Source organism: Delphinapterus leucas, chromosome 6, assembly GCF_059928025.1.
Source record: "Delphinapterus leucas isolate spDelLeu-1000000601 "Yukka" chromosome 6, BTC_Dleu_Yukka2, whole genome shotgun sequence".
NCBI classification, from domain to species: Eukaryota; Metazoa; Chordata; class Mammalia; order Artiodactyla; family Monodontidae; genus Delphinapterus; species Delphinapterus leucas.
In genome coordinates, this window is record NC_143134.1 from 123,620,456 (window position 1) to 123,856,117 (window position 235,662).

At 61.4% G+C, this 235,662-nt stretch overlaps 9 protein-coding genes across 26 annotated transcripts; 2 read left to right on the plus strand and 7 right to left on the minus strand.

Annotated features, from left to right (window-relative positions):
- Positions 1-320: 320 nt before the first annotated feature.
- QSOX2 (quiescin sulfhydryl oxidase 2) lies at positions 321-29,435 on the minus strand. Its single transcript, XM_022578216.2, has 12 exons — positions 29,087-29,435; positions 18,096-18,196; positions 16,473-16,521; positions 15,751-15,856; positions 15,526-15,616; positions 13,914-14,059; positions 12,542-12,676; positions 12,205-12,334; positions 10,077-10,199; positions 8,669-8,819; positions 4,844-5,032; positions 321-2,892 (listed from the first exon to the last, which is right to left on the minus strand). The coding sequence occupies exons 1-12, from the start codon at positions 29,415-29,417 to the stop codon at positions 2,348-2,350; spliced, it is 2,097 nt and encodes a 698-aa protein (XP_022433924.1). The 5' UTR covers positions 29,418-29,435; the 3' UTR covers positions 321-2,347.
- A 62,262-nt stretch (positions 29,436-91,697) lies between these two features.
- On the plus strand, positions 91,698-122,181 carry GPSM1 (G protein signaling modulator 1). 3 transcript variants are annotated; one of them, XM_022578215.3, is made up of 14 exons: positions 91,698-91,901; positions 100,193-100,414; positions 101,083-101,218; positions 101,940-102,082; positions 102,375-102,498; positions 102,736-102,851; positions 103,207-103,362; positions 104,295-104,403; positions 105,550-105,673; positions 111,781-111,851; positions 112,698-112,877; positions 118,822-118,978; positions 119,347-119,555; positions 120,528-122,179. In XM_022578215.3, exons 1-14 carry the CDS (start codon positions 91,837-91,839, stop codon positions 120,732-120,734), a joined length of 2,019 nt encoding a protein of 672 aa, XP_022433923.3. In that variant the 5' UTR covers positions 91,698-91,836; the 3' UTR covers positions 120,735-122,179. The 3 variants fall into 3 exon arrangements, with proteins under 3 accessions (XP_022433923.3, XP_089770141.1, XP_089770140.1); XM_089914015.1 differs by lacking the exon at positions 91,698-91,901 and adding an exon at positions 94,273-97,925 and having other exon boundaries at positions 120,528-122,180; XM_089914014.1 differs by lacking the exon at positions 91,698-91,901 and adding an exon at positions 97,571-97,925 and having other exon boundaries at positions 118,822-118,986; positions 119,280-119,555; positions 120,528-122,181.
- A 2,366-nt stretch (positions 122,182-124,547) lies between these two features.
- On the minus strand, positions 124,548-126,258 carry DNLZ (DNL-type zinc finger). Its single transcript, XM_022578258.3, has 3 exons — positions 126,028-126,258; positions 125,583-125,722; positions 124,548-124,810 (listed from the first exon to the last, which is right to left on the minus strand). Exons 1-3 carry the CDS (start codon positions 126,226-126,228, stop codon positions 124,642-124,644), a joined length of 510 nt encoding a protein of 169 aa, XP_022433966.3. The 5' UTR covers positions 126,229-126,258; the 3' UTR covers positions 124,548-124,641.
- Positions 126,259-126,458: 200 nt separating this feature from the next.
- CARD9 (caspase recruitment domain family member 9) lies at positions 126,459-135,814 on the minus strand. 5 transcript variants are annotated; one of them, XM_022578229.2, is made up of 12 exons: positions 133,330-134,065; positions 133,021-133,158; positions 132,139-132,443; positions 131,881-132,060; positions 131,637-131,780; positions 131,309-131,434; positions 129,623-129,814; positions 129,125-129,166; positions 128,792-128,840; positions 127,406-127,482; positions 126,826-126,908; positions 126,459-126,734 (listed from the first exon to the last, which is right to left on the minus strand). In XM_022578229.2, the coding sequence occupies exons 1-12, from the start codon at positions 133,511-133,513 to the stop codon at positions 126,635-126,637; spliced, it is 1,620 nt and encodes a 539-aa protein (XP_022433937.1). In that variant the 5' UTR covers positions 133,514-134,065; the 3' UTR covers positions 126,459-126,634. The 5 variants fall into 5 exon arrangements, 1 of the variants encoding a protein (XP_022433937.1); XR_016393688.1 differs by lacking the exon at positions 126,459-126,734 and adding an exon at positions 127,042-127,208 and having other exon boundaries at positions 126,828-126,908; positions 133,330-135,814; XR_016393687.1 differs by lacking the exon at positions 126,459-126,734 and adding an exon at positions 127,042-127,211 and having other exon boundaries at positions 126,828-126,908; positions 133,330-135,814.
- Positions 135,815-136,961: 1,147 nt separating this feature from the next.
- Positions 136,962-162,912, minus strand: SNAPC4 (small nuclear RNA activating complex polypeptide 4). 5 transcript variants are annotated; one of them, XM_089914013.1, is made up of 23 exons: positions 162,727-162,904; positions 161,503-161,645; positions 160,528-160,574; positions 159,046-159,213; positions 158,793-158,918; positions 158,197-158,275; positions 157,683-157,764; positions 156,616-156,720; positions 156,456-156,528; positions 156,091-156,255; positions 152,945-153,092; positions 152,701-152,807; positions 152,493-152,587; positions 150,364-150,458; positions 146,028-146,107; positions 145,263-145,718; positions 143,778-144,021; positions 143,262-143,332; positions 142,641-142,745; positions 141,887-141,914; positions 139,343-140,958; positions 138,074-138,204; positions 137,076-137,190 (listed from the first exon to the last, which is right to left on the minus strand). In XM_089914013.1, exons 2-22 carry the CDS (start codon positions 161,630-161,632, stop codon positions 138,082-138,084), a joined length of 4,143 nt encoding a protein of 1,380 aa, XP_089770139.1. In that variant the 5' UTR covers positions 161,633-161,645; positions 162,727-162,904; the 3' UTR covers positions 137,076-137,190; positions 138,074-138,081. The 5 variants fall into 5 exon arrangements, with proteins under 5 accessions (XP_022433887.2, XP_089770139.1, XP_022433888.2 ...); XM_022578180.3 differs by lacking the exon at positions 158,197-158,275 and having other exon boundaries at positions 158,793-159,213; positions 162,727-162,906; XM_022578176.3 differs by lacking the exon at positions 137,076-137,190 and having other exon boundaries at positions 138,087-140,958; positions 162,727-162,909.
- A 1,239-nt stretch (positions 162,913-164,151) lies between these two features.
- Positions 164,152-171,063, minus strand: ENTR1 (endosome associated trafficking regulator 1). Of its 2 annotated transcripts, XM_022578234.3 has the most exons (10): positions 170,834-171,063; positions 170,584-170,733; positions 169,776-169,844; positions 168,910-169,022; positions 168,211-168,612; positions 167,614-167,687; positions 166,860-166,971; positions 166,481-166,543; positions 165,908-166,047; positions 164,152-165,166 (listed from the first exon to the last, which is right to left on the minus strand). In XM_022578234.3, the coding sequence occupies exons 1-10, from the start codon at positions 170,901-170,903 to the stop codon at positions 165,067-165,069; spliced, it is 1,293 nt and encodes a 430-aa protein (XP_022433942.1). In that variant the 5' UTR covers positions 170,904-171,063; the 3' UTR covers positions 164,152-165,066. The 2 variants fall into 2 exon arrangements, with proteins under 2 accessions (XP_022433942.1, XP_022433944.1); XM_022578236.3 differs by lacking the exon at positions 170,584-170,733 and having other exon boundaries at positions 170,834-171,059.
- Positions 171,064-171,121: 58 nt separating this feature from the next.
- On the plus strand, positions 171,122-182,558 carry PMPCA (peptidase, mitochondrial processing subunit alpha). Its single transcript, XM_022578231.2, has 13 exons — positions 171,122-171,227; positions 172,395-172,597; positions 173,033-173,112; positions 173,338-173,420; positions 175,080-175,174; positions 175,952-176,052; positions 176,611-176,874; positions 177,164-177,256; positions 177,351-177,469; positions 177,575-177,665; positions 177,755-177,817; positions 179,329-179,473; positions 180,517-182,558. The coding sequence occupies exons 1-13, from the start codon at positions 171,157-171,159 to the stop codon at positions 180,684-180,686; spliced, it is 1,578 nt and encodes a 525-aa protein (XP_022433939.1). The 5' UTR covers positions 171,122-171,156; the 3' UTR covers positions 180,687-182,558.
- INPP5E (inositol polyphosphate-5-phosphatase E) lies at positions 181,872-196,395 on the minus strand (the record flags this gene model as incomplete). Its single annotated transcript, XM_022578222.3, has 10 exons — positions 181,872-183,792; positions 184,241-184,377; positions 184,519-184,634; positions 184,740-184,901; positions 185,229-185,336; positions 185,515-185,634; positions 185,741-185,865; positions 186,496-186,593; positions 187,944-188,067; positions 195,464-196,395. Coding segments are annotated over 10 exons (2,055 nt in total), but the record flags the coding sequence as incomplete, so codon positions are not given.
- Positions 196,396-197,880: 1,485 nt separating this feature from the next.
- SEC16A (SEC16 homolog A, endoplasmic reticulum export factor) lies at positions 197,881-230,566 on the minus strand. 7 transcript variants are annotated; one of them, XM_022578163.3, is made up of 31 exons: positions 230,322-230,566; positions 222,833-226,525; positions 220,965-221,104; positions 218,861-218,958; positions 216,822-216,948; positions 216,179-216,341; positions 215,894-216,068; positions 214,778-214,920; positions 214,079-214,140; positions 213,834-213,972; positions 213,179-213,415; positions 211,991-212,088; positions 211,377-211,458; positions 211,073-211,190; positions 210,801-210,912; positions 210,576-210,681; positions 209,759-209,899; positions 208,760-208,873; positions 208,398-208,590; positions 207,693-207,938; positions 207,116-207,198; positions 205,785-205,943; positions 204,211-204,291; positions 203,965-204,021; positions 203,723-203,834; positions 203,176-203,313; positions 202,788-202,882; positions 201,939-202,013; positions 201,363-201,422; positions 200,379-200,456; positions 197,881-199,452 (listed from the first exon to the last, which is right to left on the minus strand). In XM_022578163.3, exons 2-31 carry the CDS (start codon positions 226,454-226,456, stop codon positions 199,387-199,389), a joined length of 7,122 nt encoding a protein of 2,373 aa, XP_022433871.2. In that variant the 5' UTR covers positions 226,457-226,525; positions 230,322-230,566; the 3' UTR covers positions 197,881-199,386. The 7 variants fall into 7 exon arrangements, with proteins under 7 accessions (XP_022433871.2, XP_022433870.2, XP_089770133.1 ...); XM_022578162.3 differs by lacking the exon at positions 230,322-230,566 and adding an exon at positions 230,005-230,192; XM_089914007.1 differs by lacking the exon at positions 230,322-230,566 and adding an exon at positions 229,382-229,884 and having other exon boundaries at positions 220,965-221,101.
- Positions 230,567-235,662: the final 5,096 nt, after the last annotated feature.

The following is a 235,662-nucleotide window of genomic DNA, read 5'->3' on the forward strand; positions in this document are numbered from 1 at the left end:
GGTGCCTTGTGAGTAGGATTTACACCCATCGCAGTCACCATCCCGTCTCCCTTCTCGTGGGAGGAAGGGTGCTGTCCTGAGCCCACTCGGTCTAGCTCGGCTCCAAGAAGACCATCTATCATTTATCATCGATTTCTCATCTTTCACCTTCCACCTGACCCTTGGGCCATCTTCCAAAAAGCCTCTGGTTCAATACAAGAAATTCTGGGATTTCAGACGTCCTGTCCACACACCCGAGAAGGGACAGGAGGCTTCGTCTGACACTCCCGCCCGACACCGCATCCCTTGCAGAGCTAGTTCTCCCTTCAAAAGAACTACAATTTTTTCAAACATCGGATTTCTTTATTCTTAAAATGTGCACATTATAGTTTACTTAAATACAAAATGTTCATTTTCCTTGCAGGTTAAGAAATTTCACCGACATTTCCATGTCCATTAGCTTCTTTTTAATCAAAATCCTTCCATTAAAAATAAATATACATTTAAATTACCAACTACTATATTCATTAGTGTCAATACTTACAACTTTAGAAAACAGAACTTGACCCTTGCCTAGAGAGAGCGTCCAGTTCTGATCAGCGACGGGAAACGGCGCCCGTGGGCCACCTTGGCATGTCCTCTCCCTGACCTACTACTGCCCCTCAAGCTGCAGTATTATTACAAACCGCGGAAGCCAGCGTCGCCCTTCAGCTAGGTTCTGTAAAGTACATAAGACGGTACACTTGCAAAATCACCCAGTTCCCACTGTCGAAAGAAACTGCCTTTAGGGGAGAAAAAGACATTCAATACAAACCAAAAGGCAGTTTAATTAACGGCTCTAAGTATTCCCTTTGGGTTCTCTGTAAATCTGCCCGGTTTTCAAGTTGCAAAGAAAGAACAGGTGTCTTCAGTAACCCAGGCACACAACTTAGCCACGAAGACAAGCTCCTGGCTTTTAAAACACAGAGGCTCCCAGGGGTTAAAAAAGTGTCAAACAAGAAGAAACCTCTCACGGCAGAGAAGGGCAGAGGACGCGGCGGCTCAGGAGCAGGTTCCTGCCCAGAGGCCTCCAGACCACGCCTCCCACTGAAGGCGACCGCGCCTCCCACTGAAGGTGACCACGAAGCTCATGCGAGTTGTTCAAGGAATCAGCCCCCTATTCTCCCTAAGCTGCAACGCTCACATCAGCGTCACATGGTCACATGGTCAACGGTACTTAGTAAACACACAGCTGGAGTGTGGAACAGGCAGAGTAGGAAACACTGTTAAAACCATCCCAGTCACACACACAGACACACACACACGTGCACGCGCGCGCACATGGATACATCTGAGCCTGTGAGACAAACCAACAAAGCCACAAAGGATCTCAAAGGAAATGTTCCCTGCCATAGTTTGTTCTGTTTCTTTGTTTACATTTTCAGAGGCAAATTTACTTCTAAATGTTTTGGGTTTTACAAATAATGTGTTAAAACCATTCAATGTTAGAAAATTAATCATCGAAGCCTGGGGCACTGGGGCCCTGCACCAGGACCCATGGTGAAATAGCCTCAGGCAAATGAAGTTTGGCCCAGACCACAGTCTGCGCCCTAGGTTCTCACGGGGACTTGCAGGTGCTGGAGGATGACGACACAGGATCTCTTCAGAGATCCCGGAGAGCAGCCCCCTCCCCAAAGGTCCTCCCCTCCCACAGTGGACGCAGACTGGGATTCACTTACAGCCTCTGGTCACCAGATTAACAAGCACAGACGATGCCCCTGGAGACTAGAGGGGCACCACCCTGCCCCGCAAACCCACCGGCCCCCCTTCCCCTACACCCTCTCATCTTCACGTCTGCAGAGCCCGGGACGACTGACTAAGGGGCTTCCCTTCCCCGGTCTGGAGCTGCCTTGGCGCCCGGAGATGTTCTCTTGCCTCAAGCAGAACCAAGCGGCTGAAAAGTGAACCACTGAGAACGCTGGCTTCACGGAGCAGCGGGAAGGGGAGGCGTCTGGAGGCCCCAGCACGGGAGGGAAGGGAGTGAGTTTTCTCCAGATCCCAGAGCGAGGCCCTGCAGTCTAGCAACTCGAGCTGAAAGCGGGTGGCAAAGCTCTGTTCGTGGGGCCTGGCCTCCCCACTTCTTTTTCAGACCCGGAAGAGTAAAAGCAGACAAGGCTTTCCGCTCCAGGATCTGTGCAAGGCGCCACCTGAAGGCTCCAGGAGTGCAAACAGTCTCGCCACGTGCCGGGTGCGTCCCCTGCAGGGAGAGCACGTGGGGGAGCGGAGGGCGCCATCGAGACGACACCAGGTCCGATGTGTTGACCGAATCCCTGATCTGAAGATTAAAGCTGCAGGCTTTCTGAAGGCGGTTCCACGGTCTCGCCGCGTCCTACACGGACGGGTGGTGGTGCTTGACCTTCCACCGCTTGGACCGCACCCGGAAGAAGAAGTACATCAACATGAGGAACAAGGACGAGGCCACGTAGAGCACGACACACAGGCTCATGTCCAGGCTGGAGAAGCCCGTCCCCAGGAAGGCCGCCCCCGCCCCCGCCCCCCGGCGGCCCTCGGCCCCGCTCAGGCTCCCGAGCTTCACGTCCAGCGCCTGGTGCGACCTCTCTGACAGGCGAGGCCTGGGGGGCAGCACGCCGAGAGGACGGAGACTCTTGGCACCTTGGTCTGCGGGCGGCTGCCCTGGGGAAGCGTGGCCCCCCGCCCGCTCCGCGCCCGTGGCTGGGGCGCCTTCACCGGCGTCTCCCAAGTCCGAGGAGTACTTGTCCTCGAGGTTGTCGCTGCCGTAGTGCCGCTTCAAGAACAGGAGCACCTGGCCTTCGTTCCAGCTGGTCAGGCCTTTGATCTCCTCGTGGCAGGCCGGGCAGAGGTCTGGAGTGGGCCACGGAACCTTGGGGAACTTCGGGTCCTCACTCGGGTGGCCTGTGAGGAGGAAGGGCCACCGTGAAGAGGCCTCCCAGCCACCTGACCGCCCACCCCGGCGCCGCGGGCCCCCGTGCCTCCTGCCTGCCCACTACCGCCCTCTCCCTCCACGGCCTCCACTGCCACCGTCCAGTGGGGTCCACACGACGCTCCCCTCCCACGCGCCCTCCCTGCACGGCTGCCGGCACAGCACCGCGCATCCTCCCTCACGCCCTCTGGTGGATTCCCGGCCCACGGCACAGGGAGCCGTCCACACTCAGGCACCACCACTCACCTGGCCAGACCCCACCCCAAACACCCAAGCGGGCTGGCAAGTTCCCAGCTCCACGCCCTTGACCTCGCAGCCCTGCTCGAGGGGCCCCCACCTCCGCTGTCCTCCCTTCCCTCAAGGTGCTCCCTCAGCATGCGGACGGGCCGAGGGGACCCTCTCCCACGCCCTCCCTCGCTCCCTCTTTCAACACCCGTGGGCAGAGCGCTGCCTGGGCTGTCAGCCAACGACTGGGGGGCAAGCCCTCAAGGCAGAGCCACGAAGCCCCCGCACTCGCAGCTGCACTTCCAAACTCCTGTTTCTCTTCCACTTGCGATGCTGCGACAGCCCCGGACCCCCGGCTCCCACAGGCCCCGCTGACAGCAAGCGTGGCCCGTGGCTCCCCGGGCTCCTGGAACTCGCTGACCTGACTTGGGGCTGCCTCGCCACCTCAGAGTGCTTCCGGAAGCACACGTAAAGGGAATCGGTCAGTCTGTGGGCCTCCTGACTCGGCAGAGGCGCTCTCCTCCGGCCCGCTCACCGTGCGCACGACGGGCCGCGGCTGGGCAGAAGCTGGAGGGCAACGCACACCACTCAGGGCCTGGGCGTGCCCCTTTGGGGTCTGCGTCCAGCGGGGGGTTTGGATTCACACCCCGAGGCGGGAGGAGATGCCAGAGTGTGTCCCGCGCAGCACTGCATGGACCTCAACCCCGAGGCCAGAGGCGGGACCGAGGGGGCTGGGGGGACACGCAGAGTCTAAGGAACCACACGACCACAGGCGCCTTTCTGGCGCAGCATCTCGTGGGGCACAAGGCGGCGCCCGGACACGGCAGCCTGGCTGGAGTCTCGCCGGCTGCTCTGGGGCTGAGCGCTGCCGGGACGGGGTCACCACGCGGCCCCTGAGAGCGCGGGCAGACTGACGCCCTGGCCGTGGAGCCGTCTGTACCAGGGCCACAGCGGATGTGCCTTCACCTGCAGCCGAAGGCGAAGGACAAAGCCGCCAACGCGAGCGGCCGCGGCCACGTGACTGGAGCCGCAGCAGTCAGCTCCGAGTCCAAAGGAAAACCAATTCTCTTTAGTGCTTTAGCTGTAAGATGTTTTTACGATACGGTGGATTAAGTAAAAACCAATAGTTTAGTGGCATTTTCTATTCATCTCTAGTAAGATTTATTTCTCAGTGGATTATTTTTAAGCCTAATTTTAATCTACCATTGATTTAGGAACAGTTTGAATTACTTAACTCTGAGAAAATACATGCGCCCTAGTTTTTTTTAAACAAAACCACCCTGAGGAGTTTGGTCTACGGTCTGAGAGCAGGTTTTAACGACGCTAAAATTCTCCTTACTGAAAATTAATTATATTCCAAGTCTTCCACTGTCGAATTTACTCAGGGGCCTAGCGGGCTACCGAGGGGGACAGACGTTTCCGTTTCCACGCAGCCCGGGAGCCCTGCAGTGAGAGAACAATCTGGAACGCCAGGGACTGGCAGCCGGGAATGGCTGTTGTCTCTGGCAGCTCCCTGGCCAATGTCACCAGGAAACTGACATCTGGTCAGGGCAGACGATCCGGCCGTGAGCCCCGCGGGCAGGCAGGCTGGCACGTGGGGGGCAGGCAGCGCGGTGGCGCAGCTCAGGTGCCATCCCCGCCACCCACAGTTCGGGCTCCGCACCCAGGCACAGGCCACGCGGAGTGGCTTCTGCTCACCTGCCAAGCGGCTGTTGACCACGTTATGCTTCTTCCAAAGCCAGAGAATTGCCTGGTCCGGGGTTTTCACGGAATCCATCGATTCTTTAGCCATTTCCTCAAAATGCTCACTGCATTCCTTACACCCGAAGAAGATGTGAATGTACCTCCTGATGGCCTGCAGCACTGCCTGGGGGTCGTCTTCAAACCCTGCGGAGGGAGCAAAGCGTGTCGGACTATTTCCACTAGAACCACAGGGCCTGGGGTGGCTTCGGGGGAGCCAGGGACGAGCTGAGTGCCTGATACAGGCCACGGGCCAGCCCCCTGGGTCCTCGCACGGACACGGGAAGAAACCGGCTCCTTCCCAGACGCCCACCACGACCGCAAGATGGCTGCTTGCTGCCTCGACACTGCGCCAGATGCGTGCAACCCAAGAGCAGACGGCCGCCTGTGTCCAGCTGCCGGAGCCACTCCAGGACGTGCTGGCCCTCAGGAGAACGAGCCAGAGGCCTGGAGCTATTAGGTCTGCCAGGAGCCCCTAGTCCACGCCCAGAGGTCCGGGCTCGCCCCAGGCTTGAGTCCCATGTGCGACTTTCCCCGCCCTACACACGACCCGGAGGCTCGTGCCGGGCGGGGCAGCTGCTCACTCGGAACCTGCAGTTTGCTCTGCTTTGGAATCCTTGCAGAGCACAAGCCCGGATACGAACCAGGCCTTAGGAGGGGCCTCCGGGCTTGCTGCCAGCCCCGCCCTGTGGTGGATCTTCCACGAAAGGGGCAGCAACGGTCACGGGCTGGTCAGCTGCTGGGGCTCCCTCTGGGAGCCACGGGGTGGCAGGCTGGTGACGGTCTGCACTCTTTCAAAGAGGCCGAGACTCTCCGTGTGAGGAAACCCTCCAGCATCTACCAGCCACACAGACGGGTTAAACACAGACCCTAACGGGAGGACAACGGGTGCCGAGTAAAGGCCCTGGGAGCGAGGGGCACGACGTCTGAAGAAAGCAATGCCCCCAAGAGCAGGACGACGCAGCCTGCAGTGCGCTGAAAGGAGGACCCCTGAGGACGGCAGAGGGGCAGCAGCACAGGCCTGGACCAGAGTCCTGTCCAGACACTAATACGGGGGACTGGGCGTGCGAACAAGAGGCTGTGAGATTAAAACATTAAATGTCAGCACTAAAAGACATCCAGCAAAATAACTGGAAAAAAAGAAGACACGGTTTTGGAGGCTGAGTCCATCTTAACGGCAGCCCTCACGAGCCGCCTCTCTCTGTGGCCGGTGCGGTCCTGACGCCCGGGAAGCCGGACCCGCCCGGAGAGGCCTCGTGGGCCGTCAGCCTCGGCAGTCCTGCTCGTGTCGCTCAGAGGAGGCCCGAAGCCGCACCCCGCCACCTGCCCCGGGCTCCCAGTGTTTCCCAGGGCAGCCAGGGGGCACCCAGCCCCGAGGCCACGTGCACATGCTGCGGCCTCACTGTCGGCCGGGTGCTGCTGTCCCAGCTGCGGGCCTGTGGCTGGCATCTGCCGTGCCCGGCGGGGTAATCCTCCTTCCCGCGCCCCCACCGACCCACTGCACGCTCGGGCCACCCTAATCTTTAAAGTGGACAAGAACCTAAACCCCTACCTGTGGGGGATTAGAGGCCGCAGCAGGCTTTTCAGTCGATGGGGTTTAAGCATGCAATAAGGAGAGGAAAAACCTTCCAAGACATAATCCGGGTCTCAGTCTGACCCAATTCTTTCGGCGTGAGACAGACTCCTCGGATACTGCTTCCATTTACGCGACGAGGAGAAAGCACGCTCGAGACCTCTTTCTTTGTGTGCTTTGTCATCCCGCTGCCCTCATTCTGCCGGCATCGGTGCTGCGGGATTTCACAGCGCGTCCCGGCGATGACCTCCTCCCTGCTGTCCCCACCTCCTTCTACGTGTCTCCCTGTTCTCAGCAGAACTTTCCGCACAACTGAGGCTCACGTCTCAGACGTGGGCTCCAGCGCCGCGGCCGGCGTCCCGCAGGGCAGTGCTGAGGCTCTGATCTCACCTGCTGTTGGGCTCCCGAGCTTTCTCCTGAACACACCCTACGTGTTCTGCTGTGAGATTCTTAAGAGAATTTTCGATTGAAAGCCCACCTCTCCCACTAGACCCCGGAGGAGTAGAAATCCAACGTCACCTGGAGCAGGGCCGGGGGTGGTAGAGATGTCTGAAGACGCCACATGCCCCTCTGCTGCTTCTCCCCGACAGGTGGCCTCTATCTCCCCACCATGAACCTGGGCTGGATGAGGCCTGTCTGAGCAACAGGCTGTGGCGGAAGTGATGCCCAGACCCCAAGGCCCCTCCCGGATGTGGTGATGCCCCGTGGGGAGCTGGCACTGCCTGGGAGCCCGACCTTCTGAGTCTAGACCAGTCAGCTGCCGCCACCTGAGCAAGGCCACAGGTGAGCCCGTCCAAAGAGCCGAGCCCCAGAACCATGAGCAAAAACCTGGTGGTTGTTTTAAGCCACGGCGTCTGGGGTTCGTTTGTTACACAGCAAAAGGTAACTCTAAAAGAATTCTACAATTTTACTGGAAAGAATATTTGGACGGTGTGGGTCCCAAAACTTCACTTTGACTTAATACAGACGTCAGTGAACCTGAATGATTAAAAAAACAAAACTAGGGCTTCCCTGGTGGCGCAGTGGTTAAGAATCCGCCTGCCAATGCAGGGGACACGGGTTCGAGCCCTGGTCTGGGAAGATCCCACGTGCCGTGGAGCAACTAAGCCCGTGCACCACAACTACTGAGCCTGCGCTCTAGAGCCCACGAACCACAACTGCTGAGCCCGTGTGCCACAACTACTGAAGCCCACACGCCTAGAGCCCGTGCTCTGCAACAAGAGAAGCCACCGGAATGAGAAGCTCACACACCATAACGCAGAGTAGCCCCCGCTCGCCACAGCTAGAGAAAGTCCGCGCGCAGCAACGAAGACCCAACGCAGCCAATAAACAAACAAATAAATAAATAATAAAAAATAAAATAAAATACGGAACTAAAAGCAGACATTCCCATGGCTGTCAGGGGCCTGCTGAAACTGAGAGGCATACACACAACACAGTCCAGAGAGGATCCAAAAATCCAACACGTTTTTTAGCGCTTTGCGTGGGATATAAACGTGGTCCCACCTCCTGTAGCCACGTCTGTGTCATCGCCTACCCTCGTGGGCCTACCGGCTCACTTCTAACGAACAAACATGGCAGAGGTGACGGACTTAACACCACCGAGGGCCCCGATGAAGCCGGCTGCCTATGGGGAGGCCACACGGCAAGGAAGGATAGCCCCCCCATGTGGGGCGCAAGTGTGGGGAGGGTGTCTCTTCCTCTCTTCCCCACCGTCCCGGGCCAGCACTCTGCGCCCAGGCTCTGGGAGACCCGAAGCCGAAGACCCTGGTCAGGCCACACCTGAGTGCCCGCCCCACAGACGCCGTGAGATAAGGAGCGTGCGCTGCTCCAGGTGACTTGTTAGAAACAACAGGTAACCATACGCTTCTCCAAATGTGTTTCATTTACTCTCGTGTTCTTTAAAGCAAAGAAGGAGGCGCTGACACCGAGAGGCGTTCCTGGCCAGTGCTCCCTCACCCCGCCCATGACTCACATCCCCAGGGGTCAGCCAGGCCCTGGCCGTGAGGTAAGAGGGTGGGGACTCGGCTCCGGCACCCCAAGCCGGCACGGGGGCTGAGCAGACCTCCAGAAAAGACGCTCACCTCCACCCTCCTTAGAATGGACCCCGGGCCCCCTGAAGGCACGTCACCCTCTGCGTGAGCTTGGGACGGCCCCGGCAGGCAGTAGCGCAGCACCCGTGTCGGGTGGCCCAGGTGGGGACAGCTCACCTGTGCCATCCAGCGCTTTTGGATGGGTCCCAGCTCGAACAGTCAAAGTGTGGAACAATTTCCACAGAGAACACGTGTAGCCCCTCAGCTCTGGTCGGCTTCCTTGACATCCAACCCACTTTATGTGATTAGTAAGGAATATTCCAGAAATCTGGGGGGGGGGTAGGAAAACAATAAGAGATAATTGAATTGTTAAAATTAGTTGGTGGTGGACTTCCCTGGTGGCGCAGTGGTTAGGAATCCGCCTGCCAAAGCAGGGGACACAGGTTCAAGCCCTGGTCAGAGAAGATCCCATGTGCCGCGGAGCAACTAAGCCCGTGTGCCACAACTACTGAGCCTGCGCTCTAGAGCCCGTGAGCCACAACTACTGAAGCCCGCGCACCTAGAGCCCAGTAGCTGCAACTGGAGAAAGCCACGCGCTGCAATGAAGACCCAACACAGCCAAAAAACCAAAAAAAGTTGGTGAATGTGGTCAGTCTTGATTGGGCGGTGGTTACACAGGGAGCACGTCTCTCAAAACTTCAACTGTACATCTCACCATGTGTAAATTTAAATCCAATAACGAATAAATGAGAGGAAAAAAAAGTCTCTATTTTACTAAAAGAGTTCTCAAAATACGGAAACGTGGCCCGTTCTTTTCCAGTCTTTGGGGAGAAGGGAAGAGCTCACCTGTGTCCTCATGAAGCAGCCCTAGGCAGCATCAAAGACACCCAGCTTTTTTTTTTTTTTTGACACCCATCTTGTTTTAAAGTTAGAATTAGTTACAGTGAGATTCATAGGAGAAGACTAATAACAAAAAAATTCAATTGTCAGGCAATTCTCCATCTGAATGAATAGGACCTTCACCTTACAAGCAGCGAGCCGAAGGGCTGTAACAGCCCAGAAGTGGGGCTGTGAACTGCGCTCCGCGGGCGTCCCGGCCCCTCAGTCCCCACGGGTGACTGCACAGGCCCAGTCCCTGAGGGTCTGAGCCCCTGCTCTCAGCCACCTTCCCCGTCACACGGCTCAGGTCCCATGGATCAGAGGCCAAGGCTAGAAACCGGCACCCACAGGGCCGCTGGAATCAGACCCCGGGGAGCCTACGCCCTGGAGCCTGTGGCCACAGACGCCGGCCCAAGACCCTGGCTGCACGCCCGGCCTGCACGGCAGCTCGACCCATCGCCTTCATTCACTACTTTTTTAAGTGTGAAATCTAGATGAGTTCACTAAAAAAACAGAAAACAAACCCTAATGTTTCACTGCCTGACAAAACCCCCATCGTCTCGGTTGGCCGTCTGTCCCAGACCCAGGCAGAGGGAGCTGGAGGTTGCCATAGAAACCGGGCGGCAGAACCGGGGAGGGAGACTGGCGGCGCATCGGACGAGGGCAGGTGCGGGGTCCCCCATGCTCGTCGAAGGGGCTGCCTCACCCGCATCTTGTTGTTGACCAGGTCGAGGACGGCATCATAGGGGATCCTGTCCAGGGGCAGGCTGGCCAGCCACTCCTGCAGCGTCTCCAGCAGCTTCCTGACCGGCGGCCGCCCGGGGAACAGCTGAGCAGGGAAGACCACACTCAAGGACGGGTCGGGAAGTGGCCCCCACGGCGCGGCCTCCCAGCGGCGGAGACCGGGCCTGCCCTGCCCTGGACCCACCAGCTGGAGGGAGCAAGCGTCTCCAGTCCACCCAGGCTCCCACGGAGAACAGGGGTGGGGGTCTCTGGGGGAACTAGAGTTTCCCCAGAACACAGACAAGGGGGAAGCCCGCACTGGACCCCATTCCTGCAGCTCCACCACCGCCCGGCATCCGGGACACAGCCACTCATCCTCACGCCCGGCGGCCACTTCACGACAACGGACCACACGGCCGCCGGGGCCCTTATTTATCACGTTGTCAAGGGCTTGTGGGCCTTTCTGAAATCACTGCCTACTCATTCCACGTTCCTCATGGTAATTCACGCTAATCCCGCCCGCTGTCCTGACACTCCCTCACCTCCCCCGCTGCCAGCTCTGACTGTCAGACTAACTGGAAAAGGCATGCACACCCCTGCGGCTTCCACGCAAAGTGCCATTGCTGGCTAACTCCACGTCGACACTCAGGCCGCGCTGGCGGCCCGGGAAGCCTCGAGTGCAAGCATCCCAGCGGTCCTGCAGTCCTTCTGTGAGGAACTTCGATTAGATGCTGCCAATGAAATGTGCAAATTCAAGGCTGAAAGAGCTCTTGGAAACCTGGGCTGAGACCTGACTATCAACGGTGCTGAGACAGATGTAGCTGCGTCAGCTGCAGGAACAGCCAGAGCGGAAACATCGCGTCTTCAGCTCTGCAAAATCTGGGTCTTGCCAACACTGGTTCCAGGGCACCACGACCAACGGACCAGCATTTAAAGTTTAAGTAAAGGGTAGAGAAGTTATTCAGAATAATTTATGCTGATCTGACTCACAGGCTCTGCCCACGTGTGGAGCCCTCCAGCGTGACGCTGGACTGGAACGAGGACAGAGAACGCGAGGCACGTGTGCAGCAAGACCCCTGTCCTGATGCGGGGGGCAGGCGGGGGCGTCCTTAAGGAACGAGGACAGTGGGGGGTCCGACCTCTGCGGGGCGCAGCGTGAGGAGAAGTGTCCAAACAGCTTCCGTTTATTCATTTGAAACAAATCAGCTGACTCCTTATTCCCTTAAACATAAATTCTACCTCCTGAGTTTCTTCAAAGACCTTACAACGTGAGTAAACCCTGACCAGCGGAAGTGTTGGCTATGAAGCACCTTGAAGCACCTTGTCAGGGATCGCACACACGTGGCAAGGGAAACCTTTCAGAATTAAGCTTCCTTATCTCTTAGATAACAATAGGTGTTATGAAGGGTGGCCTCTGGAGGCAGCTGCCATAGCCAGCGCAAGACCAAAGGTGACCAAAGGAGCCCAACAGCGGGCAGGGCGTGTCTAGGGCCTGGGCTATCTCAGAGAGATCTCAGAGAGAGGAAGGGCCACGGCCAGGGCTGCTGGGCCAACAGAACAGGGGCCCAGGTCCACTCCCAGGGAAGAGGGATGACCGACTGCTCCAACCTCTGCCCAGCGCAGGGGCTCTGGGCCCAGAAAAACACCACAAGCCTGGACTTTCAGCTCTGGAGCTAAAAGTTCTTGGCAGGAATGTAACCCCGACACCCACTCCCCTCTAAACGTGAGCTGACACAGCAGCCACCACGTGCCCCCCGCCCAGGGCCCACCCGACACGACACCGCAGGCCGCAGCCGTCTCGCTGCCCGGTGGCCCGCCGCTTCCCACCTCTCCTCCCAGCTCCCCGACGCACAGGCCTCCTGCCCACTCCCCGCTCGTCCTGCTGGCCCTCAGGCCTTCCCCGGGCACCGCTCGCCCCGAGCCGGCAGGGCCCTCTGACCGTGGCGCTGCCCTGCACAGTCCCCGCCCCCCCCCCCCCCCCCCCCGCCGAGTGCGCGGGCGCCTCCACGTGGCCAGGAGCTTTGTGCCCCGCAGGCCCCCAGCACACGGCAGCCGTCTGGGTGAGTGGAGGACGGGCGAGGTCGCGTGGTCAAGCCCAGACGCCCATGCACCTTGGCCAGGACGGTGACGAAGTCCTTGAGTGTCTTCAGCTCGGCCCCGGCCAGGGACCTGTGGGCTGCCAGCTCCACCCTCAGGAGGTGGTGCAGCCCCGATTCCAGGTCAGCCGCGTACAGCTTCGACCTGGGAGGAAACGCTACAAGGTCAGTGTGGGCACCTCTCTCTTCACATAGATTCCTGCATGCTGGCTCCTACCCCAGAGGGACGCCACCCCGGGGAGACAACGCGGAGAATCCCCGAGCGCCGGCAGGTGGCTGGCAGGCTTCTGAACGAACGGCCCTGCAGTGACCCCCGGACCCCCAGCCACACGCTCCCGGCAGCTTCACTCACCTGTCAAATTCCCTCCAAACCACGGCTTCAGAGTTGTCTTCTTTGCTTGCTTTTTCAGGCAATGAAAGCGATTTCTTCCTCACATCCGGCAATGACTTCAAATAAGAGGAGAAAAACGATCGGAGAGGCTTCCCGCTGCGAGAAAGGGGAGGGCAGGGCGCGGGCTCAGAGGCGGGCTTCGGCGGCCTGGCCCCCGTCCGCAGGCGCATTGTGGCCCCAGGTTCAGAGCAGCCCTCCCTCTGTAACTCCAGGGTGACGTGCACCACCCAGCCCAGCCATTCTCTGGGCATCTACTGCAGGTATCTTGGGCGGGGTGGGATGGTGGCAAAGCCCGGGCCTCGGGGAGCCGGCCCCCCACCTGAGAACATAACATCCCCACGGAACAAAAATGAATCGTGGTACTACGCTGGTGTGAGCATCTGCCAAGATCAGCTTTATCCTGTGGTTTCGACATCCTCTGCCCGCAGGCTGCCAGCTCCGCGTGAGGCGTCCGGAGTCGGGCGGGGAGGGGAAGGAGCGCCCAGCCCCCCCTCACAGCCCGGTGGCTCCTGGGCACTGCGGAGTGGCCCCTCCACTGGCGGGGAGTGGAGGGCTGTGGAGGCCGTTACTGTGCCCTCCCCAGGTAGCTCAGGGGCCCCCCAAAGGGTCCAGAGCTTATTTTCATTCCCCAAAGGAGAACGCAGCAGTTACTGGTAAAAATATCAACGTCACTTTACGTTGAGGGTGTACAGATGACGCCCTGTGCTGAGGGCGCACAGATGACGCTCTGAATGTAAAACGAGCTTTTTACTCTGAAACAAGATGGCGGTTTGCTCAAGGAAGGTCTGCTGTAGAGCCGGGCGCCCCCGGTAAGACCTCCTGGCTTACCCTGAATTCCATTTTTTTTAAAGAATAGAAAATACACCCAAGGAACTACGGCGTGCTTGAGGCTCCTGGGGGCGGCGCCCTCGGTGCCCCAGCTAAACTTCCCAGAGGCTGAGACAGGAGCCCCGAGGGAGGAAAGCGCCCGCCTTCTCGCCGCCGTGTCAACACGCGGTGCCTCGCCAAGAGCTCCGGGGCCGCGGGCGAGGCTGGCCTGGGGCCTCCGGCGTGAGGCTGGGGGGCCAGGCAGGCAGCTCACCTCCCCGCCTGTGACGCTCTCCCAGCCTCGCCTCAACTTGCTTCCTCTTCAGCCGAGCTTATCTTACGGGTGTGCAGGCACCCAGCGCAGAGGCCAGCGGCATTTTCATGATGGTGCTGCTGGTGTCAGCAAGGCGAGCGCCCGTGTGGGGCCTGCAGCCGGTCTCCCCCACCACCCCACACACCAGTGAGCGCCCAGGGGCTGGGGGTGTCGGTGGCGTCACAAACATCCCTGAAGCCAGACTCTACTTACACGGTAACTAATCCGTGGGACCCATTTGGGTAAATCAAGTAACACGAGGGGACAGAAGAAACACCGAGCTTCTGCAGAAAGGCTTTATCCCAGCCCAGCGCTCTCTTCACCTCGATGTTCTCGTAGGGAATCAGGTCTAAGATCACCTGGGCAACGAGAAAGTAGGTCGCCTTCGCTGTGGACGGCAGGGTCCTCCGGAAACGGACTGACGAACGCAGCTTCTCACAGCATCGCAGCTCATCCCCTCTAAGCCAGACCACCGACATCCCTGTTCTGTGGCACTTTCAGGCCCCCGACTGTCGCACGGCAGGAACTACAGCCTCCTCACCGAGCAGACCATCAGACGGGTCTGTGCTGTGTTCCTTACACACCCTCCAAGGCCCTCAGTCGTCAGACAGGGACGGTCAGCCCCACGTGAGCTGGGGCCACGCCCCAGCCTCCAGCTTCCCCTCCACCCTCGGGGCCTGCGTTGGGAGGCTGACGGCGTCCCCGGTCAGCCGTTCCTCCCTCCAGAGCTGCCCAGTCCAGGGCTGCTGAGGCTGAAGGTGCAGTGGCGGGGGGCAGTGGCAGTGGGACCCCCGGGTGGCATCTCAGGAGCTAGAAGAGTGTGAAAAACTAACAGCAAGCCCCAGGCGTGCCACCCGGACAGTCGGGTGCGGAACCACCTCTCTCTCAGGAGCGAAAGAGCCGTGTCCCAACCAGGGGCCTTGCTGAGAGCAGGAACCGGGCACCTGCCTGGCAGCCAAAGCCCCACTGGGACCACCACACTTCCTTCCCAGAGCCCCGATCTCGGAAGAACAGTCGAGAGGCCAGCAGGGAGGGAGAAACATGGCACCCGGGGCTAAGTTCCGGAGTGAGGTGTCTCCTCTCATCCCTAGGAGACCTCGGGGTAAAGAATCCCTGTCCTCCAGCCCGGCTCCTGGCACCTGGATTTTACTGAGACTTTGCCAAAGGCAAGGGCTTCAGACCCACACATGTGAAGTGATAACAAAGCAAAGATTCACGACAGAAACACTGTTTTACAGAACCTGGGATTTGGCAAAAAAGTTGGGAGTTCAGAATACAGCAAAGAAAAAATCTTGATCATAATGCCTAGGAGGGCTCCCCTGGTGGTGCAGTGGTTGAGAGTCCGCCTGCCAATGCAGGGGACACGGGTTCGTGCCCCGGTCTGGGAAGATCCCACATGCCGCGGAGCGGCTGGGCCCGTGAGCCATGGCCGCTGAGCCTGTGCGTCCGGAGCCTGTGCTCCGCAACGGGAGAGGCCACAGCGGTGAGAGGCCCGCGTACCAGAAAATAAATAAATAAGTAACGCCTAGGAAAGAGAGAATGCCCTCAGGGGAGACGCGCGTCCCGAGGGCCAGGTCTGCCGTGAGTCCCTCCTGGCCACCCCCCGGGGAACCAGGCCCCCCACCCAGAGGACCAGGCTGCACTCGGGAGCTGCTTCCTCTCCCCTTGGGGGCAGAGCCTCACCCCAACAGTCTTCTCTGTAACCAGTGCGTCTGCTGAATAACACAAACGCCAATCCCAAGAATACAACAGATCAGGCGGATGTAGTTACTGCCACACAGCAATCTGATCACAGACCCGACACCGGAAGAGGCGCAGACAGTACCTCACGTCCAACGTAGGAGCTGTTGCTTTCAAATAAGACAGCCACATAACGGCCGCCGCTGCTGTCAATGAGAGAAAGAACGTCCCTGGGCCTTTGAAGAGGAAAAGAGGCTTTCAGTGCTTTCAAGGCCATCGCAGACCAGTGCCCACGTCACTTAACGCAAGTCGCTACTTTACAAAATTACACTCAGCTTGCAGCGTGCCACCTTTTTACAGCACTACGCACCGAATGGGGTTCAAGGACGGGCACCCGGGAGGCCTGCCTTCGTCCGCGTGGCTCTGCAGGAAGTCGATCATCGCGTGCCGCACCGTCTGCGGCTCTCTGTCCGGCCCTGCAGGGCGGCACCCACCGTCACAGCCGCATCTGCCTGCCGAACGCCCGTCCTGCCCCGGGGCCCCGATAGTGCGAGCGCACACGGCCGTGGATTCACACGCCGGGAGGCCTCTCAGCAACCAGCGTGGGAATCGGTGAGCTCCAGGGACACACGGCCACGGGGGGGGGGGGCCCACGCACGCACACGCACGCACACGCACGCGGCGTGGAGACAGAGGCATGTGTCCATCTACACCAAGTTCAGAGGCAGGCAGACTGCCCTCACTGTGGGCTCCTGGGGGGAGCTGGGGGGGATCACTGACAAAAATTCATCGGGGTGCCCTTGTGATGTGTGCATTTCTCAAACTTTTCTTTTTTCCAGAAAAGTTTACTTAAGAAAATAAATTTCACCACCATATTTGCCAAGGAAGGCAAAGCACAGAAGAAAGAATTCTCGCTGAAACTAGGACCGTTTGAACCCTTACAGGAAAGGAAGGGCCGATGGTGCCGATGTAAACGTGCCAAAGCCGGGGTGAGGGGCAGACCCAACCAGGGCGTGTTCTAGTCTCACGTGAACAGATTTATCTAAGAGGGAAGGAATCTAGGACGGTAGAACACAACACTTAGGTCCTTACCTTTAAAATCTTCTCCAGTTGTAAAGTCCTTTGCAAATGCTTTAAAATACTAAGAAGAAAAACAAAGAACAAATAAGAAACAGCCTTGCCTGGCGTCTGTGTAAACGTTTAATCTTTAAGCAACAAAACGACCATCGTCTTTGAGAGCTTTAGTCCCTTTTTTCCAGACACTTGACGTTGACTGATGACGAACCACATTTCTATGTCTTTCTGTGGATGACAGTGTTTCCCTCCAGATTCACGAGTGGCTGCTCAGTACCAAGCGGAACCCTGCTCTTTACATTTTCTGCCCCAACAGGGCTGGAGCTATGGCAGACGGCGCATCCCCTAAAGGCTCCTGGTGCTAGATGTTCACGGTATGTCCGCTCAACGACACAAAACTCCTAGGGACGAGGGCAGGCACTATATCAAGTGTCTTTGAGCAGAACAAAAGGACTTTACATCAAAATTAAAAACTTTCTTCGTTAAAAGACACAGTAAAGACAGTGGAAACAGTGACAGGCTGGGTGCTGACACCCCCGGACACGCATAGCTGAAGGAGGGCGAGTGTCGGGAAGACACAGGACTCCTGTAAATCAGTCAGAAAAGCACACACGAGGGAGAGGAAAACGGGCAAATGACACCAACAGACAGGGCCACCCGCGGAGCAGTGATCACTGCCTGTCACCCGTCAGCAGGGAAGGCCCAGCACCGCGCTCCAGGCTGGCGCCAGGGGGCACAGGACACACACGAGTGCCCGGGAGCTCAGGGCCCGTGGCGGTAAGCCGTGCTGCCGGCGGAGCCCAGCCCCACCCGGTGTGCGGGTGATTCCAGCAACGTCCTGTTAGGAAAGAGAGGAGGCCCGAAGCTCACACACAGCACACAGAGCCCTGTGTGAAAAGCTGGAACAAAATAAGACAGGAAAATAAAACAGTAACACGTTTCGACACGGGGCTCAAGGGGAGGGTGACTCTGGTGGGGCTGGGGCACCAGGCCAACCAGTGGGCGCGGCCCAGCCAGGAGACGGATGCACGGCTGTCACCAGGTCAACACTTAGGGGAGAAGCAGCTGACGCTGCGCCACAGAGAGCGTGGGATGTGAGGGCTGAGAGGCAGGGGGGTCTCCAAGCTTCTCAGAGGTCACTTCCAAAAGCTCAGCTTTTTTCCTGAGATGTAAAGTCACCGTGATGCGCTCGGGTGCAGGCGAGTGACCGCACACGTGCGCACACAGACCTGGGTCTGCTTCTCAGCTTCCAGTCCGCCCCCTAGTGGGAGAGACAGGGACAGGCCCGTGTGAGGGACAGCCGTGCAGGCACACGGCCGGGCAGGCCGGCCACACGCCGGCACCCAGACCCATCGCCGCACACCGACACCTGGGGGCCTCAGACCGGCTCTCAGGGCAGCTCCCGGCCATTCCCCCACCCGCAGGCCTCACCCACCTCCCCTCGCTGGGTGCAAGCAGGAGCTGCGGGTACCGTCCCACCACGACACGGGCGACCCAGCAGGGTGGGAGGAGAGGCGCCCCTCTGCAAACAGAACCCCCCACGCTTCAAGACGCCCGCCCCAAACGCTGACAGCGCAGCAGTCACACAGCTGGTGGGTTCCAACTTAAAGCCGCCGCCACGCGCAGGGAGGAGGTACTCACCCGGAAGGTGGGGTAGAAGTGGATCTTGTAGGCGCGGCACACCTCGTGGTTCTTCTCTTCCGCACAGTCCAGGGCGGCGACTCGGATGGCAGCGGCCCAGTCTGAAAAGCAGGAGTGAGACCCATCAGTGCGGGCGCATCCCCACGGTCCACCCAGGCCCGCAGCCTCGCGGGCCATCCCGCAAGCCCGTCCACGCTCGGGACAGTCCTGAGCTGAGCTGGGAAAGAGGATGGGACCCTCATTAGCGCTGTTGCCTAACCTGCAAATCGCCCCGCGGCCTCCTCGGTCTCCTAATTAAACGACCCCGAGACGGATGAGAGCGCTGGGAACAGAGGGCTGCCATCAGCCCGTGGCTGGCCCCCCGTCAGGGACACCGAGCCAGTGTTTACAGTTTAACCGGACGCACGTGGTCCAGGCCGTTTAGCCAGAACGTTCCCGTGTACTCACTCGAACGAGAGGAAAGGCCGGCAGCGTCCGGCCCCCGGTCTTTCTGGCCAGAGACACAGCTAGCTGTGTGCAAACACCAAGGAAGTGGTTCCGAACCCTTTCCCCGAGGCCCTTCCCGCACCCTCAGACACTGCTGCCGTTCTCGGGAGTAGAAAAGGAGCGGCTTCAAATACCTTTTTTCCTACCTTTAACATCAACACTTAACCAGCTCACAGTTGAGTCCTGTTTCACTCAAACCCTGAGCCCCTTCCCAGCGGTGCCAAGTGGGCCTCCGCCAGCCAGTCGTTTCAACATAACCGACCACGCGCCTCCAAAAGGGAAGAGCTTTCCCAGCACAAGCGTCCTCTCGGCACCACACCAGCTCAGACCAACAGCTTCAGCAGCAACAAACATCTGGTCGGGAGTCCAATCTTCCTAACTGTCCCATTTTTGCTTACTTTGTTTAAATCGCGTCCAAACAAGGCCTGTCTTCTACACCCGTGGTCTCCCACCATCTGGATTTTGTGAGTGCCCCCTGCCCCCGGGGTTTTCTGTAAACATGCGGACCTAGATCTCAGCTTTGGGGGAGAACAGTTCCCAGGTGGTGTGGCATCCTTCCAACAGGAGATGGGTGACCTCTGGCTGCCTTCCTTCTTACTGACACCCCCCCTCCCCGCCCAACACTTTAATTCCCGAGGGCTGCAGGCCAGACGGCGGGCGGGGGCAGTTTGTACAGACGAGGCTGTGCCCTGGAGACCCCGAGGCGCGGCTCGCCCAGCGGTAAGGGCGGAGCTCGTCCCTTCGGTCACCAGCTTCCAAGGAGCGGTCTCCCCAACATCCTCCAGTGAGGTTTTCCCTTTAAAGATTTGCTCCCTTCCTCTGGGACGGTAAGATTCCCAAATGTTTCCTGGCTCCTCGCCTACAGGGGAATGGGCTGCAGGGGAAGCAGGATGAGCTGGCGGCCTCTGCAGACACACAGAGGAGCAGAGGAGCACCCGGGCAGGACCGGCCGGAGGGGCCGGGCCAGGGACAGGGCGAGTCCCGCTAGCTGCCGTCTGCACCATGTGACTTCTGAGTGGGAACTGACAACGGTCCATCCCTGAGGCGCTGGTGAGTTCCGACAGACACGACCCATCTAAACTAGTCATCTGGTTATAAATCACGCCAAACGGGTTTTCTCTGGGTGTTGCTACGACCTGAGACTCCAGAGGTTGTATTAAAAGCATGCCTGGAAGGAGAGAGAAAATACTGCCCATCACTAAGTATTATACAAACATGACGGCTTCTACATACTAGCAATTCAATCATTACTTTTTTTTCCACCTCATACACCACTTTTGCTTAAAAATACATGCCTTTGGGACTTCCCTGGCGGTCCAGTGGTTAAGATTTTGCCTTCCAATGCAGGGGGTACAGGTTCGATCCCTGGTCGGGGAGCTAAGATCCCACATGCCTCAGGGCCAAAAAACCAAAACACAGAATAGAAGCAATATTGTAACAAATTCAGTAAAGACTTCAAAAATGGTCCACATTAAAAAAAAAAAATCTTAAAAAAAAATGCCTTTTTTCTCTGTAATTATACAAAATATTTACCGACGTTAATATAATGCAAAGAATCAAGTAAAAAAAAAAAAACCAAAACCAAAGTTCTGCTTTCACAGTCAATGAGCGAATAGTGTTGCACTTAATGTGGCCTCAGTGAAACCGGTTCATCTCGAGGCCATTTAAATGGATGGAAAACAAAAATCACAGAGCCCTCCCAAATCACAGGTCACATCTTTCTGGAGTCTCCAATTACAAGGACCTGAGGAAGAACAGTTAATACTCTCATCCACTTAGTGCGGCAGAGGCCCAGACGCAGGACAGGACGCACGGCTGGCAGGTTGCTGGGCTCCCAGGGCCACCTCCGCCCCGGCGGCCGGCCGGGCTGTGGGTGTACTCGCCACCGCGCTCTGCTACCTCCTCCCCGGCGCACAGACACAGGGCTTCAGGGCTTACTGAGAATCTCCATGGCACACTTTCACTCCATCTTCAAAAAAAGTGCTCTAGGACCCAGACAGAAAGAAAACGGAAAACTGCTTCAAGAGCTGACACTATGCACACAAGGGAGCCAGCCCCGGACAGAAAAAGCCATTCACGAGGGTGCGGTTTTCACGGTGGGACTTGGGCCCACTTTTTTGTTTTTCAGATTTTTCTTAATAAGTGTGTGTTATAGAAATAAATGTAGAAAACTTGGGAACCTCAGGGTACCTGCGGGGGCTGCGTGTTACGCGTCCGTGCACCGCAGGCCGCGCGTCCTGTTCCTCAGCTCACACCGCCCAGGATTCCCGGTGCAGGAGGCCGCAAACAGCACCCAGCACGGCTGCCACGCGCGGCCGCAGGGAGAGGAGGCCGCAGGCCCGGGTGCCGGCCCTCCCAACTCTAACACGGCGCTGGCTTCACACACGGCCCCGCTTCAACAGCTCCGCGACTGCAAACGAGAACCGCGGGCTCCACGGGCTGCTTGGCCCGCAGAGCCGAGTCCGGGCCCGGTGCCCACCCTAGCCCGAGGCTCTGCCCGGCCAGCGCAGGGACACCGGCCCCACCACGACGCGCCCGGCTCTCAGCCCACAGGACACAGTCCTCGGGCGGACGCTGTCCTCTGAGTGGCCGGCCACGTTCCTCCTCAGTGTCACACACGTCGCCTCCTCACAGGGGCCATCCCTGGCCCTGCCCAGGAGCGGTCACCAGGGCAAGAGGAGCCCTGCCAGCCTCTCTTCCCAAGCGGAGCAAGTTCACAGGTTACGCGCTGTGGGGCCTGCCTGGCAGGCAGCTGGCTGTTACGCAGGCGGGGCCTGGAGCTCTGCCCGAGGTCCAGTCGGCTCGGTGGCTCCAGAGCCCGCGGCCCGTCGTCCAGGCAGGCAGAGCAGACGCCGCACCCGAGGCGCCCGGCCCGCCCTCCACCGAAGCGGAGGGTCCCACCAGGATCTTCTCCATGCTTGGTCCTGCTGCCTCCAGACGAAGACATGCCCCACTTCCAACTCAGCGCCCCCCGACGCTGCCACCCTAACGCCCGCCCCCCCCAAACCCTCAGACGGTCACACGTGGAATGAAGCAGCCGTTTCCTCTGACAACTTCTTTAAAAAGCCCTGCACAACGTGGCCCCTTCTTAAACGTACAGACAATTCTTGTACTCCCAACACATCTCACACCTTCTCTTCACTGGACGTGGGCCACCCCAGAGGGCAGGAACCCATTCGCGAGCGTGGCACCCCACCCCGACCACAGGATGCAGCCACGTCACGGGCCAGAACGCATGGACGGGGCCAGGCCCGACCCGCACGACGCGCCTGTGCCGCGAGGGCCGCTGTCACCTCCTCCCTCCTGCTCAGGACTCAGCTCTCAAGGCAGCTCTGCCGCTCGCGACCCCGGGCAAGCCTCACAGCCAAGCCTGGGATGCGACTGTCTCCCTTCCTGCTTTACCGGTGAGGAAGCGGCTCCAAGTCCCCAGGGGATGACTGAGGGGGGCGGGGCGTTCTGCCCTGGAGCTGTGCCGGGCCGGACCTCTGGGCAGTAGCCGGGAGGGCAGAGGAGACCGCCAGGCAGGGAACCTCCCCACCTCCTGTTACATTCATGACACATGGACCTTGAGCTCGCTTTTCCTTGCTTTTGGCCACGCGGCATGTGGGATCCTAGTTCCCCGACCAGGGACCAAACCCGCGCCCTCTGCAGTGGAAGCGCAGGGTCTTAACCGCTGGACCGCCAGGGAAGGCCCAAGTGTGCTTTTCTACGAAGTCTCCAGGCAGGGCAGCCCGCCCTCAACTGGCAGGTCACCCTCGTCCAGCTCAGCATCAACTCGCACCTTCCCAGTGAAAAGGTGGAAAATTCTTCTTGGCCTGACGCAGGGGATGCTCGGGTGGGGAAACAGGCTTTGCTGGGGGTGGGCGCCCGCATGCACCAGCACCCTGGGAGCCCTCCTGGGAGGGAGTCAGTGTGCACCCACCATCCCTTCAAGCTGGGACCGGGCCGCCGCCCTGAATGGACCCCGAAGGTCCTCCAGACTCACTGTGTCCCACCCCAATGCGGCAGGCAGTGCCGGACAGCATAAGGACACCCGGCCGGAGGCAGAACGCCCGGCCCACACCCACTCTGCCACCAGGTTTCGAGGAGCTGGGAAACTTAGGAATCTCCTTGTGCCTGTGTCACCCCAGCTGTAAAACAGAGACCCTAGATTACACCTTCCTACTCAGGTTTTTCAGCCTCCAAAGCGCCTTCAAGTGTCCCAGGCACCCAGTAGGTAGACCCAGCCCTTCAAAATAGGGTACAGCTGCCAGTGGCTTCGAAATGAAAAAGAAAAAAAAGTTGAGGTGTTACCTGAAAAAGCAATGGTGCCTCAGGAGCAGTCCGGCTGCGCTGAAATGCCTTGTGGGATGTTTAAGAAAAACTTACGCTGGCCTAGTCCTTCCTTGGACATCTCTAATATATGGAATGCTCGGTAAAGTCACTAGCATGAGGGGTCCCTACACTGAGTCCATCCTAAGTCAGTATCAGGGTATAAGTTTCAAAAAGCTAAGAGCATGACTCATACATTGCAGAGGGAACAGGTGTCACACATGCCCTTGACCTGGTTACTGAAGGACCCGTGCGGGGTGAGAGAGGACCAAGCACATGGCCACCAGCACCAGCCCAGCTGAGACAGAGCTGGCCAGCGCCAGCAGGGTTCCCTTTGCCACTGGACAGAAGGGATTTGCATCTCTGCCCGATCGGGTCTGTGAGTTCACTGCAGCCTGAGTCTGAGCCCTGAACTAACAGTCATTAAGCAGAGGTCAAACACAGGTGCACCCCCTGGACCTAGTCCTTGGGGAACCTGGGGATGAGGCCACATGGCACTGAGAGGACACGAGTCCCACCCTTCTGTCCAAGTTTTACACGTGTCTCAACAGCAGGATGTGGAAGAAAACTAGCCCGACTGGGCAGTGCCTGACCAAGGGCAGGAACGGCAGCTGGGCCCTGGAAACGAACGCGACAGTGACGCCACAGAGCCCCGGGCTGCCAACTGTTTCACTTGGCAAGTCTGGGCCAAACCCCATCTACCCCAGAGTGCACTCCACCTGGAAGGCCATCCTTCCTCCCGTTCGCAAACGGACGCTACCCCCCAAACACCTTAACGCTCTGGAGGACAAGCGCTGCTACCCTCCACAACCCACCCCCCGAGCACGTCAGCCCCTCACAAAGTGAGCTGGCACGGGGTGGGGCACCTCCCTCCCCTGCGGCACTCCCGCCGGCCAGTGGGCCTCTGGCCCTCAGTCCTCCAGGGAGCAGCCAGGGATCCTCCAGAGGAAGCAGGTCATGCGGCCCCGGCTGAAAGCTACTCCTCTGCTGGCCAGGAAGAGGGAGAACACGGCTCCCCCGGCCCCTTTCGGAGCTGGACCCTTTGGGCGCGCCCTGGCCCTGCCGTGCCCCCACGTGGCGGGCCCCTCGCTCAGCGGCCCTGCCCTGCGCCGCTCCCACCGCCCCACTCCCCTTCCCAGGACTTACCCCCCCAACCCACTGCCCATGCTGCCCGCACCTCCCCACAAGGACGGGGTCCACGGGAGGGGGAACGCACTTGGATTAATGCAGAGCCGGAGTCTGACGCTGCTCCGGCAGGGCGCATGCTGGCGGGCAGAGGACAGCCCCCTGCCCGGCCCGAGGGCTCCCGCGTCCACAGGCGGCCAGGGCTCCACTCCAGACAGCGCGCCCCGTCGGGGGGCAGCCTGGGGCGGGGCCTGCCCACACCTCACACGGAGCTGCGGGAAGGCCCGGAAGGAGGCAGATGAGGGAGAATTTCGGTTATAGAGGCGCCAGCAGCCACTGCAAGTATCCCAGCAGATGGACGGCATTCACGCCACACAAAAGGGAGACAGTCTATTTTATCAAATAAAATGCAAACCACTTCAGAGGTTGAGCTTCGGGGTCTTCGCCCATTCAGCTGGTACCCTCCCCTCCTCCTGCCTCTCCCACCTGTTGGGACCCCACCACACAAAGGAGAGAAGCGCTCTAAACCGAATGCAAATTGCCTGCTTTCAGGACGAGACAGAGTCAGCCACCCCCAACCAGACACGGGGGTGAAGCGCGCCAGCTGCGAGGCAGGGAGGCCGCCAGAGCCTCCACAGGGAGCAGCGGTGAGGCCTGCGCCTGCTCCGCACTCCCACTCGTGAGCCCGTCTGTTTTCAGTACCGCAGGCTTAAAAAATACTCGTGAAACAATTAAGCTTCTGTACACAGTGGACTAAAATTTATTTCAAGTTTCCTTGTCAAGTAACCATATTACTTAACCTAACAGGATTAGACTTTTCACCGTCACTTGTCACACTCTAATGAAACATCTATAAAAGTCTGATTTATGGTCCAGCAACAACTGGTTCTAGATGATTACAGAACAGAGGAAGCGGCCTCCGGGGCTCCAACGGCGCGGCCAGGTGCAGTGCTTAAGGCCCGGCTCCACCCCGGCCTCCTCTCCCTCCTCGTCCTCGGGCAAGTCAGGGTGACGCTGGCCTTTCTGATCCCACATTCCAGCTGCTGGAGGACGCTCTGGTCCCTGCACACGCCCCTTCCTGGACGAGCAAAGGGCTGCTTAGACAAGCTCCAAGTTCAGGCTGCAAACCAGGACACACAGGCCTCGGCAGAAACTAAGCCTCACGCTAAGGAGCACGCGTTACACACGAGCCCCCAGAGCAGCCTGGAGTTGCGCGCTCTGCCTCAGCCTCGCCACGGGGCAGAGGGCCGGGACTGGGTCTCCGGCGTCCTTTCAGCCCCCGAGTTCGCCCGGTGTGGTTAAGCTGACACTGTACGTGGTCCCGCAGGCTTTGCAGTGGGCCCACTGGATGCGGACAGGCTCCTGCCGGCTGGAGGCTGTGCATCGCGAGGCAGGAAAAGCCCCCAAGACGGGTAAGGTCCCTGACTCGCCTGCAAAGCCCAGGCAGGCCGGCGGCATTTACCACCAGGGCTCCTTCACTCAGTGTCGCGGGCTTCACACAGCGGCGGTGTCCCTCTGGACCTGGTCGCAATGAAGTCTGGGTCTTGCAGACAAGTCTTGGTGGCGGGAGCCCACAACAAGCTTTGCTGGGCCCCTAACGGGGAAGGGGGGGGCGCCCCTGCCCACCCACCTCTCTGGGGTCCAGGTGAGCTCCCGCTCCATCAGCACCCCCTCCTCCCTCAGTCCCGCCTCCTTCTGCGGTGCACAGGTAATGACCCGTGGGGAACACCAGGTGGTCTAGTTCATGCCCACGAAGCCTGCGGCCATGCTGACCAGGAGACCGCTGGTGATGAAGAGCTCACTCGGAGGTGAGACCAAGCCCCGGCAGCAAGAAGGGGCCCGGCTGTCCCCACAGATGCCAGGAGCGAGCCGTCGGGGCTCTGGTGCCCCTGGCCTGCCCCTCAACCGTGTGACCACACGTGGGTGACGGGAGGAGAAGGGGTGTGCGGCGGGTGCCTGCCTGCCAGCTCCGGGGCGCCCCTCTGAGTCTCTCATCAAGAATTCTGGGGCCAATGACAGAAAACCTGCCCCTGCTTCCCTGGCGCTCTTCCCCAAAGACAGAGCGGAGGAGAGATGGGCCAGGACAGACACCAGGACCCGGTGATGCTGAGAGGGACACTCCTTGCCTTGACAAATCTCGGTGGTGGCGGGCTGCCCCCCGCCACAGGTGTCTCAACTCCCACCTCAAAAGGAAGTGGCATCACCAACTGAGCTACCATCACAGCTCCGGGCAAAGGATTTTCAGGGACACGGCAGGGTTTTGTTTTGCGAAGGACTCAGAAGTGACAGGCCTGAGCCAGATCTACATAAACGCTGGGAGGACAGCTGACACCCAACAGTAGATCTTTTGTTGGTTAAGCCATCTTCTTCGAAGGAAAAACAATTATTTTCAAAATCTTGAAAATATCAGCGAAGAGCTGAAGTTCAATCCAAATCTTTTAGGAAAACAAAGGTGTCCCTAAGCTGTGCACAGAGAGGCCCTGCCGAGCGGAGGAGTCCCACCTTCTGCAGACCCCTACCCACGCTGAGCAAGTGGAAGAGGCCACTTAGGAGGTGCTCGTGGGGGGACAGCAGGGGAAGCAGGTGCTCCTCTAGCTCAGTGACCACCACCACCCCAGGCAATCTCAAGCCAGGGAGTAGAGGCTGTACTGTAACCACCCACCTTCTAGAAGCCACAGTGCTGTCGAGACTGGGGTGGGGGGCAGATGGGGCAAGCTGGCTGGACACTGCATTTCAAGAGGAGTGGGAAGAGGCACCTGACGGGCCTAGTCCAAGGCCTGCGTGCCCCGGGGACTCACTGGACACTCCAATTCACAAGTGACTGAGCCGGCCCAAAGTAGCAACAGCGGGAGTGATGACTGCGCTCAGACTGGCCCCTGTGGGCGCTGGGCGCCCCCTCCCCTGCGTGACGGCCCGCGTCCAGAAGGCGGCGCTGGGCAGAGGGGCTGCGCCAGCCTCCTCAGTGAGGGCCAGCCTCCTCAGTGAGGGTGAGGGCAGTTCTTCCCAACGCGTTCCACGGGGACTTCGCGGAAATGAGGCACCGGAAGGGCCCTGTGGCCAGTCACGTGGGACCCCAGGGCCAAGTAACGGGTTCCTTTACTGGGGAGTTCTCGTGTGTGGACAGCCACGAGGGGGTATTGCATAAGCCACGCTTCCGCCCCTTTTGGCCACAGGCCCATCCCTGCAGTTGTCCTGCAGGGTTAGTGTCCCTGAGCACAGAAATCCTCCACCTCTGGGGCTTGTGCTGACAGGACGCCAGGCCTCACGCCCAGAGCTTCTGATCCAGCAGGCCTGGGCTGGGCCGACCAAGTCCCCAGGTGAGCCCTCTCTGGGGACCCCAAGTGCCAAGCCTCTGCCTCCAGTCAGAGCTGGTGCTTGGGAGCCCCCCGGGGCAGTTTGGCTCTCAGGGCCCCCTGGCCGCCGCTCCCCTCACCCTGCCCCGCCTGCCCTGTCTTCCGAGCCACAGCTGTTTCTCACTCAGCCACATCTCCTGTCTCAGGCCTGCTCTTCCTGCTTTGACTTGTAGGATGTCCAACTCATTTAAGATAACCTTATTTAGCTAACAGTTAAGTTAATCACACCATTAGGTATGGGTTTTACTAGTTTCGGTTCCAAAAACAACTTTCCTTCTGAGTTCCAGGGACAATTTTCAAGGCTCCTTACATGCTGGTTCAACTATGAAATCGTTTGCGACACTCAAAGCTGGTTTATAACATTTATATTTCAGACACTAAACTGAAAAAATCAAAATATGCACAGAACAGGTGACAATTGTCTTGCCAGAGCGACCCGCGTTTTAATTTACCTGTGTTTCCGCCACCCAACGACAAAAGAGAATTGCAAAGTCCTCTGTTTGGTGTCAAAGCAAAGGCTTAAAAAAAAAAACCTACTAAGGAGTAAAACGTCCGTTTCATAGTCTCTGATTTCAGTTCTGACCAGTGCCAAACACTAGGGACTCAAGAAGACATTAGATCAAAGAACAGACCCTCTAGAATCAACAGGCCCCAACACCCTAAGGCAAAAGGAGACGCATCTAAAAATAATCATTTACAGTCATGCACAAAAGCCCTATTTAGACTTTTTTAAAGTTTCCTTATGAGTCTGTCTAGATATGAAAAAATCACAACAGGGTTGGATGTAAAACTAAAGTGCAGGAAGAGAACCTAGCAATTTGTTGCTCTCTTGCCCACTGAAATACATAATTAGAGGTCAGCTCAACCTCAGCAAGAGCCCTGCCAAACCCAGCTCTTGCCGGAGACCAGCTCCCACTTCAGAGCAATTCGCATTCCGTTCTGAAGCGTGGCCAGCTTGCAGGGAGGCTGCAGCAAAACGCCTAACTGGCTACAACTCTGCCATTTAGGGCAGGCCAATAGCTTAGCGACTGATTATCAATTTGCAACATGACAAAGATGCCAAACATCAATAAACTGTGGGAACATGACCAGAAGTTTGGTGGGTGACAGATTTATCCAAGGCTGCACGTCCATGAACAAGGAACCAACCAATGAAATGCTTTGAAGGTCTTTTTCTGCTTCTACAGAGAAGTCTCCAGCACAGTTGGACATCTACGTTGTGGACACTGTGAGTATCCACCATATGCTCAGCTAACCAAACCTGAAGAGGATGAAGAAGGACTTACAGGGAAAGTGGCTTGGAAGAGGAATGGGGATCCTCAAAGAATGAGGAGACTAGGCGCTGGAGTGGAATTACTGAGGATGGCGTGCACGTCGGGACACAGCTGGGATAAAGGCCTGGGGCGTTAATGAAGGTCTCAGGGGCTCAAAACTAGGGGTCTGGAGAGCTAGGCGATAATGGGGAGGCCTCCCTGTCCCCAGCTGTGGAGTGAGGGCTGGAGGAGAAGGGTTCTTGTCATTCTGACTTAAGACGACCGACTTCCCAAGATCTCACCGGTCAGATGGGGGATATACCCCGGGGTGCGGGCCAGCGGCGGCCTATGCGAGGTGCCCCCGTAGGGCAACGGGAAAGGGGCCTGAGAAGCTGCCGCGAGCCGGAGGGCAGGTGCCAGGCCGAGCGGCCGGGATCGAGTCCCGCGCGGGGGCGCGCCTCACCTCGCACGTCCCCGGCCAGGGCCCGCCAGATGGGCGCGTAGCCGATGCAGTGGCCGCACCACGAGGAGTAGAACTGCACGAGCCACGCGGCGGAGCTGTTGGCCGTGGCCCCGCGCACGCTGCCGCTGTCCAGCACCCACACGGCGTCCTCGCCCGCGCGGTACAGCCGCGCCGCGCCACCCGCGCCCGGCCCCGCCGCCGCCGCCAGCAGCACGAGCAGCGGGGGCAGCCGCGAGGGCCGCGCCGGGGTCGGGCGCCGGACTCGGGCCCCAGTCCCCGCCGGGGCTCCCGGGCCGCGCGCCGCCGACACCGACGTCCCGGCCGCCGCCATGTTGGGAGTGCCGCGCCGCGCCTGACCTTTCACCCTGGCAACCGCCGTCACGTGCGCCGCGCGCGCCCGGCCCCGCCCCCACCGCCAGAGGCCAGGCCCCGCCCCCAGCTCCGCCCGCTCCCGGCCCCGGCTCCCAGGCGCCCCTCAGTCCCGGACCCTGAGCGCCAGGCACCGACTCGCCCCTCCTCCAGCCCCCTGGTCACGCCTCCTGCCCCGCCCCTGAGCTCATGGCCCCTCCCCAACCGCCTGGCCACGCCTTCTGACCCCGCCCCCTCGCGCCCCGGCTCCGCCCCCATGCCCCGCCCCCACTATCACCGCCTCCGCAGACACACCCCACTCCCCACCCCAAGCTGGGATGGGGTCGCAAGATTTAGCAAGTGAAGGTACCGGACGCTCAGTTAAATGTGAATTTCAAATAAACGGAGAGCTGTTTTTTGTTTTTGGGTTTTTTTTCGAGAGTTGTTTTTAAGTCTAAGTATGTATCATACCTGAAATGCAAATTTAATGGGACATACTTAGACTTCAAAACGATCCGCTGTTTAAATGAAATTCACATTTTATTGCGCGTCCTGTGTTTTCTCTGGGAACCCTACCTGCGGCTTCAGAGGGTCTGCAACGCTGACCTTGACTTTTTAATATGATATTTTAACTCATAAAATGTCACAAAACACCCGCACAAACTCAGATGTGTTACAGAGGTAAATTTTAGAGCGTTCGGGGATGACTTCTCCGCGCACCTAGGAACTAAAGATTCCTACGGCTTGTTTGCTCAATATGACAGCAGACCTGTTTTTTCAATGCTATTCCTAATTGTTTTATGCATATCAAGATTTTCTCTGAACTGTGTGACCAAAACAGAAAAGAAAGGAAGTGGACCACAGAGCGGACGTGAGTCAGCATCCGTTGGCCTGGAAGGTCAAATTCTCACGTTCCAGGCCACCTCATTCTTATGTGTGATTGTTAAATATGTAAATGATATGATCTGAACACAAACTACATTTATAGCAATGCAATCCTCTCTCTGCTCTTTACATTGTGAGGTTCTGTGTAAGATTTTGTCTGAAAAGAGCTTTGTTGTTTTTGTTTCAGACAAGGGTTAGAAAACCCTGGTTAAGATGATCCAAACCAAAGGGCCCCTGGAAGAGGCACTTGTGCCCCCTCCCCATTCATTCTTCCTGCCTTCCTTCACTAACATTTGCTGGGCTTCTGCTCAACACCAAGCCCTGGAGACAAAGCCAAGCCCGAGTGCCACTGGGTCTGCGTTCCAGGAGAGAGACCCAAAACAAGTAAACAAGTAAGGTGAAGTTAAGTGCCATAAAAAGCAGTAAAGCAGGGCGGGAGGAGGGGGCTGTTGCACACAGGGGGTCAGGAAGGCCTCTCTGAGAAGGAGACCGTGGGTGAAGGAGGTGAGGAGAGGCAAGCAGCCCAGGTAGAGGAACTGCAAAGGCCCTGAGGCAGAAGCGGCGAGCGTGTTGGAAGGACAGCAAACCAGGGGAAGAGAAGATGCCGGAGAACCTTGAGGGGCCATCGCCGCCCTCCAAGACACAGTAGGGCTCAGGCAAGGGGTTGGCGGTGGTGCTGGTGAGAAGGATTAGACTTCGGGTATGTAAGAAGGTAGGACACATGGTGGATTAAATCCAGGGTATGGGACAAAGAGGTCACATTTGCCTGCCAGGCTTTGGTCCGAGCAGCTGGAAGAACGAAGCTGCCCTTGGCTGAGATGAAAGACTGTAGGGGAGGGGAGGGGAGAGCAGTGCAGAGGTGAGAGTGGAGATCAAAGTTGCCCTGGCCCTGTTGAATTCCAGAGACCTTTTCAACACCTGCGGTTGGTGTCGGGCTACTGGTTGGCTGCGTGAGGCTGGGGCTCAGATGGTAAGTCGGGGCTGGTTGAGGTCCCCACAGGAGGAAGCGAGAGGGCTGGCCACATGCTGAGCCCTGGGCCTGTGGCTGCAGGGCTGAGGAGAGGAGGGGACCAGAGGAGCAGTGGCGGGGGGTGGGGGTACAAGGCAGAAGAACATGTGGAGATCAAGACGGAGCAGCAAGTGGATTTGGTCTGGGGGGTTGGCTCATCACCACCACCACCACCACCACCCCCACCCCCTGCCTTCAGGCTGGGAGGGATGGCCACGAAGTCCTATGGTGATTGTTGAGCAAACAGACCAGGATCTGATCATGCAGTTGGCAAAGATGGTCAAGGCCGGGCTGGCGGGAAGGAGTCTAGGCCTCACCTGCACACCTGCTTCACTCTTCTAGGAGGGGCTTAGCTTTTTTTTTTTTTTTAATTTATTTATTTGTTTTTATTTTTGGCTGCGTTGGGTCTTCGTTGCTGTGTGCAGGCTTTCTCTAGTTGTGGTGAGTGGGGGCTACTCCGCTGCGGTGCGGGGGCTCCTCATTGTCGTGCCTTCTCTTGCTGTGGAGAACGCAGCCTTCGTAGTTGTGGCGCATGGACTCAGTAGTTGTGGCTTGTGGGCTCTAGAGAGCAGGCTCAGTAGCTGTGGCACACCAGCTCAGTAGTTGTGGCTCACAGGCTTAGTTGCTCCACGGCATGTGGGATCTTCCCAGACCAGGGCTCGAACCTGTGTCCCTTGCATTGGCAGGTGGATTCTTTTTTTTTGGCAGGTGGATTCTTAACCACTGCACCACCAGGGAAGCCCAAGGGTCTTAGCTTTTGAACACTGTCTTGGTCTGCTCAGGCTGCCATAACAGAACACTGCAGACCAGGCAGCTTAAACAAAAGACACTTATTTATTTCTCACGGGCTGGATGTCCGAGATCAGGGTGCAGGCATTGTCAGTTTCTGGTGAGGACTCACTTCCTGGCTGGCAGACGGCCGGCCGCTTCTCGCCTGTGGTCACCTGGCCCTTCCTCTGTGCTGTGTGTGGACGGAGGAGAGGGGGCTTTCTGGTCTCTTCTCGTAAGGTCACTAACCCCATCGTGGGGGCCCCACCCTCATGACCTCATCAAACCCTGGTCACCTCCCAAAGGTGCCTCTTAACACCATCCCATTGGGGCTTAGGGCTTCAACATAGGAATTCTGGGGGGAACAAAATTCAGGCCTTAGGAGACACTCAAGGCCACTTGGAAGGACCGTGCCCCTTCCCTCCCCAGGTTCAAGACCCACTGTCACCCACAGCTCTTTCTTTAGGCCTTGTGTCCCCCTCCAGACACTGAGGGGGTTGGAGGGGATGTCTCTGGGACCCCTGCTCTCTGGGGCAGCCAGTGGGCCTACGTGCTGCTTTAGTGCAGCGCTGGGAGGCTGCACCCTAAAAACAATGCCACAGTTTCTCAAATCTAAAGGGCCTCTGGCCTTAGAACACACGATTGATTTAGTGACAAGTTCTTAGGAAAAGCATATGCTTTGATTATACAATGCAGCCAAGTGCGGAAACAGTGAAACGCGGGGGTGGGGTTGTGTCTGAGGAGGGTGAAAACTTACGAGGATTAGCCAGGCCCTGCTGCCCTGCTGAAGCCTGGTGCCGCTCCTCAAGTCAGCTCCTCCTCCCTGCTGGAGAGCCACCCCAGCAATTGTATGTGCTGCTAGTGGGGTGGCACGTATCACAGACAATTCTTAGATTTGTGAGACGCACCCTGAGTTCAAAGGGATTGAAATGTCGGGAAGTTTTGCATCTTAGAGCTGATGAAATGAGATATTGGTATTCCTGTTTTACAGAGGGGAAAACTGAGGCTCGGAGAGCTGAGTGCCGTGGTTAAGGATGCCTGGAACGTATGTGGCAGAGGGACTCTAAAACCCGGGTGCCCCCAACACCTGGAGGGCCAGCCCGTTCTGACGCCGGTGACAAAGGCAGAACCCCCTTCCCAGCCCTGAGTCTCCTCCCTGCTCATTATCCTGGTCATGCCAGCTAGTGTCCGGCTGAATGGACATAAGCCCTGGAGGGCAGGGCCAGCTGTCCCTTCTCTGAGCGCCCCCCCCAGATGGGGGAAGTCTGCACGAGGGAGAGGGAAGAAGTGGGCAGACAAACTCCACCTGCAGCCCTGGCCCCGGAGCGGGTGCCGCCTTCCACACCCCTTCAGCCGGCGTTTGGTGTCGGGCTCAGCTGGTTAAGGACACCAACCGTTCTCCGGAAGACTTACAAGGAGGATTATTCCTGAGTGCTTGCCACGTGCCGGGGATGGAGCCTGGCGGGGACAGACTTTCCTCTGTGTCCTCACAATGACACGGTAGAGAGGGCAGTGACATAGTCATGGAGGCATTGGGGGCGGGTGTCCCTGCCACACCCCCAGGAAGAGGTAGAGCTGGACTTAGGACGTGGGCTCCCAGCATAATTAAATGCCCACATTACCACGTGGATGGACACGGCCGCTGCAAAGGTCCCTACAGGTGAGCAGCAGGCAGGGGTGGGGCGCAGGGAGCTCCCAAAGGAGGGCCAGGGGTGCAGGGCATCTGTGTGTGTGTGAGATCCTGCCCTTCCCCCTCAGCCTGCGGTCAAGTTTTGCAAACACCACCCTTGCTCCCAGCTGTGTTCACAGGGTGTCAGAGAGGAGACTTCGCTTGGGGCAAAGGGGACACTGGTTGGGGGACAAATGCAGAGGAGCAGCTTGGCATTTGATGGCTGGCATAGGGTGGGCGGATAAGACAAGGGACGGGGGACAAATGTGGGACTTGCAGCCCCGCTGGGAGCTCGGGGCTGAAGGGAAGCCAGCGAGCGTGGGATGGGACTCCCTGACCGCTTGTCGAGCACTCGACCGACAGCCTCGTCCCCCAGCTGCAGGCCAACCTGACCCCGGGGCCCCAGCTCCCTCTGGAAGGCCAGTGTGCTCGCCTCCTGCCCGGTGGGAGCCAGACGCCCCGGGCACGGGAAGGCACCATCCCAAAGGATGCGGCGTGTTGCTGCAGGTGTGTGGCCATCGCCCCCAACCGCTCCCGTGGCCTTCATCTGTATGTCGTAGAGAGGATGTTATGGCTGCGCAGGGCAAAGCATCAAAAGGACTCGTAAAGCTCGTCTGATGATTTGGGGTTTAAAGCGCTGGAGGTGAGTTTTGGGCATTTTAGGCAGGAGGGAACAGCTGAGCGGGGAAGCTGAAGGAGACAGATCCCAGGAAAATTCCATGAGGGGTTTAACGGAGAAATAATCATTTCCTATGAAAGATAATGACTTCTCTGGAGGCTGGTATCAAGATTTATTGGCCCAAGAGGTTACAGGGATTGGAGCCAAGGTGAGACCTTGGAGAGAGTAATCTTGAAATTGAAGTCTTGCCCCAGGTCAATATATTTGAGTGCCACAGCCCTCACCTCCGCACACGTGACGTCGGCTGAGATTAAATGCATCCAACACCTTCGGTGGATGTACTTCCTCCTCTGGCCAGTCATTTCACAGCCCCATGCTCCCTGGATCCAGCTGTCACAGGAAGGCGAGGCCAGGGTTTTCATGAGTCCCCCTTGACCAGACTCCCTTCAAGGGCGAGGGGCCATGGGCTGAAAAATGACTCCAGGGGCACAACAGCCTGCTGGGCACCCCGGGAGGCCCTCTGTCCAGCTGCAGGCGTGGCCACACATCATGCAGAGCCATCAGCCCCAGCCCATAGCGACCAGACCCGAGACTATCAAATTTGAGGCAAATCTGCAGGGTTTCGATGTGGGAGATTTATGACCCTGCCAGACGTGTGTGTGTAAAATACATAATTCGTCTCACACGGCCTCGTAAAGCCAAAAGGGTCAGCAATGAATAGAAAAAAATAAAAAATTACAGCCTAATTTGTCAGAAAACTAATAGGAAATCAATAAGAAAGCTGTAGTTCAAAATTTGTTTTGAAATTGTGTACTTGGAGAATGAACACACATTTTGCCCCATGGACCCAAACTTCTTCTGTGCTCTAAGGTGGGCTTGGGAATATCGGGGGGGAAATCTGCATGAACTCTCGTAGCTGGTGCTTCCCGGGACCGTGACCCTGTTCTCGGCGAGTTGGAGGTATGACGGAGGCTGGGCTGGTGAGCTGGTCCACCCAGATCTGAGAGTCGGCCCCAGAGGCTGGAGCCTGGTGAAGGGCTGTGGGGGCTCCTGCCTTCACACAGGGACCCTGCAGTATTCTATAGGATCTGAGAGGCAGCCCCTGGGAGCTTTGCCAGACCAGCTTTGGAGATGCCGCCCACTCCAAACTACAAGCGTATGAAAGTCTGGGTCTCCCCAGGGTCCATAAATGTAGTTAAGTGAATGACTCCCTCTCCTAAAGCTGGATCAACAGCAGGACATTTTAAGCCAACACACCGTTTGCTTGATTCCCCGGCAAGCAGGTATTTTCCAATTTGAGAATTGTAGATGGAGGATGGATGGATGATATAGTTGATATAGGTAGACGACTGATAGATGATATAAATGATAGATGATAGATAACTAAATAGATGATAGATGAGTGATCGTTGATATAGATGACAGACAGGCAGGGAGATTGCTGTAGGACGTTGGAAGTAACTTTCAAGAGATCCAAGCACAGTATAAGTGAGCCCCATCTCAAGAAATCCTAACCACATCAGAAGTTAGAAGCACATCTGAAAGCTGCTTCCTTTATAAAAGAACTGACCGTTAGGCTCATTGAAAAGCCACTTTTCCAAGTGCACAGACAATCCAGGTCAAAAATACTGAAAATACTGAAATGAGAGACCCCCATCAGGACAAGTATGTTGAGAAGATACTGCACTGGTTTCTAGTGAGTTCCCTGGAGCACAAGCTCAGATGTGCTCTCACGTTAGAACCAACACACACGCTATCCAGCTTTCTGCTCATCCCGGGGAAGGCGCGGCACAGGCCCCCACTGTGGCCGCAGACAACACTCAGGGAGCTGGCAGACAGGATACCAGGGCCGGCCACTGTCCGAGTCTGTGCCCTGGCACCTGTGCTTCTGCAGGGCTGCTCTGGGTGAGGGGTGGGCTGGCTGCTGGGACCCCTCAGAGCCCATCAGCAGCTTGTGGGATGGCTGCTGTGGGTAGAGGTCGGTGCTGCGGTGGCCTGTCCTTCAGCCCGTGAAGGTCAGCTGCCCTGGTCCTTACACTGAGCCAGTCCCAGAGCCACCCTGCCCGGCCTACTGAGGCCCCCGTCCCCGAGGGCTTGCACCCAGCGGTCTCGCCTTGTCCTCCCAGCTCAGCCTCTCCCCACTTCCTTCCCACAGGAAATCATCTTTATGCTTGAATCAACATTAACTTCCTGGACGCCTGCCTGAGTCTCGTGCTGAGAGAGGCAGGCACTCTTGTCAGGGGACACCTGGAGGCCCATGTGGCCCGAGGGACGTCCCTGTAGGAGCACCTCGCGCAGGGGCCCACATGCCGAAGCCCTTGGAACCCTCCGGGGCCTCGCTGCGTCGCTGAGGGCTCATTCGATGGCCAGCCGGGCAACGGACTCTTGTATCTTTCACGAGGCATCCCGAGCACCCTCAGGGAGGCCAGGGCCCACTCCCACCCCCGGAGGATGGGCCGGAGGGTTGGCTGGCCACAGGTGAAGTGACCTTCTGCCCCTGAACTGCCACCTCCTCTGATCTGCACGCAGGGGACACACACTGATCTCCCAGCCCCAAGTCATTGACTGGACACCACGGCGGCACCAGGCCCTTGGCCTTCATACATCAGAAGCAAGCAAACGTCTCCATGGATGGTTTCCCAATGAGGCAGAGCTGAGGCGCGCATCAGCGCAGGCGTGACCCCAGACTCAGCACCTGGCCTCCCCGACCCACCAAAGCCTCTCTCCTGGCCTTTGCTGAGGTCCACGGCACCCTGTCCTGGCACGTGGCCTCCAAGTGAGTCCGTGGGAGCTGCTCCTTGCCCGGCTCCTTGGGACCGTCTCCCTCAGGGCCGTGACCTCTGGGCCTTTCTTGGCCAACCAGCTCAGGACGCACCTGCACATCCTTTTACCTTAATCTCTCTGGGTCAGAGTCAACGTCCAGTCGATGGCCCTCTATCAGGTGACTGCTGTGCATGGTGGCCCTGCCCAGGGCAAGTCCAGGCTTCCTGAAGCCCCTCGACCCCCAATGCTCACACGTGCACACACGCAATCACAACAACATCACAGACATCTGTGTCACCTGAGCACCCCCCCATCTTCTCAGAAGTCCTGTCTCCCCACGACTGCCCAGTGGCCGCTGTGTGAGCCCAGGCGACACAGCTGCCACCCGCTGGCCCCTTCGCCTCTGAGAGCTCGGCCAGCGTGTCACACAGGATCCTTCTGGTGAGCTGGGTGGAGACCAGATCCACCACCTTGGCTCTCTCCACACCCGGGAGGTCGGCGCGGGGGCCTGAGCCCAAACCCAGAGCTGGGTCCCCCCGCCCAGAGCCGGACAGCCCTGGGTCCCCAGCGGCCAGAACGTCCCCAGCCACACAGCCCACTCTGGATAGGGTTGGGGGCTGTGCTGACAGCCTTGGGAGCCCCCCCCCGGGGCATCACCTGTGCTCCCACACAAGGGAGACCCTAGCCAGCTGAGCGGTTCAGACCACCAGCCACCCATGGCCTGGTCCCTCCCAGCAGAACTGGATTCACCCAACTTGTCCCCAAGGTTTCTGCCCTGTCTGGCAACCCCCAGACAGAACCCCGACTCCTGGGGCCCGAGGGACAGTGGCTCAGGCAGGCCCTCCTCAGACAAGGAGGACAGCTCTCCCGTGATGATAAAGGTGTCTTCCCCTGGGGTGCCCCACGAGCCCCCAGGACACTTGGCATCTTCCGGCGGGGAAGGGAAGTCTTCTGAGTGGGCACTGGCAGGGTTGGCCTCACTGTCTGCTGGGAGGATGGGAAGCGGAGGAGGGAGGTGGGGGTCCCAGTGCGTGGAGGACGGGAGGTCGGCACTGCCGTAGGACAGCACCTCATGGACAGGGGACAGGATCTCAGTCAAGACGCCTCTGGTCAAGGGAGGGCAGGCTTCCTCCAGGACAGAGGGGGCTCTGCTCTCCCCACACCCAGGTGCCTGGCTCTCGGCTGTCAGGGCTGCCGGCCCACCAGGGGCCCCAGGAGGAGCCCGTGGGCTCCCCGGGACCTCAGGCTCAGATGAGGCCTGTAGGGGTTTCCCGTCAGTGGATGGACTCGGGCGGGCACCCCAGGGCCCCTCTGGGCAGCCAGCTGAGGCCTGTGGAGGCCCCGTCTCTCCTCTTTGGCCGAACTCTGCCCCTTCAGAGGCCGAGGTCCCCGAAGGAAAGGAAAGGGACAAGTGTAAGTCACCAGAGGAAGAGGTTTGGGATGGGATTGTTGTGTCAGCAGACTCTGGGGACCTCCCTTTGGTTTTTCCTGTGTTTGATCCACTAGTCGGGCTCCCACTGGTTCCAGAATCTTCCTGCCCCTCCCCTGGGCCCAAGAAGCGAAGCAGGACAGGGGGCCCCCAGCGTGTTCCAGGTGGGATGAGCCCCCTGTGGGCAAGCAGCATGCTGGGGCTAGTCCAGCACCAGCACCAGGCTCCCTCAGGCCCTCCCGGTCCCAGACCTCGCTGGATGCCTCTGACAGCTCTGAGCCCGACCGTGGAGACAGGGTGTTGGGGAGCCCTGCTGCTGGCTCCGGCCCTCCGCCCCAGTGGGACCCCCGGGAGCCTCCAGCAGACAGCCCCCCAGACTGGCTGAGGTCTGCGCCCGGGGTGTTCCCGGCTTCCCCATCCGACAAGGAGACGGAGCTCTCGGAAAGCTGGACCAGGATGGCAGATGCTTCCTGAGACTCCTGGAGGGAGGGACAGGATGGGACCCTCCCTGAACGGGGGGTGGGGGACCGTGCCGAAGACCCCGAGCAAGTGCTGGGAGCAGACTCAGACTTGGAGCCCAGGTCCAAGGGCTCCCTGAGCTGGGCCAGGGGACGCCCTCGCGCTGGGCGGGGGTGCCACCACCTCGGCTGCCACAGCTGCTGCAGAGAGAGGAGAGTTTAGGGGTGATGTCACCACCTTTCACGCTGAGGACATCCCCCCAGCACAGGGAAGCGCAGGCCCCAGAGGATCAAAGCCAGAAACCCCCGGCAGAGGCAGGGTGTCCAAACAGTGGGGAGGCAGGGGCTGTAGGAGCAGGCTGGCTCTGACTGAGAAGCTGGTCCCCTTACGTGGGGACTGGTCCTCATGCAGGAGGCAGGGGCGTCACCTGGAGAGGCGGGCAGCTGGGCAGCTTTCTGGCGGGAGGAAGGGGCATGGGGGTTCTCCTGCCAACTGGTCTCTACCTTGCAAGCACATCAGGACGTCCTGGGGGGTCCCCTGGAGGGAGCCCCGTCTTCCAGCCTCCTCCCCGGGGCCCAGAGCCTCCGCAGGGGGCCTTCAGCTACCGCAGGTGCTTGAAAAACCTGCCTGCCAGCCGTCTGCCCCCAGAGGGAGGTGACCGTCAGAGGCCAGGGCTCCCTGAGTGGGACCTGCCTTCGGGGGGGCTCTGGCCTCAGTCCGCACTGGGTCAGGTAGCTGAGGAGTCACCATCTGAGAGGCTCAGAGGCAGTGCTCCCTGGAGGGACCCCTCATGCTGCCCCCGCCCAGGATCTTGGGCCGATTCATCAGGTGGCATCTTTGTTTCCAAAGGGGGGCGATCAGATTCAAGAGGATGTGGGCGTGGGCTGGGGTGCACGGTGGGCCTGGCCCAGCACAAGGGGCACCGGCAGGGAGTGAGGGTCTCTCAGCAAGAGGGCAGGATGTTCTGGCCAAACCGTCTCCAGGCCCCAGGGCCCCACCAGCCCGAGCAGCCCGCCAGGCCTCCAACCTCTGCTCCCCTGAGCAGCTTTCCATGGCGACGGGCTCCTCCACGGGGCTGCTGGCAAAGCCCAGCCCCAGTTCCGACTCAGCTCGGCTCCTGCTGCCTTCAACCACCTGCTGGAAACACTGGAGAAATGCCGTGGGCAGGGTGTGGCCACCTTGCTGGACATCAGTCCGTGTCCCTTAGCTGTGGACAGAGCCCCGTGCTCTTGTGGCCACAGTAAGGAACACAGGCCGTCCCCCAAAGAGGGCCATGGAGACCCCCACTCATCAGACATCGTTCCTCCCGGTGAGCTCCAAAGACCCCTCAACGGACAGATCCAGCTGGAATGGGTCAACACTTTCACCTGATGGACGAGGCGACAACACGCCCCCCCCCACCCCAGAGGCACACGGGAGGGCCCCACAGAGCAAGGCCAGGCCCCCACCAGCCTGCGGTGAGCGCAGGGCCAAACCTAGACTCACACTGGCTTCCCGGGGGCTGAGGGGACCCCCTGCGCTTGGTGAGCGTCGGCTCCGGCCCTGGAAGTTTGATGCTCGGCTTCCTGTCGGAGCCGAGGTCTTCTCCCCTGCTGGCTGGGGGCTGGGCTTGGTCTGGGGGTCTCCTAGGAGGCACAGAGGCTGTCAGCGCCGACAGACGCAGGACGCAGAGGACAGGGGGTCCCGGAATTCTGAAGCCACGGGAAAATAGCCTTAAAGTTCAAAACAGCCACAACACCTGCTTGTATTTGGTTAGAATGAGGACAGAAAAATACGTGTTTACCTGCTCTTAAAATTACCCACTTGTTGGATAGTTACGGATGTGAGGACCCAGGAAAAGCTTTAGAAACATCATTTAAAGTGTAGGGCCCTCTTCATGTTAGTTTTTCTGGTGTGTTCTTGGGCAGGTCTGTGGGCCAGGGGACCAGCCTGACAATAGTCCACAGCCCGGCCGGCTGTTCCGAGCAGTCGCAGCCCCTGGGAGGGAGCAGTAGTGCCCGGTATGGGTGGCCTCACCCGCCCCCGGCCCGCCCCCACTGTCTGAAAACGTTGGCCGAGGTGTGCTCGGGTGGCCTTCCTGCAGGGCCCTGTGCGCTCAGACACAGGGACAGCGAGGCCGGGGTCGCCCCCATCACACAGCTCGGGCCAGGCCCACCAGGACACAGGTGTGTCTGACCCCGAGCCTGATGCTGCCGCGAGCTGCCGGAGCCCCACCAAGGGGCCGCCACTGCTTCTGCCCTGCTGGTTACCTTGGCCCATGTGGCCGTGGCTCTCCGCCAGCTGGCCTCCAGCGTCAGGCCTGCCGCTGGCCACGGGTGTGTCCTCTCCTCATGCCAGCCTCGGAGGCTGTAGGTGACCATCCCCAGCTGAAGCTACCCAGGCGGGTGGTGTCCTGTCCTCCTGCTTGGTGAGTAGGCTGCAAGGCAGTGCAGGGAGGTGGTAACTGCCCACCCAGGCTGCACTGCCCCCACCCCCAGGTGACCAGCCCTGACCAGAACGTTCCACAAGTGGAACAACACGTCACATCCAGGGGACAGCTGCGGTCGGAGGCCGCACAGGGGCGAAGGAAGACGGTTCCTGTCCCCTCCCTGCCCGGCCACTTCCCAAGCAGGGCCCACACCCCAAATGGGGTCACTGCTGGGGTGTCGAGACGCGGGCATGCCATGGGGCGTGGTGGGAGGGAGACTCCGTCTGTGCCCCAGCACAGGGCAGGGCAGACGCCTGCCCCCGTAGGACTTCTGCGTGGAGCCCGACCGCTGGCCCAAGGGCCGGCACCGCGTGTGCCTGCTCGTCCCACCTGAGCCCTGGGCACATGGACGGGCAGCAAGAAACCGCCCCGTCACAGCCTCAAGGAGGGGGCTGGGGAGCAGGGCTGCCGGGTCTCCTGATTCCTCCTGGAGTTAAGGTCATGCCCCCAGGGAGGCCTGTTCTAGAACATTCTGCCACTCTCTCAGGTGCAGCTCGGCGTTCCTTCTGTTCCCTTTCTCCCCAGGCACATGCCGCAACTGGACACAGCTTGCTGCTCTCCCCAGGGTGGCCCTGAGCGTCCCCCCTGGGATTCACACTCACGTCAGGGTGTGGACAGGGGAGTGTGGGCTGAGGGCCATCTCAGAGTTGAGAAGCCGTGTCTCGGGCCTTTGAAGGAGGAGACGGCTCAGGGGCCAGAGCTCCAACCTCTCTGGGGCAGGACCTGGCGGGCACCTGTCAGCACCAGTGTGTCCAGATGCAGGGCCTCACCCGGGCCCGCCTGGCGCCCCGGAGCAAGGATGCAGAGGAAGGGAAGGGGCTGTGCCCGGGCCCAGAACCAGGCCAAGGAGAACCGGAATGAGAGGCCCTGCCCCCTGCCCTCTTAAAGGCTTATCACCCCTCCCCCAACCCTCCCCGCACACACACGGGGTCTCAGGCCGGGAGCTCAGGGCATCCTGGGGGGCTGGGGAGGGGAGGGGCCCCACAAGCACTGGTTCATGGATGCACCCTGGCCCCGACCCGCTCGGAGCTCCACTGAGCTTCTCTTGAAGGAACGAAAGAACGCAGTACACCCGTCCCTTGTTCCTCCGTGTCACAGGACCTCCCGGGAACATAAAGTCACCCTCTCGTGGTGGGTTCCAGGTGCTCTGAAGCCTCTCGGTAAATACACAGTTCTTCTCTCCTTTCTGACTTGCATCACTGGTGTGATGAGAAGAGCATAGGAGCCAGGTACCCCACGACCTTGACCGCGGGTCCAGGCCCACCAGCCTCGGGGCGAGCGGCCCTACCCGCCCAGTGCTACAAACAAACTCTCGGGTACCAAGAGGGTCCAGTCAGTCCAGGGAAGCCTTTCAGAGATTCCTGGGGTGGGCGATCAATAGCGACGTGAGTTATACATCAGTGCATGGAAGCGCTCTCAGAGGGCGGCACAGTGGCGCTCAGGCCGGGGGCTGAGTGGGCAATGACCCCCTTTCTTGGGGGAGGCATGAAAATGGACCCCCTGTGTTGGAAGGGGGCCGCTGGACAGCAGTGGTGCCTCCAAGGGCTGGTGGGGTCCCTGCGAAGCCACTCTTGGGGGCCGAGCCCCTTTCCAGGATAGGGGCCGCCTTCTGCGTCCTCACCCCCAGGTTGTCGCTTCGGGGTGGGCAGTGCTCAGATTACAGCCTGGCAGGCGGCCAGCCCTGGGGGACTTCGAAGCTTGCTAGGAGGAAAAAGGGCCTCCCAGGGCCATTTTAATTAAGATGGAAGGGAAGGGGGTGGTGCCGGTGCGGGGTCATCAGTAAACTCTCGATGACAAAAGCAGCTCCGATGACAAAAGCAGCTCCGCTTCCGCCCACACCAGGGCCCCCGGCCCTTGCCCCAGATGACTGAGCCTGGGCTGGGCCCCTCTCATCTGCCAGGAGAGGCTCTTCTGCTGCAATCCGGGGCCAGTAGCCCCGAGGCCAGGCCTGCGGGAGAAGGCCAAGCCGTCCCGGCCGGGAGAGCAGCCCACGCCAGTCCTGAAGGGGGGGTGCCCAGCAGCTGGGTGGCCACACATGCAACACCCTCTGTCCTCCAGCCAGGCCGGTCTATCTGCTCTGTCTCACTGTGCCCTACAGCAGCCCAGGGATGGTGGCACCCCTGGCCCCATTCAGCAGCTGAGGAAACGGGCTCAGAGAGGGGAGGACACACCTGGGCCAGCGGCACAGCTGGGACTGTGCCAGAATCTGCCTGTGCTCCTCCCACTGGACCTCTCTGGCCTCTGCCCACAGCCCTGTGGGCCGGCCAGCAGAGCCGGGCCCCCCCGGTGCCCCCAGCGCCCCCGCCCCTCCTCCCCTAGGCCGGGCCAGGTGCGCAGGGCCCAGCGGCCGTGACACAGTGGCCACGCAGCACAGGAAAGGCTTTTAACGGCGAGCACCAGGACCAGGGCTCCCCCGACCACTCACCGCGGGACTTGTGGGTTCTCGGGGCTCCTCCGGGGGCACTGGCTGCCAGGCCTGTGTGGTGTCGAGGTGCGCGGGGGGGCGCGAGGAGGCCTGGGCGGGCCCCTCCAGCTGCTGGCTTGTCCCAGGGCCCTCCTCCCGAGTGGCCTTGACTTCGGGGCTGGAACTCTATGAGAAACAGCACAGAGCGAGCTGGCCCATCTCCTCTTAGGAAAAGTGGGAGGCAGGCTGCACGGGCAGCAGGCGCGGCAGGGCGGCCGGCGGCACGGTGGACAGCGCACTCGCGAGAGTGGGCACCAGGCTGCGACAGGGGGTCCTTGACTCGTAGGAGCCCCACACCCTGTCGCTAACGGTCCACGTCAGGTGCAGACACGAGGCCCAGAGCCGGGGGGTCCTTGCCTGAGGACGCCCAGGTCCCTGAGCTGGAACCAGAAGAGGGGCTGTGGAATCCGGTGGCCCTGGGCCCCCTCCTGCAGTCTGTCCTGGGCCCCCTCCTGCAGGCTGTCCTGGGGCAGGCAGCACCTGGGTCTGGTGGTCACATCCGTGCAGGTTAACAGCGCAACTGCTAACCTACCCCAGCTGCTTCACAGAACCCAGTCCACTCCAGCCTCCCCTCGCCAGGCGAGACCGTCGGCATCCCTAACTTACAGGAGGGACGCTCAGCTTGGGGACAGGCGCCTCCTTCCCGCGACAGCGGCAGGAATGGGGAGCGGGAACCAGGGCGCCCTCACGGCTCAGGGCTCCCAAGGGGCTGGCCTCTCCGAGGAGCCCAGGCCATGCTCTCTCCTGCCTCGGCCCCCTCCTCCACCACCGCCCCCAGGTGCTGAGTAAAGCCCCGGCCCCGCCCCCACTCCAGCCTCACACCCCCTTCCCCCCGGGCCCCCCACCTCCAGGCCTGGAGCACCTTCCAGCCACTGGGGGTCTGGTTCCTCCTCCAGGGCCCGGCCAGGGCCGCCTAGTTCAGGAAACCCACTTTGCCGCCCGTCCCGCCCTCCACCTGACCCCTCCAGAGTCCCTTTCCACCCTGGGTCACAGATGTTTTTACAAGGGACTCGCACATTCCCACAAAGCAGCCGGGTGACAAGCGTTTCCTGGCCAGAGGCCGAGCCGCCAGGCCAGGTGAGAGCACCCACCTGAGGCAGCCTGCTCCGGGCCCGAAACTCCTGCCGCAAGAGGGCCGTGGACCTCTGCAAGGAGAGGATGTCCTTCTGATGCTGCAGGAGAAGCTTCCTCTCTTGGGGGGAGAACAGGTGGATGCTCCGCAGGTACCGGATCTCCCTCTGAACCAGCCGGAGGAGAAAATGGCAGCATGACCCCCCGGCCCAACACATGCTGGGCAGCGAGGAGTGTCGGGGGGGAAAGCCCGGCTCTGGCGCTGTGCGGGGACCCTCCCTGTGCCCCTCCAGATGCCCCTGCCCTTCTCACCCTGCTCAGCCAGGAGGCCCCACGCACTTTGGCCCTCTCTTAGGTTTGGCCAACAGGAGACTCTGGCAGGAGGGAAGGCGGGCGTTCCCCGGGCGCCCCCAAGCGAGGCTGGCACAGGCTGGCTGCACCCCTGCCCTAACCCCTACAGCCCTCCCTCGCCAGGTGCTGGGCTCTGTCCCTTTGCTGAACCGTCCCTGACTCGCCCCTGCTGTGTCTCTGACGGCACACCTCTCGGCAGAACCTCCCTGCCAGGAGCATGCCCCCCGTGGGAGGTGACAGCCGTCACAGGTCAGAGGATGAAACTGAGGCTCAGCAGGGCTGGGTCCCTTGCCCCAGTGGTCAGCGGCCCAGACCCAGAGTCCACCAGTGTCTCCTCCTGCAACACAGGACCCCAGGATCACCGCCTCACTTGATAATTGGACCCCTTCCGAGCCCTCTTTGCAGTTCGCTGCCCTTCTCCCATTGTCCCCCCTGCCTGGAACGCCCCACGCCTGCCTCCCCACCTCCCCGGTCCACACAAGTCATCTAGGATGGAGGTCAAGTCCACCACCACCCCTCACTTCCCAGCTGAGGGTCCCCAAGCAAGGCCAGCCCCAGCCCCAGTTTCCTCATCTGTATAAAGAGCATGGCCACCAGCCTCCACCCCACACAGTGTCAGGAGACCAAAAGGAAAGGAAACTGGGCTCAGAGCAGCTGGGAATCCCCTCTGAGGTCAGGCACACCCAGCCCCTCCCGCAGCCCCACGAAACACACACTGCTGTAGATTTCCCATAATGAGGCCTGGACAGGCCCAGCCACTGTGCTCACGTTCGCAGCCCCAGTAGGGCAGCGGGACCCCCCTCGGTATTGGCCCGGGTGGATCCAGCCCTCACCAGCTCCCGCTCAAGGTTGCTGAGGGCCTGCTGCTGCTTCTGTGCCGAGGCCACCGGCGCTGCATAGCTGCTGGTGCTATTCAGATACCTGGGACAGGAGATGGACTGACTGCTGACCTTGGGCCCAGCAAGCAGGTGTGAAAACCGCAGGCCTGGCGAGGTCTGGCGGTCCAGGTGGACCTGGCACGCCCTCTTCCCACAGCAGGGCACTGGGAGGAGGCGGCCGTGCGTGGGCAGCCCAGGCTGTCAGACTTCCCACCCCTCACAACCACCTTTAGACCTGATAGAGGGAGGGCAGCGCCTCCCACCCTGGTGCCCCCGCCCAGCCAGAGGGCTCTTTGGGGATGGAGGGGGCAGCCATCATGGAATAGAAGACCCACAGCCTGGCATGATCGTAAACCGCCGGTGATCTTAACTGGAAGGACCTATTCGGAGACCAATACGGGAATATCAAGAAGCTTTAAAAAATGCTTTCTCACTGACGATAATTCCACTTCCAGGAATTTACCTTAAGGAAATCGCCTCTGGGATGGTCATATCTCACGACACAAAGTTGGAGACACCCCCGGAGGTCCAGCTATAGGGGCTGGCTAGGGCGATTGTGTTGTCTCTACGAAAACTCAAGTTACAAACAATATGTGCGACTATTCCCAATGCTGTTTAAATAGACATGCGTGCATTTGCATCAACAAGAGCTCTCAAGACAGACTGGAAAATGAGCAGAGATTATCTCAGAGACGTGGGACTATGGGTGGTTTTACTGTCTCTGTATTCACTTTTCGGTACTTCCCGTCTTATCTAACTTTCATACGCAGCAGCCCTTAGCCCCGAGGACCGCGGCAAGGATCGCGGGCGGGGGCCGGCGCGGCGCGCATGCGCTCACCCTCTGCCGATGCTCCAGCCAGGCCAGCTCTGCGCGCGTCTTCTCTTCGAGCGCCTTCTCGCGCAGGCGCAGCAGCGCAGCCTGCTGCTGCGCGCGCAGCTGCCCTTTCCGCAGGCTCTGCTCCAGCATCTGGAGCGTGCAGTGGCTGAACTGTGCGGGCGCCACGCTCTGAGGCCTCGTCTGGCTCTACTACGGTGGGGCAGACGACCGGGCTGTGTCACCATCTCTGAGATTGCGGGCCGCTTGGAGACAAGCCTCACCGAGTGGGAGCAGCACGCAGCCCAGGGAAGAGGCTGCCGCCTCCAGGGAGCCTTCCCGGACTGGATGCCTCATTCTTCGCCATGGCACGCCCCCCTTCCCGGGGCAGGGTACCACCCCGCCTCCCGACTGCTGGCTCCCGAAGGCAGGGCGGGGTTCGCATCGTCTTGGCCCTGCGCCCAAGCCAGGCTCTTGTTTGTGCTCTAGAAGGGTCAGGAAAGGCTGGACCACCCTCCCTGAAATGTGCCACCAGCACTGTCCCGGCCAGCCCAGCCCGAAACACCTGTTGAAATGCCTCCCCGTCACCTGCCACCGCAGGCGTGAGGAAGGGGCTTGAGCAGATGTCAGTTGGAAGGGTGGGTGGTACCCACGGCAGGGAGAGCCTCCCACAGCCCAGGACCTGCAGTGGAGGCCCCTGGGTGCAGGCTCTAGGAGAGGTCGGTCTCAACACCTGATGGCCCCAGGCAGCTGAGGGAGGACTGGGTCTGATACCCAGTACCAGTGACACCACTGGGTCCCACTTGCGTGCCCCTCCCCCAGGGACCTCTCCTGTACCTGGAGGATGGGGTTGTCCCAAGGGTAGAGCCTGGCCAGGGGCAGCTGGGAGGGGGTCTGGTCTGGTTTCCGTTCCTGCACAGGCTCTGAGGACAGAAAGCAGGCATGGTCGGGTCACGTAGGGGCTCCAGGGGCCTTTTTTTACAAGAGGACCTCACAGAGCTAGGATGTCTGGGCTGCCTAATGCCCACCACCCTCCACACACACATAACCTTCACGCCAAATCTTCAAGAGGCCGTGAAACAGAGCAGGACCCTATGGTCCTTCCCCGCCATGTCCTTGGCCTGCCTTTTGTCTGTAGAAAAACTTTTGTCAAATAAATTTAATCAGAGAAGTGAGAAAATGTGGAAGCAAAGGAAAGTAGTCAAACAGGACAAAATAATAATAGTTTAGTCATTAAACAAAGTCGAGGACCTTTAGTTCCTCCTCAAGGGCTATAGATCATATTCTGAGCCATATCCTGTGAGCTGTCTCCTAGATACTGAAACCCCACCAGGTGGAAGAAGTTACCTACGTGATGACCAGGCTGTAGCCATGACGTAAGCTGCCGCAGTTCTGAGAACTGGCCTCGAGGAAATGGGAACAAACCGACCCTGGAACTGAAGGCTGACTGTACCTAAAGCAGTCCAGGGCTTCCCTGGTGGCGCAGTGGTTGAGAATCTGCCCTGGTCTGGGAGGATCCCACATGCCACAGAGCAGCTGGGCCCGTGCGCCACAACTACTGAGCCTGCGCTTAGAGCCCGTGCTCCACAACAAGAGAAGCCACCGCAGTGAGAGGCCCACGCGCCACAGCAAAGAGTGGCCTCCGCTTGCCGCAACCAAGGGAGGGCGCGTGCTGAGCAACGAGGACCCAACGCAGCCGGAAAAAAAAAAAAAAAAAAAAGCAATCAAGAGGATGCTGACCAGACCGCCATGCGACTGAGTTCACGACGGCTATCGGAGCGGACTGTGCTGCCCTGTGCGCAGCCCCTCCCTCCACCCACCCCTGAAAGCCCCCTTTATAAGCTCTTGCCTTAGGGATTTCCCTGGCGGCCTAGTGGTTAAGACTCTGCACTCCTACTGCAGGGGGAACGGTGTTCAATCCTGGTCTGGGTAAGATCCACATGCCATGCAGTGTGGCCAAAAAAAAAAAAAAAAGCTCTTTCCCCTTGATAGGCAATGGGGGGGGGTTGGCCTTTGGACATGAGTCTGCCTTCTCCCCCCAGTTGCTAGCCTTTGGGCTAAAACAACCTTTCCTTTCTACCAACACTTGTCTCTCGAGTATTGTCTTTTGAGGGGTGAGCAGTATGAGCTTGGACTCGGTAACAAAAGAATTTGTCTCCAGCAGACCAGCACTCCCTGAAATGTTAAAGGAGGTCCTTCAGGCAGAAGGAAAATGAGGCCAGAGGTGAAAATCTGGGTGACCGCAAGGAATGAAGAGCACCAGAAATGGAAAAAAAAAAAAAAATATGTATATATATATATATGCACACACATATACACATACATACACATATGCATATACATACGTGTGTATATATACATATAGATAAATATACTGATATATAAATTTTAAAAGCTTGCTGAGTGTTTAAAACAATAACAATGTATTGTGCAATTATAAAATAAAGTAAAATGCATGACCACAATAGCCTAAAGTCCAGAAAAAAATGGAGGGCTGTAAGGGCCTCCTACACTAGGTGAGCTGGTGGAATGTCACGTGAAGGTGGACCCCAGGTGCCACTGTTAACCCTAATGCAACCAGTAAGGTAAGTTATAGCTCATAAGCCATCAGCAGAGAGAAAATGGAATCATAAAAACAAGCCAAAAAAACCTTGTTTAATCCAAAAGAAGGCAGAAGAGGGGAAATAAAAAGGACAGTTGAGACAAAAGAAAATAGCAAGATGATAGACTCAGAGCCTAACGATACTGGTAATTCTGTTAAACGGAAATAGCCACGCGTTCCAGTTTAGAGGCGGAGGTTGCCGGACTGGATAAGACAAATAAATACCAAGATCCAGCTAGGTGCTGCCTCCAGGAAACACACCTGAGACACAAAACCACAGCTCAGCAAAAAGTGGAAGGATAGAAAGGACAGACCAGCCAGCGCTCGTTATGGGGAAGACGCAGTGGCTGGGTCAGTAGCAGACACAGCAGGCTGCAGAGCAGAGCGGGTCACTGGGGACAGAGAGGGTTATTCCATAAGGAGAGAATTTTAAGGGAATCAGTTCCCCAAGAGCGCAGACACTCCTAAATGGTGACGTGCCTAACACCAGAGTTTCTTTTCGAGAGCACGTGGAACTTCCACCAAGACAGACCCACGTCCCAACATATTTAGGCTCATACGACCACAAGGAAATGAAACTGGAAGTCAGGTGCAGGAGCAAAGCCTCACGGGGAAGTGACGTGTCCGGCTGGGGGTGTGCTCACATCGTCTGCCCCCACCGGCTCAGCCAGGGCTCAAACTCCCAGAGGTTGTGCTGCGCTGTCCCTACAACCTGCATATAAGGGACCCCTATTTGCCAACACACAATGCAGTAAGGGGAGTTGAGCAGGATGTTCATGGGGCCAGCACTTGAGAGGCCTCAGGGAAAACCTCTCAGAGGGACAGAGGGACGGAGGTGGGCGTTTTTGCAAACCTGGGTAGAGTGTGGGGTCGCCTGTTCCCCAAGGGGCAGGGACAGGCTGTAATCAGGACTTGGGGGAGATGGTGAAGGCCACCCTGCAGGTCTGCCCAGAGCAGGGCAGACGACCCACCCGCACTCTTCCTTACTCGGCCACGGCCCCACTGTTGCGCTGTTTCACTGCATGTCTAACCGAAAGCTTTCTCGCTGTCATCCAGGCTCACTGTCCCCAGGTTTGGGTGGGTGGGGATGGTGGCCCGTGCTTGCCCTTACGAGCAGGAGGCAGTGCTGCCCGATGGTCAACCACACGGTTCTGGCATGAGACACACTTAGTTTCAAACCCCAGGTCCACGCTCCCCACGTGGCTGTGGGCAGGTCGCCCCATCACTGGGCGTCTCTGTTGGGTGCCTGACCCAGCCGCCCCCTCGGGGGCCACGCAGGGAGTGTGCTGTACCGGCTGCTGCGTGGCTGGCTCTGAAGACTCTCACCTGCCTGAGCTGACTCTTCCGCCCAACTCTTTCCTTCCTCGGGACTCGGAGAGGGCGCGGCCACTGCGGCCCACACTGCCTGTCTGGGACCCCACCCGGCCCCCACTCTACGCTGGGAGGGGGCCACATCTGGGTCTGGCTGTCACGGTGCTCCCAGAGCTCTGCAGCTCCAGGTCCACACACACCTGTGGCTGCTCCAGCTCCAAGGCCATTCCCAGCCTGGCCTGGGTCGAGCGTTTCTCCATCAGCCGCTGGGAGGGCAGGAAGATGGTGTGTGTTGTGGAGCGGGGACCAGGCAGCCTCACAAGCACTGGGCCAGGTGGGGTCCCAGGGAAGCGCCCAAGGCCGGGCAAGTCTCCAACCTCAGAGGCCTTATTTGTCCATCCTCCATGGGGGTCCAACACACCCTCCCTGCCCCCCAGAGAGGGCTGGACATGGTGGGGGTTGGGTGGCAGCTGCCCAGAAGAGGGAGCACGGCCAGGCCTGGAGCACCACCGGGGGGATGGGACACAGGGGGGTGCAGTGCGGCTTCATGGACACCTGGGAAGGAAACCACAGCTCTGCATTCCGCTGCTGTGGCCACAGTTACTCAGCAGGTAGGAAGCTGAAAACAGGCACAAGGGGAAGGAAGAAAGGGAAACGGGGCCAGGTGTGCACACACAGACATGTGCACACACACGCGCGTGCACAAGCACGCACATGGTGCCTGGGGTTTGGCTGCTCTCCTGGGAAGGCCTCCCTAAATGCACTGTGAGTACATCCCATGAACAGTCCCTGGACCAATGACCTAGAGGAAGAGTCACTTCCCAGAAGGGTTGTCACATGCAGCTAGATCACACACATCCTGTCCTCGCCGGGGCTGGGTACCATCTTCCCCTTCACGGGGCACCGCTGGGCCGGGGGGTTGGGCAGAGGTGGGCTCGGAGATGCGGCCCCTTCCCTTCTGGGTCAGACCCCCCGGGACCCTCACACCTCAGCTCCTGAGCTCAATGGAGAGCCCGAAGCTCAGGTGCCCACAAGCCCAGGACACCGGCAGGTGGGAGGCCCAGGCTGTCGTCTGTCACCCCAGCCAGGGGTCCCCAGGACACTGGTGGAAATAAGTCCTGTTTCTGCTGTAAAATGGGCATCCTCTTCAGCCCATCCTCCAGCCTCTGCGGGCAGCTGTGCTCTGCCCTCCTCGGCACACCCTCCCCACCCTGACCCGTGCTTTCTGCCAGCCTTCCACAGGCTTGACCGGGCAGCAGGGGCAGTGCTGCCCCTTGGCAGGGAGTGGGGCCAGCCTGTGGCAGCCCCGGAAGGGTTGGCCGGCTGACTTCCAGCCCATGTCTCAAGAGCAGCTCCCCCAGGGCCTCTGTGTCTCCCAGACCTCCAGCTCCGCCTCCTGCCGCAGAAGGGCCAGCGTCTGTTCCTGCTTCCGCTCGCCCAGCTGCGGGGAGGACCCAGCCTCAGGGCTCCCCGGGCCCCCCCCCACCCCCCCGCCTGCTGCCCTCCGTGGCTCCCTGGCAAGTCCTCAGCTCAGAGGGCAGGCGGTGCCACCTCCAAGAACAGGAGCCTTTTTGGAGGGTCCCCCGGAAGGACCACTCCGTCCAGCCCACCACCTTGCTCCCCTGCCTGCAGCCTAGCCCCTCGGCTGGGCCGGTCCCAGGGTTTTCTCCCTCTCCAGGCTCTCCTCCCTCCTTCTAATTTCTACAGTTCCCTGCCTGGGGCCTCTGCCGCTCAGCCAACCCCCAAACAGAAGGGGCCTAAAGGTGACACACCTTCAGGGACTCCAGAAAGCTCAGGGACTTCTGCCAGATGTTGGACAGCAGACCTGCAGAAACCACGAAAAGGGGCGGCTGAGCCCTCACTCAGCCTCAGCATTGGGCCTGCAGGGAAACACACTGGGGAGGGTCCCTTTCCTGAACCTCCAGGGAGGGTGGGCAGGCCTGCAGCCTGCGGGGGAGGGAGACAGAGGCTGCTGCGTCGCCCCACCCTCCCAGGTGGGGAGGGGCTCGCCCTGCCTGACCCTGGGCCACACTCCTCTGGGAGCAGGGACCCCAGTCTGCAGACACGTGACCAGGGCCAAGAACACAGGCCTCGCTGCCAGACAGGCCTCGGCTCACCACGCATCCGCTGGGTGACCCGGAACAAAGCACCAGCCCGCCAGAGCCTCCACGGGGACATCCCTGTAGTGAGGTGACCTAACACCTGCTCCGCACGGGTAGCCGTCACGGTTGCCCTAATTACGATCACAGCCCAGCGGGTACGCGGTGACACAGGCAGAGGGTCACAGCCCAAGGCCTCCCTGGGACCTCTGGGACTGTCCAGAGTGTGGGCACAGAAACCTCGGGCTCCCCAGGGGCAGCCGAGGGCTTCTGTTCCCCTTTGGTGGCTCCGAGGACCCATCCTGGCCCTGCGGAGGCTGCCTAGGTCAAGGCGGGGGTGGGGTTGACTCCACAGTCAGAGGGTGGGGCTGCCGGCGGGCTCCCTCCTTGCCCCGCCCTCCACCTTCTCTGCCGACCCCAGTGACAGCGTCAGAGGAGGGCATGCAGGACGGCCACTCCCTCCTGTTGGTTCTTGGACAAGCTCCTGGGTCGTCACTGGCCAGTGTGCCGAGAGGGTAACTTCCTCCCGACTGTGCCCTCCTTCCCAGAACAGAGCGGCTCAGCTTTCCACACTAGAACGGCCAAAGAGCTGTGAACGATGGCTAAACCTGCTCCTGGGCGTTTCCACGGCACTCAGGAAACGCTGAAGCCCTGAGCCCAGGGGCGGGGCGGGGGCTCTGGCCGCCTGAGCGCTCGGGGTGATGCCTGGAGTGCTCTTTCCTGCTCCCAGCTGACTGGCCACGTCGGGAAATGAAGACACTTTGCAGAATTCCTTTAAGGTGTCTGTTCTGAGCTGCAGTTCCCTCGAGAAGGGGAAACTCCTCCCTTGCTTTTGTCTGTGGCCCTCGAGAGAGAGAGGGTGAAGCCGGAGAAGGTGCCCGGTCCTGCCCCGAGTTCCCGCTGACCCTGCTCCAGGGGCCCAGGAGCTTCAGAGACCCGAGGCCCCCAGCGCTTCAGCCCACAGAGGGGAGTTTGTGTTCATCTGTGGCCAGGCTGGCACCCCCGACAGGTCACCAGGGAGACACGGGCTGCGTGTCCCTGAGCTCTGAGCTGTGACCCAGGAGAAAGCAAGCCGTCCCTGAGGCGGGCGCGGCCCTGGCTGGCCGAGCAGCTGGCAGTCACCTTGCAGAGCAGAGGACGGCAGCGGCCTTGCTCCCCAGCTCTTGACGGCAATCGGGGAGGAGCCCCAAGAACCCAGCACGACCTGCCCCCCAAGAGCGTCTGGTGGCCGTGAGGGTTAACACACACTCAGCACGTGGCAATGAGGATGAGGACAGGTGCGTTCTCGGTGACAGGGCTGTGGTCGGGGACCCACGGCCTCAAACCAGGACGAAGCCGCCGGGGCCCCGCCTGGGTGTGGGGCCGCCGCGTCTGAGCGCCGGAGCCTCCCCGTCCGACCACAGCCGGCAGCTGCCTGTGCCGCTTACATTTAAACTCAGAGGAAACAGAAATGTAAAATTCCACTCTTCAGTGGCACTGGCCACGTCCCAGTGGCTTCACAGCCATGTCTAGCTGGTGGGCACCGTATCAGAGAGCCCAGCATTGAGACCATTTCTCTCATCGGAGAAAGTTCTGTGGGACACACTGCCGCCAGTGGTGAAAGCTGGAGGCTGGCCGACTCATCTGGGCTCGAATCCCTGCTCTGCCGTTTACTGGAGGGAGGTGATGGGTGCTTCTCCGAGCACTGGGGTCCTCCTCCGTGAACGTGGGCACGAGGATGGGACCTGCCCCGAGGTAGGGCGAGACGTCGTGTGTGACACGCTGTGCCGGGTCCAGGGGTCCTCGGGGCCCTCAGGAGATCATTCATGCTTTCAGCAAATATTCTCCAAGTACTCCCGGCCTGGCAGGCACTGTTCCAAGAGCCGGAGCTGCCAAGAAAGCCAGACTCTCAAGTTCCTGTGGGCCACAGAGACAGAGGCACAAACACGAGTCTCACTCCCACCAGGCATGCCGAGCGGCAGCACCTGACCCAGCCCAAGTGCTATCTGGGAGGCTTCCTGGAGGAGGCGTCTGGCGGGAGCGTTGTGCAGGCACCCTGGTCTGTGCTCACTGCTTGGCGTCGGGCTCCTGAGATCCTGCTCTCAGCCACTCCAGGCAGGAGCAGCTCAGATTTCAGAAGATTCTTTGGGGCTGCCTGTAGCCTCAGGATAAAGAGACCCTGTCAGAGAATTTCAGTCCACAAATGCACTGAGAGGGGCGCTGCCCAGCCCTGTCCAGAGGACAGCGTGAGGGCAGCTGGGGCTCCGCCCCTTCACGCAGGAGGGCCTGAGAGCTGAGAGCCGGTAGTCCAGCCACCTCCCCGCCTCCCTGAAGGCAGAACTGGGAGAGCAGCAGCTTTTTCTGGAAGATCGGGCCCTGGGCCTTCTGGGGGTCATGGGGGGATGGGGCCTGGCCGACAGCTCCGCCACCCGGAGGACGTCCTCGTGGGAGGCAGCGGGGTGGGGGGGTTGGGGGGGAAGCAGCGCTCTGCCCTCTTTTCCCTGGAGGGCACAGCAGGGGTGGATAGGCCCCCTGGTGGCCAGCCGGGCACCCTCCCACCAGGCTGCTCCTTTCTCAGGAGGGCTATGGCCCAGCCCCTTGCCCGGCCAAGAGGTACCCCTGGGGAAAGGGCAGCTCCACACAAAGGGGCTGCTGACCTCAGTTGTTGTTTGCCCTTGCCTTGGTACCCAGGCTACTAGTCGAGGGGGTGAATCGTGGGAAAGCTCACACCTTCCCCACCCCTGACGTGTGGTCCACCATCCAGGGATTTTGTCCTTTTAACCAGCAACTGATGGTTTTCCCCTTAGGGATGTCGAGAGGATGCCCTTCTCTGCCCTCACCATGGGATCCAGGCGGGGCTGCCCGTCCCCCGAGGCGCTGTACCACCTCCCTGCCGCCACCCTGGGCATCGCCTGCCCACCCTGCGTGGGTGAACACAAGTGTACAGGACGCACGTGGGCTGTCCCGGGAGGCCGCAGTGAGCTGGCGCTGGGGACCAGCAGGAGTGAAAGCTAAGGGCGCTGCAGTGCTCGGCCCTCCTGCTTTCTGTCTTAGCTCCCTGCGTCCCTGCGTCCCTGCGTTACGTCATTTTACAGACAGGGCGCAGCTGATGGTGCAGAGGGGCCAGGGTTGCCCGAGCTCTCCCAGCTTTCTGGAACAGACGGTGGTGCCCAGGTTCCCAGTTCCAGCTCAGCCAGAAGGACGGAGAGGGGTGGATAGAGAACTGCATCTGAGCCCAAGCCCTGGTCCCAGCCCATCCCTGGGCGCCCCAGGCAGCTCACTGCCCCTCACTGGGCCGCACTTCCTGGACGAGGAGGGGCTGGAAATGTCTACCCTCTTCGGGGTAGATTCTCCCCTTGGGCACTTATTGGCCAGGACCTGACGTGCTATGTGTTGTAACGTGTGTCTTCTGATCACCTGCCCCACCCTCCCCAAAAGGCAGGCACCTTGAGGGCATGGCCTGGTGCCCAGTCAGTGCCAGGCTCAGCAGGTGTTCAGCGAGCTTGTTCTGAGCACAGGGAAGATGAACCAAGAAACCAGGGGGCTCCCCAGCAGCCCCTCCCCATGCTGGGGAAGTCTCCCAGAGCGAGGGGCAGGGGGATGTGGTGGCACAGAGCCTCCTGCCTCAGAAGGCCCGGGGCCCCTTCTACACACACACACACACACACACACACACACACACACACGTGCGCGTACACACACGCACGTGCACGTGTCCAACAGCACACATATGCCCCACCCCGGTGGGCTTGAGGAAGCCTGGTCTGCAGGAGGGTTCTGGCAGCCCCTTGAGGGCTTGGGCCCCAGCCCCTCGCCCTGCCTGGCCTGAGGGCCCTCTGTCTTCCAGGGAGGGGCAGGCGTCTGTCAGGGAGGCCGCTGCTGGGCAGCCCCTGGGGAAGCTGCTCATCCACGAGGGGTCTGCCACATCCCGTGCTGCAACCGCAGGTCTGCGGGACGCCAGAGCCCAGGGCTGAAATTCCTCCCTCCCTTCCCTTCACCCAGACACCAGGGGGAAACCTGGGGCTTCTAACTGCCCCCGGGCCTTTCGCAGGCCACTGACCCCACACGCCTCACTGCCTGCCTTGGGAGATGGGCGACTCCAGCCGGCCCTGTAAGGAGGTGCAGGTTTTATCTGGGGCTGCTCCTGAGCGGAGCAGGGGCTGGGGGTTTGCTCCGAATGCACCTGCAGTGCCCGATTCTCCTACAGACAGACGTGAGCACGTTTTATTCCTGCTCTTAAAACTTCTGAAGAAAACCAACTGAAAAATGAGGCTTAAACGGCAAATCACATCCCAGGCCTTTCAGAGTAGGTGCTCGGTCCCCAGCACCGTGCCAGGGACCTCCAGCTGCCCCTCCCTGAGCCCCCACTGGACAGAGCATCCCACAGTCCAGCCCACGCCCCGCTCCGCACACGCTGGGGCTTAGGCCTGGCCTGCTGCCACGAAGAAGGCCTGAACCCAGGAGGGCTCCAGGCGGGAGCACCCCCTGCCCTGGCCCTGGCTATGCACCGGCCCTGGGGCCCTGGGCAAGCCTCCTCAGCTATAACGGGGGAAAAACCCTTCGGCTCAAAGGAGAAGGCAGAAGGCTGGGCCCCGGGAGCAGAGCCGTTGATGAAACAAGCCGTTGACTCTCGGGGGAGCAAACTGTCACAACAGAAGCATGGCAAGAGAACACAGCAAGAGGCTGGGCCCTGAGAGCCTCCAAAAAAACTTTAATACTGATGCGTGGATGCTCTCCACATAGAATAGCATCTTTCTACACCCGCAGAACCTTGCCGAGCATCAGGCAGTGGAGCGGGTCCCCAGCGGACCTCCCTGGCCACCCGACCAGTCGGCCCAGGGCCTGTCCACTGGCTCGCCCTTACCGCAGCTCCGGAGGGTCAAGGGCGTGACCAAGCCCGCCCCTCTGGCCGACCGCATCTCTTCCAGCCGCAGGGAGCCGCAGCGGGGGTCTGGCGCGGCTGGCGCCCCGAGTGAGCTGGGGACACACAAACACCTGTGTGAGCAGCGAACATCCTCGAGGCAGGAGACAGCTGAGGGCTGGGGGGGAGGGGTGGTAATCTGGGCTCTCCTGCAGACCCAGTGGCCAGGGAGACCCAAGGGCCAAAGGACCAGAGGCCCAGGAGGGCAGTGGCGAGCAGGCGGGGCCTGTAGATGTCCACCCTCAGGATCTCCCAGCTCTGCGGGGCTTGGTCTGTGAGCGGCGACTCAGGCTCTGCACTCGGACCCAGGGGGAGGGCTGGGGCCCAAGCCCTCAAGGGGCTGCCAGAACCCTCCTGCAGACGCCCAGCAGGAGCGCTCGGCATCCACGGTCACCATCGGCGCTGGGGCCAGCATCAGAGCACCCTTTGCCCGAAAGCCCTCGCCTGCCCTGGGTCTGCTCCTGCAAAGCGGCTGCTCTGGCAGTGACAGGCATGGGGCATGTCCTCTGTCTCTGTCCCCTCGGCCATCTGCTAAGGAGGACTGTCCACCAGGCCCAGAGTGGAGCAGGGCCCACATCTTAGCTCTAAGCCTCAGTACCATTTTCTCGTGCCGGCACTGCCGCCCTGTCCACAGAGGGGCCTGAGCTGGCCGGATGACCAAGGAGGCCGGGGTCAAACTGGTCCAGTCAGACTCAGAGACCTGCCCTCCATCAGGGCGAGCTCAGCCTCACCCAGGGCTGCCCAGCACGTCCGCCACAGGAGAAGGAGGAAGGCGTGGCCTTGGGCCCCCCCGAGAGGGCAGCAGTCCAGGTGGGGTGGGAGAGCCTCCGGGCACAGATGGCTGTGCAGCCCAGGTGTGTGTGACGGGCTCGGACGAGCTGTGCCGACAGCCCACCTCACGTCTCATCGGCACACATGGCTGTCCCTCCTGCACCGAGTGACCCAGGATGCCCTTGAGTGACTGAAGACACCGGCCACACCTGCAGACCATGGAGGTGGGCCCTCCTCCAGCCCCACAGGTGTTCGCTGAGCACCTGCTGTGCTTCCCAGGTGACCCACCACCCCGCCCCTACCCTACAGCTCACAGTCCTGCCGGGGAGATGGCGTGAAAAGACTGTTCCAGGAAGAGGGAGTGGCCCTGGGGCCCAGACGAGAGATGCCGAGGAGGTGAGGGATGGGCCCAGGGGCTGATCCTAGAATGACCCCAGGGATGCTGGGGCAGGAGCGCTGACCGCGGGCTCCGATGGTCAGGGGTGGGTTCCTAGAGGCAGTGGCAGCAGGGGCTGCTTGAGGAATGCGTAGTCATGGAGACAGGGGGACTCTCTCGCTCCCTTCTTCCCAACCCAGAACTTAGGATGCTATAACCCCCACCTGGGATCAACAAAGGGCAGGAAGGAGCTGCGTCCTCCAAGGCTACTTAAAGGGAAGGCCATCAGTCCACAAGCCATTCTCCCTCAATTGTCTAGAGCAGGGACGGCAAGCATTTCCCATAGAGGGACAGACGCAGGCCACACGGTCTCTGTCTCCGTGGAAACCACTCAGCTCTGCCTTTGTAGCAGGAAAGCAGCCACACTCATTATGTAAATGATGAGCATGGCTGTGTGCCAATAAAACTTTATTTACAAAGACCGGCAGTGGGTCTAGAGGGCTGTGGCTTGCTGACCACTGGTCCAGATTCTCTAGGGCAGTGGTTCTCAAACTTCAGTGAGCATCAGAATCGCCTGATCACTGGGCCCACCCCCAGCATAGCAGATTCAAGCGGGCTGGGATGGGCCGGGCACTCTGCATTTCTAACGAGTTCCCAGGGAACAGTTTGAGAACCACTGGCCAGGGAACAGGTGTAGCAGAAAAACTGGGGGCTCTGGAGTCCACGGCCTGGGTCTGAAACTTGGCTTGTCCTCCCCCAGGCTACGTGATCCTGGCAAGGTCAATCCTCCTCTGCCAGCCTCAGCTTCCCCATCTGTAAAATGGGGATGAGCACACAGCCCTCAGCGTTGCTGCAAGCACTGCATGAGGTGCGGGGAGGCCTGCGGGGTGACGGCAGGCACACAGCTGGGGCACACGCTCCTCTGTCCTTCCTTCCAGAGATGCTGGGGTGGACTGGGCCTCAGGGGCCCAAGCCCCATGGGGGTGGGAAACCCTGGTGCCCTCACCACATGGTGCTGGTAACAAGCGTGGCCCCCACCCGGCCACCGAGCGCTGTGGCCCCAGCAGGGAAAGGACTCGGTGGAGGAGACCCACCCCGACTCAGGGAGCTGGCCTGAGAGGTGGCAGGACGGGCCAGGCCCTGGAGAGGAGAGCTGTGACCTGCATCCTTGGACTCACTCGGGCAGCGAGGGAGGTGACCAGAGGCACAGCAGCAAAGCAGCCCCGTGAAGCAGTGACTGGGCCGGGCCAGGTGCCTTCCGGAGGCCTGAGAAGCCCAGCCAGCCCCTGGGCCCTGATCCCTGGGCTCCAAGGGTGCTGGGACGTCCAGGGCACGGCTCTGAATGATTTCCACTTCCTCCTGTCTCTCCCGGCCTGGCCAGGCTGAGGTGGGGAGGGAGACACAGTGCCCCTGGTGGGAAGGTCCCGAACACCCCTCCGCTTTGACACCTTCTGGGCCTGAGCCCCCGAGACCTTGCTGGCTTTCCAGCAGCGGGACACACAACTGTAGGCTGTCCACCTTACAGCCTAGGGCACCGAAAGCAACCTCTGGAGAATTCTCCCACCCGTCTCCCCTTCTCAAGCTCTAGACGGGGAGCAGGATGGGGGGGGTAGGTGCAGAGGACGTGAAGTCCAGCCCGATGCTGACCCCTACTGGTGTCAACAATTCAGTTTCAGTAACTGCGCTGAGGCTGGGCAGGGGAGGGGCTGGGGGAGGGGAGGGAGGGTGAGGCAGGGCTGGGGGAATCAGGGTGGATTCAGGGCCACCCCCCATCTCCAAGGGGGGACTCTGAGGCTGGTGGGGGGCCGTGAATGTGCTCAAGGCCACCAGCTTTAAGCACAGACCTGGGATCTGCACCGACCCCCGGAGGCCCTAGGGCAGCCGCACGTAGGAGGGCAGCAAGCCCAGGACAGACCGGGTGAAGGGGGCCGTGAGAAGCCCCCAGCATCCCTCCCAGTGGGCTCTGGCCGATACTGACAACGAGCCAAGGCCAGCCCCCTGGAGACCACCCACTGGCCTGTCCCCCTCTGGAACCCCCTCCCCCGCCCCGGTTCTGAGCTGTCGAGCCTGGAGTCCCGGAGGACGAGGACGTGTGGCCGCACAAGGTGAGTGGGCAAGCAGGGAGGGCCTGCGTGGGGGCCAGGCAGGGACGGCTGCCCCCCGGCGCTTCAGCCCCAGGACGGAGAGGGGAGGGGGCCAGGGGTGCCTGACAACCTCCTGGTGCGGGTGCCAAGGAAGGAGGTGGGCGGGGCTGGGGACCAGCAGGGCACCACTGGCGGGTGAGCAGGCTTGGACGGGGACCCGCGCCTGCAGGAACCCCTGGGCAGACAGGCGGGCGATGTGGAAGAAGGAACAGTTCTTGGGGCGGGAGAGGGGTGCGTCCTTGCAGAAGGAGACAAGCCTGTCCCTGAATCCTGGGAAGACTGGGGGCCACAGCTGCTCAAGGAAGGCCAGGTGACAAGAAAGCAGCTCCCCTGCGCAGCCCAACCTTTGGAGGCTTCGTGGACAAAACCTGCCCCGGGCTGGAGGACGCCCCCTCCTGGAGGGGCTGGGGGTACAGAGCAGGGTCATTGGCTGCTGGGGGGAAATGAGCCGGAGGACAGAGAGGACAGGGAGTGACAGCAGCTGGACCTCAGGGGGAGGCCGGCCGAGACTCTGGGGGCCTGGGGTGAGGCCCGGAACAGCAAAAGGTCCCCAGGAGAGTGGCTGGCCCTGGGTGGTGGCTACTGAAGCCACATTGCAGGCCCAGGTGGGGCTGGCCCCAAGTGCCCCTGCCCCGGGCCGGTCATCTGTCTGTAATTGGGCCCGTGCAAAGGGACCTGTGTGAAGTGACCCCAGAGGAGGCCAGTGCTGGAGACGGAAGCCACGAGAAGGTGCAAGGGGCTGTGGACGGGTGGTCCTGAGAACTCGACATGGGCCACCGACCCGGATGGAGGGCTGCCTGTCTCCGTGTCCCCCAGACACAACCAGCCTGCCAGCCACACGGGACGCCTGGCCGAGTATTCCCACGTGGCCCACTGTGCACAGCCCCGCCAGAGGCATCCGAGGCCAGCACCTCTCCCCGGGAGGGTCAGAAGCCATGTCACTGGACCTGTTACAGGCTCTGTCACGGGCCGGCGGCACCCACCCTGGGGGTACAAGGCTGCTCAGGAGCGGCGCCCAGGCTTACCTCCCTGCGAAGGGGCTGAGGGTCTGGAAGGAAGCCAAGGTTCTCGCCTGCCTCTTGTCCAGCTCCGAGCGCCCATCCTCCATGAAACCTTTGGCGAGACGGGCGCCGGTAAGCTGGTCGGTGGGGAGTGAGGACGGGGCCCCCACCCCCCTGGCAGGAGGGACCCTGGTCCTGCTTTCTTGCCCCTCTGCAGGAGGCAGGGCAGAGAGGTGGTGGGCACGTCAGGCTCAGGACCAGGCCCCACCCCTCCGCCAGCCAGAGGCAAGATGGTGACAACAGCTGCAGAGGGACAATTTCTGTGGTCTTGTCAATGTACCCCCGCCCCTTTCAGGAGAAGACACCCAGAGGCAGGGAGAAAGTGGGGCCCCCCGGCCACCGACGGGGCAAGTGGTAATCCGCGGCCCCGGGGCCGGCCCTACCTTGGGGCTTGCTGGCCTGGTGGCCCCTTGGGCTGACGCTCTGCAGCCGTTCCCAGCCAGGGCTCCAGGGCAGCGTCTCAGTGTCCGGGAAGCAGGTGGTAGGGAGAAGCGGCCTGGCCCACATGCCCGCCCAGTCCCAGGGTGCCCCTCCGCCCACGCTGGGCACCAGGGCTCTGGGGCAGGCTTGTGCGCTGGAGCTCGAGGGCGGCGGGCCTGGGACGGGCCCCCCCGCTGCGTCCGTCGCCTCGGACCTGCTCAGCCTGTCGGTCAGGACATCGATTCGCTGCTTCAGGATGTTGGCCGTGGTCTCCAGGGCCTGCAGCCGGGCCTGCTTGTACCGGAAGTGCAGGGGGCCTGGCGTGCCCAGGCGTTCGGACTCCTCGGGGTCCAGGCAGATGCACAGCCCCGGGCTTGAGTAGTGGGTGGTCAGGTCCTGGAGTTGCAGGGGGCCCAGGGAAGAACTGGCCGACGTCAGCAGGGGGGCGCCCTCCCAGCCATCTCGGGGGCCTCCCACCTCCAGAGTTTCGGCCGGGTTCAAGGCTCTGTTCAAACACAGGCAGAAGCTGCAGGGAGAGAGGGGAAGACGGTCAGCCCTAGGGCACCCTCTCCAGGCGCGTGGGAAACACGCGTGTGCAGGGATGAGCATAGCGGCAGCTTCTGTGCCAGGCCCAGAGTCTATTCACTGCGTCTACTTATGACCAGGGGGCGATTATGGTGGACCCATAGGGCAGACCACACGTGGCTGTTAGAAAGGAGGAGGATGGTTGGCAATGATTTCTTGGATATGGCACCAAAAGCACTGATAACAAAAAAAAGAAAAAAATAGATAAACCGGGCTACTTCAAAATTAAAAGCTTATATGCATCAAAAGACCCAATCAACAGAATGAAAAGACAACCTACAGAATGAGAGAAAACATTTACAAACCCAGATCTGATCAGAGACTACTCCCCTGAGTATATCTCCTACAACTCAACAACAACAAAAACCCAAATAACCTAATGAAAAAACAGGCAGACTTTAATAGACATTTCTCCAAAGAAGACATACAAATGGCCAAGAAGCATGTGAAAAGATGCTAAACATCACCAATAATTAGGGAAATGCAAATGAAAGCCACAGTGAGGGACTTCCCTGGTGGTCCAGTGGGTAAGACTCCGCGCTCCCAATGCAGGGGGCCCGAGTCCGATCCCTGGTTGGGGAACTAGATCCCGCATGCCGCAACTAAAGATCCCGCGTGCCACACCTAAGACCCAGTGCAGCCAAATAAATAAATATATTTTTAAAAAGCCACGATGAGATACCACCTTACACCCTTTAGGATGGGCACTATTAAAGAAAAAGAAAAGAACAAGCGTTGACAGGTATGTGGAGAAGTTGGAACCCTCGTGCGCAGTTGGTGGAATATAAAATGGAAAACAGTATGGAGGTTCCTCAAAAAGTAAACACAGAATTCTCATATGGCCCAGCAATTCTAATTCTGGGTACATATCACACAGAATTGGAAGCAGGGGCTTGAAGAGATGTTTGCATACCTATGTTCACAGCAACACCATTCACAACCAAAAGGTAGGAGCAACCCAAGTGTCCATGAACAGGCGAATGGATAAACAAGGTGTGGTCCATCCATACAATGGAATATCACTCAGCCTTAAGAAGGAAAGAAATTCTGAAATAGGCTACAACATGGATGAACCTTGAGGATATCATGCTGAGTGAAACAGGCCAGTCACAAAAGGGTCCCAGAAGGAATCAGATTCATAGAGAGAGAAAGTAGGACGGTGGGGCCCCGGGCTGGGGGGTGGGGGATGGGGAGCGAGTGTTTCACGGGGACAGTTTCAGTTTGTGACACTGAAGATGAGAAGGTCCTGGAGATGACGGTAGTGATGTTGCACAGCAGTGTGGGTGCACGTAATGCCCCGACCTGTGCACTGAAAACTGCTTAAGATTTTACGATCTTAACAAAATTTTACAATTTTGTCATGTGTATTTTACCACAATTTTTTTAAGTGGAAAAAAAAAAAAGGACAGAGTGAAGCACGATGAAGGACCTGCAGCCTCCTCCACCACAGAGATAGCCCCCCCCTCCAGCATCGTGCCCAGCAGAAGGAGCCCGACAGGCAGGAGCCCCTGCCAGCATTTCCCACGGCGGGGGGCTGCCCTCGGGTGTGAGCGGTTTCTCAGCCCAAGTGCAGGTTACACACGTGCTCAGCGTGCGAGCATTCACTGAGCTGCACACCTAGGACCTGCGCCCTTGTCTGGATATGATCAGATGTCAACTTTAAAAAGTTTAAAAAAAAAACGCACACCCCTGGGCAGCCCTGTGGACCTGGAATCTTGGGGAGGAGTGCGCACTTTAAAGACAAATGAAACAAAAAGGATCCAGAGAGGGAAATTTCCAGGAGTCAGGGGCCAGGGGAGGGTGTCCATCCCACCGAGGTGGACGGGTGGGGGGGTCGAGGGGCTGCAAAGAGGGGTGGGCGCTGAGCTCCAAAGGGTTCAGCCCAAAGCCCCCTCCCAGAACCCTGGCTGCCAAAGACCCATCCAGGAGCCAGGCTCAGAGCGAGCCCAGGGCAGGAAGCTCCCGGTGGGCGGCATCTTGTGGGGACCCCTGTCCTTAGCCTCTGGGCCAGCTCCTCCCCCTAGCCATGGGCGGATGATACCCTAGGAGCCTGGCTGTGAGTTCCCCCTCCTTTATTGGGCAGGTGGCCAGGAAGTGGCTGGCACCAGCCTGGAGCCCACGGGGCACTCCCCGGAGCCCTTCACCGCGAGGGCAAGAGCTGGGAAGGCCAGCCTCTAGGGAGCCTGGACACTCAACTCCCCCAGCAAAGTGGGGGAAGGTCTCCCACCCTGCACTTCAAGATGCTGCTCGGGGAGTGGCCTCCTGGACAGTTGCCCCCAGAGAAATGAAAGCACACGGCAGTGAAAACAAAGCAAAAACGAATGCAAGGGAAAAGAAAACCAACCCAGAAAATAAATGTTGGTGAAGACAGGGAGAAACTGGATTTCTCGTGCACTGCTCTGCGAATGCAAAACGGTGCGGCCACTGCCAGAAACAGCCTGGCAGTTCCTCCACCAGCTAAATATGGAGCTACCACACGACCCGGCAATGCCACTCCTGGGTGCGTGCACCAGAGAGCCGAAAACAGGTGCTCAGACATTCCACTCACAGCAGCCAAAAGGGGGACAGCACACAAGTCCATCAGCTGCCCCTGGTAAGCAAAACGTGGGAGATCGTGCAGTGGGGTATTACTCGGCCATGACAAGGAAGGAAGTCCTGCACAGGCCGCAACGTGGACGAACCTGGAAAACTCGCTCAGGGAAGGAAGCCTGGCACAATGGCCCCATGCTATAGGATTCCACTGACACAAGACATCAGAACAGGTGAATGCGTACACACAGATGGACGGCAGGCCGGGGAGTGACTGCTGACGGGGGCGCGTTTCCTTCCAGGGTGACGGAATGTTCTGGGGACGAGATGGTGGCTACACAATACTGTGAACGTGCCAAATGCCACTGAATAGTTTTCTTTATAAACGTTAACCTAACGTGATGGGAATCTCACCTCAGCGAAAACTAACGCAGCCCTGATCACAGGCTCCGTGCAGCTCTGGACGGACGGAGCGACCCCCTGCCCGGGAGAGCCCCCCGGGAAGTGCAGTCCCGGCCCCTGCACACCCACCTGCCCGGGGCGTCCTGGTCCCCCAGCACCATGCCGGAAGTCACCCTGCTCCACTGTGGCACAGGTGCTCCTGGGCCCCCGGCGGCTTCCAGGCCCTAAAGCAGAGGAGAAGGACGTCGTCAGAGCCCAGGCTGGACCAGAAGACCCCAGGCCCTGTCTCAGCCTCAGAGCTGGCCCCGGCCTCCACAAGGGTCTCAGGCTGGGTCCCTCAGGGGTCCCCTCTTTGGGGACAGAGACAGAGGCAGTGGGGTCCCTGCAGAGCCCTGCCACAGCCAGGGGACCCCGGGGGACCTCGGTGGCTGAGCTGGTGCATACCCTGGACTGTGCAGAATGCGGGATGAAGGTCACGATGCCAGGCGTCGTCTGGGAGACCACAGGGACGGCCTCCCTCTGCTTCCTGTAGACGCCCTGCAGCCTCTGGTTTCTGAGCTCCAGCGCTTGCGTGGCGGAGGCCTTTTTCTTTAGGGCCTGCTGCCACCAGGCCTCCGTCTTCTGGCTCATGAACTCCCGCAGGGACTCGGAGCTGTGCAGGGGCCCCCGGGGCTTCGGGCAGGGCGGCGGGGGTCGCACCTCATTCTCCTTCCCAGGCATGTTCCAAAGGGCACCCTGGCTGGGCCTTGGCCAGGCGAGCTTCGCCCCCGCGGGGGTCAACAGTGGATCCCTGCCCTGGCACCGGGGGCCGGGCCCCTGCGTGAAGGCGGGGCTCCAGGGCCTTCGGGCGGGGCCCTCCCGGTCTTCACAAGAGGTCCAGGCCCTCTGCAGACCCCAGGCCTGCCCGGACGAGGTGCTCCGGGGCCACTGCAGGAAGGGGCCCCATCTTTCAGGGGGGCTCCCGGGCCTCCGGAGGGAGCGGTCCCGTCCTTGGGCCGCCCAGGTCTTCTGTGGACAGGAGGTCCGCCTGGCCGAGGCGCTCCAGGGCCGCTGAGGGAAGGAGTTCAGCCTCTCCGTGGGGCTCCCGGGCCCCCGGAAGGAGGGATCTCGTCCTTGGGCCACCCAGGTCCTCTGCGGACAGGACTCCCACCTGGCCGAGGCGCTCCAGCTCGGCGCCATGGGCAGGCTCCCAGCCCTCTCGGACGCAGGCACCCCCTCCGTCACGGCCCGAGGGCTCTTCCAGGAGCCCCGCAAGTCTGGGGACTTCCAGGGGCTCTGCCACCTCCTCCCCGCCAGGTCTCGCGGCTCCAGCCCTCGCCTTGGGTGGTGGCCCTGGGCCAGCTCCAGGCTGGCCTGGATTTGCTGGTGGAGGTCTCGAAGGACGGCCATAGCAGCCTGGATGTTCACGGGCTGATGGCAGGAAGCCAGGTGGGGAGCACTGGTTGACACCTGCGGGTCGCTGTGGGCAGAGGCTGATCTAGGCAGCCGGGGGCGGACAGGGGAACTCTCACCAGCTCCCAACTTCCTGCCGTGTCCTGCAAAGACAGGTAGTCGCAGGGGTGGCCAGAGCTGCAGGGCTTCAGGAGGAGCAGAGCCGGCCCCTCCCCCCTCCCTGAGGCCCCCTGTTGGTTCTACACCCATCATCCACTCACAGAGCCCTCTGGGGGCAGGAGCCACGTCGGGTGACTCGAGGCTGAGCCTGGGCACCTGGCGCAGAGCCACCCCCTCTGAATGTGGTGAAAACTAAGGGGGGGGGGCGCAGGGGGAGGTGACACGTCTCCCGGGAGCTGCTGTGGTTCCCGTCCTGCAGTCCCTGAGTCAGGAAAGCCTGGTGGCCACGCCCTGCCTTCTGGGAGCCGAAAGGGTGCCTCTCGGGGACAGAAATCCTCTTCCTGGGCTTTTAAACGGAGCGACTCCCCAAAGTCCCCGTCTGGTGGGGGGATTGGAGGGCGTCTGACGGGTCGCTGGGAGAGAGGTGCCGGGCCCGCACCCCGACGCCACTGCTTCCTGGGCGTCTCTCCCTCAGGCCCACACTCCAGATGCCACCCCGAGCGGAGCAGAGCCGAGGCGGAAGCACGAGGTACCTAATTCCGCGGTGGGGGCCCGGCCTCTTGAGGGTGCCTTGCTCTGAAGCCTAGGGAGGGAAGGAGGGGGCCCAAGCAGCACCCTCACCAGAGCTTGTCCTTTTCTCCAAGCGTAAACACCAACCAACTCAGAATCTTAAAGAGAAAACGCACACACAGCCAGGTGCCCAGGGCCCTCCGATGCTGGCCCAGACAGGGAGGCTGGCGACTCCACGCTCCCAGAGGGGATGGGGTGAAAACCCTCGTGTCCAGACCACTCTGGGGACGGGCCACACCCCCAGCCATTAGCCAGCATCCTGGCAGGGCTGAGTCCCAGGATCACCTTGAAACGTGACCTGATTTCTCTGACCCTTGGGGGTAATAAAACGTGCTCCCTTCAGATTTGTCTGTAAAACATTCAACACAGGCCCAGGAGCACCGCACACGCTCAGTAAAGGCTGGCCAGTAGTAACGCTAGTCACCAGCACAAGCAGGGCTCACACAGGGCGAGGGGGAAGGCAATGTTACGGCTGATCATTTGCCCTGAGCCAGAGGAAATTAGTTTTTAAACTGGCGAGACTCAGCGGGGATAGGGGAGGGGACTCAAGGAAGACAGTCAGGTTGGCAGGACAAGGGGTCCCGGAGAGCGTGGAAACAAACAGCCACCCCATCCCAAACACATCCCAAACACAAACCAGCTTTCTTTAATAAATGCTGTCACATAATAAACATCATTCATCATGTCTCACTTCATAATCCCACGTTACGCTCACCAAATGCCAACAGCAGCCCCACCATCATAACAAACCCATCCACAAGGACCCCAGCAGAGGCAGCGCCGGCCTTGAGCTCACAAACACACATGTGTACGCTCACACGCTTACACAGCCTGCATCTCCGGGGTAGGGGGAGCTAGCCCAGGGAAGGGTGCGTCCCGCAGGGCTGTTCCAGGGGCGTGGCTTACGGGGGCGTGGTCGTGGCCTGGGCGGGGGTACTTCCTGAGGCGTGGCCTCGGGGCGTGGCTCCGTACCACCCTTCCCCTTGCAGGAGCTCCATCTTCAGGCCTATGGCTGAAGTCCCTCCCGGTCTGGGCTGGGGAGCGTGCTGTGTCTAGGGGGCAGGGTGTGATAGGTGGATGGTCTCTGCTCTAAGGCACCCTCGTTTGCCCCTCCCTGAGACCACGCCCTCCGCCCCAGGCCCCTGGTGACACCGGAAGGTAAGAGTGAGGTCTCAGGAGTCCCAGACCTGGGTTTAAATCCCAGCTCCTCCTGGGTAGCCACTGGCCTTGGGCAAGTGACAACTCCCCCGTGCCTCAGTTTCGCCATCTGTAAGCGTCTCCCCACAAGGCCACCACGATGCAAAAGCGAAGCAGTCACGCTCACTACAGGAGTTGCCCAGAAAGGTCAGAATTCTGCTGATCAGGACTGAGTCTGGACTGCCCACCTGCCACATGTGACCTATGAGTGGGACCTGGGGGGTTGGGCTCCCCAGAGAGGGTCCTGCGTCCTGGTCCCTAAAGCTGCTGCACTGCACAAAAATGGCCTCACTCCTCGGTGCTTTGCGACCGCCTGGAGGGGTGGGAGGGAGGGAGACGCAGGAGGGAGGAGATATGGGAACATGTGTATACGTATAACTGATTCACTTTGTTATAAAGCAGAAACTAACACACCATTGTAAAGCAATTATACCCCAATAAAGATGTTAAAAAAAAAAAAAAATGGCCTCACTCCCTTGGTCGGGGCCCTAGGCAGGGACCACACCAGGTAGGGAGGGGGCCACCTGCTGGCCAGGCCCCTCTCAGCACCCCCATCCCCAGGCCCCTCCATCACTGGCTTCCCCATTAGCCCGCCAGAGGGGTCCAGGTCAATAAATGGGTCCTGATGGGCACATTTTTTTCTTCCACGGAGCAGTTTAATGGCAATTAATTTTTTTACGAGAGGATTTTTAATCTGTGGAAATGGATGAAGCGCCCAAGTGCCCTGTCAAAGTTCCAGGGCCGACCTAATCTATGGTAAAAAATGCAAAGTGAGGTGCTATGATCTGAAATTAAATATCGGGCTTCATTTTCCTGCGGCCCCGATGGATGAATATTTTATAACTATTGTGGTTTAATTTTTTGTTAACTACAGCAAATTTCTAATTCATCCAATTCCCAAGTCCTGTGGCTCTGACCTCTGAACCCAAACTCATCTCTCCTTAGCCCAGCTGTGACTTCGTAACTGACAGAAACTAATGGCCACCTCCATCAGGGTGACACGGCGGTTACGGTGACGAATGCGGCCCACGCCCTTTTGACCCAGTGTCAGGCAGAAGGCAGGTCATCTTTCAAGGGAGCCGTTAAAATAAAACAAACCAAAATGCCGAGGAATGGTGGAGGGTGGGGTGGGGTGGGGGGAACGCGATGCAGAAAACTGTTGTATTTTGTGCTTTTTCAGTGGCCTTCCGGAACCTTCTCCATGTCTCCCAGCATCCCTCACTCTGGTTCCAGTGGAGGTTTTCCCGACACATCCCCACCTCACTCAGGGCCCACCTCCAGCCAGAGAAGGACAGGTGCTCCTCCTGCTGGAACCGTCGGCCTGCCCAAGGGCAGAGGAGGCGGTGTCTGGTGGCGTGGGCACACCACACATGGCCCACTCCCGTCCAGGACTGTGACCTCATACCCTGGGGAAACTGAGGCATAGAGATGCACAGAAACAGCTCGACCCCCGGTGCTGCTGACTCCAAGACCAGGGGCCCCACAGAGCCGACCTCAGCCTCCCAGGGCTTTCTCCAACCAGGGGGCTCTGGCTGGCGTCTCCGAAGCCCATGGTACAGCGGTCCCAGAGCCCAGGCCCCGAGGGCGGGCCTGGAGAAGGTGCCCTGGCATGGGCCCAGGTACACACAGCTAGGCTCTCTCAGGTAGGGAGCGCAGGCTGGGAGCTGTCAGGGCCCAACCCCGGCTCGCCTGTGTGGTCCTGGGCAGGGCTGCTGAACCTGTCTGAGCCTCAGTTTCCTCATCTACAAAGTGGGAATGAACCCACCTGCCTTCGAGGAGAGCTGCGAGGGTCACGTGAGCTACTGTCGCTCGGGCACGTGGCACACTCGGACAGAGTCCGACACTGAGCGAGGCCACTCCTCCCTGGCCCAGAACATGCTGAAGGAAGGCCCCGGAGGAAGGCCGCCCCCTCTGTTCCCCACGCACCCACATCCAGCGCATTCACCCCACGAGCTCCACGAACCTACCAGGCTGGGCAGCTGGGTCTTTGCTGGATGCCAACACCCCACCCAGCCCTCAGGAAAAGACACCTGAATTAGGAATTCCTCTGTGAGTGTGACCCAGCACCACCAAGACCCCTGAACAGACCTCTCCTGGGTCACAGACGGCCGACACGTCTCCAACGGAAGCGGACGTCACCCAGCCTTTCCCACCACTGGGCACCCCAGGGGAAACAGGCACCCCGGCCTCACTGCCTGGAGTCTAAATCTCAAACCAGGCGACAGACCACAGCCATGCTTCCCGCCACCGATGGCAGCGAAACGGCCAGAGCTCAGCCAATGACACCGAGTCACGAGAAAGCACGCACATCTGTCCGCCACCAGCTCACATGCCCCCCACTGCACGCCCGCCTTTCCGAGGCGGAGCCAGCGCTGCACCAGCCGTCCTGGCTCCAGAAACAAGCCATGTGCCCACCTCCTGAGCCTGGATGGTAACCTCCCGTCCCCACGCCCTGCCTGGCCCCGAATGGGCCAACCCTACCTGTGTCTTTGGCAGCTCTCCTAGGGGCAGGCAGCTTGGGGGTCTTCTCTCTTTTGCAAGAGCTACTTTTCATCCTTTTGGTTTTTTCCCGTGGAACTTCAGAGAGAGGAGACAGACGGAAGGAAAGGAGAGAAGGTTGAGTCGCAATGCAACACACGGGATCAGCCAGCTCGCGAGGCCCCTGACTGTCCCCTCACGGCCCTCTGCATGGGAACCCCCCACCCCGGGCAGTGCCCCGCGGGCTGGGCTCACCTCACCCACCCTCGCAGCCTCGACTGGACACACGTCCGGAGAACCCCCGAGCACAGCCGTAGCCTCCCATCTCCATCCCCTGCACCCAGCTCGGGGCCAGCCCATGGCACTCATGTTTGTTGAATGAATAAATGACTGAACAGGCCCACAGACGAAGCCACAGCAGGGCAGCCGGCCAGACGGGACATCAGCTCCTCAGGGAGAGGAGGAGTGAGCGAGCGCAGGACCCAGAGGGGCCTTCGCACAGTGGGATCCGCCCGGCTGGACAGGCGGGGACAGGAGATCCAAGTCCCACAGAAGGCACAGAGGCCGACTGGAGTGGAGCAGCTGCCCGAGGGCCAGTGTGGGCACCCGGCCCTGCTCTGTTTGGCCTCATTCGTCTTTGTCCCCCGCTGGGTGGACACTGCATCTCGGAAGCCAACCAGCCAGTGACCGTGTGAGAGCTGGGCCCGGCCCATCGCATCCCCAGGGGCCTGGGGAGCACGGGGAAAGTCTCTCCCGAGGGACTCTCCAGGCCTCCGCGGTGCAGCTGGGTCCCGGCCTCAGCCCGTCCCTCCGTCCTCAGCACCCAACCCCACTGGCAGGAGGGGCCTCAAGACAAGGCCCACACGAAAGGACAAACCCTATAGGATTTCGCTCATATGAAGTCCCTAGAGGAGTCAAACCCGCAAAAACAAAGAAACTTTGTACTTAAACACGGTTAAAATGGTAAACTTCATGTTATGTGTATTTTACCACAATAATAAAAAAAAAAGAGCCAGGCCCTGCCCCACAGCCTGCTTCCAGAGGGTCCGGGGGAGCTGGTGACTGATGACGCTGGGCACTGAGGCCCCTGAGTGACCAATGGCCAGGTCCTGAGTTTGGCTGATGGGCCCCTGCATGTGGGGACAGGGAGAATGACCTGCTGGACGAGCTGAGGTCATCGGGGCCCTCTGTCCCCAAGGAGAGAGACAGGGGCGTTCCGCGTGAGTCACAGCTGGAATGGGGATGGGCGGGCGCCCCGCTCCTGGGGGAGCTGCCGGTGCCCAGTTAGGCCAGAGCTGGGCTCAGGGAGAGGGTTCTGCCCCTTGGCTGCACTCGGGCCGGCCCCTCGCACCCCACCTAGGGCTGTGCTTGGCTTGCACATCTGGCTGGGACAGACCGGAAACGAGTCTGTAGCTGCCACCCAGAGGGTCCCGACTCGAGTGTCGACCAGCCTTTGTTCCACCCTGGTCACCACGGCGCCACTGGAATAGGCAACGGTCTCCCTCATTCTCCCCCAACAGCCCCATGGAAAACCCTGGCTGGAGACCCTGAAAGTCTCAGGCCTCCAGGACAGCCTGACCCCTGCTCCGGAGCCCTCTCCCCCGCTTCCTGGGGTCTCCAGAATCCTGCTGGACTGTAGAGACAGCTCCTCCACCCAGGGCCCACCCTGCACACACAGCGAGCCCGCCAACGCCCAAACCCTCCACGGCCCCCCTGCCTAAAAACCCTCCAAGCGCCCCGCTGCCGGGGATGCCGAGGTTCCTTAATGCTCCCCCGGGAGCAGCTCCGGCCCGCCTCTCCATCTTCATTCCTCCTGTCTGTCGAGTGAATGAGTCACCCAAAGACTAGTGGTTCCCTGGGCCTCGGGACCCTTCCTACCCCATCTGGAAGTTTGCCAACCCACTGCCGACCCTTCAGCATCTCCCAGGCAGGGCAAGGCCATCTGTGGGACAGGCAGGCAGCGCCTCTTGCCTGCAAGATAGAACAACGAGCCCAGGAGCTGATGGGGCCTGAAGGACCTCAGGCCTGGCATGTGACCGTGCAGGGAAGACCTCACCTATTCTGTGCAGGAGAGCTCAGCGAGGAGATGGCCCTGCCCAGCCCCCCTGCCCTTTGACCCCAGCCTGCCCTTCAGGGCCTGCTTGGATTCCTTCCCTGATGGTTAGAAATCGGGCTCCAGAGAATGGCGGGCTCGCTTCAAATCCCTGCTTGGCCCCTTCATGGCTGGGGTCCCCTCTGACCCTCAGTGTCCTCCTCTGTGAGTGGGAAGCTAATAGAGACAATCACACAGAGTGAGAGAGAAGCTGTCTGGAGAGTGCTGGCTCCAGAACCGTGCCACCCACACCTGGGCCTGAGTGTCCAGTGGGGGCAGTGGTGGGGGGATGCCAGGATGGCTGGCCGCAGAGCCACTCACCTGAGGCCTGCCGCAGAGCCACTCACCTGAGGCCTGCCGCTGGGAGACCCTGGAGGCCTCACGCCCCTGGCCAGGTGTTGCCTTGTCTTCGACTCCACTTTCAGCCCCACTCAGGATGCCTGAGCCTGAAGGAGACAAGAAGGAGAATTGCGAGGACAGAGAGGCCGTGAAGAAATGTCCAGGGAAAGGTCTCCGTTTGGCAGCCGCTCAAAAACCTTTAAACATGGCCTTGATGCCCAAGCCTGAGGGCACAGTCCCCCCGGGGACCAGTCCCTTCCACGCCTCCCGCGTGCCCTCCAGCCCCCCTGTACCCGCCCTCCCATCCACCATCCCTCTGGCTTCCACCCACCCATCTCCATCTCCTGGATGAGTCGATGCTTCCTTCTGCTTAAACCCAGCTCAGATGCACCCCCATCCCCGGGAGGACTCTACCTCCTCTTGGCTTCCCAGGCTCCGAGACCCTCTCAGGGCCACGGGGCATGCTGTACCGGCCTCCCCAGTTGGCCACCAGCCCAGGCGGGGCCACCCACGTACCCAGCACGGCCCGGCCTGCAGCAGCCCAACCTCAGCCCTCTCCCCCCGCCCCCTGCCTGTCCCTCGCCAGGGGAAGCTGCCGCTGACCTGGGTAGGCCAGGGCCGGAGCGGGGTGTGTCGGCTTTCGGGCCTTCCTCCGGGGGGCTGGCGCGGGGGCTTTGTAGAGATCTGAGGCACTGGCGGGTGCCGAGGTGCCCAGGGAGGTGCAGCTCGCCTGCCACTGTGCCTGGGCCCGGATCTTCTCCCTCAGCTGCTCCAGCCGGGGAGTGCTCTCCCTGGGCTGCTGCGGGGGCCCCAGCACCCGGAGGGTCCTCTCCTTCCAGGTCCCGTGGGGAGGCGTGCATGACTCATGGCCCCCCGAGGAGCCGGAGAGGCGGCCCGACGACACCGAGCTGTCCCCATCATTGGTCTCCTCGTCTGTCAACCACACCAGGAGGCTGCAGGCCTTCTGCCGGGGGCCGGGCTCCTCAGGGTAGTCAGACCAGGCCACGTGGGGAGATCCGCGCTGGGCGCCTGCCTGCTGGGAGGGCTCAGGCCAGCTCACAGCAGCCATGACTTCACCCTCAGCTGCAGGCAGAGGGAGCCTGTCTTCCCTTGGGAGAGAGAGGCAGACACAGCCTGTCAGGTGCGGAGACGTGGTGGTGCTGAGCAAAACATCTCACGTGCACGCCCACTGTCTCCAGCGCCCTCCTACTCCCCATTTTCCTGTCTCAGACTGAGAAAGGTGGGAGGTGCCAATAAAAAGTACCCCCCCGTTGGTGGCAGTGCTGCAACGTTCTCTCTCGGATCCCGACCACACCCCTCTGAGATGGGCACTACATCAGCCTCATGTCCAGGCTCTGGGGAAGGCACGCGGCAGAGGCCATCCGGCCCAAGTCCTCACTCCTCACACCAACTTGGCTGTGCTCCAGGAAGAAGGCACCTCCCCAGCAGTGCCTCGGCCCCTGTGTGCTAGCACATGCACCCAAGTCGGCACAAACACTACCTGGACTTGGCACTGGCCTTCCCAACGACTGGTCTCCCTGGGGCCCCAAGGGAGAGAGGACACTGCCTCTATCTATCTTTGGGGCGGGGCTGGATCATTTTCCCCGGGCAGGTGGGCGGCATCGCCATGACCAAGGATGACACGGCAGCACGGCAGAATCAAGGGTGGAGCCAGTGAACCCCTATCACCACCTGCCCTGGGGTCAGAGGGTGCTTTCCCAGGGCAGCCCCGTGGTCTGCAGCCCGGCACACAACCTCACTCAAGGCAAGCTGGCTCCTGCCCAGCTCCGGATGCCGGTCTGTGCTGGCCCCCTGGCCCATGATGGAAACCCTAAAGACGGTTATGGAAACTGGGGGGGCACAGTGGGCTGCAAGGCCCTGGGCTGGCAAAAGCCTGGGGCCTTCCCAACGCGCTGCCTCTCAGCACGGGGTGAGAATTCCGCACGGCCCTGTGACAGCATAATAACCCCGTGTCACTCAGTGACAGACAGCCAGGGCCTTCAGCGCCTGCTGGGGCTCCAGGCAGCACCCCACTCCAGTCCTCCCAGGGCGCCGGGGGTCAGGCTCGGCCTGGGCTGGAGTAGGGACGACGTGAGGGGCTGGGGGCTGGGATGGGCAGGGGTGGGCTCAGCCCCAGGCTGGTGGCTGGCTCAAGGTTCAGTTCCGGGTGGGGTCAGCCTGGGAGTCGGGGTGCAGGAGAGAGGAGCCAGCCCGGGCCACGTCCCCAGCAGATGGACGAGGGGCTGAGCGCTCTGGCCCTGACGCTTCGGCTTGTGGGGACTGGTTGGGGGAAGCGGGCGCCGGCTTCCCGCTCTCCCTGGCACGAGCTCAGTGCACCCCTTCGACCACAGAAATAGAGGCTGGAGAGGCCTGAGCGCCAGGAGAGCATCCCAACCTGTCCAACTCCAGTGGGCTTCCTACCACCTGCTCGACCGCCCTGGCAGGGCAGTGAGGTGAGGGGGACGCGGCCTCTGCCATCTGCCGGCCCTGGGCTCAGCGTGGTGCCCCGAGGAGGAGAGCTGGAGGAGACCAGACGCCTCACCCCACCCTGCCTCTGGGTATTGTGAGACTCTGGTGAGTTCACTACCACAGGAGGGCCCTGCGGAGTGGCCCTCAGGGAGGGGCTGATATCGTTAGAGACACTCCTTCAGTTTAGGAATTGCCCTAAAGGCACTCCTTCCAGAGCGGGCCCCAGAGAAAGGTGGGTCTGCAGCAAAGGACCCCCTAATTCCAGGCGGGCATGGAGAATGGAGAGCCGTCCTTGAGGCTCCTTCTAAAGGACCTGTCCTGGGGAACCGGGGACACCTGGAGACGCTGCCGTCTGGGCAGCGCGCAGGGCGGCGCTCTGGTCACTGCGACACAGCCCCACGTTTAGCGGCCAGCAAGAGGGGGAGTCGCCCCGGACAGACCCTGCCGGGAACGTGAGGTGCCCCCTCCACCCCCGCGTAGCCTCCTCTGTAGCTGGGGCCGGGGTGAGGCAGGCACAGAGCCAGCAGGACCCCAGATCCAGCCTCCGGCTCCAGGGCCCTCAACCACACCCAGTGGCCCAGACAGACAACGTACCTCTGCGGCCAGGTCCCCCTGCCGGCAGCACCGCGACCACCATCCGGCTCTGCTCCGTCCTCCTGGCCTGGAGCCCCGGCCTGCCTGGGCTCGCGCGGTCCACTGGGCACCTTGCCCGGCGAGGCTGAAAGGGAGCAGGTCCCACCCGTGTGTTTCTTTAGGACGTTTGCAAGCGGCTGGTGCCCCAGGGCGCTGACCTGGGGCCACACAGGCAGGCGGCCCCTGCCGGGAGAGCTGCAGGAAGCGGCGTGGGCTCCTTCGCTGTGCCGCACGCACGCACGCACGCCACGCACGCCACGCACGCATCACGCACGCCACGCACGCACCACGCACGCACGCACCACGCACGCACGCACGCGGGCCTGCGGACGGCTTCCGCTCCCCTCGGGGGTGGGGCGATCTCATCAGCGATGACCACGGCGTCCCCCACACGGCCCCCAGAGCCTGGAGAGGGGGGGACGCTCAAAGACAGCTCCGCCTCCTGCGTTCACAAAGAGCCCCTGACCCCTGGGCAGGATCCCTGTGCGGCCCTGGCAAGAGTGAAAGCCCACGCCCACCGCGCTGCGAAGAGACCGCGCCTGCGCCGCGGCCGCAGGGTCGTGCTCCCAGGCAGAGGCCTGGCCGCTCTACTGAAGGCCTTCCTCCCCGCCACACCCTCAGGCTCCCCCAGCAGTTGGGGTCCTGGCGGGTGTCCTCCCAGGGTCCGCTGGACTCTCCAGCCCTCGTTCCGAGCGAGCAGAAGCAGCAGCTTAAACGCAGGAAGTTTCTCCCGACGGGAGGAACTGGTGGCCCTCTGTTCCCTTTAGCAGGGACTAAGCTGCCCCCGGGGGGTCAAGGAGACCTCCTCCTCCAGGAAGAAGCCGCGTCATAGACATGACTCGCTGTCAGTTTTAAATCCTCTACTGGCAATAAAAGCAAAATCATGAAAACAAGTGCGTGGTGAACTTGAAAACAAACCCAACGGCCTCCCTGCCCAGGGCCCCAGCTCCTGTCGCCCCTGCCCGGCTGCGGCGGCCACTGGGCTTGGCTCTGGGCTGCAGCTGGGTGGCCGCTAGCGGCAGTGTGCAGCCCCCATGCAGGCTCGCCCACCTGGCAGCGCCACAGCTGAGCCCAGAGCTGCAGGCCCCTGAGGCTGAGGCCCTTCCGACGGGTGTGGCACGCGCAGCTACCTGTCCTGACCCCCTCCCTGGCTTGTGCCGGCCTGATGCCACTCTGAGAAAGTCCCCTCACCCCCCGTGAGTGGGGCCCCGTCCCTCTGCCCCCCACGGGGTGGGGAACGCTGGGGGGTGGGGGTGGCCTGTGTGCAGATGCCTTTGGCTTCGGGAGCCCCCAGCACGGTCGGGGTGGGGGGAGGCGTGGGGATCCCATCTCAGCTGTCCCGCCCACGGTCCTGTGGGAGGAGTCCAGCTCCCCTCCTCGGGTTCAGCCCCAGTCTAGTATCCTGGGCCTGGCAGGGTCAGAAGCGGGGGGGGGTCGGGGGTCTTCAGGGCCTGGAGAGACAGCACCCGTGGGTCCCCGGGGCCACGCCAAGCTTGGCCAGGTCTGAGAGGGGTCACAAGGGACGGGCTTCTCAGCTGGGAGGGGCTGTATGAAGAGCAAACCGAGCGGTCTGTGCCCCCCTGCCCGGCACGTGGTGGACGCGGAGGTAGAGCCCCGACTCCAGACGTGCCAGGTGCCTGCCGGTGACTTCGGGCAGGTCATTCAGTTTGCTCATCAGGAAAGTGGGCGCAACAGTAGCCCCCACTTGTCAGGGTTCTCGAGAGGGTCAGGAGACACCTGGTACTCAACCCCCTGGGTTGGGCAGACTGAGAAATGAGAGCCGGGCACCTCTGTTCCCACCCTGCCCAGCCCAGGCCCCCATGACACACCTGCACCGTGAGGCCAGACAGTGGTGACCCACCAGGGCAGCCATTTCTGTCCCTCGCTGCCGCCAGGGGCTCCGCCTGGCCTGGGGCCTGGCATGCCATCCATCGCACGCACAGCCGGCTGCACCGTGAGAAGTGGCCGGGCTGGCTGGTGGGTCGGGTGGGGCAGTGGGTGTGGAGGGACTCCCGCCTCTGGACGCAGCCCTCGCTCTACTCTAAACAGCCACACTGTTTACTCTCCCCACTGTGTCCCTAGGACAGCCAGCCCTGAGCAGGCTTGAGCAGGCTGGGGACAGCTGGACCACCCTGCCCACAGCCTCTGGGGCCCCAGGGTCAGAAAGCACACAGGAGGCGGCAGCGACAACAGCTGGCACAGGCCTGGACGTTGGCATGGCACCTGACAGCCACCTGCCAGACACAGCCCTGGGGAAGCAGCAGCCCCGCAGGGGACACACCCACGCCAGCCCCGGCCACGCCGAGAGTCTCCAGCGGAGCAGACCTCACCCAGAAGCCACAAGTCAGCCGGGGCCCAAGGGGCACAGGGGCTGAGAGGCCAGAGGAAGCCGTCCCAAGGCTGACCCAGGCTCTGGGCACATCGAGGAAGTGATGTGCAGATGGCAAGGGCACCTGGGCACTTGCGCCCTGCTGCTCAGAGGCACACGCTTCCCCTTTGATACCTGTCTTGTACACACACACACTACACACACAGACAAATTACACACACATAGATACACCACACACACAGAAACAACATAACACACACACACACACACAGCACACACACACACACAGGCCCAGTATGTCCCCCAGGTAACCTGGCCCTGTCACCTTGCCCACTGTCACACAATGCAGAGCAGAGACCTGCCCTTGGCCCTGGCCCCCCAAATTAGGAGCACCTGGCAGCCCTGGGAAAGGAGCCTGGGGACATGACACACCCAGCATGGCTTTGCCCCCAGGAGGTCCCAAGTCCTCAGAGGGAGCCCTCAGACAGGAAGACCCCTCCCAGGGGGGCAGGGTGGAGGATGGGTGGCTGGTCTGCGCTCAGCCAAGCCCACGGCAGGAAGTGCCTGGGGAGGCCAGGCAGGGCTCAGGCAGAGGCCCCAGAGGACTCACCTGCTGGAAGGCCCCAGGCCTCCCCGTCCGTGGGAGGGTGCGGGGCAGCAGCCATGGCTCAAAGGCCAGCAGCAAGCAGAGCGCTGGGACCCGGGCGCCCAGGCCTCCAGGTCCGGGGAGGTCAGGCGGGGAGAGGCCCGCCCCGACGTTGCCAAAGAAACCCCGGGCGTCCCTCTGACAGTGCGGGCTCCTCCTCCAGGCTGCTGGGAGCCTGCAGGACCCGTGCCAGGCGCCAGGGGCCTCACCTGCACCATCGCCCCACCCGGGCGGAGGTACACACATGGGGCACCCACCCTACCGCACGAGGAGCTGCCCAGAGCCCCGCTCTCGCCCTCCTCCCCAGAACCCGCACCCCGCACCGGGGCTTTGGGGGGCTGGAAGCAGGGGGCCTGGAGGTGGACGAGTGCCATCCCTTCTGACACAGGACGTGAGGCGTGGGTCACTGGGACAGCTCACGCCTCCAGAGCAGCCCTCCAGGCGTGGATACCGGGTGGGCGGTGTGTGTGTGTGTGTGTGTGTTGGGGGGTGACGTGTGTGCAGGCACAGAGCGCCGCGCAGTCTAGTTACACGGAACTCACAAACCAGAAAGCCCCTCGCATCCTCGGGGTCGGCGTGGCAACCTCGGCCGAGCGATGGAAGGTGGCGCTTTCCCGTGGCCCTTACACTGGTTTTCCAACTAAGGGTGCTGGTGAGTGTGGGGAAGGGCGTGCTGTCCCCGCCGCCCCCTGTCCCCCCCATCGAGCTCCAACCACAGGCCTGCAGGGGAGGGGGGCAGGGTGGGTGCTCAGGGGTCCTGGGGGCTGCCCGATAAACATCCAGTCTTCCCAGCTGCCGACTTAGCTGGCTATGGGGCCACACCGGCAGGTGGCGCCCCGTCCCTGTCATGGAGGGGGAGCCAGCCCCCTACGGGGGTGCCAGGGGACTGTTGCACAGGCCTTTGTTGTTCCTGCCACCACCCCACCCCCATAGTTATGTCCCTCTCCCAAAAAACTCTAGAAAAACAGTCTTTTGCGAAGAAACTTCTCTTGGTGTTCAGGAAGTTTGGATTTAGGGACGGAGACTCAGAGCAGGCTGGCCTCTTAAATACTTAGGGGTATGTCTGCCCCCCGGAGGTGGTATGCGGGGCAGCAGGCCCTCAGTCCCTGGGGAATTGCTGGATGCTGTCCTGGGAGAGCCAGGCACCTGGAAAGGTCACCTTGGACTGGAGCTGGACCCTCCAAGAAACACCACACTGGAGGTGGCTGGGACCCTGGGCCAGAGGGTCCGTAGGGCGCCGACCCCTGCCGTCGGCTGGTGTGGTGCTGGAGCTCTGCACCCCTGCCTGGGCCTGCCTCGGCCGCCATGAGCCAGGAGGTATCTGGCACCTGAAGATGGATGGGCTCAGGTGTGTGCACGGGTTGGCTTTGTCCATCGATGTCGGAGAGATGGGGAGAATTCCCCCGGCCTGAGGGCTGGACACGGTGGCTGGAGCCTAAGAAGAGCCGAGTTCCTCCCTTAGTTTCTGGAACATCCTCCCCACCCCAAGTCGACCAACAAAGACCCCAACACTTCCAGGGGGCGGCAGCAGCGCATCCGCTGTCCAGACTCAGCCCCCAGGAGCTTGGCACCCCCCTGGGGGGTCCGGCTGTCTGGTCGCTGCCCTGAGCGGCCACACCAGCCTGTGCAGAACACCTGCCGCTGGAATTCTGAGATGCAGACTTCAGATCCAAAAAGCACCACGACTGAAAACACGTTAATTTTTTTCTTTGTTAAAAGGAAATGCGTCAATGCAAACACTGAGACAACTTTCCTGGCCGCCGGGCCACCTCTTCAGTCCACGGGTTCCAGGTCTGAAAACTGGCTCGGCCAAAACCCACGCCAGGGACTGTGGCATTTCTATCGGGGCAGCCACCCTCCGCCTCTCAGTCATCTGTCCTTAATTTACTCTGACAAATGTAAGAGGCCTTCCCCAGAGGCACCTGGGGTAGCTGCACTGGGAAAGGGAATGGCAGACATGGTACAGACATCAGGACACAGGGCCAGGGTTGACACTGATGCCCAGAGAACCCCGTCAGAGAGGCAGTTAACAGAGTTCTGTCCACGGTCCAGCTTGGAGTGGGTCCGCTGGGTCACAGACCCCTTGGTGGTACCCTCTGCCGTCTGCGGATGTAGAATTCACAAACCCCACGTCGGGTCCGTGGTCTGTGGGGTAAGAGCCATTGTTGTGATCATGGTGGGAAGGTTAAGGGTATGAAACGTCTCCCCTCCATGGCCCAGAGAGTAAAGCAAAAACAGCATCACCTCCAGGGTAGGGGGAGGGGGAGACGGGTGCCCTCCTGGAGGATCCGAAGGATGCAGGGGGGCTGGTCCCCAGCATACCTCCATTTCATTCTCCAGCCCAGTCCCTGCTGAAAGGGAGTAGGTCGTGCAGCCCGACCACAGCCTCCAGGGCAGGGTGACGTGGCCCCAGGGATACGAGGCCCTGCGGTGTGGTGCAGCCTCCATCCCGTCAGAGACAGACCGCCTGCTCTACGTGGGATGCACACGGCGCCTACTGCAGGTCTGTCTGGGGCTGTGTCTGACTCCCTGCCCTGAGCCACAGGCATCACAGGGACCCAGCTCATCAGGGGCGCGATGCTGCTGTTCCGGCCGGACAAGACGCGGGGTGACACGTGCTCTCCAGAGGGCGGCCTCCAGCGGCAGCGCATAGAACAGCCAGGACTCGGAAGGACTGCAAGGCCTGCCGCACTGTGAACATTCTAGAGGTCCAGGGGAGGGGGGCGTCCCCGGGCGTGCCCTCCAAGCAAAGGCCAGGTGGTTGCATCTTGCACCTCCCGCCGGTAGCAGGGAAGCACCATGCCTCTCAAGCCTCTCGGGTTCTGGAGGCGGCACAGCCCACACCTAGGGATGTGCTCTGGCCATTTCCCCGGCGACGCAGAAGGCCGCCAGCGAGGAGGGCGACCCGGAGCGGGTGAGGGCCCCCAGCAGGCAGGCTGGCATTGCCCGCATCTGTGATGGGCAAGGCTCGTGGGGGTGGGGGCAGGCCCAGAGGGAGGGAGAGTCATGGCCCAGGCCCCGGGCTCTGCGTGGAGGCCACACTATCGGAGGGAAAGTTTCACCCTGTTGTGGCCTGAATGTTTGTGTCCTTCCCAGATCCATATGTTGAGCCCTAAGGCCCCGTGTGGCTGTATTTGGAATAAGGAAGTAATTACCGTTAAATGAGGTCATGGGGAAGGGGGGCTGACCCGATAGGATCGGTGTCCAGATAAGAGGAAACACAAGAGAGCTTACGCTCTGTCTCCTGGCCCCCATGTGCACGCACAGAGGAAAGGCTACGTGAGGACACAGCGAGAAGGTGGCCATCTGCAAGCCCCAAATTCCTCACCAGGAACCAAATCTGCTGGTGCCTTGATCTTGGATGTCTAGCCTCCAGGCCTGTGAGAAATAAATGTCTGTTGTGTAAGCTGTCCAGTCGGTGGTGTTTTGTTACCCGCCTTGAGCTGACTAAGACACATGCCTACTGGGCCCTGAGACAGACGCCCGGCCAGGCTCCAGACATGACATGGCAGGGACTGCCCACCACAAGCTGGGCCCAATCAGGCCACCGGGTCACAAAGGGGCTTTGTGATGGTTCACAGTGGCTCCTTGCCCTAATTCTGAGCTTTGACCAGCCTTGCAGGGACCCTGGGGCCTGGGGCCCTGTATCTGGGGAGGGAGGCCCTGGCGCCGCCCCCCCTTCCTTCCTGCTGCTTCCCCGCTCAGCTGCCCGGGGCCAGACACAGCTCTGTTGGGAAACGTCCATGCTCCCGCCCTGGGAGATTCATGGTCTGAAGGAGGGAAGGCAGTGCCAGCTACAGGGAGGGGCAGGTGGTCAGGTACTCTCCCAACTGGGGGCTCCCTAGGGCCTCACGCGCTTTGCTCCATTAAGGCTGCCATCCCTGTACACCTCAGCCATCGCCCCTGGATTAATTAGGACCACAGACACAGAGGCCCCACACCCAGGGCAACCTGAAAACCATGCACGGCCTCACCTCAGGGTTCAGCATCCCCAGGGTCCTTCCCTCTCCCCAAGGGACTGACCAGATGACTCGGAAATTAGGGAAAGGACCCACTGTCCCTGTCCCAGGGCAACTGTGAAGGATCAACCCATGAAAGTGGCCCCCACCACCCTGCCCCTTTGTAAGCCTGGGCTGAGGCCGCACAGGCCCGGGAGAGGAGGCTGCTGGCAGAGCAGAAGGGCCAGGAGAGGGTGCTGAGGAGGACTCGGGGTTTCCATGGCAACCGTCAGCTGCCTAGGCTGGGAACCACGGGGCAGAGAGGCTCAGGAAAGAGACCCCCGTGGGTGTGTGGGCCAGGCTGGCAGGAGTGGGGTCCCACTCTCCTGCTCTCCTTTCACTTCATCGCTGCTGGACGGACAGATGGACATTGCTCAGGGACCCCACTGAGGCAGGCAGCTGCTCTGCGCACCTGCTTTGTGCCTCACGCCTCCCGGGAGGCAAGTCCAGACGTGGGCCGGCGGGGAAGGGCAAGGGGTGCGTAGCACCTCTGGAGGACCCCTGTGGTAGGGCTTCCAGGGCCCAGGGCGTGCTGAACAGCTGGCCGCCTCCCCACTGTGCCCAGAGTCCGTACCCCCGGGCCTTCCCAACACTGCTTCCTGGTGCAGGGCACCCCTGAGCTCAGCACCCTGCCTTCTGCCTTCCCTGCCCTCCCCTCCCCCCCGGGAAGTGGCCGCACACCCCCTGAGTGCCCTCCATCCCCTTGACACGGCTCTGCACTCCTGCAGCTCCAGCCCAGACTTGGGGGCGGCACGTTCCCCCTCCAGGCCTGCCTGGGGGTGACGGTGTCTGAGGGCAGGGCAGGGTTGGGGGCTGGGGCCTCGTCTCCTCCACACCTGGCGGGGGGCAGGGTCTTCAGGCAGGTGTGGGGGGCTCCTGCAGGGGTGAGTGGGTGTCCCGGGGACCAGGTGTCCTCCAGGCTCTGTGACCACACCCCTGGTGTGGCAGGTGGCACACAGGTGATGAGCATCCAGTGCTCAGGGGCCGAGGCTAGGGGCAATGAGAATGAGGGGAGAGGTGCTGGAGGGAGGAGGCCCCTGCTGCAGGGCCCAGGGCTCAGGGACCTTCCTCAAGTTCCAGCTGTTTTTCCAGGTTCCCAGCCAGCAGGCCTGCTCCTGTCCCTCAGCCTGGTGGCCCCAGAGGCACCTGTGCTCCCTCTGGCCTTGCTGTCAAATGGAGCACCTGTCCCAGAGGGGCAGGCAAACTCCCGGCCCATCGGTCCCACACATGAGTCTCATGTCTGCTGTGCTCCAGGGCTACGCCAAGGGCTTCGCAGGCAAGGCCTCATTCACCGGGCTCCCATTTGAGAGAGAACAGAGAGGCCCAGAGAAGGGCTGGGGCCCCAGTTCATGAGTAGCCCTGCTGTGTCCCAAGCCCCACACTTGCCCTACGCTCTAGACGAACGGGGGCGTCTAAATGCAGAGAGGATTTGTCATCAGTCTGTGAGTATCTGTGTGTCATGCCAGGAGCTTCAGCGATCCCAGCTGGGCCTTGCCCTCCTGGAACACACAGGTGCTCTGCCTAGCCTTCTGCCCACCAGTAAGGACCTGGTACATAACAGTGACACGTCTATAAGGTGACTGTCACACAGCCTCCACCCCTAGTTGTGTCTGTGACATCCAGGTAATGCTCACAATGCAATGTTAATGGGCAGGGACTTCCCTGGTGGTCCAGCGGTTAAGACTCCGCGCTTCCGCTGCAGGGGGCACGGCTTGATCCCCGGTCAGGGGAACTAAGGTCCTACATGCTGTGCAGCTGTGGCCAAAAAAAAAATTTTTAATGTTAATTGGGAGCAGAAGGCTACAAAACACCTGTGCTACGTGATCCAAGTTATGTAGCAACCCTTGTCAGTGCATACTGAGAACTGGGTGTAGTGGGGTGAATGGCGGTCCCCAAAGAGACATCCACCTACAATGGTAAGTGCGACCTCATTTGGGAAAAAGGGTGATTGCAAATGAAATTAAATTAAGGCTCTTGAGACGAGGTCATCCCCAGTTAGGGTGGGTCCTAAATCCGAAGCAAGTCCTTTCAGGAGGAGAGAAAACATAGACTGAGAGGAGAGACACAGGGAGAAGAGGGGAGAGCTCATGAAGATAGAGGCAGAGATGGGAGTGATTTGGCCACAAGCCACGGGACACCTGGAGCCCCAGAAGTTGGAAGAGGCAGGAAGGACTCCTGCTGGATCCTCTAGACAGAGCGGGACCCCACCAGCACCTAGATTCTTCTGGCTTCCAGAGCTGAGAGAGAACAAATTTCTGTCATTTTAAGCCACCCAGTTGTGGTCATTTGTTACAGCAGCCCTAGGAGACTAAGACAGAGGCCCACGCCCCATCAGGTAGTTTAACCAGCACTTACTGTGCCTCCTGTCACAGTCCCAATGGGTCCAGCCTCCCAGCGAGCCTGGGAGGTAAGTATCAGAGAGACAGAACTTGCCTGGGTTGAAATGTGAACACAGACATCTGGCTCTTAACCACAGCATGACCTGGCTTCTCTCCCCCAGAGGGTCTGGGTCCACGATCCATCATCACACTCCCGGAATGGGGAGCTGCCAGTGGGCAGAGAACCCCCAAAAGGCAGAAACCCACCGCATTTTCTCTTTGCCTGGGGGGCTTCCTAGTATTTACTTGGATCAGCAGATTTGCCTTCCTAATTGTTTGGTTTAGGCTGTCGTTAAAAGGTTCCCTCCCGGGCTTCCCTGGTGGCGCAGTGGTTGGGAGTCCACCTGCCGATGCGGGGGACGCGGGTTCGTGCCCCGGTCCGGGAAGATCCCACATGCCGCAGAGCGGCTGGGCCCGTGAGCCATGGCCGCTGAGCCTGTGCGTCCGGAGCCTGTGCTCCGCAACGGGAGGGGCCAACAGCAGTAAGAGGCTTGGAGCCATCCCAGGAACCTGGAGCCCAAATACACTCTTCCTCTCTCTGTCTCTCTCCTTCTCTGTCTCTGTCTGTCTCTCCCTCTCTCTGTCTCTGTCTCTCCCTCTCTCTGTCTCTGTCTCTCTCTCCCTCTCTCCAGCACTCACAGGCCTGGGGGCACAGACAGGCAGGGCAGGGGTTTCCATCACACAGGCCAAGGACGAGCCCCGCCATGGACAAGTGAGCGCGGGTCAGCTTCATGGACACCTGCTTCCTCCCCACAGGCCCTGGGGGCATAAACTGGGTGACAAGCAGCTGCCAGCCAGAGGCCCAGGAATGCCGCATGGCCAGGTGCCATCAATGACACGGTGGCATACAGCCTCACGCACACCTCCAGCCATTTCCTGGATGTGTTTCATCTCCCAGCGAGGTGCTCAGGACCCCGTGGGTGGACAGACCGTTTCCTTCCGGGCTTCCTGCAACACCTGCTGTCCACCCTGCAGCCCCCACTCTCCAGGGACTTTGAGGCCCCAAGGGGCTGTGGGTGATGTCTTAGGGGCCTTGGGGCAATGGGGGGCACATACCCTAAAACTGTGCAGAAGAAGGAGCTCTTTCTCAGGGTAATGAGATTTTTTTTTTTTTTCCCGGCACGCGGGCCTCTCACTGTTGTGGCCTCTCCCGTTGCAGAGCACAGGCTCCGGACGCGCAGGCTCAGCGGCCATGGCTCACGGGCCCAGCCGCTCCGCGGCATGTGGGATCTTCCCGGACCGGGGCACGAACCCGTGTCCCCTGCATCGGCAGGCGGACCTTCAACCACTGCGCCACCAGGGAAGCCCGGGGATAATGAGATTTTTAGAAATGGTGGTAAAAATGAGTGTTCTTTTTACTTAAGCACGTATGTGCACGCATGTGTGTGCATGCACCTGTGTGTTTGGGTCTCTCCTCTCTCTGTCTACCTCTTTCCTCAGGTCCAGGTCAGGCGCCTCGGCCAGTGGTACTTGGTGGTGATCCCAGCCCCACTGGGCCCTGCAGGAGCAGGGGAGGGGGCCCCGGGAGGTGTGGGTAGGAGGAGGCGGGGTCTGGGAGGCCGTTGTCTGGGAGCTGTCACGGCCACCAGGACATCCCCATCTCCCGCCGGCCCTGGCAGATGCCTGGGTGGGTCCCAGAGGTCGAACATCCTGTCGAAGCCCGGGTGCTGGTTCTTTGTCCCCGGGATGGCTCCGGGTAGCCCGGTCACCTTCCCCCAGTCTGGTCCTTATCTGGGGTCCGTGTCAGCCTTGAGTGACCACCTCTCTGCAGGCGCCCAGGCCTCTCCACTTCCAAGGGCTCAGCCACAACCCTGCAACTGTCCACTGTCATCTCTCACTGGCCTCTCCAGGGGACAGAACCAGGAAGGCGCAAGTTAGGAAATCAGGGCTTGACCTCAGCTCCCCCGAGGCCCAGCCCTGCCACCAGGGGCATCACGGCCCTGGCTGCTCGTCAATGGGAAGGGCATGGGCAGGACGCCAGGGAGGGTGAGTGATGGCGGGCGGGCACGCGGCAGGTGCCCCCAGCTGGAGGTGGCACTGTTGACAGCCGCCAGGAGCAGGGCCCTGGGTGTGCTGACACTAAACCCTTGGCACTCTGAGTGCGGTGGGCCAGCTCACGAGAGGTGGTGCCTCTTGGGACCAGGTCCAGCATCACTGCCCGCACCCGCCCGTCGCAGCCCCTCCCTGCTCCCTGTCGACTGGGCCTAGAAGGAGGATCCAGGTGCGAAATTGCTCTTCTTCCCTCCGATGCTCCTTCGGCAATGAGGACTATTAGGCTGTGTTCACAGCCTCCTGAGGAAGCACTCTGCCTGGGCTGGTGCACCGAGTGTCACAGGGGAATTTACACGACAGAATGCACAGAGCCCAGGTGTTTGAGGGCAGCAGGTCTCTGCACCTGTAGGCTGCGGGGGGGTGGGATGAGCAACCGGGAGGGTGAGCAGAGTGGATGGCGGGGCGAGGTGGGTGCAGCGCCCACAGAGGCAGGTGGTGATGGAGGGTCGGTGCCCCCAGGAGCTCCTGCCCCCCAAGACCTGTCACCTGGCAGCCCCCTGCCCTCCGTGGAGCCGAGCCACGCCTGGTCTCAAGACTGGGTGGCCACGTGGGCAATGCCTGTTGGGCCTGGTGCCTGCCCACATTCCACTCTCCTTTGTGGGTCCTCTCGATGGCAGACAATCGGGTCTCTGGATGGAAGAAGACACAGCTCTGTGCCGTGTGGCGAGGACTGCCTGCAGGGGTCCAGTGGGGCCAGGTGCCCTGGCACGGGCAGCATGGTCCCAGCAGCTGACATTCCCTGAGCTCTTACTGTGTGCCAGGCACAGTGACCATCACTGTCCAGACCCCACGATCCTTCCCAACCCCTGCAGGACGGAGCTGCTGAACCCTATTTACAGATGGCAGAACCCAGGCTCAGACAGGGAGAGCCACTTGTACCAGGCACACAGCGGGGTGGGGGTGGGGATGGCCTAACTCAGAGCCGGAGCCCTTGGCCAGCTCACTGCCCAGCACCCCCAAGAGGATTCTAGCTCCCCCGGGAAGCTCTGATAGAAAGTTGAGACCTGGGCTCCCCAGTATCCCCGCTCGCAGGAAGGAAGAAAGAAGATGCCTTCCCTGCAGGACCACTCTGGGGCCAGGAATCGCTCCCTCACTCCACCATTCACGTCACATCACTATGAGGGTGGCCTTCCTGGTATGAGGCACCCGGCCGCAGACCCAGGGGACCCGCAGGGGGCTCACAGCAGCGGCCTCCTGGAAACACTGAGCTTAGGCCTGGAACAGGCGGGGCCCACAGCAGCCCCTGCCCTGACACTGTTGCCAGCTCAGGGGTTCCCCAAGGACGCAGGCCTGGGGGCTGCCGTAAATGAGGGTGGTGCCCCAACCCACTGCACCACCCACCCTGCAGGGGCCAGCCGGCGGCCGCGGCCGCGGCCAAGAGCAAGGCCTTGCCCAGCCCCTGTGGTCATGGGGGGAGGGTGAGTGGGCCAAGCCGCCGCCGCTGTGCTCTGGGCACAGATGGTTCCATCCCCGCTGCCTCTTCCGCAGGAAAAACAAACCAGCTCGGGGCCAACTGTCCTTTTCTACCTCGTGTTTATTTTCACGGCCTTTGCCTTTGCCTGAAGCCAGCGTCCTGGGGTCTGCGCTCTGCCGAGGGTCTGGCTGGCGTGGCCATGGCATTTTCCTGACCTTGGGGCAGCTCTCCGGATAGGCGCCAGGGTGCTCCCGGGGAAAGTAGCCCATTTCCTGCCCCCAGACTTGTCCCTGTCCCATTCGGTCACGGCAGCTTCTCCAGGATTTGGAGTCTTCTGGCTGCATGGTGGTGGGGGGGAGGGGGGCTGAGGCTGAGAAGGGGAGCGGGACAGAACCAGTGAGACCCTAGGGCAGTCAGGGGTGGAGATGAGGCCACATCACCGGTCAGGGCCACCAGGGCTCCCGGGAATTTGCAGGGGAGGAGGTGGCCTGGCACTGGGATACTCGACTCGGGTGGGTGGGCACGGCCCGGCTGCTCTACCTGCATCCTTCCAAGTTTTCAGCCATCTCCATTTCACAGACAGCTGAGAAGGCCAAGGTTGGTAGGGGGGACCCTGCAACCCAAGGTCTCAGAAGTGAGAAACGGGGAGGGGGAGGGGGGCGTGCTCTCAGGATCCGTGGCTTCTGGGGCCAGGCCACACACATGCCTAGGTAAATGCTTCTCCATCCTCCCACACGGACGAATTCACGTGGGGGACAGACTCGCTATAGCAGCTAGAGGGGCATCCCCGGGGCCTGCACCCCACTGCCAGTTTGGAGAGGGGCTGAGGCACGTTGGGGCTGGACTGGAGGAGAGGCAGAGAACCACCAAGGGGGGAGAGGTCACTTGCCAAACAAAGGCGGGAGGCCAGGCCTCCAACGGGGGGAAGAAACGGGGGTGACGAGGCCAGCAGCGCTGCGCCTCCACGCAAACGGCCTCGCAAGCCCCAGAAGCCCCCAGAAGCGATGCCGCGCCAGGCCCCTCTCCCGCACTCACCCTGGGGGGCTGGGGTCGCACCCTCCTGAGCCCTTTGCCAGCCGAACGCTCAAAGGCTCTGCCCCTTCCCCCGCCGCGGGCCGCTCCCCCGACCCCGGCTTTCTCCCCTCCCCCCACCGCGCGGACCGGGGGGGGGGGGGGGAGGGACCGGCGGCTCGGCCCGCGCCCCCTCCCCCTCGGGCGGCGGTGACATCACGGCCACGGCGGGAGGGGCGGCGCCGCGCACATCACTTCCTCGGCGCCTCCCGCCCGCGCGGACGGACGGACGACTGGCGGGCGGTGGACAGCGGAGAGCGGACCGCGGACCGGCGCGGGGCGGCGCGAGCGGCGCGAGCGTGAGGTGCGCGGCCCCCGGCTCTCGGCGCCCTCGGCCCCATGGCGGGTCCGGCCCCGCCCGCCGCTGACGAGCTGCTCGGCCCTGCCCGGCGCCTCTACTCCAGGTGGGTAGGGCAGGGCAGGCGGTGGGGCCGCGCGGGGCCGCGCGGGGACCGGGCAGCTGGGGCCGCTGGAGGCGGGATCGGCCGGCCTGGAACAAAGGCGGCGGCGAGCGCGCAACGTGGCGGGGACGCCCCTCCCAGCGGGGCCGGCGGCGGTTGGGGGCGCGGGGTGGGGACGAGGGGGCCGGGGGAGGGGGTCGGAGGCTGGGGGCGCTGGGCCTCCCACGGCCCACGCCCTCGAGAACCAGGGCACTAGCGGGTGGGCAGCGTGGGCCGCTGGGATGGACTGCCGCCTGCCGGATCGCCCCCTCGCAAACGGTGTCCAGGGTTTGGGAGACTGGCAGCTTCTACAGCCCTGCTCTCCTGGCAGCTGGGCCCTGTGGCACAGCAGGCGTGTGGTGGGAGCTCCAGGAGCTTCCCTCGCAAGCCTGGCACCACCTCCCCACTGCCATGGCCCGAGTACTGGGTGGGCAGGGGACATGGTATGCTGAAGAGACCAGGGTGTGTCACGGGTGGGGCCGTGCCCCTGCCCCCACCAGCCCACCAGGTGCCTGTGGTCCAGTAGATTGTGGCTGGCGTGGGGCTGCAGAGCCAGCCAGCTAGGTGGGTGGGTGGGCACCTGCCTGAAGAGGCACCTGCCGCGGGCAGGTTCGTGAGTGATGCCGGCGGTCTGAGCTCTGCGCCCCACGCCCATCAGGGATGACAGGGTGGCCCTGGCCAGGGCCGCGTGCCTGGCTGGTGACTCCAGGCTTGTCAAGGGTGTGCCACAAGGTGATGCCCTGGGCCTGGCCCAGACAGGCACGAGCACTGGCGTGCAGGTGTCCGGCAGAGCGGGGCAGGCGTGAGTGCTGGGCCGGGGATGCTTACTGACTGCAGCTCCCGGAGGCGGGCCGGCTCCCCACAGTGGGGACAGGCCGCCGACTTGGAGGGACGTCATCCTGGCTGCCCCCAGCCACCCTTAGGACCAGGGGGCTGCTGAGCCTTCGCGGGGCCTAGCCTGGCCTGCGAGGGTTCTCCAGCCTGGCCAGCAGCCCAGCAGCCGCAAACCTCTGCTGGGTGCCCCCCCTTCCCCGATGTGCAGAATGAGGCTCTGGGGCCCCTCCCACCTTGGTCTGGTCTGGGCTGCTGGCCAGAGACGCAGCCCCCATTGTGTGGTCTCGGGATGAAGCGCTGAGCCCCCGGCCTGGCTCCTGGGCCCACGCAGGGGGAGGGGCGTGTGAGTGGGTCTGTTGGCAGCTGGCGCGGGAGGCCTGTCCTAGAGGACCCTCTCCATGGCCCCCCTTGGGATGGAGAGCTGTGCGGGGCTGCATTTGCCCCAGCGTCGTTTCTCCGATCGAGAGGGGGTATTTCGGAAGAATGACACGTGTTGATCTGGCGGCCACCGGCTGTGTGTGTGTGTGTGTGTGTGTGTGTGTGTGTGTGTGTGTGTGTAGGGGAGCTATGGTGGAGGAGGTCCAGGGCCGCTTTAGCCCTGGGAGACCCTGCGCAGCCAAGCCTGGGGTCCACATCGTGCTAGTCTCCCCACAGGCTTGACCTGGCGGCCTGGGGTGTGGGCTGGCACCAGGCCTCAGCGGGGACACGCCAGACAGGACCCTGGCCTGAGGGAGCCATCCCTGGGCAGGGGCAGAGCTCAGAGCGAACGCTGGGAGGGGCCCGGAGCCCGGCCTGGATTCCTTGCAAGCTGAGCCCTGAGTGGAGGCCGAAGGGGCAAAGCCCTGCAGAGGTTTGGGGGGCGCGGCCACAGCCTGCCTTCAGGGCTGTGAAGACGCCCGTGAGGGTTTGGAGCCGCGCGTGTAGCTGCGGCTGGGTGTGCGCGGGCCCGTGCCCGGTCGGAGCTGGCGTTCAGAGGCTGCCGAGACACCCTCAAAAGGTCATCTGTCCCCTCAGAGCCTGTGTGTCCGGGAAGACCACCCGTGGCGTGGGAGTGGAGGGGTGCAGGCAGCCCGGTACGTGGATGCCCCGCGGACATCCCCTTGGTCTGAGCACCCCAGGGGTGGCTGTTCTGGGAGAACCCCTGTTGTGTGGGGGGCCAGGCCAGGTCCCCTCTGCTGTGTTCCCGCCTGGTGACTCCCCTTCCGCACACCCACACCGCTGCCTGGCGAGGTGAGTTCAGTTCTTACAAAGCGGGTTCTGGGCGGAACTGGGCTTAGAAAGCCCACGGAGAAGGGCCTGAGCGTGAGGGTGCTCGTGACCCGCCACGTCCCCAGATGGGGCCCTGGGGGGGGGCACCGGGTCAGGGAGGCAGGAGTGGGCGGGGTCTCGTGGGGTGGGAGACGGTTAACACTCAGAGCCCCGGTCCGCTGCGCCTGGGCGTGCTTCCCCAGGGCAGGGGTTTGGGAGGGGGTGCCGAGGGGCCCGGGGGGGGATGGGCAGGTGGCCGAGAAGCCCCCGAAAGTGGGGAAGCCACAGACCGCCCTCTCCTGGCCCTCTGGCTCCCTTAAGGCCGGCAGCTGAGCGCTCCTGCTGGGGCTGCGAGGGCAGAGCTGGGCGGCGAGCACACCACTGCGGGGCGGCTCTTTAGAGGCGTGACCCATCGGCAGGCGCCCGGACGGGGGTCCCAGCCCCGTGGCAGTCGGCCCTACCCCAGGGCTCCCGAGAAGCGTGCCCCTCGGCACTTTGTAAAGCTGGGTGGTGGTCGTGCTTCTCCTCTCCAGTGATTCCTGCTTCTCCCAGGCTGCCTGTCCCATCATGCTCCTAGATCCCCCGCCCAGACTGAAGGGGAGTCAGTGTGGCTTCACCCTGGGGACGGCAGGACAGGGGGTGAGCAGGGGCCCTGGAGCGTCTGCCCAGAGGCCCAGTGTGGGTGACAGCCCTGGACAGGGACGCTGACATTTAGCAGAGTGGGGCTGATGGGGACGCAGCCCCTGGCCAGGGAGCCTTGGTGGTGGGAGCCGGGGGCCAGGCTTGGAGACCAGCCTCGGTGGTCTGGTGGGCACCAGAGGACGGCGTGCCATCCGGGGAGACAGGCAGGTGGGGCATGAGTGCTGATGGACCGCCCGTGGGGGCAGAGAGCAGGGCAGTAGGGGCCAGGCGGGGCCGGGCTGATGGCTATTCCCGGGATGCTGTCTCAGGTGCCGCAGACAGGTGGGAGGGGTATGGGGCTGACGTGGTGACCAGAGCAGTAAGGCCGGCCACTGGGCGGTCAGTAATCACTTCATTAACTGGTAAGCCAGGGGGCAGGTGGCGGGAGCTTGGCAGACACTACCCTGCCTCCTGGCCGCTGCGGTCTGGCTTCTGGGAAGGCTGACCCTGGTCAGCCACTTTCAAGGAGAGATGTGCTGGGCCGTCGTGGTGTTGGATAGCAGATCTCACGGGTGGACGAGGCCTGGCTGGGGCAGGCAGGCTGACCCCTGAGGCCCCTGAGGCGGTGGGCCGGGTCTCTCCCCAGGACGTGGAGGACTGTAGATTAACAATTAAGCATCGGACTTCCCTGGTGGCGCAGTGGTTGAGAATCCGCCTGCCAATGCAGGGGACACGGGTTCGAGCTCTGGTCCGGGAAGATCCCAGTGCCGCGGAGCAACTAAGCCCGTGCGCCACAACTACTGAGCCTGCGCTCTAGAGCCCGCAAGCCACAACTACTGAATCCCGTGCGCCTGGAGCCCGTGCTCCGCAACAGGAGAAGCCACCGCAATGAGAAGCACGCTCACCGCAAGTAGAGTAGCTTCTGCTCTCTGCAACTAGAGAAAGCCCGTGTGCAGCAACAAAGACCCAACGCGGCCAAAAAAGAAAAATTAATCAAATAAAAAAAGATTAAGCATGTATTTAGCCCAGGTGGCAAATCCCAGGTGGAAGGCTACCCCCTCCCAGAGTTTGAGTGGTGAGGCTGGTGAAGGGGGAGCTAAGACCACAGCCTCCGGCCCCTGAGAGCCCTGGCCAGTCCGGCCCAGAGCCCCAGGGAGCCCCATCTCGTGCCCTGACAATAGGGCTCTTGTCAGGCCCTTGGGTGGACAGGCCTGTTGGAGGCCCCTGCAGTCCTGCAGCATGGGGGCATGGGCAGTGGGCGGGAAGGCCAGCTCCACAGACTGATGCTGAAGCGGGTCACCTAGGGTTGCTGCAACCCCAGTGCATCCCCAGTGGGCACGAGCACCCACAGATACCCACAGGCCTGCAGAGGCAGTGTGGAGAGACAGGCTCCAGAACCTTCTTCACTGAACAAGGAAGTGAGCCTGGTCAGTGTAGGCAGGTCTCACGGAGGAGAGGAGAGGATGGCCTGCGGTGCAGGTGTTGGGGGCGCCGCCCCGGGGGGTGGAGGAGGGGCATGGGGTTGATGTGACAGTGCAGAGTTTTGAGGGTTCAGCTTGTTGACAGGAGCTGCGCGAGGGGGAGATGGTCCAGGTCCTGCCCTGCCCGCCTCAGCTGAGCTCCTCCGGAGGTGGACAGAGGCCTCCGGGCAGGGAGGAGAATGCCCTGGCCTGGACACCCTGGGGACCAGGGCCTGGTGTGGGCGGGTGGGCAGCCTGGGACCTCATTCTCCCACCTCTGCATCCACCCACCCAGCCCCTTCCAGGTCTCGGCCCTCCCAGACCCCGCAGAGTGGCAACGCCTGCTGGGCCTCCTGGGCCGATGCTGACCCCCGGGTCCTGTATCCTGGGCGGCCTTTGCCCTGGACTACCACGGCCGCCTACGCATCCTCGGGTTCCCGCCTCAGCCCAGACCCCAGCACGGTCTTGGGGAGCTGGGCCCACCCTGGGTCTGTAGTTCCCTCTGACCCCAGAGCTGCGTTTCCCTTCCTGTCCCAGGTTCCCAGCTGCTTGGTCTAGCTGAGCCCCCTCCCACCCAAGGCCCATTGCTGAGACGGGCAAGTGGCCTGGCAGGAGGAGCCACCTACGAGTGGGGCAGAGAGAGCCTCTGTGAGCCCCGTGGGAACCTAGGGGCTCCTGGGAGGCAGCAGCACTGTGGGGTGGGCTGCTGGGAGGGGAGGGGCCTTGGGCTTCTCCCCACTGCTCCGCCCTGACCGAGCCCCGTGGCCCCCTCCCCCTAGCTGGACGTTGGCACCAGCCCCCGCTACTCCAGAGATGGCCACTCGCGCCTCAGCAGCCGTGGTGGCTGGAGGAGCTGGAGCCGGGCTGGGAAGGTGGCCAGGGGGCTGGTGGTTTCAGGAAAGGAACTGGGTGGGGGCGTGTCTATTCCTCCCAAGACGGCTGGCCCCAGGCCCTCTAGGCCCGCACCTGGGTTAGACCTGGGGCCTGGGGCTCCTCGTCGGTCAGGTGCTGGTAACCCCAGCAGTGCCCCAGAGGGCCGGGGGACTAACAGGGTGACTGGACTCTGTGCCCACCTGTTGACCCTTCTGCGTGCCGGGCGCTGGGCACTGGGGGACAGGCCGCCAGGAGGACGGGGCAGAGCCAAGTGCAGACCCTGCCGAGCCCCAGCTCCCCAGGTGGGGGCCACACCGCCGTGTCCCTCCTCCTTTCCTTCTCTCACAGATGTTGACCCGGCGCCAGCTAGGTGCCTGGTGCTCCTTTGTGCTGCGTGACGGGGTTCTGGCCCCGAACCGGCCACAGGGCCGGAGTGGGGCGAGAGTCTGGGTGAGCGGGACGGGGGTGCGGCCGCTGCACCCCTGCTGTGCGCCTGCCCCCCAAGGGGAGCGCGTGGACAGGCTCCCCTGGGCGCCCGCCGGCCCGCCCTGCTGACGGCGCTGATCCCCGGCTCTGAGCCGCCCTTGATCCCCTGATCCACCGCAGGCCCTGGGAGGCCCCGGACCAGCTGCCAGGGGGCCGGGGGTCTCCTGGAGCCGAGGCCACCAGAGCCTCAGCCCACCGCTCTGGGGTGGGGGATGCGGGGGACCGTGAGGCCGGCGCACCCCCAGGACCAGCAGCCGAGGTGGGGCGAGGGCTGGCTGGCCAGGAGGGAGGCCCGGAGCCCCGCCATGCCGGCTGCCGCCACGGAGGGCCCGCCCGCGGCCCTGAGCTTGGCTGAGAAGGCCGTGTGCAAAGTGGTGCACGGCGCCCCCTGCCCCCGCCCGCTGCTCCCCGTGGGCCTGGAGCTGTGGCTGTACGTGCAGGAGAAGCGCAACCTGCAGAGGAAGAGGTGCGGCGGCGGATGGGCGCTAAGCTGGAGGTCACCATGCCGTTGGAGGTTCTTGGGACAAGGAAGGGGGTGGGGCTTTTGACCTGGGACACCCTGCCTGGTGCCTCCCCAGGTGGCCTCCCCATGTGCAGGCCTGGTTAGCTTTCCCAGTCTGCAGTTCCGGGAGGCTGCGTCAGACACCCCAACATTGCGCCCCTGCCCCCTTGACTTCTAGGCCCAGGGCCTTTCCCAAGCCAGAAACCTCCTCTGCTCTGAGCCACTGATGCCACATCTCTGGGCATGGAGGTGGGCGGGGGGAGGCCACGCCTGTGATCAGATCTGCCCGAGCCAGTGGGGCTCCGAAAACACCTGCGTTTCAGACCGAGTCCCCGGGAGGAGAGGGCAGCTAGCCGTGTAGTGAGCAGCTGGGCAGGGACAAGCAGGCCTTAATTAAGGAGCCCCGTGCGTGGCCCTGGTGGAGTGGGGCTGCCCGTGGGCTCCTGCGACGTGGCATCCGGAGGGCCCTTCCCAGAGCTCTTGGCGAGGGCGGGAGGTGAAAGGGTCTGGCATCCTGGTCTCGAGGCCATGCCCCTGACCCCGGCTCTCTGAGAGGCCACAGGGCTCTGCTTGAATCTGGGGGTGGGGGAGACGGCGGGGTCCTCTGGTGCGGGCCCTGCATCCTCCGGGGGGGAGGAGCCCTCTTCCCCAGGAGGAGTGGCCCCGATGCTGGGGAGTCGTGACTGGACAAGGGGCGTGGTGAAGGCGCCGAGCCTGTGGGGTGTGGGGCCTGGGCTCAGCTTCTCCAGGGGCTCACCAGCCTCGCCCCAGCTGGTCCTGAGGGCTGGCTGGCCTGGAGGGAGGTGCCCTGTTGTCTGGAGAACGCAGGAGCAGAGTGAATGGGGCGTTGTGGTTTCTATCAAAGGGGCAGTTTGAATAAAACGGTTGAGGGACGTCCCTGGTGGCGCAGTGGTTAGGAATCCACCTGCCGATGCAGGGGACACAGGTTCGAGCCCTGGTCCGGGAAGATCCCACATGCCGCGGAGCAACTAAGCCCGTGCACCACAACTACTGAACCTGCTCTCTAGAGCCCGCGAGCCACAACTACTGAAGCCCGCAAGCCACAACTACTGAAACCCGTGAGCCACAACTACTGAAACCCGCAAGCCACAACTACTGAGCCTGCACGCCTAGAGCCCATGCTCCACAGCAAGAGAAGCCACCGCAGTGAGAAGCCTGCGTGCCGCAACTTGAGAAAGCCTGCACGCAGCAACGAAGACCCAATGCAGCCAAAAATAAACAAATACATAAATTTATTTTTAAAAAAAGAAAAGAAACGGTTGAGAAGCAGTAGTCTAAACAACTCTATTTTTTAAGGAAACGCGCTGGTTCCCCCTCCAGTAACTCCTGATCATCGCGCACTTCTAACAACGAAGCAGGTCGAGTGCGTTGGGGTGCAGCTGGCTGTCTGGTGTGCACGTTTTATTATAAATTACTCTCTGTAGGTTTTCCATGAACTCTGATGACAATGGGAGTAAGAGGAGGATAACGGGGCGGCCTGTGGCAGCCCGGAGCCGGCTCCCGCCTTTCCAGGGGGTGCTCTGCTCCTGCTGTGTGGTCTCAGTGGGGTGCGGGGTGGCAGGGGCCGCTTGCCTCGGTGGGGGCCCTCTCCCTGGCTTTTTCTGCACCTGCGCCCCCAGCCCCCCTCGGGCCCCAGCGCAGGACATCGACTCAGATGGCCCCACCAGAAAATGGGAGGTGAGGACAGGTGACAGCCGAGTCCCCAGCCCCTCCCTCTCCCCCCCCCCCCCGAGAGCTTGGAGGGTGGGGGCCCTGCTCCAGGGTGCAGGACCCAGGAGGCGCTGGGATCGGATCCTGCCTGTGTGGCCCTGACCATCTGGCTGACCCTGTGAGCCTCCGTCATCCTCAGAGGGGATCAGGGCCTGCCCCAGGCCACCGTAGCCACTGTGGCAGGTAGCGCCTGGCCCGGGGGCGGCCCCTCGCCCCAGCAGCTGGGACTGGGGTGGGGGGAGGTGGTGTCTGCAGGCCGCCTCTGGGCGAGGGTCCGGCTGCATTGCAGGTTCATGCTTTCGTGGCCGCCGGGTGCCCTGGGGGTGGGGAAGGGGAGCCGCACCGTGTGCCAACCAGGGCGTTCATCCAAAGAGAGGTTGACGCCCACGCCCCCGGGCACCGCACTGGCCACAGCCGTCCGAGGTGCCCCGCTGTCCGAATGGTGACGTGCAGGGGTGTGAGGGGCAGGCTGAGACCCCTGACCCCTCCTCTCCGCCCAGGATGGAAGCCTCGTGCCTGGAGCTGGCCCTGGAGGGTGAGCGGCTGTGCAAGGCTGGTGACTTCAAGGCAGGCGTGGCCTTCTTTGAGGCCGCTGTGCAGGTGGGCACCGAGGACCTGAAGACTCTGAGTGCCATCTACAGCCAGCTGGGCAACGCCTACTTCTACCTAAAGGAGTACGCCCGGGCGCTGGAGTACCACAAACATGACCTGTTGCTAGCTCGGTGAGCCGGGCTGCCCCACCTGCCCTGTGCAGAGCCGTCCTGCCCCTGGGCCCCCACCCCCCCTGCTCTCACCACGAACCGACCAGCCTCCTCCTGCTGGCCCCACCCACTCAGCCCCCCCGACCGGCCCCCGCCCCCCATTTCCCAGTGTCTCCGTTCTCCTCGGGCCTCCAGAACTTCCCCGCTGCTGCTCCTCCCTGGAACACCCTCCCCTTGCGTGTTCCCTGCCCCCTCTTTTGCTCCTTAAGGCCTGCAGGAGCCCCCACCCCACCCCATGAGCCCCCAGATATCCCAGGTGGGGGCGGAGCTTCTGACCACCCTGCCCACAGGTCCTTCCCCTCCAGCTGGTGAGCCCTGGTTTCAGCATCCAGCCAGTGTGAGGTGGCGGCAGACACGCAGCAAATACACACTGCATGGTTAATTCCCTCTGCCAGGCCCCCAACTCTCCTGCCTCCAAGCCGGCCTTCGCAAGTCCTTCCCCCAGACTGGCCTAGCAGAGAAGTGGTCCTGAGCTGGGCCCACCCGCCGTGGGACCCCTGCCCAGCATCATCCCAGTGTCTGGGGGCTCCCGGTCCCCCCAGACTCTTGCTGCCGTCACCAGGGCTCCCTGCTGGGTTCAGGGTCCCGCCAGTCCTTGGTCCAGCCCCTCGCTCTTTCCTGCCCTCCAGGACCATCGGTGACCGCATGGGGGAGGCCAAGGCCAGTGGGAACCTGGGCAACACACTCAAGGTGCTGGGCCGCTTTGACGAGGCCGTTGTGTGCTGCCAGCGGCACCTGGACATCGCCCAGGAGCAGGGGGACAAGGTGGGCGGCGGCCCCTGGCCTGTGGCCGTCTGGGTCTGGGATGGGAGCCACAGGTGACACCACTCATGGCCCCACGTGCTCTTCCCGTGGGACGACGGCCCCCTTCAGAAACGAGGGCACTTTGGCTCACACCGACGCTGTGGGGCTGAGGCCCGGGCTCCCATCTTGCATGTCAGCTCCCCTCTCCCCGACCTCCCCCCTGAAGCCACCAACACCCCCAGTCACTCCTGGGGCCAGAGGGAGACGGGGGTGGGGGCCGGCTCCGGAAGGAACCTGGCTGGAGAGGCAGCACCGTCCGAGCAACGGTGGGTCCAGCCCTGCTGGACCCTTGACAGCCCTGCTCTGTGTCCTCCCCCCGTGGCCCTGTGGGATAAGCATCCCTGCCCCTGTATGGACGAGAAAACTGCGGCTGAGAGGTGACTGACTCGCCCCAGGCCACCTTCGGAGGCGGTTGAGCAGAGGCAGAGCCCTGACCCTTGGGTGTCAGAGAGGGGTGACCGGGAGGGGTGGGGACAGGTCCCTCCCTCCCCGTGACCCCTACCTTAGCGTCTATACTTGGTGCTGCCACCCCCCAGGCCCTTGCCTTTGGGGCCCGAGGAACAGCGGGGACCGTGGACCAGGCGATGGGAACGCCAGCTCTGTGCGCACAGGGCTCCTCAGGGGCTGTGGCTTTGGAGACGCCCCCCCCCCGCCCCCCCACCAACCTCAGTGTCACCCACAGGTTGGGGAAGCGAGGGCACTTTACAACATTGGCAACGTGTACCACGCCAAGGGCAAGCAGCTGTCCTGGAATGCAGCACAGGACCCTGGGCACCTGCCGCCTGCCGTCCGCGAGACGCTGCGCCGGGCCTCTGAGTTCTACGAGTGAGCAGGCGGGATTGTCCCCGCGCTCTGCACACGCGGGGACCTGGGTGGGCTGCCTCCTCACCCCCACCCGCCCTGTCCTCGGCCTGGCCGGCATAGGCTGCACGTGAAAACCAGAGCCGGGGGCAGGGCGGAGGCTAACCCGAGCCTTGGAGCTCAGACCGAGCAGAGCCACCCTCATCTGGGGGCACGACCCTGGGAGGGGCTGTATGGAGGCCACCCGCTCAGCATCTTCTAGCCTGGGTGGGTGGGTCGCTGGGAGGGACACAGCTCAGAGAGACTCGGCCCCCAGGAGGAACCTGTCCCTGGTGAAGGAGCTGGGCGACCGGGCAGCCCAGGGCAGGGCCTATGGCAACCTGGGCAACACCCACTACCTGCTGGGGAGCTTCACAGAGGCCACAACCTTCCACAAGGAGGTAAGTGGGTGGCAGCGACGGGGTGGCCCTGACATAGGGTCGGAGCGAGACGGCCGGGGCACCCCACCAGCCCCCTCGCTTCGTCTGGGCTTGGTGCCGGGGCTCCCAGGGCTGCCCCTCTGGGCACACGGACATCAGGCTGGCCGTGCTGGGCAGTGCGGGGTGGGCAGCACCTGCCATCTGCATCGGATCCCGGGCTGCTCCGTGACCACCTGGGCCTTGTGTCCGTGTCCTCAGCGCCTGGCCATTGCTAAGGAATTTGGAGACAAGGCGGCAGAGAGGAGGGCCTATAGCAACCTGGGGAACGCCCACATCTTCCTGGGGCGCTTCGACGTGGCCGCCGAGTACTACAAGTAGGCAGCACCCCTCCCACCCCCACCGCCCAGCCAGGGAGAGGGTGGGCCCTAGGAGGGCGAGGGAGCCTGGACGCCAGGCCAAGGAGGCGCCCACCTCAAGCTCTGCCCTCCCAGCCTCCCCAGGGGCCGTGCGGGGGGTTCTGTGCCACCCTGGAAGGGCAACCGATGGAGCCCAGAGAGACCCCCCAGTGGGGTCCTGGGGCTGGAGGCCTCGGGGCCAAAGGGCTGCTTCCCCACCACCCCCAACGTAGCCCTTGGAAAGGGGCGTTGGGGGAGCATGAGCTGTGCCCTAGCCCCTGTGGAGGGGAGTGCTGGAATCTTCCTTCCTGGGGTGACCACCCGCCCCCCACAGAAAGACTCTGCAGCTGTCCCGGCAGCTCAAGGACCAGGCAGTGGAGGCGCAGGCCTGCTACAGCCTGGGCAACACGTACACGCTGCTGCAAGACTACGAGCGCGCCGCCGAGTACCACCTGCGGCACCTGCTCATCGCCCAGGAGCTGGCCGACAGGTGCGTGCGGCAGGGGCGCGTGGCTGCCCAGGCCCACACCGGGGGGCCCCCCGCTCGCCCCTTCAGGCCCCTGGGCTGAGCAACAAGCTGACTACAGTGGCCTGGACTCGCCGGCCTGGGTCTGAGGCCCTGCTCTGCCACCGACCACCAAGGGACCCTGCTCAAGGCGGCCCCGCCTGGGCTCAGCCTCCCCCATCAGTTGGCCACACCGCCCACTGAGTGGGACCCGGTGAGACCAGTGGACGCTGGGCCAGCTGCTCGCAGTGACCCTTGGCGCAAGCTGGTTGGGGGGCTGTGCCCCAGTGCCCGCCCCGTTGCCTCCTTGAACACCCCCGTGCCCCCCTCTCTCCACGTCCGTGTAAACGGCAGTCTCTACAGAGAGACAGACTGCCTGGCCGAAGACGCCTAAACACACAGCCGTGCACGCAGGTCTGGGGGCGGCAGTGGCAGCAAGAGGGTTCAGAGCCACAGGCCAGGGCCCCTCGTGGGTGGTGGGGAGGAGGGGTCTTCTAGAAAGCTGCTCTGCTGGGGGGCTTAAAGTGGCCTGCAGCTTTTCTCTGGGGTGATGATGTTTTGGAACGAGATAGAGGTGATGGTCGTAGATGGTAAATGAACGCAGAGCCACCGAATCGTGCGCTTTACAGGGGTTAAGTTCTTGTTACATTATTTATAGCTCCATTTAAAAATTTATGATCAAGGGAATGAGGTCACTGCTGCTCAGGGAGCCACAGGGGTGAGAGCCTCACCGACCACTAGGGGGCAATCAAGGCCACGCCAGGGACCCTGGACCACCCACGGAGCACCCCCCCACACCCATCCCCAGTTCGTGATGGGCCTGACCACCCGGAGGCTGGGGGCTTGGGACGGCTGGACTAGTGGGCAGGCTGGCAGGCCTGGGGTGCAGACGTGGACTCAGTTTCCCTCCCCGGCAGAGTGGGTGAGGGCCGGGCGTGCTGGAGCCTGGGGAACGCCTACGTATCCATGGGGAGCCCAGCACAGGCCCTGACCTTCGCCAAGAAGCACCTGGAGATCTCCCAGGAGGTGAGCCGGGCCTGCCCTCCCCTCAGCCCCCAACCCTGGCCTTCGCCAGCGTTGGAGCCCCGCATCCCTGGAGCTGCCCAGCCCCCTCCAGGTGGGCCGGTGCCTCCGTGTGCTCTAGGCCCTTCCCTGGCTGTCGCCACCTGCTGCGAAGGGGCCCAGCCACCCCGTGACTCCTGAGACCCGGTGGCTGCTTGTCTGCTGTAGCCAGGGGGTCGGGACGGGGGAGTGGGGACCTGCTTTCCACCCATAGAGGGTTAGTGTCACCTTTGGGCAGCCACCACCGGCTGCTTCTGTCTCCGACGGAAGTGTGCCAGGCTGGGCCGTGAAATGCCTCTGCCTGACACCCAGGGTGGAAATACCTACCAGGGGCAGCCCAGGGGCACAAAGGCACGGCCGCCCCCGGGGGATCTTCCCCTGGGACCCCTCAACCAGACACTTTCCTGGGGAAGTGGGCCTGTCCACCCAGGACCCTCCTGCTGGGGTCAGGGCAGCCCGCGACTGGGCACTCCAGGGTCGGCGCGGGTGAGCCCTGGCTCCCCGGCTCCCGGCCGGTCCCCTCCTCAGCCCCCACCCACCTCTGGGAAGCAGCCCCAGCGGCAGAGCCAGGTCACCTCCCACCCCAGCGCTCCCCAGACCTGCCACAGACAGCCCCAAGTCCACAGGCGGGCAAGGCCCTTAGGTGTCCCGGTGGAGGGGAGGAGAGCTCGCGTCAGGGGAGGTCCTGGCTTGGAAAAAGCCCCTCTGCCTGGGCCGCCAGCGGGACCGGCCCCTGCGTCCCTCTGAGCACAGGCAGGGGCCCTGGAACTCCACGTGGGGGTTCCCCCACCCGCCTTACCTGTGGCTTTGCTCCTGGGTAAGCACGTGGCCTCCCTGCAGGGAGGGTCCCCGCCGGGAGCCTGGCAGGCACGGGGCTGAGAAAGGTGCAGGCTGACTGCCCACGGGAGGGCCCCACGTGGCACGGTCGGGCTGGGGTGTGAGGGGGGCTGTCAGGGGCACGTGAGGCTACCCCCGCCCCCGGGACCCCCGCCAGACTCCACCTCTGGGGCGCAGTGGGCCTAGTGCCCTTGGAGACCCGGGGCCGTGACTGCCCTGTGGGAGTGCACAGGGGGCCTCGCAGCCCACTGACCTGGCCCTGCCCGGCTGCAGATCGGGGACCGCAGTGGGGAGCTCACGGCCCGCATGAACGTGGCGCAGCTGCAGCTGGCGCTGGGCCGGCTGTCCAGCCCGGCAGCCGCGGAGAAGCCAGACCTGGCCGGCTACGAGGCCCAAGGTGAGCTCCTGGGCTGGGCGTGGGGTGCCGCTCTCCCGTGGGCTCAGACCTCAGCCTGAGATGCAGGGGCCTGAGAGGGCGGGGGGGTGGCAGGAGGGCTGCCAGGGTAGAGGGGGTGCTGGCTCACGCTGGGGCCCAATGGGCTCCGCCCTCGAACAGGAGAATATTTAACAGAGCTGCTAGCCAAGGGAAGGGGTCCCTCATAACGTGTTGAGCCCCTGTCCCTGGGGGGGTGACAGCATCTGAGCCCCGTCGCCAGCTCACTCCAGAGCTCACAGTGGCGTGGGCAAGTGACAGGGTGCTGGGGGCAAGTCGGGATCCTGAGATTGGAAGGTGCGGGACACAGCGCGGGCAAAGGGGCATTCAGGCCTGTCCTTGATGTCTCTGGGGCAGTGGGGCCCTGGGGTCGCCCTGAACCCCCCAGGTTTCTCAGGCACGAGGAGGAGGGGGCCCCTCCCTGCCCCTCCCTAGCCACCCGACTCCTCTGGGGTTGACGACCCCTCTCCAGGCTGGGGGCTGGGCCTGGGGGAGGGCTTCTTGTAGGGATGGAGTGGGAGGGGGCTGCTGGCAGGAGGGAGAAGCCAAGTCAGCCAGAGGCCGAGGGAGCCGTGAGCCGGGCACTCATCAACTGAGGCCCGCAGATCAGCCACGGCTGCTGTAACGACCTCATTCACGGGCTGCTGGTCGCCCTGTGCAGGTCAGTGATGCTACCCACACAAGGACAGAAAGTTCGCGGCCAAGCAAGTAGATCAATAAATGTGGGCGCTGGGGCAGGGGCCGCCCTGAGCTGGCCTCCCGCGCTGCCGGTGGGTATGGGGCAGGCTCTGGGCAGGGGGTTAGCTGCCTCTCCCTCCCAGCCCACACAGTCCGCAACTCGTGGTTCTCGAGTTCTCGGAGAGTCCAGCCCCAGGCCCCTCATGGCTGTGTTCCCGGGTCGCCCACCTTCCCCAGCCTCTAAAGCCCCCAGGCCCGCCCAGGACGAGACTGGGAAGCCATCCGACTGGTGTCAGGTCTCCGGGGTTCTGTGCTGTAACGCTCATGGATTTGTGATAATGGCCTGTCCTGGAAGATGGGTGCACCTGTCACCCTCGCTCAGAGGCTGAGACGGAAGGGAGGAAGTGGGCTGCCGGGACCCTCAGCCACCCTTGTTTTGGGGGTGCTGTAGCCAGTGGGGATGGGATGGAGTGTGGCCCCCTTCGCCCCCCACCCCGTCCCGGCACGTGCAGGCCAGTGTCTGCCCTTCCGGCCAGGGTTTTCCAAGGGTGGGCAGCTCCGCCCAGAGCCCCTGGCACGCCTGGCCCTGCCAGGCCACCCTCTGGGAACCCCAGCGGCAGGTGGGGGCAGGGCTGAGCCCGGCGTCTGGAAAGTCTCTCGCGGAGGCGCGGCCCAGCCCCGGGTTCTCCTGGTGTTTTCCTCCTCCTTTGAGCTGAGGAAAGGGGGGCACAGGGTGGGTGCCGGAACAAGGCGGCTTCTGTCCTCCCCACGCCGCCTCTTCTGCTCTGCCCCGGGCCCAGACCCTTCCCAGCCGGGGCCCCAGGAAGCCTCCTCCCACCAGTCTGCCGGCGCCGGGCCGCCAGCAGCCGCTGGGAAGAGGCCATCCTCCTGGGAGGACAGTGGCCGGGACGGCCTCCCGAGGCCCGTGGAGGCAGGTCTGGGGGCCCCGGCCCTGGGATGCAGCTGCTGGAGGTGGGCCAGCGCCATGAGTCTAGGCGGCCCTGGAGAAGAGCTCTGCTCGGAGGAGACCCCCGGTCGGGTGAGCCCGGACGGGCAGGGCCTGTGGTGCAGGCCACGGCAGGGCTTTCTGCAGGGACAGCATCATTCCTTCATCCGTTCGTTCACTCGTTCTTTCAGGGGCGTACTGAGCGCGGGTGGTGGGCCGGCCCAGTTTCCAGAAAGCCGGGTGCCTGTCTTCTGGAAACTGTCCCTGGGGTGCGGGGGTGGGGGCGAAGGGGGCCAAGTGAGCCCCCGGAGGGCCCTTGACCAGTCCTGGTGGAGGAGCATCTCCAGGGGAGGAGGGAGGCCCCGGGTCGGGACGGGAGGGAGTCGGTGGGCGTGGCCGTTGTGATGGGCGTGGCATTGCATCACAGGTGTGGCCTGTGGTGGGCCGTGGGCCTGGGGGTGGCTGGCACTTCGTGCAGCTGGAGGACCCAGAGCCTGGCTGGGTTCAGTCCATGTGTTACCCTCACGGCCCTCGCTGCCCCCACCCCAGCTAAGAGGTCCCAGGGTGAGTCTGGGTGGGTGGGGCACGTCCCTGCCACTGCTGCCTGGGTCAGGGTCAGTCCTCCCAGGGTACTTGCTGTGCCCACCCTACCCACCCCAGGAGGGCACCGGGCGGGGGCCCATGCTGGATGGAGGTCCCGCTGCGCCCCCTCGACATGGCAGCACGGTCAGCGCATAAGATGGGGGAGTCGGCGCTGAGCCCCACGGGGCTGCCTGCTCGTCCCCTCTGGTGGACGCCTCTGCCTGCCTACAGGGTGTGGACTGCCCTGCCCCCCCAACTTGTGTTGCTCCTCAGTCCCTTCCCCCCCGTGCCCTGCTCAGGGCGTCCTGGGTCCAGGCAGCAGGGGTCCCGGGGCACCGCGTCCAGCCGCCTTGGGAGGTTGGGGTGTCCGTGGTGTGAAGTCGGAGTGGCTGCTTAGGCCGCGTGCTCTGGCCCTGGCTCCGCACGTCCTGGTCGGCAGAGCAAGTGGCGACCTAGCTGTGCCTCCGTTTCCCCATCTGGGAAGCAGGCCCGCTGGTCATCTTGGGAAGAGCACCTGGCGGGGACAGGGGCACAGCTCATGTCCCCAGGAGGGCTGAAGATGCAGACATAGCACGGTCCATCTGTGCATTCAGCAAGTGGCCTGCAGCCCACACACGTGCCAGGCACCTGTGATGGACAGGTCAGGGCCACGGGGCCACAGGGTCCCTCATCTGTCCTTAGGTCTGACTCTTCTCCAGCCACTCTCAGCTGGACCCTTTTGGGCTCTCCAGTTGAGCCTGACTTGCTGTAACACCTGCCCTGTGCAGGCACGCCTACAGCCCCGACTCCCTCTGTCCTGACCTGGCTCTACCCCTCTGGGCTCACTGGCCTTGGCCAGGTGGTCACCCTCTCTTGAGCCCCTGTGTCCAAAGTCCTGGGAGGGTGGCTAGGACCTCTTATGCTGGCGACGGCCCGGAGGGGACAGTGATTGAAACTGCCCATGGGGCCTTACACGGTAGGCACTCGGTAAACGCTAGCTACACATTCCACCATCCTTAAAGCACCTACCGCATGCTAAGCCCTGTCCGAGCTCTAGGGCCACAGCACTGATAAATGATACATGCGCGGAAAGAGAATCACATGTTACAGGTGCTTTGGGGGCTGGTCAGGAAAGTTGGGTGGGGCGGGATGTAGCCATAAATACAGCAGCGGGTGGCAGCTCGAGCCCCGTAACAAAACTCCACAGACTGGGTGGCTTAAACCATGGACATTTATTTCTCACAGTTCTGGGGGCTGGATGTTCAAGAGCAGGGTGCCAGCATGGCGGGGTTCTGTGAGGGCCTCTTGATTTACAGATGGGGTGGGTGGGGTGTGGGGGGAAGAGAGCGAAGGAGCTCTCTGGTCTCATGTGGGCACTGATCCCATTGTGAGGGCCCCACCCTCATGACCTCAGCCAACCTTAATCATGTCCCCAGGCCCCACCTGCTGTACCATCACATTGGGGTTTGGGGCTTCGACATATGAAATCTGGGAGGATGCAGAATACTCAATCTATAAGCGACATTTGAGTGAAGACTTGAAGGAGTGGAGGGAGGGAGCCCTGAGCCTGAGAAGGAACCGCAGTCCTAGCGGAGGGAACAGCCGTGCAAGGGCTCTGAGGCAGGAGGGATCCCGCCGGGGAGGAGCCGTGGGCCCTTGTGTAAGCCCCACCCTCACAGCAGAGGGGCCCTTGCAGGTCCAGCAGCAGAGGAAGATCTAACCCAGATCCTTGGGGCATCTCTCTGGCCCCTGCGGGGCAAAGGAGGCAGTGGGGCTCGGGGGCTCGGATTCTGGGTCGGCTCTGAAGGTGGAGCCGCCAGGAGTAGGGAGTGGACATGAGGTAGGAGGCCGGGGGCACCAGGCCGGGCAGCTGGAAACCAGTGGGTTGGGACAGAGTGTGTCGAGACACCTGGTGGGGACAGAGGATGACGAGGGTGCCGCACAGGCCAGGCGTGGTGCGCAGTCCTGGGGAAGTTTCCAGGCCTGACTCTCGGGCGGGCGGGGCAGGAAGCCAGCCAGTGGTGCCTGAATGCTCCCAGTCAGGGCGGGCTCAGCTCAGGGGCTGCTGGAGGCGCTGGGTTCGGAACACACTCTCCAGACAGAGGATGCATTTAGCCAGGCCCGGAGGGCCTTCCGCCCGCTGTCCACATGGGCCGGGAGGGACCCGCCCCCGCCCCCGCCCCCGCCCCCGCCCTACAGCCGGGCGCGGGCTGCATCTCAGAGGGACCTTTCATGGTGGAGGGCCAGGCGGGGCGGGGCCCAGTGGACAGGGTCGGGCAGCGAGCGGGGCCTCTCGCTGGGGCGGCAGGAGACGGAGCAGGGCTGTTGCAGGCCGGGGGTGGGGTGGGTTAAGGGCCGCCAGGCATGGGGTCCCCAGTCCTTTGGTTCGCGGCCAGTTCCTTCGTTTCCTCCTCAGAGCTGCCTTCCTCGTGCCGCTGGGGGTGGGCGGGGGGACCCGACCCGAACTCCTCTGCTCCTCTCCTTCACCTGTGGGTGGGCCGTGTGCCCCGAGGCTGCGCCCCTCTGGCTCGGGGCCTGGCAGAAGCCTGCCAGCCAGGGGCTGTTTTCTTCGGGGTGGAGGGGGCAGCGGCAGGCCCGCACGACCACCACGGCCAAGCAGTGGGGACAGGGGGCCGTCAGCTGGCCTAGTCCTGGGGGAACGCTTCCAGGAGCTGCCTGGCTGGCACCTGGTCGGGCCGCTGTGGCCACTCCTTCCCCAGCTCCCAGGACAGCGATCGCCGACGCCCCTCCGAGGATCACTGCGTCCCCACCTCGGACTGGCACGTTTCTCGGCCTTAGGAGGGCAGGGGGACGGCATGTGGCTTGCTCAGGGCCTGGGGCCAGGACAGTGAGGAGAGCATGGCCGCCCTCGCCAGCCGCTGCAGGCCACCTGCCCAGTTAGTTCTTTTGAAGCTCTGCATGTTTGGTTTGGGCCGATCTGAACGCCCGAGCGCCAGAGCCGGCTCCCTTCTGGGGACCGTGTCCCAGGCAGCGGGTGTGGGCCCAGAACCCAGGCCAGGCTTGGGGTCGGGGGCGGGTGGAGGACTCCCCGCCCACCCCTCGAGGCCGCTTGCTGTGGCGTGTGCGCCTGGCCGCAGCAAGGGGCTAGACAGGGCGGGCTCTGGGTCCGGCTCCCCACGCTGCACCGCAGGCATGCACAGAGCAGCTTAGCTTCACGAGCGGAGCCGTGGGCGGCGGGCACTGGCCGTGGGGATGGAGAGCGAACCATTGCATCCACGGCTGCAGCTTGCTGGGCGCCCGAGACGCGCCAGGGGCCGTGAGATGCTTTCCAGTCCCCCTGCGCTGTGGGCAGTGTGTCCGACAGCACCATCTGACGGGGGCGTCGGGGGGGGCGTGGAGGGGGCTGAGCTCCGCAGGGTGAGTGACTGGTCCAAGGCCAGTGGTGCCGAGACGCGACCCCCAGGGTGTCCACTGGTGCCGGAGGCCTCGGTCACTTTGCCCACTGTGCTTCCTGGCCTCGCCAGGCCCAGCCCTCAGAGGAGAGTTCACTCAGCCCGCCCCCCCCTCCCCCGGAGGACCTGGGCTGCCCTGGTGTGGGCGGGGTGAGGGTGTGCGGGCACAGGGTGTGGGGAGCAGCTGAGCCAAGGCTGAGGCCCGGGGCTGTGTAGACGCAGGAAGTGTATCTGAGGAGAGGGAACGGTGGAGGCAAAGGCGAGCGGGGAAGAGCCGGACCCAGAGCTCGGGAGCTGAGCTAACGGGAGCCCCTATTTGGTCGGCCCCACCTGGACGCCCGCGTGCTTGTCCTGTCGGGGGTGCGGCGCTCGTGCAGACACCACATTGGCCCCCACGTGGGCTGGGAGGTGGGAAGCTCGCGATCCTCGAGGCCCGGGGCCGGCGCCGGCTGACTGGGCCTGCTGCCTTGCAGGGGCCAGGCCCAAGAGGACACAGAGGCTGAGCGCGGAAACCTGGGACCTGCTGAGGCTCCCCCTGGAGCGGGTGAGTGGGGCTCAGGGCGGGCGGCCGGGGGCACGTGGGGCAGGTGGCAGCCAAGCGACAGCCGCCTACAGTTAGAAGCAGAGCGTGGGCAGCGGGATAACGAGGCTGGCGCGGTGTTTGCTGAGCTGCCAGCACCTGCCAGGGTTCCTGTCTGCGTCATGTCCCTGCCAGGGGCGACAGATGTGCCCCGTGCGGCCCAGGACCCTGGATGGGCCATGTGCCCAGAGAGGGCCCCAGGAGACCCCGCAGCACCAGGGGCTGCTCCCTTGCCTCTCACCGTGGTCCCGCCACCCAGGCCCCCGGCTCCTTACATGTTGTAGACTCCCAGCATCCTGGCTGATCCCCATTCCCGTCTGCTCCCTCCTCACTCGGACTCTTCTCCAGGGGGAAGCAGAGCTGTTATGGGTGGAGCAGCGGGGGCTTGACAAACCGCAAACAGATTAGGGGGCCCTGGGGCCACTCTGTACCTGCCAGGGTGGGTGCTGTGTGGCCCAGGAGCAGTGGCCTGACATCTCGGAGCCTCCAGTCCCTCCAGTGTACACTGGGTTCAGTTGTGGACAGCCACGGGGACCCACTGTGGGGACAAGACTCAGGGCCGCCCATAGTCACCCATCGCTTAGTGTGGGCAGGTGGACGTTTGGGGTGGTCAGAGCCCCTCCGGTCCCCGCCCCGCCTCTCCCTGCCCCCAGGCTGCCGGCAGCTCCCTCTTCCTCGGGCCCCGGAGCACCTCCGTGTGGGTCAGTGAAACGGGGCTGACTGCATCTGCTCAGCCCCTCTTGGGGTCCTGGGCTGGGGGGCGTTGGCGGCCCGGCCCCCTCCCACGCCCGGTCTTCCCCCCCTCCCCAGGAGCAGAATGGAGACAGCCACCACGCGGGGGACTGGCGGGGGCCGGGCAGGGACTTGCTCCCCGGTCCCGTGAGGAGCAGGAAGTACCAGGAAGGGCCGGACGCTGCTGAGAGGAGGCCGCGGGAGGGTGGCCACTCCCCACTGGACAGCGCGGACGTCCGGGTGCAGGTGCCTCGCACGGTAGGCGACTTCTCCCCAGGGGCCCACAGGGAGCCGCGAGGGGCTCCACTGCCCATCCTGCACAGCATCCTACACGGCCCACCTGGAAGCTGGGCCAGGCCTCTCCAGGGAGCTGAGGTCATGGCCCTGGGCTGTCCCCTGGGACCTGGTGGGCACAGGGCCTGCTGAAAGCCCGGGGCACCCCGGGCAGGGACAGGGTTTACTCGTCAGCCGGACGGGAGGCCTCGTGCTGGTGGTGGTGGGGCAACAGGCAGCCCAGGAAGGGTCTGCAGGACAGCTTGGGGGTGCAGCTCAGGTCCTCAGGCCCAGCCAGCAGCCTCGTCCTGGGGACACAGTGTACAGACGTAGACAGACAGACGGGGTCTGGTGGACAGATGAGTGGGGATGGACGGCTGAGGGGTGGGTGGACTAGTGATCGAGTAGACGGACAGGTGGGGGATGGAGGGACGCACCTGGTCTCTTGCTGCCTGGCAGGTGTCGCACGGTGCCCAGGAGCCTGGCTGGCTCCTCCAGGCTCTCAGGAGCAGGTCAGGTACGGGGGGGCACAGAGGGGCATGTGCCCGGCCACGCCCAGGTTCAGAGGTCAGCCTGGAGCCAGCCCCCCACGCACAGAGCACCTGCGCCCAAGCCTCCGAGAATTAGTCGGAAAAGAGTTCCCTCCAAGGGTCTCGTCAGCACCTTCCCCGCCTTCGAGGGGCGCGGGTGCCGTGCGGGGTATTCTTAGCCCCAAACGGCTGCTTTGCACCCGTCTTCCCGTGAGCCTGGGGCAGCCTCCGCTGACCCCATTTGACCCCAGCCCCACTGGATGGGCCAGAGGATGGCCAGAGTCTGTGTCCGGGGAGTGGGGTGAGGGGGGGAGGGCACAGGGGCCTGGGGAGGGGGACGGGATCCCTGCTCGGGGCAGGAGGCCCCGTCAGGCCCCTCCCTGACCCTGAGCCCAGGCAGTGCAAGGGCCCAGGCAGTGCAAGGGTGTTGCCACCAGCACAGCGGGGGCTGCGGGATCTGAGGAGGGTGGCTGGGTGTGGTCTGAGGGGCCGGGCATGGGGAGCAGGGCTGGGCCGGCCCCGAAGGTCAGGGGGTGTCTTGGAGTCGGCCCAGCCAGAGAGGGTCTGGGCAGGGAAGGACCCCTGCCAGGGCACTGGGGAGCCACAGTGGGCTCTGGAGTAGGAAAGGCCTGCCCAAGGCCGAGCAGAGGCCTGGCCTGTGCTCATGGCCCCCACCGCCCGGCTTCACCCAAGACCATACTTACTAGGTGACGGCGGCGTCCATACCCACACCCCGTTGTTCATGCTGTGAAACGGGGGCTGAGCGAGGGGGGCAGCGCCTGCACCCCAGCTGCCTAGCCCCGCCCCCCGCCCCGCCCCACAGCAGGGAGTGCAGAGAGACTTGTCTTTCTGATTCTCTCGCATCCCTAAGCCACACCAGCCTCCCCGCACGAGGGCTGGCTTGGAAGGCTTCCCAAAGAGGTGACCGAGGCAAAGCCGTACACCCCACCTCCCATCTGGGGGCCTCAGAGCCTTGGGCCCCAGAGGCGGGGCCCGGGGAGGTGAGCCAGGCCCCCCCGCGACACACTGCGGCTGCCACGGGCGGAGACCAGCGCTGCGAGAGCCCCTGCCTGTCCCGTCTGGGAGCTCTGGCCCAGCCGCGTCCCTGTAGCTGCAGTTCCGGGACCTCTTCTGCCAAATAGACGGCAGTCAAGGCTCAGGCTTGCCACGTGTGCCTTGTTTACAGCAGCCCTAAGGGGGAAACCAAGGCTCAGGGTAGAAGGAAATGGCTTAAGGGCGTCCAGCTAGGAACGGTAGGGCTGGGCTTCCTAGGCCAGGGTCAGCTCCTGGCACCCACAGGTCGGCCCCCAAAGAGAACACGTCAAGGTGTCGGGCCATGGTGGTGTCTTTGGAGAAAGTTCCTACGACAGGGTTCTGAGCCTGGCCCCAGCTGGAGGCCTGGACCCCGCTGGTGGGCTGAGGCCCCGTGCCCACCCAGGCAGCCGACAGGAGGCGTCCTCAGAGGGCCAGTCCCAGGCTGCTGGTGGTGGCCGTCTGTCCCCAGGGCTGTAATGGAAGGGGCCGGCAGCTCTGAACCCACTACAGAAGGGGCAGGACAGAGCGGGCCCTAGGAGGGGCCTCTGGTGTCCTCGTCCTGTCCTCACCTCTCTTGCCGGGACTACCCAGGTGCCTCGGGTGGTCGGCCCCTGCTGGCTCCAGGGCCGGGCTGACGCTGACTCCACGACCTCCCGGAGCAGGAAAGGGACACCCAGGCGGCGGCAGGAGGCCAGGGAGGGCACTGCAGCTGAGGGGCTTTGGTCTGGGGCCAGGCAGAAGCCAAGGGGGCTACTGTGTGGTGCTGCGGCTCTGCAGGGGTAAGGGTGTCAGGCCACGCGACCATCGAGGCCCAGAACGGGAAAGGACACCGACCCGTCCGGCTCCTCTCCGGGCTGGGCAGGAGGCCGGGGCTGCTCTCAGAGAGAAAGTGCTCCCCAGACAGGTTTCACCCCCTCGCCCTGCTGCTGTGACTGCCCACAGGCTCTGTGCTCAGGGAAATCCATCTCCGAGTGTTTACGGTGTGTGTGCAGTGCGTGCGTGCGCGCCGCACGGGTGGGCGGGGACGGGGAGGGGCCCTCACCCTGGGTCCTATTTAAGCATCAAGCTAACAGAGCCAGTGGGTCTCTGCGGTGAGGCAGCACCAGGCACTGCAGGCAGGGCAGTGGCACAGGGGCCTTGGCGTCCTGCCTGGGCTCCACGTGGCCCAGCACCCAAATGCACTTGGCTGCTGGCGGACAGGGCTGCGGATCCGGGTGAGTGGGGGGTCCCTAACACGGCTGGAGGCTCATGGCCTGTCGGAGCTGGACTTAGGCTGCAGAGCGCTCCTCCTGGGGGGCCGGGGCGGGTGGATGGTCAGCCGGCGGGCAAGCAGTCAGCTTCCCGGCAGCCTCCCCCGGGCCAGTTCAGTGGGGGTGAGTCCCGTGTGTTGACCCGTACTCACCTGCCTTCAAACGTCCCCGTCCTGGGCAGCTCGGGAGCCAGGGCAGCTGCAGCCCTGGGGAACTGGCCAGGCCGGCTGGAGGGGACAGCCGGGCCTGGCGGATGGGAGAGTTTGCACGACCAGGGCTGGCTCCTTCTTCCCGGGGAGAAGATGGGCTGAAACCTCTGCGGTGGGGCTGGAGTGAGCCTCAAGGAGTTCTGATCTCCGGGCGGAGGGAGCCCGAGTCAGGCAGAGGAGGGGGGAGGGAGCATGGGGTGGCCTCCAGGTCCCCTGAACGTGTCCTCCTGGGATTCAGGCCGGTGTCCTGAGCGAGGGGCGTGGGCCTCCCCCTGTGCCTGTGGTCCCAGGCCAGCAGTGCCCTGCATGAGGGGGTGCCCACCCTTCACAGGTGGCCCCGGGCTCGGGGAGGGTGAGAGCTGCCAGGCCCCGGGCCAGTCCCAGGTCTCAGGCTGGGATGGCTGTGGCGCAATGCCTCGGGAGCCTGTCTGGACGACCGTGGCGGGGCCCTCAGCCCAGACCTGGCCACGGTGGTGATGGCACCGTGAGAGGCCTACAGCAAACCCCCCTCTCCTTCAGGTGCCTCTCTTGAGCCCGAGTTGCAGCCCAGGGGAGGCTGGAGGAGTGTTGGGGACACGTGCGTCCAGTGAAGTGGGACCCCCGGGTCACACCTTTCCTGGGAGGGGCCTGGCTCCATTCACCTGGCCCATGGTTCACCTGGGAGATCCCAGCTGGGGCCAGATGCTGGGCTGGGGGCGGGAGCAACAGCTCCCCCTGCAGTGGGGTGGTGCTGTGCTCACCCTACACCTGGCGGAGCCGGGGGCCCCCAGCCTGTGAGCAGAGCCCACGAGCGCCTGGGGGAGGCACCTCTCCGTAGACCCCACCTTGACGCTGGTCCCCAGCCACTCTGCCGGGCCTGCAGGTCCCCAGGAGGCCCGGACTAGGTGCAGCCCCCTGGCCAAGGCCCCTATGGGCTCCTGAGCACCGGCTCTCCCTTTCCTCCAGGTTTCCTGGGCACCACAGGAGAGCAAAGCCCTCAGGGGTGGATTTTGAACCCCCCGGCTCCAGCCTTGGCTCTGGGCCCGCCCTGGCCAGGCAGGGGGTGGGGAGGTGCGACCCAAGAGCCTGAGCCCGGTGGGGTCTCCTCTGAGCTGCCACCTGCCGGCATAGGTCGGTGGGACCACCCGCTCGGCTGCCCCTCCCTGCCCACGTCGGCCAGCGGGTCCTCCCGGCCTTCGGACGCCTCACCGCCCCACGGCCTGAGCCCAGCTCGAAGCAGCCCTCACTCTGCTCTGGGAGCCCAGGCTGGGCCAGCTTCCAGGGCCCCAGTCTCCTCTGTGAAACGGGCTGGTGTTGGGTTGTCGGGGGCTCTGGGGGTCACGCATTTCAGGCAGGGCTCTGAGCGACGAGGCGGCCGCCAGCCAGCCAGCCAGGAGATGCACGGGCCAGGGCTGGGCAGGGGGGGCCAGGGCTGGGCAGGGGGCGGCCAGCTTCTCAGGGGGGAGGGAGTGGGGTGCAGATTAGCACCCACAGTGTCCTCTGGAAGCCACTCCATCCAGTCGTCAGCCCGCAGGGCCCTGGACCAGGCTTGGTGAGGCTGGCGCTGGGGGTGGGCCTGCTCTGGTCCTGCCCTCTGGGCAGCCCCTGAGAGACCACGCCCTCCATGGAGGTGTGAACTGTGGCCACCCTGCCCGTTGGGACTCAGCCTGACCCAGGGACCTGGTCTCACCCTATCCCACCCACTGCCTCAGAACTGCGGCCCCTCCCCCCATTCTGACCCAGCAGTGGGACTTGCCCGGGTCAGCTGGCTTAGTCCAAGGTCAGCCCTCCCCGTTGCCCAGGCTGCCCACTTAATGTAACTTTTTCTTTTTTAATTTATTTTATTTTTCTGGCTGCGTTGGGTCTTCGTTGCTGCACACGGGCTTTCTCCGGTTGCGGCGAGCGGGGGCCACTCTTCACTGTGGTGTGCGGGCTTCTCATTGCGATGGCTACTCTTGTTGCGGAGCACGGGCTCTAGGCGCGCAGGCTTCAGTACTTGTGGCTCGTGGGCTCAGTAGTTGTGGCACACGGGCTCAGCAGCTGTGGCTTGCGGGCTCTAGAGCACAGGCTCAATAGTTGTGGTGCATGGGCTTAGTTGCTCCGTGGCATGTGGGATCTTCCCGGACCAGGGCTCAAACCCACATCCCCTGCACTGGCAGGCAGATTCTCAACCACTGCGCCACCAGGGAAGCCCCCAGGCTGCACACTTATGCTCACTGAGGGCATCTTTCAGAGCCCCTGTGGTCCAACCACCAACCCAGGGCCCCCAGCCTGGCGTCCTGGCTCTCCCCAGCCACCCAGAGCAGACCCTGACCCACCACACTCCCGCCTCAGCCAGCACGCGGAGGGAGGGGCTGGGGGATGAGAGCACTGTCTCTAGCCTGGCCCGCGCACATCTGCTGTCCTCTGGGGACCTTATAAAACTGTCCAAACCCCACAAGGGGTGGGACTGGGAACACAGAAGCCCTCACCTTCCCCAGTTCGGGCTCCTTGCCTTTGGTGGTATGACCTGACATTGCTGGCACCTCTGGGTCCAGCATCACCGCAGCCAGGGCCCTGGCACCGGCCGCTTGCAGTGTGCATAACGAGCTGCCAAGGGGCCTAGTCACTCACTCGTTTATTTGTTTAGCAGACACTGGTGAGCGCTGTGCTGGGTGCTGGGGCTCCAGAGGTGCACAGGCATGGGTAGCACTCACTGCAGGCAGCTGACACAAGTGCTCAGGAGGGGCCCCCGGGGGCACCAGGGAGCGGGGGGCAGTGCTGGTGCTGGGAGCGGGAGGGGCGGGTGGGGGAGGAGGGTCCTGACCTCGGCCCAAGCCGAGCAGCCACTCAGCTGTGTCCGGGGGTCTGTGAGGGGCTGGTGACCACAGCAGGGCCACCTGTGGCTGGCCTAGAGCCAGCACTGACTGCCCGTCCCGCCCCCCAGAGCATCCCCCGGGCCCCATCCTCCGACGAGGAGGGCTTCTTTGACCTGCTGAGCAAGTTCCAGAGCAGCCGCATGGATGACCAGCGCTGTCCCCTGGAGGAGGGTCAGCCCGCAGCCGCTGAAGCCACGGCCGCCCCCACCCTGGAGGAGAGGATTGGTGAGCCCGCGGGGGCCGGGGCCGGTCCCCTCCCTCCGCTGCAGTGTTCCGAGGGCGGGGCAGACCAGCTGCGAAGTGCCCCCTGTCACCGTGAGCCCCGTGTCCCCACCTTGCCCGAAGCTGCATCCCAGAAAACGTGTAATCAACCCACCCTCCGGAACACACCGTGTCAGGGCGCAGCTGTCTCGGAGCGGGTGTGGGAAGCCAGGCTCTCTGCTCTGTCACCCCCTGGAGGCCCTCAAGGCGGGCGTCGGGCCCACGGCAGGAGCGGCTGAGAGCAGCTGGGGTTTGGGGTTGGCAGAGAGGCTGCTGGGGGCACAGTGGGCTAGGTCCCTGCCTACCCGGGCCTGACCCCCTGTGCCCCGCAGGCCAGCCCTCGCTGACAGCCTCCCCCCAGACCGAGGAGTTCTTCGACCTCATCGCCAGCTCCCAGAGCCGCCGCCTGGACGACCAGCGGGCCAGCGTGGGCAGCCTGCCCGGGCTGCGCATCACCCATAACAACCTGGGCCACCTGCGTGGTGACGGGGACCCCCAGGAGCCGGGGGACGAGTTCTTCAACATGCTTATCAAGTGCCAGGTGGGCTCCGCCACCCTCCTCCCGCCTGCCCCCCAGGCCCCTCGGCCCCGGTTAGCTCAGGGCCCCTCCCCGGGAGGCTCCACACAGGGCCTGGGCCCTCCGTCTCAGGGTGCGTCATGTGGGACTGGACCCCAGGCTGGCTCAGCCAGTGTCTCTGAGTGCCCGTGGGTGCTCAGACCCATGGGGCTCCTCCTGGGCCCCCTGAGTAGGTCACCCCAGGACATCCTCAGGCTGGCCCCTCCCTACAGTGCAGGAGCCTGGAGCCGGGCGCGTCACCGGGTATTCCTCCAGCCTTCCACATTCAGATGGAGAAAACCGAGAGCCAGGCGGCACCCCCAGAGTGCAGAGGGCAGGAGGGGTCTGGCCGACACCATGGGGTGCAGCCACCCACCATTCTGGGTGGGGCAGAACTGCAGGTGGAGTTTCAGGGTCAGGAAACCCTCAGTGAAATGGCTGGGGAGGGGGCAGCCTCATAGCCCCTCCGTGCAGGAACCTGGAAGGTTTCCAGATGTGACATTCCTTCCCACGGAGGAGAGGAAAGTGCAACTCTGGGAGAGTCCAAGGAGCCTCAAAAGCAGCCCCTACCGAGAACCCCCGCCCACACGCACGCACGCCCCACAGGCTGTGCCGGCTCCCGGCCCCCTGACCCGAGGGGGCCCTGGGAGGCTCGGCACCACCAGCTCCGGGAGCTGCAGCCCCGTCCTGTCCCTGGGGCTCGTGAACAGACCACGGTCTGGCGGCCTTGGGAGCAGGCCTGGGAGGCTACCACAGCAGCTCGCCCGCCGGGTAGGCCGTTCTCGGGGTCAGGGCTCCCAGCTGTGCCCTGGAGCTGATTCCCAGGGAGGCCCTCCTGAGTTGGCACTGCTGCCGAGTTGTCCCTGGGGCCTCTGAGCGCCGGGCCCAGGCGCTGGGCTGGGCCCTCCAAGGCCTGGGGAAGCGAGGCCGCCGACCCACGTGTCCATGTCTGCCCAGTCCTCCAGGATCGACGACCAGCGCTGCCCGCCACCGGACGTGCTGCCCCGTGGCCCCACCATGCCCGACGAGGACTTCTTCAGCCTCATCCAGAGGGTCCAGGCCAAGCGGATGGACGAGCAGCGGGTGGACCTTGCTGGGAGCCCGGAGCAGGAGGTGGGCGGACCCCCCGAGCCCCGGCAGCAGTGCCAGCCCGGCGCCAGCTAAGGCCTCGCACCCACAGCCGGGCCCGCCCCACCCCCGCTCCTGGACCGGGGCGGCGGCCCGGGGGAGCTCACAAATGTCCAGGATGCCCACAGCACCCCCCGTGAAGCCAAATCCTCCTGAGGCCACAGCTGAGGGCAGGCTCTGAGCCACCCAGCCCATCTCACTGAGCCGGACACTGGGCACGCGGCCCCCTTGGCGTCCCCTCCCCAGGGCAACTGGCTCGGGCCAGGGCCCACTCCTGTCCTGCGCCGGCCCCTTGCGGTAGGTACGAAGCGCAGGCCTGCCCCACCCAGCCCTGCCCTCGCCCCGCCCCTGCCCCAGGCCGGGCCTTCAGCATGTCGGCCCCAAAGCCCGGTGCTGTCCAGACCTCCACGCTCCCGCCCTGCCCCCCGCCTGGCCAAATGTGAAAACCCCGCTGACCCCCAAGCCCCAAAGGTGTCTCTGAAGCCTCTTCTCTGGGGCCACCAGCGGCACGGGCGTTTCTGTCCTCCTGAAGCCGGCCTCACCCCTGGGGAGGGTCCCCTCCCAGCCCCTCTCCCCTCCCTCCTACCCGGCCTGGAGGAGGAGGCCAGTCCCAGGAAGCCTGTAGCCTGCCAGGCAGTGGAGGCAGTGGCTCCTACGTGGGGTCCCCAGCCCCACCAGGCACGTGCTCCTGAGCCGGCAGGGCGGGGAGGGAAGGGGGTGAGCTCCACATTCCTCAGCTCCAAGCCCAGGAGCCCAGGAACTGAGCCGGCCCGGTTCTGGGAATACCAGCTGGTAGGGGTCTGCACCCTGACCATGCCAGAGTGGGCGGCAGGTGCGAGGGCTCCAGCTCTGTGGCCGTGGTGAGCACCCAGCCCTCAACCCCACCGTGGGGCGAGATGACATCACGCCTTCTCCCGTAGGGTGAGTCGGCCCTCGGGATTGGGCAGGAGACAGGCCTCTGGGGAGACCGTGGCCGGCGCCCTTGCCCAGAACCCCCCCATCTCAGCCCGCCTCCTGTAGGGCCCACCTCCAGCTCTCCTGGAGCGTCCCTGGGTCGAGCCGCAGCCCCACGGCCCCCAGGCGGCCCTCCTCTTGCGTGGCGCCTCACCCAGCCCCAGGTCCCGCCCTCTGAGCTTGGGGAGGCCGCCGGGCCCCCGCCCCTCGGTACAGTACAGCCCGGGGCGCTCTGGGCGGAGGGGCCCCTGAGGGCGAGGGTAGGGCGGCAGGTGTGGGGTCAGAGGTCAGAGCACAGGCTCCTGCTTGGCCGCCCCACACACCCGAATGTACGTGCGTATTTATTGCTCACACGTGTGTTTGCCATGTTGTCAAGGGGTCCTTTCCAACCCAAGAGGTACATTTGTTCTTCTGTTTTTCCTGAAAAAAATAAAGTCTGCCAAGCAAAAGCTGTCATGTCAGGATGAGGGCTGGCACAGGTGCTGGTGCTTTCAGAGGCCCAGTGACTCCTTCACCTGGGTGAGCAAGCCTGCACCGTGCCAAGGGCCTGGGGCCGGGGAGCAGCGCCCTCCTGCCCCCCAGGCTGGCCCTGCTCCCGCCCACCCCCGCACACGGGCTCGGTCCCTGCTGCGTTTATGGGGGGGCGGGGCTAGGGCTCAGAGGGGTGAAGCGGCAATCCCAGGGACACGCAGCCGGTGAGGGTGCTGGTGTAGGAGCCCAAGTGTCCTCCAAAGCCCACACCTCAGCCCTGAGCCCCACGTTCCCCTCCCAGAGGAGCTCTGGTGCCGAGACGAGGCTGCCGGAAGGCGTGGAGTGCGGTGTGGGGCAGCGCCCAGCGGGGCACAGGGAACCCCAGGCCTCCCTACCGAGCCTGCCATCCTGCAGCCTCTCTTGGGTGAGGTAAAGAAAAGGGAGGGTGGTTGAGAACAAGGCCCATACGGGGAAGGGTAGAGCCCCCAACCCCCGACCCCGGAGAGTTCTCAGTGCTCCGGGAAATATTGCGGGGCACCGTGCCTCTCAGCGGCTCACAGCCAGGCCAGGACGCTAAAGGCTCTGAGAAGTCCTGCAGGAAGAAGTTTGTTTCATGTCCTCGAACCCAGCGTTGCCCATCAAGCTGTCCTCAGAAGACTACACTTGGGGACGTGCTGTCACAGGACCACAGGAGGTTGGCCCAGATACCCTAATCTGGCCGTCTGGAGAGGGTCCTGGCCAGGAACGAGGGAGGGAAGACAGTTGGGGGGGGTGGAAAGAGGCAGGGGTACCTTGAGAAGGGACTGGAGATGGACGGCGGCTGGGCGGGGGCCACTCGGGGAGGCACCAGGGTTGGTCAGGAGGCAGGGGAGGAAAAGTGGGCCGGAGCCTTTCCTGTGGTTTCTGTGGGAAGAAACAGTGAGGCAGGGCCAGCAGGCCTGCTCGGCCGGTGAGAAGGTCTTCAGTGGCTCTGGGTAGAGGGGCTGCCCGAGTCGTCCGGAACCTGCCCTGGGTGCACTCGCCCAGCCGTGTCCAGGAACTGACCAGCTCTCCAGGGTCAGAGGGCCCAGATGTCAAAACGTCAGAAAGCAGACAATAAAAAGATGTGGCGAGCAGCCATGTCCAGACCGCCCACGGAAGGAGGGCTTGGCCTGCGTGGCCCTCCTGGGTCCCCGCTCTGCGTTCTCAGAGTCCGGCCAGCTCCCCGGGCCTCCCCACACCCGGTTCCAACCCTGTGGCGGCAGCGAGGCCCCACTGCTCTGGCGTTTCAAGGCCAGCGGGTCCCTCGGGGCCTCCGTGGAGGAGCACGCCCGGGGCTGGCTCGTCCGCCATGACTGACTCCGCAAATGTCACAGGAGGCTCTGGGCAGGATAATAGGGGGTTGTTCACCACGGGAAGAACGGGGGGTATTCGAGTCGGAGCACGAGCTGCCGGCGCCTGGAGAACAGTGCCGAGGCCCGTGCTGACGGGGGCGGCCGTCAGGAGCTCGGATCCTGCGGGGATCCTGCGAGGTTGTGGCTGGTGATTAATGTTGAAGGTCACACAGCCCAGAACACTTCTGGAAATAAACATGCTTTCATAAACACAGGAACATCCTGAGAAGGCGGTCAAACGAGGTTGGGAGACAAACTGCACAGCCCCGGGGAGGGGGACACTCCATGGGGCAGGCGGCCCACCACCAGGCCCACAGCAGCCCAGCTCCCACTCCGCTGGCCACCATGGCCGCCTGGCCCGCCTGCAGCCACGGTGAGCAGCTCAGCCTGCTGACTTGGCTTGGCCAGTGGCCAAGGGTCAGGGCTGAGGTTGGCACCGGCTCACCAGTGCCATCCAGGGGGCGTCGAGGAGACGGCAGGCGCCACAGAAGGATCTACGGGGCCTCCTTGTGTCTGGCCAGAGGGACAGGACCCCCGGTGGGGCTTGGGGGTGCTGACCCCACTCCCAGGAAGAACAGTGGCTAACGGGCCATCGAGATCAGGGCCCTGGGACTTCCCTGACCGTCAGTGGTCAAGACTCCCCGCTTCCAGCGCAGGGGTCACGGGTTTGATCCCTGGTTGGGGAACTAAGATCCCACATGCCATGTGGCGTGGCAAAAAACAAAACAAAACATCGGGGCCCTGACACTTGGGGGCGGGGCGGGGCTGAGCCACCCCGTGCCCGTCCTGAGTCCCATCTTTCCACCTATACTCCTGACGAGGTGGCGCCGTGAGCATCTCCACCCGCAGACAGGAAGACGAAGGCTCAGAGGGGCAAAGTGACCTGCCCAAGGCCACACAGCCACAGCCAGGAGGGGCTCAGACTCCACATCCAGCCCCTTCCCACTCAGACATGGCCAGCAGCCACAGGAGGCCCTGGCCTGCAGCCTGGAGGGGCTTCTTGTGAGTCATTCTGACTCCAGAACCAGGGATGACACGAGAGCCCCAGGTCCCCGCATCTGCAAGTGATGTTGGTTTATTGATAGAAACAGGCAAGTCCAGAGTGGCTCATGGCCGGAGCATCCTTCTTGGAGGCACAAGGCAGGTCAGCTGGCCTCTTTGTTGCCAGGGTGGGTGGGATCCTGGTCCTCAGCCCCTTCCATAGCAGTGGTGGATTTGGGGGGCCCCGCAGCCTCTAAAACGAGCTCCAGGGCCCCCTCGCCAGCCACTCGGTGTACCTTCTCCCCTCTGGCCGCCAGGATTTCTTCAATATTCCTGAGAAAGACGGAGGTGCCTTGACACTCCAGGCCCCGAAGCTGTCCTGCATCTTGGTCCCTCGAGGGCACCCTAGGCCAGGCTCGAGTACATGAGTCCCTGTGCTGGTGTGGCATCAGGGCCATGCAGCCAGGAGGCTCCTGACCACTGCCCCCTCCACTGCTCTCCACAAGGTGGTGAGGCTGACCCTGCAGCCCCAGGGCCCTGACCATTCCACCTCACACCCCCACCCCAAGTCTGGTGTAGTCAACCAACCAGTGTCAGCAGAGAACAAGAAAGCTGCATGCTAGGATCCCTGCCCCACAGCAGGCACTCAGGAAGGAATGCCTAGTAGGGTGAAGGAACCAGAGTGAAAGGCAAGCTGTTGCCTTTAAGAGTCAACCTAGTCTGACACCCTCATTTTAGGGTAGGCCCGTGGCCCTGACATGTAACCAGGTCCTACCTGCCCCCAGAGGCTGTCAGTGAGGGCAGGGCAGAAGTCAGGCAGTGAACCAGGCTGAAGGAGCTGATCTAGGGTGGAAGATTTAGCAAGTCAAAACATGTTCCAATCTTGAGCATACTTTTACTAAAAAGTTACTTGTGTTTTATCTGAATTTCAAATTTAACTACATCTCTTGTATTGATAAGGAAGCTGGGCTGGAGATGTGGGCTCTGTAATCCTCATTAGAAGGACGGTGCCCCAGGGAGGTTGGGTGGGGCTCCAGACTCAGGATGGACCAGGCCAGCACTGGAATATAGACCTCTGTCCCCAACCCTTCCCAGGTAGCCTCACCTCTTCCCATACAGGTCCGAGAACCAGCCCAGGTTGTCGGCGATGATGTGGTGGTTCTGGCAGCCGGGGCAGGTCACAATGACCACACCCTGGTGATAGGCGAGCTTGGAGATGTGCTTGGAGGACCTGGTTCCACAGACCTGGTGGAGACTAGGAGGTGAAGCCCTGCTCCCGCCCCGCCCTTCCCAGAAGGACCCGCCCCCTCCCCCCTTGATACCCCCACCACTCCTGGAAGGCCCCGCCCCCGGATTAGCCACACCCCCGCATGCCCCCCGCCCTCTCCCAGAAGGATACGCCCCCCGAGTGATAGCCCCACCCCTCTCCTGGAAGGCCCCGCCCCCTGAGGACAACCTCACACTTCCTCGCCGTCCCGCAGCGCCGTCCTGCGCCAGGCGCAGGTGTGGGCCCGGGCCCGGCCCCGGCCCCGCCCCCGCCACGTGCCCACCTTGCAGGTGTAGACGAGCTGGTAGTGCGCCGGCCCGGGTCCCGGCTCGGAGCTCAAGCGCCGCCAGCCCCAACCCCAAGCCCGCCTTCTCCCCGCGGCCTCCAGGCGGGCCCCGCGCCCCCACAGCCACCTCAGGCCGGGCCCCCGGGGCCGCGCGCAGCTCAACAGTATCGGCAAGAGGCCCAGCGCCGCCCGCACCATGCCGCCCGCCGGCCGCCCCGCGCAGCCGAGACCGCCCCGCCCCGCCCCGCCCCGCCCCGCGGAGGCCACACCGCCGCCGTCTCGGAAGCGGGCGCGCGATGGAAGCGGCCCTGCTCGGCTTCCGTCCCGGCGGCGGGCCGCGCTCGGCTACCCCCTAGCGGCAGGCGTTGCGCGCTGGCCGGCGCGGGGTCGGAGGGTACGCGCGGCAGCAAGACCGTCGGAGGCGGTGGTGTCCGGACCGCGGTCTTTTATTGACGGGGATGCATTTTTAACACTGCAGCACGCGTGTGCATCACACAGAGATAGAACAAGCCCGTGCTCGCCAAGGAAGAGGCGGCCTAGCGAGGCAGCTCCCAGGTGGCGCCGTGTCCTCCTCCCACGACGCGCGGCTGGACGGAGGGGCCGGCTAGGAGCCCTCGGTGTCGGTGTTGTCGCTGCCCGTGGTATTCTCCCAGTCCACCTCCCCCTGCCTCGCGCCGTGCTGCATCTTCCTAAGGGCCCGCTTCCTGCGGGAGACCCAGGCGGCGCAGGTGGGCGCAGGTGTGCGTGGGGCCACCGCTCCCTAGCCCCCCTCGCCCTCCGCCCACGCGGGCCCACCTCCGGTAGTTCTCGAAGCTTTCCTTGAGACGCCGCCGCCCCTTCTCCTTCTCGGGGGGCTCCCCGCCGCTCAGGCCTGCGTCCTGCGGGAGGGGCGAGGCTCAAGCTCCGGCCAGCGCCCGCGTGGGCCCCACCCCCGCCCCTGGGGCTGCGCACTGGGGGCTGGGCGGGCGGGACGCGCTTTGTCTCAGATGACAGGACTGGCCTGGGACGCACGCACAGCCAGCAGGGATGGGCTCCAGGCCAGTGTTCCTTCTCCTACAGTGTCCGGTGCGGCCCCCTTGCCGTCGGGCTCCGTGCAGTGGACAGTGAGGCCGAGTTCCCACTCAGGTTAACGCTGCGCCCCATCCAGAAGATGGGCCCGCTCCCTGCCCCCTCTCCCGCTGCTTCGTCCAAGAAGGGAGGGAGCTCAGCTTCACATTCCAAAACACCACACCCCAGGAGCCCATGGGCAGAGACCTTGTGATCACCCCCCAGGCGTCCAGGTGGAGGAACCACTCTCCCGGTTCGTTCGTTATCATTCACACTGAGACCCACACCAGGGGCCTCTCAGGGCTCCAGGGACCCCAGGCAGCCTTACCTTGGGGGTCAGTGAAAGCCGCTCCTTCTGCAGAGCCACAAAGGGCTGCTCAGGGCTCTCCCCGATGGCCGGGCCGCCTGCAAGGGAGAGTTGTACCTTTTGGTCCTGCCTACCTGCCAGGATCGCGCTCGCCAGCACTTCTACCCCCTAGCCCGGGCCAGTCCTGTGCCACCTTCTGGGTCCTTACTTGGACCCCGCAAGCGTTCCCATTGTACAGACATGGGGACTGGGGCTCAGAGACCTCACTTCCCACTCCTGGCTTCCAGAGTAGATGCTGCGCCCCATCCCTGGACAGGGGCCAGGGCTGGGGCACTGCAGCGTTGGGAGCAGAACACTGCAGGCTGCTGGGCTCCCTCCACATCTGCCAGGGTCTGGATGGGCCCAGGGCTCAGGACCCACAGGGAAAGTGCTCGGATGGGCTGGCTCCCCTAAACTGTCCACGATGGGTGACTGTGGCTTCCAGGTCTTGGGGACATTGCGGTGGGAAAGGCCCAGGCCCAGGTCTTCCCCTCCTCCTTGGCCTCTGACCCTGAAGCCTGCGCCACCTCCTGCAAGGGGCCACACCAGCCCTGGGCTGGGGCTCCCAGGACGGCTGGGCCAACAGCCTTCCCCTCCCGTTGGCTGCCTGCGGGTCCTGCCCGCCTGTCCCCACGTGGGGGCTCACTGGTCTCAAGTTCATGTCTTTGGGCAGCAGCAGAGGGACCAACCACTTACTTCTCCATTTGCTGCCTCTTCCTCTTTCAGCCCCCCTCAAGAAGCTGGGGTCAGGCCTGACGCCGAGGAAGTCCATCTGGCTTCACACGCTACCTCTGCGCCCCCGCCACCACCCATCCTCCCAAACTCCCGTCTGACACCCACCTTCAGAGCCAGCCCCTTGTCATCCCCGCTGGGCCATCTCCCTGCCACTCCCTGTCCTGTGCCCAGGCAGGCAGAAGGATCCCGCCCCTGCCACCTCAAGGCCCCAGTCACCCTGAGCTGTCCCTCCTTCCCTGCTCTGTTCCACTTCCTGGCAGTGGCTACCTCCCCAGCTCCCTGCTCTGGAGGGCGGGGTGCCTCCACTCTGCAATCCCTGGGCCTGAGTGGGCTGCAATGGCCAGGCGTGTTCTCAAGGTGGGAGATGGGATGTGGACCTGCAAGCCTGGGCCCCGGGTTCCAATGGGGCTCTTGTTTGCTGGCTGGGGAACCTTGGGGGTTGCTTATCCCTCTGAGCCTCAGTGTGCCCATCTGTGAAGTGGGGTTGTAGAGGTCTATGGGCCAGGGCTGGGGCACGTGTCCCCAGGTGCCGGCGTCATGCGGTGTGCGTGCTGAAGGTCGGGACGGGTGCCCGCTTGCAGCCAGAAGGAGGCCTTAGCCAGATCCTCCGGGACAGGCCGCTCGCCTCCTCACCTTTGTCTGAGAGCTGGGCGTCCTCCTCTAGGTCCTGGGGGAGTGAGAGCTTCCCAAGAGAGAAGGGCAACTGGTTAGACCACCAGTCTGCCAGGACTGGACCTGACCCTCAGCGCTGCCCACCCACTGCTGCGCTCCCCACCGCCGTCACCCCCTGTGCCGGCTTCTCAGGGAGGGACCTACGCTGCCCAGCCGGGCGTTGGGAGGATGGCCGGTGGGGGGCTGAGCTCCCAGAGCTTCTGAGGGACCCAGTGGGACTGTGGCCCGGCAGAGGCTGTGGCCGGGAGTCCGGGGTGAGGCTGGCCCTGGGCCCGCCCCCAGAGTCACACTCACCTCCTGGGAGTTCCTTGGTGAGCCGTCCTCTAGGTCGGAGCTCTGTGGTCACAGAAGAGGGGTCGGTCAGCAGGCTGTGGGGAGACCGAGCCACTCGAGGGCACGGGGTGGGGTCCCAGGCCAGCCCACCCTCCAGGGAGGCCCCTCTCCAGGCCATGGCTGGGCCTGGCCCCTGGCCAGAGCGCCCCTCCCCCCCACCACACCCTGCCAGGCCCTGAGCTATGCCAGCTCTGCAGCCCACCTCCACGAGGGCTCGGTGGGCAGGCAACCTTACAGAGGAGGGAGGGGCTCAGGAACGTCTGGGGACCTGCCAGAGCCAGCGGCAGAGCTGTGGCCGAGCCAGGCCAGGCCCAGGCCCCTTGGTGGCTCCTCCTCTGGGGTCTGCAGTCTCTAGGGACACACCTGCCCCCATGTGGCCACACCCCCAGAGCCCCACCATGGCAGAGCCATGGCTCTCTCTGACTGAGGGACACCGTAAAGGCCCCGGGGGAGGCCCACCAGGACGGACGTGTCCAGCTGCTGCCACCGGAGGCGGCCCTCCGCCGCCAGCAGCTGGCCCTCGCGCTGGAACAGCTGCAGCTGCAGCTCATCCGCCGTCTCGCTCAGCTCGCGGACCTGCTTCCGCAGTGCGTCCTTGTCCTGCAGGCTGCGGGCGTGCTGTGCATGCAGCTCCTCCCGCGTCATGATGGCCTGTGGGGCAGCGCAGGGCAGGGCAGGCGTGGCCCGTCTCCCTGCCCCCCCGCAACCCCCCGGTCTTTCATTTCCCCTCCCGGCTCTCTCACTTCTCAGCACAGCCCGCCTTATTTCTAGCAGTGCTCCTGGGATAATTTCCAGCAACATGGCCGGGGACGGGGCGGGGGCCAGCGCTGGCCTCTTCCCCTTTCTTATCCGAGGATGTCACTCGTGTTTTGGGGGTTGGAAATGCAATACAGGCTCAGAATGGAAAGTGTGGACAGCTCAGAAAATATAAAGAAGATAATACCCCTGAGAATAGCCCCTGCTGACCCTGCAGGGTCTTCAAGTCCTGCTCTCTGGGCACATTCAGCCGTGTTCACGTGCCCACACGTGCGTTTCGTACTTCCTGGGTACAGCTTGATATCAAGAACACGATTGTTGACAGCCATGTAACATTCTTTAAGACGAACACCCCACGCTTTATCAAGCCAGTCCCCCATGGCGGGGGCACTGAGGTCAGCCCAGGAGGCCAGCCCACGACCTACAGTGACAGGCCCAGGAGGCTGCGGCTGCGAGACACACTTGTAGGAAGCCAGCCTCGCGTCCAGCAATGATCCAGGAGCTGACACACACCCCTGCCTCAATCGACCCCGACAGCCAGGGCTGGATTAGTAACAGGACATCCTGAATTTCTGTGCCAGCTTCCAACTCGGGACCCACCAGAGAAAACCCTGCCACTCACCTCGGCGGCCAGGTGCCAGCGTCCCTGGGCGGGTGGCCTGCCCTGGGTGCCACCGGAGGCTGCGCGCCCCTGCTGGCCATGCACAAGGCAGAGGGGGGGGCTCTGCTCGGGCAGCTCCGGGAAGGAGCTGTCCTGTCAGGTGAGCTGTGCCCATTTCACACCTGCTGCCCCAGACCGCACTGCTGCCCACGGCCTTGAGGGAAGCACGCATCTACCGGGCTTTCTCTGCGTTTCTGTTATTCCCACGAGAGGGCTTTCTAGAAGTGAGTTTGCCGGGGAAAAGGAATCTACCTCTTCAGGCTCCTGATACAGACTGCCAGTCACCCTCCAGAAAGTGACTGAAGCGACAGCTGTGGCTGATCAGAAACGACCCCGAGCCGTGACAGGGAAGTGATGGGAAACGAAGAAGCAGGTGCAGCCCTGCGCTGGGGCGCCGCCTCCCCACCCAGAAGAGTGCAGCCGGCCAAGGCGCCCGTGGCTTTTTAAGCGAAAGAAGTCTTTGCAAAACGAGTCAGAAAGCTTCCACTTTTATAAAACAAAAATGAAACTACAAGTACGCTGGAAAAAGTCTGGCAAGTACAGCAGAAGGTGGAGCGTGGACTTCCTGGGCAGCAGGTGGGGCAGAGGTGGAGGAAGGGGATTAACTCATTAGCGTTCACGTTTCTAAACAAGCATGAACTGCTTTTGTCCGTGCTCCCTGAAAACCCACCGTGACAACTGCATCCCTGAAAGGCCACTGCGTCCGGGGAGGGCTGCGCGGCCCCTACCTGGTCCCGCTCGATGGCGACCTCCTCCATCTGCTGCAGGATGGCCTCGATGCGGTCCTTGTACATCTTGGAGTCCTTCCGCAGGGCCAGGCACTGCAGCTCGAACATCTCCTTCTCCTCCGTGCACTGCGGGAGACGGCAGTCAGCCGAACCGCCTGTAGCCCCGCCGGCCCAGAGCTCCAGACCGAAGCTGGGCCCCGACGTGCCCGGGGAGCGCGGGCGCCAGGTGGGGCGGAAGGCTGGCCCTCGCCTCCAGGCGGGGGGAAGGAGGGACGTGGAGCCCCGCTCAGTCGGCCCAGGGCGCACCACCCACCTGCCCGCCACGTACCCGGGCGCGCAGGGCCTCGGCCTGGCGCAGGTCCTTGCGCAGGGAGAAGATGGTGGCGGTCTGTTCCTGGAGGTCCCTCTGCGCCTGCCGCCAATCCTCCTCCAGCACCTGGATGTAGGGGCTGCTCTGGTCTGGCTTCCCCTCCTGTGGGTGCGAAGGGAGAGGGCGGCAGCACAGCGGGGCTGGGAGGCCCAGGCCGGCCCCCCCGGCGCCTGCCCCGCCGGCTCGGCCCCCAGGGCCCCACCTGGACGGAGGCCTGCAGCTCCTGCACCCGCGCCTGCAGCAGTGCCTTCTCCTGCTGCAGCTCCCACAGCAGCTCGTGGCTGGGCCGCTGCTCCATGGCGTGCTTGAGCTTCAGCGTGTGCCTGCGCTCCACCGAGCACTCGTCCTCTGCCTTCATGAGGCTGTGCTTGAGCCCGTCGATCTGCGGGACCGGCTGTCAGCACCAGCCCAGGACCCCGGTGCCCGCCACCCACCCCAGGAGCCCCACCGCGCAGGGCACCTCCAGCTGCAGGTCGCGGTTGCGCATGAGCGCAGCGCCCCGCTCCTCGCTCTGGCGGGCCAGGCGCAGGGCCAGGTCGTAGTTCTCATCCTTGCAGCGCTGGAGCTCACGGCCGCCCGCCTCGCAGGCCTCCTTGAGCCTCTGCACGCGCTCCCGGTGCTGGCGCAGCAGGCTGTCCTTCACCCGCAGCTCCTTCACGAGGTCATCCTTGGAGCCCAGCCGCGCCGTCAGGTCCTGCACCTTCTTCTGGAGCTTCATCACCTCGCTCATCAGTAGCTGTGTCAGGCCCGACTCCCCGGATGCGTCTGCGAACCGGGAGGGCGCCACGTGACGCGTGGCACCCCGGCCCCTCCCGGGCCTCCACTTGAGGACCAGCGGCTCCAGGGGAGCCCGGCCAAGGGGTCAGTTCCCAGTTGCGGCTGCCCCCCGTCCCGGAGGTGAACTCACCTCCCAGCCCTGTCACCACCCCCCACTCCAGGGCAGGGCAGGGCAGCCCAGGATCTGGGTATCCATCCCTCTTTGTCTAATTTTGTTACCATCCTGATTGAGAGGCAGGGGACGCGACTCGGGGCCGCCTCACGGGCTGCTGGGGCGAGCAGGCCTGGCCTCTCGGACATGGCTTTAGCGGGGTCACATGATCTTCTGGGCAGGAGGGGCTCTGAGCCAAGAATCAGCCTGTGCACCCCACCTCCCACCTGCTCCCCACTCCGGAGTTCGGGTCCCCCTTTCCTCCAGCCTCTGCTCCCTCCTCGCTCCCTTCCTTTCATACGCGATTTATCCATGAGGGGACCAGGTGGGGAGGGGGCCGCCGGCTGTAACCCACACCATCCCCCGCCCCTCCATCCGGGCCCTGTGCCTCCAGGCCCGTGTCCCGTTCCTCACCGATGATCATAGAGAAGACGCGGGTGGGCTCTTTGCCCGTGACCTTCCTGTACAGCTGCGGGTAGTAGAGCTCCAGGCTCTCTAGGAACGCCACGTAGCCCTTGTGGCCAGTCCGCTGCAGGATGTCCAGGAGCACACCTGCGACCCAGAGGACACGTGTGGGCACGCAAGGCTGCAGAACCCCAAGAGGCTGCAGTGGCGGGGGTCTGGACGGCTCTCCCAGGGCCTCAGCTGTGCGTGAAGCACCACAGCTGCGGGCAGATGGGGCAGGGGGCCTCCGGGGGATGGGGGTGGGGGATGGGCACTGACCCACTTTCCGCTTGCGGATGACCAGGCTGGGGTCGCTGAGCACCTGCTCTTCGTCATCGGGGTTCAGAACCTTGCACTGGCGCAGGTAGGGCGTGATGCGGGCGGGGTCGATGATGGAGATGAGCTTCACACGGAAGCCGTCCAGGGCGCTCCAGCACTCGTCCTCATTCTCATAGTCAGACATGGCGTAGTCGGGGCAGGCAGCTGGGAGGGATGCCGTGGCTGAGCAGCAGGCATTGCCAGGAGCCAGGCCTGCGCCTCGCCCGCCAGGGCTCTGGGCAGAGCCAGACCAGGAACCCAGCCCAGGGGCATCCAGGAGAGGGGCCACCAAGAGAGGGAGAAGCCCCCGCTCCCTCCCATCGGCTCGCCCGGCATCGCCCTTCACGGCCCTGCTCCCGCCCCTCTGGCCGCCCTGGGCTTTATCTCTCCCTGGGTCACCCCAATAAGCATTGGGAACAGCGTGGAGATGCTCCAGGGTCAGGTGGCATCTAGGAGAACAAGCTCCCCTGCACTACGGCCCTCCTTTGGCCCTGTCCCCCCAGAGCACCCCAAAGTGCTGCGGGGCAGGCGGGAGGCTGCCCCCTACCCACGGAGCTGTTTGCGCCACCTACCAGCACAACCTCCCTGGCACACGGGGGAGGGATCCCAGCCCCAGCCCCCGAGGCACCAGGCTGTGCTGGCGGCACTGCCTCCTTCCTCGCAGGGCAGTGCCTGCTCACATCCCCTCCCGTCCCCTCCTCTCCTTCCTCAGCTGGTGATGCAACAGTCACCTAGCAGCTGCCGGGCCGGCCTGCTCCGGGTCAGGCTCGGTGACAGGGTGCCCTCCAGGAAGGGTGACTGTGGACGGCCCATGGTGGAGGGAGAGCCAGGGCCCCGGGCGCACTGGGAGGGGTGGTTGTGTCGCCCCGGGCTGGCCTGGAACGCAGCTCCGTGCCTCCTCCAGCCTCTGGGACACCAGCCGTCCAGGCTCCTCCTGTCTGCCTCCCAGGCGAGGCCTGCTCTTGGCCGCACTCTTGGGGACTGTCAGGCCAGCTCTCCGACAGGGGACCATCTACGCTGGAACCGCCCGCCGCTATTCCCTTCTACACTACCGGTGGGGGAACCGCTCTCTCCAGGGCCAGGCTGAGCCGGGAGCAGCCATGTGGTGGCCTCCTCCCAGCGGTGGGGACGGAGACCCTGACCCCGCCGTCGCAGGCTGAGCCTTTGACCTGTGTGGGAAACACCGGCTTCCAGCCCAAAGGGACTGGGCCGCCCTCCTAGAGACGCGGCTGGCAGCAGGTTCGCGCTGCCCTGTCAGCCCGCCCACCCAGCGACAGACAAAACATTGAATGAAAACATCAGCAACTTGGGGTCTTTGGAGTGTCTGGCCCGGCCCCCGCCTTCCTAGCCTGATGCCCACGCGTCCCGCACCTGACGATGCCCTGCTGCTAATTCCAGTGCAATGACCAGCAGGTGCCGGGTGGCTGTAAAGGGGACAGGGCAGCAGAGCGAGGCCACCTGATGCCCTCCTGGGGTATTGGCTCCAGATCCCGCTCCCTGCCCCAAGCCTGAGCTGGGCCACAGCGGCTTCCCAGCCATCTGAAGCAAGGGCACCAGGCCGGCCTACCTTGGGGTCCTCCTGGGGCACCTAGCCGGACACTGGTCAGCCTGGGCCGCCCGATTCAGTGTGTGGCAGGACTGCCGGGCTGCCGGGACAGAGGGCGGGCGGGGCCGGGGGAAAGCCGTGCACTTCCTGATGGGTCCGCTTAACCCCACAGAGGCCCGGCTGTCCTCCCGCAGGGGACCATCTCCGCGCTGCCTTCTGATTCGCCCAAGCAGGGCGGCCCCAGGAGGCGGGGACAGGGAAGTGGAAGCTGCTGGCTCCCGAGGAAAGCGGCTCCTGCTTGGAGCCCCCCGTGCGCCTCCCCGCCGGCCAGCCCAGTGCCAGGTCCCCGGGGCCTGCCCTGGAGGCCCAGCCCCGACCCTGCAGAGTGGGAGCACGAGCCGTGGCTCTGCCAGTGTTGGATGAGGCCAAGCCACCGTCCCGTCCATTCTGGTTCCATAAGGACTGCAGCGTGGTGTCCAAAGAGAGCATGGGGCTGGTGGGGGCGGCGGGGCTGCAGGCCCTAAGCCTAACCCCCAGCCCATGGTGCAGCTGGCTCAGCCTCTCCCTTCCTGGGAGCAGCCCCTCCCCACCAGGACACACGGGACAGCGACAGCAGGGCCGCAGGGGAAGCCCCAGGCCACCGCCCCACCAGAGTGGCCTCACTGGTTGAACTGAGAGAGCTGCCACCTGCCAGGTTGAGCAACAGCTCCGGGAAGGGGCTGTGGCTGGGTGGGCAGGGGCCTGACCAGCACTGCTGGCTCCCTTCCTGTAGAGTCCTGAGCCCCTCAGCCCCAGGGTTTTTCTCTGCCTCCTGGACCCATGGTGGTCAGTAGGCTAAACCCCGGGAATCCTGGCACCACCAGGCGCTGCTGAGTGGCCGGGCCTCCCCGCAGGCCTCCAGGAGGCCCAAGGTCACCCTCCAGGCACGACCCTCCAGGCACGACCCTCCAGGCGTGGGCAGGCCCCCAGGCCCCTGGGGGAGCCGTGTTCTGGGGAGCCTGCCCCGGCCTGGAGGGTCTGGGGGGGAAGTCCTGGTACAGGAGTGGCAGGAGCTGCGGCTCTGCGCACCCAGCAGGCAGAGGGCCGGTGCCGGGCCCTCCGTGACCCAGTGTTTCCTGTTTCATGACATGAGGCTAAGGAAGGAGTCTTCCTCATGGTGTGTTTATGAATTAAATAATAACAGCGCTATGTTCTCTGACCATGTCAAAATCAAGCTAGAAATCAGTAACAGGAGGACATGTGGAAAATCACTAAGTGTCTGGGAATTAAATAACCATCATCTTAGACAACCCACAGGCCAGAGGAGATCACAGGGAGCCTGGGCTGGTGGGTCCAGTACCAGAGGCACAAAGTGACACACACACACCCACGTGGCGAGTCAGCCTGTGGCTGTGCGACACGACGTGTGGTGTCTGGGTGCGGGCAAAGGGGAGACAGGTGACCCCAAGTGACTGCTGTCTGGGGGAGCAGGACACACGCTGGGCACTTGTCCCATTTCTCTGTGTTGGAAAATTTCCCTAATAAGGTGAAAGCAAAGGGGAGCAGCGTGCAAGAACAAAGCTCCAGGAAAGCCAGTGTCTCGGAGGTGTAACCGAACCCCCACACCCGAGCTCCTTTAGGCCAGAGGGACGGAGAGGCCGCGGGGATTAGGTCTCCTGCCAAAGAAATGCCTGCACAGGATAAAAAGGGCACTGGCTCGGGGCTGTCGTGGGGGCTGTGGGTACTCAGGCTGCCGCTGGTTCTGGGGACCCACCTGGGTCGGCCTGTGTGGTCTGGATGGCAGAAGTGGGCCCGCCCCATGCCTGTGGCGGCACCCGGGTGGGCGCTGGGCTGCCCTTCCGCTTGGAGCAGCCCCCAGCCTGAAGGCCAGAGCCACAAGTGTTTCTCGTGAGATGGGTAACCCTCTGTTTCTCCCCCTCCACAGGCCCCTAGAGGCCAAGCGTGAAGGGGCTCTGTGGACCCCAGGGCCCAGCTGGCGCACTCCCCACACATCCAGGGGTGGCCCAGTCCCTCTGCACACCGCCCAGTACCTCAGGACGAGACCACCAAAAGCGCATGGCTTGCTTTTAATTAAGAAACAGGACATTTCTTCATTCCTCCCGATATCATGGTTTGCACTCGGGGACCAGCCGAGCCCATCACGACGCGGCCACTGTTGGCAGAGCCCTTCTGCCGCGGGCTGGGTGCCGGCCTCCCGGGGTGGGCAGGCTCGCTGGGTCCAGCACGAGCCCCACCTCCTGTCGGCAGCAGCAGTGGCTGTCCGGCCCTGGGAAGTCCTGGAACACAAGATCACCCTGATGGCAGGGGGCCCTGACCCCAGCCGGATCCCGCGGATGGGAACGCAGAGGGACAGCACTCTGCCTCATGGGGCAGGGGGTGCTTGAGTGAGGCCTCGCAGCCCCCCTGCGGTCCACGGAGCGGGCCGTGCGGAGGACTGGCCCTGGAGCCTGAGTGGGTTCTAAGCAGGCCCACCCCAGGCATCCCCTCTGCGGTCCCCCACCCCCCCAGAGCTCCTGCTCCTGACTCTAGCCATCCAGCCCAGGACCCAGAACCTCCCACAGTGCAGCCCGCGCTGTGCTGGAGGACCTAGCTCCTGCCTCTGCAACATCCCCCCCGACCCGGGTCTCGGCGTGTGAAAACCGACCATGCTGGGCCTATTTGGTGCCTGCTGTCTGGGCACTGGGGACCCTATGTTTGCCCTACGGGCTCATGTTCCGGGGAAGACAACAGACAGATACACGGATGGACCACGTCAGGTGTCAGGGAGGGGCAAGTGCCACGAGGACAGATGGGCACTGGGACAGCGATGCCACCTTAGGACGGTTGGGGAGGGCGTCTCTGAGGAGCTGACCACCGAGCAGAGACCCGGATAGAGGGGTGACAAGCCTTGCAGACAGACGGGGTGAAGAATCCCAAGCAGAGAGGACAGAAGTGCCAAGGCCCCAAGGCACACGTAGGCCGGCAGGAGGGAAGCAGCAGAGGCTGGGGTGTGGAACCCAGTGGGAGAGGGGAGAGTGAGGGAGGGGAGGGCCTCTGAGACCCGGCCCGCAGTGGCCTGGATATACCACACCCCACCCCGCGTGACGCCAACAAGCTGAGATGAGCTCCTGAGGCCCCGTGTGCCCAGCGCAAAGCTGAGGGAGGGCCCGGGTCCCTCACCCTGCCGCTCACTCCAGCCTCCTCCGCTTCCGGGCATGCCGGGCGTGCCGTGTCTGGAGCACGTCAAGCTCATCGGGACCGTCCGGGCAGGAGGGGGCAGAGGCCTGTCCGGGGTGTGGCGATCCCTGAAACTAAGTCCAGGCGGAGAACAGGAGTGACTCTCCAGCCAGGATGGGCAGGGGACGGGGTGGCGGCAAGGGACAGGTAGCTCCTTGGACTTGTCCCTGCCGAGATGGGACAGGAGCTGCTGCCTTCCTGGGGTCACACGCGGGCTCTGGCTTTCCGCTGACCCCTCTCTCACTCGGGGGCTCCAATCCCTTCTGAGCAGCCCCCCTAGAGCCAGCCACTTATGCCACGGTTCCCCCAAACTGGGCTGGCCGGGCAGGGACGGAGGACCACGGAAGGCTGCACACACTGCGGGGGACAGCGAGCCTTTTGCCCTCAACACCTATTTAGGGCCCAGCAGTGTTTTGCCTTTGCTTCAGTCCAGAAGCCCCCCCGGACTCCTAAGGCCGTGCTCCTGGGAAGGAGGGGGGCCGGGCCGGGCCGCGGGCAGGAGGGACTGGCACAGCTCAGTGACAACCCCGCCTCCCCGGCCCCGGCAACGCATAAGGGTGGCCCCAGGCTCGACCAGGCCAGCAGCGAGGCCACCCTGCGTGAAGGCGAGGGACTGCTTCTGGGGATTCTCTGGGGGGTCACCACCTGCTCGCCGGACACCACCTGCCAGGGACCTCGGGGCCCTGTCCTGAGGCGACCCGGCTCTCCTGCTCAGCCCAGGCAACAGGGACTAGGGGCTCCCTGAGTGCACGGGTCAGGGGACACCTTCACACGTGTGTGCGGCGGGTTTCTTGTCAGGTAACAGTTACGGTGGTTTGCTTCCACAACTTAGAGAACTCTGGACGTGGACGTGCTGGAGTCGGCAACTGGACAGACCCCCAAAAAGTGCAGGCGCACAGACAGACCCCCAGGGGTGTGTGTGTCAGCGTATGCACGCGCGGGGGGGCATGGAGACTCCTGTGGATGAGGCCTGGGTGGCGGGACCCCCATGCCGGCAGTGAGGTTCCTGCCGCCGGAGTCCGCGTGCGTGGGGTGCACAGAGCGGCCTCTTCCTCCGCAGAAACCAGCCGCTGGCCCCCCGGCCGTGACCTCCCCTTGCTCCCACCCCCAGTGCTCCGGGCGAGGGCCGACACCCACAGGGGGTGAGGCGCCCCGGGGGATGCGGACGGGCATGGGGAAGGGGGCGAGGGCTCCACACCTGCAACCACCTACCTGAGCAGGCATGGCGGCCGCCTGCGGACCGCTGGCTGGGTCCCCCGGCTGCCCAGCCACAAGCTCTGGCTGACCCGGGTTGCTGTCATCACTGTCGCTCTCGGGGCTGGACCTCATGGCTACTGACAGGGTGGTGGGCACGCCGCGGGGGGACAGGGTGGCCAGGAGCGCGGGGAGGGCGAAGGCCGCCAGGAAGCGCACCCGCAGCAGCAGGTAGGCCGGGCTGTCCCGGAGCTGCTCGCGCACGCGCCCCAGCGAGGCCTGCAGGGCTCCGGCTGCCCCACTGGGCACCAGGGAGGCAGCTCTGTGCTCCAAGGCCTTCTTGCGGAGCAGGAGGCCAGACAGTGTCCGCAGGCTGCACAGCGTGGGAGGCTGGTAGGACAGCCTGCTGCCCAGGGGGGGCACACGCACCCCCCGCTGCCCCCTCAGCCACTCCCGCACAGCTGCCTCGCCCTCCTGGGAGAGGAGGCACAAGTCCAGGGCCCTCTTCTCAGGCCTGCGCCAGGGCGGGGGTGGCCCCTCCAGGCCCAAAGGCCTCCTGGGCTCCCCTGGCCCTGAGGTGGTCCCTGGGGGCTCCGCTTCAGAGTCGCCAGCCAGGGGCGTAGCCTGGGAGGACGTCCTGGGTACAGACGTCTCTCCAGGGGAGTGTCCCCCAGGGCCATGGGCCATGTCCACCTCCGCAGGGCTCTGGGATGTGGGATGCGCCGGAAGGGTCAAGAGCTCTGTCCTGGAGGCAGGGTCTGATTCTGTGTCCGTGTTGGTTGGGGGCTGCCAAGGGCGGCCCTGCCCAGGGAGCCTGGGGCCCTGGCCTGCCTGAGTCGCAGTTGGGGAGGGCAGCAGAGTCACCGATAGCCCTTGAGGCTCAGGAGTCCCTGCTGGCCTCGGAAGGCCCACCATCGCCTGCGCAGGCACAGAGAGCAGCCCCTGGGCTGTGAGCACCCAGGTGACAGGCAGAGGGGTGCTGGCTGCCGTGTGTGTGCCCAAAGCTGGTGTCAGGCTGAGGGGCTGGACAGGCAGCCGAACAGGGCTGGGCGCTGCAGTGAGAAAGGGTGGTGCCTTGGGCACGCCCTGCTTCCGGGACGTGGCAGGGGCCTGAGACTGTCCGAGACTGCTTGGTCGGCAGCTCACAGGGACCTGGCCGGGGCCCAGACCTGGGACCCTGGAGGCAGCAGGGGCAGCCGGGGCCTTCGAGGCTCCTGTGGAGGCCGGAGCGAGGGCAAAGGCTTGCAATGTCAGGGGTCTCTCCTTCGCGGCTGAGCCCCAAGAGCCTAACGCACTTGAAGCGGCGGCCACAGGGCCCCCAGGCCCAGACAGCACGGCACCGGAGACTGGGGGGCCTTGGGGGGCCAGCGGCTGGAAGACCACAGGAGAGGAGACCAGCACCTGGGGCAGGAGGACCGCACGGCCCTGGGCAGCCTTCCTGGCTCGGGCCTCCCGCAGCCGCTTCTCCCGAAGCAGCTCAGACACAGTTTTGGGCTTGGGCCGGGGTCCGGACGGAGCCGGCGGGGGTGCCTGCGGCGTGGACTCCGCGTGGCAGGCCTGCGGCCCTCCGCTCCCCGTGTGGCAGGTGCTCTTCTTCGCAGCTCCTCGGGCCGGCACACTCTGGAGGAGGCAGCCTGCAGGGAGAACAGGACACTGACTGATGAGCTCCCGAGATAGGACGCATCCCAGGGGAAGGGCCCTCACGGTGGGCAGCTGCTGGGCCTGGCATCTGGGCCGAGAGGGGCACGTCAGCCTGGCCGCTCGTCCCCGGGCCTCCCCTTGCACGGCAGCCCGAGCCGCCATGCTCCTGCCCCAACCAGGGCGGGCCCGGGAGGAAGGCCAGCCCACGACGGCCCTGCGCATCACCCCTACATCTCAAACGCCTTCCAGACGAAGACTACTGGCTACACTGCCCTCCTCCCTGCACACCACCTCTCAGGACCCCAGACCCTCGCCCGACTCTGCCGGTGTGGGCAGACTGACGGCCACAAGCAGGAGAGGCCCGTACCAGATGCTGCCCCACCAGCCCCACCAGCCAGGCCTCCTCCCTGAGGTGGCATTCAAACGGACCCACCACAGGACGTCCCTGGTGGCGCAGAGGTTAAGGATCCGCCTGCCAATGCAGGGGACATGGGTTCGAGCCCTGGTCCGGGAAGATCCCACGTGCCGCGGAGCAGCTAAGCCCATGCGCCACAACTACTGAGCCTGTGCTCTAGAGCCCACGAGCCACAACTACTGAGCCCACGTGCCACAACTCCTGAAGCCCACGCGCCTAGAGCCCATGCTCCGCAACAAGAGAAGCCACCGCGATGAGAAGCCTGTGCACTGCAAGGAAGAGCAGCCCCTGCTCACTGCAAATAGAGAAAGACCGCGCACAGCAACGAAGACCCAACACAGCCAAAAATAAAAAATAAATTAATTGAAAAAAAAAAAAAAAAAACCAACAAAGAAACAAAAACGGACCCACCACGAGGCACTGAAATCCAAAACCTGTAACAGCTCTGGCCCTTTCCCCAGTAAACACAAACCACCCAGATAAAGGGAGAGGCAGATGGGCAGTACCTGGGGTGTTCTGGGCACTCGAGGGTACCTGGAGAAGAAACCAGAGTCAGCGCTTCAGGAAAGTTCCCAAGGGCCCAGACCCACTTCTCCACCCCCACCAAGACCACCACTAGCCTGTCGCCCCGCCCCCAACGTGACTCCACCCAAAGGCCCCCTTGGGAGAGCTCATCTCGGTGGGGTCAGGGCTGTGTGGGCTTTGCAGGGAGAGGCAGGGGACCTGGCTGTCTAGACAGGAGGGCACGGGGCTCCGTGGCCTGGATGGGCCACCACAGGACCGTATCCGGTCCTCCGACCAGCAGCACTATGCTGTCATTTCCTCCCGAGGTGGCTGGGCTCAGGGACACAGCCCCCAGCTGCAAGACTCAAGGATTTGGCCACCGGCAGCAGGCTGCCACCCCAGCTGGGCCAGTGCCCAGGGCAGCGGGCGCCCAGTGGCCCCCACGCTCCACCCAGGGGAGGTACGGCCAGGCGGGAGGAGCACATGCTGTGCAACCAGGCGGCCTGAGCGCCAGCGCAGGCCCTGCAGCCCCTGAACTCGCCTCAAAGCCCCTCCGGGCCCCGGGCACCCCCGGAAGATGGGCAGATGCCTCCCAGGAGCGTCTCGGGCTGTCCCCGGCCTGCAGGGACCCGGAAATGCCTCTCTCCCCAGCTGGACAGGCGCCAGCTGTCCCGGGCAAGCTGTGCCGCTGGGACGGGAGGGAAGGGTGGCGGGAACCAGGGAAGCCCGTGCCTGGCCCTCACCCTCACTCCTCACCTGCAGGAGTGGCAAGTCCCGGGCACCAGCCTGGAGCAGGGCGGGCGGCCGGGCCTTCCTCTCCCGAACAACCTCCATGCAGCCAGCTGTGTCGATCTGGAACAACTGAGGGACGTGGACACACACCACCACGTGACAGGAGGCCTTCCTGCCCATCCTGAGGCCCCCCGCCCCCTGCAGGGCCAAGGCCACGAGGGTGTCTGTGGAGGGACTCAGGCCAGCGCTGACCGCAGCTGCTCTCGTGGAGCAGAGCCAACGCCCCAGAGGCCTGGGCTGGGCCCGCACAGCCCCTTGAGGCTGTGGCCACGTGGCTCAGGCCCTAGCCAGGACTCGGGTTCTCCAGGCCGCCTCAGTGCCGCCACCTTCCTGCCCTGACCCAGCCCCTCGGGACGGCCCAGCCCCTCCCACACAGGGTTTAGCTGACGGCGGCAGGGACACCGCCCCATGGCTGCCCCTTCCACGCTGAGCTGAACGCTGAGAAGTGTAGGCCACGGAAGAGCCATTTTTAAGGATCCACAACTTTAAAAAGCTGGACTTTAAGGGAATCCACCACAAACTTCAAAACTCCACCAAAAACGCAACGCACAAGAGAAAAAAAGGTGTGCGTCGGTGGCTTCTTACCTGAATGAAGAGGGTGAACACGGGGGTGCTGGCCAGGTGGGCGCCCTGCAGCTGCCTCCTGATGCCGTCAGCTGAAGGGGACAAGGGCACATGTGCAGAGGGGCCCAGAGAACCCACACCCAGCTGCCGCCGCGTTCAACCAGAAAGAAGAGCGAGGACCTTGCTGGCAGGCTGGCACACACTCCTGAGCCCCGAGAGTCCCGCCCCCCCCCAGACAATGTGACCCATACGCGGGCACCGACGCACTCAGAATCCCGAGAAGATGCTCCCGCTTAGGCCTGAGTGTCTGGTCACTTCCTGAACCGGCCACCAGGTGCTAAGCAGAACGGGAGAGGCAAAACCAAACACCCCCCCAGGTCGACACTGGGCGGACGGTACCCTCCCCCATCCCCCCTCCCCGGCACGGCAGCTGCGACCTCCATGTGCCTGCAGGTCCCCTCCAGCCCCCCTCCCCAACCGACTCTACCCCTGGGCCCCACGGGAGGCTCCCAAAGGGAAGGGGCCCCCAGGCAGTACCTCGACTGTGCGCCACGGCGGGCCTCCGGGGAGTGCGTGGCAGGATGACCTTGCCCACCCATGGGCTCACGGCCGTCAGAAGCTGGTGCTCAAGGAGCCTCCTCTGCAGGGCGTGTCCCTGGCGCCGCTGCCCGGTCCTGTGCCACAGCGGCCGCACGCAGGGCCTGGCCCTGCCACTGCCACCACCGCCACCAGGGGTGGGCCCCGGGGCGGCGCTGCGCAGGTGCGGCTGCCTCAGCTCCTTCTGTGGGGAGAGAAAGGCCCCTGGGGCTCCTGGCCAGGCTCCGCTGCAGGGCAGCCACGCGCCTACCCTCACCATCCTCCACTCCTGCTGGGTGCCGGAGCAGGGTGCGGATGGGAGACGAGACGGGTGGTGGGCATCGGGGTGGTCTTGGCGGCCTGGGGCGCCGCATCTGGCACCAAGTGGCCACGTCGGTCTGAGCGCCTGCAGCGCTATCTCCAGGGGCCCCGAGTGGACGTCCCCACCCTGACAGACCACAGGAGGCTGCTGCTTTTGGGCGCATGCACGGCTCCCTGCCCAGACCCCAAAGCGTCCCGCACCCGCGCCCTGGGCCGCTGGGAAACACTCTTTGGAGTGTGGTGACCTCAGAGGCGGGCAGGGGGGCCCCTAAGGCCTGGCTCCAAGAAGCTGCCCAGCTCGGCCACACCCAGGACTAAGAGAGTCCCCGTTCCTCCGGGCAGCTCCCTGAGCTGATGACACGACGTGCCTGAGACAAACCCTGGGGCTTAAGGCCCTGCAGTCACAGACTCAAGGAGAGACGATCCCACGTGGCACGGGGGCCGTGGCGTCCACTGTCCCTGGTGTCAGAGAGCGGGCTTCCAACCGCGCCCAGCACAAAACAGCCGCCCCAACGTGGACGCCACCCAAACGTGGCCAGAGCTGTGTCTGGGCCCAGGGCCTCAACACATCCACGGACACGCCCACATGTGACCGGCTGAGTCAGACCGGAGCAGACGGACAGTGGGACCCTCCACAGGGGCCTCCTTGGAAGCAGGGTGACCGAAGGCACAGCTCCTCCTCGCTGAGCCCATCTCCCGCCCCACAGCTCGGGGCAGCACCCACCCTGTCCCTGCAGCTCTCCCACGGAGCTTTGAAAGCAAGCAAGCTGGGGGATTTCCGGGAGGTCCAGTGGTTAGGACTCAGCGCTTTCACTGCCGGGGCCCGGGTTCAATCCTTGGTTGGGGAACTAAGATCCCACAGCTGTGCGGTGTGGCCAAAAAAAAAAAAAAAAAAAAAGCAAGCAACAAGGTGGGGGAAATGGAGGGCCGACCTCAGGAAGCAAGCTTCTGCCTGGGCAGCTCTCCAGAACGAGTGGACGGGTCAGGAGTGCACAATGCAACGTGCAGGGAGGAGGCGTCTGCTCCCACACCCAGGGCACAGCTGCGTGAGCCCAGGCCATCCCCATCCCTGAGCGCAGCCTCGCTGACCCCAAGCAGGAGAGCTCCCACCCGCCCATGGCCTACCTGGCACGCAGGCCCCGTGGAGCTCGAGGGGCGAGCATCCGTCGAGCACGGGCATCTGATGCCTCTCAGGCTGGTGCTCTGGGTCCCGGAGGCGGCCCGCGCCTGGCCTGCCGGCTCTGCTGGGGCTGAGGCCGTGGTGCAAGCTTCCCAGCGGCCACCCTGAGCCGGGTCGGAGCCCTCAGGAGGGCGGGGGCAGGCACCACAGGGTCCTGGCCAGCTCCCGGGCCCCCCTCCCCACAGCTCCCTGGCGCTCTGCCGGGCAGGAACCCACAGGTCCACGTCAGGCACCACATGCTGTGTTGGCAGCAGCGCCTGGCCACCCGTCAGGGCCCCCAGCGCTGCCTCTGGCTCCGAGTCCCCGCTGTCCCCACTGCTGGCGGTGCTGCTGTCCCCGCTGCTGGAGCTCCACCGCACCTTGCGAGGGAGCCGCCGCCCCCGCCTGCGCCGCTGCCGCTTCTGTAGGAGGAGGGCTACTTAGAGGTCCCAACCCCCGGGGCTCAGCGATGGGGGACAGTGGGCAGGCGGGCCAGGCCTCTGGGGAGAGGCCTCGAGTAGGTGCGCCTCCAGGGGGCCAAGGGGGCCGGGTGTGCTGGGTGGAAGCGCCCTCCCGCTGCTCTGAGGACGGAGGCCGAGCTCCCTCTGCCCTCGGCCGCCTGGAAGGAGAGATGCCACAGCCGGAAAGCAGAGGCCCCCATCCTCGCCCGCCAGCCGCCCTCCCCTCATCCTGCCTGCGGTGGCGCCAGCCCCCGGGGGCCGGGGCCTCACCCTGACCAGCATTTTCCACTTGCTCAGGCACTGGGAGCCCGTCCGATGGGGTAGCTCAGAGGCGATTCTTGCCCAGCGACCTACAAGAGCAAAACGACACGGAAGTTACTCTTACGAACAGGTTTGGACAACACAAGCTTAGCAGCTTGGAGAAGAGGGCTCCTCTCCGCCGTACGCTGGCGGCCCCTCTAGCGGACTCGCACTGTGTTCCGTCAGAACCCTCGTGCTGCTCCCACACCCGAGCGGCTCCGTGAGAAGATGGGTATCTGACTCTCAACGGATAGCCAGCCCGAGGGGAGTTCTAGCAAACGCACAACCGTGAGAAAAAAGTCACCCATGTTTATGTGAGACGGCCCTTGAACATCTGCTAGTCCAGGCTTCTAAACCGGACGCTTCAAATTATTTGGTGTTTTCTGCCAGACAGTGCTGGTGGGGCATTGCTTCTACGGGGCAGTCTGACTGCGTGGGACAGAACCCTCAAACCTGGCAATGCTACATCTAAGGATTTCCTCTAAGGAGATATTAACAAATATAAGCAAAGACTGAGCCACTGAACCCTCAGCTCGTTCCACCCCCGTAACAGAAAATGAGAAGCAACTTAAACGTCCATTAACAGAAAAGTGATAGAATAACCTGTCTACTGTTATCCAAGGAAATATATCACGATTACTGGAAATAACGCTAGGACGCAGAACGTGCACAGACGTAGAGAAACATTAGTAACAGATAACATAACGACACATCATAAAGCAAAAAACAGCTGCTCAATTAAAAGTGGAATGACTCAACTTAAATAAGCTGGCTCTTCCTAGGAAAGCCACCTGCACAGGGAAGTACCCAGCAAGTGCACGCCAGCAGATGGCGGCCACCTCTGGAGACAGGAAATGAGTTACGTTCCTTTCCTTCTTTTCATACATCTCTGCTTCTAAATTTCCTATAATGAACATGAATTAGTTTGTAAAATGAAAAAACCACCACCACCTGCTGAGATGATGAAAAATGGGGCAGAACGGGAATTCCCTGCTGGTCCAGTGGTTAGGACTCTGCGCTCTCACACCGAGGTGCGGTCTTTGGTCGGGAAACTAATATCCCACAAGCTGCATGGCGTGGCCAAAATATTAAAAAAAAAGGGGCAGAAGAGCTGATGACCAGGGAGGCAGCCTGGGATGAGAGCAAACCACAGGCCTCCAGTGGTATCTGCAAAACTCCACCATGAGCTCAAAGCTGTGAGAAGCCCTCGGACAGCAAATGCATCAAGAACACACCAGAGATGCCAAGACCACGGAGCAGGGAGACCCTGAGCTGACCTCCCGCGGACACACCAGGAGGACAACTACTCAGAGTTACCGCACGTGAGAACGGCCTGGAGGCTAACGAGATATTTTCCACAATCGAAGGCACAAAGAAGAAACCAAATCGAGACGGGGAGGAGGGGTAGAGACGCAGGGCAGTCAGGATGCACACCTCCGGGTTAGCAGCCCACAAACGGGAGGAACATCACCATCACAGAAGTCTTTCTCCAGGAGCGTAGGGTCTGAGCCCCACACTGGGCTCCCAATCCTGGGGGTCCTGCACCAGGAAGACAAGCCCCTAGAATATTTGGGTTTGAAAGCCAGCAGGGTATACGCTTGGGAGAGCCAGAGGGCTATGGGACACAGAGACTCAGCTCTTTTTTTTTTTGCGGTACATGGGCCTCTCACTGTTGTGGCCTCTCCCGTTGCGGAGCACAGGCTCCGGACGCGCAGGCTCGGCGGCCATGGCTCACGGGCCCAGCCGCTCTGCGATATGTGGGATCTTCCCGGACCGGGGCATGAACCCGTGTCCCCTGCATCGGCCAGCAGACTCCCAACCACTGCGCCACCAGGGAAGCCCAAGAGACTCCGCTCTTAAAGGGTGCACTCAGACTCTTACGTGAGACAGCGGTTTGCAAGGAGCCTGGGTCAGATATGCTTGCCGATGGTGGAGAGCCTCCCAGAGAGGCAGGAGGTAAATGGAGCTCTCCCTGGGGATGGAGACGCTGGTGGCAGCCATTTTGGGGAGCCAGGTCCACTGCAGTAACACCAGTGCTGGTGGGCGCCATTCTGGAATCCTCCCTCTAGCCTATTAGCTCTGGGGACATGGCCCCACCCGCAAGAAGCCCTGCTCCAAGCACCGCTCCCCCACCCCGGATGTGCAGCCAACCACGCAGGAAGCCTACCCTGCCCTGCAGCAGGCCCACAGCCATTGTACTGGGGCCGGCCCTGCCGACCAGCACCACAGTAGTTGACCCTGACACAACAGAAGGGCCCACAAAGCCCATGTAGGGGCACCCCTAGAACACAGAGCTCTGGTGACCAGAGAAGACTGCACTGCTGGGCCCATAGAATGTCTCCTACATACGGCCACTTCTCCAAGATCGGGAAACCTAACTGACCTAACACACAGAAACAGATAGAGAGAATTAAGCAAAATGAAACTGACAGTAACCTAATAGTAGTAGGGGACTTTTAACATCCCGCTCACATCAATGGACAGAAAAAAAAATCAGTAAGGAAGCACTGGCCTTAAATGACACGTGAGACCAGACGGAATTAATAGATATATACAGAACACGTCACCCCCAAACAGGATACACATTCTTCTCAAGAGCACATGGAACATTCTCCAGCATAGACCACATACTAGGCCGCAAACAAGTCTCAATAAATTTAAGAGTAAAATCATATCGAGCATCTTTGCTGACCACAATAGCATGAGACTAGAAATCAACTACAAGAGGGACTTCCCTGGTGGTCCAGTGGCTAAGACTCCATGCTCCCAATGCAGGGGGCTGGGGTTCCACCCCTGGTCAGGGAACTAGATCCCACATACACGTCGCGACTAAGAGCTCGCGTGCTGCAACTAAAGATTCCGCGTGCCGCAACTAAAAAAGATCCTGCATGTCACAACTAAAAAGATCCTGCATGCCGCAACTAAGACCCAGCACAGCCAAAGTAAATAAATAAATACTACAAAAAAAAAAAAAGAAAGAAATCAACTACAAGAAAAAAACTTCAAAAACACAAACATGTGGAAGCTAAACAATCTGCCACTAAACAACCAATGGGTCACTGAAGAAATCAAAGAGGAAATAAATATCTGGAAACAAATGAAGATAGAAACAAAGATCCATAATCTATGGGATGCAGCAAAAGCAGTCCTACGAGGGAAGTTTATACCAATACAAGCCTATGTCAGGGAACAAGAAAAACCTCTCGTAAAAAATCTAACTTTACACCTAGAGGAACCAGAAAATGAAGAACAAAGCTCAAAGTTAGCAGAAGGAAGAAAATAATAAAGATTAGAGTGGAAATAAATGAAACAGAGATTAAAAAAATAACAGAAAACAGTCAATGAAAGTTAAGTGCTGGTTCTTTGAAAAGATAAATGAAATTGGGAAACCTTTAGCCAGACTCATCAAGAAAAAGAGGGGGCCCAAATCCATAAAGTCAGAAATGGAAAGGAGAAGTTACAACCGACACCACAGAAATATAAAGGATCATGTAAGATTATTACAAAAAATTATACACCGAAAAACTAGACGATCTAGAAGAAATGGATAAACGCCTAGAAAAGCACAGTTACCTAAGAACGAGTCAGGAAAAAACAGACAGTGTGAATAGACTGATTACCAGTAATAAAATTGAAACAGTAAAGAAAAATAAATAAATAAATAAAACAAAACTCTCAACAAACAGAAGTTCAGGACCAGATGGCTCCACAGGTGAATTCTCCAAAACATTTAAAGAAGAGCTAACACCCACATGTTCACAGCAGCACTATTTACAACAGCCAATATACGGAAGCAACCGAAGCGTCTATCGATAGATGACTGGACAGACAACGATAATGAAAATGCAGTGTCTATACATACGATGGAACACTGCTCGGCCACGAAAGGAAAAAACAGAAATCTTGCTATTGGCAACAACACGGATGGACCTAGAGGGTGTTAGGTCAAGTGGCATGAGTCAGAGGAAGTGTGACTGCACTCGTGCACGGGGTCTAACACACAAAACAGACAGACGCCAGGCCCGCAGATGCAGAGAACATATGGGTGGTTGCCAGAGGGGAAGGGTGAGGGGTGAGGACAAACAGGTGAAGGGGATTAGGAAGTAGAAATCTCCAGCTACCAAATAAATAAGCCAGGGGACGCTCTACACGGTAGAAGAAACATCGTCAATGACGTTATAGTAACTTTGTACGGGGACAGGTGGTTACTAGACTCACCACGATCACCCCCTGACACACGCAAATGTTAAAATCACTATGGAGTATGTGTGAAACTGAAAAACCAAAACAAAAAATGAGAACTTACCGACACCATATTTTTCTATTAATTCAATTAACTTTTCCTCTTCTTTGGAATTCCATCGTCCCTTTTTCAAGCCAAAATGTAACCTTCTGAGATACCTGAAAGCAACATAAAAACAAAGGGACGTTTTAGAAGCCAAGATGGCCTCCTGCTGCTGCCCTGGCATTTGCAGTGGTTTCTAAGCTATGACACCCAGGGCACAGGCAAACTGGACTTCAGCAAGATAAGAAACTTGTGTGCTTCAAAGGTCACCATCAAGAAAGTGAAAAGACAACCCACAGACTGGGACAGGGTATTTGCAAATCACGGATCTGCTAAGAGACTTGTATCTGGAATACATAAAGAACCCTTATAACTCAATTTTAAAAATGGGCAAAGGACAGAAATAGGTGTTTCTTCAGAGAAGACACACAAATGGCCAAACACAGGAGAACCACTCAACACCATCAGTCTTCAGGAAACGCAAACCAAAATCACAGCGAGATGCCACTTCACTCCCACTAGGATGGCTCGAACCACAGGTAGTAAGTGTTAGTGAGGATGTAGAAGACTGGGAGCCTCCTACACTGCCGGTGGGAATGGAAAAGGGTACAGCCACTCTGGAGAATAGTCATTCCTCGAAAGTTAAGCAGAATCACCATGGGACCTAACAATTCCACTCGTAGGTGTAGCTGAGAGAAACGAGTATGTATATCCACACAAACACTTGTACACAAACGTTCACGTTTCCACGGTTCACGCATGCTGTAACACCTATCAGAATACCCCTCATTTCTAAGGCTGAATAGCATTCCAGTGTCCCTACATTAGAAGCGCATTTCGTTTATCCGCTCATCTGCTGACAGACACTCGGGTTGTTTCCACCTTTTGGTTGCTGTGAAGAGTGCTGCCACGAACACGGGCGTACAAATTTCTGTTTGAGCCCCTGATTTCAATTCTTTTGGGCACTGGGTGGAATTGCTAGATAATGTGGTACTTCTCGGTCTATTTTCTGAGGAATCTCCATACTGTTTTCCCAAGTGGCTGCACCATTTTATACGTTTTATGATCCCACCACCAGTGCACAAGGGTTCTAATTTTTCCACATCCTCCCCAACACTTGTTATTTCCTATTATCTATAAACATTAACCGTCCTTAGGTGTGTGAGGTGGTATCCTGCTGTGGTTTTGGCTTGTATTTCTATAATGACTAATCGTGTTGGCATTTTTTCATGTGCTTAATGGCCATTTGCAAGTCTTCTTTCGAGAAACGTCTATTCAAGTCCTTTGCCCACTTCTTAAAAAATAAATTTATTTATTTATCTATTGGCTGCGTTGGGTCTTCGTTGCTGCACACGGGCTTTCTCTAGTTGCGGCGAGCGGGGGCTACTCTTTGTTGTGGTGTGTGGGCTTCTCACTGCGGTGGCTTCTCTTTGTTGCGGAACACGGACTCTAGGCGCGTGGGCTTCAGCAGTTGTGGCTCATGGGCTCTAGAGCGCTAGCTCAGTAGTTGTGGCGCACGGGCTTAGTTGCTCCACGGCATGTGGGATCTTCCTGGACCAGGGCTCGAACCCGTGTCCCCTGCACTGGCAGGCGGGTTCTTAACCACTGCACCACCAGGGAAGCCCCCTCTGCTCACTCCTGAACTGCTGTTTTTTGGTAGGGAACAGCGTTTCTTTGTGGGGTGACCAAAACGTTCTAGAATTGACTGTTGATGATGGCTGCACAGCTCAATAAACACAACGAAACCCACAGAACTGTACACTTTAAATGAACGGATTATATGTGAATTACAGAATAAAGCTGTTAAAAAGAAAAAAAAAAAAAAGCGAGCCAAGAAAAGGACGAAGCTGAAGCTGCCTGCCAGGAACCCTGCCACCAGAGATCTGGGAGAGGAATTCAGATCACGGGGCTCAGGGAATCTGCCAACCAGGGGATCTCAAAGGATGTCCAGCTGAGTCTGTACACAAGCCTGGTCTCAAAAAGAAGCCGCCCTGCTTCCTGAGCAGGTGAGCCCTGGTGCGCCTAGGCCCCAAGGCCATGGCCTCCTCCTCCACCAGCAGTGATCCCAGGCCAGCCTCCCAGCCCGGCCCGCGGCCCACACGGAAGCAACCCCAGCAAGGCCTTCCCTTGCCCAGCGCTGTCCGACTCACCGATCTCGGCACTGGGCATCGCTCCTACCTGGCACCTCTTCCCGGATTTTAAACCAACCCTGCTCCCCGTACTTGGCAACTGCCCGAAGCAACTTCTGCAGAGAGAGGAGCACACAAACGGTCCCTCTGCTGCCACAGTCATGACCTCCCCAGGCCCAGTTCAGTTTTAAACTCCAGGCTCCAGCTCCCCTGGGTCCTGCAAGCGTACCGCGTCTTCCTCTGGGGCCCAGAGACCCTTCTTCAGGCTGGGGTCCAGGCTCTTGGTCCAGCGGTAGATGAGCTGCATGGAGTCCCTCCCCTCCATGTAGTAGACGACTGGGGACAGAGGGGCTCTGTGGGTGCCACGCTTCCCGGCCGCCCGGGACGACATGACCCCCGCTCCGCCACGCCAGCTCGCACAGCTATGACTAGGGCACGGCCGGGGCCTCCGCCCTCCCGGGCACGGGACTCACTCCTCCGGTAGGGGATGTGGCTGCCGACGCGCATCTCCTGCACAAGCCGGGTGAGCACGCGGTCCTCCTCCTCCGTCCACTCCTTGCGCTTCAGGGCCGGGCTGTGCTGCTGGTACTTCTGCAGGCACTGGAAGGCACTGCGGCAGGTCTGCCGGGGCCAAAGCACAGAGCGGGGCGTGGTGGGGGGGGCAGGGGGTTACTGGCACTCGCCACGCACGGGGGATGCCCAACTGCGAGCCAAGGCTGCACTCCTGCCAGGCCCCTGGGGGACAGTGGAGAGTGCCCCCGACAGAAGGCTCGGGCCCACTAAAGAGGGTCCACAACACTGGCTTATGAAAGCAAGTACGTCCACAAGCCGTCAGAGCTCCCCATTTATGTGACACCAAAACCATACTGTGAACTCAAATTCCCAACAGAGGCCTCAGATCAGCCAAGTCTACGCGTGAAGGTTTCCTGCAAGGCATGTGCCGGCACCGTGGCGCGGACCCTGGAGCCCTGAGGCGGTCTCTGCAAAGCCTCCATCAGGGGTGGCCGAGCGTCGCCCATGCAGGGGGCTGGGGGTTGGGGTTCTGGACAGTCCCTGGTGTGGCATCTGCGTCTGGAACACCCTCGCAAGGAGAGCTCCAAGGCGACGGGCCCCCGGCTTTCACCAGAGTTCCAGCTGAGCACACAGCCCCCAGTCCCCGCCGCGAACACTTTTGCCCAAATCTGCCCCCTCACTCATCTCCTACGGGGAAGGGGTTTTCCAAGAGCCAATTAAGGCGGTGTGAACTGTCTTCTTTCCCAGAGCAAGCTCTCTGGTCACAGAGCACAGGGTGGGCAACCTCCTGCAGTCCGTTTAGTTGAGGTGTGCAGGTGGTGAGGCCTTTGGAGACGCGACACAAAAAGCACGACCCACTGAAGAAAGAACTCGTAAGCTGGACGTCATTAAAGTTATAAACTTCTGCTCGATGAAAGACGATGTCAAGGGAATTAGAAGACAAGCCACAGACTGGGAGAAAATGTTTGCAAAGGACACATCTGACAAGGACTGATATCCAAAACACACAAGGCACTCTTAAAACTCAACAATCAGAAAATGAACTACCTGAATGATAAATGGACCAACAGACACGTCACCAAAGACGATACACGGATAGCGAGCAAGCACGTGAGGAGAAGCACCGTGTCGTGAGTCACCAGGGAAATGAAAATTAAGGTGAGGCCCCACTACGTACCTATCAGAATGGGCAAGATGTGGACCCCTGACCACACCGGATGCTGGTGGGGGTGTGGGGCTGCAGGAACCCTTGTCCGTGGCTGGTGGGGACGCAGGTGGTGCAGCCATGTTGGAAGACAGCGTGGCGGTTGCTTACAAAGCTAAACATAATGATCCAGCAATCGTGCTCCTTGGTATTTACCCAAAGGAGGTGAAAACTTCTGTCCACCCAAAAACCTGCACATGGATGCTTACAGCAGTTTTATTCATAACTGACAAGTCCTGGAAGCACCCAAGATGCCCTTCAGCAGGCGAATGAAAAACTCTGGTCCATCCCGACAATGCAATATTATTCAGCGTGAACAAGAAATGAGCCACCAAGCCATGAAAAGACACAGAGGAATCTTAAATGCATGTCCATAAGTAAGAGAAGCCAATCTGAAAAGGCCACATGTTGCATGATTACAAACACATGACATTCTGGAAAAGGCAAAACTATTGAAACAGTAAACTGAACGGTGGTTGCCAGGGGGTGGGGGAGGAAGGGTGCATAGGTGGAGCACGGAGGACTCGCAGGGCAGTGAAACCCTCCTGTACTAGACAATAATGGTGGGTACGTGTCATTGTACTTCCGTTGAAACCCGCAGAATGTGCAAACCCCAACGTAAACCATGGGGGATCACGACACGTCAACGTAGATCTGTCCTTGGTAAAAAAACGTGCCACCTGGTGAGTGACGTTCATGACAGGGGAGGCTGTGCACGTGCGGAGGCAAAGGTGCACGAAAGACCTCTGTACCGTCCTCCCCATTTTGCTGTGAACCTTAAGCAGCTCTAAAAAACGGTCTGGGGATTCCCTGGCGGTCCAGCAGTTAGGGCTCCGCGCTTTCACCGCAGGGGGCACGGGTTCAATCCCTGGTCGGGGAACTAAGATCCCGCAAGCCGCACGGTGCGGCCAAGATACACAAAAAAAGTCTTAAAAAAGAAAAACACTAAGGAACTAAAGACATAAAGGGAATTCTCTGGCAGTCCAGTGGTTAGGACTCAGCACGTAGAATGATTCTTCTAAAGCCTCATTTACCAAGCAAATAAAAGCTAGTGTACCAAGTCGCACAGCAGCTAAACGTATACAGCAAAGCTGTGGGCGACACGAGGACAAATCGACTTTTTAACAGTTATGTCAGGCTTCATCCGAGTTCCGTCAATACAATTCTTTCAGAGAGCAAAATTCAACAATATAATAAGCTCCATTTAATAGGCTTATACGGAAACCCAGACTCTCAGCGCAGAGGGCACGCTTTTGTTTCTGAGCGGCTTTGGTCTGCTGCAACCACGTGCTTGGCCACAAAAGTGAGAAATTTAAAAAATGGAGATGCTTACAGACTGCATTCCCAGGTCATAAAATTCAAACTAAAGAATAACAAAAGGGATTCCAACACACCTCAGTAATTAAAAATGAAAAAACACATTTCTACATAAGCTAAGATACAAAGAGGACATGAAAACTGAAATCACAGCCACTCCAAATCCGATACAAAGGAGACACTCCATACCAAGCTGTTCTCAGAAAAGCAGGCCTTAAATGCCTCCATCGCTAAAGACACAGGTGAGAGAACTCGGTTCTCGCCTTAGGAGATAAGAAAGATAACAGAACCCAAAAGAAACCAGGAAAAGGTTCTTCTCAAACCACCAAAACAACTAGAGAGAGACAGGGGGGAACTCGGGGAGGGAAGGCATTTGGACGGAGCTCAAAGGCTGGTCTGGGATGTGGGTGGAAGGCACGTGAGCTCTCAGAGAAGCAGCGGGGTCTGAGGAACCTCCGAACTCCGCCTGGGGACGCGTGGAGGGGGCACCCTCCCCCAGGGCCACAGCCTCGAAAGCGTCAGGAGGGAAACCTCCCACAGCTCCAGGGGACAGCCCCGCCCCCGCCCGGGCCCTCCAGCCCTCACCCCCAGCTCGTCGGCGATCCTTTGCCAGTGCAGGTGGCCGTGCGCGGCCGCGATGGCCTGCAGCTGGCCCAGCTCGCGCGCGCTCCACTCCTGCTTGTTGATGGCCGGGTGCTCGAGGTTCTGCCAGAAGCTGCGAATCTCCTGTGCGCCGCGGCTGCCCTCGAACTGCAGGCGGAGGGGCCTGTGTGTGGGGCTCGGGGGGCCCGAGACGCGCCAGCAGGGAGAGCCCCGGAAACCACCCCGCGCTGTGGACGCGCACCTGACCGGAGAGGGTCACGGCAGGTCTGGCGGCCACGCGGGTCTTGGCCTCGCTGCCCGGTGCCGACCCCCACCCCAGCTCCCGGGACGGAGCCGCCCCAACTCACGTTGACATTGGAGATCTTCTCCCAGTCGTGGTCGTCCAGCCTGTTCCCCAGCAGGGACTCCTCGGGCAGCTGACTGGAGGAAGGGGCCAGGGCACGGGGTCACGCCGGGCTGCCCTCGGCTCGCCCCGCATGACACCCTCCCCGGCAGGACCCCACTCACTTGATGTCCCGCACCTCCTTCTCAGCCTCCCTGGCCTGCTTCTCCAGGATCTGCCTCTCCGCCTCGCTCGTGCTGCTGCTCTGTTTCTGCTGCAAATACTCGAGCCTGAGGAGCAGGAAGAGGCACCAAGGTTACCGACGGTGCTGCTGTGCCCCGCGGGGGCACATGGGGGTCTCCGGGGCTAGCTCGGCCTTTCCACAGATCCTGGACACACCCCGAAGAGCTGGTCACCCCGACGCCGTACCCCACCACGCAGCACGGCGACGGGAAGCACAGACTCGGCGCGGGGTCCAAAGGCGAACCCCGCTGAAGCAGACGAGCCGCGCACTCTCTGTAAGCTGCCCTGGCCCTCGCGCCTGCAAAGAAAGCAGCGGTCCTCCCGCTGGGTGTCACGGCGGTCATGCTGGCGGCCAATGTGGCAATGCTGATGTGGGTGACACAACACTACCGGCGCCCCACGTCCCAGAGCTTGTGTCCACGCTCCCAGCCCTGCGCCCCGCACACAGTGAGGCCCTCCAGACATCCTGACCCTCACGCCCAGCACCGAGGCCGGAGCTGCAGTTACCACTACCGGAAATAACCGTTTCCAGAACAGGCCGAGCAGAAAACCCAGCTCTCCTACAGCCCAAGGAGCGACCCAACTGTCACCACAACAGATCCTGACCCACACATCAAGCCGCGAGGCAGTGGGCAGCCCCTGGGACCCCTGGCCCGACCCTAGGTGCTGTGACGTGGTCACGAGACACCATGCTATCAGCACACGTGGATGCATGTCTTGCAAATGGTCCTCACTTCCAGGGATGGAAACTGAGGCCCAGGCCAGAGAGAGCACCCAGGTCACATGACTTACATGGCCACCAGGACTGCCCCACCCTCACGTGCCACCCTAGACGCCCGGCTGCCCTACATGGGAGAAAGTTCAGGAGCAGTGCCACTCCCGCTGCAGCGGAGCGACCCCAGCAGAGCAAGGGGCACGGCTAACGGGGCCTCTGGCCATTGTGAGCCGCCAGCCTGGACCGGCCCCGCCCGGGGGCAGGCGGCTTCCCATTCCCCACGTTCAGACTTACTTGAGTAACTTGGGCTGGAGCAGACGCTGCAGGCGGTCGCTCACCACTGACTTTCTGAGCAGGACCTTTTCCCAGGTCTTCCCTGAGAAGAAAGGAGAAGGATGTGGTTGTGCCGTCCCCAGGACGCGTGTGCCTCGGTCAGACCCCCTCAGCGACCCTTGTGCCCTGTGCAGGCCCGCGGAGAGTAAGCGAAGGTGCTGGCGGGCGCCCCGGGACTCTCCCCAGCGTGCACCCCCGGGCAGGGCCCCCAGGGCTGTGAGCTCAGGAACGTGGCGGGAGTGACCAGAGACCGAGCCCAGGGTGGGCGGCTGGGCCTGCCCCTCACCACAGTGTCACCGCAAGGACCCCACCCGGCACGGGAAGAGCAGGGCTTCGAGTGACCAGGCCCAGAGGTCAAGGCCCCGAGGAGCCTGGTGGCCCACGCCTGTGCGGAGGCCTGGGAACAGGCAGGGTGGGGTGAAGGCCCCTCAAGCCCAAGCCGGGCAGGTGCTGAGGTTTGGGCCTGGGCTCTCACACTTGGTCACCAGGAGCTCCTCGAAAGCCTTGATGCCCTGGGCGGCCCTCTCCCGCGTGTCTTCGTTGGCAGGAGGCCCCTGTCGGAGAGTGTCCTGTTATGATGTGGATGGAACCCAACTGTGCTCCCCGCCGGGACTCGGGACCCCATCCCCCAGCTTCTCGAGCAGCCCGGCCGCGTGTGAGGCCAGGCCCCGGACGCCTGGCCCTAGAGCGCTGCCTTGAGAACGGCTCTGGACACCACCTGGTGGCACACGGTGAGCTCAGTGACTCCACGAGTGCTGACGAGGGGGGCGGGACTGCCATCAACCACGGGGACACCTCTGCTGCTAGGACTCCACACTCCTGCCCACGCGCCACATCGCCAGGAAACGCCCCAGGGGCTTCTCTGTGCAGCGAGGTCAGCTGCCACCTTCCAGGGGAGGAGACCTGGACTTTCACCCCTGAACCCGGCAGTTTTAATTTAGGGAGTCTGGGGAACACTCTCCTGAAGAATCCAAGGGAAGCCACGACGCCCACAGAGGCTGTGGGGACGAGAGCCCCTTCCCACAGAGCCTGCCCACCCTCCCTGACGAGAGCAGAGCCTGCACCACTCACCACTCCGGTGACCTTGTCCTTGAAGTAGGGCTTCATGAAGTGCCCCATATACAGACTCGAGGGCAGGGTCCTGCTGTCCTTCACCCTGGAGCCCTTGCACCCCACCAGTTCCCACATAACTTCCTCCTGTGGCAGACACAAGGGGCCACCTGTGGCCCAGGCAGCAGTGCCTCCCCTTGGAGAGGAGGGGACCCAGAGCCCTGGTCCCGGGAGGCCTGGCTGCAGGGCTTCTTGGGGCCAGACCCTGTCCTACCTGCTGCTCCCGGTTCCGGGCCAGCAGCAGGCTGACCTCTGCCAGCTTCTCCCGGATGACCTCCTGGTAGACCATGTTCAGCTGCAGGCAGGTCTCTGGGTCTTCAGGGAGTGCCTTCTCCCTGGGGTCATCCTCATCATTGCTGGCCTCCCCCCACCTTTCTCCTTCCTGGTGACAAGCGGAAAACTTCAGGTAAGGGAACACTCCCGCACCCTCCGGGCCCCAGTGGAGCTACATTCTGGCCGCTGGGCTGGCGTGAGACCACCCTGACAGAGGACCACACAGCGCACAGACACATTTCCTAGTTTTAAGACAGTTCAATTTATGTGTAATTTCTGGGCTTCCCTGGCAGCACAGTGGATAAGAACCTGCCTGCCAACTCAAGGGACGAGGGTTCGATCCCTGGTCCGGGAAGATCCCACATGCCACAGAGCAATGAAGCCCGTACGCCACAACTACTGAGCCTGTGCTCTAGAGCTTGTGAGCCACAACTACTGAGCCCGTGTGCCACAACTACTGAAGCCCGCACACCTAGAGCCTGTACTCTGCAACAAGAGCAGCCACCGCAACGAGAAGCCCGCACACCGCAACGAAGAGTAGCCCCCGCTCGCCACAACTAGAGAAAGCCCGTGCACAGCAACAAAGACCCAACGCAGCCAAAAATAAATTTAAAAAATTAAAATTAAAGAAAAAAAAGTACTATCTAAGAATAAGTTTCAGGTGGCGAAGTGTAATGAAATAAGCAGTTTTCACTTCCTACGATAAAAACTTCTGTAAAACTTGGACTTTGTAAGAGGATCGCTGGCAGCCGCGGTGAGCGGGAACAGGGGCCGCTGCAGCGTTGTAAGACTAAAAACAGAGCCAGCCCCAATGTCTATCTCGAGATGACGAGTCTCAAAACCATGGAACTACCGTAAATCCTCATCAGAAGGACCGCCCAGCTACTAAAAACAGGAAGCAATTCTGTTTCTATTGACTTGATGAAAATAACAAAAAGCCAACTGTAAAAATTTTCCAAACTAATGTAAAATTACAACATAAGCAAAAAACAGTTAAAAACCGGCACCACCTTTGTGCTTTACTTGCCAGGCGCTGTTCCAGGCCTGGTACGTGTGCACTGACTGGTGCTGTGAGTGCCCCCATGGCACAGACTGGGAAACTGAGGCAGAGAGGTGAATACGGGGCAGGACCCAGGCAGCCTGCTCAGCCTCCTGCGTGTCAGGTCACATCCCCTGACGTCAGTGGAGCCAACAGGAGCTCAGAGGAAGCAAGAGGTGTGAACGCCCGGCTGTTAAGAGCGGTCTATCCAGGGGCAACCTTACTTCCGATGATACTTCGGGGTGTTTCCTCTTTACTAACACACACGTGTTACCTTAAAGATGCAGAAAAACCAAGACGAGTTCAGGACGCCCCCCTCCCCGGACCCCCTGGCAGGGTGGTGTGCCTGCCTCAGCGGCACAGTCATCTCAGGCCAGAAGTTACCGAGGGCAGTGGGCCAGCGGCGTCCGAGTCCTCGTCGGGCAGCGAATCTGCAGGAGCGCAAGCACACGTGTCAGTTAACTACGACGGAGACGGCGGCTGGTGATGGGCCGCCACAGGCACCGAGGAGACCGACGGCCAGCGCGGCACGCGGCGCATCTCCCAGGCAGACAAGAGAGGGGCGGAGGCCGGGGAGGTCCGGAGGGTGGGACCTGTGCTGCGTGGACCTGCCCCTCCCCGCCCGTGCCCAGTGGCCGAGCACTGCCCATCGACTGTGGGAAGCGAGCACTAGGCCTAGGGCAGGGTCAGCCAGAGAGAGACGACGCCAGCCCAACGCGGAGCACCGCCGGGCACGCAGGGACCATGACGGCGGGGACAACCAGGGCAGGCTTCACAGGAGACAGCTCTGCCCTGGGGGAAGTGAAGCCACTCAGAGGAGGGGACAGGACAGGCACAGAGGCCCCGATGCCAAGTGAGGGAAGGCCCTGGTGTAGCTGGGAACCGTGAGAGGCTCGGTCTCAGAGCTGCAGCTGGGCCTGAGCGGGCTGAGCAGGCCGGGGCCCTGGACGGCTCAGCCACTGCAGGCAGGCCTCCAGCCAGAGCTGCGGGGAGGGACACTCAGGGCCCAGGAAAGCACGCGGAGTGGACAGAACAAGAGCCCTGGCAGCAGGGTCCTCGGACAGAGGGCAGCTGCCTGAGCCCAGGGAAGAGATCCACGGGGTCTCAGCGGTGGTGACTGTTCAAGCACGGGGCCGAGCTCAGCCCTGGAACCTTCCGACTGCCGAGGAGGGCAACACGGCCCCTCTTCCCAGGACAGCCGGCTGCACCACGGGGCAGGGCGCTCGCACGCAGCCAGCGGGGCCAGGGGCTGACGGGGGGGGGGCGGGGTAACACACTGTCCAGCACCACAGCACACTGTGGCCGACCGGAGCCCGAGGGCAGACACGGCCGCTCTGACCAAGGAGCGTACACACTGACCTGCATCAGAATCCGAGTCGAGACTTGACTCCGAGATGTCCACGTTGATACTCGAAGAGCTGGGATCCAGAATCCTTTCCAACTCCCTGATCTCCTTCGATATTCTGACTCTTTCAGCATCTATATCCATGACGTCTGCCCGCCTGCAAAATACGTTATCTTATAAGCCAAGGGGGTGCAGGAATCCCACCGGCCCTCAGACGCGCAGCCCTGCAGGGGATTGACCAAAGCAGGCACCAGGCGAGAGGCCGGGCCCGGGGAGCCCTGGGACCGACCTGACACCCACCTGTGCCCCGTGAACTCCCGCTTTTGCTCTGTCAGCCGCCCTGAGTCTGCGACCAGCACAGGGCAGGAGAGTGATGGACACCAAAACAGTCCAACTGCCACGAAGCCATGAGTGAGCTGGCCACCCAGTGCGTTAAAAGGAGGGCATGGTGGCAAAGTCACTAGAGGACAAGAATGAGGCCCATGGACCCTAGGTGCAGCCGCTTGCCCGCGGCACAGACCTGGACGCACAGGGTACTGGGCAAGCGAGCACTGAAATACACGCTGACCAGGTAGCAGGGCTCGAAGCCCTGGGAGGAAGCCCCCTGGACCTGCTGTAGCCCCAGCATCTAGCACAGCACCTAGCCTTCGGGGCTGTCTGACACTGAACAAACCCTTGCTGAAGAAACAGGGACCTCTTTTCTTAGGAACAAGGATGTGGAAAGTCTAAAAAGGGGTCGAAGGCGGAAGAATAAGTGGGCGGCAGGGGAAACGCCAGGGGAACAGAAGCACAGACCCAGGAGCCCAAACCACTCAGGAGCAGCCTCCTCCCGCCCGTGCAAGGCCTCTCCCCGCTGCAGGCGACGGGGGCCTCCACTGCGACAAACAGGGCCGCCGCCAATCAGAGCGTCCCCAGCTCGCGCAGCAGCACAAAGCTGAAATGCAAAGTGTTTATAACCCAGCTCGGCTTGAAGCCAGCCGGTCTGCAGAACCGACAGCAGCTCCGGCTGGGCGCGGGGCCACTACCTCCTCGGGCAGCGGGAAGGAGGCCTCCAGGACGGCGGCGCGGTCCCGGCCCAGGGGCCCCCGCGCGTCGGGGCGCCCCGCACGCTCTGACCCCGACGGCGCCCGCTGGGCCCCGGTGATGATAAGCCCCGCGGCGGACCCCGCCGACCCCCGCCGCTCCTCACCAGCCGCCCCCCGCCCCTCGCCCCCCGGCCCTCCCCCGTCGCTCCTCACCTGCTCGCAGAGCTGGCGCCCGGCCTCCGCAAACCTCGCTTCTAGCAGCAGCGCTTAGACTGAGCCGCACACCGGAAGTCCCGCCTCCAAGGCCTTGGCGGAGGCGCGGGGCACGCCGGGACGGGGCTCTCGGGCGGGCCAGTGCTGCCTCCGTGCGGCCGCCCGCGGGACTACCCGCGCCCGCCGGCGCCTCGCTGCGGCCCCCAGGGGCCCGGTCACCGGGTCCGGAGAGTCTTCTCCCTCGCTGTGGGACCTCCCGCAGCCACCGAGCCTGTCTGTGCTGTTTCTCCGTTAGCTGTGTCCAGGGTTTTGGCTGAGGAACCGAGGAGAAAACCCGCCAAGCGCTCGCGACTGTCCCGGCCGGGCCGTGCGGGGCCAGCGCGCCGAGCCCGTCGGAGACGACCGGCCTCACCCCGGCGACGCGCCCCCGCGGGGAGGGCCCCTGACCTCCAGAGTGAGTGCGTCTTCCCGGGGGCGGTGGCCGAGGCCTGGAACGCGAGTGAGGATGCCGGGAGAGGTAGGAGCAGGCGCCCCTCCCGTGAGCCAGGTGGGGTGGCGGCGGTGGGGAGGGGGCGCGGGTTGGTGCTCAAAGCGGGACCTGCAGCGAGGGGCCCACAGAGTTGCCGGTCCTTCCCGTGCTCACTCAGCGCCCCCGTAATAGTCCGGGACCCGAGCCCACGGGGTCCAGATGCACAGGCAGAGATGCATGTTCAACAAAGTCATCGTGAATTGTTCTCTGAGTTTTTTTTTTTTTTTTTTTTTTTACTGTGGAACACTTCAAAGGCACAGAGAACAGTGTAACAGAAGCTTGCGTGTCCACCCCCCTCCTTGCTGCACCCAGACCCCCTGTGCCCACCCCAGCCCTCCAGCCCGGTGATCTGGTCCCTGTAAAATAAATGCTGTGCCCTCTACCCAGGGCTGTGGCCCAGGCACCCCCTCAGCAGCCCCAGCGCTGTTGCGAGCACACCCAGAAGAGAGGCTCGCTCTAACACTCTCCTACTAGACCACCCTGTCTGAAGTCTGCTCTGAAAACTGATCCCGGAACCCACTTTTCACCAACGGGCGGGAGCACAAGGTAGTGGGTGGGGGTGAGATGAAGGGCGGGGTCAGTGGGGAGTCCTGGGAGGCTCTTACCTGTAGCTGAGATCACAGGGCCTAGCAGTTTAAACGTCTTGTAAGTCCAACCAGGGGACCTCAAACGCTCCCATGCTAGACTCCAACCTGCCCCACTCAAGACACGCAGCTGTGCCGCGCGTGTCCGCAGCGCGCTGTCCCTGCAGCCGAGCTTAGCAGCCGGTGTGGGTCCACCCTAACCCCCTGGGCTTTTTCATTTATCAGCACAAACCACCCATTAGGCCACGGTCAGCAGCGTGATTCTCAAGCATAAAGAACGGGCTGAATTAGGGAAAAAAAGGACGCTGCATATGAATTTTAGAATTTATTAAATAAGAAAACTGTCCATTTGAACAGGATGCAAAAAGGACGTTTAGTTAAAAAAATCACATCCATAGGAAAACAGCCAAAAAGGCATCTAGTGCATGTTACGCCTCCCCTCCAGCAGGAAGGGATTGGAAAGGCACCCGGGGAGACACCGCCCTGACCTGGGAAGGCTCTGCCTAGGCTCCAAGTCCCTGAATCCTACATGTCATCCTACAAGATGCCGCTTGGAATGCGTAGCAAAACCCTCCAGCCAAAACCAGTTTTCCAGTGCACTTAGGTGGTGCCCCACTGTGGAATGCCTGTGCTGACCTTGATCCCTGCGGGAAGATAATGGCAACCACCTCGTGGGGCATCCACGCTCAGGTCACCAACCACAGGAGCCCCCCCCACCCCGAAGCTGAAGGAGTGGGCTGTGAGCCAGAGGGGGTGCAGAGCACCGCCAGTAAGGCACAGGTCCCTGTCTAAGGCGAGCGCTTACGTTGTGACTCATTTAGTGTTTTTCTCTACTTACGAAAGCAAAGACGATCAACTGAACTTATCTTACAGTTCATATTCTAGAACGACACTGGAAAACACTCGTCACAGAATTGCTGTTTTTGTTTAGTAGCTCTAAAAGAAGCACCAGCTTTTCTAGAAATGTCTTCCAGCAGGATGATCAGCACCCGGAGCTCACCAAGGAGGGCTACACGGAGTACAGGGGCGGCTCTCGCACCCAGGGGCTGCTCCTCCCTGTGTGCGGCTCACGATACTGTTCCAGCCCGTGAAATTACTATCTCGTGATAGATATCTTTACTGTGTGTGAAGACTGCACATTCAGAGACATGGTGGCATGTTGGAATCCATGGGGTAATGGTTTCAGGATGTAAACAGAGCTGTGAGCTGGAAGCACCTCCGTGGGTCTCAAGACTCCTCCCCCTGATCTTTAATTTCAGAAATTCTGTCTATAGATTTAAGGATTTCAGCAACAAGATTCAACGTTTCAGCTCCAGAAACCAGCTGCCTGAAATAAAAGCACAGATGTTACAGACAGTTTCTACAGCTGCTCCAGGGCAGTAACAGAAGCTTTGGGACCTCCCTGGTGGTCCAGTGGTCTGGGCTCCCCGCCTCCACTGCAGGGGGCACAAGTTGGTTCCCTGGTTGGGGAACTAAGATCCCGCAAGCCACACAACGCAGCCCCCCGCCCCCACCCCCCCAAAAAACCCAGAAGCGTTAAAGCAGAGAAGTTCCAGAGTGAAAGATGCAGAGTTTTTAAATCTTAGATTCAGTCTCAAGAGACTCTTTGTACTGGACTTAAACGAGACGGGCTTCTCTACCCACGGCTGTGTCTGGACACCCGACGCGCTTCCCTACCAGCGGCTCTGACTGGACACCGCTGCTGCTGCTCTCAGCCCCGCGGGACAGAGATCACGACGACGGCAACCAACCCCTCCCAGGAGCCTCACTGTGCCCTGCACGTCTTGGGCCTTCTTCAAGTGTATGTGTTTTTATAAGAGGGAAAGTATCATTCTTTTTCACTCAAAATCTTGGTGTCTTGTAGGTGATTCAGGTCTGGCTGACGTTAACCCTCAAGCCTCCCAGGTGAGAACAGTTATCCCCCCGCGGACCGTGGAGGGCCTGCTCGCCAAGGATGTGTCGTATGACTGCGGAGTGAACAGGATCACTGAGCCCCACCCCCCAAGGCTGCAGCTTGAAACATCAGCTAAGCACCCCCCTCCAAGCCCCCTCCAAGCCCTGTACTCACTTGATGGAGGCACGCGCGTTGTTCATGACAGCGCGGAGGTTCTGCAGGGCCACGTCGGTGTTCTGCTTCACCACTGCCAGGCTGGCACCCTGGCCTGACCGCAGGGCTTCGTTCTCGCGCTTGAAGTCAGAGACCTGCGCCTGGGCCCGGGGTGGGGGGGAGGGAGGCGGGCATGGCAGCGTTAGGACTTTTTCCTGGCTAAACAGGAGAGCAGCTAAAAGGCCATCTGACTGAAACCAGACAAGGCACCCTAGGTAGAGGCGACAAGGGGATGATGCCCTTTCCTAACTGGGGGGTAGCAGGCCTCCTAAAGGACACGGGCCTAATGCCGTCCCTGGTACCTCGCCTGTCGTCTGGTGTGCACGTGCCACCCCCCACTCTATAGTGATGCCCTCGACACTCCTGTTGGGCACAACCAGGAGGCCCGGGAGGAAAGCTCATGCTGTCCTGATCTGGGTGCTTCATCTGCGGGGGAGCGGGAGGGCGAGGGGAGGAAACCCCAGCAGAGACTCTTTGGTGCCCTTTTTGGAATTCACGAATACGTGAACCGTTTAAGCCCCTCTCTCTAGTTACCTGGAGCAAGCTGATTTCCTGTTTCAGTTTTAGGACGTGATTTTCGGCCTTTACTGCCCGTTTCTGTTATTCCCCCCACAAAAAAAGAAAAAAAATAAAAGGCATCACTGATACGGTAAAATGGACACAGGACGCATCCCCTCCCTCCCCGTCCCTCTCCCTTACCTGGCGGCCCCGGCCAGGCGGGCCCACCCATGGCTGGGCAGCCCACTGTGAGGGGCCCTGCTCACCGCCGGCCTGCCTGGGCCCACCCAGACCCATGTGCCCCCGGGGCAGGACTCAGTGCCCTGTAGGGAGTGACACAGCAGACACCTGACAGTGTCCAGCCAGGCTGGCCCTGCCCACCCCCCCACTGCGAGCCAGGCGCCTGTCTGCTCACGGTCATGCGCTCCAGATTCTGCTCCACCTGCTGCACCACCGACTCCAGGTCATGGTAGTCACTCTCCTCCTTGATCATTTTTGCTTCTAACTTCCGCTCAAGCGTCCTCACCCTTGTTAAGGAAAAAGCCCAGGTGATTAGTAACTCCCTTGACTAATTCTAAGAATGTCAGACTATAAGCAGTTTTAATTGGATTTGATCAAACAAAAACCACAAGGTTTCAGAATGCACCTTGGGAGGAACAGCTGTGAGGCGACAACCTCAGAGCTGGATGCCAGTCGGCTGGCGGTCAGGGGCGCCCTGGGGCCGTCTGACAGCTCTGCTGCTCCATTGTCAAGTGGGGTTGATTTTGCTCTGTTTCAAACACACTTTTACACAGAACATAAGAAACGTATCTGATGCTGAGGATTTAATGCAATAAAACCCACCCTCACACAACTACTGAGGCCTGCGCGCCTAGAGCCCGTGCTGGGCAACAAGAGCAGCCACCGCAATGAGAAGCCCGCGCACTGCAACGAAGAGTAGCCCCCGCTCGCCGCAACTAGAGAAAGCCCGTGCACAGCAACAAAGACCCAACGCGGCCTAAGATAAATAAGTTAAATAAGTAAACTAATTTTAAAAAACAAAACAAAAAACACAAACAATAAAAACCCAGGCACAGTCCAACTCTGATACTTCATTATCGTTTTCGCATTGGTTTCTTTGAGGGTCAGAAGATAATTTGAATTGCAAGCCTAACTCAAAACTTACGTACATTTCTGTTTGCGTTTCAGAGAAGCTCTGAACCTCAGTCAGCTTTCTTCTTAGCTTAGAATTTTCATCTTTCAGCTGCAGAAAAAGAAAATCCTCATTAGAAGCTCGGTGTCTCACTGCAAAGGGATGTGTACTTCTGCTACTTGGCTCTGCAACTTCTTGATAACAAAAACATTGCAAGACCCACTCTACAGTCCACATACAGAGAAAAACCAAGAACAAGGTTTTCTGCTTTTTAAAGGCCTGCTACAGTCACAGACTCCAGTCTTACTGAGATCTTATAACTCTTAGTTGACTATAATTTTTCAAATGCCCTCAGGACACCGGGCAAGCTGTCCCCGAGCCACCAGCTGGGGTGGACCCTTTTCTGAGGGGCAGCGCGTTGAGGATCTCCCTCTACTCCAGTTCACGCCCCCTCACAGCCCTCCGCAGGACTTTGGCGGTTACGCTCACGCCGGTCAGACAGACCACAGGCTGTCTTGTCCTTGGAGCCCACCCCCCAGGCCATCAGGGACACTGGGGGCTCCAGGTTTCCTCCAAGAATGCTGCTTAGACATGAGCCGTGACCAGGGTGCCGACGCACAGCCCCCTCACTTACTGCTTCGTAACTTATCTGCAGCGTCCGAAGGTGCCTGTCCCCCAGAGACTCTCCGTGGACTGTGAAGTCGGTGCTGGGGCTCCCGGCTGGGGAGACGCGGGAGTCGGAGTCGCTCAGCGTGCACGGAGGCAGAGACTCGGGCCCCACCAGCTCCGACGGGTTGGAGAAAAAGGAGACATAGGTGCTGCAGGGCGACGTGCTGGCGGCAACCCTGGAGGAGTGGGTCTGCTCCACAGCAGACGGCAGGTAGGCCCCGTCCCACCCTTCGTCCTCGTCCTCGTCCAGGAGGTCGCCAGCCCCCGTCGGGTCTTCAAAAAACGGCTGCTGATGCTCCAGGCCATACCCCATGGCTTGGGAGGTGGGGGAGCTGCGGCCGAGTCCCAGCGAGTGCCTCGTGGCTTCCTGAAGAAGACAGGGAGGCAACGCTCAGGCTCCGGAGCCGTCGCAGGCCCTTCTTCCTAGACGTCTGAGGTTGGAACAAGAAGAAAGACCCATCTTGGCTGCCGGGAACGTGGGGGGCAGGAAGGACCCAAACGGCTCTGAGCGCCACACGGCTTCTCCACCGGGAGCAGCAGCTGTCCCGCTTTGCCCCACAGCCCTCGGCCAGCCTCCTGGGAAGCAACACTGCACGTTAGAAGAGAGACGGCCTCCAGAAGGGTTTTCTGTCTAAGGTCGCTGCAAACAATGCCTTAGGTTTACCTTTGAATAAATTCTGCTGTCAGTATTCTCTTTCGACAGGCCAAGGTTCTTGCTTTTCAGAAACTCTTTAAAGGAGAATGGATTTGCCTCTTCAAGATCTCCAAGTTTCTCACCTGAGATGATAACAGACGTCACAAACGTGAAACGTCTTCTGAAGGTCCTTAAAGGGAACGTCCCTATTCGTAGCTCTTTCCTGAACACGACCCCATCTAAGATGGGGAACACTGCCCTCGCCCTTCCACCAGACCTCAGCGACACTGGGAAACGAGAAAGCTGGCTGATAAAACAGACCAACTCGGGCATTCTAAATTCTCCTTCTCGTCCCAGCCCCTCGGTCCCCGCACCTTGCTGCCCACGGGGTGCACCTGGGGACATCTAAGGCTGCCACGCGCCTCCACTCCCATGCAAAGGGCTTGGGCTGCAGCCTACGCCGGAGGCTGGCAGAGCGGACGTGCAGCCACGTCAGGAACCACTGCTCCGCCTCCAGCCTTTTCCCCACTCACTCTCCAGCTCTCCCTTCTCTTTCCCACTCTCCCAGTACCCAACCAGCCACCCTGTGGCCCTTTTGGCCCACCAGTGATCCAAGCCCAGGTGTCAACCCTGTATGAAGTTGGCTCCTGTAACCCTGGCCCCACTGTCTCCTCAGACCCCTCAGGTGTGACTTCCCACCCCCTGCCATCCCTCATGCCCAGGTTCTCCTGCCCCTGTGCCCACTTTCCCTCCACCCCGCGGGTCAAGATCGACTGTGGGGCTCCACCCCCACCTGCTCTTTCGGGTTATATGCTGTCAGACTGCCAGCCCTGCTGCTGGGCACGTGCCTGCCACGTAGAGACACGGACGGAGAGAAAATGAAAGGGTTACTGTACCTCCAAAGTGTGTGTTCTGGGCTCCTGATGGACCGTGCGTAGTGCCTTTCCCCTTTCCATAGCCCAAATCTGCAGAGACATCATCACCCCACCGTGATCACGGGAGGCCTTTATGACCACAACTTTTTTTGACATGCGGTCTCTATTGCAGTGGTTCTTACGGCCTGGGCAACTTTCAAAGCACAAGCTCCCGGGCTCCTGCCCCTGGAGATGGTCTGACATCCATGGGCCCTGGCATCTGTGATTCTAAAAAAGCTCCCGATAGGTCTGATGCCCCGTGGGGCAGGCGCACGTCCTCCGTCTTATGGTGCCTCCTGAATGCCCTCGTGGGTTGTCATTGGCTCTCAGACCGTGACAGAACCACCTAAACGCTCCCTGAACACCCTGGACCCCAGGCAGGCAGTGTAGCCGCTTGGGGAGAATTAGGATGAACTAAAGATGGCCTCTGCCCAGCTGCAGCGACCAGAGGATGGCTACACCTGGTTTCCCAGCCTGGCCTACTGGATGAAGGTTCCCTCATCCTCCCACCTGAGAAAGCAAGGTGGTTTCCTGTGTTGCCACTGGGCCTACCTCTATGCCGGCATTTGCCACGGTGTACTGGAACTGTCTGGCTCGGGGGGGCAGGGGGTTCTCCAAGAGGAGACTGTGAGCTCCAGGGGACGGGACTCCTATCCACTTACGTTTCCTACTCCCAGCGCCAGGCGCACGGTGGGGCTAGTGGTCACCGTTGGGCCGGGGGTGAGTTGCGCTATCGCGCGGGACCTACAGGTAGTGCCGGCACCGGGAGTCCCTGAGGCTCGTCTCTCACCTGTGTCTCCCACGGAAGCTAGCACCGGACTGGGCACATAGCACATAAACGTCGGCCGAATGCCGAAGAAGTGGGACTCCAGGTCCCTGGCTTGGGGGCGCTCACAGTCTAGCTGGGGGAGACAAGACCGGCGCTCATAGAACGCGGGAGCTGTAATAACAACAAGAGCGACTTCACCGCGCGCCCGTCTCACCTGGGCCTCAGCGCGGACGCCGGGCCGCGGACCCGCGCCCGCCCCCCGCCCGCTCACCGTCCGGAATGACGAGGCTCCGGGCCCGGGACAGCGGGGTGACGCCGGGGCGACGCGCGTAGCCCGCCATCGCCGCGGGCCCCGCGGCGCCAGCCCTCCCTAGCCCGGCAGCGGCGGCTCCATGGCTCCAACTCCGCCCCGACCGCGGCCCAAGTCGACCGCCCCAGTCGCCCGCCTCTCGGCCGCTGCTCCGAGCCTCCGGCCGCTGATTCTGTTCCGCGCACCGGAAACGCAAGCCCGAACGCCTCGGGCCGGCGCCGGGGGGGCGGGGGGCCGGAGGCGGAACAGGAAGTGACGACAGAGTCGGTGGGCGGTGACTCAAGATGGCGGCTGTGGTACTGGCGGCGACCCGGCTGTTGCGAGGCTCGGGCTCCTGGGGCCGCTCGCGGCTGAGGTGAGCCGAGGGCCGGCCGGGGATCGGCCGGGGGCTGGGGCGGCCCGCGCCCTTCTGGACGCTCCGCCTTTGGCTCCCCCACGCCGAGGGGCGGCGCCCGGCAAGCGGGCTGGGAGTGCGGGACCCCCGCCCGGTCCCCGAGGCGACGGGGGCACTTACCCCCATGGCGCCCCGGGCTCCGGTCCCGAGCCCCATCCGCCTCTCTCCCGCCCTCTCCTCCCGGGCGGTCGGGGGGGGGGGGGTGCTCGTCCAAGGTCACGTGTCGTCTCCGCCCCGGCCCCTTCCGGCCGCGTGCCCCCTTGTGAGGCCGAGCCGGAGAGCCTGGGTTCTGTGGTCGCCAGAGCCATGTCCTTGACTGCTGTGCTCTGTCCCCTCTTCTCTGGATGTCTGGCCTTTTCCCGCACTGGCGCTTTCATTCAGGCTACAGATGGGTGTTGATCCCTCGCTGTGAGATCCTGGGTGCGATGGGGACAGAAACCAGGCACTGGGTCCAGGCAGTCTCATGCCCAAAGTGTCAGCTTTAAAGGGAGTAAGCCGTCTCCGGCGGTAAGAAACAGGAGAGACTAACTTCAGGTGGAACGAGGAGGAGCAGCTTACGAGGAGGTGACATCTGAGACAAGGGACGGGGACTGAGAGAAGGGTCAGCCCTGTGAACAGTGCAGGGGAAAGCGGGTCAGGCCGGGAGCCGTGAGAACAGCAGCGCAGGGATGATGAGCCAGCCCAGTGTGTCCAGGGAACGGACCAACTGGCCAGTGGGACCCGGACCTGGGGCGGGGGCGTGGCTAGCAGATGAGTTTGGAGGGGGAGTTAGAGGCCTTCGGGACCCCGTGAAGAGATGTGGCTTCTGCTTGGGCTCCAGGGGGCTGTTGAAGGGCAGGGCTTGGCCACGTGCTCGGTGCGCAGAAACAGACTTAACCCACTTAACCCTCTTTTCATGGAGGCGGCATTTGAGGCCTAAAGGCCTGAACCAACTTGCCGCACGTCCCTGGGAACACCTCAGTGGTGTCCTTGGTCACTCCTCTGTGTTGTCTCTGGGGGCGTGTAGAAGTCAGTCCTCTAGATACGGAGGTGCTGATTTTTTAAATGCGCACAGATAACTGTACCTAGTGACACCACAGGTCCCACCGTCTCAGTTGTATTATACCTGGGCCGATTTCTGTGTTTCAGGTTTGGAGCCCCTGCATACAGGCAGTTCAGTAGTGGCGGTGCCTATCCCAGCGTCCCCCTCTCTTCCCCCTTGCCCGGAGTACCCAAGCCTGTTTTTGCCACAGTTGATGGACAAGAAAAGTTTGAAACCAGAGTCACCACACTGGAGAATGGGCTTCGTGTGGCGTCCCAAAATAAGTTTGGACAGTTTTGTACAGTAGGAAGTAAGTGCTGTTGGTGGCGTCGCGGGCGGCTCCGTTTGTTGTAACATGCACTCACTTCAGTTGACTGTTAGTTGTGCGTAGGGCATCGGTTCATGAATTGTGTCCTGAGTGAAAAAGCATGGCGTAGAATCTGAAAATTTAGTAAGCAGAGTATGAACGGTGGCTCTCCTGGTGGTGGGTTTTGTTTCCTTCTTTTTGCCTTTCTGTCATCCTAAAAGTTTTCTAACACAGATATAAAGTACGTAATTCTATAAATACTGACGTACGTGTGTAGCTGTGAAAACCTTCGGAATCGAGGTAACGTACGTACTTGTCGTCCTCACGTGTTTAAATCTGGCTGTTTCGGTCATATTCACAATTTTAAAAGGTTTGTCTTGATTAAATCTTCTCTTTTGAATATCTGACTTAACCTGTCAATTTTATTTTTATTGCCAGTTCTTATTAACTCTGGATCAAGATACGAAGCAAAATATCTCAGTGGAATTGCTCACTTTTTGGAAAAATTGGCATTTTCGGTCAGTGTCCAACTTGTGATTTTTGAGGCTATACTTGGGAAGAATCTGTCAAGGTTTGCTTTTCTAAAGTGGATATTTTAATAAATGCTTAAATTGCCAAGTCGATGCTAATTAAGGTTTCTAAGTTAAGTGTTCTGAAAGCAAAAGTAAATTTTTTTCTTAAAAACCGTATCTTGGAGGTTGTTCTGCGTGGCTTACGTAGGTTCTCGTATTCATTTTTTCTAGTCTACTGATCGATTTGACAGCAAGGATGAAATTCTGCTTACCTTGGAGAAGCACGGGGGTATTTGTGACTGCCAGACATCAAGGTACGCCAGCTTTCACGGACAGACTCACCTTTTATCATGTGGACTGTCCTCATCCTTGGTCAGAGTCCCCCTGAGCCCCTCCCGTTGGCGAGGCCATGGAGGTGAATGGTGAGAAGTGAGCCCTGGTCCAGGCAGAGACTCGGGTGGAGGGTTGGGTGGGTGGCAACACTTACACAGAGGCATGCGCTCCGAGGGCCAAGCCTCCCCTGCCATTCGAGCCAGGCTGCTGGCTGGGCACTGGGGATGCAGAGCAGGCCTGTCCCCAGGATGCTCACAGATGGGGCAAAGGGCTGCACCACGGGTGGTAGACGCAGGAGCCAGGGGCCGAGGGTGGTGGGACCGTGGGGGAGGTCAGGAAGGGAACGGTAGGCAACTCAGCGTCAGGGCTGCTGCTTGAAGGCGCCTGCCAGGTGGAATAACGGACGGCCGTGGCTCAGACCGAGGGGACAGCAGGTGCAGAGGCTCAGCCTGGAAGAGGCAGTGGTCGGTTTGGGGTGGGGAAGATTCAGTAGGCAGCTGGGGCACAGATGGGGTGGGGGTGCTGTGGGCAAAGGCAGGTGGTGTCTGTCTGCCCACTGTGGGGCGTGTTTTGGAAAGCTCTGCTCAGGGCAATGTGAGATGAGCAGACAGAGATCACACCTTTTTTTTTTTTTTTTGTCCACGCCGGGTGGCATGCGGGATCTTAGTTCCCCAACCAGGGATCGAACCTGGGCCCCTGCAGTGGAAGCACAGAGTCCTAACCACTGGACCGCCAGGGAAGTCCTAGGTCATCCTTTTTTTAAGTGGTTGGTTATTTCGATGCGAATGCTAAAAAAAATTTGAGAGAAAACATAGGTTAAACGCCAAGAATTAGAGTTGACATGGAGGCAGCATGTTCACATGTTCAAAAAAAGGTCTGTTCAGAAACTTGTGGCTCCCGGCTGCCCGTGAATGAAAGCCAGACTGGTTGGCTGTGTTCTTGTGAAAAGTCTCGTCCTCCGTCTCCGCAGGGAGCCCCTTGCTCTGGTCAGGCAGGCCTGTGTTCTGCCCTAGTGCAGCCAGCGAATTCTCAGCTCAGACTTTCGTTCCTGCCGCTCTCCCACGTGGTCCTACAGCACTTCCCCACTGAGAATGGCCCCTTCCCTGCAGAGGCCCTGATGGCCACGTCTCCCCTCCAGGGCTCGCTCCTCTCCACGTGGCAGCTGGGCCCGCTCTGCGTGGTCTCTGGCCTGACCGTGCCGCCCTCGTGGCTCTGGTTGTCACGTCTGCACCTCCCCGCCTCAGTGCGCCTGTCTGATCACAGCGCCACGTGCTGTGAGCTACTGTTACAGTCAGCCTCTGTGCGCAGCCGTCTAGGGCCCGGCGCGCGCGCGTGGACAGTTCGCCTGCGGGCACTCAGCGCAGGATGACCCGAGTAGCCTCAGAGGGGCTTGTGCTGGTGAAAACCGCTCAGCTGCCTCTCCAGTTGGGCTGGACGGTGTCTTCCACCCCAGCACTTAGCCTGTGCACAGCTGTGGCTCCTGCCTGCTAAGAGTTTACACTGTAAGATGGGAAAGGGGAAAAAGCCCCAGGTGTGTGCTGACCCTCGACGCAGAAAGATGTGGCCGCCTCCCCTGCCACCCCAGCATACACCTGTCGTGACCTTAGTGCCCCCAACGCCGGTCTTGTTGGTTTTTCCAGAGACACCACCATGTATGCTGTGTCTGCTGATTCTAAAGGCCTGGACACGGTAGTTGGCTTGCTGGCAGACGTGGTCCTGCACCCCAGGCTAACAGGTGTGCGTTCGGCCTGCTTGAGAGGTCCTGGGTGGGGGGCAGTGCTGGGAGGTGTGTTGACTCCTGCCCCGGGGAGGGGCACTGTGTTATGGAGCCTTGGGCCCACCCACCAGTGACAGTCAGCAGGGGGTCACTGGAAACAGCGCTCACGATTAGAAATGTCCTTGATACTGAATACTTCGACACTTCCTCTCTGTGCCCTTTGACGTTTGTAGCGAAATGGTTCTTTCATTTCAGAAAAGCATCTCAGACGGTGTTTAAACACCCTGACTGACGTGCTACCAGAAGTTTCTGTGTCTCTGTCCCCATTCCCTTCCTCAGCCTTGCAAATGGCAAGACTTCAAGCTCCCTCCTAGGAGTTGACACAGGCCAGTCTAGCTGCGCTGTGTTTCACAGCAGCCTGGCCTTGAGGTTCCCAGGCTGCGGTTCCGCATTACCATCTTTCTGGCGCTGATTCCAGTTACCTGATAAAACACACCCCCGCCATTGGTCTGTGCCTCTGTGTCTGGACCTCAGTGCCTCGTACGGGGAGGAAGCCACGGCTCGGAGCGGGGCCAGGTGGCTGCTTCCGGGCAGAGGGGAGGAGGCCCAGTTCATACAGTTCGTCCCGGCCTGCAGGGCACTCTCCCCGTCGCTCGTACAAGTGCCCCCCAGCTCTGCCGCAGAGGAAGGCAGAGGAGGCTCTGCCCGTGCCTGCTGATGAACGACACTGGGCCCCGCTCGGCGACCCAGGCTCGGGGCGGCCTCCGGCTGAGCCTCGTCTCTGGTTCTCTGCAGATGAAGAAATCGAGCTGACGCGTATGGCTGTCCGGTTTGAGCTGGAGGACCTCGGCATGCGGCCCGACCCAGAGCCCCTTCTCACCGAGATGATTCACGAGGTGCGATGGACACGCGGGCCACCTCCACGGCCTCGCCCCCTGACCCCGGGCTCGGCGGGGGTCGTTCACCTGCCTGATGCCACCTTGAAGAACATTTTTAATTTCTGAATTTGTTCGCTATGCAAGCTTTAAACTTTCTAATCCTTACGGTAACGAGGCCTGTAGAGTGAGTGAGCCTTTTATTTGACGTTTCTTACGAATTTTCGTTCCGGAGAGGCAGGTTTTACTCTTTTTGTAAACACCCAAAGCTGTTCCTGCCAAACGGGAGCTGAAACGAGCAGCTGGCGGGCTTTTCCCATCAGGCCGCGGGGCGCTGCCGTCCCGGCCTGCCTGTGGAGGCCTGGGCTTTTCCCACCTGGCCGCGGGGCGCTGCCGTCCCGGCCTGCCTGGGGAGGCCTGGGCTTTTCCCATCAGGCCGCGGGTCGCTGCCGTCCCGGCCTGCCTGTGGAGGCCTGGGCTTTTCCCATCTGGCCGCGGGGCGCTGCAGCCCCGGCCTGCCTGGGGAGGCCTGGCTGTGTTCTCCTTGTCACCCGTGCGTCTCTTGTTTCCTTTATCAAGGCCGCCTACAGGGAAAACACAGTTGGCCTCCACCGTTTCTGCCCTACGGAGAACATAGCAAAGATCGATCGATCGGTGCTTCATTCCTACCTGAGAAACTACTACACCCCGGACCGCATGGTGCTGGCCGGGGTGGGGGTGGGGCACGAGCAGCTGGTGGAGTGCGCCCGGAAGTACCTGCTGGGCGCGCGCCCTGCCTGGGGCGGGGGCGCGGCCGCGCACGCGGATGCATCGGTGGCGCAGTACACGGGGGGCATCGCCAAGGTAAGCCGTGGCCTCGGGTTGCGCTCGCTTTCTCTGGCGTCTTTTTTCAGTGTGATCGACCTTGTGTTTATCCTGAAGGCGTTAGGTTCACCTTAGCCAGGCTTCACCTTAACCCGTGTTCCTGTTAGAGCCGAGCTCCACCTGGGCTGGAGGCTCGGCTGGCTCGCGCCCCTCGAGGGGTTTCCTGACATTGGTGTACGGTTTCCGTAGACCCGTTTATATACCACCTGAGCTGAGAAGCGCGCGAGGCCTGGTGGTCTTTCACTGAGTGCATTCTTCTTGGTTCCAGCTGGAAAGGGACATGTCCAGTGTCAGCCTGGGCCCCACCCCATTCCCTGAGCTCACGCACATCATGATTGGCCTGGAGAGCTGTTCCTTCTTGGTGAGTCCTGGGCGGCTCAGGCGGGGCGTCCTGGAGCGGGCCTCACCCCTGCGCGGGCCCAGCTGGGCTGAGCTCTGCCGTCCGTCTGCCGCAGGAGGGGGACTTCCTCCCTTTCGCGGTACTGAACATGATGATGGGCGGCGGCGGCTCCTTCTCGGCCGGCGGGCCTGGCAAGGGCATGTTCACCAGGCTCTACCTCAACGTGCTCAACAGGTGGGTTGGGTGCCCTCGCCCGCTGCGTCGGGGCTGCCGGTCCAGCCGAGCATGCTCTGGCGCCTTGACACCTTCCTGGCGTCCCTCTCCCCACGTCCCTCACAGGCACCACTGGATGTACAACGCGACCTCCTACCACCACAGCTACGAGGACACGGGCCTCCTGTGCATTCACGCCAGCGCTGACCCCAGACAGGTGAGGGCCGGGCCTCCTTCACTGCGGGAACCGGGGGACGAAGGCTGCCGGGCTGAGATCATACTCTCCCACTCCACGTTCTCTTACAGGTTCGAGAAATGGTGGAAATCATCACGAGAGAGTTTGTTTTAATGGCTGGAACTGTGGATGTGGTAAGTAGGGCTCGGAGCCATTTCCAACATCCTTGCGGTGTTCGATGAGTAGAGAACATGGTGTAGGGGTGGCCGGCAGAGGGCCCGTGCTCTGTGCCCACACCACCAGCATCCCAGCCAGGACAGCACAGCCCCGGGGTGACCCAGACCTGCCCCCGTGGGAGCCCGTCCTCCCTGGTCTTGATGCTGAGAACCCCCCCAGCGCCAGGTCTGTTTTCTGTGACCAAGCCTGTGCCTCCTGTGCCTGCCCTGTGTCCTTCTGTAAAAGGGTACATTGGAGCAGCGTTGAACAGAACTAGCGGGCCACGGGCATTTTTCTAGCTCTTTCCTGGCTCTGGTTTATGTTTTGACCTGAGAGTTTGTTCTCTCATTTTTTTCATTTACTTTTTATTATACCACGCGTGTTTAGAAGTCTTGCTTTTCTTCCTGGATCAGAACTGGCACCAATAAGCAGATTCTATATACACACTACACGTGGAGGCATGCCCAGACACGTGTGTGCACACGCACGCGCACAGGCACATACACGCACACAGCAGCAGAGAAGCGCGGCGTGTGAGCCTGCTCGGGGTCAGCGGGTGCGCTTCACCTCAGGGCTTCTCTTCTGCACGTTCCATGTGTTCTGCAGTAACCACATACTCCCTTTTTAATCAGAAAAAGAAGCATTATTTTAAAAATAAAAACGTGTTTAAAAATTTGCACGTGGTGGTTCCATTAGCATCCTGTTAGAAAAAGTGTTTTTCTGTAACGTGAAGGCAACTTGAGATAAAAATTATTTGCTTGAACTTGCAAAAGTGATCAAGACGTGTGTTAAATCAGGAGTTATTTTACTTAAAAGACACAGACTCTAGGCAGCTGAGGTGTTTTCCAGCACCTGTTCTCCAGGCCTGAGAGCTCCCCGGTGGGCGGCCTGCACCTCTCACCAGCGCCCCCGTCTCTGCCCTTGCGCTCCAGGCTGGGCTTCAGGAACGGAACTCACTGGAGCTGCAGTCTTAAACTTGGCCCCAGATACAGAGCGGGTAGTTTGAGCTGGCTCCTGCGGATTTCCCAGGGAGCGCGGTGAACATAGCTGACAAGACCCTGCTCCGGGATTTGTGGGGAGCCCCAGAGCCGGTGTTGAGTTTGTTTTCCTTGTGATTTCAATGTGTGGCCAGCTTTGGGGTCCTGCAGTTTGGGTGTTTGGTGTTCTTCCCTGCTCATGCTGCATGGCAAAGTGTAAACCCAAGAACTCCAGGGAAGCACATACTTCTCCCTTATTTCGAATGTGGTAAAGGCCCTATTAGTGTAGTTCCAGCCGTGACCCAGAAAGCACAGAGGCGGAAACGTGGCGGGATCTGCTGGTGACTTGGGCCGCGAGCCCAGGCACGGGGGGCCGTGTTCCCTTATTTAGCCCCGGGTAAGCGGAAGGCCCTTCGCCAGGGCACGTCCGTCAGCCCCTCTGCTGGCCAGGCCGTTTGCAATTGGCTGGGAGACGGGCGTGAGCCCAGGGACTGAGCCACGTGACCCCGCAGGTGGAGCTGGAGCGGGCCAAGACGCAGCTCATGTCCATGCTCATGATGAACCTGGAGGCCAGGCCCGTCATCTTCGAGGACGTGGGGAGGCAAGTGCTGGCCACCCGCTCCAGGAAGCTGCCCCACGAGCTGTGTGCACTCATCCGTGAGTCCCGGGCCCAGGGCGGGGTGGCCCCCACAGGACCGCACCCCAAGCCTTGTCCTCTCCCAGGTCTGCTTCCCGGCCCTGCCAGCGCCGGCTGAGCGCCGTACCCGTGTGACTCCAGCTTTTGGCCCCCTGATGAAAGGGCCTCTCACGACCCCTACAGGTTTCAACGCATATTCAATGGGAAAGTGGGGGGAAAGTGGGTGGAAAGTGTGTGGCCCGGTGCTGTGCTGTGCGTGGAGAGACACCAGCTCCAGCAGCGCTGCCCCGGGGGCTTGTGGCAGGTGTCCGTGGCCTCCTGTGAGTGGCCCTCAGGAGGCCCTGAGCCTCCAGTTCAGGATGCCAAGCTGTACTTGCTTGTGACTCTTTGGGGAACAGGTTAATCTTAGCTTTATCAGATCCCCAAAGGGTCCGCAACCCCAGAAGGGCTCTGCCTACTGCCCTGCGGGGCCCAGTTGCCCAGGGTGAAGCTGACACGGTCCCCGGGCGTCGGCTGGGTTTGGAGTCCTGCCGAGGGCAGTGCTTGCCCCGCCCATGTGCAGCCTCTCAGCCCCTAGAGTATGACAGTACCTGATCTCCCTGAGGCCTCGCCTTCTGTAGAAAATAAGTTCCCAGGGCTGTGGTTCCCTCCTCCAAGGCTGGGCCACGTGTGCAGCCCCTCGGCCCCCCTCGTTCTGACCTCACCCTTCGTCCACGCAGTGCTGAGGCTTTGGTCTTCCCCTCCCTGCGGACTTGCCATGTAGGTAACTCATAGCTGAGGATTTTTTGTCTTTTTTAATTAATTACATTAACTCCTGTTGGGATGGGCATGTACTAATGCAGTTGAAATTGACACTTGCTCATTTACTAAGAAACTCACTGTGCAGTCCACACGTGGCTGCGCTTGGACCCTCTGGGGTCCTCAGGATCCCTCCTCCGCAGGTGGGGAGGCGGTGGCAGGTTGGGGACCCCTCTGTCTGTTCAGGACCGCAGCCACGGCCTGGAGAGGAGTGGGGTCCACGCGGGGTCGGGTGTTCACCTGACGCCTCTCTTCCCCGTGCCAGGCGATGTGAAGCCAGAGGACATCAAGAGAGTTGCTTCTGCAATGCTCCGCAGGAAGCCCGCAGTGGCCGCCCTGGGGGACCTGAGCGATCTGCCGGCGTACGAGCACGTCCAGGCGGCACTGGCGAATAAGGACGGGCGCCTGCCCAGGACGTACCGGCTCTTCCGGTAGAGGCGCCGCAGCAGCGCCGTCCACACGCGTTTCTTTGGGGTGACTTTAGGGCAGACGTTCACAGACAGTGCAGACTGTGGGACTTTTCCTAAACGTGAATTCCTTCAGAATTGGACGTGCCAATCAGTGGAATAAAGATTGCTCTCCACCACTGCGGCTGGAAACGGGAAGCGCAGGGAGGCTGGGGCAGCCGGCTGGGGTCGAGCCGGGCTAGTCTTCCTGCTTCCCCAGGGGTTTCGGCAGGTGGGGGGACTGCGCGGTTCCCCAAGGCCGGTGGTCGTTGGGCGGGCGAGGCCTGACCTCTCCTCTGAGGCCCCCGGGCCCATCAGCCCGCCTGCATCCGGGAGGCCAGGGCCACCCATGCCAGCACCTTGAGGGTCCCAGGGCGATGCGCCATCCAGCTTGACCGGTGAGGGGTGGCCTCTTGCCCTCAATAGTAAGGCTCTGATTTCAGAGGTGGGGCGCTTGGGGCAGGGGAGGCGGGCTTGAAAGGTGGGAGGACTGAGGCCGCACGCGGGGCCCTGCAGGGCCTGGGCACCTGCACTGGCTGCCGTGGGTCCTTCTGACGCTGCCGTGGTTCAGAGGGCGGCTTCCTGGCCACCAGCGGGTTGCACAGAACCGGGCCACGAAGCTTTGTGGAGAAGAGTCGTCTCCCGGCCTTATTTTTTGAAACGCTAAATGCAGCCCCTGCTGTCCAGCTGGGAGAGGGAGGGGTGATCCGAGGCCATCAAATAAACGTTTCGGCGTCACTTCTGTCACGTCCGTTCATGTTGCTGGGGCCTCTTGTCCCTTTATTTCCATCCCTTTACTGCACACCTACCCTGACCCAGGTGGGAGGTGTCTGGGCCCCTGCTGTCCTTCGCCTGCTCCGCTCCAGTCCGCTGGGTGGGAGCCCCAGGCTCATGGCAAGCGGGCCAAAGGCGTGGATTCCAGTTGTTAGGAACGTCCTGTGGTGACCGGGCTGGCTGGGAGGGAGCGCGGGAGCGCGAGGCGTCCCGGGAGCTGCTCCCAGCCGGGCCCAGGTACCTCTTGCGGGAGCTGGCGCTCACCCGGGCTTTCTATCTCCTGGACACCCACCCCTCCCTCTCTCCTCCCCTTTTACCCCCCACTGCCCCGTTCACTTGGGGTCCTTCCCTCCACCCTTTCAACCCCCGCCCACCCTACGCGCTGTCCCTGCTGTTCCCAGAGCCCTGCGTGCACCTTCGTTGGCGCCCACGCTGAGTCTGGCCCTTGGGGACTGGCTGGCCTGTGGCCTGTGGCAGGACTCAGCGCGTTGGAGAGAAAGAGAGACAGATTTTAAAAACCACCCTCACACTCGGTCGTATTTCGCAATTCTTTATGAGGCTTATTTTCCAGACCCTGGTCGATTTCATTTGTGTTAATTTGAATTTCAACCTGAACGTCCACGTGAAAGCCCATTCATCTAAAGTCTGTAATGGCTCACGCTAAGTAAACTGCTTCACTTTGGACCCATGAGATGTACGCAATGACCCCCCCCCAAGGACACGAAGCGCAATGTCAAGCCAAACTAATACACGTCAGTGTCGCGTTAACTCTCTCTCCTCCATGATTTGGGTCAGAGAAAATGCCTAGAAAGAGTCCATAAAACCCTACTCATTTCGAGCCCCATTACCACAAAAACCTTTGTAACAAAAGAGATTTTCTGTTAACTGATTCAAAGCTCAGTGGCACATTCTTTGAGCAAAATTGTATACATACAACCTGAAGAGTTTCTTGAAATCAGATGGGATTAGCTGTGCCTTCTCATTAATGGAATTTCTCCCATTTGTATCAAAAGATTGCGTGTGTATTGCTTTAGAATTTACGCTCCACATTTTGGAAGCGGAGGCGAATAAAAGTTTGATGACGGTATTTGTGGGAGTTGGCTTTACATCACTGATCACGATTCACTCAAGTCTGAAGTGTTCACTATTCCCTAAAAGCCCTTTCTCAGTGGACACTTACCTAGGGGCAGTGGGTGGGGGCATAGAAGCACAGCACAGGGGCCAGGAGAGACCGAGCTTCTTGCTTTGGAATGTGACAGCCTCTTACAAGAGCACTGCAACAGACTGCTTCTTTCTAGGACTCAGTCTTTGGCCAGGAAGAGCTTATATTAAGATTCAATAGATGCATTTATTTAAAAATATAAATATGGAAAAATAAATAAAGACTAGATTGAATGCCCCTAGATTTTCCCACATTCAAAGCCTAAGTTTTTTTTTTTACGAGATGGATTAAGACACAAAGCAATATCGGACTCTAAACCCTTTAAGAAAACAAGACATCCAGGCTGGTGGGGGCCGGCCTAGGCTGGTAAGGTGTGACATTCCAAGCTTCCAGCGGCTTCTCAGACCCAGGAAACGCACCACTTAACGTTAATGCCGCTCGTAGCTAACGTTACCTAAGCAAATGGACCCAAATGGACCGGGAGAGGAGAAGGAGGTGGTCTCGTGGGCCTGAACCGCCGGCCGGCCGTCCGTCCTCATCCCAGCCTCAGCTCAGTCCTAGCGCGTGCCGTGGGAACAGAGGCCCAGGGTCACCGGACCCCTGGCGGCGTGCCTGGCGCTCAGACAAGGAAGGGCAGCTCTTGGTTTGGGTTTGAGGGGCTGCTGGGAGGCTGCAGATCCGGACGTGCAGACATAAAGGGAGGTCAGGGTGCCTGGCCCGCACGCGGGCTCTGCCGCTGGCTTCAGGGCACGCGAGCTGCTCACGGCCAGCCTGGGGTCTCCCACCGACAGCGGCCGCGGTGCGGGGAAGCCGCCCTGAGAGAGGGAAGCGCCGTGGGGGCGTGCGGTTCTGTCCCAGCGGCAGACGCCGGACCTGGGGCATGCCGTCGGGCTCTCGCAGAGGAGCGGGCAGCCCCCAGCAGCGGTTCATCAGTGTCCCGGACGGCAGCCTCCTCCGTCTTCCCGGGTTCCTGGGTCAGATACCCTCCCGGGTTGCATGTGCCCAGTCCTCCTTCGGCAAATTTCCTCAAGAGACGGTACAGATGGCGCTGGAGTGCTGGCTCTTCAGCGCCTGCTGTCTCTGGATCTCTCTGGAAATCCGTCTCTTAATTCCTATCAGGTACAGTTCTCGGTCAAACTTGCCGGCGGCTAGCGGGATGCTGGGGAGGAAAGAGCCATCAGGAGGGCGCCATCCTCCTGGCCTCTGTACTCGGGCGTTTGCTGCGGGCGGCACGTGGAGGGTGGGGATGGCCGAGGCCCGGGTCCCCGCGGCTGCCCCGACTGGCGGCACAGCCGCAGCACAGCGCCATGAGCCAGCAGGACGCTCCCTCCCGCCTGTGCCAGGCCTGCCTCGCAGCAGCTCTAGGACAACCCCAGCTGCCACTGGCTGTTCCGGGGGTCCGGGCGAGGTCCCCACCCTCTGGCGTGTCGCTCGCCTGACACCTGCTTCAGACGACCTACGCCAGCCACCTCCACGCAGGGCGGCTGGAACCCTGCTCCCCTCGGGGCATCAGGACACAGGAGACCAGGCCGTGCTCCCAGGCGGCCCCCACTGCGCCCCGCCCCCCCCCCCCCCCCCCCGGGCCCGGGAGTGAGGCGGGTACTGACTTGTCTCTCCCCGGCCTCACTCTGACCCGGAACAGGCCGTACACAGGGCGGTGGTCGGACGTCCTGATCCCGGGGCAGGAGGAGTACTTGACGGGACAGATGTCGTCCCTGTGGCGGCTCCTGTACATGACGCGGTCCTGTGGGAAGGGTTCCAGGGGCCGTCTGGCTGCCGGGCTGGACCGGCTTGCCTCGTATCAGCTGCCCGTGAAAGAGTCCCCGTGTCGGAGCCCCCCAGGAGGCCCAGCCCCCACGCTCCCCCAGCCCTGCGGGCGGCTCACCGTGTACGAAGGGGTCCTCTGCTTGGAGGTGGTATCATACGAGTCCTTCCCGACGTCGAACTTGTACGACGGCAGGAAGTGGATGTCTGGCTCCTGGAAGCCCTTGAAGATGGACCCTGGGACGGGCAGAGCCCCCACCTCAGAGCCACGGCTCGGAGCCCAGGGTTGCCCCCGTCCCCCCGGGGTCCCTCCTGGCCGGGCGGCTGCTCTCCCCGCCTCACCTCTCTTCATCTCCCGCGTGAGCTGGTCGTGCTGCAGCAGCTCCTGCACGCTGGCGCCCGGGTCCTGCTTCAGGATGGCTTCCACGGCCGCCCGCCCGCCGCTCAGGCGGAAGTTGAAGTCTCCGAACCAGAAGACCCCGTCAAAGCGGGAGGTGACGTCCGCTGGGGCGTGAGCGGGTGGAAAAGCGCGTGAGCCCAGCCCTCCCCGCGCTCCTCACTCCCATTGCGAGGCCGGGGCTCCCTGGAAAGCGGGTGGCAGCCCACGGCGCTGCTGGGGCTCAGGGCTGGGGGGCACGCCCACAGCTTTCTGGGTTCACGCGGTCACGGGTCACGACTCAGGGAGCAGGCGCCAGGCCTCGCTTCGGTCAGCAAGCGACTTTCCAGACTTTTCTGACCTCGACTCTCAAAAGCTCTGAAGAACAGCCCACTAACCCTCCAGAGAACACGGCAGAAGCCGCCTCGTCTTCGGGGGAAGGTAAAGCAGCTCACCGGCGTCGGAGCGGTAGGGGCTGGTGTCCGGCACATTCTTGGGCAGCGCCAGGCCCTGGACAGTCTTGCTGTAGTCCACCAGCCGCTCGCCCACCTTCCCGTCTCCAGCTGCAAGGACAGCGTGGGGGGGCCCTCTCCAGAGGCAGGTTTCTGAGCCCAGGGCTGGGCGCCTGGGGGGTTCCGTCGGGGGCAGACCCCCGCAACCCCAGCAAGCTCTAATCACACAGCGTCTGCACCGTGACCCTCGCCACCAGGGGGTCTGGGGGTCCAGGGGCTAGGGACTTACAGGTGAAGTGGGACGTGATGAAGAGGAGGGAGGTGCCGAAAAAGGTGAAGCTGACGCCGAGGGCCCCCTTGGTTTTGATCTGCGACACGATGCGCGTGGTCACCGTGGAGCTCTCCACCTCTGCACGGAGGGAGCAGGGCTGACCGGGCCGGATGCAGCCCCGAAGGCCCCACGCCGCCGCACCGCCCGCCCCCCACGCGCACGTCCGGCCCCCGGGGCCGCCTACCAGAGCAGAACCAGATGAGGTCCCTGCGGATGAGCACGGACATGTAGAGCGCCCCGTGGGCCGCCGAGTACAGCATGACGTAGTGGGGGCCCAGCGTCTCCTGCAACCTCGTCTCCCACTCCCGCCTGCGGGGAGGGGCACCGTGGTCGCGCAGCACGACGGGGAGCCCGGGGCCTCCCTGGGAGGCCAGCTTCCTCCTGCATCCCCAGTGACAGGCTGGGTCCCCGACCCCTGATAAGAGCCGGGGGGGCAGGAGGGAGGACGCCTTCCCCGCAGGGCCTGGTGCAGTCGGGGCCCCTCCGCTCCGGCCAGGCCTCGCGCTGCTGCCCGTGTGCTGCCGGGGCTCTGCCCCCAGCCCCCAGCAGGTAAACTGGCAACACAGCCCGGGCCGCAGGCAGACCCAGGAGAGGCGAGGGACGCCTTGCACAGGCTGGGCTGGAGCCCGCGGGACCGCACTGCGCTGTGCCCCTGCCCCCACTGCCCATCTCTTGGAGCAGCTCCTTATTTACAAGAAGATGAACCTCATTCCTTCTAAATTCTACGAGTCCCCGTTGGAGAAGAAAACGATCCCGGTTCAGCCCAGGCTCGGCCACGGCCCACGTCTTGCCACACACGGGGGTCTCGGGCCACAGCAGCTTCAGCCCCAAAGGCCCGCCTGGCGCCGCTGTTCACAGGGACCCGGGTGCACCGGCGCGGCGGAGACACGGGGCGGGGCGGGGCGGCAGCAGTGGCGGGAGAGGGGCGCGCAGCCCTACCTGTCCGAGCAGCCCTCCTGGACCCCGACGACGTACAGGTCCTGAGCAAAGTCAGCCTCGGCCGGCAGCAGGAGCTCGTCCAGGTTCGGGGGCAGCTCCTGCAGAAAAGCGGCGCCTGGCAGGGGCCGAAGGGGCCCAGTGCGAGGGGCTCCTGCTGCCTGGGGACCCGAGGCCGCTCCCGAGGCCACCATGGGGAGCCCCTGGCCCAGGCAGGCCGCCGCTCCTCCCCCGAGCCTGGCCTCGCCAAGCCTGCACCACCCCCTTGGCTGCGCTCTTCCCTCGCTGGGCACCCACGGGCCTGGCCATCCCCCAAGTGCACCCCTGATGTGCACAGGGTTGGGGGGAGGGAGACGCCCCCTCCTCTGCACCTCTGCCCTCACTGCAGCCCCGGGGAGGGAAGCAGGCGCCCGGTCGGTGGTCTTCACCCCCCGACGGGCTGCCGGCCTTGGCCCTCTGGGCCCTGCTGTGGGCCACGCCGTGGATACGCTGGTGGCTCCCCGAGGGTGGCAGAGGCACCACCCTGGGCACCTGCCTTCACTTCGGCTCAGGTTGCTGTTTCGTGGGGGCCCGTCCAACCCAGCCCTGCCCTGTTCTCTCCCCGCGCCCGTCACCCCGATGTCAGCCCAGGACGCGGCCGCTTCGATTCTCTGGACAGCAAGCACGATGGCACACGTGGACGACAGCAGGCGCTCAGGAAATGGCCCAAGACCCCGGTGGTGGCAACAGTGTTAGGTCACCCGCAGTCTAGAAGCCCACGGCTGGCCTCAGAATCGGAGCACCCCACGCGCAGGGATGGAGCCCCCTAACTGTGGGAAGGGACCCCCCAGGAGACACGGGGTGGCTGGAGAGAAAGCTGGCGGGACGGCGTCCAGCGGGCTTCCCCAGAAATCAGTGTGCGGACCCCCAGCCTGCCCGGCTCCAGTCGCCCCGGTGGTCAGATGCTCGTCCCATTGGCACAGATGTCCCGAGCTCCAAGCGCCCCGGCTTGCAGGCGGGATGGAGGAGCCCCTGACCGCATGGGACACACAGCGGGAAACAGACTCGGGTTCTGGTGTGGACGCCAGTCCAAGGTGCACAGCGGCGGACTCACATCGCCATATGTGTGCTGGGACCCACAGGGTGCACCCAGGAGTGGCCCGGGGCAACCCTAACGGCCTGGCCCTGTGCTGGGCATTGCCACGGGGAGGCCGCGCGTCGGGGAGAGGGGGCTCTCGGGGAATCTCTGCCCCTTCCTCCCAAATGTGCTGGGAGCCTAGAACTGCTCTAAAAAAATACTTACGGTGTGTCTCCAAAAAGAAGCATTAATGCCCCACCAGGCGGTGGAGAGGTGGGCGAGAGGGTGTGATGGACAGGAGTCCCCTCCGGGGGACGGGGAGGCTGGGGGAGCCCCAGGAAGAACCTGGTGGGAACCCAGCGCCGTCCTGGGTGGGGGTGGGCAGCCCGCTTACCTTCTGTCCCTGCATGTTCCACGTGGCCACGAAGAGGGCCACGTTCCGGTCTGGGAAGTAGCGGGCCAGCTCGTCTGCCCCCATCAGGGCCCCGCTCGCCAGGAGACTCCCCTCCAGGTAGCTCCTGCGGACACGGGACAGACTGAACCGGGGCCGGGGGGTGGGGGTGGGGGTCGCAGCACATGGGCCCAGGGAGGGGCCGGGAGCAGGACACGCCTCCCAGGGGTCGGGAGCTCCTCTCCCAGAGCTGGGATTCCCTCAGGACCCCGTGGTCAGCACAGAGCACAGTGCCGAGGTGCCCTGCTCTCTAGGGAAACCCGCAGTGTTCACAGCGCTACAAACACCGCAGGCTTTAGGCTTCCGTCCGTCGCCTCCCGAGAGGAAGGGACGTAAAGGTGACATTTGGGGCTTTTTTGTGGAACCGCTAAGGGCAAAGCCCCGGAAGGGCCGCAGAGGTCGAAGTGGGCTTCTGCACGGTAAGCAGACTTGGGGGGGACGTGCGCCCTTGTCCGGGGCTCCGGCCTTTGCCTCGCCGCCCAGCACCGGGAGCTCGTAAGGCTGCCCGTGACACACCTGTCCTCACAGGACCCGAAAGTTCAATCCACTGTGAGATTCTCATAGAATAGAGCAGGCACATGGTGCAAAGTCTCGAACAGCGTCGCAGAGGCCCTAATACAGCACAGCTAAGCCCCAGCTCTGGTCCTGCCCTCGCGCAGGGGGCCGCGTCTGACATCCGCTCCTTCCGTGAGCGCCGTGCAAGACTTAGGCTTCGAGGCCATCAGTCTGTCACCGCTTAACCCCTGAAAGCAGCCTCGGCCGAAGCCCATGTGCCAGTGAGACTGCACTTAAGGACACCAAAACCTGAGTTTCGTGTAGTTTCCACATGTCATGAAAAGAATGTTAGTACGGCCTTGGGGTTTTTTTTTTTTCAACCACGTGAAAACCGTTCCTGGAGGACCTGTGATGGGACCGTGTCTGGTCAGGTTCGCAAGGAGGGAGGGGAACCCATGCGCTCAATCCAAGTTCAAATGTCTCACTTGCTGTTTTTATTCCAACTTGCTAAGAAATCCCTGCGCCTCAGCTTGCGGACAGGCACCGACCCCCCGAAGGAGGTGAGATCAGGGCCCAGCCTCAGCTTGCGGACAGGCACCGACCCCCCGAAGGAGGTGAGATCAGGGCCCAGCCTCAGCTTGCGGACAGGCACCGACCCCCCGAAGGAGGTGAGATCAGGGCCCAGCCTCAGCTTGCGGACAGGCACCGACCCCCCGAAGGAGGTGAGATCAGGGCCCAGCCTTAGCTTGCAGACAGGCACCGACCCTCCGAAGGAGGTGAGATCAGGGCCCAGCCTCAGCTTGCGGACAGGCACCGACCCTCCGAAGGAGGTGAGATCAGGGCCCAGCCTTAGCTTGCAGACAGGCACCGACCCCCCGAAGGAGGTGAGATCAGGGCCCAGCCTTAGCTTGCAGACAGGCACCGACCCCCCGAAGGAGGTGAGATCAGGGCCCAGCCTTAGCTTGCGGACAGGCACCGACCCTCCGAAGGAGGTGAGATCAGGGCCCAGCCTCAGCTTGCAGACAGGCACCGACCCTCCGAAGGAGGTGAGATCAGGGCCCAGCCTTAGCTTGCGGACAGGCACCGATCCTCCGAAGGAGGTGAGATCAGGGCCCAGCCTCAGCTTGCGGACAGGCACCGACCCTCCGAAGGAGGTGAGATCAGGGCCCAGCCTCAGCTTGCAGACAGGCACCGACCCTCCGAAGGAGGTGAGATCAGGGCCCAGCCTCAGCTTGCGGACAGGCACCGACCCTCCGAAGGAGGTGAGATCAGGGCCCAGCCTCAGCTTGCGGACAGGCACCGACCCCCCGAAGGAGGTGAGATCAGGGCCCAGCCTCAGCTTGCGGACAGGCACCGACCCCCCGAAGGAGGTGAGATCAGGGCCCAGCCTTAGCTTGCGGACAGGCACCGACCCCCCGAAGGAGGTGAGATCAGGGCCCAGCCTCAGCTTGCAGACAGGCACCGACCCCCCGAAGGAGGTGAGATCAGGGCCCAGCCTCAGCTTGCGGACAGGCACCGACCCCCCGAAGGAGGTGAGATCAGGGCCCAGCCTCAGCTTGCAGACAGGCACCGATCCCTCCGAAGGAGGTGAAATCAGGGCCCAGCCTCAGCTTGCGGACAGGCACCGATCCCCCGAAGGAGGTGAGATCAGGGCCCAGCCTCAGCTTGCGGAAGGACGATCCCCGAGAGGTGAAGCAGAGCTTGCGGACAGGCACCGACCCCCCGAAGGAGGTGAGATCAGGGCCCAGCCTCAGCTTGCGGACAGGCACCGACCCCCCGAAGGAGGTGAGATCAGGGCCCAGCCTCAGCTTGCGGACAGGCACCGACCCCCCGAAGGAGGTGAGATCAGGGCCCAGCCTCAGCTTGCGGACAGGCACCGATCCCCCGAAGGAGGTGAGATCAGGGCCCAGCCTTAGCTTGCGGACAGGCACCGACCCCCCGAAGGAGGTGAGATCAGGGCCCAGCCTTAGCTTGCAGACAGGCACCGACCCCCCGAAGGAGGTGAGATCAGGGCCCAGCCTTAGCTTGCAGACAGGCACCGATCCTCCGAAGGAGGTGAGATCAGGGCCCAGCCTCAGCTTGCGGACAGGCACCGATCCCCCGAAGGAGGTGAGATCAGGGCCCAGCCTCAGCTTGCGGACAGGCACCGACCCCCCGAAGGAGGTGAGATCAGGGCCCAGCCTCAGCTTGCAGACAGGCACCGACCCCCCGAAGGAGGTGAGATCAGGGCCCAGCCTTAGCTTGCAGACAGGCACCGACCCCCCGAAGGAGGTGAGATCAGGGCCCAGCCTTAGCTTGCAGACAGGCACCGATCCTCCGAAGGAGGTGAGATCAGGGCCCAGCCTCAGCTTGCGGACAGGCACCGATCCCCCGAAGGAGGTGAGATCAGGGCCCAGCCTCAGCTTGCGGACAGGCACCGATCCCCCGAAGGAGGTGAGATCAGGGCCCAGCCTTAGCTTGCGGACAGGCACCGACCCCCCGAAGGAGGTGAGATCAGGGCCCAGCCTCAGCTTGCAGACAGGCACCGACCCCCCGAAGGAGGTGAGATCAGGGCCCAGCCTTAGCTTGCAGACAGGCACCGATCCTCCGAAGGAGGTGAGATCAGGGCCCAGCCTCAGCTTGCGGACAGGCACCGACCCCCCGAAGGAGGTGAGATCAGGGCCCAGCCTTAGCTTGCGGACAGGCACCGACCCCCCGAAGGAGGTGAGATCAGGGCCCAGCCTCAGCTTGCGGACAGGCACCGACCCCCCGAAGGAGGTGAGATCAGGGCCCAGCCTCAGCTTGCAGACAGGCACCGACCCCCCGAAGGAGGTGAGATCAGGGCCCAGCCTTAGCTTGCAGACAGGCACCGATCCTCCGAAGGAGGTGAGATCAGGGCCCAGCCTCAGCTTGCGGACAGGCACCGATCCCCCGAAGGAGGTGAGATCAGGGCCCAGCCTCAGCTTGCAGACAGGCACCGATCCCCCGAAGGAGGTGAGATCAGGGCCCAGCCTCAGCTTGCGGACAGGCACCGACCCCCCGAAGGAGGTGAGATCAGGGCCCAGCCTCAGCTTGCGGACAGGCACCGACCCCCCGAAGGAGGTGAGATCAGGGCCCAGCCTCAGCTTGCAGACAGGCACCGACCCTCCGAAGGAGGTGAGATCAGGGCCCAGCCTTAGCTTGCAGACAGGCACCGACCCTCCGAAGGAGGTGAGATCAGGGCCCAGCCTTAGCTTGCAGACAGGCACCGACCCCCCGAAGGAGGTGAGATCAGGGCCCAGCCTTAGCTTGCGGACAGGCACCGATCCTCCGAAGGAGGTGAGATCAGGGCCCAGCCTTAGCTTGCGGACAGGCACCGATCCCCCGAAGGAGGTGAGATCAGGGCCCAGCCTTAGCTTGCGGACAGGCACCGACCCCCCGAAGGAGGTGAGATCAGGGCCCAGCCTCAGCTTGCGGACAGGCACCGACCCTCCGAAGGAGGTGAGATCAGGGCCCAGCCTCAGCTTGCGGACAGGCACCGACCCTCCGAAGGAGGTGAGATCAGGGCCCAGCCTTAGCTTGCGGACAGGCACCGACCCCCCGAAGGAGGTGAGATCAGGGCCCAGCCTTAGCTTGCAGACAGGCACCGATCCCCCGAAGGAGGTGAGATCAGGGCCCAGCCTTAGCTTGCAGACAGGCACCGACCCTCCGAAGGAGGTGAGATCAGGGCCCAGCCTTAGCTTGCAGACAGGCACCGATCCCCCGAAGGAGGTGAGATCAGGGCCCAGCCTTAGCTTGCAGACAGGCACCGATCCCCCGAAGGAGGTGAGATCACGGCCCAGCCTTAGCTTGCAGACAGGCACCGACCCCCCGAAGGAGGTGAGATCAGGGCCCAGCCTTAGCTTGCAGACAGGCACCGACCCTCCGAAGGAGGTGAGATCAGGGCCCAGCCTTAGCTTGCAGACAGGCACCGATCCCCCGAAGGAGGTGAGATCAGGGCCCAGCCTTAGCTTGCAGACAGGCACCGACCCTCCGAAGGAGGTGAGATCAGGGCCCAGCCTTAGCTTGCAGACAGGCACCGACCCTCCGAAGGAGGTGAGATCAGGGCCCAGCCTTAGCTTGCAGACAGGCACCGATCCCCCGAAGGAGGTGAGATCAGGGCCCAGCCTTAGCTTGCAGACAGGCACCGATCCCCCGAAGGAGGTGAGATCAGGGCCCAGTCCTTACAAACTCTCATGAGAAGCCCTTAAACCCTGACCAAGCTTTGGAGGACATGAATTCAAGTACGTCAGGAGGGAGGAACCTCTCCTTGAGGTCACCCCACCGTGCTGAGGATCCTAACCGGCTGACTGCTGCCCGCGGGGCTGTCTTCTCCAAACCAGCCCCGTCCGTCCGCAGCGTAACCAGAAAGCAGCCCCTCCAAGGGCACAGTCTGCGTCCCTTTCCTCAGTCCTCAGCCCTGACCCGGGCCAGATCCAGACTGTCTGCGTGCAGCCCGCAAGCTAAGAATCGCTCCTACGCTTTTATTTTATTTGTAAATACGTATTTATTTATTTATTTTGGCTGTACCGGGTTTTAGTTGCAGCACGCGGGATCTTTTAGGTGTGGCATTCGGACTTCTTAGTGGCGGCACGCGGGACGTAGTTCCCCAACCAGGGATCAAACCCGGGCCCCCTGCATTGGGAGCATGGCATCTTACCCACTGGACCACCAGGGAGGTCCCCTATGCTTTTAAATGGTTGGGAAAAACCAGTAGTCCGTGGCATGGGAAAGTGCCCTGAGATTCACCATTCGGCCTCCCTGAAGGAGGCGTTCCTGCCCCACAGCCGCGCTGCCGGTGCCAGGCCTGGGCTGCTCTCCCACCCGCCACGGCAGAGCTGAGCACTGCCACAGAGACCACACGGCTCCCACAGTTGAAACAGTCCCTACCCAGCCCTCCGTGTCCTAGGACACACGGAGGGTCTGGAGGTGGGGAGCCCGTCAACCCACTGTCGGCTGCTTGTGTGAGAGCAAAGCTGGGGATCTGATTTTGAGATGTGCTTCTCATTTTTGTGTAACAGGCGAGTCTACATAAATTGCATAAAATTTGGACAGAGAACTCATACTTGTTTTTAGGCTGCTCGGCCTGTGGGATCTTAGTTCTTGGGGCCACGGAAGCGAGAGCGCCGAGTCCTAGCCGCTGGACAACCCGGGAATTCCCTGTGAAATCATACTTTAAACGCAGGAAGAGATCTCGCCCTTTACGAGAAACATGCTGAATTACTTTAACAAAGGAACCCGTTTTGCCCTAAAACAGTGCCCGGCGCTGATGGAGGGAGCAGGAGGGAGGCTGGCGGCCAGAGGAACCACCTGCCTGGCTTTCACTGCTGGGCTCACCGAGGGCGGGGGCGGGTGAGGATTACCTTCCATCTGCCCCCTGACCCCAGAATCTGCGAATGTGACCTTATTTAGAAAAAGGATCTTTGCAGACAGATGTAATTAGTTAAGGATCTTGAGACGAGGTCCTCCTGGATGAGGGTGGCCCTAAATCCAGGGACCGCTGTCCTTATAGAAGAGGAGAGACAGACACAGAGCAGAAGAGAAGCCGCACGAGGACGGAGCAGAGACGGGGGTGGCGCGGCCACAAGCCGGGGACGCCTGGGCCCCCGGAAGCTGCAAGAGGCAGGAGGGACCCTCCCTGGAGGCTTGGGAGGGAGCGCGGCCCTGCCACACCTGGATCTCTGAATTCTGGCCTCAGGACCGGGACGAGTAACTCCTGTTTTAAGGCTCTAGTCTGCGGCGCTTTGTTGTGGCCACCCCAGGACGCCAGCACAGGGACTGCCTCACTCTTCCCCTGCCCGCGCCCACGGCCAGAGGGGTTGGCGCAGGCCTGGTCTGGATGGGAGGGTGCGGCGGGGGGCGGTGGTGACAGAGCTCCCCCTGCCCCCCGGGGCCTCGAGCGCCCTGGCAGGGTGTGGATGGCGTGGGGCCCCCAAGTCAGGGCCGAGGCCCGATGTGCGCTTCAAACAACCTGCCCAGCCCCGGCCGGTGCGGCAGGGGCCGTGAGAGCCAGCGGTCAGCGGCCAGGCCCAGCACGGACAGGGCCGGGGGTCGGGGAGAGCGCGGGATGGCCTCCCAAGTCACAGCGTGGGCACCAGGCTCCCAGAGACGATGGGTCAGGAGCGAGCTGGTGGGCGTGGCTGGGTTGGGCTCAGAAGCGCCTGGGACCCCGGTCCTGGTGAGCCCTCATGGCGCTGGCTCGGGAGAGGTGGGCAGAGGTGCGAGATGGGAGTCGAGCGGAAGGGTGGCGCCCACCTCCCCTTCAGACTATAAAGAAGTCAAGACGGACTAGTTATTCAAGCCCCCTGAGGCCCGGAAGCCCGGCGTCCTCCGAGATGGCGAGACCCCTCTCCTTGCCCATGGGGTCGGAGCCGGGGTGGGGATCGCTGGGCAGCCCTCGGCAGACAGAGCCCCGAACGTTGAGAAATCTCGGGGCGCTCCTGAGAGCAGAGTGCACGAGTCGGGCTCTGCCTGCGCCCCTCCCCGCCAGAGGTGGGCCCCGGGGACCCTCCCCTCGGGGCAGCCCAGCCACAGTCCCTGGGGCCCCCAGCCGTGTCCAGCTCTCCGTCCTGGAAAGGTGCCAGCACGTGCACAGGGCACGGCTGGCTAAACGCTGGTCCTGACCAAAGCGGCTACGTGGACGCGGGTTCCCCGACCCACCCTGGAGTCCTGGGCCGACCTGCACACGTGGACGAAGGTTGTCCCCGACGAAGCAAGAAATGGGAAGGAAAACAGGGCCGCCCAGTGCGCAGAGAGATCTGCGTACCCCACCATCTGCTTCATAGAGCCTGTGGGGCTGAGACGCAAAGGAAAAGCTGGGGGGGGCCTGGGAGATGGGGGTCAGTGGAGGAAGACCCGCTGCAGCACCTCACACGCTTTCAAGGGAGGCTTCCGTGGTTCTCACGGGGCTTCTGAAGGCTCACGAAAGCCACGGACGCAGGCCACGATGCCGCCCACCCCCGAGGCCCTACCTGCTGCGGACGTCCTTGGTGCGGACGGGCGCCAGGAGGCTGACGGCGGACCTGGCCGAGTGTAGCGAGCAGTCGTCCCGGGCCAGGGGGCTCGGGGGCCGGCCGGGGCGCAGGCTGCTGTGGGCCCGGAACGGTCTGGCCTGCCACCGCAGCTGGCGGTCCGCGTGATCCAAGTCCACCTTGTTTGCTGTCCGCAGGGCGTCGGAGGCGACGTTCCAGTCCATGGCGGGCAGTGGGCGTGGGGGAAGCAGGCTGGCCAGCCGCGGGGTGCTCCCGGCCGAGGCCCCGTCCCGGTGCAGGAGGTCCAGGGAAGTGCTGATCATTCCGGAAAGACAGTTACCCAGTGAGGAGGGGCCTCCGCTGCCCAGGGCCCTGCGGGTTGTGGGGATCTCCTGCAGGGAGGTGCTCAGGCAGGGCGGGGAGCCACCACGGGTGGCGGTCCCGGGGGCCTCGTCCTGCAGGGAGCCCCCGGAGGGGCTGGGCCCATTCCTCGTGGCCAGGTCCTCACGGCTGGTTCGAAAACGCCTCTTCCTCCAGCCCTTCTCATCCAGGGACAATGCTCGCTCCAGCCTGGGCCTCGGCGGCGGCGGCTTCGGACTGAAGGGTCTCCCCCTGGCCTGTGGGTCCTCGTTGCCGACTTGCGCCGGGGTGTCGAGGGGGCGCACTGGGCTCTTCTCGGGTCCCCGACGGTCGTCAGCGGCCGCGGACCCCGGGCGGGAAGCAAGGTCTTCGTCAGTGTTTGGAAGCCGTCCCTTGAGCATTCTGACCTCAGGCTGCAGACGCCCCTGGGCGGTGGGCTGCTGGGCGGCCTCCGAGTGCCCCCGGCTCGCCAACTTGGACGGCACTGTCCAGCGGCCAGCCCTCACACCCGGGGGCAGCCGGGCCGAGCCGAGCCGGGAGACAGCTCCTCCTGGGGCTGCTGGCGACGTCCAGCGTCAGGGATGCGTGGTCAGCCGTCGCTGGGCGAGCTGCGGAGGAGAGAAAGGGCAGCAGCTCCCCCTGGGGCCGGGGTGGTCCAGCTGGAGCAGAGCCAGCTGCTGCATGGCTGGGAGCCCTGACGGTCTGGAGTCCTCGGCAAGTACCTAAGGGAAAAGCACGCGATTAGCCTTCCACGACCGGGGCCCCAGTGCCATTTAATGATCCTGGAGGACAGCTGTGGTGCAGGGTGACAGAGCGGACAGGTCAGCAGCAGTCCACCAAGAACAGGCACGTCGGCACCCGGGCCGCCGCCTCCTCCTAGGAGGCGGGTGAAGGCCCAGCATCTTAGGAAGGAGAGAAGCCACCCTCCTGACAGGGTTGCTCCTCACGTGGGGAGCCAGGGGCGCGACCCACTGAGAATTCCCGCCCCCAAGGCGTAGGCACGGCCTTGGCAGGGGTCCCGGCCCGCGCCCCTTCCCCCCGGGAGCCCGGCGGCCCGGCCTCGCTCACCTGAGAGCCCTCCACCATCGCTCGGCCCGCAGACGCCGCCCCGAGAGCGGGCGACCCTGCGCGGGTCTGCGGCCCGGGCAGCAAAGGCCCCTGACTCAGGACTGCGAGTCGGGCCGGCCGGCTGCGCGCTCCCCAGGGCAACGACCGCCGCGGAGCCGCGGGGCTGGGGGTGGGGAAGGGGAACGAGACCCGCGCCCCGCCCCACGCCGAGAATCCCGCAACCCGATGCCGCGCCAGGAATCCCCGCGCCCCGACTCCAACCCAGGGTCGCCCCGCCCAGTCCTCGAGCCCCGCCCAAGGCCTCCGCGCCCCCCCCAGGGGTCACTCCGTGCCGAGGACCCCTGGGCCCCGAGCCCCCGCCCCGCACCTCCTCCAGGACTGCCGCCCCGCATCCCGCAGCCCCGCCCGGGGTCACCGAGCCCCGCGCCCCCACCTCGGGGCGCCGCCTGCTCCCCAGCTCCGCGGGCTTCGGCGGCCGCTCCCCGGCAACCGGCGGGCAGGGCGGCCCCGGCCCCGGCGCCCGCAGCGGCCACTGGCGGCCGGAGGACCCAGCGGCGCCAAGCGAGGCGGGAGGGCGCCCTCTGGTGGGCGCCAGGAACACCGCGGCTCCCTTCCCCGCGTCTGCCCCGCTCCCCGGTCCGCTCCCCGGTCCGCTGCCCGGTCCGCTGCCCGTCTTCCCCGCGCCCGGAAGCCCCTGCCCTCCTCTCCGTCTAGTGGGGGGGGACGTTCCCTGCAGAGGGGATACTAGGAGGCAGAGCGTTGCCCTGGGCCCTCGTTGTCACTGCCATCAGGATGGGTCTTCCCATCACACCCACCCGCCGCCGATCAGAGAGGAGCCCCTTCTTCCTGGGAGCCCCTAACGGGCGAGTCTGGCAGAAGACGGGGAGCAGTGGCCCGGGGCGCCTCTATAAGCCAATCCACAAGGGGCGGGTGAGGCCAGGGTCTCCCCACGGGCTTCCAATCAACAAAAGGAGACATGGCGAAAGGGCTTGAGAGCGCAAAATATTTTATTTAACAATGTGCACTTAGGAAAAATAGCAGCTCCCGCCTCAGAGGAAGCTTCTCGAATCAAAAGTCGCTGGCAGTCAGACACAGAGGACGACGGGCAGGGCTGAGGAGGAAGCCGAGGGCGCCAGGTGGGTCTCGGCCCAGGAACCGCCCCGAGCGCTGACCCTGGGACGCGAGAGACTGCCCATCGACGAGGTCGGCCTCTCCCAAAGGGACGAATCAGTGAAACATTCTGGAAACCGTTCTGTGAGTCCTTCCTAGACGGCAGGTGGCCCAGAGCGGCCCGCGCGGACCCCACCCTCACACAAGCCCTACCCTTGGACTAAAGCCCCAACAAACCGTGTTCCCCCAGCGTTCTACAGAAATTACTTCCTAATGATTTTTTTAAATATTTAAATCTTTTCCTTAGACTGAAGAAGAAGGTGAACAGTTTTAAGAACAGTCGATGAAGCCTTAAAGCTGAGTCCGCCAGGAGGAGGTCTCCCCGTGCAGGTTCACAGGCTGAGTCAGCATATTAGCCACGGAAGGTCTCGGTGCAGAAAGATCAGATTCCAGAGCTTCTGACAAGAAATTATTTTAAGCCACTTTCTTCAAGATGTTACCTACTCCTTAAATGACGCAATGGTGAGAGGAAGCCAGACAACTGGACTGCACCGTGAAGGCGGGCCAGAACACATGGCCTCAGCTGGTCCACAGGGAAAAGTCCAAACCAAACTTATCAGTCACAGTTGTGACACTGGTTTATTAACTCGGATCAGTCACGTCAGAGCACGAGGCCCCTGTGGCTCTGTCCCAGCGACGGAGCCGCCCCTCGCTGACAGCAGAGCCAGTCCCTCCGGCTGCGTGGAAGCGTCATGGTCCTAGTGAGGCCACAGGAAATTACGCAGGGCTGGACACATCTTCACTACAGGAGATAAACACACGTCAGCAGCGAGGGCCGCGCTCGAAACCTAACGGAATTGTTGCTAAATGAAGCCCATGTTTCCTTTGAGACGAAGCATCCTTCCAGGTTCAACAGCGCGAGGTGGGGGCTGACCACCTCAGGACGTGCACCCCTGGCCGCGTTCCTCTCTGAGTCAAAGGTGCACTGTTTCCTTCCAGCGTCTTCAAGGACCCTGGGATTTATCTGGCAGTAATTCACCGTGAGGTTTTGAGAGGTGCCTTAGTTACTGAAAAGCAAAGTCCTCCCGTAGCCAAGATGCTTCCAGCTTCACTTAGTGTAACATCCTCAAATGACTGTGAATGCTGGATCCTTAAATCATGCCTTCAGGTGGAAGATTCTAGTAAGTCCCACATTCCCTCTTTTCATCCAGCTTCCTGAAGGTGTGGAGTTAATGCTGGCAACACTTCATAAATCATTTCTGAATCACTGCATCCGTCTCCACTTGGGAACAGACGGGAGTCGCAGGCAATCAGTCTGGCGAGCTCTTGGTGGAATAATCACTTCAGGGTTCCAAATGCCAGTCCAGGACAGGCGCCATCCTAGCTCAACATGCTGGGTACTTTCTCTGGCCAATCCTTCCCGTCCTTGAACTTCCCGAGGCAGCAGAGGCCTGAAACGACAAGGGACAGCACTGAGCTCCGCACGCCCGTCCCCGACGGCGGGGCGGGGGGCCCTTGGGGAAGGATCAGCAGGTCTGTGGAACAAGCCAGAACAGACCGTTCTCTCAGCAAACAGGCACGTTCTGTTCGTTTTATTCTGTTTGCAAGCCCACGGTCACAGACCAAGTCAGCAGCACATCTTGGCATTCCCTTTAAAGGTGCCTGCAGCTTGGTTAGGGTGGTGGGGTGAGGCTGACTCCAGCAGCTGGGTGTCTAAAGAGCCCAGGGAGAGCGTGGTCTGGCCTGCCACCGAGGGGTGCAAGGGATGCCCAGGGGAGGCCGTGGACAGAACACAGGTGCTTCCTCTTGCTCCCGCGAAAATGCCAACTGAAATGACAGTCAAGGAGCTTTTGTAAAGGCATAAACTGCAAGATGCAGGTCACAGGAGAGAAGAAAACAACTACCGAATCGTGGAATGGAGAAGCAGATGGCAGCCGGGGATGAGAGAAAGGTGCAGGGCGCAGGAAGGCCCGCCCCCGAGGAAGCCCGAGGCCGGGGACACGAGGCGGTGAGGGCAGGGACGGGCCGGTGTCAGGTGAGGCTTTGCATCCCGAAAGCCAAGACCTCCCCACAGACCCCTGCCCCCCAACCTGCGCTCCTCCCCAGACTGGCGGCCAGTCCATCCTCCACAGGCCAGAGCCTGGGAGGGAGAGAAATAAAAGGAAGCATTCATGACCTTCCCGGCCTGGAGGTCACGAGCTACCAGGTAAAGGGAGGCCAAGGCCAGCATGGGGAAGGGAGTCAGCAGGAACCGGCGGGGGCACCCCCACCCAGGGCCGTGGCAGAGCCGGAGAGGGTGAGCAGGCGAGTCAGGGTCTCACCGGGGGAGCCCCCACCCTGCTCCCACCTGCCCCGGGGAGACAGCAGGGGCACTTACTTGTGCAAACTGAGCAGGGTTGTAGAAGGGCACCGCTGCTGCGGGAGGGCCCCCTGCAGGGGCGTGAGCACCCGGAGCCTGAGAAGCACAGAGAGCTCACCTCAACAACTAACAGTGCACGGCGGCTTGTTTCATTTGCAAATACAGGTACTATTTCTGAGAAAGGGTTTATAATATCAATACTTTCAAACGTGCCACAGAAGCTGGTCAAAGATACTTCTTGCAACGCTGTATTTAATTATTTAATGGTTCATAGGAAAACGGTAAAAACCAAAGCAGCATGCAGAGTGCGATGCTTTAGAACCAGAGCGCACACATGAGGTGGCACGGAGCTCTGAGCTGGCACTCAGCGCCAGGGGGAGCCCTTAGTAGGTGCTTTTGGCTGCTGTAGACCTCAGGTGTCCAGCTACAAAATCCAGCGTTTTAATTCACACATAAAACAAGTCACATGAAGCCTTTCTGCCAAGCCGAGGGAAAAGCTCAGTGCCCCAATACGCAGAGAAGATGAAGTATTCCTTTATTTCCCACACAGAGCGACCCCGGACAGCTGTCACTGCCTCGCTCTGCCTGCCTAAAATAAACCTTCTCGTGCTTGTCAGAAAACAGAATTCTCTCTTTCAAATGAGAGCATCCTGACCCCCCCCCCCCCACACACACACACTCTGTCTCTCTCTCTCTCTGAGGCTATGCCTATGGCTAGTCGTTTGAAAAAACCAATTCAGAAAGAGCACTTGCACAGAACTGGTTCGTTCACTACAAGCTTCTTGGGGTCGGTTCGATTGTTGATGTGTCTGGCTATTCAACACCACCCTTTAAAAACTTCTAAAGAAAGGAACACTGCATCCTCAGGCATGTGATGGCTGGGAGGTGACAAGTAATGTCAGTGGCCAGGGGCACGATGACCGACCAGCATAGCGATCTCAAAGGAAAGACAGACAACCCCGTTCAAATCCATGTCCAGGGCACACGGCCAGCCACAGGTACCTGGTTAAAATGCTGGCTCACTTCACGTGATAACGAGCTCAGTGAACTACGGCGCGAAAGCTACAAAACAGCAAGAACACGCAGACACAGACAGATACAGAAATCAACATGCACGTCACTGCTCCAAGCCGGCAGTTCAATCCCAAAGAGCTTTATGACGCCGTTAGGATCAGCACGGCTCGATGGGAGAAAAGCCAGAGTTAGCCTGAAACTCCTATTTTCATGTGCAGTTTTTACTGGAAACGACCCCTGGTTGCGGGGAGGGAGGTCTGCCCAGGCCTGGGCCCAAGGCGGCCAGACCTCGTGCCCCCCGAGGGACCGAGGACAAGAGAGCCCGGCAGAGGGGCGAGCCCGGCTGCCGAACACACACGCAGCCCTTCACTCTAGCCAGAGCTCCCAAACAACTCTGCGGAAACAAGCGTGACTTTAAGGAATACAACACTTTTTGAGTTCTAGAAAGTTTCTAAGCTGCCCTTTTCCTACCCATTAACTTCGTTTTAAAGAAGCCATCTGGACAATAAAATGAGCTTCCTCAGCCCAGACCTTCAGCAGATGCGCTCATCGGGCACCGTTTACCTCTCCTCCCTGGGAACCGTCCGCTCCGGAGGGTGGGCGTTCAGGTCCAGGGAGCGACGCCGCCGAACTGAGCACCTGCCGGGACAGCAGGGAGGCCAGCTACTGCAAAGCCCGTGCATCGGAGGCACCCACCGAGGCAGGACCACCCAGGACGGCCCGCTCTACCCCACGGGGCGCTCCCACTGAGGGGTCGTGAAAGGGTGCCGCGTGGACCTGCTATTCCAACACCCGCAGCGCATCCTTACTGAGCGCCTGCCGTGAGCCCCACCGCGGCCCTGCGATCTGCGCTCTCGTCGGCCCATCCACAGGGCAGGACGCTGAGGCTCAGAGGCGCTGAGGGACCCCCACCTTTAAAAAGCTAATTACTGGGGCTTCCCTGGTGGCGCAGTGGTTGAGAGTCTGCCTGCCGATGCAGGGGACACGGGTTCGTGCCCCGGTCTGGGAAGATCCCACATGCCGCGGAGCAGCTGGGCCCGTGAGCCATGGCCGCTGAGCCTGCATGTCCGGAGCCTGTGCTCCACAACGGGAGAGGCCACAGCAGTGAGAGGCCCGTGCACCGCAAAAAAAAAGCTAATTACTGGAGAAGACAGGGCTGAAATCCAGGTCCAACCAACCTCAGAGACCAAACTCTGAACGACTGCGTTGCACATACACATTATAATCATTCCAAAAAAACCCTCTTCACTGTAAAAAGTTTAGCAAGACAAAATTACTAGGTAATGCGCGTGTGACCCACACCGTAAGCTCTGTGTACACGAGACTCTGGAGAAGGTCAGGGCCGCCTCGGGTCGGGGCAGGAGGCAAATTCCCACTGCCCGACCCCCCGCCTGGGCCCACGGCACTGATCACCTTGGGCTCCGAGGCAGGCTCTGGCTTGGCTGGATCCCCCGTCGGTGCCTGCCCTTCCCTGCCAGCCCCCTCGGCAGGCAGTGCTTCCTCTGCATCTGTGAAGGGGACAGTGGGGGAGGTGGTCACTCGTCCCCCCACCCCCACCCCCCCCCACCCCCCCCACCCCCCGTCGCTGGGGCCCAAAGGGAACAGCCCCAGGGGAGAGCTGCACCCAGGTCCTCAGGCAGACCAAGGGAAACAAGTCCGCAGACAAGCAGAGGGGAACCTCGGGCGCTCTGCGTGTGGGTGAGTAGTTATCTCTTCTTAAAAGAGGATTAAGGCCAGAGGCTCTCAGAAAGAGGCCAAAGGTCAGAAGCTGCACACAGACAGCTGTTCCCGTGCTGCCTACCTGGGTCTGGTCCGAACAGGTGTGTGGGAATTGGGAGCGGGGCCAGTGGCGCAAAGAAGTCCGCGGGAGCAAGGGCTGGCTCACTCCGCTGGGGGCCCCCCGGGTTCAAGACGTCCACGTAGCGCGCTCGGGCTCGGGCTGCCACGGGGAGAGGGAGCGAGGTCACCCCGCCGTCCTCCTGGTGTCCGGAGAGCACCGGGCCAGGCTTCCGCTCCCGGGGGCGGCCTGGCCCGGAAGGGGGCCCCTCCTGGGGCACACTTGCTTGGCTTCTGCCCGGGCGAGGGGTCCCACTTCACACCACGGCACGGCCGATCGCATCCGCTCCGCCCTTAGCTCCCCAGTGATAGGATGGTCCGCCCAGGAACGCTGAACTCTCTAGAGAGCTGGCCCCCCACCCCCCGGGGACTCATCCTCAGAAAACCAGTCCTCCTCCTGGTGGAAAAATAACTACCACCTCGCGGGCACGTTATCATCGCTGAACTCTGGCCCGCCTGTAGGACAAATAAATTACCCAAGTGAACTCTGATTTCTGGTTGGCTGTCATTACCTGCTTTTCTAGAATACATGTTCACAGCGGGTCTGGGGGGCCCTCCAGGGCCAGGGTGGGCAGCTTGCAGAGCCTTGGGAAGGGATGTTGGAGGTGGGGGCGGAGCCTTCTTCTGCGGAGGGAAAGACCAGTGCGGGGTCTGCGCGCTGACCCGGAGCCCACGGGGACCCCTGCAGACGGAGGCCCCTGCCCAGGGCGGGGCTCCCCGCCCGGCCACAGCGAGCGCCTGGATCCCGGCTCACCTCCTCCTCTGGCTCGTTCGTGTCCACCCAGCGGTTCTTCTTTTCATCCCAGACGATCTGCCACAATTGTGAAAGGTAAAAAGAAAACTCAGTAGCAAAAGCTGGACAGAATCAGAAATCAGAACCTGACTGCTTCCGAGGCGCCAGCTCAGGTCCGCTCCGGAGCCGTCACTCCACGCAGACAGGCGGGCGGACGCGCCGCTGCGGGACCCACTGGCCCCCCCGGGCCCACCCGGCAGGACGCACCGATTTGTTCTTGTCGTCTGGCAAGTAAGCTTCTGTCCTCTTCTTCACAGGCAGCCAACGAGAGAACCAGGAGTCACTGCTCTGGACATAAAAACGACCAGGACAACCCTGAGGGCCTGGCGCTGAGCGCAAGGAGCCCAACACACAAGGGCCAACCAAGCCTATGTGGCCCACGCGCGCCTGGAGGCGGCTAAGCCACGGAGACAGGAAGCAGGTGTGGGCCAGGCGGCAGCGAGTCTGGGCGGCAGGGCTTCAGTCTGGGAAGACGACAAAGTCCCGGGACGGGTGCATGGCAGTGTGCTTGAGGCCCCAGAGCCAGAGCCAGGCACTGAAGTCAGTTGAAGCGGTAAGTTTTCTGTATACTTTACCACACTTAAAAAAAATTAGAACGACAGCTTGCCTCTTGGAGCGTTTCACGTCTGAATGCCAACAAATGAGCAGCCTGAGACATCCCCCCGCAGGGGTGGCGACGGCTGGGGAGTCCGCGTGGGCTCTAAGAAGAGGCCCTCGTGCTCCGAGGCTGGCAGAGATTAGGCTTCGGGGACATTGACTTTATCCTGCATACGCTGCCCTTGACGTCTACCACAAAAGGCAGCAGCAACTCCACACCCCCTCACCCGCTTCTCTGAATCTGCGGCAGAGCGGACGGCCCCGTGCTGGGCGGGGAGCAGCCCCCTGCACGTCACACCCCGTCTGGAGGTCCTGCTCTACCCTCACGGCCCGCACGTGTTTTGAATCACACTTGTGTTTACCTAAGACAGTAGCCGTTAAAAGCCACCCACAGGCTGGAGGAGGTGTGCACACACGCACATCCGGCAGGACCTGCGTCCACAACATGCAACAACGCCTGCCGACCTCTGAGGACCCCACGAAGGACGGGAGGAGACCTGAGCCAGCCCCACACATTTGAGGGCGTGGAGGGGGAAGAAGCACACGGACCCACAGCGAAGTGTCACTAAGCCCAGCACAATGGCCGACAACGCAGCCCCCGGGGTGAGGCGGGGCCGCTGGAAGGGGTGCCTGGTAAACCACTGAGGAGGACGGGCTGGCAGGACGTTCTAAAGCCACACACACAGCTGTCCTGTGACCTCGGGCTACACCCAAGAGAAACAAGTGCATCTGCCACCAAAAGACACAGACGAGAACGCTCACGTGGCTTTATTCCCAATAATCCCAAGCGTCCTGCGTTGGGAGAAAGGATACATAAAACCGCGGCGTACGCACACGATCGACATCACTACACAACGACAAGAAGGGACCCCCTTCGCGTGAATTTCGGGAAGAGCCGAAGCCAAGCAGTGGTGACAGAGGTCGGGCAGAGACCACCCCCTGGGCAGCGTGTGGACGGGCCCTGGACCCATGGGCGTCCGGGAGGCAGGCACGGCTCCAGCTCTGAGCTGGCGGGCTTACACGTGGACACGGACACACAGACACTCGCGCTTCACCACACGCTCACTGCCCCTCTGGCTTGATTTAAACAGAAACACATTCCTTCTCCTCGCCTCAGCGTGAGGACAGGGGAGCAGAGCCCCGGCCCCGCCCCCGGCCCCGCCCAGCTGGGGGCTGTGAGTCACCTTCTTGGGCTCCTTGGTCTCTTTCCTGGCTGCCTGGACAGGTCTCTTCACGTCGGGCGCGGGCGTCAGTGGCGGAGGCGGAGGCGGCTGCAGGACCCCTGAGCCAGCGCTCCCCCAGCCCGGAGGTGACTCGGAGCCCTGGGACGTCCTTGAGGAGCCCTGTCCCAAGGTAACACGAAGCAGGCTCACCGGGGGCACCTCCCCAGGAGCTCTTAAGACTTCACGAGAGGCTACGTCACTACGGTGAGCAGAGCCAGGCAAGGAGGGGCTGGTGAGGGCGGCTCCTCCGCTTCCCCAGGGCCGAGTGGACTCAAGGGCAACGTTTTCTAGGAGCATCACGGCGCTCACGATGCGGATTCAAGAATTCTATGGGGTTGCTGGGCCGGAGGAGATGGGATACGTATGTGCACCGAGGAGAAGACTGGTTAGAGGGGGTGGCAGTGGGCATTTTAAAAGATAGAAGCGGGCTTCCCTGGTGGCGCAGTGGTTGAGAGTCCGCCTGCTGATGCAGGGGACACGGGTTCGTGCCCCGGTCCGGGAGGATCCCACATGCCGCGGAGCGGCTGGGCCCGTGAGCCATGGCCGCTGAGCCTGCGCGTCCGGAGCCTGTGCTCCACGACGGGAGAGGCCACAACGGTGAGAGGCCCGCGTACCGCAAAAAAAAAAAAACACAAAGAAATAAGATAGAAGCATTTAAAAAAATACTCATCCCTGGGTTGAGACTGTTTTCAGTACAGTCAACTCTCATTTTTTCTTTCGCAGGGACAGAATGTTTAATGGCGGAAAACGTAAGGAGGGTTTGGACTACAGCAATCTCCTGCTGATGGGATGCCCACAAAGAGCAGGCACCTGTAGAGGCTTCCAGAGTGCAGTTTACATGAAGGCGTTTATCCTCCCACCCCCCATCACTGGGATCACAGCACACCAAGGTGGTATTTATATCGAGCATGTCTGATAAAATGAATCTTGGTTTTAAAAACACCACTGAAAATTTTACGAATCCTATTGTAGAAAGAGATGCAGAAATCAGGGAAGTTTTTCCATTTTAGAAAAGTTAAAATTGACAAGGTAGTTTCATTGTAGATGAGCATTTCTTCTCCTTAAGATACCTATTTTTACACTATTAAATTATCTTTTCCCCTATTAATGTTTTCATCAACTCTTCACATTTTAAGGATTCAAGTTTTCTCTTTAAGAAACGATTCAAAAGATAATCTGATAATTTTAACTATTATCTTTCTACTTACAACTTAAGAACAAAGAGTTTAAATACTTATTCAGTGGAGTTCATGAAAAATAGCTTAAAAAACAAAAAAGAAGTGGGAAAGTACCACATTAGCAAATTTTCCACCAAAATCCTCTTCTCCTAGCTCCGACAGCGCGTTTCTGCCGGGTGCCTCTTGTGGCATCATTCCTGTCAAGGGAAACGAGAGCTCCTGTGACCGCGGCATCACCAAGCCCACAGCAGAGGGAGCAGGCGCGGCCAAGAGACACTGCTGGAGACACGCGCAGCCCCTCCTACCACGCCTCCCGATGTGGGCTTCACAAACCAAGAATGGAATGTTCCTAAATATGTGAAAATAGTTTCTCTTTTCAAGCCAGGCCGTGCAAGTAGACAGATGGTCAGGGACAAGACTGCCCTCCAGAAGGAGGGTCACGGCCTCCCCAGTGCCTTCACAAAGGCTGCAGGCGGGCGCCCCCCGGCCACGCCCTGGACACCCACTCCCACCTCACATCCCAACAAAAGGTCAAGTCACCGATCTTCAATCAGCTTCTAGAACTTTCGGCACACACTAAGGAACGTGCTTTGCTCCAAGTGTGAACGACTTAAGTCTCTCCTACCAGTTAGCCCCTTCAACGCCAAAGCCAAGTTCACTCTGGTCTCCAGACGGCACCTCGCAGACCCACCTGCGTCCTGGCTCCTGGCCTCCGGGAGCAGATGTTCAGTCTCTTGGAGAGATGGTGCGCCAGATGGCAGGCCAGGCCCTGGGTACGGAGCCACGGGATCAGGCCCAGAGGGCTCTGGAAGGCCAAGTGCAGCCCCTGGGGGTCCACAGCCAGGCCCCAGCTCGCCGGGGCCCACGGGTGGTGGCCCTGGGCACATCAGCACCCTGGCGGGGAAGGCCGGCTGACCGTCGGGGAGCGTCAGTGGAGCTGCGGGGAGACGACGGACAAGAGAATGCCTGAGGTTACGTGCTCACTCCAGTGACTTCCGCAGGGCACGTTTCCTTCATCGAGGGCCAAGGAACCAACCGTCCAAGCACAAAGGCTGAAGCTGCCGGGCTGTCACTGGTTTAGGGAAGCGGGACACACGCTTTTCAGGGCCGAGGGGAGGACCTCACTCGGCACAGCACGGGGCGTGGGCTCTAAGCCGCAGCACGACCCCGGCACAGCCCAGCGAGCGGCCGCCTGGCCCAGGCCCGGCTCTGCCTTCACTGAGTCCCCCCGCACCCAGACCTTTAAGGCCGCGAGACCAGTGGGCTCACACCAAGGGAGGGAGGGGCAGAGAGAAAGCAGAGGGCCAAGGTGGGGGGACAGACGGCCCGACCCTCTGGGCAGCAAGACAGGGACGCTGCACGTTCAGAACAGGGGCCCAGGGCGGCACGGGCTCACCTGAGGGCAGCAGCCGCACGTCCTGGCCCAAGTGGTCAGCGCTGGGCACAGGCGGCGCCAGCAGCGCGTTGTCGGTGCCCAGGCCCGCCGGCTGCACGGGTGCTGGGCCGTCACACGGCCCCACCTCGGAGTGTGGCGAGCTGGGACAGCGTGGGGGGAAGGCTCTGTCCAGGCTCCAGGCCGCGGTGCCCTCCTGAGGGAGAAGGACCTCAGGGTCTCCATGCCGGCCGCCGACCGCCATGGCCCAGGTGCACCTTCCCCCTCACCGGGCACCGGGCGCCGCTGAGCTGAGCTGCTCACACCCGCCACCTTCCGCGTGAACACGGCTCCCCGTCGGGCCCCACGACCGGAGCCCAGCGCACCTTGACCTGCTTCTCCACGAGCTGCAGCTGGACCAGCCAGGCAGGCTCCGCAGCAGCCTCCTCCTCCGGCTTCTCCTTCAGCTGAGGGTCGAAGAGGCGCAGCTGGGAGGCGACCTGGAAACGCACGCAGATGAAGACCCTGTTCCCACAGGTGACAGCGGCCAAACCGTGCCTTCGAAACCCACTGGGACGTGGGGCAAGCGCGCCTGCAACGTCAAAGGCGCAGCCCTCGTCCGCTGCGGGGACCTTCCTGAGGCGGGCTCACGCGGCCCGTCCCTGACCGCCTGGAGCGCGAGCACCCACCGCGCCGGCCTGCCGAGCCAACGGCATGGAGCCCGCGGCATCCGGACCCGCGGGAGCTGAGCCCGCCTCTGCTCAGCTCCACTCACTGAGATGCCAACCGCCCTGGCAATGCTCACGCTCTGGGGGGCCAGCAGGCGGGCACGGGCCAAACACGCCTGACCTCGCGTTAACTCCTGAAGCTGCCAGATGGAAACAGGGTTCCTGAATTACCCTGTTTCTGCAGGTGTCCCGAAGTTCCCGTAAGAAAAACATTTTTGGTATCACATGGACACATTCCGAAAACGAAGCTCCAGGAGGAGAGGAACACACTGACGCGGCGCCCCTGGTGCCGGGCGCCGGTGGGAGGGTGGTCACGCGGTCTCCGTCTTCCGGAGCGAGAGCCTGGGGCCGCAGGGCCGCAGCCGGGACCCACCCCAGGCTGCGGCTCCCAGAACCTCTCAGCGCTAAGCGCGAGGCGAGGATGCCTCGAGACACGAGCCTCCTGCAGGCGGGGTCCTCCTCACACCCAGGCTCACCTCCAAGTCTCTGCACGGGACGCCCCGAGGGCTGCTGTGCTGCACCGCAAAGCACCAAGCGCCTGCCCGAGAGCACGCAGGTCTCAACCGGGCCGAGCAGGCAGCCCCGCGCCCTCTGGTCACGAGCACCCCACGCGGCCCCACGCGGCGCACGGGCGCGGCGACGTCGAGGAAGAGTTACCTGAACCAGCTGGCGGAGAAGCACTGAGGAGTGTCCGCGGGGCTGCGCTAGGACGCTCTTGGCGATCACCTCGCAGTAGTGGAAGGCCTGCGTGGCGAGCCCCATCTCGGCCAGGCGGCAGCAGTAGATGAACTTAAACACCTGAGACACACCGATGGCGAGGTGAACGGTGCTGCGTGCCCCCCACTGGTCCCCAGCGTCACCTGTGCCCTCCCGCAGGCTGACGCTACCCTGCGCGTCCCCAACGCCTGCCCACGGCAGAGCTGGGCCCGTTCCCTGAGCTACTTTACATCAGGGTAAACAACTAAGCTTCTGAGAAACTCACTTTCTCTCTTCAACACCCTTAACAGAGCCGTCAGGGCTCTCGACCACCGAGTGACCACGGAGTGACCACGAGGTGCCACCATGCGCACGCACCCCCACGAAGACCGCCTCTCGGGAGCCACCAACGCAGTCACCCTGCTCTGTTGGCACTGATGCTCTGCCCCGTTTCAGACACACAAGCACAGTCCTGGTCAGATACCACCCTCCCGAAACATGGTCCACAGTTGATAGAAAAGTACTTGAAACCAAACACTAAAAGTTTTTAATACTGAAAACATTAAGAACCAAAATGCTAACAAAATTCTCAAATCGGCAAACTTTAATTCTCGAACATTACAGATCAAACATCTCCTCGAGATTTCCAAAAACACTTCATTGTTCTTTACGTTTTTTGAATAAAACCCCTAAACGACTGTGGTCTTGTCAGCACCCACTCCCCCAGCCCTGCCCCCCCCCACCCCCGTCAGAGCTGGAGCCGTGGGGCCCCACCCACCTGGAAGCTGGGTAAGGAGCAGGTCTGCGCCCCCAGGGACTGAGCGTACTCATAGGCTTCTGTCCTCTGAATAGCTTCGTTGGTCGCAAACTTTAAAAATGGCAAACTGTGGAGGACATGAGCAGCCGTCACCTTTGAGCGGGTCACCGAAGGGCCAGCGCTCCACGCGCCAGTCTGGGTTAGCCAAGGGAGGGGCTTTTCCTTTCTAATTATGCAATTCCTCACCTGTGGTTTGATCCAATTAAGACGAGTTTTGTGGTTTTCTTGGTATAAACCCCAAATCCAACCTGAGCCACGAGGTAGCAGAAGTGTGCAGCATCAAGGAGTCCTCTCGAGGCTGAAGGTACATAAAGCAGGCGGGCCTCGGTCACAGGATCTCCCGGAGATCAGAGCGCTCACAGAGACAGCAGAGAGACCCCAGACGGAGGGACAGTCTCGGGGTCCCGAGCATCTGACAGCAGCCCCAGGCCCGCCTTCTATGTCGGCGTCTGACCTACCCAGAGTGTCCCCCATTGTGGCCATCGCCCGGGCTTCCACGTCCACGTTGTTGTTCAGGTTGGACAAAACCATGGCCAGGTGCGGCCGCCAGTCTCCCCACTTCTCATCTCCACAACACTGAAACCAGAGACAAGCAGAAAACCCTCATCCTTGGAACACACTGCCATCTCAACTCTGCAGTGCTCAAAGTCCAGGAGCAGGATGGAAACGCTAGCCTCGTGCCTGGGAGGCGAGCCCTCCTGGGAGCGGGCTCTGAACAGACGGCTGAGCTGCGGAGGCTGCCGTTAGGACCCCCATACTGACCGTGGACGCGGCTGGCATCCGCCCGGACATCAGCTGGTAGACCGTCTGCAGAGGGTCGTTGATCGGAAGGCTGTTGGCGAACCTGGGCAGACGCGAACAGAGAAAGCCCTAGCTCAGCCTGGTTCAGTAAACAGGACACGAAAAACTAGTCTGGTCTCATCTCAGACGCTTTGGTGACTGGCTTGATGCTTGACCTGGGCCAAGTGGACACACTGCAATGTCTTTAAAAGGCTGTAAAGGATGCAGACGATGGAATTCACTGAGATTTTTTGGGGGGGGGGGTCACACTGCGTGGCATGCGGGGTCTTAGTTCCAGGGACTGAACCAGGGCCCCTGGCAGTGGAAGCGCACAGTCCTAACCACTGGACTGCCAGGGAACTCCCTGCTGAGATTTTATAGAATTAAAAAGCCTGAAGTTAACAAAAAAATTTAAATCCTTTAGCAACACAACCCGAGGAAGAGGGCCCAGCAAGCCCACAGCCGTGGGTGGCAGACGGGACTCCCCAGCTTCCTCTGACAAGAGTATGGGGACCGGGGGCTTCCCAAAGCTGACGAGGCCCGGACCCCCGCCTGCAGGCACGCCCGGAGACAGTCCCCACGGCTGGACTCCTCACCTGGTCATGACTCTGGCGTGCGTCCGGCTGTCCATCTTGCTGGCAAGTAACAGGGCGTGACCCCACAAGCCGTTCTTCATCGCGGACTCCAGAGCATCCTGCAAAGCATCGAGAGGTTCTCTGAACCCCGAGAACAACGGGAGCGACGGAACATGTGTCGTCACGCGCGGTCACGGAGGAGGAGAGGGCTCGGCTGCACGTGAAAAAGCAAACGGATCAAAGGCTCCAACACACACGTTCCCAGTTCAAAAACAAAGAGCGGGCGAGTTTCACCGTTTTCACTATAGCCGCAGAGTCCCTGCGGGAGGAGGTTTCTGTGTAGGAACCCCGCTTTCATCACCAGCACAGAGGACGAGCACACCGTCAGAACCAGGGACGGCGGAGAAGTAGCACCGCCTTCTCCCACCTGTCATCTCCGCCATGAGAAAGGCCAGGGGGACGTGAACTCCCCAGGCCCCGAGTGACCCCTGGGCCCTGAGGGCCTGTGCTCAGCACCAACAGGGCCTTAATTACTTCAGCCTCCCTGTATCCAAAATGATCTGGGCCACAACTCAGAAAACTTGTGACCAGGAAGCAGAAACGTTGCAACAGAGAAATGGGAATTAAATGTAACAGATCAGAAGGTTTCAACTAGCTGTAAAATGGCCACATTAAGACCATTTACTCACCAAACATGAGTCTTCTGAGTCTATCGTGACATAAGAGTGCCAAGAACTCCGGGCCCACCAGACCCCCGCTGCCAGAGGCCAGCAGGCGCTCCAACTGTGCCCCCCCCGCGCCCGCTGCACCACCAGGTGCCCCACGGAGCAAACCCCGGGCGTGTCCCCACGGCGCTCCCCACCTGGGCCCGGGCTGTGCCCAGCACCCACTCGCGGTGGCGCGGTGAGCTCACCCCAGCTGCGTGAGAACGCGCTGCCTCTGTGTCGCACACGTGTTTACCCCGAGACACACTACACACGGCAGGGGTGCAGCCTGAGCTCAGTCTACGCGTCTGTCAGATGACTAAACACGGAACCTGCACGTCTGACACCAGCAGCGCTGGAGAGGCCACTATTCGCACCTTCACAGACACGACACACGAGGTGCCGGACAGCCTTTGCAGAACGAGACCCCGGCAGCGCGTTCCGCTCTAGACGCTGGCACCCCGAGAGCAGGCCCTGCCCCCCGCCCAGCGCCCGAGCCGCTCACCTTCTTCCGGCCGTAGAGCAGCAGCTCTCGGAACCGCTCCGTGTCCTTCTCAAGGGTGGTGGCGGCCTGACTGTCAGTGAGAAACGAGAGCTGGGCCTCCCCAGACTCCTCCTCCACTTGCTCCGCAGGCTCATGAGTGAAATCGATCAGGTTGGCCTCACTGGGTGACTTCCCAGGAAGCCACACGGTTCGGTGGTCTCGTAACAAGAGTTCCGCGATGTCTGTGCCCACCACGGTCTGCGAGGGGCAGCAGGGGCAGGAAGGGAGACAGGCTTAACCACAAGCAGCACCCTCCTGCAGGAGTGACGGGACAGCCCCGGCCCTGGTCGGGGGAGGCCCACGAAGGGCCTCCGCGGGCGAGCGACTTCGACCGCCTTGGCACAGGGCCGCCCCCGACTCGGCCGGGAGCGAGGCGGGCAGACCGCACGCACCGGACGGGCCGATGACCAGGAGCCCAAACCGCCCTTCACCCCAAACCACGCACCCTGCTTGGCTCCCGCGTCCCCAAATCACCGCCGAGACACTCGTCCTGGGGGAGCCCCTGGACGGTGCAGCCTGGTACAGAAATCCCGCCTAACCCTCCTCGGGGGTACTGAGGACTCCCGGGACTAGAGGCCCACGAGAAGAGCAGTTCTACAAGGAAGGAGACACGTACCCCGTTCTGTCTGCATAACAGAGCAATAAAGCTCCAAAGAAGACTTGCGGACTCTTTGTCAATTAAATTTTCATTCTGTAAACATTTTGCAGCTTTGCTCTGTGCAAAGTTAATAACATCCACTTTATGGGTGTCATCTCTGCAAAAAGAACACACACTCGGTGAGCAGCGGCCACTGCACCTGCGAGGCCGTGCTCGGCACTGCCGGCGGAAAGGCACCGCGGTCGCGATCGTGGGGCACATACTTGCCAAGAGGCCCCGGGAACGCCCGCATCTCCTCCTGCTCTGGCGTGTGTTGCAGCAAGGTCTGAGGTGGGGACAGGAGAGGGGACAGAGAGAGAGCTGTTCACGGGGGCAGGCAGGTCAACGCCCAGCCTGGCTACATCGGCAGACAGAGGAACGGACGCCATCCTCAGGACGGCCTGTCCCTCCAAGTGGGGAGGCAAAGCCTCCATCACGGAGTATGGGCAACTTGTTCCACAACAGTGACTTTCAAACTTTGTTTAAGCAGTGAGACCCACCCCCCAGACTCTGAGGCAGGGCCTGGATACACGTGATGGAAGAGGCCTGCCAGGGCACGGAGCAGGGCGCCCCGCACCAGCCCCCCGAGATCGTGAGGCACCTCTGCCCACTCTCCAGAATCAGCAGTAAAATGAGCACGGACAGGGTCCTCACCCCAAAGTCAGGAATTCACTTAAAGACAGAAAAGGAACATACAATAAAACCAAGTCTAACACGACACCCAGAGCAGACTCTGAAAATGCTGACTTCCGGGAGGGAAAAGATGATCACGCAGAACTGAAACAACTGACAAACTGAAGATTCGCGGAAATAAACATTTCCCAAGCTTGTGTTTTCAGACAACAGCACACAAGTTGCAGGTGACAAACTGCAGAGCACATGCAACCTGAAGGGCGACGCGCAACTTCTCCCCGTGGAATTACCTCCATGCTGTGAATTTCAACCAACGCAGGCTGTCCTTCTGAAGGCAGATTTGGAATCACTTTGATGAGCTGACCCCCAGGACCAAACCTGGCACAGATATGAGGCACCGAGAATTTCTCAGGAGAAGTTGGTCTCGATGGAGCTACATTTAAATAAAATGAGAAAGAAACAACCCGTATGTCACTTTTTAATGCTTCTGAACTAAATCAACAGCTGAGATTTTCAAGATGCCCATGCAGCTGGAATCACAGATTATCAAGATGAACTGACTTTCAACTGTAGTTAGTAATTGTTAAATATCCTATTAAAAAATAGAACTTAAACGTATGTCAGAAAAACATTCTGACCGTTAAAAGTGAGAATACTCTCCTCTAAACTGAAAACGCTCCTTTAAAAGCCACCAGGATGCACTGTTCACAGAAAGCAGTGCTCGTGCTTCCTGCTGCTCAGGTGGCCCCTCAGCCCCTGCGCCCTGAGTGCTCTTCACAGCCTCACCCTCAGACCACGAGCATCGGAGGGAGCGGCAAGGAAAACGACCAAGAGTGAAGCACCTCAAGCCAAACAGGAGGTGAAATTTTCAATCAAATAACGCTTTAAGAAAGTCCATTATTTTATATTTTATACTGTCACGTTCTAAACCTTCACACACTTGTGCAGTTTTCCAAGAAACAGCATTCGATCAAATATCTCAAAGGCGAATTGAGAATGTGGCCTGTGTGATGAGCGTATGAACTGGAGTTTTTCAAGTTCCCTCCAAGATCCATGTACCCGTGTGGTCGGCACTGGGGCTACACTGAGGCCCTGCCCAAGAACGTGGAGCCTGAGGTCAGAGCCACGCTGAAGTGGACACGATGGACAGGCCGGGCAGCTCCCAGGCCTGTGAGCCGGACTGCAGCCCACAGGGCACCAGCAGCCTAGCGTGGCAAGCGCTGCCCCTCAGGACGGGCACGTGGTAGGGCCCTTGCTCGGCAGGGATGCCCAGGCCAAGCCATTGCCAGTTCCCATCCTGGTGACGACTCAGTCCCTCTTTCCCATCCCAGGCTCGGGACGCCGCCCCAAGGTGTGCCTCGGCCTCCCTCTGCCCCTGTGGGCACGCAGGGCCTCGCCACACACACCTTGCTCCACGGAGGGCCAGCTGGCCTCAGCAGGGTAGCTGTACTCCGGGAAGCCCGGGGTGCCGTGGAAGTCGCCACCGTAGGGGCCGTAGGCATAATCGCCGTGGAAGGAGCCCGGTGGAGGGGGCGCCTCGTAGGGCCCAGCAGTCACGTTGCGACCTCTGTACACCTGACTCTTAGAGAGCAAAGAGCAAACAGGTGAAGTCTCTTTGCCACGCCTGCGGCGGGACCCCAGGCGGCCACCAGAACCCTGGGGCCCGGGCCGGCCCCCGCCCGCCCGCCCACCTGGTGGGAGTGGGAGCTGAAGCTGCTGTGCAGGCTCCGCGCTGAGTGCTCGCTCCGCCGGTCCACCTCCTCCCCGTAAGGGTCCCTGTGGGGCTCGGGCTCGTCGTCAAAACTCCCGGTGAAGCGGGGGTCGTACCTCCAGTGGTCGTCGTATTTCTCAGGCCTGGGGAAGCAGAGGGGCAGAGGCCGGGGCTCGGGGAGAGTACCTCCAGGGCCTATGCTCCCGTGCCACGTGGCAGTGAGCCCGCCCAGGTCCTCGCCGCCGCGAGTCCCGATCCTAAGGACAGCGCTCGTCAGAGCCCACCCTCGAGTGGAGTCACTGCATCCCAAGGCCAAGTTCAGACCCCGCCTTAGGGTTAGAGAGGCAGGCTGGGGGTCCGTCTGAGGTGGTCACCCCTCTCACGGACCCGAGAAGAGGATGAACTGACGCGCGGCGCTGGTTCTGAGGCCAGTCCCCCTCCAAGAGCCCAAGGAGAGAGCCACTGGGAGGGCCAGTTCATCCCGTTCCTCCCGAAGGTGACCACCCCCCAGGAAGCCAGACACAACTGTCGCTCTTGAGTGAATTACAAAGACCCGAGGGCACAGACGCAGAAGCGCAGCTGACTCACGACCCACCCTCCTTATCAAAATCTGTTCTACCAACCTGTCCCCATAAGCATAGCTTTCCTTCCTATACGGATCATACTCAGCATCGTACCAACACCTCCGGTCATAGGTGCGGGGGTCCCTGGACCGAGAACCATAGTGGTACCGATCCCAGTGACCTGGATCTGCAGGCGAGAGATTAATGGGTCAGTACAATGTGCAAAAGACACCCCTCTGGCCGTCACAAAACCAGGCCACCCCAGGACTGAAGAATGCTTTCAGCCTCAGAGAGCAACCAAACTTTCCTCCCGAAAATCTGCACGACCCCAGGGAATGTTAACTGTGAGACACCAGAGGACACGGCCGTGTCCTGCCTGTACTGTGATACCTAACGGCCACTGACAGTTTTTCTCTCAACACACGTGATTAAAAAGAAGAAAAAAATTTTTTTTTATTCGTATCTCTTTTCTCTAATGTGATCCAAAGAGCTTTAGGAAATACTCTCAACAGATAAACAACAAGGTCCTACTGTAGAGCACAGGGAACCATATCCAATCTCCTGGGATAAACCATAATGGAAAACAATATGAAAACAGAACGTATATGTGTGCATAACTGAGTCACTTTGCTTGCTGTACAGCAGAGATTAGCACAACCTTGTACAACAACTGTACTTGAATAAAAAATAAACAAAATTTTAAAAATACTCTCAAAACTAGATCACTTTAAAAAAGCACATTAAGGGGCTTCCCTGGTGGCACAGTGGTTGAGAGTCCGCCTGCCGATGCAGGGGACACGGGTTCGTGCCCCGGTCCGGGAGGATCCCACATGCTGCGGAGCGCCTGGGCCCGTGAGCCATGGCCGCTGAGCCTGTGCTCCGCAACGGGAGAGGCCACAACAGTGAGAGGCCCGCATACCGCAAAAAAAAAAAAAAAAAAAGCACATTAAGGGACTTCCCTGGTGGCGCAGTGGTTAAGAATCCACCTGCCAATGCAGGGGACAAATCCGCCAGCCAATGCAGGGGACATGGGTTCGAGTCCTGGTCCAGGAAGATCCCACATCTTCTTAGTTGTGCAGAGCAACTAAGCCCATGCACCACAACTACTGAGGCTGCGCTCTAGAGCCTGCGAACCACAACTACTGAAGCCCGCGTGCCACAACTACTGAGCCTGCACGCCGTAAATAATGAAGCCCACACGCCGCAACTAATGAAGCCCACACGCCGCAACTACTGAAGCCCACGTGCCTAGAGCCCATGCTCCACAACAAGAGAAGCCACCACTATGAAAAGCCCGCACACTGCAACGAAGAGTAGCGCCTGCTCGCCACAACGAAGAGTAGCCCCCGCTCACCGCAACTAGAGAAAGCCCGCGGGCAACAACAAAGACCCAACGCAGCCAAAAATAAATAAATAAATAAAGGAAATGCAGGGGAAAAAAAGCATATTAACATTATAAGCAAACCAGATACACCACTTTGAGCAAGCACGTGCAGAATTACGCATGAAGCAGTCCAAACACAAAAGTGGAGGAAGAACCCCGGGGGACGCAGAAGCAGGTAGCCATGTTGGGACGGTGAGGGCCACAGCCTGGCAGGGGGACCAGCAGGGCGGCTCAGGGGACACGTGCCAAGACGCACACACTGCCAGACAGCAGTGGGACCCGGAACGTCCTGCGTCTGCCCTGTGTGATGCAGGGGGCTCTGGCCACATGTGGAGCATGTCACACATGGCCATTGCAGTGAGCAGCTTGGTCCCTCATTTTACTGATTTTAATCAATTTAAACAGCCACATATGGACAAGTTACATACTCTAGATCTACTGATAATTATGCTTTGCTGGAAAATCAAAGAAAACTACTAATACGATACAGACACAACGCTACAATTCAGATATAATTTCTTAACGGAAAATAGCAATGTAATTATTTCTAGACGCAAACTACTTTCAATTACTTTGGCTCTTAGCTAAGAGCGTAAGACTACCAAAAGGGAAGGCTTCCTAAGAAATCCCACAGCGTGCCACTCTGCACCCAGCCGCACGAACGGTCTGAACACGCATCTGCTGGCCGTCGACCGATGAAAACGCCCGAACATACCTCCATAATCGTACTGGCTGGAATAATAATTTGCATAGTAGTCACTCTGACTGCTCCATCCACTTTTGGAATTATAGTAACCTTCAGGATACCCTTGCCTGAAAAAAACACACAGTGCTGTTAAAAAACAAATTACCTGTTTCTTAAAGTGGGACACAAATTACACCCAGAGCAACAGGCATTCGTCAGAGCACCTTGGTTGTGAAAATATTCTCATCAGGAGATCCGAACCAGTAACATCGGTAAGATTACAGGATTCCCTACCATACGGCGAATTAAAATTTATCTGTTGAAATAACTATTTAAGTGCTGTTCAGCATAAAAGAACTAACCCTTCTCGCGTGCTCAGTGCTTAAAAGCAGGGTCTCGCGTTCTTGACATCACGCTCGGCGGAAGCAGAAAGCACTGAGCTATCAAAACAAGCTAGCGCCGACGGTACCACCCCTACACAGACCGCGACCCGTGCGTCCTGCGCGGGGAAAAGGGCCCTCACACCCTTCCAGCTGACTGCCCAGGACTCACGACACGGGCCAGACCAAGGCTGGCTTCACAGGCCCAGCTGTGCTGCCGACCCTAAGCAGGACAGGCAGGTATCAGGTCTTCCGGTGCAGGAAGATTCTTGTGACTCCGTGTACCCCTGGGGAATGGCTCACTCCTGGGGGTGCAGCTGCCCCTCAGGAGTGTCCGGCCCCCCCACCTGCCACAGGGACGGCACCCGCTGGGTGGGGGCCCTGGGGGGAGCACCCCAGTGCACCGCCTCCACCCACCACCGGGGGGAGCTCCAGAAGAGTGACCTGACCAAGGGCAGAGCCAGAGCACGCCCACCCCGCTGCCCTCTCCAGCCCCGGGCACCCGTCAGGAAACACTCCACCGCAGAAACCCAAGGCTCGTTCTCCCCTCCTGCCGGGATATGACCACACCAGGCACACGCACAACACACTGATGCTCAGCACCAACGCGCAGGCCTGCACACACGTGTGCACACACGCACAGGGCAGGAGAGGGGAGAGGCTGCTCTCCCTCCATGTGAGCGGTGGGGACACAACAACGAACCCCTGCCAGGTAACCCGACCTGGCCCCTGCCTCCACCCTCCCTCGCCTCTCAGGGCTTCTAGAACACACCTGCCTGCTGCTCTCCCCGAATCAGAACGCCCACTTGGGACTCCAGTCTCACCTCCCAGAGCGCCAGGCCCAGTGGCTCAGCGTGTCCCTCCCAGCGACGGAGGGGGGCCAGCTGGACGGGCCGGCTCACAGAGGCAGGGCCTCGTCTCCAGGTGAGCTACTGAAGATGCGGGAAGCAGCAAAAGCAGCCCCGAGTTTGAAAGGTGGTGCGTGGACGCAGTCTTCACCCGCGTCCAGACTCTATTACGAGCCGAAGGAGCCTTGCACCCTCATGGCAAACCCGGCCCGGTGAGACGAGGGCCAGGGGCGTGGGAGGAGCCACAGCGGGGGGGCTCTGCAGCCCCGCGCTTCCTTCCGAGCCCCCGACACCCCTGGGGGGAGGACTGTGGCCTGCCTAAGCTTTTACTCAGCTGAAGGCACGATGCCAAGGCTCTTTCAAAATGCCTCATCTGTGATCGCAATACTGAGAGGAGATCTGTCAGGGGAGAGAGAAGTGGGAGGGAGCGGCTGGCGGCCTCGCAGCCCGGGGGGCAGTGCCTGGGACAGAGCCCAGGCTTGCGGCAGCCGCTGCCAACATGCCACTCCAGGTTCCGGCCCGCGCCTGCCTGGCCCGGGAGTCCGGGCACCCCGTCACCAGAGGCGGCGAAGGACCTGCACGGGGGAGACGCTGCCTTGGCACCCGCGGAGCTGTGTGCGTCCCTCGGCGACGGGACCACTGCCCGGGCTGGGAGGAAGCCCGCACGAGGGCAGGGGTGGCTTCCTGGTGGCCCTGCACAGGGTCGGGTCTGACCAAAGGCCAACTGACGACACATCCGTGACCGTGCAGCAGCGCGCTTATCTCGATTTAAAGATGCATCCTATAATCTGTCCACACCCACAGAACGTAAACACACGTTAAACAGGTCTGTATAATTCTTTACAAACACGGTCCTTTGCAAATCACTAAGTTACTACCACAGCCGGCAACATAAACGTCAATCACCTGGCAGCTGGTCGGTCCGAGCAGTGACTCGCCCGGGAGCTGGGCCGCTCGAGCTCGGGGTAGCGGTAGCTGTCTGCGAAGGCAGCGGCTGCACCATCGTAGGGCCTGTATCTGGGCTCATAGAGGCCGTAGATGTCCTGCTGAAAGAAGGATGCCTCCATTAGATGCCAAGAGCCAACTCATCAAGCAACCGGCACGAGTTCTCACAGTACAGGCGGTGCTCTCCAGATGAGCCCCAGACATGGGGCTTCCTTCATGCGAAACAATTAAAAAAAAAATGAAATCCACGGCCACATTCCTAAGACAGATGCCCTGGCCGGGCTCAGGAGATGGCCCACCATCAGCAGGCCACGACCCGGGTCCTGCGGTGACTCGTGAGGACTCTGTTATCTGCTTCCCGAGGTCTCACTTGCATAGGTGCCATGACCCCACAAGCTCGGGTCCCGTTTCAGACACCATCTCAGGGAAGCAAAAGAACGAGGGTCCACTGGAACGGGTCCTGAAGCTACAGCCAGCCTCAAAAGGAGTATCGTATTCTATCCTTACGAGGCTTTCAGCCCCATTACAGACCGATCAACCCCCACGGCTCTACGGCTACGTCGGGACTTGAAGTAGAGACGAGGTGACCCAGGCACGAGCCAGAATCAGTCCTTCCTGACTCAGCCTGATGCTCCACCATCACCCAGCAGAGGACGAGGAATCACATAAAATGGACTTGTTCTTAACCACTACCGGAATCTGCAGAGACACAGAGACAAGGCAGAGGGAAGTGGGCTCCCACAGAAGTGATGCCGGGCACTGGCTGGGACACCGGGATGCAGACGCAGCTGCTGGACAAGGGCCCAGAGCAGGTATGTGGCCCCTCCATGCACTGCCAGGCCTTCCTGGGCTCTGGGCACAGCGTAATTTCCTTCTATGGGGTTCCTTCTGGATCTAGGATTCCCAGGTCTCAGGGGTTAGGTGTGTACCTGTTCCCACATGTGCAAAGATGCCCAAAGCCCGTGAGGCAGCCCCATCACTGGGGCAGCCCTGCTCCCTCAGCCTCTTCTGACTGCAGGGCCTCCAGTGTGGCACCTGCCCCCATGTCAGACAGTGGACTTCAAACTTCTGGTCCACAATCCTTCTGCCTCTGCTGCCCGTGGGTGATGCTGGCCAGGACGAGAGATGGTGAGAAGCGGACAGTAATCAAACGTGTCCACCTGGATCACTTTTTCACACTAAGGCAGTAATTAAACAGAACTTAAACGACATTCGTGGGCCTGCATCAGTGTGAAAAGAGGCAAGAGTCTTCTGGGTGGCACAGTGGGGCCCCTTGCTCTGCTGCCGCTATCACAACGTACCTGAAAGAAGCTTATGGAATTACACCACTCTTAGCTGTTTCATTTGGATGACACTCCAAACCTAACTTTTTCCCCTAAATAATTTCATTCTGAAGGAGGCATTTGAAAGACTAGAGTTTTCCTCTTGCTTCTTAGGTAGGTTTTAAGGTCAAAACCACAAAGAAGCTTCAGGAGGCTATTCCAGTTTCCCAAACTGTGCAACCGAGAACCCTGGGTCTGCGGAAAGCCAATAGGCAGGACGGGAGACAAAGGTCCTTTCTGTCACGTGAGTTGGGATGTGCTGTGTTAAACAAAAATTAATCAGGTATTCTACCCAGCTCAATGTGCTAACGCACGGTGTGGACTTCCAAGAGAAAGGCCGCGCTCAGCAGAACAAGCTGTGACCAGGCAGCACTCCTCTCACGAAGCAGCACGTGGCGGCTGGCCACGGGTCACCTAAGAGCTGACCAGCAGAACCCCACCAAGGCACACGACGTGAGAAGGAAACCACCGGTCAGGGGGCTCAAGAGTGCACAAGCTCAACCCTACCTGGTAATAGTGGGGGGCGGCGCGAGGATCCGGCGGGTGCGGTGAGGGGTACGGGGGCTGGTAGCCATCGTACAGGGACCTGTAATAGTAATAGGACGCCAAGTCTGGAGGCGGCGGCTGCAGCCACTGCTGGTCAGGCCGTGCGGCCGCCTGGCTTGAGCTGGTCGATGCGACGGACGCGCTGGACGACCGAGGTGGGCGGGGCAGCAGCTGCTGGCCCACGTCAGCTAGAGCCGGGCTTGCAGGTGGATGGGCTGGGCCTGGGGGCTGTCCTCGCCCTGGTGGCCCTCCTGGGTTTGAAGGCTCTGGAAGTGCTGCTTTGGGGCCCTGGGGAGGGGGAGGGGGAGGGGGAGGGCCCGTCTCCTGCTGGGCTCTCTCTGGGCCATGCTGGTCCTGAGCAGCTTTCGTCACCTGTTGGTAGAAACGGTCTGGGGTATGCGCCCCAGGTCCGCGCGGTCTATGACTGGAGATGGTTTGCTGGCAAGAAGCTGGGCTATCAGCTTGGGCCGGGCTATACATTCCTACAGGATTTTCCAAAGTCCGACTGAATGTAAAGTCTAGGGCTCCCGAAGCTTCATCCCGACTGCCGGAGTGATTTGCCTTATTACTATCAGGTACCGAGGTATTGTTTGCAGGTGGAACTAACATCACGCCTGTGCTTCCGGCAGGACTGGTCACTAACTCGGGAAGAATGCTCTCTGCTTTATGAATCTTTTGACTTTCCGGAAGCAAGTTCTTTGGAACTGGATGACATGGTTGTTGAACCAGTAAATTAGCAGGCTGGCTAGAAACCATTTCCGAGGTACCACAAACTTGTGGGAAATTACTCTGGGCAAGGTGGTTAGGCAGAGGCGAGCAGGTGAGAGAGCCAGCTGGAGTCCCAGACAAAGGAGCGTTTTCTCCAGAATCACCCCCAGCAGCCTGGCTGCTTACTGTGGGCTTATCTGCCACCAAAGAATCTCTCCAGGACTGATTCTTCTCATTAGGATTCAATGAGGACACAGAAAAATTAACTGGCTGAGCCAGATTATAGCTGTGATCAGGCTGGGCGATCAAGACTGGCTGATTCTGCAAAGACTCGGCGGGTGGGGAGGACAGCAGACTGGCATATCCGGGACCTGCCTGGGATGGGAGGGCCTCCTCTTCGCCCATTTGGGGAGGATTCTCGAGATTCTCGGAAGCACCAATGCCGTCCCCGCTCTGCACGGTGGGGCCGGGGCCCGGCTGCCGGGACTGCTGGCCGCACACCCCCTCGTCTGGAGGCTGGATCACTTCAGATGGCGGAGGTTTCGCGGGCACGTGAAGTGCCGGGGCGGCTGGGGCCAGGAGGACATTGCCTCCAAAATCTGGCAGCTCGTTCTGCGCCCACAGAGTCGTGGCTGGGCTCTCACACTTCACAGCCCCCTGCGCCCTGGTCAAGGGCCTCTTCTCAGGCACGGGGAGCACAGCTTCCAAGGGCGGCCCCGCGGCGTGCAGAAGCCCGGGACTGGCCTCCGCGGGTGTGGTGAGAGGTGGAGCACAGACCCGGGGCAGGAAGAGGGTCTCCATGTTGTCGGGGGGCTGCTCCAGGTTGCCAGGGGAGGCGTCGGGCGCGGCAGCGGCCGCTCTGTGCTGCTTCTGGTGGGCGCTGGACCCCCTCACCTCGCCCACCACGCTGGCGCGGTCTGCCTCGACTGGCTTTACTCCAGTGAAGTGCGATTTCACTGGTTCAAAAGAACTATTTGCACTCGTCTGAAATATTCCCGTAGGTTTTGGGGGGCTCGGGGCCGAGGGCTGGGGCAGGCTGCCACGGTAGCTCTGGCTCACAGTGTTCTTGTCTGTCTCGCCTCCCACAGGAGAAGAATCGATCTGCTTAAAAAACCTCCCCGGAGCCTCATGTTCAGGTTTTCCAACCTCCTGCTGAATGAACGTGCCCCCCGAGTCGTGGGGCCTGGCTGCACCGGGAAGACCCCGGGGGCTCTGGCTGCTGTAACTGGAAGACACGCTCTCAGCCCGCGCAAGCTGCGCCGTCGCACCTGGGGCCTCGAGATTAGGGCTCCCGCCTCCAGCGTGGCCCACGGCACTGAGCCTGGGGACAGCCGGCCCGGGAAGGGGCCCGTATCTGAGCTGAGCGCTTGGGGAGGAAGGGTCTGCGCTTAGGGGCTCACTTGGCAGAACTTCCTGGTTCTGAATGAACTCTAAGTTCTCGACGTTCTCGTACCGCGGGCCACCAGCACCGTGAGTCCCCGCACGTGCTGTGTCACCCCACATGTCAACAGCGGCAGCGTTAGTGGTTGCTTTGTCGTGTCGGATGCCTGCAGACTGAGAAAAGTAAGGCTGTGGGTCTCCTCCCTGCTGCGTGGGTTCGCTGCTGGAACCTTTGAGAAAGGCCTGATAAACGCCTCCTGCCCCCATGTGTGCAGGAGGCTGGCCGAGGCCCGGGCCGGGGGAGAAACCATCAAAGTCAGACTGACCGGCAGAGACTGCTTTTTCAGATGTGAGGTTTTCTTCGTTCTCTGTCTCTCCTCCTTTGAAAAACGTGGAGAGCGCTCCCGAGCCCGCTTCCGGCAGGGTCCAGCTGCTCCCGGCACCCAGGGGGTTGTGCGAGTGGCTTTCTGGGCTGTTTCCCTGAGCGAGGGGGTTAATGAGAGCCAGGTCTGACAACTGCTCTCTATTCACTCCTGGACTCAACCTGAACTCCTGGCCCGCCCGAGCGTTCCCAACTCTGGAATTCTGCCTGAATGCATTTTCTGGATCAAAGCTATTTGCTGAGTGGTTTCCACTTTGCAGGTAGACTGCCTCATTTCTCCCGTCACTGGCCGAGGGTCCCGGTAAAGACACCAGGGGGCCGTGTTGCTCGTGGCCAGGACCCTGACGGGGGTTGGACGGAGCGGGAAAGTGGGCAGCGCTGGAGGCGTGGCACACCGTGTTCTGCACAGGTCCCTCAGGGCAGGGCCGGTAATGCTGCCCCGAGGGCTGCGGGCCTCCCTGCACCGGCCCCCACTGCCCGGGCGTCTGCTGACGAGGCTGAGGGAGGAAAGGGGGCGCTGCTGGTATCGCGGTGCCGTCGTGCAGGCTCGGCCTGCTCAGGGGTCTGTCGGGCCGTGGCGTGTTCGCCTGTGGATGGCCCACACGACAGCTGTCAGGACCCACTCCTGGAATGTACTGAGGAGGATACGGCGGGGTCTGAACTTCAGGCTCCGGGCCGGGAGCGACCTCGACCCTCCTGTTCACCTCGGGCCCAGGAGGTGCCGAGGGGCTCAGTACGCCGGGAAACGGGCTGGCATCTGACCTGGGCTGCAACGGAGGGGCCGGCAGAGGCTCGCAGGGTCCTTGGGAGCTATCCCCGGCATTTGTGTGTGGCCCAGGCAGACCAGCACGCTGAAGAGACAATGGTGGGGCTGGGCCTTGCACAACGAGCGGGCTGCTTTTAGACGCACTGCCCAATGATGTGTTTTGGAGCGCCTGTCTACTAAAAGCAAACGGGTCCGTCACCGGCTGCAGTGGGCAGGTTATCGGGGCCACCGGTGCATTACTGTTGGCCTGTCTCCTGTACGGGCTGTTGGACCAGAACATGTTCTGAGGACTCCCGGACGGAGGCGGCCGGACCACGCCAGACGGGACAGCCTGGGGTGGAGGTTGCATGATCCAGCTCCCGCACAATGAGATGCTGCTTACAGGAAGAAGCAGGATCGAGGTGTTCCTTACTTTGAACTGAAAAAGAAAAAGAGAAAGAAAAAGAGTTAATACATAAAATCCACGTATTCAAAGCCCTGGCTGCAATCAGGAAAACTAAGAAAGAAGAAAAAGGCTGCAAACGCTTTTGCATCACGCAGTCCTGAGGGATACACCTCTCCTGCCTCCACGCCCGTGAGAACTGCTGTCCTGGGCATTTCGGGAGGGAGGACCCGGGGTGACAGCATGGCCGGGACGCAGAAGCTGGCTGCGCCTGGGCCGGCCGAGTGCCTTGAGATGACTCGCTGACCTTCGCCGAGATTCGGTTATGTACCCCAGCTACGCACCCACGGGCAACGCCCACCGCCTCCACGATGCCCTCAGCAAGCTGGCAGGGACCAAGCAGAAGCTAACGCCTGTCACACCAGGTACGCAGTCCCTCCACATTTTCCTGTAAATTATCGCAGGCCAAGAAAAAGCCAACTCCTCTATTAAGACTGCATGTCATACTTTTCATACAGGTGAGTTCTAAATCTTGAAAGGAAAACAAAACTTAAAAATTTGCTCCTCTGTTTTCTTTAATGAAAGAGCATTACAGAGTAATATAAGCTGCAAAATGAACATCTAAAATGTATTCACCTAAAATGCCTCGTATCCCACCCTGTAAAAGGTCTCATTTTCTGCACCGTGACTGGTTGGCACACCACTAGCAAAACAAGCTGCCTCCGATAACCAGAGTTGTAACAACTATGCACCCGTAAACGCTTTATAGAAAACAAGGGGGTAGAAAACCTCTTTACAGCGTTTTTCGTTGTTGTTTGTTTTTTACTAAAACACACTAAGTATAATTTTGAATAGTTAACCTGCACTTTTGAGACAAAAATCCAAGCATGGTCTCTTTACAAAATCCTCCTTTGTATGTCAGTCCTTCTCCCCAGAACAACCTTCCAAACAGATTAAGTGGAGCCCATCACAGAAAAATGTCAACAACAAAGGAAGAAATGATAGGACTCCTGAGTTTAACACACACATTTCTGCAGGTGTACAACGTTTCTGTACTTGGGAATCTTTCTGATACTCAGACGAAAGAAAAAGTGCATAAACGTATATTGAGTAAAGTTATTTACAAATGAAAGTTCCTATTCCCATCTGACAACGAGTCCTATGAATCTATGAATCCATTACTATTACTGCCCGCACACACTCTCGTCCCAGGCCAACAGGGAACCCTTTCTGACAGACAAGCACTTTGAAACTCACTCAAATTTAATGGAATTAAATACATGAGGAACAGCATCAGAGACTTCATTTGGTTCTAAGCTGTCATTTTAAAACAAAGAACGTGTGCAGCTCAGCTTTATACGGAGCAAGGGGAGGAGAAGCAGAGCCTCTTCCTCTTATCTGTGAAACAGACGCATCTTATAGGACATGACATCCTCCTTGTAAGGCTTCAGCAGGAGACCCTCAACCACACTAAACAGCATATATTAAAAAAGAAAGAATCACACACACACACACACACACACACAGAGAACAGGTCCAGAGGATTTATTCCCCAGGTGTCACTGAGAGCCAGACTGGGCGTCAGCTGAGTGGCTCAGCCACAACCACTGCTCCTTCTGTGACCCAATTTCTTCACCTATAAAGTGAGAAATGAAATGATGGTTTCAAAGTCCCTTCTGGGTTTAATCTTATGAAATTCTATTCACAGTGGATTTTGGGAGGCCCAAATCCCTATGGCTGTTTAACAGGGAAATCTTACCAGAATCTACATTTCACATAACATTTATACTTAAGATGTTTTCCTTGCAGAAACTTCCTTAAAATTATTTTCTCAACTCCTGGATTAAGAATCGTTTTATAAGCAAACACTATCACTTCCCTACAGAGCAGCTTCCCCTTCTCTCCCCGACAACTGGGAGCTTTTTAGCAATATACCGATTTTATTTGGAACAACCTTCTGACTTGAACATTATTCTTTTGTTTTTTTTATATTCACCAGCAGAAAAACAATGCAAGGGCATATCATTTATCTTTTGACTACAGAGAATTTTATGCTGTCTAGTAAGTCATCCTGTAGCCTCAAGTCACCTAACTTTAAAAAAGGCAGACTGCTTCAAAGAAACCAGCTGACCTTCCTAAAGATGCATTATTCATGACCCCAGCTCTTCAATTAAGCTGCCTTGGATCTATGTGAAATAAACACAACCTGTTTCGAAATAAATTCCTGGCTACTGAACTGAGATACTGAAGGCACACTCCTCTCCTGCCAGGGCCGTCGCCTCAAGCATAAGTGTGTAAACCAACCGGAGTGTCAGGAAGCACCTGGGAGTCTATGCTCTGCCCACAATCTCCCTCACGGCAACTGCTAAGCGACGTACCTATCAGACTAGGGGACACCGGACACAAAGACAGCACAGACTCCAACTTTTCTAAGTACAGACTCATACACATTTAGATGTTAAAGAAGGGAGTGTCTAAACACTGCAAAAAATGACAAGGAGGAAAAAGGACACTCGGAAAAGATGTTTACAGAAGCAAGAAGGAACCACATTAAAATCTGCACACCTACCCTGGAGAAAACTTTCCGTACAATTCTGAGACTTACTGCAGTAACTGCTCTTAAGGGTGTATGAGTCACAAAGAACAAGAAAGAATTGATTTTTTGGGGCTCTTACTGTATCTTTCTAAGATAACACCTGGAACCCTAAGAAAGGGCACGGGGGGGAGAAAACTGCAGGAAGGCAGGCTGTGCTGAAACCTGCAAAAGTATCAACCTAGGAACAACTGTCTGTGACTCAGTTTGCTTCTTGCCATATCCGGGGATGGGAAATACCTCTCTGGTTAACATCTGCATCATATGTATTTAAAACAAAATCTTAATAAGCAACTCACAATCTCCAAACCATTTAAAACTTTTCGGGTAAAGCAGCAACAGCTGATTTTAAATGGCTGTGTCATGTCCAGACGCTCTCCTGTAATACTTTCTTCACAAAAAGGGCAGGCCGGCTTACACATTCCTCTGCCCCTTGATATAAAACACAGCGCTCGACCTCGGTTGCAACATCTTGGTCACCTCGCCCCATTACCAACAGACGCAACAAGGCTGTTCTTTGGTTCAAACGTCAATCTACCTCATCGCCCGCACGGCTCAGCAGAAACCTTTCAACCAATGAACACAAAACTTCAGAACCTTCGAAGCAAAGGGCAAGCTAAACTGTTAAAAAAATTTCCTAAATGCTTCTACTCCTTAAAAAGTTGCAGGTCTGGCTTTTCTTCCAGCCTTTCCAACACAACCCCACACCGAGGCCACCACGGCTAGTGTCCACTCAGCTGACCCGACAGCCCGTGCAGGTGGAGGCCACGTCGGCCTGAGCGGGCAGGTAACCAAGGGGTCTGCCCGACCCTCCCAGCCCGCAGGCCCCCGCCCGACCGCCGGCGGCTCCCAGGAGACCCGCCGTCCGCTCCGGGCTGGGCCCGGCCCGGCCGCCGCCCTCCGCCCAGACCCCGGCCCTCACCGGCGCGCCGCAGGGCGGCCCAGGCCCACTCCGGCTACCGCCCGGCCCCTCCGCGACCGGCTCCCGCCCCTCAGGAGCCGCGTGCGGAGTACGGCGCGGCGGTTACGACAAGCGCAGACACTGCAGCCGCAGCAGCCATCTTGGCACATCCGGCTCCGGTCCCCGCGGCCACCGCGCCGCCGACGTGTCCGGCAGCGACGTCAGCGCGCGCCGCGCCCCTCGCAGGGGCCCTCGTGACACTCCGCCCCGCCCCTGGCCCCGCCCCCGCCCGCATCCCGTCTTTTACTGCCCATCCATTGGTCCCGCCCCTCGCCCACCTGCCCGGTCGGGCGCGCGAGGACCGCCCTGGGGCGTCGTCCGAGTTATGCCGGCTCTTTCTCCCCGTCTCTTCTGGCTTAGGATGTGAGAAGAGTCGGGATTCTTCAAGAAGACCGAAAGGAAGAATCAGTCTTGAACGCCTGACGCCAGCAGGTGCACCGACCGAGAACGGTTACCCGGCTGAGCCGAGAACCCTAGCAGCACTCTGGCGCAGGCGCGTTCCTCCCATTCTGCCGTTGGACTCTTCGAAGGGAAACGGGCGGAAGACGACCGCACATGCGCCGGCAGCCCCTGCGAACTGCGCGTGCGCGCCTCGCGGCGGCCCGCGAGTTGCCTAGTTACGGCCACTGACGGCTCCGGGTTCCAGTTCTGCCCGGGAAGTTCGGCTCCGTCCACGTCTAGCTCTCGGAAAGCAGTGCCCATGTGCTCCGCACAGAACCCTGGAAGGGACAGACGCCGCCGGCCCCCAGTCCACAGGCCCCGTCGAAGCCCCACTTGCCGCCCAGGCTCCCGCTTCGGGGGTCGTCCTGTCCGCCTGCAGCGCCCAGTCGCACCGTCCCGCCTCGCCTCGCCCAGGCCCGGCCTCCTCCCCGGCTCGGCCGTCGCCTTCCCCGGGCACACACTTCGTCCGGCCCTTTCCCTCCCCGCCCCCTTCGCCACCGGCGCTGGCCGCGCAGTCCCCGGCCCCTCTTTTGTCTGCCCTAAGCCCCCTCGAGGCCCCTGACTCTTCTTCCCGTGAGCAGCGGTTCCCTCTGTGCCCAGAGATGCCCTGTGGACGGAAGCCGGTATCTCTATGTGGTTTTCCCTAACCGTTGTTGAGAGGATATTTGTGTTGAATGAGGGCGACCCCCGAGGTACCGAGTGACAGTCTAGGCTGCTGGGCCTCAGCCTCCTGTTCCTCCCTGAGGTTGCTCCCCCGTCCTGGCGCCCTCCGGGAGGCAGCATCTGAGCCCACCACCCATAGAGGATCTTAGGGAAGAGGGGTGCTGCCCTTTGTACCCTCATTCTCCCAGGGAGAAAAGGCAGGTGAAAAAGCAGCCAGCCTGGCCCGGCCCACTCACCTGCCACCCGCCTGGCAAGGGTAGGGAAGGGCAGCAGCCTGCCCCGCTTGCCCCGGCGCCTTCCGGAGGGCGGGAAGGGTGGCGCGTGTGCCTGCGCAATTACACATCGCCCAGCCGCTGAGCTCCCAGCAGCGGTGGCTGCTATGCTTTGGCCTGTCGGGAGTAGGAGGGTGGTCACTGATGGGACCCAGAAGCTTGGGAAGAAGGAAGGAGTGTGGTTCTTCTATTTGTTTGCCGTGATGCTGGCAAGGGAGCAGCCACGCTGTCAGAGCCCCGGGCAGGTGCAGGGAGAGTTTCAGCCCATCTGACGTGGCCACTTTGCTAAGCTAACATTTGCCTTGCAGAAATCGAGTTCCCAGCCTGTGTCAACACAGAGTTAGGGAACATGCAGTAGAATGCACCCTGGGCCCCACCACTCGGTCCCCTTCTTCCTGGTGGTCACTGTGTTCTGCAGACACTAGGTCCCAGCAAATCATCCTGCAGAGAGATGTGTCGCTGGTACCCACCCCCACCCCCCAGCCCAGGAGGTTCAAAGAGCTCAAGAGCTCGAGCCCAGACCTTCCTCTCTGGTGGCCTGAGGGGCCCTGTGGTCAGCCCCAGTGGGCTCCAACCTGAAGACACCGAAGCAGCAGAAAGCAACTTGCCCAGGGCAAATTGGAGACCTCCGGGCCCTGGGGGGGTTGTTAAAGAGGCAGCACGGTGTTGACTCCTACCGGGTGACTTTAAGGAAAGCTGTGATTAGCAAAGGTGACCTGCAAGGGCCTTGGGGCTTTTTTTCCCCTCCCCTCCTCCCTCCCGCTAAGCTGTGTGTGGAGACCCTCTCAGGTTCTGTCTGTAGGCTGGTGTGCAGGAGAGGGCTCCTGGGCCCACAGCTGAGCCATCAAGCCTCTGGGCCATGGAGACAGGGCTCAGAGTCAAAGACCATCTGCTTTAAGACCCAGCCTGCTACCTAGATGCTGTGTGCCCTTTGTCGCCTTCCTTAACCTCGTCAACCTGGGGTTTAAGCAGGGTGAGCACCTGGACATTTTGGGGACTGAGAGAGGGTGCTGTTGACACATGTGCTGGATCAACAGGTGTGAACTGGGGCCGTCAGGGCAAACTGGGACGTGGGGGCTGTGCCGAGGAGGTACACCGCCACGACAGCCATCACTAGTCTTGATTAGGCACCCTTCCTTTTGCCTGCAATGTCCACTCCTCTCTCCTTTCTCCCAACCTCTCCCCTGGCTCATACTTGGAGGCTGGATACAAATGTCACCACCCCCCTGAAGCCCCCACTGGGTGGGCTAGAATCGGCCGCTCTTTCCTGGGGGAAATGTTGTAGCTCCTCATGCCAAGCTCTGTAGTCACATGAGCTGTAGTCACGTTGCCCAGAACGCACGGGACACAGAACTGCTGTGGGCAGAGGGACAACGGGCAGAGGCGGTGCCAGAGAACCGGGCTGTCTCGTCATCATTACGGCACTTTGTCACATTGTGTTCAGTATTGTGACAGTCGGCCTCTCCCACTAGCCTGTACCTTCCAGGGTGCTGGTCCAAACCAAGATGCGCTCTGAGCGCAGAGTCCACGCCACGGTGCCGAGGCTGTGAAGTAGCTCGGTGAGAGCCTTACCTGTTGAAATGATATTTTGGATCTACTGGGTTAAATAAAATATACTATAAAATTTTATTTCATCTGTTTCCTTTTTTTAATGTAGCTGCCAGGAAGTGTAAAATTCCATACGTGGCTGGCATTACGTTCCCATTGGACGGCGCTGGTCTGATGTGAGCACCTTGTTGGGGAGAGGTCGGGCGTCCCCACTCAGCATCCCTGATGACCGACCTGCCAGGCAGTCCTCCCGGGGGCCCTTGGGGCGGGCAGCAGTCTCAGTGTAGGTGAAGGCCCGGCGGCCCGTGGCCGTGAGCCTGTGCCCCTCACTCCCCCGCAGGGCGTAAAGTGTGGTCTGTGGGTGTTTGTAGGGCAGGCCTGTTCCAGGCCAGGTGCTCTGCTCAGCCCCTGACGCACACCCTCAGTCCTGGGTGCTGAGGCTGGGCGTGTGGGAATGGGCCTGCCCAGCTCGTCCTGGCGAGAAGGGGCAGCCTCTGTGAGACGGGGCTGGCTGAGTGGTCCCGGCAAAAAGCATGTCAGGGCCTCAGAGGTGGGAAGAGCCGGCAGGATGGGCTTCCGGAGGATGGAGTGGCTGGAGAGGAAGGGGTGGGGGTCAGTTCCTTCAGGAGAAAGCAGGTCCCGAGGCACAGATAGCTGTGCCTTAGAGTTTCTTCCGTGGCACCTGGGCATCGGGCCCCTGTGTGTGGGGGCCCCTGTCAGGGTGCATCCAGGTGGGTTGTTGGTGTGTGGCCAGGCTGCAGAGGGAGGCCCCTCAATGAGGGTGCAGGCCAGGGGCATAAGGCCAACACCACTAGAGCCATCCTGGGCCCCCGGAGGGCCTTGCAGGAGGACGTCCATATCCAGGCCAAGCCCTGAGCCATCCAGGCTTGGTAAATGGCATCACCATCAGTGGCACTGTAGCCTGAGCATGGCACTGTCCTCTCCAGCGTCTGCGAACATGCCTGGCACCTAGGAGGTCTCAGAGAACTTTCTGTTTGAAATCACTGAGCCAGGTACTGAGCATATAAGGTGAGTAGCAACAGGGGTGAAGCAGAAAACACAGGAAGATGCCCACTGCATACGAGCCACGGGAAAATGTGCGCTGTGTCCTCCTTAGCTGCAGCGAGGCCCTGGAAAACCTGGGAGCCGTCCTTCCTAGAGCAGCACACAGCCGTTTGCTGGGCCCCCGTCACGCACCAGGCACCGGGAGGAGCCGAGGCTGCGGCCGTGGAACAGACAGGCGCGGCTCCTATCCCTGGGGGAGCAGGACGCTGGGCAGTAGCGGATGTGCCCAGTGCGGCCTGGGTCCCACCTGCTGGGGGGCGGGGAGAGGCAGGGATGGGAAAGGAGGAGCACTTGTGGCTGACGCGAAGACAAACTTCTGGAGTGGCAGGGGGTGGACCCCAGAGAGCAGGCAGCGGCCCGGGAGCCGCTGGGCGTGCCTCCATCGCGTGGGGCTCCGTGGGCGCCGAGAGGGGACTTACACTTGACTTTTGGAAGCAAGGAAGCTCTCAGGGGCTTTTCAGCAGCCAGGAGTGACGTCACCGGTTTAGCCTCCCCCGGGCTGTCCGGCAGGGCACTAGCCAGAGTCAGGAGCCCAGGAGGTAGCCCTGGGTCCCCCAGGAGAGTGGCAAGGCTGCTGGGGCCAGGCTGGTGGGGAGAGCCAAACCCCGGATGACCCCCGAGGGCGGGACGTGGCTCTCTGGCTGCCAGCTGCATCCGCAGCCCCTGGCACGGCACATGCTCCGCACACATCAGCCAAGGGAACAAACAAGGCGGGAGTCCTGAGCATCGGTGGCGACCTAAGTTACAGGTGTGGACTTGGAGGCCTGCCGGGACCGTGGATCGGGAATTGGAAAGGGCCTAGGGTGGAGCTTGGAAGAACTCCTACACCTGCAGATTGCCGAGTGGCAGACTGGCTGCAGCATTAACTCCTGGCAAGGTGACTTTGGCACTTCCCTCCCTGAGCGTGGGTTTCCCTGTCTGAATGGTGAGGGGCTGAGCAAGGTAGGGTCTCCAGGCCCTCCGGGTCCTCCCAGGGGAGGTGACCCCTGAGGTGGCTGTAAGGACACTGACTGGGGAGTCGCACGCTCTGGCTCAAGTGGGTGAACTCAGGGAAGTCACCTACCTCTTTGAGCCTCAGCTTCCTCATCTGTAAAAAGGGACAACAGCACTGTCACGGGCGATGGACCCGAGCGTTAGGTGAGGTACAGACGTAAACTATAAACAGCGGAGCCTCACCTGGCCTCACCTGGCCCGCTGGAAGTCCCCACGCGGGCCACCCGCTTGCCAAAGGGGACACTGGTGGGGCGCTGCCAGCAGGGGGAGGCAGAGAGCCGCCTCCGTGTAGGCAGGCTGGCCCCAGCAAGCCTCTGCCCTGCTGGCGGCTCCTCCCAGGACCGCTGGGTCTCTGGGCACCGGTGCAGCCAGAGGAAAACCTTTGGCTCCCTGCAGCACCCCCAGACTGCAGCCCTCTCTGGGGGGTTGTTCATTTCTGGACCCCTGAGGGTGGCGGGGTCTGCGGAGCACAGTAGGTGCTCCGTAAATCCTCCCAGAGTCGAGCTTAATGGAAAAACAGAAGATGTGGATTTCTCGAGCGCTGTGCTCAGTGATTTAATCCTCACAGCTATGGGGGCTGGATCTAGCCTCGGCATCATCCCTCACCCACTAGGTCGCTGGTCGCTGGGGAGGCCCT

Excerpts from the sequence above, each read along its gene's own strand:
- QSOX2 (XM_022578216.2), bottom strand. The coding sequence starts at position 29,417 with ATGGCGGCGGCCGGGACGTCGGTGTCGGCGGCGCGCGGCCCGGGAGCC. Across the intron at positions 16,522-18,095 it reads ACTTCTACCCCACCTTCCGG|TATTTTAAAGCATTTGCAAA; the intron begins GTGAGTACCTCC and ends TTTTCTTCTTAG. Across the intron at positions 15,857-16,472 it reads AACTGGAGAAGATTTTAAAG|GGCCGGACAGAGAGCCGCAG; the intron begins GTAAGGACCTAA and ends GCCGCCCTGCAG.
- GPSM1 (XM_089914014.1), top strand. The coding sequence starts at position 97,672 with ATGCGGGGGACCGTGAGGCCGGCGCACCCCCAGGACCAGCAGCCGAGG. Across the intron at positions 100,415-101,082 it reads CATGACCTGTTGCTAGCTCG|GACCATCGGTGACCGCATGG; the intron begins GTGAGCCGGGCT and ends CCTGCCCTCCAG. Across the intron at positions 102,852-103,206 it reads GTGGCCGCCGAGTACTACAA|AAAGACTCTGCAGCTGTCCC; the intron begins GTAGGCAGCACC and ends CGCCCCCCACAG.
- DNLZ (XM_022578258.3), bottom strand. The coding sequence starts at position 126,228 with ATGGTGCGGGCGGCGCTGGGCCTCTTGCCGATACTGTTGAGCTGCGCG. Across the intron at positions 125,723-126,027 it reads AGCTCGTCTACACCTGCAAG|GTCTGTGGAACCAGGTCCTC; the intron begins GTGGGCACGTGG and ends AGTCTCCACCAG. Across the intron at positions 124,811-125,582 it reads TCGGACCTGTATGGGAAGAG|GAATATTGAAGAAATCCTGG; the intron begins GTGAGGCTACCT and ends CGTCTTTCTCAG.
- CARD9 (XM_022578229.2), bottom strand. The coding sequence starts at position 133,513 with ATGTCTGACTATGAGAATGAGGACGAGTGCTGGAGCGCCCTGGACGGC. Across the intron at positions 131,435-131,636 it reads CCGAGGCCCTGCGCGCCCGG|TGCACGGAGGAGAAGGAGAT; the intron begins GTACGTGGCGGG and ends CGTCTCCCGCAG. Across the intron at positions 126,735-126,825 it reads AGCTTCGAGAACTACCGGAG|GAAGCGGGCCCTTAGGAAGA; the intron begins GTGGGCCCGCGT and ends GGTCTCCCGCAG.
- SNAPC4 (XM_022578174.3), bottom strand. The coding sequence starts at position 161,632 with ATGGATATAGATGCTGAAAGAGTCAGAATATCGAAGGAGATCAGGGAG. Across the intron at positions 159,214-160,527 it reads CCGCTGGCCCACTGCCCTCG|GAAGGAGAAAGGTGGGGGGA; the intron begins GTAACTTCTGGC and ends GCTTGTCACCAG. Across the intron at positions 143,333-143,777 it reads CGCCGTGGCGCACAGTCGAG|CTGACGGCATCAGGAGGCAG; the intron begins GTACTGCCTGGG and ends TGTCCCCTTCAG.
- ENTR1 (XM_022578234.3), bottom strand. The coding sequence starts at position 170,903 with ATGGCGGGCTACGCGCGTCGCCCCGGCGTCACCCCGCTGTCCCGGGCC. Across the intron at positions 170,734-170,833 it reads GAGCCTCGTCATTCCGGACG|CTCCCGCGTTCTATGAGCGC; the intron begins GTGAGCGGGCGG and ends TTGTTATTACAG. Across the intron at positions 166,544-166,859 it reads AGAATCTGGAGCGCATGACC|AAACGGGCAGTAAAGGCCGA; the intron begins GTGAGCAGACAG and ends GGGGAATAACAG.
- PMPCA (XM_022578231.2), top strand. The coding sequence starts at position 171,157 with ATGGCGGCTGTGGTACTGGCGGCGACCCGGCTGTTGCGAGGCTCGGGC. Across the intron at positions 172,598-173,032 it reads ACAGTTTTGTACAGTAGGAA|TTCTTATTAACTCTGGATCA; the intron begins GTAAGTGCTGTT and ends TTTTATTGCCAG. Across the intron at positions 177,257-177,350 it reads TGGAGAGCTGTTCCTTCTTG|GAGGGGGACTTCCTCCCTTT; the intron begins GTGAGTCCTGGG and ends CGTCTGCCGCAG.
- SEC16A (XM_030761556.2), bottom strand. The coding sequence starts at position 229,504 with ATGTGTAAGCCGGCCTGCCCTTTTTGTGAAGAAAGTATTACAGGAGAG. Across the intron at positions 201,423-201,938 it reads ACGGTTCCCAGGGAGGAGAG|CTTTCGCGCCGTAGTTCACT; the intron begins GTAAACGGTGCC and ends GCTGTTTTGTAG. Across the intron at positions 200,457-201,362 it reads TGAGCCAGCATTTTAACCAG|GCTCCGGGTGCTCACGCCCC; the intron begins GTACCTGTGGCT and ends TGTGCTTCTCAG.